This window comes from Xiphophorus couchianus, chromosome 4, assembly GCF_001444195.1.
Source record: "Xiphophorus couchianus chromosome 4, X_couchianus-1.0, whole genome shotgun sequence".
NCBI classification, from domain to species: domain Eukaryota; kingdom Metazoa; phylum Chordata; class Actinopteri; order Cyprinodontiformes; family Poeciliidae; genus Xiphophorus; species Xiphophorus couchianus.
In genome coordinates, this window is record NC_040231.1 from 31,040,495 (window position 1) to 31,328,852 (window position 288,358).

General features: G+C 39.5%; 10 protein-coding genes and 6 long non-coding RNA genes across 26 annotated transcripts; 3 read left to right on the top strand and 13 right to left on the bottom strand.

The window, feature by feature from the left end:
• Positions 1 to 27,652: 27,652 nt before the first annotated feature.
• Positions 27,653 to 28,068, bottom strand: LOC114143362 (uncharacterized). Its single transcript, XR_003595233.1, has 2 exons — positions 27,975 to 28,068; positions 27,653 to 27,898 (listed from the first exon to the last, which is right to left on the bottom strand). It is a non-coding gene; the product is annotated as an uncharacterized LOC114143362 (long non-coding RNA).
• Positions 28,069 to 42,029: 13,961 nt separating this feature from the next.
• LOC114143049 (uncharacterized) lies at positions 42,030 to 44,101 on the bottom strand. Its single transcript, XR_003595150.1, has 2 exons — positions 42,189 to 44,101; positions 42,030 to 42,098 (listed from the first exon to the last, which is right to left on the bottom strand). It is a non-coding gene; the product is annotated as an uncharacterized LOC114143049 (long non-coding RNA).
• Positions 44,102 to 44,514: 413 nt separating this feature from the next.
• LOC114143047 (adhesion G protein-coupled receptor G3-like) lies at positions 44,515 to 64,970 on the bottom strand. The gene is made up of 12 exons (XM_028014764.1): positions 64,835 to 64,970; positions 64,565 to 64,622; positions 64,186 to 64,270; positions 61,638 to 61,766; positions 60,663 to 60,794; positions 60,544 to 60,586; positions 60,368 to 60,456; positions 59,837 to 59,955; positions 45,822 to 46,102; positions 45,567 to 45,663; positions 45,155 to 45,474; positions 44,515 to 45,067 (listed from the first exon to the last, which is right to left on the bottom strand). The coding sequence occupies exons 1-12, from the start codon at positions 64,887 to 64,889 to the stop codon at positions 44,952 to 44,954; spliced, it is 1,524 nt and encodes a 507-aa protein (XP_027870565.1). The 5' UTR covers positions 64,890 to 64,970; the 3' UTR covers positions 44,515 to 44,951.
• On the top strand, positions 49,658 to 52,810 carry LOC114143048 (uncharacterized). 2 transcript variants are annotated; one of them, XR_003595149.1, is made up of 4 exons: positions 49,658 to 49,990; positions 51,211 to 51,355; positions 51,826 to 51,918; positions 52,064 to 52,810. It is a non-coding gene; the product is annotated as an uncharacterized LOC114143048 (long non-coding RNA). The 2 variants fall into 2 exon arrangements; XR_003595148.1 differs by having other exon boundaries at positions 51,211 to 51,918.
• A 3,495-nt stretch (positions 64,971 to 68,465) lies between the features above and the next one.
• adgrg3 (adhesion G protein-coupled receptor G3) lies at positions 68,466 to 82,553 on the bottom strand. Its single transcript, XM_028014762.1, has 12 exons — positions 82,412 to 82,553; positions 82,179 to 82,239; positions 81,292 to 81,376; positions 77,580 to 77,708; positions 77,193 to 77,351; positions 77,074 to 77,116; positions 76,898 to 76,986; positions 76,052 to 76,170; positions 71,766 to 72,046; positions 70,746 to 70,842; positions 70,334 to 70,653; positions 68,466 to 70,246 (listed from the first exon to the last, which is right to left on the bottom strand). Exons 1-12 carry the CDS (start codon positions 82,464 to 82,466, stop codon positions 70,131 to 70,133), a joined length of 1,554 nt encoding a protein of 517 aa, XP_027870563.1. The 5' UTR covers positions 82,467 to 82,553; the 3' UTR covers positions 68,466 to 70,130.
• Positions 82,554 to 87,796: 5,243 nt separating this feature from the next.
• LOC114142508 (adhesion G-protein coupled receptor G2-like) lies at positions 87,797 to 97,078 on the bottom strand. Its single transcript, XM_028013819.1, has 6 exons — positions 96,902 to 97,078; positions 96,608 to 96,723; positions 91,279 to 91,547; positions 90,842 to 90,947; positions 90,010 to 90,338; positions 87,797 to 88,909 (listed from the first exon to the last, which is right to left on the bottom strand). Exons 1-6 carry the CDS (start codon positions 97,007 to 97,009, stop codon positions 88,797 to 88,799), a joined length of 1,041 nt encoding a protein of 346 aa, XP_027869620.1. The 5' UTR covers positions 97,010 to 97,078; the 3' UTR covers positions 87,797 to 88,796.
• A 759-nt stretch (positions 97,079 to 97,837) lies between these two features.
• On the bottom strand, positions 97,838 to 104,564 carry LOC114142509 (uncharacterized). The gene is made up of 8 exons (XM_028013820.1): positions 104,436 to 104,564; positions 103,681 to 103,742; positions 103,293 to 103,514; positions 102,852 to 103,029; positions 101,502 to 101,661; positions 98,339 to 98,461; positions 98,108 to 98,224; positions 97,838 to 98,030 (listed from the first exon to the last, which is right to left on the bottom strand). The coding sequence occupies exons 1-8, from the start codon at positions 104,438 to 104,440 to the stop codon at positions 97,956 to 97,958; spliced, it is 942 nt and encodes a 313-aa protein (XP_027869621.1). The 5' UTR covers positions 104,441 to 104,564; the 3' UTR covers positions 97,838 to 97,955.
• A 900-nt stretch (positions 104,565 to 105,464) lies between these two features.
• Positions 105,465 to 118,401, bottom strand: LOC114142446 (adhesion G-protein coupled receptor G2-like). Its single transcript, XM_028013730.1, has 14 exons — positions 118,294 to 118,401; positions 113,657 to 113,772; positions 113,470 to 113,533; positions 113,221 to 113,362; positions 112,986 to 113,099; positions 111,292 to 111,414; positions 111,136 to 111,181; positions 110,975 to 111,066; positions 109,667 to 109,782; positions 109,179 to 109,447; positions 109,015 to 109,105; positions 108,630 to 108,759; positions 107,586 to 107,742; positions 105,465 to 106,872 (listed from the first exon to the last, which is right to left on the bottom strand). The coding sequence occupies exons 1-14, from the start codon at positions 118,299 to 118,301 to the stop codon at positions 106,772 to 106,774; spliced, it is 1,569 nt and encodes a 522-aa protein (XP_027869531.1). The 5' UTR covers positions 118,302 to 118,401; the 3' UTR covers positions 105,465 to 106,771.
• Positions 118,402 to 121,299: 2,898 nt separating this feature from the next.
• LOC114143344 (adhesion G-protein coupled receptor G2-like) lies at positions 121,300 to 128,931 on the bottom strand. The gene is made up of 12 exons (XM_028015275.1): positions 128,869 to 128,931; positions 128,631 to 128,775; positions 127,235 to 127,348; positions 125,397 to 125,522; positions 125,218 to 125,263; positions 125,017 to 125,108; positions 124,041 to 124,156; positions 123,507 to 123,775; positions 123,337 to 123,433; positions 123,014 to 123,143; positions 121,860 to 122,016; positions 121,300 to 121,644 (listed from the first exon to the last, which is right to left on the bottom strand). Exons 2-12 carry the CDS (start codon positions 128,697 to 128,699, stop codon positions 121,550 to 121,552), a joined length of 1,311 nt encoding a protein of 436 aa, XP_027871076.1. The 5' UTR covers positions 128,700 to 128,775; positions 128,869 to 128,931; the 3' UTR covers positions 121,300 to 121,549.
• Positions 128,932 to 128,970: 39 nt separating this feature from the next.
• LOC114143345 (uncharacterized) lies at positions 128,971 to 132,801 on the bottom strand. The gene is made up of 2 exons (XR_003595225.1): positions 132,660 to 132,801; positions 128,971 to 129,279 (listed from the first exon to the last, which is right to left on the bottom strand). It is a non-coding gene; the product is annotated as an uncharacterized LOC114143345 (long non-coding RNA).
• A 2,535-nt stretch (positions 132,802 to 135,336) lies between these two features.
• On the bottom strand, positions 135,337 to 142,221 carry LOC114143343 (adhesion G-protein coupled receptor G5-like). Its single transcript, XM_028015274.1, has 14 exons — positions 142,179 to 142,221; positions 140,946 to 141,097; positions 140,774 to 140,858; positions 140,527 to 140,668; positions 140,055 to 140,168; positions 139,193 to 139,318; positions 139,035 to 139,080; positions 138,775 to 138,863; positions 137,789 to 137,904; positions 137,313 to 137,581; positions 137,142 to 137,238; positions 136,514 to 136,643; positions 135,827 to 135,983; positions 135,337 to 135,655 (listed from the first exon to the last, which is right to left on the bottom strand). Exons 2-14 carry the CDS (start codon positions 141,094 to 141,096, stop codon positions 135,561 to 135,563), a joined length of 1,617 nt encoding a protein of 538 aa, XP_027871075.1. The 5' UTR covers position 141,097; positions 142,179 to 142,221; the 3' UTR covers positions 135,337 to 135,560.
• A 3,467-nt stretch (positions 142,222 to 145,688) lies between these two features.
• LOC114143342 (adhesion G-protein coupled receptor G1-like) lies at positions 145,689 to 190,399 on the bottom strand. Of its 8 annotated transcripts, XM_028015266.1 has the most exons (17): positions 190,311 to 190,399; positions 188,220 to 188,377; positions 186,801 to 186,884; positions 186,652 to 186,726; positions 186,449 to 186,493; positions 186,285 to 186,366; positions 186,034 to 186,175; positions 185,546 to 185,659; positions 182,175 to 182,336; positions 181,980 to 182,022; positions 181,717 to 181,820; positions 180,895 to 181,010; positions 180,358 to 180,626; positions 180,188 to 180,284; positions 178,824 to 178,953; positions 176,040 to 176,196; positions 175,443 to 175,915 (listed from the first exon to the last, which is right to left on the bottom strand). In XM_028015266.1, exons 2-17 carry the CDS (start codon positions 188,374 to 188,376, stop codon positions 175,812 to 175,814), a joined length of 1,881 nt encoding a protein of 626 aa, XP_027871067.1. In that variant the 5' UTR covers position 188,377; positions 190,311 to 190,399; the 3' UTR covers positions 175,443 to 175,811. The 8 variants fall into 8 exon arrangements, with proteins under 8 accessions (XP_027871068.1, XP_027871067.1, XP_027871069.1 ...); XM_028015267.1 differs by lacking the exons at positions 175,443 to 175,915; positions 176,040 to 176,196; positions 178,824 to 178,953; ... (1 more) ...; positions 180,358 to 180,626; positions 190,311 to 190,399 and adding exons at positions 145,689 to 146,340; positions 146,463 to 146,619; positions 147,897 to 148,026; positions 148,236 to 148,332; positions 148,406 to 148,674 and having other exon boundaries at positions 188,220 to 189,506; XM_028015268.1 differs by lacking the exon at positions 190,311 to 190,399 and having other exon boundaries at positions 182,175 to 182,297; positions 188,220 to 189,506.
• LOC114143346 (uncharacterized) lies at positions 157,254 to 162,387 on the bottom strand. Its single transcript, XR_003595226.1, has 3 exons — positions 162,276 to 162,387; positions 158,587 to 158,681; positions 157,254 to 157,837 (listed from the first exon to the last, which is right to left on the bottom strand). It is a non-coding gene; the product is annotated as an uncharacterized LOC114143346 (long non-coding RNA).
• A 1,474-nt stretch (positions 190,400 to 191,873) lies between the features above and the next one.
• On the top strand, positions 191,874 to 224,269 carry mmp15b (matrix metallopeptidase 15b). 2 transcript variants are annotated; one of them, XR_003595147.1, is made up of 11 exons: positions 191,874 to 192,722; positions 202,649 to 202,797; positions 203,027 to 203,149; positions 203,265 to 203,572; positions 209,032 to 209,193; positions 211,209 to 211,393; positions 213,367 to 213,505; positions 217,034 to 217,184; positions 217,443 to 217,561; positions 217,802 to 220,029; positions 220,062 to 224,269. XR_003595147.1 is itself a non-coding variant. In XM_028014755.1 (10 exons), the coding sequence occupies exons 1-10, from the start codon at positions 192,603 to 192,605 to the stop codon at positions 218,308 to 218,310; spliced, it is 1,965 nt and encodes a 654-aa protein (XP_027870556.1). In that variant the 5' UTR covers positions 191,874 to 192,602; the 3' UTR covers positions 218,311 to 224,269. The 2 variants fall into 2 exon arrangements, 1 of the variants encoding a protein (XP_027870556.1); XM_028014755.1 differs by having other exon boundaries at positions 217,802 to 224,269.
• Positions 224,270 to 268,384: 44,115 nt separating this feature from the next.
• Positions 268,385 to 272,000, top strand: LOC114143531 (uncharacterized). The gene is made up of 2 exons (XR_003595267.1): positions 268,385 to 271,875; positions 271,909 to 272,000. It is a non-coding gene; the product is annotated as an uncharacterized LOC114143531 (long non-coding RNA).
• On the bottom strand, positions 271,516 to 278,231 carry dhcr7 (7-dehydrocholesterol reductase). Of its 2 annotated transcripts, none has more exons than XM_028015622.1 (8): positions 278,100 to 278,231; positions 276,906 to 277,014; positions 275,498 to 275,720; positions 275,324 to 275,414; positions 275,024 to 275,237; positions 274,731 to 274,935; positions 273,943 to 274,074; positions 271,516 to 273,076 (listed from the first exon to the last, which is right to left on the bottom strand). In XM_028015622.1, the coding sequence occupies exons 2-8, from the start codon at positions 276,992 to 276,994 to the stop codon at positions 272,612 to 272,614; spliced, it is 1,419 nt and encodes a 472-aa protein (XP_027871423.1). In that variant the 5' UTR covers positions 276,995 to 277,014; positions 278,100 to 278,231; the 3' UTR covers positions 271,516 to 272,611. The 2 variants fall into 2 exon arrangements, with proteins under 2 accessions (XP_027871423.1, XP_027871424.1); XM_028015623.1 differs by having other exon boundaries at positions 276,906 to 277,017; positions 278,100 to 278,226.
• Between the last annotated feature and the right edge of the window lie 10,127 nt (positions 278,232 to 288,358).

The window sequence follows — 288,358 nt, forward strand, 5'->3', positions numbered from 1 at the left end:
TTACAAGATACGTACATAGTACATTCTTTTGTACAAGGTTATATGTGAAAAATGGGACTAGACTTATTGTTTATTTAAATATTGCACATAAATATAGGTCGTAAAAATCTTACACTTTAATGCGGCATCCTCATGGTAAAACATGGTGGTGGCAGTATCAGTGGGTTACCTTTTTTCACCAGGAACACTGAAGCTTGTCAGAGTTAAAGATAGACAGTAGGAAACCCTGAAAGAAAAACTGACTTCAGACCAGAGTGTTCATCTTCAAGGAGGACAACAAACCCAAGCATGTAACACCAGCCACAATGGGTTGGATTAGATCAAAGCATTTTCATTTTAAAGTATTAAAAATGGATAAACACTTTAGTGTCGTAATGTTTGTTACTGCTTAAAATGGAGGGTTTAAAAAAAAAAGCTTTCCCCAAAATGAAACCATGGAGAACAGAAGGAGTGCTTCTTCACCAAGCAAGCGTCAATGTGAAACATACCTTAATAGAATTAAATGTTAGCGTAGAAAACAACAGAGGTGACTGGAAAATCAGCTTTTTCTCCATAAAGATCAAAGACTCTGTTTCAGACAGAAACCTTGTCTGAATTCTGACGTGTATAAATGTCAGATGATATTCTCCATGTTTCGTCACCACATGCTAGAAGACTGCATGAACCCCCCGATGACACATCAGATCCAGACTGATGAAAACTCATTGTAGAAAGAAGAAGAGCATCAAAAAGCGTACTCAGAATTTATTGATTGTTACGAAGCGAGCTGGCCCCTTTATAGACCGAGCGCACTTTATAGTCGGGCCTCAAGAGTTCCTAAAAATCCAGTAATGAAATCAACTGCAGGTCATAATAAATAAATCACTTAGCACCGAATAAAACAAACAAAAAAAACCCTCTAAGTTAAAGCGCTTCTTTAAAAACATCCTCTGCACCTTTAGCTGCTATTGAACTACTGACCCAGTAGCTGCCAGTTTTGTTTAAAATCTTGGATGAAACTATGTCAGCCGCTGCTGACTGCAATAAAACAAAAGGACATACAGTATATCATAACCCAGATTGAAAAGCCATGGGACTGTTCTTTCTTTCCGTCTCTGGGTTCAGACCTTGAAGACAAGCTTTTCTCCAAATGTCTTCTTGTTGAACTGGACCATGTTTGACTCCTCTTTGGATTCTGTCTGCATTCGTTGATTGTTTCATTAGTTGTACTTTATGTTGGCTCTAATTTGTATTTCTTTCTAACATGCGCTCTAGAAATAAAGCTTTGCTTACTTACTCTGTCTAGAACGGCGGGAAGAACTGAAAAAGAAGGAGAAAAGAAGAAATTTGCATATTTAATGTTTTATATGTTTTGGATTAAAGGTGCAGTATGTAACTTTTATAAAACATATATATATATATTTTTTTTTTTACATACTTGTTAAAACCGTCACAGTGTCATTATGTTCAATATGAGACAGATAATCTCTGAAAAGATTCATCTCCTCCACCTTCTGCTTGGGCTACTATTACTATCTGAAAAAAATGCACCGCAGCCGACCAAAAACAACCAGTCAGAGCCAGGAGGAGGGTCTTAAAACTGCCACTCATTCTCATGTACGTGCTGCTAAACTTTGCTGATGGCAGAGAAACAACTAACCTTTACCTGCTGTCTATTTGCTGTCACTGGTGGCCATGCTAATTAACCTTCACATTTATGACAGGCTGTGTAACAGGGAACAAGAGGGGGAGGGATGGAGTGGATGGGCACCGCCACACGAGATTGTGATTGACAGCACTAAGACCCGCCTCACTCCTCTGACTGGTTGTTTCCAGACAGGGGGAAAGCAGAGGAGCTCGATTTTTTTCACAGATCATTTGTTGCAAATTATACCGTCACAAAATGGAGACAGTTTAACAAATAAGTTAAAAAATTTTTTCTAAAAGTTATATACTGCAGGTTTAATAAAGTCTGTTTTGAACTGATTTATTTCCTCCTGAGGTTGCACAAAGTAGAAAAGATGCTCTCTGTATTATGACAGGTATTGACGTTACTCATCATATTTACCGATGACTGCATTAAAATTCACAGCAACTTTGGAGATTTTCACTTCCAGTTGTTCTTTTTAATCCTAAGTCTTAGATTGTTTGACCAAACTCAATGTCTGAGTAGCTGCATGGAATTTATGAGCTCTAAAAAATACTCAGTGGCCATGTTCGACACACCGACTGTGCGCCGTAATATTCTGTCCTGCCCAAAGTTTTTCTTTCCATGTGCAGATGTCCATAATGAAGTGGGGAGACGTTTAGGGCAAGAGGCATTTTTAAGTGCAGCTGATGTGGTTTCTGACCCAGAATCTACTTTAACTGTTGTGGCTCTGTCGTTCATCTGTCTCTCTCTCTGCAGAAATATCTCACATAGCGGTGGCTACTGATGTTTTTATATCCAAAATCTGAATAGTGTTACAAATTGGCACACTATAGCTTATTGCAGCGTGCCACGGTGTTGATAGACGACGTGCTTATTTATGGGACACTAAACCAACTGTCTGAAGCCCTGAGCCGTCTCTTCTTTTTCCATAATGTCTTTGCCCAAGTTGAGTTTTTGAGTTACCAGCGCCTGTCAGACCTGTCTGATGTTTGTTACCCAGAAGAAATGTGACATATCCAGTTGCAGCTGGAAATATAAGTACCTGGCTTTTCCTGGCCAGGGATGGAAACAGACTTTAGGATTTAGAGCCCCCAAAACCCCCAAGTCTCCAGTCCTAGGAACAAGACAATGCAGGGTGGGAACAGGGTAGAGTCCCCACTGCGACAAACTGATAGTATCTAAAGACAACAGATTTTATTTAACATAAACAGGGTAACATAAATCAATCAGTCTATATACTTTATTTAAAGAGCACTGCATGTCAGTGGCTCAAAAAATGGAAGGATAGACAAAGAATATCTAGAGACATGCCCATCAAAATGATGAAATTAAATCAATGTTTTATCTCCTTGTGACTTAATTTGATCAGATACAGGTAAAAATACCCAGAAATTGTACTGAAGTAAGAGTAGCCCAACTTCAACATCTATTTACTCAAGTAAATGTAAAAAGTATCCCCTCGAGAAAAGTCAGTGAAATAGCCGTTCGAGAAATCATTTTGAGATGACATGAGTTCTGTGGCGTCAAGGTGAAAGGAGCCATGAGAAGAATCCAAGATTTCATGGTGTTTTACAGTAATTGAGATAGAAAGGAAAAGCAACGTCATAATAGTATCACTACAGTATATTGCAATAGCATGATCTTGATGATTTTTGTAAGGTGGCGACCCCAATACATAACTTGAAGGATTTTTGGTTTTATATCCTTTAAAATCTTTGGCTAAACCTGAAGAAATGCTATTTTTTTTCTTTGTCTTTAAACAATATTTCTAAACTCTTTTTTTCCCTTCATACATTTCAATACTTTGTGTACATTTTGTTGGTCATTGGATGTGATTGGTCAGACAAACTGCCCTCTGCTGTATCCAGTCGTTGGAATGTGTTAGTCTATCGAGGTTTGTGACCCAAATGTTACAAATTGAAATGCTAGCAAGTTCAACAACTTGTGGGCAGTTTCCCTGTTTTAAGGAAAAAGACTGACGGCTCTACAACGTCAGGAACATGATAGGTTTGCTGATGATTTCTTTCTCTTTTTTTTCTGTCTGTGATCTTTTCTGTTTGTTTAGCCTGTCACGAGCCACGTCTTGTTTCCAGCACGTGTTCCAGAAAAGTACCCGTCCGACACACGGTGCCCCCGTGCTGTCCTCTTGGCCTGCATCCTCTCTTCATTTTCAGACCCAGTAATTTCATTTCTGCTCGAATCGGTGGAGTTTTTGAGGTCAATACACAACTATTTATCTGTTCTGGATTATTTTTAACTGTGTCGGTGGTTGTGGTTATTTCCAGCTGCGTCCATGGTGGCTACGATGGCGGGCATCTGTTTGCCTGCCACTCATGTCTTGCTGTTTGTTGCCCCATGTAACCTCATCCATGTGGATAGAAATAAACAGACTTTGGGCAAACCACGCACAGGATTTGCATGTTTGCATGAGTGTCAACGTCTTGAAATAACAAAAGTGGATTGAAGGTGCTTTGAATACGTCCATATTTGCCGGTGTCACTGAGTACCTTCGCAGTTTTGACCTTCTGGAGGAAATCTCCACCCTGGTCCGGCATCAAACACATTGGAGCGGTATGGTTTGGATCACAGATGTCCCGTCTAGGATTCTGAACCAACATCTGTGGTATCAGTCATCTGAGAAGAAAACATCGCAAATAATGGCTGTGCACAAAAAGGTGGTGCGTTCATTTATTTCAACAGATTGCTCCAAAACCACAAGCAAAAAAGAAAAAGTTAAAATGTCTGTTGGATTTATTGTTATTGTACATCAAAACATATTTTCTCACACAACAGCGCGTCTGCTGTTTCTAATATTGTTCATGCAGACATGCACATCTCAGCAGGAGATGCTCCTTGCGAGACGAGTTCTCAGAACCAAGAATCTGGTTCAGTTCAGCTACTCTGAAAGAGGCAGATCGCCATGCAAACAACAAATTAGTGTTGAAATGGCAATAGGTGTTGATAAGAAAATGTCAGATAATGTTACCATATGCAGCGCATTCGTAGAGTATTCACCCCGCGTCACTTTTTCCACATTTTGTTATGCGACAGCCTTATTCCAAATAGAACTACATTGTACTGTTCATAAAACTTCTACACACAAATACCCCGTTAGGACAATGTGGGGAAAAAAAGATTTTGACTGTTGTGCAAATTTATTAAAATAAAAAAACAAAACAAACAAACAAAAAAAACAAGAAAACATTTACACTTACTTGTTGTGTTTTGTAGGTAGGTTGATGGAGGACCCAAATGCAGATTGATGGAGATGTTGAATAGATGATGAAAATAGGCCCCCAAGAAACAATGAGGCAGAAAACAAACCATGAATCCAACTAAATCCAAATGTAGAAAAACACAAGCAGGAATGGAGCCGCAGGGGAAAGAATGGAAGGAACCCTGAAAAAGAGGAGCTTAAGTACTGGGAGGTTGATTGCTGAAACAAAGAACTGGGCTGATTGGCAAACTGATCACAGGTATAAGGGGAGAGAGGAGAAAAGCAGACTGAGGAGAGGAAGAGACTAGAAAATAAATCTAACACTAAAGAATAATAGACACAAGTAATGATTAAACTAGGGTAACTCTGAATAACTGGAAGAAATCAGCATAACTAGAAACACTAAGAAGGACTGAACTAAAGTAAAACTGTAACAAGATTAATCTAATCAAAATAAGAAATGACACAGAATAGTGATGAAATTAAAATAACAAAGAAAAGGCTGAACCAAAGTAAAACAAAACATGGCTGATCTAAATAAAAGAGGAACTAAGAAACACAGAAGCAAACAAAACCCAAAACAAAACCAAACAATCCAAGATTGTGACATTATTTGGACAAAACTATATCCACCTTTTTCCCCCTTCTGATAGTAATACAGACATCTGAGGTTTAGCACCAGCTGAAACCAATCCAGAAACAGCGCTTAATTGGATTAAAGCATTTCTTTTTTCAGAACACAGACATAAACGTACTGAATTACAAACATATTTAATAACTCTGCACCAGTACAGCACATTTAAACACAGCAATAGCTTTACAAGCTTGGTCAAACATGTAAAAACAACTTTAATTTGTTCAGTCAGTGCAGTTAGGAGTATAACAGCCCATGTAACAATAAATAATAAAGAATACAATAAACGTAAATAAAACAATAAAAATAGGTTGACTGCGTTGATAAAGCATAAAAATAAACTGCAACAAACTTTTTTTCAATGGGTTCACAAACTACGGTCAGGAATTCTAAATATATTGTAAAATAGATAATAAAGATTAGAGTACGAAGTGTAGAATTAGACTGAATAGATATGCTCTTATGGATCTGGCACTTTATTTCTTTGTCACTGATCCTCGATCTAGATTTGATTTTCTATGTCGGGACCGTTACCAACATTAATATCGGATCGGTGCATCTCTAATAGTTAATTTGTTTTAATCTTCATTTTGGGTATAATCTAAAAGATTCACTATGATCACATGAGACTACTGTATGCTTTTTAGCAATAACCTGTGTTCTAAAGTGGCCAAATTAATAAATCGGTACGTTTGATTTTTGTGTTATTTCTTTGTTCCTCCCTAGAAACATCAGCCTTTCTGTGTTTGCTGTTGATACATTTCACATATTCACAGCCATAAAATCTGCTGCCAAACAATAAAAAATAAAACACACTTCACTGGATTTTGAAATACCTTTGTCATTAACATTCATCATTGCAATGAATACCACAGAATATCGCGCAAATTTTTAAACTGATAATATGTCTTGGTTTTTAAGCCTCAAGTATTCATCACTGCGTACCACCAAGCAAGACTCAATAGCAGAACAAGCAGTTTGTCATTGGCAGAGACGATCTGGCAAGCTTTTCATGGGTTCAGCCCACAGACTCAACCCGCAAATGCATTTTATTTGCAGTTTATTCCCCTTTAAAAGGGGGATAAACTTTGACTTGACTCAAATGAAATGGATTAGAAATGGACTGAACCGTAATGAACCTTTTCAGCTTTTTCCATGTATAACTCTGGTGTAAGAGCGGGTACCACTTACATAAACTGAACCAAATTAATTAGCAGAATGGTCAACTCTAGCTTAACTTTTATCCTGAGTGCCCCCCCCCACCCCCACCCACTGGACCCCCCTAGTCTCATTTTAAGAGTCCCAGAAAGGGATCAGTTTGAATTGCTCTTTTTTTTTTCATCCCACCAAGATTTATGATCTGTTTAAAAGGGTACATCTTATGCTTCCCTTTCAGTTTTGGCTCTTTTTGGTGTGGTCTAAAGCTCAAGCACAAACACACTGCTGTCTCCTAAGATTGTAGGTTATATTGGCTGTTTAATGTGGCTGACGGAAATCTTGGTTTCTCGCACTCTGACTTATGAAAGAGGGTAGTTTCAGTTTGAAGGCAGACATGCCACATGACTAATAACATAAGGGAAGGATTTTTTTACTGCGCAAATTTAATAAGGGGAGTGAGAAAATTATATGTCAGCCTATTTATCATCATGGTTCAGAGTTCTTTCTCATTTTTTCCTGTATTTTCCACAAAACGGTTGGTGTGTCGTGAAAAAGAACCTAACAATAATTGTGTTACTAATAAGCTTAATGCAGTTTTATCAAAATATTTGCTCAAACGGGAATTCTTGAACATGTGAAATACTGTGGTTTTACATGAAAATCGATCTTAAAGGGGCAGCGTATGGTATTTTCTAAGTACATAAAGCTATTTTAAAGCACAATCTAGTAACTATTAATTTTATAACAACTTCAATATGACTTTAAAGAAATTTGACTTTGTAATTTAACGCCTTGAAATTGGTTCTCTGTCTTTTTAAAAGCTCCTGCTCTTTCTGAAACTCCGCCTTCAGGAAGTCATCATGAAGGGGACGACTTGCGCATCACAGCGCAGCCCTCCCTAGATTGAAGGATTTCTCAAACAAACATGAAAGAATCAGAGCAACACTCCAGGTAGGGTTTTTGGTGAAGGAATACAATTCTACAATGATGTAAAGCTCCAAAAAGTCCATTTTTACACAATACTTCCCCTTTAATGAAATAAAAATTTTAAAAAAACATGTGAAATAACATTATATATTTAATTTCAGACATGCATTTTTTTGTCTGCATTACAATGTTATCCCCAAGCAAATAAAAAAAACTATTTTTTTACTTTGTTTTTTCAAACCAGTGTGTTTTTGTAAAACCAACCAATCGGGAGCATTTAAATGTCAAAGCATGACCAATTACTTTCAAATGCCGGGTTTAATTGCACAAAGACGGAACGGCACACAAAGCTCTTCCGAACTTAAAGGCTCCATGCCTGTAATCCTAAATAAGCTGAAGCAGGTATAGAAGGACGGATCAGCGGATGAGAATAAAGTGCATGTGGACAGTATTAGACCAGGGCAAACCACAGTTGAACTTCCTTATTAAATCTGTAAATAATAATTACTGGATGCATAAACACCACTGAAATCCCTTCACTCTTCAAAGGCAGACTTTTTTTTTTTCTTACTTATCGAGACTGACGGTCTTGTTTTGATTCTCAACGTTCTGTTTCACACATGCACAACATCTCCATAAGCTTTTTGGTGACAGCCTTGGCGTGTTGTGCCGTAGATTTATACGAGCCCTCTAGGATTTAGTTGTTTGTGTTCTGTTTGGGTTTGTTGTTTCCTCGCTGAAGAATATTGGAGCTTCTTTTTTTTTTTTTTTTCCTCCTTCTGCATTTTGGATCTTGATGAGACGTTTCCTTTCTCTTTCTACCATGCCAGACAAAATTCAAATCGGTGGGCGCCGAAGCAGCGACGTCACAAAACGCGTGTTGAAAGGGGGTCATTTGTTTCCTCCGTCTGCTTCAACACCAAGAAAAAGTTTGTTGTTGTCTACAGCGCATCAGACAGACAAGTCCCGTTTTTCACATCACCAATTTTAAAACCCCCCGTAAAAAGTTATAACTCTAATTCTGACATGTCTAATCTTCTATTCTTCTCTCTGGTATTTTATTCTTTTTGAGTGTTTTTAATTTGGGTTTTTGATGGGATCTTCGTCTTTTTGATGTGCTTTTTTACTTTTTGACTTTTACTTTCATTAATCAACAAGGAAACTGCCTTGCAAAGCTATTCATACCACTTTAACTTATGAAGAAGTTTAAAGGAGGGTTAGATTATAAAACATTATCCAAAGTTTTTAAAATCTGATATAAGACAACCACTGTTTTTTTTCACAATGGCAAAAGTACCAAGAAGACAGAGATTGTTGAAACACCATTAGACGTCCCTTTTGCAGTTTTTCGTTGATTCAAGAGGGTACTGTTCGCTTTTGTTTCATAAAAAATTACTATGTACAAAATGCTCCTGTGATTCTTTAGTTTGTTCTTCTATAGATTATGTTCTATACTTGATGTTTGAATGATTGAAAACCAAAATCAAATACCTCGTTTGTCGCAATCACAATCTTGGCCAATGAAGCTGATTTTGATTATGATTCTCTTATGAGATACATAAACACGTCCAGATGAAACCAGGAGTTTACATACACCAAAAGAAGTCTGACCAAAGTCAGACAGTTTAAAAGACAATTATCCCTGATACTGACCAAATTTATGTCAACTTCTGAATTTGAAAAAAGTCTCAGAAAAATTGCACAAAAAAAAAAAAAAAAAAAATGCTAAAAGTCAGAAAACAAATAGAAATAATTCTGGTAATTGTAACTTAAAACTAAGAGAAGGTTGGCCTGATTTAACTTCCGACACTGAGAAAAACAAATGTGTATGTGTCTCTTTGTTCGATGTATGAGAAGCGTATGTTTCTTTAAAAGCCGTATTTTAGGGTTTGACATCTAGAGGACATTTAGAGAAAATTAACTGCTTTTATAGTCAGACTGTAGGAGAAAAACAAACATTTCTTTAACCTTTGCAGATCCACTCAGGTGGGATTTCCCACTTTCACTTTGAAGTCCAGGGGGATTATTATGAAAGGGAGATGTCATCAGGTGACAGCCAGGTGCCATGAGTAAGCAGAGAGCCAGAGACCGTTTCCTCTCCAATCAGCACCTGAAATTTCTGCCCTGCACACACAATCCTGTGGAGGTGACCCTGCTGCATTTTGTTACCTTTGAAGAAAAATATTCAGGCATACTCTGTTTTTCATCATGATTTTTTTTAATGAAAGTCCTTCCCCTTAAGTTACCCTTTAGATTTAGTACTATGTATAAGTTACTGTATAAAATTAAAAGCCAATTGACGCTGACTTTCCATTGACGGCATAATTGGGCAAATTGGTAATACAAATATAAATCTGCTTAAAGGAAACAATTTTTAAATTTTTTTAAAAAACTTGTTTTTGGAATAGAAGTTTTAGAAGTGTTTTTTTTTTTTGGTTGTATCAAAGTTGGTTTAGCTCTCAAATCTGCAATGAATTTTTTTTTTGCATCACACAAGTCATGTGATCAACAACCGGACGTTACTATTGGCTAGGAGGACGATGGTGCTGCATATAGACCTGAACAATAAATCAATAAAAATATATATTGAGATAGACATGTGATAAATATCAAAAGACAATACATCTGATAGAATATGTGATATTCATTATACAGAATATTCACTGTACTCTGACTCAGAACCGCACTGCATTCTGGGGGGTGTAGGCAGAGGAAAGGATTTAGCAGTTCATCTTTGCTAGGGTTGCTAAGCAAGGTTGGTGACATCAACTAACTCACTCTTTGGTTACCTAGCAACAATCTGTTGAGTAACTTGCACAGCAGCAGTTTCAAGTTTCACCTCCGGGCCTCATAACTGCTTAAAATAAATATAAAAAAACAGCGGCGTGGATAAAACAGGAAAAGTCACACCACTAGTTTGGCTGTATTTCAGATATTTAAAATATTTACAACAAATAACTAATATTGATAGACAACTATTGAGAGACTGATAGTAAACGTTTATATTGTGATACATTTTTCAGTCGTGTCATCCATACATTGCAACATGTTTTTTAAATGACTTATTGCATATTCACAATTGTGTACGGCAATTGTGAAATTGTGCTTTAGCAGAGTATCACAAAACTTTGTGAACATTTGAAAGGGAAACGGCTAAAGCGAGCCTGATAGTAAATGATCTGCTGCTCGGTTGTAAATTTTACAGCGAATTTCTTGGGAGAACTTTTGACTGGTCCGCTCTAAAGCATGAATATGTTTTGCTCCAGCTGTAGCTATATATTGTTGTTGGAAAATGCTAGAAGATTTATCTCTGCCCCCATTTTAAAACTGAAGCCTCTATCTTTCTTCCACGCATTGTCACCCTGCTTTTATCTCCGTCCATTTTTGAAATGGACACAGCGTTCACAACTTGACGCTATCACTCTGAGCAACAGAAAGCCCTTTTTTTTAACCACACACGGCGCTCTACGTTTTGGCCAAAGAGTTCAAATGTTGTCTAAGCAGAACATCTGACCTTCTGTGCCTCCTGTTAGCCTCGCGCTAACTGCGAACAGGAGTTCTTACACTTTTCCACTCCACCGCGGTTCTTTTCTTGCCAGTCGTCTATAAACAGCAGGCGAGCACTTCCTTTAGTGTATTTTTGAACTGCGAGAATCCAACCTTTTAACTAGTCCCTAGCTAAAACTCACCCCAGGATTGTTACATTCCTCTCGGTTACACGGTGTGCACCTCTCAGATTTTACACCTACCTTTACTCAGCTCCTCTCTCCCAATGAGACGTGCGACTCGAGCTCGCTCGGCAGCGCGCGCGCGCGCGCGGAGCTTCCAAGCCATTTGAAGCCGCGCGGCCAGGACGGAGAGAGACGACGGCACTGCTTGATGGACTGGTCTAGTAAGGCCCGTGGGAGTTTGGGTTTCCGTGGCAATGCTCCCACACATGCACGCACAATCGCGTTGCATGCTCCCTTGTCATTGGGAATTCTTTGTCTGGCCCGACGTGTGCGTGTCGTCTAGGTTTTTAAAGCCTGTAAATTGAGATGCAGGCATTTCATTTCGGCCACTGAACTGAAAATACCTCGGAGGTCTTTGTCAAGACTGCGACAAATGGTGTTGGTGCAAAAATAATAAAAAAGAACTGGCATTCTGGAGTGGCAGCTGGGGGAGAACGACAAACAAATCAAGGAGATAGCATTCTGCGTCTGTTGGGGTTCAATCCATATTTTCCGCTTTCCTGAACGAAACGTTTATGTTTTTGAATAAAAGACAGCTGAGAGACATACAAGAAGACATAATAAAAAAAAGTTTGTTTTTTTTCCCCAACTGTCTTAAAATAAAATGATACAATAAAACATCCCTGAAGGACCGTGTTGCTATTGCAGGCTTAACAGCTTGAATAACTTGTGCATCTCGTCTTCCCTCTATTATACAGCTACGTTTTTCTCTTTGACGTGGAACTGAGTGTTGGTTTTATATGATGCCTTAAGCAGGTGTCTGACATGCAGGAGTTCAGTTGTGTCTTTTGGTTGTCTGGCCTACCTAAGCCTGACAATCAGCTTAAAGGGGCAATATTAAGTAAAATTGAGTTTATTGAACTGTACATTGGGTTATAATGTCGTCCCCTCAACTAAAACATATCTAGAGTGTTGATTTGATTCAAGCATGTTTGAGAAATCCTTCAATCTCCAGTGGCAACCATTCGGCTGCGCTAAACGGTTGGATGAAGCTACCCAGCTACTTCTCAATGTAACACTGGTAGAAACGTTAAAGGGTTAATAGAGGAGCCATGTTGTGATGATTTTTTGAATCAAGAGTTTCTTAAAGAGACAGAGGCCCAATTACAAGGCCTTTAAATTACAAAGTTTATTTTAAGTCAAATTTAATATACACAGCAATTTTATAGCAACTTAAGTTAACATAGTTACTTGATTGAGCTATGATACTGTTCCTTTAAGTGGTTTGATGACAATTGAAATGGTTCAGTATGTCAATCCAGGTTTCTGAATGTTACCCTTTTTAGAGTTTAATAGGGAGACCAATGTGGGCAAAAAAAATATTTCTTAACATGGGTCTTTATTCATAATAATAGGCTGATTTTTTTTAAAAATTCTTATTTCATTGCTAGATAATACTACCACAATGCCTTTTTTACAGCAAAGTGTTATCCTCAGCTACTGCTTTGTCTTAGTCACAACCATTATTCACCACGAAACAGGGGAAGGCCTACGCACATGCAGCTCTGTCTTCTGTTTGCACATTTACTTGTTGGTGTGTTTGATTATCATTGCATTGGATTTCTCAGGCTTTAAGCTCTAAAGTTCACATTTACCCGAAGACTTGCTCTCTCGCTTAACTTCTCCTCTAGCTCAGTGTAATCTCGTTAAGTAAGAGCGCAGTCCAGGAGAAGAATGTGCAAGCGTAATTTTAACGGCGCATAATTTCAGCTATTTGGCAGTTTTGGTTTCTTTAAAAACTTCAGCATCAGTCTCTGAGACCCACCCAATCGGGACTGAAACCCATCTGCGTTTGCAGAACATTTTAATCCTCTGCAGTTACACCACTGTTGACTTTAAAACAATATGCGCTGCATAAAACTGCGTCTTGGGGGTCTGATTTATTACTTGATATTTATGGAAAGAGTTAACGTTGATCCCATGTTGTTGTTTTTTTTTTTTTACATTTTGGGGTGAGAGAAAAAAAAACATGAAACGTGTTTGCTGTCGCCAATGTGTTTCCAATAGATCGCAAAATTACTGCAGCTCATGTTTACTGTTGCCTGCACCAGATTGTGCAATGACACACATAAATAGGAACTCTGGCACACATGGAAGCCGCGTCAATTGATGACTCAACAGCACATTCGGTCTGCATTTGGGTCAATGAGACGGATGACGCGCTGAACTACAGGTATAAACTGCGCCAGGCGGCTCTCAGGTCTCCCTTCATCTGCTCTCTTAAAGGAAGTCCTCCATAAACCCTCACCGGACTAAAACATTTACAATGTTGTCAATGGGGATAATCCTTTGATATCTTAATGCTGCCAAAGACAAAGGCAAGCCTGAACTCGGGGGAAGACGGTAGCGCTGCAGGAAAAGCAGTCGCTGTAAAAAACCTTCGAGGGTTTAGCCCTGGGAAGGTAGCAGGACCCCCAGCTTTTTTTTTATCCACCAGACGGTGAAGGGTTATGATAGTATCTGGATGCTAACGTATCATGTAAACGGAGCGGCATTACCTCATTTTATTTCCCCCAAAGAGCCGCAGGTACAGGGAACAGAAAGGCAATTGTTTTCACCCGAAAGGCCTAAGATACCTACTTAATAGCCTTGGACAGACAAAAAGAAGCAGGCGTCAGGTGGCGGGCGATAAAAGGAGCTAATGTTTGGCAAAACCTTCCAGTCAGCACTATTTCATTCACATCTAGGTCTTTTGAGAAGCACTGGAGCAGTTGCTTCCTCTCTCTCTCTCTTTTTTTTCTACATCGTTTGATGGGAGAGGTGAAGGGGAGGGTTGACAAAGCTTCAGGTTAATGTGAGACACAAGATCTGGCTGAGCTATGCCTGCGGAAAGTCAACACCGATCAAACAGCTGCCGACAACAAACAAAGGGGAATTAAAAAAGCCGTCTGGCCTTGGAGCTGTTATTAGTCTTTCAGTGAGCAAAGTTTTCACTCTTACCGGCCGTCACTCGCCTTGACGAGCGGGGAGGCTGACAGCGGGGAGAGGGATTACAGCATTCTGCCGGGACCTTGCTGTTCAGCTCGCTTTGAAGGAGGGAGATATGCAAAATGACTGCTTGTCGACAGCGACTTAGTTTTCCACCTGCTGAGCGCCACGTCAGACCAACGGTGTTTAAACAAGAATCCAAATTTCCGCTGACAGAGTGGACCCGGAGGCTCGTTTCAAATGCTTGTTTTCAGTTGTGTTTAAACAAACTAAGGCCCAGGCCTGAGGTAGACAGAAAAAGATACGTTTTCTTTTTTTAAAATTATTATTATTATTTAAATTTGAAAAGAATGTATAGCGTAGCAGGTGTATAGTCTTTATCTACCAGGTTTGCACTTCTAGAAACTGAATTATTGGTGCATTCTTTGTAACACAGTCAGTCAGACTGGAGGAAGACCATCTTTAAAGATTCATTTTTAAGTTGGTCACTGATTTTCAAATGGATTTTGATCTGGACTTTGACTAGGCCGACACAATATCTCTGTCACACTACTGTGTATCTCACTTGATTTCTATCTCTTTTCAGTGCTACATGTGGAATTTCTCCCATTGAGCTTGATTTCTCAGAACGATTTTCATCTTGGCCAATCCGCAAACAGGAGCTCTGAATGATGACCTTGAGTTTCTGACTCGTTTTAGAATCGCAAACTCCTTATATGAGGTTGTAGTTTTATCAATGACAGCAGAGGACGAGAACAAAGTCCGTGTTGGCCACACATCCAAATATTGAGCGATTAAAGTCAAACCAAGAGGAATGTTTAAGACGTTCAAATGTAGGCAAAGATTGTTGTTTCTACTCAGAACTTGTCTCTTCGCAGTGGGGGATGGTATCATGGCCAACCATTATCAATTGGATAAAATCAAATCCAATCAATTAAAGCTTTGACATAGTCCACCCCTCCAGGAAGTAATCGTTTCTCAACAGTTGAGCGTAGAGTTCTTCTGTACAAATCAAAGCATAGAACGAGGGGCTGTGAAAGTGGTGCTTAGTGAAGAAAAAGTAACCTGAGACCAAGATCAAACCAATGCGAGACAAGTTTCCACGCCATTGGTTTAATCATCATAATGTAGTTGCTGCTAAGGTTTCATAGTCAAAAGATTGCTTGCATCCGAATGTAGCCAGGAGTTTCATGCTGAAAATCACATTTTGCGGCTGTGATCTTGACTTGTGATAGAGAAAATATAGTCAAGACTTAAACAAAACCAAGACTTTAACGATTTGAAGTTGACAAATGACATAACGCTACAGTAGTTAGACGGTTATGATGGTTTAGGAGAATAAGCCTCCTGCATCGTCTTTTTAAGCATTTAAACACTAGAGCAAGCCAGTCTCTTTCTTCCAGGATTGCTCTGTTTTTAATTTTACTCCACTAATTGTGACTTGTCCTGCCGATGGTTTCTCCCACCTGAGCTGTAGATCTTAAGTTACAATGTTCTTCTTAGCTGTGCTATGAGAGAACTTTGGGGACTAATATTCCACTTTACAATGTTCAGGTTTCACTCTGCAAAATATTTTTTATTAACAAAATTAGAGGTTAACACAAAAACCTTACAACTTCCTGACCCTAAAATTATTTTTTGGGGGTTTGGACTAGGACTTTTTTGTGTGTGTGCAGCGTTTCAAATCAGAAATATGTGGTAAGTGTCAGAACAATTTTTGGGGGGGATTGGATTTTATGAGAAAATGTGTTCTTGCGTTCATTTTCCTTTTCATCTTCTTTCTTTACATCTCCCTTTTTTGGACTTAAAAAGTCAGACTGTAGATCTAACATGGTGATCAACTGCATTTTATTTCCCTCAATAATTTTACGTGAAAGGTAGTACACTGCTACGGTCCAAGCTGGACTCTGATCTGGAGCAGTGGAGGAGTGAGGAGTGAACGAGCCACGAGAGGGAAAAACTCTGCCTCAGTGAGTCACTTCAGAGCTGATGGGATAATGAGTTCTGGCGGAGAGCGGTGGCCTCACAGTTCTGGATTTTCACGACTCTACAAACACAACGTGACAATTTAACAGTCCTCATCTCTCCATCTGGGGAGCACCACCTGCCAACTCCTCGTCCTCCTCCATCCTAAGCACATCTCTCTGACCACATGGTCCACTGTCTGCTGGCTCAGAGTCACTACAGGTCCGTTAGCCTGATTCTGGGTTAGTCCTGCTGTCCTCCTTTGGCCCCTTGTTTGTGTGGGGGGGTCATATAAAGCCCACTTTGGTACTAAATGGGATGTGACAGACCTCAGGTCTGTTGCTCAGCTTTTATTGGACAGTGAGTCCTCTGCACAATGACAGTATAACTGCCTAAAACGAGCCTATTTTAACTGAAGTGGTTGTTTAATATACCACTAATTAATACGTCTAGACACTGTATTTCAAGAGGGTTTTTTAAAGACGCAGTATTACATGGAATTTACTTTTTTGACCTTTACATCATGTTATAATGTTCTGCCTTCATCAAAACCAAAACCCTTAATCCCTTAATCTCCCCTGGCAACCAGTCAGCTGTACTCCATTAGGCTGTGTACAGCCGTTCGTAGGAACGCTGAACTGAGAAGTGATGAGCTTTTATGTGTTGAGCTCAGCAGATTTGCAGTTCCACCAGGTATTTGCTAATTGCTAATTCCCCTCACTAGTCTGAGGGGAATGTGCGGTGTAGGGGAACGCTCTGAGGCAAAACCGGAACTGGAGACTGCAGCTCCGAGAAGGAGCTTTGTAGAAACGTTTGCACTGGTTCTACCTGACACTTTCCATTGTAAATTTTTAACTTCGCCTCTCTTAAGAATGAAAAGAGAGCTGATTACACATAACACACTTTTCAGATATTTGATTTCAGATAATACAGGATTGTCTTTGCACTTCATAGATATGTGTGTGTCTTGTGCTGGTTTATCGCTCAAACCCGACTGTTGTGCTTCAGCTGAGCAACTGAGTAGACGAGACCTGATGCACCACTTGTAAACAACCCACTGACTTGGCTGTAAGTCCTGACCAGTTTATGCCCTCAAAAACAAAACACCTTCCTAAAATAATGGCCAAAGTCATTTTTTGCCGAGAGATGAAAATCACTTCTGGCAAAAAACTATTTAAGCCATTATTCTAGGACAGTGACGATATGTTATCTGAGTCGTTATATATCAGGTGGTCTTCTCTACAAATTATTCATGGACCATGGACACAGCAAACGGTCCATGCCTTAAGTATTGTAGATTTTACTTAAGAAACCATGCCTTCAAAGTCCTATTTTAAATAAAGTCATGGAGTAACAGATCTTTTCATCTAAGGGCTCCCTGCAAAAAATCTGTGGCCACATCACGTCAGAGGTGGTTTTAGTTACACCAGCGTTACAGTATCAACCAGAGGAGGAACTCTAAGGGCCGCCGAGCGCCGCCCGCGCCAGCAGCCATGACCTCCCTCCTCCTACAGAGATCAACAGACAGACACCGAGACGAATGTTGGTCCCAAAATTACAGCTCAGCCTAGGAAAGATCTCTTGCAAAAATACACCAAGTGGCCAGTAGAAAAAAAATAAAAATCCAGCAGGTTCACCGACCAGGGTGTGACAGGGAGAAGGCAAGCCGGTCTGCTGTATTTAGAAGCTCTAGATGGTCTCAAGCCTCGACTATTGCACATGAATCTCAATTAGTGGCCTCTCGGACAAACCAAGGGTCCAAGGGCCGCTCTTTGATATAGTTATAAATATGTATCTCTTGTTTGTAAAGCCGGCCACAAAATAAAAGGGAAACGGTAGGGTAGGGAAGCAAAGTACATAGAACTTTGAACCACAGGGAGGTCATTTACTTTATGTTAAGTAATGTCTCATTGCCAATGCAAGACTTTGAGCCCTGCAGCTTGCAGTACTGTATTTTGCACACAAAAAAAAGGGGGGGTTGAAAGTGGAATAATAAAAAAAAACTTATGGCTTTTCTTGTATGCTGTTGGACATTCGACCACCAAGTCTAGGCGACAGGACATGAGAAACCTCAGATACGCTATCCTCCAGAGGGGGCTACACTAATGACTCGCAGTGGTGTGTGGATGTGTGTGTTTGTTGGTGGGTAAAGCGATTAACTTTTTCAATCAGGAGAAAAACACACAAGGAAGTACAACGACTAAGAAGAGGACAAAAGAGTCGGGGGGGAGTCTCAGTGATGAAGTGACCTGAAGAGAGGTGAGATCATTTCAGAGAGGATTACTCCCCCCACACATCCACACACCCCAGATCCATTGTCCTAGGAGTCTATAATATAGGGCAGGGTGTTGCTACACCATGCAGTCTTTTCAGTATGTGGTCTCGGGCTTGTTAGGTTTAACTTTTTGCAGGGTCGATGAACACTGACAGTTCTAAAAGGATCGTAACAGGCTACGTACTCATGAGCAGACAGAGTCTTACCCTGCTGGGTGTGCTCTGCAGTCGCTCTGCTCCTGTTTTACAGATGTTGGCAGGATTTCTGAAGGATAGCCCAAACTAACAGCGGTCAAAGGCAGATCCGTGAAGCAAAAAGAACAAACAATAATTCTGTAGAAAAAAAAAACAACTGATAATTTAGAGGTGGCTTGCATCAACTTTGAATTCGCAAAACTTAGGATAATTTAGAAGGGAAACAAAAATACCCAAACAAAACCAAAACAAAAACCCACTCCGGGTAGTAGCTTTTTGCCTCTAAAGAATTACCTTCATCATTTTTTTAGGGGACCAAAATATTTGACTAGTCAGCGGAAATACCTATTTTCTAAACATGCTGATGTATTAGCCCAACCATTAAACTGACCAATCATCCCAAGTGTGTCATACATAAAAACATTGGTGGATGTAATGTTTGCTGTCTCATAATTCATTTGTAGTCTAACATGACCTGAAGAAGGTTGACTTCGTCGTCACCTCACACACAACTCTCCACACGCACTTTGTTTTTCATCATTCTTGTTTTCTTGTTGCATCTGCCTTATGCGGAGGCTTTACGTGCTTGTGTGGAAGTAAAAAAATATATATATATATAACATTATAGCTATTTTAGCTCTCGCTCACGTACTGGTTTTGCACCAAAGTTGAGCTTTTGTTGTTTGAGTGGTGGGGGCCCTCCTGTGGCAGCTCTGGCTGGACTTTCATAAGCTTAACTGTCCTGTGCTGCGACTCCAAATGTTTCTTCACATTTGAGCTCGTGTTTTTGAAGGTGAATTGGACTTTCTGACCAGCACAGAGTACAGCGAACCTTTATGTTGTCGTCCTTCGCTGACAGAAACTCAAAATAGCTCCTGTATTTCCAGCTACTAAGTGCATATCTGTCTCCTCCCTCCATCGTTTACGTTTCTGTCACGGCGTACCATCACGGCTGCTCATAAGGTGACTGAATTGTGGCATAGACCGGACCTCACTCCCAGAGACTCATAGAGGAAATAAAATTAAATTAGTAGAGAAAATGAGTGACCCAAAAGTAACGCACAGTGATTTGGGATAAGTAACTTTAATCTGATTAGATTACTCGTTACTCATATCACTGGTTGTGAGATTAGTTTCTATTGTGTATCCAGAGCCACTGAAGTTTGTTTTTATGACCACTGGGTGGCACCAGAGAGCTAAAACATTAGACTGGTTCAAGAAGAAGCAGCTGATGTTATTACCCTGTTTGATGGCTAAATAGAGAGGTTTCCCTGGCGATAATATGCTGTATCCTTCCTCATATGACGAGGAGGATGAAAACATTTTTGCGAACGGCCTGTGAACGCACGTGGTTTTGAAATTGACCTTTCGCTGGAGGAAGTTCATGTTCCGACGGGGTCCATCTTTGCTTTAGCAACATGCTAGAAGATAAATTTTTTTTACATTAAATTAGCATTCTGTGCATTTTTGTCCAATGAGGTTTGAGGTAAGTCTTTGTGAATGGAAAAAAAAAAAAAAGATCGACCACAATAGTTACACATGCTTAGTTGATCTTGCACATTTCTTATCACATTATCTTTTTACATGATGCTTGTAGCACACTTTCCAAGAAAAAAAAATGAAGTAATTAAGTGAAATGAACGGCATCAAAAAGCTGGCTGATGATGAAGCTTCTGTGGGTGCATGTCTGCTGATGAAAGTTGGCACAACTGCAAATAAAACCCCAGCCGTAAAACACTGACTTGTGCCGGATGCACGTGAGAATTACAAACCGTTGGCCAGAATCAAAGGCTGGATTGGCAGGATAAGAAAGCAGCGTTTGTTGAAAACAATCCACAGCAAACAATGAATACTCATATTCTCTACGGGGCTTTGCATGCCCTGAATCCAAATGGGAGAATGGCTGTATCATTGAGAAAGAGAGAAATGCAACTTATTACAAAGGAAAAACAATTTCTGTCATTTCTAAATAAACTCGAACAAGCTTTAAAGTCGGCAACGTCACCGACTGTTAGTCGCACACTTCATCTTCAACGGCTTGTTCTCAAAGGCTAACATTTTATTCTCGGCAACTCTTTGATAACCGACTAATGAGGTCATCCTTGTGCTTTTTCCCAGCCTGTTGAAACACAATCTGCTGGTGAGAGCATAAGGGAACGCTGCCAGGGGAATCACTAAGCAGAGCTTTATAGCACTATAAAAAAAAAAAAAAAAGAGAAGAACCTAATGAGTCTGTGTTTATTGTCCAGAAAACGGGTCCTTGTTTATCAATGGATTCGATCAATGGAGGTGGTTTCTAAATGGTAATGCTAAGATTTAAAATAAGCAGACAGAGTGTGAAAAAATGCATTAATTCAAAGATAAGATTGAAAGGTAAGATGGTGGACTACGCTTCTCATAATACTTAATGTTCAAAGAACAGGTGACAGGAAAGTCAGGAGAGAGGAAAATGAGGACTTTTCAAACGTTGCACACTTTTTAAGTCTTGCTAAACTCCAGTAAAATGAGCAGGGAGAATTGGGAGTATTTTTGTAAAAAGAAGCTAATTTTAACTTACCATCTGGTTGTGCCACAAAGGTCTTGTTCAAAACGTGAGGCTTAGACTAGAGGGTCAAACGATCTCATGTTTTTCCAGCAGGAAGCAGAAAATGTTCCCTTCCCCAACTTGGAAACCTAATTCATCCCAAGTGATGCTGCCAATCAGTTGGGGCTGGATTGATTTTTGTTTCAGTACCAAAATTTATAAAAAGGCAGAACATTTTCAAATTATTTTCAACTTTCTAATGCTGCAGAAGAATAAAAAGCATCATCAGCTCCAGGGGCGATGTTTACACCGCTCATGTGTTGGTATCGGTGTTTGGACCGAACTCTAATTTGTCCCAATTTGTGGTTACGACTGCTCGGAGTGGACCAGAGCTCGTTAGCCTCTGCTTGTCGACCAGTTTTTGAGCAGATGACCACAGGTTTTAATTGCCGTTCACAGGTTTTGGGGACTTTCCTGGTCACAGGGTCAGCGTTTATATTTCAGCTCACACACAGTCCAACCAGACAAGGATGTGGTGTTAAGTGCTGCAACAGAAGAAGCTTGATGTTCCTAAAGACTCGGGTTTCGTTTCTTTGTGGATGGCAAAGGATTAAATACTGAAGACAGAATAACATTCAGCCATGATTGCGGCAGCTTAAGGAAAAACAGGAAATTACCCAACAGGAAGTTTGTTGCTGACACCGCAGTGATTCTTCAACATAAAAGCCTTTCTGCAGCTACAAATAACTTAAAATGCCATCAAACACAATGTCCATAAAATATTCAAGGAAATGCTGCAAAAGCAGCACAGTAGAGCTAATAATCGGCGCTACGTGCTGCACTGTTGACGAGACGCGGGACTTATGGAAGCTCTCACCTTGTCCTCTCCAGACAAATCACCCTCCAGATTTCTCCAACAATTAAGAGATGAGGAGTCGAGAGAGAAAATAACTCTGCAGCCGTTTTCAGTTTTGATGCACAGCAGCGTGTTACCCCTTTTTCTACCAAGGCGGCGCATTGTTTGAACAGATGCACTGGTTGCCATGCATCTTTCTGGGAGATGCTAAATATCTTTATTGGTCACAACTCTTCACTACAAACTACGGCCATTGTAGATAGAAAAAAAAAAATTCCGCCAAACATTTCTGGTGGGTCAAATTGTTTTTTGACATTTGAAACTCAGACATTTCCAGGTTTTCTCTAAAAAAAAAAAATTCTGAGTTTCAAAAGTAAAAGATTTTCAACTTTTGAAACAGAAAATTGTCACAATTTGAAAATATTTTACTTCTCCACACTCAGGAGCACTCAGAGATTCTGGGGGGAAATTTACTCCTTTCCATCTACAACAGCCCTAAAATGCTGAACTAAATCTTTTATTTTGGTGCAAAATTCTTTGCAGCAAGTTTGTTACATGTAAATTGTGTTGCATAGCCATGGTGCTTTACATTTAGCGTCCTCTTAATTATCGCTAAGATGAGAATAACGTCAAACAGACTCTTCAACAGATGCATTTGTGTAGATGATAGGGGCATCTTGAAGTGAACTTAATTGATTATGTGGTGCCCGTGTAAAAATAAACCAAAAAATGTTTCCATTATTTAAAAAAAACAACACTGTTTAAACCAGCTAAATAAGGGCTTTACAGTGAATATAAACGGCCATGGTGACTCTGTACAAAATCTAAGAAACGTCAGTACAAAAAACATAATAATCTGCAAAATTTGCAGAGGACGGTATTTGGATTTGTTCATCCCTTTAAGTTACATTGTCTCCTTGTGTGGAAAAAAAAGGTCTTAAAATTCTCTTACATGTTAACTCTGATATTCTGAATATAAAACAAAGTTCTCAGATAAATCCTGACCCTTGTCCAAAGTGCTACCAACCTGCTGCCTTAGTCCCTAAAGTCCCAAAACATGAATCCAACTCAGATTTAAAGGAAAGTCTGAAGATATCCATTGAGTCGTTGCTCAACTGTAATGTTGAGGATTTACGGTTTTAATACAAGTGGGAGGTTTCACATCTGCAGAGAGTGATCGTACAGTGATTTAATGTCTGCATCAAACAGAACCGGGTCTCATTCATACGGGCTGCCATCCAGCAGAGAGGTTTTTCTCCTGTTGCTTTATAAGGTCGGCTAATGAACAGAATAAAATCTACAGGGAAACGCTGCATGGTTGCCTAAAAACTAACAGTAATCCAGTATTGTGCTGTCATCTCTGGAGCTCAGAGGATTTCCTTTTGATTTAAAAAAAAAAACAGAAAACATCCAACCCCTCTTCTTATGTGCAGGACCAATCCTACTGAGGATATACCTGCTGCTCTAATGTGACATAATCCCTTTAAAATGTGCTGTAGTTAGTTTTTTCTGTCTGATGGTGATATTAAGCAAATTCCAGGAATTGTAAACAAAAATAAATGATTCAAAATTACAATAATTAAAAGGTTTGAAGATGTTACGCAGCCAGAACAACTATATAAGTTTTTTTTGTTTTTTTTATCTGCATCAGATCATGTTTTTATCAGATGTATTCTGATAAAGACGTGTAAAAAACAAACGTGTTTGTAATAAAATCAGCAGTGGCTCAATATACTGATTATTACTTTGTAGAACTCACTGTCTCCAGTGGGACAGTGCAGTGAACCCCAAGCTGTTAGCCGTTCAGTTTTCATGGATTTCTCCATGTAATCGGACTGCAAATTCTAAAAGTACATGTTAACTACCTAAAATCTGAAAAGACAAAGCAGCTTGGAAGGTAAAATACTTTGGCGCGATGCTGTCTGACATGCTGTTGGCTGGTGCTTGCAGGGATCTTTGTACAATCTTTGGGAGAGTAGTAATATCTTTTCACACTTTTTTCCATTCTCACAAAATAACTTTTAGCAACAAACAGAATCGTTTTGTTTTTCAGTGCCAGTGGGCTTGATACGTTTCAGCTCCAGTTAATGTTCCAGAGTTTAGCTAAACTCTACTGCTTTCTATCTGTGGTGGTTTTCAGCAGGGGATTATGCTACTGGAATTAGAGAATCATTTATTTCAGTCCTCTTCATCCTTACTACAAGTGCCAACAAGTTTCTCAGAGTACTTTTTCAGCTTCAACACAATTACAAATATATTCATTTGATCTGGACTCAGTTTCTTAAGATCATCTCCTGAATTGTGACCTTAGTTATTGTCCAGACGATCAACACCTTCAAAATCAATATTCTAAGAATGTTTGTGTTTCACGTTCCAAAATCAGCCATGAGTTCCAGCTGCTTTGTCTCACATCAGGGTTTCAGACCAACTGCAAGACGTTTTCTATTAGCTTATTATGTCATGATTGCTCAGTTAGGGTTTTCTCCGTCTTTCATTTAGGTCCTTTGTTTTCGCTCTTTAAATCCCCCCTTGCAATGCCTTTTGGTTTGTCCTAATATAACTTATTAACCCTTACCGTCTCCACGTGACCAATGACGCCACCTGAGTAAACACGTCGACACACTTCCAGTAAAACACAGACAAGAGGACAAAGAAACACACTAAAGAGTCAGAAGAGAGAAGAGTTTGGATTCTGCAGGTCGGACTGGCAGGTTTTGCACCTAGTGTCTATAAAACTGCTTGTAAACGTGTTTTGGACCAGAAACGTTTCAGCTCGCACAAACTGCATTTGGTCCAAAACCAGAGTTCACAGTGTCGACGTTATTAGTGCGTTATGACTGTTATTTAGTCCAGTGTGTTGTTGCATGAATTCTGATTATGCTCTTTGGGTATTTGTTTCATTAAAGTCTCTTAATTCCAGCAGTAGCACAAAATCATCAATACGTGCAACACTGTTTATACCTTAAGGTCAGAACTGCATAATATATTGACCGGTTATCATCATTGCAATGTCAATATGTGAAATATTGACGTTGCTAGCAATGCGTGCTATCTGGAATATTTCACATTCCATGCATTCAAACTCTACTTGCCTTGTGTTTGGTGATCATATCAAATACTTTTGAATTTGAATAAGTCCAGCGGACTGCTTTAATTATTTAATTATTTATTGATTTTTAAATGAAGTTCTGAAAGGTTGTCATCATTGAGGTCCTTTACTAACCCATCTTGCATCAGGCTGCAGTTTGTGCAAAAACATCAAAGTTGATTTTTTTTTTTTATGCGACGGCGTCTGAGGGCCGTTATAGACAGAGAAAAAAGGACGATTAGCTTTCCGCCAAAAAACTCAGAAATTTTGAGATTAGACTCAGAAAATGTTTTCTGATTTAAATTTCTTCTTTTAGAAATTTCTTCTTTTTTTTTCCTGAAATTTTTTTCTAGATTACTCTCAAAATTTCTGAGTTTTTTGGAGGAAATTTACTCTTTTATTATTTTTCTTTTTGACATAAGAAAATATGCTTTTGTAATTCTATGTGCTTTTCTTGGTTTGTTTTTAAAGTATCCTGACGAAGTCGTTATCTCCAGATCTATGGACTCAGATCCGGCCCAAAGCATAAGTGAACTAAGCCAGTGCTGGGGGGAACCCAGAGCATCAGGCGGGCTGTAAATCCCAGAGTTATTCTTATTTGAACACAAATTCAATGTTTGTTTTGCATTGATAAATTGAAACATTTAACATTTGCAGGAATTGCAAAGTTTACTTTGTAAAAATGTAAAAAAAACAACAAAAAAAACCAAAAGTCTTACAAGTGTTGATGTTACTGTGGTTACAATCTGATGCCACGAGTTCAATCTTTTCTTTATGTTATGGAGCTTAGTTTTGTCCATAAACACATCTCACCAAATCATTGACACTGATTGAGTTAAGCTCCGCCCCCATCCCACTTTCCACCACATTTGTAGGAAAGATTTTACATTAGTGCTCCGAACAGAAGATCAAGTTCTGCTAAAGGCAACGTATGACCTTGGACTGATCCAGCTTCCAGCAATGTACTGCAACTTTATGTGGCAACGCAGACGGAGTGTTGGAGTTCAATAATGACTAATAAAGGAATATGTCCCACAGACATGAACTGTTTTAGAGGTGATTTGAATCAGCCGTATTTAATATCAACCTTTCAGAGACATTGGTGGCTTCGTCAATGCTACCAAACGGACCATCGTGTACATGAGCTCATACTTTGACTATCCCGGCCCACGCTGCAGCGGAGGGGGCGGGGATCACCAAAGCCACGACAACACTCCTCTAGTCATCGGCCACAATAGCAGCTCAACTCGGTTCGTCAGATCCCGCCGACAACCTTCTACCGCCGCCAGGGCCGCAGGAAGCCAGTCATGATCAGAGCTCAAGTGTGTGTTTGATGGGGCTCCAGCAGGGAGGGGCTCTCTTGTCTCTCGATTTTCCGCCCTGATTGGAGTGAATGAGCGGCTACTCTGTTCCTCCACCTCCCTGCCTCTCCACGTTTGTATCCGAGAGCACGTCGTGGAGGCAAAATGACACACTCACAGCTCGAGACGTGACATCATCCCAGCCTTGATGTCTGAGCATGAAAAGGATGCACAACAATGCAGACAATTAGCCCTCTTTTGTACACCAGGAGCTCAGCGCTGCGTCGGAACAAAAGACTGCAAGAACATTTAGAAACGATTGGAGGTTTTTGCTTACTTGTTGCCACTGGACCTTCTGCGTAGCAAACGTTAAATTTCCTGTTGCATTAATCACAGAAAAAACACCTCTCTCTGAACTTGTTTTGTTTGACTTTAACAAATCATGACGTCAATAAGTCTACAGTCTCTTGGATAGTAGCTGTGGAGTTAAATGTCGATGTAGGTTAAATCAACTTCCTCTTATGATTATCAGCATCAACAGAATTTAGTTGAGCAGGACTTTTTAGCAATAAGAGTCACAAACAGAAATTACTCAGAACTTCCAAGATAAATTATGAATATTTACTGCATCAGCAGCTTAAAACCAAACAGCAACAGCGACTGTTTTTGGTACCGGAACAGATTAACCAACCTAAAGAGGCAGAAAAATGGTGGATATGGATGGAGAGTTATTTCAATGACAAATAAGCCCAACGTCTGAGTAAATCAGGTGGTGAATGCATAAAAGCTAAGTTGAATCAATACAGTTGTGCTAAAAGCAGGTAAAATCAACTAAGTCAGGAGATTTTCACAACATAGACAGGAATGGTGCAAAGGTTGCAGGATTTAGTAAATCTGTTCAGGCCAGTTAAAGTGACCTAATGTAACTTTCCACTGGCCTGCAGTTATCTATAATTGATACAACTATATTTAGTTTTGTTTAAAAGAGGTTTGGCAACCGCAGTTTTAAGGCTCTGTGGAAAATAACACCATCATTCACGTCAGCATGGCCAGCAAGACGCTGTTTTAATTTCTCTCTCGTTGAACGTACTGTACATCGCAGGGCTGAAGAGACAGTCAGAACCGGCAGGGTGTTCCTAATAAAGTGGCCAGTGAATGCACTTGGTTTCCTCCTCCTGAGGCAGATATTGTCAGGCTCAGGCACTGATGGACACAGGGACTGAACAGAAAATACAACCAGGTATTTATTGGGAGGTCGACAAACTCTTAGTCAGACAGGCCAGGGTCAGAACCAGGGAATCAAATCAGGATCAGGCGGCCCCTGATCTTCGGGCCGGGCAAACAGGGGATCCGAGCCCGCGGGTCCAGAGTCCAGGTCGAAAACGGGTATCCGGTCAGACAGGCCGGGGGGGGGGTCGAAGCCAGGAGGTCCTTCTCCAACAGAGAGGATCAGGGACAGGAGAGGGATCGCTGAGGGAGAGACAGACAGACAGGTTAGATTCTGGGCAGTCAGCTCAAGTCTCAGTAGCAGGTCTGAAGGTGTTACCGCTGAGGGTTTCACAACAATCTGACGCCGTGCAGGGAGAGTTCCGTCCTTATATGGCAGCAGCTGGAGATCAGGAGGATGATGATCAGGTGCGAGTGGTGCACAACAGCAGCTGTGACAGATATCTCCGGTCTGGAGGAAAATGTTCCTGATTTTCTGCTTAATCCACGACCATGAATTTAAGCAAGAGCAATGTTATGAGATGTGTATTTTTTTGTCTTGCAATGTTTTGTTTGTTTATTTATTTATGTTCTTTGCTTCTGCAAACTCCTGATGAAGAAATGTTTAATAAACTTTGGGAATGGTTGTTGGTAATTCACTGCTTTTTTTTTTCCAGCTTTTTTGTTTGTTTTTGGCTGACATGAGAAAACAAAAATGAAATAAAAAAGTCGTTTTCTGTTAAAATGCTAGAATTAGTGCGAATAGATCCAATAATAAAGCACATTTGTGAAAAACAACAAAACAAATGCCTTTGGACCATAAAGAGTCGGGTTTAATCAGTCAAATGTTTACAGCCTACACATAGTAAACCAAACCTTTAATCTTGTAATATTAAGTGCAAAATGCACCTTTAATTGCAGCATGAGGCAAATATTATGTTTTTGAATTTTTTCCCACAAAGCCGATGAAACAACAGAACATCCAACAGAACTGGGAGTTCCCTCCCCAGCCCCCGCTCCCCTCTCAGATCAAATCTTTCCTTTCAACTAAAGATGCTGCCTGCAGCTAGCTTATTAAATTACTGTATACATCACGGCATGCTGGGTCTTGACGCTGAACATGCTGCGGTGTGGATGGGTGTTTAAGCTGCATGAACTTTCTAAATCAGATTTGTTTTCACGGTTACCAGGGATCGACTTTAAATGTGTCCGACTTCCACTTAATATCTCTTCAAAATCCCTGTGAAAATGGTGACTCCATCACCGCTCCAGGTAATGACTGTTTACACTTTGATTTACAGGCACGTTTATTTTTTCTTTTCTTCCCCCCCTACTTTTTAGCGATCGGCCTCTTCAGTGGGAGTGTTAACGCCCAGACTCCCATCCTTCGCCTCGGGGCGCCTTCTTTCTATAATTTCCTTCAGCAGCGAGCGAACGCGATAATGAGCCTGTGTGAAGCCGTTGGCCTGAGAAGGATGGCAGCAGATCTGCCATGTTAGCCCCCTGCCAAAGGTGGAGGCGGGGGCCACGGTGAGAGGTTAGGTGGATAGACGGAGCGCGTGGGCTCACAGCCGCCCGCGCACCAAACTTTTCTGGCTTGCAATTTTGATCTTGTAACACATACGGACACGCACACAAACACGGGCTTTTGCACGCTTTTCAGTATTTAGTCTGCGACGCCGCAAAAGGTCAACATGTGTATGTGAACAAACATTTAGATTTGAAGCAACAATTATTAATGATGGTGCCACATTTTGATTTATGGAGGTGTTTTGGTTGGTTCCCCCCTCCCGCCATCCCACAAATAGCTTTCATCTGGCTGGATGTGGCATAGACAGCCGACGGATCCAATAAGACGTTGCATTAGCGACGTTGCCGAGAGACGTTAACTGTACGGGCGGTTTTGTTTGCTGCGTGAATGAAAAATGCACGTCCCAGCTCATTAATCAGCGCTAAATTATTCATGTGTCGAAACAGCAATCAAGCAGTTCAGTCCCGGTTTACAGCACTTTGTTGGCTGATTAAGATACAACGGATTGAGAACGGATTTTTTTTTGATTTTGTTTTTTTTTTGTTTTTTTTTTAACATTTTTACAAGCAGATGCTTTTGTTTAACTGCTTCACCACAAGAAGTGCAGAGGAGCTGAGAGGTTCATCCGTCGGTCACAAAGTCATGAAAGTCGACATGAACAGCCCCGGAGTTCACGTCCTTATTCTTTTATTCTAAGGATTCGCTCCTTGTAAATCTGTGTCCCATAAACACGTCTGACATGTTCTGTTCCACATCAGTAGGTCAACTCTGTCTTTTGTTTGTGGAAATAAACATCCAATTGAGTTGCTCTCAAATGTTAATTGGATAACAAGATACACGCTGACATTTTAACTTGCCAACAGAACAGGATGTGAAATAAATGGAGCGGGGTTTTGTCCAAAAAAAGAGAAAAGAGTAAGCGCCGAACGTTGGCACTGCATGTTTAGTAAAAGGGTACCGCTTTGCTCAGAAGTCAGAAAGAGCTCCAAGTTGGCAAAAAAAAAAAAAGAGCAGAAAAGTTCCCTGAAATCAGATATGTTAGAACTGAAGGTTTCTCACCAACCACCTCAAAATCCCATACGGCTAGATGTTTTGTTTTTTGTTGTTGTTTTTTTTTTTTTTAAAAACCCTCTGATAGCTGCAGTAAGACACAGTTTTATAACAGTTTAAACAATTTTGTTTAAACACTTTGTGTCCCAACAATTCACCTTCACTGCTTGTAGGATGGAACAGGACAGAGAAATGGATTGAACTGATTTTAAGAAAATCCTGCTGTTTCTCCCACTGCCAACTGGAACGTGAAATTGTAAAGGTTAATACTTTGGTATGGCGCTAAGTAAAGGCCACAAAGTTTATTGAAAAAAAAAAGGGTCTTAAACTGGAAAACAAGTTTAAAATTGAAAAGAAAATTTCAAAACCACTTTCTACTTTCAAGGTAGTTTTTTTTTTTCAGTTTTAAACATATATTTTCAACTTCAACATTTTTCTTCAGGATAAATGTTATGGCCCCATAAAATTGGTCAACTTCACTTCTTACTTCACAATGTATAAAGCAATAAAACATATTATTATGAAGACACACTGACCTGAAACTTTAGAAAAGTGTATTCAATGACACTTTTTAATATTTTCAAACTGGCTCTCCACCCAGGGCGCCATGCGGTGGGCAGGAAGCCTCTAGATGAACACAGCAAACAAAACAACCCTGAAAAGAAAACAGAATCAGTTGCTTTTTCTCCATCACCAGACAACAAGACATGGGTACGATATGCACATTAAAGAATGTCAAAAATATAAAAATATTATAAACTTTCTTGTAAATTGAGATTTCGTAACGCTCAGGGCATCATTTATGCAACGATAAACACTGATTTCACATTTGAATGGCGTTCTTTGTGAAGGACAAAATAAATGTTCATCAGGACAAAATAAATGTTCATCAGGACAAAATAAATATTCATCAGGATAAAATAAATGTTCATCAGGATATTCATCTGATGAAAATAAATGTTCATCAGGACAAAATAAATATTCATCAGGACAACAGCTTTCAGTTGCTTTAGGTCACTATGAAAACTCAAGAGGTCAAATTGGCAATATGCTAATTTTTCTCCTCCAGTTTCAGTCAGTAGCTGTTGCAGGAAGTGTATACAGAATGTAAACATGACCCTTTATTCAGTTATTCATTGCTTTCCCTACAGCCTGAAGGCGACCTTGGTTGGCAAACAGAGCTCTGTGGAGCAGAAGGAGTGCACTGCAAAGACTCCGTGTATAATGAAGCTGTTATGAGAACACGCATCCAGAAGCAAGGCTTTCAACAGACTAAAGAAACAATTAGCAGTGTGCAATGCCAAGTGTGCATGGGGCAGGGGACTTAAAGCACTTCAAATTTTCAAGTGTGCAACATATGCAAATGAGACTCCTTTTCCCACCACCAGAGTTTTAAAATAAAATATATCTAAAATCCAAAAATATGGCAATGATTTTTGCTCAGTGAGCTTTGAGAAATGCGTCAGAAACATTTTATATCAAATCAAATGCCATTCAGCTCGGTCTTACTGGAATTGTTGTGCAATTATGTGGAAAAAGCAGGCTGAGAATGTTGGAAATATGTAGAACAGGTGGAAAGAAGAGAAAGAGGCACATTTACCTTCCAAAGGTTGTTTATAAGGTCTGACACAGAATGGAAGACAGTCAATAGAGATCAATACAACAGAAATACTGAGACGGATCTTATCTGCCCTTTATACTGTTTCCCAAATGACTAAACTTGTCACTTAGAAAAAAATTGTGTCATCCATGTTTTCATAACGTATACACACGTTTAGTTATCATATCCGAAATATGGGTATCACCTGCACCATTCTACTGTAGTTCGGCATTACAGAAAGAAAAAACTGCAAGGAAAAACTAGCGCTTTGCTTCGGCTGTATTTGTAGTTGTCTGTCACCATCTGGTGGCGTTTTTTTGGTACTGCTGCTACTAATCTTTCCTTTTGGATTTGAGGGAAGCCTCATCGATATAGAAAAAATAAAGATAAATTTGTTGTTTCTTTAACAATCAAGTCTAGTGTTATAGAATCTGCACATATTCAAAAGTATTTGATTTTCCATATTATCATTATTTATTAAAGAAAAACCAGAAGGACAAAAACCAAAGTGTTTTTTCCTGATTTAAAATGATTTATGAAGGAGAAAATATCAGCTTGGTACTGGTGATAACAGGCACTTGATTAATAGGAGGAGTTTCAGGAATAGTTTTTCATCAGGGAATTCCTTAGAGTGAAATTCCCAGAGAATTCACCTGAAGTCTGGCTGTGCAACACTTGGAGAGATTTCAAATAGGCCCACGGTAGAACCAGAACCCTGGTAGGGAGAAACTTGTCATCTACGACAATACATTTTTTTAAAAATGAGTCAAAAGGTCTGACTAGAAGAGATCCTTTCTTTGTAAAAACAAGATGTTGACTTAAGTTTGCAAATATGCAGCTCCAAAATAGATGACTCCTGAAGGATGTAAAGTGTCAAGTTTGCCATATGTAGCAAAAAGCCACATATGATAACTGTTTCCCAACTATTACACAGAAGCAGGGACGTGGATATTTGTGGTTGTTTTGCTCTGAGCGCCTTACAGTTGTTGATTGATTAACAAATTTACCTTCAAAGATCCTCTACAATGAAATAAGTCGTTCCCATTCACATACACACCGATGATGGCAAGTTACTACATGGTAACCACAGTTTCCCAGGGAAAGTCTGATAGAAGCAGGACTGGCATATTCCAGCATTGGCTCTACTGACCAACACCAACAGGGAAGGAGACAATAACAGTGGATCGAACTGGCAACTCACCGATTGTAAGGCAAACTTCTACTGCTGGCACCATCATCCAATGAACTAACAAATTCCTCTGTACCCTAAAACAGAACATAAAGCAATGGACCAGGCAGGATGGAAATATATTCTAACTCTCTTGGATTCATCAATGAGCCAGCCTACATCAAACAGGAAGTTGAATGGAACTCCTTCTCCTCTTCCAGATCCTTCTAGTGTTTAAAATGTACTTTACTGCTGCAGCCTCAAAGAGAGGGAGAGCAGGTTTCTATCCAGGCTGCTCCTTGGCTTGGATTCAGCCTCTCAGTCTCTCCATCTCCCTTTTCTTTTCTGTCAGCTTCCCACTGTGAGGAGCTTCTCTCTGACAGGGTCACGGGGACGTGGTGCTTCCCCCAGTCTCCTCGCAGGTTTCCCCATCATCCCTAGTCTGAAGTCACTTTTGCCTCAAAGATAAATGCACCACATGTGGTCCCACATGAATGTCCTTTGCTTCCCTTTGTGCTCTCTGTTCTCATTTCCTGCTCCTAATCATTCAAGAGTTTTCATCAGGGTGAATCAGCTGTTTGTTATATGACTTTTCAGCCACTTTCTCTCACAGTTTCTTCTCCTTGTCCTTGTTCGTTCTCACATACTCCACTCTTCTTTTGTCAGTGCACGGAAAGCATTAAGCTCTTTTTGGCTCACTCCTCATTATTGAGTTTTCCAAGGAAGAGCAACACTTATATGGGAATAGTGCAGACTGGACGATGGTGATAGTTTATTTGCATTAGTCTAAACCAGCAACTGATTCAAAATAAAGTCACGTATTTCTGTCGGTTATATCTTGCACACCTCAGTGAACTTCATTAGGCTAGCACATAGATGTTATTTTATTATCTGTATTAAAAGATTGATTCTACAGACTGCAGAACTGCATTCATGGTGGGTTCCAGATCCAGTCCTGTCTGCAAGAAACCAAGCAATCCTAAAGACAACAAAATATACCTGGTGAATGCATCATTTTGATTTGTCATGTGGTGTATCATGTAACTAAGCAGTCCATTGATAAATATAAAACCCCAGTGTTAAACACAATTTATTTGCAACCAGGGGCGCCGTATAGGGGGGGAAAGGTTATGACAATTCTAAGGGCCCCTGACCAACAGGGGGCCCTCCACAATTTATTTATTTATTTTTTGTTCATAGAAATAAAAAAATAAAAAACTGGGGCCCTGTTAATTACAAAATTAATCCTATTGTGTTTTCTAAAATAGTTTTTAGCAGTAAAAATCAAATGTTGCCCCTCCCAGACCAAAAAGCACACATCCACATTTGCCCTTAACCCCCCTGGATCTGCATGAAATGGTTCGCTCCTGGTTGGAGCTTGACGGTGACGATGTTCAGCAGCAGTCAGTGGAAGACAAGAACGGCTGTGGCTGTTACTCTGCTGCTAATGAAAATAATAAAGTTCGGTTTTCAAAAAAATAGAGAGAGGGAGAAAAAGACAAGAGTTTCAATTTGTAACCCAGTTTTTCTCCGAGAGGTGGGTAGACTGTGAGATTATCAACCATTCAGCATAGTTAGCTTAGCTACAAATTACTATTTGCCTCTATTTCACTAGCATTTAATGAATTAAGGAAAAAAATTACCAATATATTCATACATATTGGTAATATATTGATATCCCTGTAAGCAGCCTCCCTGTAAGGCCGCTTACAGGGAGGAGGTAGACCGTCTGGCTGAGTGGTGCGACAAAAACAACCTGCAGCTGAACACCGAGAAGACCATTGTGGACTTCAGGAGGAACGCTGACCTACATCCACCCATCCACATTAAGGGGACAGTGGTGGAGCGTGTGGACACCTTTAAGTTCCTGGGAGTCCACATCTCAGAGGACCTGACTTGGACGACCAGCTGCTCCAAACTCATTAAGAAGGCGCATCAGCGCCTCTTCTTCATGAGGACCCTGAGGAAGAACCACCTGTCCTCAGAGATCCTCACGAACTTCTACCGCTGCACCATTGAGAGCATCCTCACCAACTGTATTACAGCTTGGTACGGGAACTGCTCTGTCTCCGACCGGCTGCCCAGTATATCGCCGGGGCACCGCTCCCTGCCATTAAGGACACCTACAGGAAGCGGTGTTTGAAAAGGGCCGGGAAAATCACAAAGGACTCCACTCACCCAGCACACACACTCTTTTCCCTCCTGCCCTCTGGGAGGCGTTACAGAAGCCTACGGACCAGAACCACCAGGCACCGGAACAGCTTCTTTCCCACGGCTGTCTGTCACGCTTTTGAACGCCTCCTGTCATAAAACATAAACTATAAGGACTGTACTCCCCTATCCTCTCATACAACAATAACACATGGACTATCCTCACACACACACACATCATGGACTGTTTTCTTCACACACACATACAACCTGTAAATTTTATCTGCCATTATTTATCTATAATCCATTCCCTAACATTCTTGTATAATCTATGCATATAGCTCCCATATTTATATTTATGCACAATATCTATATCTCTTTGCTATAACCCCTTATAGTCCATACATACATAGTCTTGTACATCTGTGAATAAATATTTATATCTTGTAGAGCACTTCTGGATAGATGCAAACTACATCTCGTTGCTTGTACTTGTGACAGTGCAATGACAATAAAGTTGAATTCTATTCTATTCTACTCTATTTAATGTGCCCCTATACCTTTTACTACTTAACAACAGATGAGTCGGTCAGCAGAAGCTCTAACCCACGTCCCCCTGACCCGTCCTCTCCTGAGCAAAATTAAAGCTGCAGTATCTAACTTTTATAAAAATATATATTTTTTCCACATATTTCTTAAAACTGTCATTATGTTGTGACGGTATAGGATGAGAGATAATCTGTGAAAAATCTATTTCCTCTGCTTTCTCAAAGTGCTAGAAACAACCAGTCAGTGGCAGGAGACGTTTAGTGCTGTCAATCACAATATCATGTGGTGCTGCTCATCCTTCCTCCCCCTCGCTCTGTGCTGTGCTGCAGCTAGCATAGCCTGTTGTGAATGCTTAGTCTAGTTAGCATAGCTACCAGTGACGGCAGATAAACATTTTTCCTGTAATGATAAGTTGTTTTTCCACCATTAGCACATTTAGCAGTGAGTGAATGAGGTTGATTGACAGCGTTAAGACCCTCCTCCTGGTTCTGATTGGTTGTTTTGGCTGAACGTTGCATTACTGAAGCTAGCAATAGTAGTTCAGGGAGGAGGTGGAGGAGATTGATTGTTTTCACAGATTATCTGTCTTGTAACAAACCGTCACAACACAAATATGGAGAAAACATATTTTTTATTAAAGTTATCTACTGCAGCGTGAATAAAATGCAACTACATAGCATTTTTGAGAAGTCTGGATTGCTTTATGTGTATTTTGCACGTTGCTTTTCACTGTTGCTTGTGGGGAGAGACATTTCAGTAATCTAAAACTAGTAGAAAAAAATTTAAGCAACCTACTTGCATACTGTATGCGGACTGTTGCATGTTGCTGTATGCACAAACACACACCCACAAAGGACAATGTAAGCTACAAAAACACTCTTAAAACCAGAATGTTTCAACTAAAAATAATGTTCATCACTACAAATATCAACTCTAATTTAGGGATTTTCAAAGTATGAAAGGGTGAGCCCCCCTCCAAGGAGCACAATGCCTGCTGCCCCCCCCCCCCCCCCCCCCCCCTCAATAATCAACCCACAAACAAATGTCACTACAAAACACCTTCTAATTGCTTTTATTTTAGAACCATCTCATCTTTTAAAATGACACTTTACCTGAATGAAATTTAACACATGAACATTTTAAAACATTTCCTCCCATTTTAATTATTTTATCAGGGCCTTTGTATGGCAAATACGCCCTTTTTTCATTTTTCTAATGATAAGAACAACCCCAAACTCATTTTTCAACCGTTTTCTCAAACAAACGTTACATCTGAGATTCTGAGTTTAATGTTTGAGATACCAACAGTGTTTTCACATCTTAACAAAAACATTTTGATCAGATCTTTGGGACACATCTGTAAATGTTGCACATTTCCTTGAAAGTAAAAAATAAATCAAAAACCTAAACAGTTGCAAAATCGTGGAGCTCTTTTTGTGGCTCATCTAAACAATTTATCTCGAGCTAAAAGAGCGTGCTGTATGAAAGAGCGGAGGCATACAAAGGAAAAAACAATTACGCAGGCTATGCGCACCCTTTCTTTTTCTATCACGGTCCTGAATCACGTGTAACTCATTTTATTTATGATTTTAACTACATTGGCAACATGGCAACACATTGGCAACATTACTGTTCAGCTCACCTTAGTTTTAGTGGGAACAATGTGCTTGTGCTTTTGATGCGCGAATCCGGTTAAGCTTCTTTTCCGGTTTATTTTTTCCCTCGCACCGCGCCTCCCCTAAAGTGCTCTGGCGCCCCCTAGGAGAGGCGCGCCTCACACTTTGAAAACCGCCGCCCTAGTGTTTATATACAACAAATTCACAATTTCAATCGATCAAAATTAGAACCATCCTTATTTACAAAAGAAACACACCTTGTGCCTCTAAGGTATGTTTGAGCACATAACTGAGGGTTTTCGCATAATATGAGGACATAACTTTAGTCAAAGATAAATCACAGAGGGGTATTGTAGTGGCACAGCGGTAAAGCACAACCCACATATGGAGGCCTTCGTTTTCAACGCCTCCATAATAATGACACTTTTAATGCAAAATTGCTCTAAACGTTGCAGTGAAAGTCCATTAAAAGTGCCTACCTTGCATTAAAGTGACATTATTTTCAAAGTAATGCAAAGTTGGCACTTTTAATGCAGCTTTGCATTAAACGTGTCATTATTTACTGAATGACGCTTCATGACAACAGTCGTAAACATTCATAAAGACTCATAAAGACATGTTCTTTATGAACATGAAGGACATCTCATGCTATGTCATGAGATGTCATAACTTGAGATGACATAACATGAGATGTTATGATATGACATAACATCTCATGACGACATAACATCATGAGATGTCATCTCATGATGTTATAAAGTGTTACTGATAGCTCTATCTATCTACCTGCTTACCTATTGATACACCTATCTATTTATAGCTAGCTAGCCTATGTAGTATTATGTTTGTAGAGACCAGGATAGAACTTATAAAACAAAGGTTTACTTAATTTTAATAATAGAGAAGGTTGCAGAAAATATTTATCTCTCCATCCATCCATCCTGTTTGTTGAGACCTGCAAAGAATTTATGTTTAAAGTAGAATTATTTAACTAATAGACAAAATTACAGACAATATCTATCTGTCTGTCTGTATGTCTGTCATTTGTGTTTGTAGAGAAACTGGAGCACCCGGAGAAAACTTGTATTTGATTAAGTAGGATTACTTAATTTTACTAATAAAGAAAATTACAGACAAAATCTATCTATCTATCTATCTATCTATCTATCTATCTATCTATCTATCTATCTATCTATCTATCTATCTATCTATCTATCTATCTATCTATCTATCTATCTATCTATCTATCTATCTATCTATCTATCTATCTATCTATCTATCTATCTATCTATCTATCTATCTATCTATCTATCTATCTATCTATCTATCTATTTTTGTAGGGAAACTGGAGCACCCAGAGAAAACCTTTCGTTCAAATGACTTAAACTTACTAATACCCTGTATGCTACCTTCAAAGCTAAGGCCTCATATGTCTGACGTAGCTAACAGACAATCTTACAAAGATGTTATGTAAACGATAAGTGAAAGCTGCTGTTTTCACAGACAGGCAGAAGAGAAAAGGAAAGACTGGTTTGAAGAGCCATCCATCCAGCCGTCCATCCATCCATTCATCCATCCATCCATCCATCCAGGTCGTGGGGGCAGCAGCCTAAGTATGGAGGCCCAGACTTCCCTCTCCTCAGCCACTTGGTTCAGATCCTCCAGGGGAATCCCATCACATTCCTTGGCCAACTGAGAAACAAATTCTTCATTTGGGCCTGGGAATGGATGGGAGTTTTACATTTTTGTGTTGGCAATTCTCAGGGAGGTGCGCTGAGTCGGAGTTCAGAGAGGGAAGTTTGACAGGTTTGGTACTGATAACTTTCTGTCGACTCAGTAAAGGTCTGTTAGCACTGCTAGGTTTTGCATCATGTTTATCAGCAGTTTCCACACAGGACTTGGAGCTACTTCTCCCTGGTTCTGCTGCTGGCAGAGTCGTCCAAACCTCATGATAAATCGGCTGTTTTATATCAAGCTGGATTCTTTTATTTTCACCTCCACACACTCTATCCAATTCGATTAAGGAAAGCATGTCTTTCCTTTCAAAGTCACAAAGTTTCTTTTTCTCCAGCTGTTTGCGCTGTATCTGAGAATCCCATGAATCAGTCATAGACTTGGTAGCTGCAGCTTTTTTCTCTTTCTCCAGTTTTTCACGCTTTATCTCTGCAGCTTCCCGATGTTTAATGTCTTTCATTAGCTTATCTTCCATTAAAGTCCTTTTGGTATCTTCTTCTTTCTTTTTTAATGACAGTTGGTCGTACACTATTTTTTTACGGATTTCACGAATTCTGTCCTTAACAGGAACGTTGCAGTCAATCTCATGATCTTGAACAACCGATTTATATGGAACAGCTCTTCTTTGTTCACTAATGTTGTCCTGTGTCTTCAGGATCTGCTGAGCCTCCTTCTTTTCTCTCCTGGCTCCAACTTCCTCAGCTCTATATCCAGGAAGCACCGCTTGCCTTTCAGTCCCGTACATTTCCATTTCCATACATTTCCTGTATGTCTCTTTCTTCCGTCTCCTCATCTCAATTTCCTCAATTTGATGCCGTCTGTCTGACTCCATTATGGCAGCCATTTGTTGCCTTTCAATTTCAGCCTTTTCCTTCTTCTTCTGTTGTTTTTCTTGAATCTGAGCATCCCATGTGTCAGCCAGAGACTTTTTCAAATCAGCTTTCTTTTTCCTCTCCTGTTCCTCTCGTATCTGTTGGCCTAGCTGCTGCTTAGCCCTCTCTTTGCATCGCTTTTCCTCTAAGACAATGTAGCTGGCAGCTTCTTTTTTCTTGATATTATCCAGATTATCATAAACATTCTTCTTACAATCCTCCATTCGATGTAACCTTTCTGATTTGCTCAAGGAATAATATCCTTGCTTTCTAACCTGGTCCATTCCCATCATCCTCTGCTGTTTATATTCAACTTGATTATCCCATGCTGCAGTCAAAGACTTTTGCATTTCAATTTTCTTTTCCTTCTCCTGTTTGTCAAGTAATTTTTGGGCAAACTCCCTCTTGGCCATTTCTTTATGAATCTTTTCCTCCTCTAAGGCGTCTTTGGCAGCTTCTCTTCTCTTTATGTCCTCCAGATTTACATAGGCCATCGTCTTACGCCTGTGTTCAAATTGATCCTTTCCAGGAACTTTTTTCTCCCTCTCTGGATGCACATATTCCGAATCATTGCCTTCACTAACCATCTCCCTTTCGTAAGCAGTTCGTTTTCTTGTGCTCGGTCTTTTCTTCTGTGATTTTCGAATGATAGCTTGATATCTCTCCTCCTCCTCTTGTGCATATCGAAGTTCTGAATCCTGAGCAATTACTTCCACATCTTGAGTAAATTTAGGTGCATTTGACAGGAAGGTATCTAAAGGTTCATCCTGTTCTTGTAGTCGGTTCAAATCTTTACTTGGTCCGGTCTTCTTTGTCCTAAACACAAGAATAATCCTCTTCAGTAATCGACTGGAATCCATATTTCGTTTCTGTCTCACGATGAAAAGATTACAACTCACTATAAATTCGCTGGCTTCTGCAGGTCTGACTTTAGAACACAAGTAAACTATTCAAGAGGTTTCAGAGCTGATGTCATAGGATCTATGACACAGTAGTGATCCTAGTGACATCATCAGTCAGAAGTGTAACATTAGTTGCTATTGCTATGGCAACCAGGAAAAGCTCTGAAGTGATTCACACCTTCTAGTAAAGGAGATGTTTCAAACCATTAAAACATTTCCAAATAAATTCATTCATATTAAGACAAATGAAACTTTTCCCAACAATTTAGACCAGCTTCAGCCAATGTGGCTGTAATTTAAATAGGCTTAACAATGTGCAAAACACAATCACCTGGTTTCCCATTAAATCTGCTCAACACTGTTTTCCTCATCAAAACGTGTTTGAGGAACTCAGGTTAAACTGTGGCCATTTGTCATTTAGACATCTATAGCGCTTTTTTCCTTTATCTCATTTTATTTTGTATAACATATGACTTCCAGTTTTTGATTTGATGTTATTTTATTTTTATTTTGCTCTATATATGTTGTAGAATGGCAGCTTAACGACAGAAAGGAACAGAAGATTAGCGGCCCTATTGATAGAAGCACAAGGTATGTTTCTTTTGTAAATAAGGATGGTTCTAATTTTTTAATCGATTGAAATTGTAAATTTGTTGTATATAAACACTAGGGCATAGTTTTGAATTAGAGTTGATATTTTTAGAGGTGAACATTATTTTTAGTTGAAACATTCTGGTTGTAAGAGTGTGTTTTTGTAGCTTACACTGTGCTTTTTGTGTGTGTGTATTTACTTCAGGGTTTACTTCCAATAAACCTCACTGTTCATCAGTAAAGCCACAATCCTTCATTTGGGGCTGGGGGTGTTATACACTTTTTTATCTTTAAGCCTGTGTTGGTGTTCATGCTAGTATATATGTGTGGCCCAGTGTAGACAAATGAGCCAAACACATTCAACTGAAAAACGTAAGTGGGTTTTATTCCCGACTGTCCTCAGATGGAACAGTAAGTATTAATTTTGGTTTGATTTGTATTGAAGCACATTATAAATATTTTGAGTGCTATCACGTTATAGCGTGATACTTACATGTAAGATAAGTACGTCTTACGTCTAAGACGTACTTATCGTACTTATCACGTCTTAGACGTAATAAGTACGTCTATTACATCTTATTACTGTAATGGTTCACTAGAGGGACCCAGAAAATCAGCCACGACACAGGAGTGAGCAGAAAACTCTGATATTTATTAAAAGGCAGCTTAAACCGGGCACGCAGGATCGTCCGCTGCAGCACTGCGAAGGGGGGCGGAGAGGAGAGATCGGTGACTGGACAAATAGCAACAAAAGGATCTGTTACTGCGTGTGTGTGAAGGGAACACTAACCTGGCTTGGCGATCAGTAACTGAAGTGATCGGCTGAGGAACCAGGAGGAGCGCAGATGCTGCGCTGACGCAGAGCTCGGCAGGAAGAGCCTGGGGAGAGAAGCGCTGATGCAGGGCAGCGTACAAACTAGTTAGGCAGCAGAAGAACCAAATCCAGATCCGAATCCTTAGTCAGACGGGCCGAGGTCATGCACGATCGGGGCTAAGGGTAGAATCCGTGGGAGTGGGCGAGAGCGGTGTAACTGAAACAGGCGTGGGTCGAGATCCAGAAGGGCGATAGTAATAGTCCGACAAGGGCAAGGCAAAAGGGGCAGGTCCGAGGAACAAAGCGTGGTCGTGGCTATGAGGGCGAGGTAAAAGTGCTGGAAAACTACTTGCTGAAAGCGTTCGATAATCTGGCAGTGTGGTTGCGACTGAGAGGCTTAAGAAGGGAGACAATCAGGAAGCAAAGCAGGTGCGAGGAATAACGGAAACGAGGGACGTGACTAGGATTGGCTCAAACAGAAAACAGTACAATGTGAACATCACAATTAGATGTACTTAATAAGTATGTCTAATAGTTTTCTGGGACAGGAAGGCAGTGGAGGGCATTTAATATTTTCCAGGGAGCATTACCTCCTCCCTTAAAACGTTTCTGAAGCTCTTGTGTAATGGAGTCAACAAAAACATAATATACCTGTGCACGGTGGGACTCCTTCAAGGTACAGAAGACATGGTCATCAGAAGCACCTGTACCAACCGCGGAAAACTATGCTGGCACTCTCCTCTTCCTTCTGTGTCCACTGACTTCTTCAGGGCGTTTGAGCCCCACAGATGCCGCCTCTTTTCTGTGGCTTTCCTATACATTTCCTCAAATTCTTCTTCTGATCTGCAACACTCCAGTGTCTGCAGAACCCCTTCAACAGTTTTGTAGGCTGCAGCCAGGTCCATATCTTTCTGCTGTAACACATCTGGTGCAACTGCAGTTACTTGGAAGATGGGGCAAATAATTTCCAGACATAAGAAGAATTTAAAATTGATGTTCTTCAAAAGGATTGCTGAGTCACCTGCTGATTAATCAGGGGGGTTTTGCTGAGTCACATTCTCTAAGAGTTTCATAACAGCTGGAAGAACTTTCCTGAGAGACTTCAGGGCTCTTTCTCGGCAGGCCCATCGAGTGTCAGACAACTTTTGCAGTTCAACTGGGCGCTGATGTGGTTGCATTCCTTTCTGAACGTCAACAAATGCAGCATGTCTTTTTGATGAGTTTCCAATGAATGTGTAAAGTTTTTCAACCAAGTTGAAAAATGTGACAAAACATATATTTGACTTGGCACTTTCAACTAACACCAAATTAAGACAGTGTGCCTGACAGTGGACATACAGAGCCTTGGGATTGTGCCTGGGAATTCTTGCCTGAAGTCTCTTGTAGTGTCCTCTCATGTTTGCTGCTCCATCGTATCCCTGGCCGCTGATGTTATCCATTTTTAGGTCGTTTTTCTTAAGTACGTCCAGAGCCAGATTTTCAATGGCTTCTCTGCTTGTGGACTGAATGTTGCACACCTGGATAAATCGCTCCTTAATCTGCAATGTTGTGCACATACCTGACCACAAAGGACACTTGTTCTGTGTGATAGGTATTTTGTGCTTCGTCGCGGAAAGTGCCCCACATGAGCACCTATTGTCCACTGGAGAGCAGGAAGCCAAAACTATGTTTTGGTCCAGTTCCCCACCTAGGATTCTGATTCTGAGGACAATAAGTTGTACTTTCAGGGAATTCAGCACCAGTGACACTTCACATTCGCATTCCTACAAAAATGTGGATCTCATCCAGGACGGGACACACTCACACAAATTCAAAACATACTCTGCTGGCTCAAGGTTCGTCCTTATGGGGACCTCATCCACAAAAGGAAGGGGACTATACCCGCTCTTCCCTTGGATAGTTACTTTCTTTCTTTAGGTGAGAAAAAAAGAGTAAAAACACCACTATCTTTCTTTACTTAAAGGCGAAAAAAGAGAAAAAACACCCACTATCCAAAGTTTCTTTCTGTCTAAAGAAAGAAACTTTAGATAGTTTCAACTCACGTTTCTGTCGGTTCGTCTTATCCGGTCGAATCTCTTCAATCCGCTGCTGACAAACAAAGTCAGACCTAGGGGCTGGCCCAGCGAAGAAGTTACTTCCCGGGACTTTGTTTCCAAGTCCTGTTGACTCTGGCCGTGCACGGTTCATCGCGTCGTTCTAGGTCTGTCAGCGAACGGGTATGCTGAGATCCGGGTCACGGCACCAAAATGATAGGTATTTTTTGTTTACCTAAATACAAAGAAAGAACCACAGACGACGTTTATGAGCTTTCAGCCAAGCTTCTGCAGAAGGAGAAGACACAGCAAACTGCTCCTCTGAACAGTTCACCATATGTTCTGAAACTCTGCAGTAGAGCTTGCCTTTTATTAACACAAAACAAAAGCAAGGGGGCTGGTGTTGATAAGATTAGGAGACCCCAGGAACTAACACAAACAAAAGCAGTTTTACGACTAAGGATTTTCTATGTAGGGGGGAATAGGGTATTATTATATTATGTCATTTTGTGTTCTGTTTGATAGTAGTGAGACCAGTGGTCTTTTGTGACTTTCCGGTGTTTCTTTTTAAACAAATCTTATAGAAAAGTCTAACATTAGCAAAAATAGTCATTGTATGCAATATTATAATGCATATAAAAGGAATCCACTAGTCAGTCAACACCTAATATAGGCACTTTTTGTTCATACAGCAAAAATCAGTGATTCAGTTATTGAAGCTGGTTGTCATCATTTTCTGGGTGGAAGGATCTCGGACTGAAGAGTTGTTTTCTGATCGAGACTTGCATGATAAAGCCACTGACCACAGGAAGATAAATAGACCTGAACAGACAAAAGAACCAGTAAATCATTCAGGTGAATCAACCTGTCAGTGGATACCAACATTTAGCGTCGCATATACTGACTGACCTTGCAGAGAGTTAAAGATGGTGAACAAGTAGATTCCAGGTAAGTTAACATAGGTGAGGATGGCTAGTCCCCATGGTAACCCCAGTACACAGCTGAGGCCGAGAACTGTGACGCCGTCCTTCCATAACCTGGACTCTTTCTCCTTGCTCATCTTCTTCCAGTCGCTGGACTCGCGGTCTCCTCTGCCACGTCGTAACTCCCGCATTTTAAACACCACCAGCAACAGCATGCAGGTATTATACAGAACCACCAGGCAAAGAAAAGCCACAGTGATGTACGTGACCAACTTTGTCTGTGGGATGTCACTATTCATCCAGCATCTGTTCAAGAAGTAACAAAACAGAGACTTTTGTCGTTTGGTTGTTTCATTGACTGACTCGGTTGCACATGTGAACTCATGGAAATGTCTTACATTTCTGATGTTTGGTTGTTGGAATCCCTCCATTTCAGAGTGTTTCTGCCATAGACACGTAAAGGCCCACAAATTGCCACAACAAGGGTAGGAAAACCTGAGGAGAAAGCAAGAGGAAGGACAAACCGCAGCTATATCATTAGAATCAAGGTCAAAAACAAAACTTAATCTAGCCACTATTTGTTTATGCAGCAAAAATCAATTAATTGTTTGGAGCAATTAGCTTCTTGCTCCCAACCAGAGTCCCAAACTCACCCCATCCCACCAGGCAGAGTTTGAGCAGGTATCTTCTGACGTAGATGTTAAAGACTCGGATGAGGAGAAGGTAAAGGTGGAATCCTTCCACAGCCACCCAGGTGAAGGTGGCCAGCAGAGACCAGTGCAGGAAGAGGCCCAGACCTCCACAAACCCAGCTGTACTTGTTCTCATCTGGCAGAAAAGACCAGAAACTGCCACTCAGGAAGCCGAGGTGGAGGCACAACAACGCTGTTGTTAGCTGCATGTGGATGCTGAGGGCCTTTTCCGAACGTCGTCGACTAAAGGAGACAAGAGAGAAATGAATTGTTTGCTTTTTAATTTTAAAGGATATTTTTGGCTCTAGTGGCCTTTATTTGCTAATGACTAAACAGAAAAGTGGGTTGTGATAAAGGGGTAAGACTTGCAGCCTGTGATGGCTGTGACTGAGGCCTCCATACATGGAGGCTTTATCTGTGCACCCAGAGATGTGTTGTTAGTTTTATAATGCAGATGCAAATTTTTGCTGACTCTGACATTTCCTACATGACTACAGTTCACCTTGAAGTCTTGCTGTGCAATGCAACAAATCAAATGATTGGAGTTGGTCAATCGCACAATTCAGGCAGTAAACCTTTAAAGTTTTATTTAGAACATCCTTTGAAGAGTTTTCTGAACCAAACACCACAGTAACCTGCAGCAATTGGCTGGGTCAGAACTGATTACTTATTTTCCATGTATTCCACTGTTTTGGACCCAAAGATGTTGTGAATCTTCTTGTGAGTCTCCATGACTCCCTCAATTTCTCTGAACTCCTGCCATATTTCTGTTGCCACTCAAACTAAACAAAAATGAGACCAGAGTCATTTGAGGAGTTTTTGTTTTGTTCCAGCTGTAGGTGGCTGCTTCTGTGGTGATTTAAAGAAATAGTTCTAGAGTTCTTTAGTAATTTTCTTTTCAAAGATTATTAGTTTATCCACAGTAGTTTATTATTTTTTTAGTGTATTTTTCTCATGGTGCCTTTAGTTAGTGTAAATCCTCATGGTTTTACACTAACTAAAGGCTTAGTTGAATAAGCTTAAGCTAACTGTTGAATTAGCTTAAGCCAGGGGTGTCCAAACTTTTTGCAAAGAGGGCCAGATTTGATCAAGTGAAGATGCCCGGGGGCCAATAGTTTGTTCGGACATTTTTTAACTACAAAGGTTTCACACACTGTTATAAAACAATTTTCATTGTCACAATTATCTTTATTTTTCAAATGACAAAATAACCAAATATAAGCCACTCAGGCAAATGAGAATAACTCTAAAAACCCAAATTCTGCCTTTCTTTCATATCTGGAGAGTCAGATAACATTGAACAAACTGTATGAAATACCTTAAATTTACATGAGTTTAAAAATATCTTTGCCTCAAAAACATTTTAAACAGGAGTTATAAGTAATGCAAAGTTGTCTGTTATTATTAAATCTTAAAACAAGTGAATTTTGCTCATCATTTACTATATCTACAGGTTCATAACCAAATCTTACTCAAGAGTTTAATAAAATTAAGTGCCATAAATGTTCTTTTGGCTCTTCACTGCTGATAATGACAGACGTTACCGTTCAAAACACTCAGTTTCATGTCCTCAACTCTCAGTGCCACACTGTTACTGCCAGGCAAACATTTTTCTCAAATTCTTGCTTCTTCTCAGGGCAAAATGTTCTCCACCATTTTCATAACACAGTCTTTGATAAATGTACCTTCAGTAAAAGGTTTGCCATGTTTAGCTATTAACATTAACTTCGTAGCTGCTTTGGTGGTATTTTCTTTTGACTCACAGGCCCGCGTGAAGAATCGCTGCTTCACTTTTTCAGCACGGTCACTTCCTGTTAGCTTGTTGTATGTGTTAGCATGTTTAGTCTGGTAGTGTCTCTTTACATTGAAATCCTTAAACAAGGCAACCGTCTCACAAATTAGACAAGCACAATTGCCTTGATTTTCAGTGAAGAAGTGTTATAATTCCCATCTCTCTTGAAAGCGGCGGCCTTCACTGTAAACTTTCCTCGTTTTCTTTGCAGTGGCCATGGCAGAAATGAGTGGAGAGCGGTTCGCTGCACGGAGGCAGAGACTGATAGTATTAAAGTGGTGCTGCCACCATTTGGTGAAAGGAGGAATTACAGTTTCAAGTTTTATGATTTATTTATTCTGTTTCACGGTGCAGGCGGGCCATAAATAATACATTATAAGACCGAAGCTGCGGGCCGTATGAAATCTGACCGCGGGCCGTGATTGGCCCCCGGGCCGGACTTTGGACATGCCTGGCTTAAGCTATCAGCTAATTCAACAAATGCCAGGGCTAAAGCAATCTCAAAACATCAGGTTTGTGTGAATGTTACTTTGACTTGTTAAACTGATGTGATGTTGACATTTGGTTCTCAGTTCCAAATAAGATGATTATTATTTACCAAAGAAATTGTGAAAGGAAACTGTTCAATCTGACTCATCTTCCTGTGAGAAATAGGTTTTGAGAACAGAGTGTAAATTATTTCGGTGGTGTGAGAATGACCCACTGACAGGTAAGGTCTAGAATTATTAGTCAGTTTAAATTTAAGTATATTTTCTTGAATTTTACAATGCCTAAGGATTGATCAAGGTGAGTGTGGTGCAGGTCGTCTTAAGTATGTGGAATTTAGAGCAAAACGTACGTTAACAGTGTCACCTGTGACTTTGCAGGGCTGCCACTGCCACGCCCCATCGAAAACTCTTTGAGCTTTAAAGCACGTGAGACCAACTAGTCATCTGTCTTTGTACACAACATTTTCTTGATCAGGGCAAGGGGGTCAGAGATGGAGCTATTTAAGAAAAAAAGTATCTTCCTGTTCTGAGGGGTGGAGCTTAGATGACGTCATACTGTGATGACACAGGATTGTCAGGCATCCAGCCTGAATCAGTCATGCTACGTTTGGTGCCAACTGACCTTTTCATGTGAAAGTTATAGCGTTTTGTTTGCTTTGGCGAGAATACCAAGTTTGCCGCTTGGCCACGCCCACTGAACATATATGAAAACTCAGATTTTTTGATAACTTTCAAAGTCCCACCCCTTAATTTCACCCTGACCTAAAAATAAGTCGATAGCTTAAAATCCCCTGGAGTTTGTTAAAGTCTGAGGTGAGTAGAAGTGAAAAATGGCCAAAATTTGCCCTCTTATCAAAAATGGCTGCCTCCCTGTACATTTTAGGGGGTACCTCCAAGAGACTTTTTTCTTAATTTTGGGAGATCTACATACATACCAAATTTCAGATCTCTACTATCTACTGTTTGTCCCATCTCACTTTAGGGGGCGCTGTAGAGCAGTTTAGCCACGCCCACTTGCGATTCCACTAGATCACAGGTGTCAAACTCCAGTCCTCAAGGGCCACTGTCCTGCAGTTTTTAGATGTGCCACAGCTACAAAACACTGGAATGAAATGTCTTAATTAACTCCTCTTTGTGTAGATCAGTTCTCCAGAGCCTTAATGATCTAATTATTCTATTCAGGTGTGGTGCAGCAGAGGCACATCTAAAAGTTGCAGGACACTGGCCCTTGAGGACTGGACACTAGAAACTAAAAATTTTACTTTGGGGCCAATTTTGGGTGAAGTTTGGTGAGTTTTTGCATATGTTAAAGCCTCCAAAAGGCTGCATACTTTGTGGGAAAAATAATAAGAAATCCTGCGATTACAATAGGCTTTCGCAACTGTTCACTGCGTGGGCCTAAACATCTGGGTTTCAGTCTATCAGAACCAGAACCTGGACGTTCTCCATTGCTGAGTATCACTGCAAACATCAGTGGAGAGTTGACCAAACCTGCTCAGCACTCACAGCCCACCCTCCATACACTGGAAAAAGTGAAGCACAGAGTTGTTCATTCAAGCTAATAACTACCATTGAATACATTGTAAAATAATTGACTTGGTTGTGAAAGTCTATTTTTTTGCATTCTGAGGTGTCAATTTTGATTCAGACTGAATTAATAACACTTCTGAAGGAAAGAAAGCAAATATTTTGGTTCCTCTCAAAACATACTGAAAGGAAATGATGTCATATTTTCAATCTGAGTCACGTGAGAAGAAGTTGGGGAGAAGTGCTTGGAGAGCTTCGTCCGTTTCTGCATGGGGAAGAAAGAATGATTAACGTCCCAGCACGTCATCAAAGAATAAACCTGCGGTAAGTACTAAACTAAACTGATGTAAACGTGTCTTAACAAGCCTACAATTGTATTAATGCAAAAGACTGAGTTAATGTCACCTGGTTAGCAAGCTGAAGGTCCCGCCTAAATGTGGGTATCCCAGTAAACGCTTTCTTTTTTCACCGGGTTAAATGTGGTGTAATTTCTGAACTTACACATATTTCACGAGAAATATAACTATGTGTACTTTGTTCGGTTGTAGCTGGAATTAATCAAGGTAGGCATAATTCGTTACCAATCAAGTTTCCACCACGGTTAGCTCGGCTACACCGTGAATTTGACTAGCTCAACACATGTTAAGCCATGTTAGCAATTAGTTAGTCTAGTGTGTTTATACCACTATGATTGTAAAGTCCCAGTTTGTTAATGGTAGCGAGGCCCGTTAAAAATGAATGGTGTTTTGTGCATGCATTATACTTGTATGGTATGGTAGGTGATGTTTCCCAGTGTTCGCCATGCTGGCTTGTCCAACTGTTAAAATGGTTGCACAGGATATGCTCTCGGTAAGCGAATCTCCTTGTTAAGCCTTCAACTTTTTGTTCGGCTCTACAACTGGTTTTCAGGCATTTTGTTCACGACACTGCCCCATTTACTGTAGGTTAAGAACTTCATTTTCCGAATGCATTGTGTTTTCAGAGATATGTCATGGCATGCTGGCAGGTATCTTATGAAGTGTGACTTCGCACGTTGTTAAAATATCGTTGAGCCAGTAAAACTGTTGGGTTGCAACGTTCAGAAAAACCAAATGAATATGGAGACGAGATTAAGTGGACCAAACGATTTAATTAATTAATTAATTAATTTTATTTCAGTCGAAGTGGTCTGCAAGATCAGTGTGGCAGGCAGGGTGCTTCAAAAAGTGAACATGCCAGCTTCAGCCAAGCTTACTCTATTAAAGCAAATCCCTAATGAAGGGGAGAGGGGGCCAAGTACAGTGTTGCATTTGCCTGCAGTCATTTTTACATTAGGGTGGCTCTGATTGTAAGAGCGCAGTAGTAGCTATAATGATGTTGAATGAATGGATTTCTGTGTATATCTTAGTTCATACAAAACATGCAGCTCAATGTTCTTTACTACCGCTAGACTCAACATTGTATTTAGGTATATAGATTACCAGACTGTCATTAAAACTAAACAAACTAAGATTTCTGTTCATTGCATTTTCTAAATATTTACTGGTCTGCTTTCCTCTTTTCAGGTTGGATGTGGAAATGCAAAGAATGCAGCGAGCATTTTTCAAGAAGATCTGAGATACTGAGACACTTGAGAATTGACCATCGGTGGATTAAATAGGCGGGACCACTAAAGCAAAAACTGCCACAATCCTTGAGTTTCTTGACCAGGTATGATGTGCAGTATATAATTAGCCACTAACGACAGCCCTCAATCCTTCTACATGAAGAGGATGTGCAGATGATGTACATGGCATTGTTATTGTGTGCCAAGTCGTTTTGCACCATATTCACTATCAACCATTTAAAAAAGAAAAACATGTGCCACCTATGAGTACATTAATGTGTAGTAGCGCATAGAAAATAATTTGTGCACCTGTCACTGCACCAAAGATACTTTGAGACTATAGGAACCCAAACAGGAGCCATCCAGTCTGTCTTCATATTTAAAGAGGGACTACCAGTGGCCTCTGGCAGATGTACTAGAATGGCTTTACATTTTCACTGCTTTCAATTAGTCTGCCATGGATTCAATATTGACCAGGCGCACACTGTAAAAGCACTGTTTATGTTAGAGCTGGGAATGAAGTTGCTAGACTAGTCTACACATCGCATAATAACCATTTTGATTGTCCCTAAAGGGTGCTGATGCAGATTTCAGAAGGGAGTGTATCCTCAAAGCTCTCATCATCTACCTGGGAGAACATGTTGAGGACCTTATAAAGGAATACATGGTATGTCCAGATATTTTCTGTCACAATGATGATTTAACTTTATTCATCACGGGAGACCACCTATGCCATTATACAGTATATAGTGATTAATGAGGTGTGCCAGACTCCAGTTGTTCAGTTGCATATTTTGTATATTTTGCCTCAGGTCTCCCAGAAAGATCAAGCCGAGCAGGAGCTGGAGAGGACCATCATGGCAGTCTTCGTCTTCAGAGAGAATTCAAGCCTTCTACAGCAGCCCCAAGACGTTGGGATTGTCATTGATGGTGAGGAAGTCCTCAATGAGTTGCCTTCTCTTGCAGCCGGAGTGGCAATGCTCTTTGGACTTTGCTATGCTCTTAACATGGAGTATCCACAGGGTTTCAGGTTCACCTTTGAGGCCCTTCAGAAGATCCTGATGGAGCTTGGTTCCAACAAGATGACTTCCAAGATTCACAAACTCAGTGGTGAACTCATAACTGCACAGTAGTGTATATTTGTGTGTGCTTAATGTGTGCATGTAGTTGCCACTGGCTTCTATTTAAGAGGTAGACCACCTCAGCAGCACTTTGTTATACAGGGTCACTTTCATGGAGTGCTTTTGTTGGAATTTTAGTTCTTTGATGATGTTTAGAGATGCAACATTCCTTCAAGTTCAGATGTGTTTGAACAGTACAACAACAGTGGATACTTTCCGTCCATTTAATTTAGCTTGGTAAGCCATATTGTCTTTATTTCATTGCTCTGATATAGAGCAACAATGACATGTTTATATTTGTTTGTCTGAACATGCAACTTTATTTTGTCCTTTTGTACTTGTGAGGAATAAATGACTTTGAAAAAAAACTGTTGCTGGAGTGTGTTAAGTGTGATGTGAGTGATGCAAATTGTTTTTGAAACCAAGTTTATGAAATATTAAAAAAAAGACTTTCATGGTGCCAATGAATTAACTGGTGTAATGCCTGAATATTAGTTTGGCGCAATGTATATATATTTGATTGGTTCAATTTCAATATTTTAGTTTGGTTCCAAAACTGAAATGTAAATAATTTAACTTGGATAAAGGTGAAGAATTAATATTGGATCAAGTAAAGTAATATGGTTTAAGTCAAAATTAAATAGTCATGTTGTACCAAACCACTTTATTTAGATTCTGTGAAGTCAAATATTTTAGATGCAACAAATGGACATCAATTTTTTTAATTTAAGCCAGGCCACACTTTTTACAGTGTAGTGAGGAACAGACAGTATAATGGAGAAGCTCACTACCTGGGGTAAAACCGAACCGCATATTGAGATGGCTGCTTTCAATGTTTCAATATTTCCACAGAATGTTTTTGTGATGCCACATTTTGGGGAAGTTCAGTCAGAGTATTTGCAAACTCTGACTGACACAAGATTCTGGCTTTTTGTGTTATTTTTATTGATTTTTTTTTTAGTACTGGCTTCTTTCTTGATGTGTGGCATTGCAGCTTCTTTCACCACAGGATATACGTCACAGGATATGATAGCATTGGGTACCAGCCAGTTTCTACACCTTGCTTGTTTTGGTTTGGTGGTTGGTTTGCACACTCGCACCATAACCCTTTTATAGCCAGGGCACAGGATTCATAACAGAACACTATGATGACAGAGGGACTTCATGACATTTATACTTGTGCATAAATGGTTGTGGTATGTGACACTTCTACCCATGAAAAACCACTTGTTCACAATTCTCAGAATCAGCCTTATTATTACCCAGTTTGTGCAACACAAAGAGTTTGACTTTGGTTCCACATTACTCTCAATTTAGACATTTTAAATATTACACATAAGAAGGAAAACTAAGTTTCTTTTGTAAATATGAAGCAGGGATTGCCTTATTTGAATACTCTCAGTCTTTGTTCTCTGTAATGCTGACAGAAAAAAATATGAAGTCCATCTGTCATTTTGCCAGATCAGAATTTACACACCTGACCATTTGGTGCAGCAGATGCGTAAATATTTTCAACTTTACGTACAGAACACATTGTGTAGGTGACTAAATAAATCAATAATAATAAAAAAGCATCTAATCTGAGTATCTTCTCTGACCTGGACACTTAACTAAATGCATCTCGCTATCCTGGAGCTGACCTTTGAAGATTTGTAGACATGACTTTGTCTGGTGCAGGAGGTTCTGCTGAAGTGAGGGATTTCAGAATAACTAAAACTCCTTGTTCAGAATATTTTTGTCTTCTGATCGCTTCTGTTGGAGAAATTATTCTCTGATTTCAAAACTTTATCTAAAGTGGTGCTAGTAATTCTAGTCTTCAGTGCGGCAGCAGAGCAGGACTTCAGCTTCAGATCAACATCAAAACATTTATACGCTTGATTACGCATAAGCAGGTACAAAATTTAGGTTGGTGTGTGTTCAGGTCACAGCAGGGGAATCATTCATAATTTAATCCTTTAATTTCATTGTTCATATGCAGTTACTGGGGCCACAGCTGGTTGTCACTGTGGAAAAGAATCTACATGTCTTCATCTGCTTGATTTGGATTCTCTGTTCAGTTTGTTGAATAAAGAATCCCATTGAAAGTGAAATGCAACTGAATATTTCATTATTATTAGTTTAAAAGTTAATGAGTAAAGACAGATTATGACAAGATTTAGTTTTTTTTATCCCGTCAAGTCAAAAAAAATGGACAGCCTTAAAATACAAACTGTCTATCCCATTAAAGCAAGATTATTTGATTTTACTAAGAGAGCAAATTACAATGTCTGTCTGTGACTTGTGTTTTTAGAGAAACTGGAGCACCCAGAGAAAACTTATATTTGAAGTAGGATTACTTAATTTTACTAATAAAGACAATTATCTATCTATCTATCTATCTATCTATCTATCTATCTATCTATCTATCTATCTATCTATCTATCTATCTATCTATCTATCTATCTATCTATCTATCTATTGGTCTGTCTATCGTTTTTGTAGGAAAACTGGAGCACCCAGAGAAAACCTTTTGTTAAAATGACTAACAATAACTTAAACTTACTAATACCCTGTATGCTACCTTCAAAGATAAGGCCTCATATGTCTGACGTAGCTAACAATCTTACAAAGATGTAATGTAAACGAAAAGTGATAGCCGCTGTTTTCACAGACAGGCAGAAGACAAAAGGAAAGACTGGTTTGAAGAGCCATCCATCCATCCATCCATTGTCTTCTGCTTGTCGGGTCGTGGGGGCGGAAGCCTAAGTATGGAGGCCCAGACTTCCCTCTCCTCAGCTCCAGGGGAATCCCCTCGCATTCCTTGGCCAGCTGAGAAACAATTATTCATTTTGTATGGGAATGGATGGGAGTTTTACAATGTCATTCTCAGTCTCTTGGCAATCCTCAGGGAGGTGTATAGAGCTAGAGTCCAGTGAGGGAAGTCTGACAGGCGTGGTACTGCTAACCTTCTGACGACTCTGTGAAGATCTGCAAGCATTGCTGGTTTTTCCCGCACAGGACTTGGAGCTGCTTCTCCCTGGTCTTGCTGCTGGCAGAGTCCCCTGAACAGGCTGTTTGCATTTCTGATGGCTGATTTTTCTACTTTCACCTCCACACACTCTGTCCAGCTCAATTAAGGACAGCATGTCTCTCCTCTCAGCCTCACGAAGTTCCTTTTTCTCCTGCTGTTTGCGTCGTATCTGGGAACCCCACGAATCAATCAGACAAATGTTAGCTGCAGCTTTTTTCTCCTTCTCCAGTTTTTCAACCTTCTGCTCTGCAGCTTCCCGATGTTTAAAGTCTTCCATTAACTTTTCCTCCATAGAAGTCCTTTTCATATCTTCTTTTTTCTTTATAAGTGAAAGTTGGTCGTACACAATTTTTTTACGTATTTCAAGACTTGTGTTGTTATCAGCAATGTCACAGTGACTGTCACGATCTAGAACGACCGATTGATGATGAACAGCTCTTTCTGGCTCAGTAACGTTGTTCTGTGTCTTCAGGTTCTGCTGAGCCGCCTTCTTCTCTCTACTTTCCTCACCTCGATATCCAGGAAGAATCCCTTGCCTTTCAGCCCTGTCCATTTCCCTCTTCTTTTTCTCTTTGCGTTTATGTCTGGCAGCCAATTCATCAGCCAGAGGGTTTTGCTTTGGAGTTTTCTGTTGCTGCTGTATTTTATGTGACAATGTGGCAGTCTCATCCTCGTAAAACATGTCACAATGCTTTTCCTGTAAAAGAACATCACATTTCTTCAGTACGTCCTCTAAACTGTAATCACTAGATTTCTTTTTTTCTTTGGTACGCAGAGTCTCATTCTGTCTCAAAAATTTCCGGCATTGCTCTTTCTTCCGTCTCCTCGTCTCAATTTCCTCAGTTTGATGGAGTCTATCTGACTCAATCATGGCAGCCCTGTATTGCCTTTCAAGTTTAGCTTGTTTCTCCTCCTTCTGTTGTTTATATAGAATTTGAGCATCCCAGGTATCAGTCAGAGACTGTTTTATTTCATCTTTCTGCTTCCTTTCTCTTTCCTCTTGCAACTTCTGGAGTAACTGCTGATTGGCCCTCTCTGCACAACGCTTGTTCTCCAGAAGAATGTATTTGGCAGCTTCTTTCCTCTTTATTTCGTCTAGATTGTCGTAAACAATCTTCTTACAATCTTGTTGAGAAAGAACCTTTTCAGGAAGTCTCATCTCACGCTGGTTTTGAAACACAGATATAGAAGGAAAGTCTTCATTTGTCTCCCGCATAGCCATTTCTTTAGAAAACATGTTCTCCTCTAAAGTGTCTTTTGCAACTTCTTTTTTCTTCAGGTCCTGTATGATGGGTTTCTGTTCTTTTTTACATGACAAAGGCTTCTTAAACTGTTTGTCATGTTTGTCTTTCCCAATAACCTCATTGCAATTAGCTGTGGACACAGCTCTTTGTCTCATTTTTCGTTCATGTTCTGCATTTTTTGTATATATCTTCCAGTATGAAACAACGGTGTTTGAAGATTCTTCCTGCTCTCGAAGTCGCAAAGCTTGGTACAGTTCTTCATTTGGTTGTATCTTCTTTGTCCTTACCATAGGAATACTAATCTTGGGTAAACGAGGGGAGTCCATCTTCCGTTTCTGTCTCACGGTGCAAAGAGAACAATTCACTATAAATCCGCTGGGTTCTGCAAGTCTGGCTCTAGAACACAAGTGACAAACTATTTAAGAGGTTTCAGAGCTGATGTCATAGACCTATGACACAAAGCATCTGATCCTAATGACATCATCAGTTAGGTAGAAGTGTAACATTAGTTGCTATTGCTATGGCAACCAGGAAAAGCTCTGAAGTGATTCACACCTTCTAGTAAAGGAGATGTTTCAAACCATTAAAACATTTCCAAATAAATTCATTCATATTAAGACAAATGAAACTTTTCCCAACAATTTAGACCAGCTTCAGCCAATGTGGCTGTAATTTAAATAGGCTTAACAATGTGCAAAACACAATCACCTGGTTTCCCATTAAATCTGCTCAACACTGTTTTCCTCATCAAAAGACATTTTTGATGAGGAAAAGTGTTGGATGAACTCAGGTTAAACTGTCTCTCATTTAGACATCTTTAGCGCTTTGTTCCTTTATCTCATTTTATTTTGTATAACATATGACTTCCAGTTTTTGATTTGATGTTATTTTATTTTTATTTTGCTCTATATATGTTGTAGAATGGCAGCTTAACGACAGAAAGGAACAGAAGACAAGTTACAACAACGTGTTAAAATGTGTCTTGTTATTAACGGCCCCCTTGATAGAAGCACAAGGTATGTTTCTTTTGTAAATAAGGATGGTTCTAATTTTTTAATCGATTGAAATTGTGAATTTGTTGTATATAAACACTAGGGCATAGTTTTGAATTAGAGTTGATATTTTTAGAGGTGAACATTATTTTTAGTTGAAACGTTCTGGTTGTAAGAGTGTGTTTTTGTAGCTTACACTGTCCTCTTTGTGTGTGTGTGTGTTTGTGTTTGTGCATACAGCTATTACAGTGAAACTCAGGGTTTACTTCCAATAAACAATCCTTCATTTGGGGCTGGGGGTGTTGCACACTTTTTTTTTATCTTTAATCCTATTAGGCGTGTGTTGGTGTTCATGCTAGTATATATGTGTGGCCCAGTGTAGACAAATGAGCCAAACACATTCAACTGAAAAACGGAAGTGGGTTTTATTCCTGACTGTCCTCAGATGGAACAGTATTAATTTTGGTTTGATTTGTATGGCAGCGCATTGCTATCACACAAAAAAAAAAATATTTTGAATGCTATCACGCAATAGCGTGATACTTGTCTTAGACGTGATACGTATCTTGTTTAAACGTGATAATTGTGTGTCCAGGAAGTGGCGGAAATTCAATGTTGAACTTTAGAGTATGGAGCATTATTATCATCGCAGATACAGGAGCTTTACTGTTCATTTTAGGCTGCTTTCAAACATCAGTGTTAGCATAGCTGGCACGTGTCATTCTTTGGTATTCCTAGGCCTGTCACAATAACAAATTTTGCTCAACGATTAATTGTCTCAGAAATTATTGCGGTGAACGATAATATTGTTTGAAGACCTTTTTACACTGATGTAATGGAAATGACGTAATAATGCATGCGATTTCCTGCCAAAGATAGATACACTTTAATTTCAAAAGAACACTAAACACTGGAACTGATCAACAAAATAAACAAAACAACCAGAAACAAAGTGGATTCTCAGTCTCCATTAACAAAAAATTTACTTGAAAAAAAAACTAAACAACATAAAGCCAAAGTGGAAATAAATACTGCTATTCAACCAAAAGAGTGCAGATTATGAAGTCTGTATATTATGTTGCCCTTCAGTAATAATTAGATTTAAATAGAGAAAATGGGCACATTGACTACCTGATGCAATAATTCACACTACAAGGTTTTTTTGCCCCTATGTTTCCCCTTAAGACAATGTTAGAACGCCGGCCGTTCTAACATTGTCGCTTACGATTTCGTAACCGATCATCCTGTAGTGTGTGGTGTGTTACGGTAGATCAGGATACTCAATACGTCGATCACTGGAAGGTTTTGAGTTGATCTCGACAGTTGGTGACAAACTGAACACCGCCAGGACGATGAGACCAGAACTTCCTCTTCTGATGCGCTTATCAAAATATTCACTAAGGTCCTAAACGTTTGTAGCTTCATTAAAGAATTATATCAACAAATAATAATCAACAAAACCTGTTAAAATTTATATTCTCAGTAATTATTGTTTCAACAACGTGTTGCGCAATTCAGTGCGTTTCAGTTCCATTAGCAAAAAAAAAAAAAAAAGCGACTCAAAGACCGACTGACTAGCAGAGCAGGAGTTTACATTAGCTAATCAACCAATAATCGAGAAATAAATATCAAGCCTGGAAACTTGACATCGTAACGGACTGAATGTTATGTTTTTAACGTCGTAGCTCCGCTTGCGGGGCGCAGGCGGTTGCCACGGCAACGGGCGTGCTTAACGACAAAAGAGAGAGAGTGTGTAAAACGGTAGGAGAATCTCACTGAGGAAGAAATATACTGCATTAGGTTTTCTATCACTTTATTATTTCTGCTATAACTGATGTATATTTGCATATAAAATAAGTCAATAAAGTTTAATTTACAATTTTTATGTCTTCCTGTCATGAGAGTTAGATCTCAGCCGGCTGGTGAGAGAAAAAGTAGATCTTGGTCTAGAAAAGTTTGAGCACCCTGCGGTAGATCGTCGTTGCCGCTCCGATCTAAATCAGGGGTTTTTCCCGACTGGGAGCTTTAACTCAGCCTGTTGAATGTGACAGGTAGCCAATCAGAAAGAGTGGATTCTACTCGGTGCTTTCTGAGGGGAAATTACGTCGGGGAATCCCAAACAGCTGACACGGCGCAACCCGAAGTCCAGCGGACATCGGAGATGATATGTGGAAACAACATTAATAAAAAAAAGGTTCAAGTTAAAGTGAAAACTTACTGCAGACCAACATAGATGAACAGGCTGATGAAAGCAAAGAAGGCAGAGAGCGCCGATCCAACGTAGGTGATGTAGCTGAGAGCCTTAACATGATCCTCATCCACCTTCAAATCTGGATTCTATACAGGGGAAAAATAAGGTTTAACTGAAATGCATTTTATATCAATCATCAGGAGACATTTTGTTTGCTGTTTATGTCTTTCACCTCTGAGATGCTAAGCTATTCACAGCCAAATCTGATCAGTGTGTGTAACTAGTGTAGGAACTGCAGCAAATGTTTCTCATAGATTTGGGGCAGAATGTAAATGCAAAGGGATTTTTCCAAATATGTGTTTGTTAACAATTTGAAAACCATCTGTGATATTCCTGCCACGCAACAATTATGCACTATTTTATGTTTTGGCCTGTTTCGGAAAATCTTCCAACAATAATTAAGTTTTAGGTGAAAGTGACAATATGCCAATACTTTTAGATGTCACTATATGGAAATGTAAAACTGTTGATTCTTGGTGACAGAAAAACATGATTTACCACAAGCACAGCGAAAAAGCTCAGATGGTTGCAGCTGCAGATAAATTCATCTTCGGTTTTAGTGGTAGAACAGCCTTCACTACTCCACTCTAATGAAAGCAGAAAAACAAAACATGTAAATCCTGACTTGATGCTTTCATTTAAGAATAGTTAAAGTGTTTTCATCCATATTGCACCTGTTTCATCCTCCTTCCAAAACACACATGTTCCACTGTTCTCCTGAAACATAGGAAGGGAATCAAATGAAGGAAAATTCTTGTTTTTTAAGTGTTTATCATTGTATTTATTCAATTACCGTTTTATTGTGGTAGAAGATTAACTGGACCGGCTCAGCAAGATTGCTGATTCGCTGGTTTCCAACCTTCACACACAGGACATGTCCTCCTAAAACAGTTCCCTCTATAGTCGGCTGCGTACCGGAGTTGTTCTGAGGAGTTTGATGCGAGGAGGAGACAGAATTATCCTCTCTTTTAAAACTAGTATTCCTCTAGAAGGATAGACTCTACAGCACAGGTGTCAAACTCAAGGCCTGTGGGCCAAATCCAGCCCGCCATAACTTTTTATGTGGCCCTCTAGATTCTAGACTAAACATTAAGTGTCTATCAGTTTCTATCTGTTTGCTCCTGCTCCAATCAGTCCCTCCAGTTTCTTATTATGGAAATACACAAAAAATTAACAAATTGCGCCAGCAATTGGAAGTTTATTGCAGTTTTTTCTCAAAAATTGTCCAAAACTTTCTTAATTTTACGAAACACCCGGCTCAGCCTTAATTGATGTCAGAATATAGTCCACAATCTAGGCAGTGAGTAATAAACAGTCGCATTTACTATCATAAATAAGCGTAAACATCGCAAATATTTCCAAATTAGTACCACAAAGACTTTGATTTTTTTTTTGCAGAAAATCACAAAAAGAATCTCAAAATCCTGGAGGGAATGAAAGACATTCAATAATATTTTCTATTAAGAATTCATTGATATTTTAACAGTTTGTGGATGGGTTTTATCAATACCTTCTACCACAAGCGGCCCTTCAAGAGCAGTCATGATCTTGATTTGGCCCAAAACGAAAATGAGTTCGACACCCCTGCTCTAAAGCCTCCATTTTGTACTATAAAACAAAAAATAAAAATAAAAATCACAATGGAAATGAATGCAAATGAGCCTGAAGGAAAGAACCACCTGGTGTGTTCACAATGGCAACCAACTTCAGCTAGAAGTCCAGCTAAATGTGTAAAGGATGTTACGCTTGCCTGATCAGAGAATCACACCTGAAATACTGTGATGTTGATCACCGAGGCAACCACCTGGACGGTTTCCATCGACTGTATTCTTTTCCGTTCCCGAAGAGCTGATAATGGGATTCGGACCTCGTGATTGGACATGGGGCGTATTTCCACCTTAATACCAGGACATTAATTAGGATTTTATTCAGAGAAAATCAGTTTTGTTTCAGAACATGCCCTGTAAATACGGTCTACTGGTTTACTACGTCCTAAAAACATTTATGAACATTTCATCAAACTTTGAACACAGTTTATAAACATAAACACCAGAACTCCAGCAAGCTATAGTGAAAAGATTGTAGAAGAAAACCCAAAATGTTCGACTCAAGTCATGCAGTGCAAAGGACGTCAGCTTCTGAATTTGAATAAATAAACCTCAGACATATTTTCCCTCTCAGTGTTGAGGCAATTACTAAATAGAAATAATCTTGGCGATCTAAAACCAGAGAAGTTTGGTCTGATTTAATTTCACACAATGAGAGTAAAAAACTGCTGTATGTGTCTTTATATTTGATATCTGGTTTCAGCTGAATATATTTTTTTCATTCTAATGATTATGGCTTACACCTCATTGAAATCGCCCATTCAGTTTCTCAGAAAATCAGAATTTTAGAGAAATGTCATTATGTTTACAGGACAGCTTCAGTAGACGGTTTCTGACACTCGCTGAAAGGAGAAAAGGTCACAGCTGAAGAAGATTCAGACTGATGTTAATTGGAGGTTGTTGGGAAATAAAAAAGGTGCTCAACATCATAACCTTCCGAGGATGGAAGAAAACACCATTCCTGAGTTTTACAGGCTCACAACACATAGACTGATGTTGGAGTCAGTAGTTGAAGGTGATGTGTTATGTTTCCTTGAAGAGGTCAGGTTAGGATGGGTCTATACAAAACATGTTCACCGCTTTTCACCGAGTCCAGACTCATCTGGCAGGAAGCTTTAGAGCATTCCTTGCTTCTCTGTGCTGACAAGGTTTAAAGAGATGCTGATTTCATTTTTCAGCAGGATTGATCACCTCTTCACACTACCAAATGTACCAAAGAACCATTATGGTGACCAGAATACTGGCCTTACCAGAGCCCCATGGAGTCTATGGGGTTCTGTCAAGAGGACGATGAGACTCTGGACCCCAACAGTGAAGACGAGTTGAAAGCAACATGGGCTTCTTTAACACCTCAGCAGAACCAGAAGTTGATCACTTCCATGCCACACCATGGCATGGACCTAGATGCATATGTTGTACAATATATTACAGTTTTGTTATATATATATATATATATATATATATATATATATATATATATATATATATATATATATATATATATAAAAATTCCCTTCTCACCCACCGCGGGTGGTTCTTATCCTCTGAGCTCAGGTCCTCTACCAGAGGCCTGGGAGCTTGAGGGTTCTGCGCAGTATCTTGGCTGTGCCAAGGACTGCACATTTCTGGACTGAGATGTCTGATGTTGTTCCTGGGATCTGTTGTAGCCATTGATCCAGTTTGGGGGTGACTGCCCCGAGGGCCCCGATGACCACAGGCACCACTGTGGTCTTCACCTTCCAGGCCCTCTCCAGTTCCTCCCTGAGGCCCTGGTATTTCTCTAGTTTCTCGTGCTCCTTTTTCCTGATGTTGCAGTCGCTTGGTATTGCTACATCTACCACAACGGCTTTCCTCTGTTGTTTATCCACTACGACAATGTCTGGTTGGTTCGCCATTACCATTTTGTCTGTCTGGATCTGGTAGTCCCACAGGATCTTAGCTCAACAGAGGCCACGCCCATACAGGAAGCAATAGGCGAGAGCCCAGATTCTCTGGACGATGCAAAGCATAGAACAAGGGGTTGTTTTTTTTTTTTTACCAGGCTACACACACACACAATAGGGAAAGGCATAAAAAGTTACTTACAACTGAAGGGGTTCTTTAAGAAAGCTGCTTCAATAACCCAGCAAAGTTCTGACACAGGACCTGAGGGATGCAGCGTCCTTGAGCTGGACATGGTTTGCCAGAAATCGCAAAACTCAATAAACTTTCACTGTGTTTTTTTCAAGGTCAGACAATTTTGAGGAAAATCCGCGGCCCAAAGACGGACGTGGACACCCATATATATATATATATATATATATATATATATATATATATATATACAGTACAGAGCTAAAGTTTGGACACACTTTCTAATTGAATTCAATGAGAAGGTGTGTCCAAACTTTTGGCCTGTACTGTATATATACTATATATACATATATATATATATATATATATATATATATATATATATATAGAGAGAGAGAGAGAGAGAGAGAGAGAGAGAGAGAGAGAGAGAGAGAGAGAGAGTTTGGACACCACCTCTGTGTTAAGAGCTATTTTTCATTTTTGATTATCTGAAAAATTAATTTTGGGCTTATCTGTAAGCCATAATTTTCAAGCATTCACAGAAACAAATGCTTGAAATGTCTCACTTCATGAAAAACAACAATTTCTCATGTGTTTTTGCGTTACAGAAAAAGTTTTAACCTCTGATCACCTCACCTGGACTGATGCTCTCACATTGACCTTAACAGTGTCATGTAATTGACGGCTTGGTCTGCAGGTTGAATCGTCATTTCTATAGCACCTATCAGGAAATGTTTCACATCAATCATTTAAATAGAGGTGCAGCACAAGAACAAGTTCAGCACAAATTTCACAGTAAGCAAACACAAGAGCAAAAACATAATGGAGGAACTGTGTACTCCTCTTTGGCCAACATAGCTGTTTCCAAAAGCTGATTTGAATGCAAACCAAGTTTAAAGGAAAAAAATAACTTGCAACAATTAGAATTTATTAATGGAAAAAGGAAGATGCCATTAAAGAGTAAGAACAGAAGTTTAACTTCAACCATAAGCATGACATCGGAACGATTACTTACTCAATCCCCGTTACATTAACCTGTCTTATACACTCAATGATAACTTGAGAGTTACAGCCTGTAAAATGGACACAGAATATGAAAAAGTCAGAACTGTTCATAGCAAACAAAAATGACAACGGAAATAACCAGAGGTACGAGAAAAACCTGACTAACCATTTGAATATCACACATTCAGACAGAAGATAACAACAATGAGCAGCACTAAGCCTGGATGAATATATTAACAACTAAAGTGATGTTCAAACTACAAAATCCCAGAATACTCACCAGCTCTGGTTGTAGGGAAGCAAAGTGTTAGGAGATAAAGAATAATCCACTTCATGTTGGACTTTCTCAAACAGATACTGATCACAGACTGAGGCGCCGTGTTGCTGTGGTGGTTGAGGGTTGCTTTACTTCTGGTTTGATCGCATGGTGAGAGAGAGGTGGCAGAGAGGAGGAAGTGATTAAGTGGATAAGTAATATAGTTAAAAGTAACACATTTCTAAATTAAAGACCACCACTGACAGAAGCACCACCACCAGCAGCAGGGAAGGGGGTGAAGTGTCTTGTCCAAGGACACAACGACAGAGACGGACAGAATTGTTCAGTGTTTTAAGATCAATGTGCCCCTTTTTAACTTTAAGACCCTTCCCCTCCAAAGATCTCTGCATGGCCCTGTGATTGTCAGAGTTTTAGGAGACCAGGTCCTGTTTGTGAAAGCTGGAAACCAGCCAGTCAGAAGTCTGAATGAGCCGATCCAGTTAATCTTTTACCACAATAATAATGATTCCTTTCCTATGTTTCAGGAGAACAGTGGAACATGTATGTTTTGGAAGGAGGATGAAACAGGTGTGATATGGATGCAGACAACTTTACTACTCTTAAATGAAAGCATCAAGTCAGGTTTTGTTTTTCTGCTTTCATTAGAGTGGAGCAGTGAAGGCTGTTCTACCACTAAAACTGAAGATGAATTTATCTGCAGCTGCCATCGCCTCGGCCTTTTCCTGTGCTTGTGGTAAGTTATGTTTCTCTGTCACCAGTAAAAAACAGTTTTCTAAAAATATCCACACTCAATTTTAGCAGTAACCAAGGGTTTTGTATAACAGAGCAACACACTGTGCTGCGTTATCCTGAACGGATATAATACATGGTTTTTAATGAACCTCTCAAAAGGGCTCCATGTATTTTCATTCCAACCTCTTGTATCAATTTGCTGCAGTTACAGATTAGACTTATTTTATTGTCGTTGCACAAAGACACATCGCTTTGGCCACTGGAGAGGACGGGTGGAATCAGAGAGGATCTGGTTTACTCTGGCTAAGCAGCGTCTGTGTGCAATGTTCTGGGTAGGGGGGAGTGGAGTCCCAATGATCCTCTCCACTTTCCTTCCCACTTTTTGCAGACAAAATACTATATATATATATATATATATATATATATATATATATATATATATATATATATATATATATATATATATGTGTGTGTGTGTGTGTGTGTATACACCCTTCACCTCCCCTTCAGGAAGTATCAAGTTATGTTCGTTTCTGCTTGTTTGTACATCAACCATTACACCAGAACACTGATCTTCAAATCCAGACCAGGAGGTCCGGTTTCCTGTAGCTTTTAGATGCGTCTCTGCTTCAACACACCTGAGTCAAATAATGAGGTCATTAGCAGGACCCTGCAGAGCCTGACTGGATGAAGACTGCTGTTGTAGAACATGCAGCTTTGTTATTTCTCTGTAAGGTTCTCAGGGGGAAAATGAATCATAAATAATCCGTTCTACATCTTCCACTCTTGGAAAAAAAAGCTTCTTCCGAAACACCCGAAGAAGCAGATGCATTTGAACCGATAAGTGATCTTTATATAATGTGGCTGTGATCAGCAAAGTAATTAGTTTGATAAGCAGCTATAAATAAGAATCCGAATGTGTATCATGGCTTGTTTTTTCAACTTAAAAAAAAAAACCTCTAACCACAGAGACCCATTGCAACATCTGCTGTGTAGAGGCAGAGTTTTTATTACACTGAATGAGAAGTTTGTCACCAACATCCTGTGTTGTAGTACTTGAGAGCGGTCCTGGTATTCAGAACACTTTTTGATGGTCTCGTCTGCTTTGGGCTCTGGGGCAACGAGCCCCCTAAGTGGAACTGATATATTTCTGTTGTTTTCTTTGTTTTTAGTAATGATTTCTATGTGATTATATTAACAAAACACCCCATTTAATTATAAAGTAGTTACATTTTATTTTGCAATAATATATTTTTGATCATATAGAAATCATTCTTTATATGGGCAAAAAGAAAAAAACAACAATTTGCTCTTGGGGTCCGCCTGGTGGCCGGGGTAGGTCACGAGCTGCCCTGTAATGTGCAGCGCGCGCGCCCGAAACACCGGTGGAGGAGAAGTAAACAAAACAACAAAAGAGGACTTATCCTTCAGGGACAGAGAGAAGAGGAAGAGGAAGAATAGAAGAGACAAGATCAAGGTATGTTTGCATGCGTCTTGGTAATGTAATGTTTATCAAAAAGATTTATGGAGCTGTTAATGGAAAGTTAGCTTAATAGCGACCTTAACCAGTCCAGTTATGTTAAGGTACATTTATGTTAGCGTCTTTGTATTTGTGTTACTAACTTTAAATGAGTTGATTTTCGATGTGTCCCCATATATTTCGGAGGCTTTTGGCTTCAAAACAGTGTGTTTGACAAGAAACATCTCAATGTTTGACAATGCCTAGCAAAATGTACCATGTAAAGCTAAGAAGACTCGGGCCCTGCAGGCTGCTTAAGCTATTGCTGATGAGGCAGATGATTTGCAGGTGTGTGTAGCGGCTCCTCAGGTCCACCTCGGGTGAACACTAACCTCGTTACTCCCTCTGGTGGTTGACTGTGAGAACTGCACAAGACCCACACAGAACTCAAACCCCAGCTTCCCAGCAAAAACACTGAGCTCCTTTAAATCAAGGCTAAAAGCCCCATCTGTTTAGAGTTGCCTTTGATTAATAACCTTTCAATATATATGAATATATTTCAAATATATATTTCATTTATATTTGATTTTGATGCCATTTAACAAAATTTTATGTTTACTGTTTCGTAACTCGTTACTGTTCTTTGTTTTTGCGGTGTAAAGCATTTTGAACTACCTTGTTGCTGAAATGTGCTGTACAAATACACTTCATTTGATCTGACTTTGCCTTTTCCCTCCTGGAGAAATTCCAGATGTCCATATGGGCAACGGAGAAGATAACAGCTCCATCTTTGTTGCTTCAATTTTTTTTTAAAAGTGCATCATTTTATTTTAAATAACTAGTCCATAAATTGGTTTCTACTATGCATTTGGCCCACGTGCAGAGTCACTGATGATTAATGTGGAACGGAGCCCAAACTGATGGAGACGAAGAACAATAGTCTGGTAGGGAAGGGTGGGGTAGGGAGTGATTGGGTTCCAGAGTTTGAGTTCTTGTGTTGATCCAGAGTTGTGTAAAGCTGGGAGCCAGAGATCTGTGGAGCTGTCTGGTGGAGGCTGCTGTATGGTAATACTGTTGGAGGGCGGGCAGGTTACTCAGCACAGACTTGTTGGAAGAGGAACAAGACGTTCATAACATTTGAACCAGAGAACATCCGAGTTCTATATACTAATTGTCTTTAGAACACGAGGAGAAACCAAGACAGCACAGGAAGAAAAATTCAGTAGTGATGAGAAGTGCTGAGGCTTCAGAGCGTGGGTCGAGTAATCCAGGAGGATTTTTATGAAGCGTGTATCGAGGCATGTAATGATGGAGCAGCATGTGACGTTTGAAGTCACAGAAGTGGGCCGTACCACGTGACTGATCCAGGAACTGATTCATCGTCAGTTTGCTTGCGGATCGAAATAAAAGGGAAAACACTGATGTTTCACTCGTCACATTTCCTTGTTTTAAGATTTTATTGATTGTGCAATTTTTCTGATGGAAAAAAGATGCGTCACAAAATATTACTGGAATTATTGGAATTTTCCCTTGTCTGGCAACATTTTGTTTCACACAGCAAATAGTTTCCCACAGCAATATTAAACCATCACCAGGATCCACTGTGTTGGTTAAAAAATCCTGTGTTCTAATTTCACATTTTTTAAAAGTATAAGTATCGTGTCCAAATGAACTTTAATGATATAAATCCTCACCTGTGCTGATGCATTATTGAGCTCTACAGAAAGGCACTAACCAGGTCGGCCAAGTTCAGCCAAGTCATTTTTGGATGCCAAGGTGAGACAGAAAACAGTCACTGGAATATTTGGAAAGTCACTAAATGTTTTAGCCGAGGGGTGCAAAAAGTTGGTACTTGAGGGCCGGCATCCTGCACGTTTTAATTCTCTCCCTGCTGGTAGTAACAACCTTTTCAGGAAGTCAGCGTTCTTCTTAGGCCTTCTAATGAGCCATCATTTGATCCAGGTGCGTTAAATCAGGGAGAGACTAAAACATGCAGGATGCCGGCCCTGCAGGACCCACTTTGGGCACCCCTGTTTTAGCCCAACTTCTATAAGCCAGCCATGTGTTTCTTGCTTCATCCTTGCTCTGTCAGCATGAGTATTTTCTGTAGCAGACAGAATCATCTCATAACAGAGAAATCACATAAATCCAAGCAAAGTTGAATTTTTTATTTTTAAGTAAATAATGTAAATTTGTCCCTAGTGACATAGTTTGGTAAGAGTAACAAGTCAATCACAACTATCTCCCCCATTTGTTTCCAGTTTTCTTTCATCTGAACAGATTAAGACTATAATCAGAATTTATGTATCAGAAAAATAAACATCATTTACTTATTATTGTAAGGCTTCAAGTTGTTTTCACTTTGCCTATTTTACATATATTGTCCACTTGATGTCGCAGCAGATCAAATGAAGCACCGTGATGCACCCGATCATGAGTCCAACAATTGGATGGAATGCCTCAGGGCTTCAGGAAGCTTCATCTCACCATCACTAGAATCCAGAGCGCTGCATAGAACGCCTTTATAGGAGATCATAGATTAAGTCACAAAAAAATCCAAAAAGCTCAGGGAACATAAAAAGACCAAACACTGAGAGGCCCAGATGTAAAGCTAAGACTCAGGCATCAGAGGACTGGCAATTTGGCTCCTTTTCAGCTCTGGCTGATTCAGCAGAGAATTTGCAGGTGCATGTAATTAGCTCAGCAGGTTCTCCGTGAAGCAGCGACCTCCTGGCTCCCTCTGGTGGATGGCTGTAGGAACTGAACAAACACCCACCCAGAAGCCAAACCCCAGCTGTCCAACAGTTTGGTTGGGTAAAACCATCTATTAGTTAAACTGAAAAACTTTGGATGGACAAAGATGTCCATCCAATCAGGTGAATATCAGGTTTTCCTGATATATTTAATAAACATAAAAACTGAACAATAAATACATGCAAAGAACATCATATTTCTGGAGCACTGTCTTTTTAAAGAAATCTTATAGAAAAGTCTAACATTAGCAAAAAGAGTCATTGTATGCAATATTATAATGCATATAAAAGGAATCCACTAGTCAGTCAACACCTAATATAGGCACTGTTTGTTCATACAGCAAAAATCAGTGATTCAGTTATTGAAGCTGGTTGTCATCATTTTCTGGGTGGAAGGATCTCGGACTGAAGAGTTGTTTTCTGATCGAGACTTGCATGATAAAGCCACTGACCACAGGAAGATAAATAGACCTGAACAGACAAAAGAACCAGTAAATCATTCAGGTGAATCAACCTGTCAGTGGATACCAACATTTAGCGTCGCATATACTGACTGACCTTGCAGAGAGTTAAAGATGGTGAACAAGTAGATTCCAGGTAAGTTAACATAGGTGAGGATGGCTAGTCCCCATGGTAACCCCAGTACACAGCTGAGGCCGAGAACTGTGACGCCGTCCTTCCATAACCTGGACTCTTTCTCCTTGCTCATCTTCTTCCAGTCGCTGGACTCGCGGTCTCCTCTGCCACGTCGTAACTCCCGCATTTTAAACACCACCAGCAACAGCATGCAGGTATTATACAGAACCACCAGGCAAAGAAAAGCCACAGTGATGTACGTGACCAACTTTGTCTGTGGGATGTCACTATTCATCCAGCATCTGTTCAAGAAGTAACAAAACAGAGACTTTTGTCGTTTGGTTGTTTCATTGACTGACTCGGTTGCACATGTGAACTCATGGAAATGTCTTACATTTCTGATGTTTGGTTGTTGGAATCCCTCCATTTCAGAGTGTTTCTGCCATAGACACGTAAAGGCCCACAAATTGCCACAACAAGGGTAGGAAAACCTGAGGAGAAAGCAAGAGGAAGGACAAACCGCAGCTATATCATTAGAATCAAGGTCAAAAACAAAACCAAACATAGTGTTACATGCTCACACTTTGCTTCCGCCTCCTGATTGTTTATTTTTGTTTTTATTGTTGGCACCTTTGACGGTTCACTGGTGGGGGCGGGCACAGCCAGCCAAGGTGTTTTAGCTGGGCTGGTGGCGCACCTGAGGGGGATGAGTGATGGTGGCCTGTAAGAAGCTGCCGCAGCAGCGGAGTTTTAGGCTAAGAAAAATTTATTAAAAATACGGTGCGGGAAGGCTCTGGATGGAAAAGGAGTACCTTCACCTCAGGACGGATCCACCCAGAGGGGAGCGTCGGAAGTTTTGACCAGGATGAAGTTTGTTTTTGTTTGTTTGGATTTGTTTTGGGAAAACCGGCTGGACGCTAAAGAATTTTAGCACCGGGGAGTTACACGCCTGCCAAGATCAACCACCGACGAAATCACCAAAGGTGCGTTTTTTAGGAAAAGAGAAAAAACTATATATTTAAAGATAAAGAAAAAAAACTATTAAACGGAGCGGCTGATGAATGAGGGAATGAATAAACTGCAAATCGCCCTTCTCAATGGATGCCAGCTAGTAAAGGAATATGATCTACTGATTGGACATCTAAGGTAAGCCCCCGCCACAGTGTGTGTTCCGTCAGGTGCCCAGTTTTGTTTCTCTTTACTTTGTTCCTTTTTGTGTAAATCATTATCGCACTTATTGTTGCAGCTCCTTCTCTCCCGTAATCGGTATAAAAAAATAAGAACGAGCCAGGGTGAGGGTAGCGGGACGTAACAATAGTCACTGTTTAGAGATTTATACAAACAGTGACTACACAAATTTGTTAATTGTTTGGAGCAATTAGCTTCTTGCTCCCAACCAGAGTCCCAAACTCACCCCATCCCACCAGGCAGAGTTTGAGCAGGTATCTTCTGACGTAGATGTTAAAGACTCGGATGAGGAGAAGGTAAAGGTGGAATCCTTCCACAGCCACCCAGGTGAAGGTGGCCAGCAGAGACCAGTGCAGGAAGAGGCCCAGACCTCCACAAACCCAGCTGTACTTGTTCTCATCTGGCAGAAAAGACCAGAAACTGCCACTCAGGAAGCCGAGGTGGAGGCACAACAACGCCGTTGTTAGCTGCATGTGGATGCTGAGGGCCTTTTCCGAACGTCGTCGACTAAAGGAGACAAGAGAGAAATGAATTGTTTGCTTTTTAATTTTAAAGGATATTTTTGGCTCTAGTGGCCTTTATTTGCTAATGACTAAACAGAAAAGTGGGTTGTGATAAAGGGGTAAGACTTGCAGCCTGTGATGGCTGTGACTGAGGCCTCCATACATGGAGGCTTTATCTGTGCACCCAGAGATGTGTTGTTAGTTTTATAATGCAGATGCAAATTTTTGCTGACTCTGACATTTCCTACACGACTACAGTTCACCTTGAAGTCTTGCTGTGCAATGCAACAAATCAAATGATTGGAGTTGGTCAATCGCACAATTCAGGCAGTAAACCTTTAAAGTTTTATTTAGAACATCCTTTGAAGAGTTTTCTGAACCAAACACCACAGTAACCTGCAGCAATTGGCTGGGTCAGAACTGATTACTTATTTTCCATGTATTCCACTGTTTTGGACCCAAAGATGTTGTGAATCTTCTTGTGAGTCTCCATGACTCCCTCAATTTCTCTGAACTCCTGCCATATTTCTGTTGCCACTCAAACTAAACAAAAATGAGACCAGAGTCATTTGAGGAGTTTTTGTTTTGTTCCAGCTGTAGGTGGCTGCTTCTGTGGTGATTTAAAGAAATAGTTCTAGAGTTCTTTAGTAATTTTCTTTTCAAAGATTATTAGTTTATCTACAGTAGATTTTTCTCTTGGTGCCTTTAGTTAGTCCAAGTCTTTATGGACCTGGAGGCTGAGGCTAACAGGTAATTCAACAAATGCCAGGGCTAAAGCAATCTCAAAACATCAGGTTTGTGTGAATGTTACTTTGACTTGTTAAACTGGTGTGATGTTGACATTTGGTTCTCAGTTCCAAATAAGATGATTATTATTTACCAAGGAAATTGTGAAAGGAAACTGTTCAATCTGACTCATCTTCCTGTGAGAAATAGGTTTTGAGAACAGAGTGTAAATTATTTCGGTGGTGTGAGAATGACCCACTGACAGGTAAGGTCCAAAAATATTAGACAGTTTAAATTTAAGTATATTTTCTTGATTTTTACACTGCCTAACTCTTCTATCAGTCAAATCCTGTAACGGTGTCACGTTAGGTCTACTGTGTCTGTCTTCAAGTGTGGGATCCCTCTTATGATTCAAAGACTCCATAAAGATATGAGAAAAACTCAGTCAGAACCTCATCATTGTGTGTGACAAACTTCTCATATAATACATTAATAACTGCCTCTACACAACAGATGTTGCAATGGGTGTTACAATCTGTGCTTAGTGTTTGTTTTTCTAAGCTGAAAGAACATATCGTAAGACACATGTGGTTTCTCATCCATTGCTGCTAGTCAAACGATTTCCCTAGCTTACATTGATCTGAACAACATAAAATTGTATAACGATCACATACCTGATCAAATGCGTGTGCTTTTTCAGATAGTTCAGCAGAAGCTTTTTTTCTGATATTGGAAGGTGTAGAACTGATTATTTATCATTTATTTCCCAAAAAAATCTTTAGAGATAAAGAAGAAGCAGGTTTTCTTAGATTTGTCTTTAGTTACTATCATAGTATTTTTCAGCCACTGATGGGTAATACTAAAAGTTCATTTGATCAGAGCATCGTCCTCCATGTGTTTCCTAAGTCCCCGAAATGGTTTGTAGCAAATCCCAAACATACCATTTCTTCAAACCATGGCTTTTCCCCCAAGCTCTCCATACCATTTGTGAAATACCTGGTTAAATGCCCCCACATACTCAGGTGCATTTCACTCTGCAGAGGTCAATGCTTACTTCAGGCGAATTCAATACAGACATCCACCAGGCATGGAATTGCAAAGGAAAACCACAAACGCAACCACATTCGCATGCTCTGTGTCACACAGGAAACTCCTCAGTGGGAAACAGTGTTCACACTAATAAGTGTGCAATAGCTGCCCTATTACAGAATAATGTTCCGTTGGCACCACAAGAGACTGAATGACCAACAGCAGCAGAAAAGCAGATGAAGTGTCTTCCCCAAGGACACAACAAGTGCGAATATGTCCTTCAGAATCTTCGTAACTATTTTGGTGGTGTGTTCAGGGACACTGTCCATTTAAAAAACCCATATGTGCCTAGACTTTGAGTTTCTGAGACCTTGCTTCAATATTTCCACAGAATGTTTTTGTGATGCCACACTTCGGAAAGTTCAGTCAGAGTATTTGCAAACTGTAATCTGCCTGTCTGAGTATTTTTTTTATATATTTTTTGAGTAATGGCTTATATTTTGCAATGTGGCCTTGCAGCTTTTTTCAGCACAGGATATGTGTCTCTCTGGGTGCCAACGCTATGATCTTCAACCAGTCTCTACACCAGTGGTCCCCAAACTACGGCCCGCGGGCCAGATGCGGCCCGCCTCCACATTTGGTCCGGCCCCCTGAACGATACCAGAGTATTTTCATATATGTGCATTTTTGTTTGATAAGTTGGACTTTTGCAATAAAATAAATGTTCCTTAGTAATGAACTTTATTTATTATTAACTACTAGTTAGTAACTATTTTATACATGCATATAATTGACCCTAACCCTTTTTTTTATGTGGAGAACCCAGTGTTATTTGGTTATTATTTATTTCATAAATAGAGTTATTTCCTGACTTTTGTTCTCTGAAGAATCCAGAAAAGGTTATTTGATTGTGCTTTCTGAAAAACAATACATTTTTATGTTTAGCACTCTTACAATCGTCACACTTTTTCTGTTACAAACTGACCCCGGCCCCCCATCAGAGAAGGGACAAGTTATGTGGCCCTCACAGGAGAAAGTTTGGGGACCCCTGCTCTACACCTTGCTTGTTTTGTGGTTGAGTTGAACACTCACACCACAACCCTACCCTGTTCCATCCTATCCTATCCTATCTGGGTCACAGGATTCATAACAGAACACTATGATGACAGAGGGACTTCATGACATTTATACTTGTGCATAAATGGTTGTGGTATGTGACACTTCTACCCATGAAAAACCACTTGTTCACAATTCTCAGAATCAGCCTTATTGTTAACCAGTTTGTGCAACACAAAGAATTTGACCTCGGTTCCACATTACTCTCAATTTAGACACTTTAAATATTAAATATAAGAAGGGTAATACGGTGTTTCTTTGTAAATATATATGAAGCAGGGGTTGTGTTAATGGAATATTTTCCATCCTTGTTCTTTTCAATGCTGACAGAAAAAACCTGAAGGTCATCTGTCATTTTATTACATACCTGACCACTTGGTGCAGATGCATCAACATTTTCAACTTTACGTACAGAACACATTGTGTAGGTGACTAAATAAATCAATAATAAAAAAAATTTCTGAGTATCTTCTCTGACCTGGACACTTAACTAAATGCATCTCGCTATCCTGGAGCTGACCTTTGAAGATTTGTAGACATGACTTTGTCTGGTGCAGGAGGTTCTGCTGAAGTGAGGGATTTCAGAATAACTAAAACTCCTTGTTCAGAATATTTTTGTCTTCTGATCGCTTCTGTTGGAGAAATTATTCTCTGATTTCAAAACTTTATCTAAAGTGGTGCTAGTAATTCTAGTCTTCAGTGCGGCAGCAGAGCAGGACTTCAGCTTCAGATCAACATCAAAACATTTATACGCTTGATTACGCATAAGCAGGTACAAAATTTAGGTTGGTGTGTGTTCAGGTCACAGCAGGGGAATCATTCATAATTTAATCCTTTAATTTCATTGTTCATATGCAGTTACTGGGGCCACAGCTGGTTGTCACTGTGGAAAAGAATCTACATGTCTTCATCTGCTTGATTTGGATTCTCTGTTCAGTTTGTTGAATAAAGAATCCCATTGAAAGTGAAATGCAACTGAATATTTCATTATTATTAGTTTAAAAGTTAATGAGTAAAGACAGATTATGACAAGATTTAGTTTTTTTTATCCCGTCAAGTCAAAAAAAATGGACAGCCTTAAAATACAAACTGTCTATCCCATTAATAAAAAAAGGTTCAAGTTAAAGTGAAAACTTACTGCAGACCAACATAGATGAACAGGCTGATGAAAGCAAAGAAGGCAGAGAGCGCCGATCCAACGTAGGTGATGTAGCTGAGAGCCTTAACATGATCCTCATCCACCTTCAAATCTGGATTCTATACAGGGGAAAAATAAGGTTTAACTGAAATGCATTTTATATCAATCATCAGGAGACATTTTGTTTGCTGTTTATGTCTTTCACCTCTGAGATGCTAAGCTATTCACAGCCAAATCTGATCAGTGTGTGTAACTAGTGTAGGAACTGCAGCAAATGTTTCTCATAGATTTGGGGCAGAATGTAAATGCAAAGGGATTTTTCCAAATATGTGTTTGTTAACAATTTGAAAACCATCTGTGATATTCCTGCCACGCAACAATTATGCACTATTTTATGTTTTGGCCTGGTGTGAAAGAATTCCCCCAAAATATTTAAGTTTTAGGTTAACATGACAAAATGCTACATGGACTAGATTATGGACTAGAGGCTGCACAGTGGCGCAGTTGGTAGAGCTGTTGCCTTGCAGCAAAAAGGTCCTGGGTTGAATTCCCGACCTGGGGTCTTTCTGCACGGAGTTTGCATGTTCTCCCTGTGCATGTGTGGGTTCCCACAGTCCAAAAACATGACTGTTAGGTTAATTGGTCTCTCTAAATTCTCCCTAGGAGTGAGTGTGTGTTGCCCTGCGACAGACTGGCGACCTGTGGCGACCTAGTGGGGTGACCTCGCCTCTCGCTCGGAACGATAGCTGGAGATGGGCACCAGCACCCCTTCCAGCCCCACTAGAGACAACAGTGTTAGAAAATGAATGGATGGACTAGATTATGGGGCAGAAAAACACGATTTACCACAAGCACAGCAAAAAAGCTCAGATGGTTGCAGCTGCAGATAAATTCATCTTCGGTTTTAGTGGTAGAACAGCCTTCACTACTCCACTCTAATGAAAGCAGAAAAACAAAACATGTAAATCCTGACTTGATGCTTTCATTTAAGAATAGTTAAAGTGTTTTCATCCATATTGCACCTGTTTCATCCTCCTTCCAAAACACACATGTTCCACTGTTCTCCTGAAACATAGGAAGGGAATCAAATGAAGGAAAATTCTTGTTTTTTAAGTGTTTATCATTGTATTTATTTAGTTACCTTCTCATTGTGTTTGAAGATTAACTGGATGGGCTCAATAAGATTGCTGACTGGCTGGCTTCCAGCTTTCACAAACAGGACCTGCCCTCTTAAAACAGTTCCCTCTACTCTGACAGTCGGCTGGGGAATTATGCTTCTTCCTCTGCTCCGAGGAGTTCGCTGCAATGAGGAGACAGAATTGGCCTCTCTTTTAAAACTAGTGTTCTTCTAGAAACACATCCTCTACTGTCTCCATTGTGTACTATAAAAAAAATCATAATGGAAATTAATGCAAATGAGCCCAAAGGGAAGAACCACCTGGTACATTCACAATGACACGCTAGCTTAAGCTGGAAGTCCAGCTAAATGAATAAAGGGCGTTACGCTTGTTTGTTCAGAGAATCACACCTGAAATAATGTGCTGTTGATCACCGAGGCAACCACCTGGACGGTTTCCTCCGACAGCGTTCTTCTGATTCTCTGAAGAGCTGACGATGGGATTCGGACTTCGTGATTGGATGTGGGGCCTAACTCAGCCTTCAAACCAGAAGGATTTTACTCAGTTAAAACCAGTTATGTTTCACAACATGTCCTCTGAATATAATCTAATGATTTACTATGTCCTAGTTCAATTAAACTGTGAACACACTTTATAAACATAAACACAGGACACACATTAATCCTGTAAATGTCAAAAGATTAATTTAGTTTTTTAATTCAATTCAACGAGAGAAACTATATTTTAAAGAGTCAACACGGTTATACAGTTGAAACCAAATGATTTACACCGAATAAAAAGATACACATTTTTGTCTATGATCTCTGTCCAATGCTAACACTCTTGTTTTAGGTCAGTCAGAATTACCAAAATTATATAGCCAGAGGCGGTCCTAGCCTGTTTGGTGCCCTGAGCGAACCACCTGTTCTGTGACCCCCCCGCCTCCCTTGCTGGCGGTTGGGGTTGTTGGTGTGATGGTGATCTGTGTCTGTGTCCAATTTGCATCTCTTTATTTTAAGGTTATTTTATATACACATTTCCCTGAGCTCCATTTTCTATACTTCAGCCTCTAATAACTGAAAAATGAATTCTTTAAAATGTTCATGCATTCCAGTGTCTTCAAATAAATATATTCATAACATCCAAATCTGTCGTATCTTTTACTACATTCTCTCCAACAGAGCTTTAATATCAAACATTGACTATATAAGAGATTAGACTACTCTGCAGACAGTGTAAATTACAGTAGACTCAGACTATACTCAATATTAACAATTTACTAAATTGTATTGTTTAAGGACTTCAGCACTTAAATCTTGGTTTTATTTTCACTCAGAGAAAAAACAAATTGATCTGCAAACCTTAACTTGAACAATTAACGTTAAACAAGTGAGCGTGCTTTGCAAAAATACTTCTCCTTATCACTTTGGGCCTTAACGCTCATGCCGCTTCCCGCAAAATGCCGCCCTGGGCGGTTGCCCAATGTCGCCCATATCAGAAACCACCACTGCAAACAGCTTAAAGGCAATGTTAACAAATACTGAGGAAATGAATGAATAGTTTTTATTTTAAAGAAGTTAAAAAATAATTCCCTGACATAATTCTCATAGGGGTTTTTAGGACATGGAAATAATTTTGCTTTCTAACTGACCTAAAACAAAAGAATCAAGGAGTGACTTGAGTTAACTTCAGACAGAGAGACGAAAATGTCTACATGGCTTTTTTTAGTGTATGTAAATGTCTGGTCTCTACTGCAGTGAAAATGTCATTTTATAGAAATCGTGTACACAGAGTAACATATTTCAAGCTTTTATGTATTTAAAATAAAAAATGTGTTTCTATGCTCTCATTACTTGGTTGCATGAATTACTGCATCAATGTGCCTTTGGCATAGAGGCGATCAGCCTGTGGCTTTCTGCAGGTTGGTATGATGCTTTCAGGTCATCTGCCTTGTTGGGTTTAGTGTCTCCTATTCCCCTTCTGCCAATAGATTTTCTATAGGGTCAAAGGTCAGGGGAGTTTGCTGACCAATGAAGAACAGAAACACCATGGCTACTGAACCAACTTTAGGTACATTTGGCAGTGTGGGCAGGAGCCAAGTCCTGCTGGAAGATAAAATCAGCATCTCCATCCGGATTGTCAGCAGAAGGAAGCATGAAAAGCTCAAACACTTCCTGGTACATGACTGCATTGACTGTGGACTCAAAACCAGAAATGACATGGTAACATGGATTCTCTGCCTCTTCAGGTTTCCTCCAGTCTCTGAGACCAAATGAAATGCAGAATTTACTGTCATCTGACAACAGAACTCTGACCCGTTGCTCAACTGTCCAGCTCCTTTTCTCCTCAGCCCAGGTTGAAGAGGAAAGGAGCTGAACGTGTCAAGCCCATTCATTGAGGCTTGACGCAATGAATGGGACATTTTCAGTCCATGTTTAGTATTTGTCTGTGTGATGGCTCTTCTGAATTTCACTTGACAATTCTCTCAAGGCTGCGGCCCTCCCTGTTGTTGGTGTAGTTTTTTTTATACCATGCTTTTTTGTTCCACTCAATTTTCTGTTAGTATTCTTTGCTAAAAAACTCTGAATAATCAACTTCTTCAGCAATAACCTTTTGTGACTTCCCTTCCTTGTGAAGGCTGTCTGTCTGGATTTTAGGGTTGTGAGCCTAAGGTATTCCTTTTTTGGTAAATTAGTGGTTTGTAAAGCAGAATTTTGTTTTGTTTTTTTCTTTTTTGCAATGTTTATTTACCAAGATAAAGTTAATCTTAATCTGAATAATTATCAAAATCACAAGTAAAAAAGACATTGAATACATCACTGCATGTGATTATTTTATATAATATGTGAGTTGAATTTTCGAGGTAACTGGCATGAAATATTGCACTTTTACACAACATTTTAATTTTATTTAGATATACTAGTATGTGTCTTTTTATTTGGTGTATGTAAAATTCTGGTTTCAGCTGTATGTTTTTTTTTTTTCATGCATATTCTGTTCATGTTGATGATTATGACTTACATCTCATGGAAACCCATCGTTCAGTTTCTCAGAACATCAGACATTTGCAGAAATGTTGTGGCCTTCATAATCATGAGGAAGACCTCGGACTGGACACTTTGAGTAGACGGTCACTGACACCAACCACAAAGACAAAAGGCCACAGCTGAACAAGCTCTGTCTCCTTCCATGTTAATGGAAAAGAAAAAAAGGTTCAGAAGGAAAGAAGGAAACAGGAGTTTGGCAAAGACTCACAAAACATCGAGTGATGCTGGAGTCAGGAGTTTAGAAGTCACCTCACACATTGATTTATCCAAGACATTTGCTACAACATTCAGTTTGTTAAGCACCTGGGCTAGAGACAACATTTATACCTCTGATGAGAAGAACAAAGAACTGGACTGTTGCTCGGTGCTCCAAACTCCTCTTTTCATGTGAAAGTAAAGTTTTCTATGAGGAAATCTGGGATGACTGTCACAAATAGGGGTGTGGCGTCTTCGTCGTCTGATGGTGGTGGTCCACTGACTCTGATCAAGTTCAAAGTCGTCTGCCAGGAAATTTTAGAGCATTCCTTGCTTCTCTGTGCTGACAAGGTGAATGGAGATACTGCTTTCATTTTTCAGCAGGACTACCAACTGTACCAAAGAACCATTATGGTGACCAGAATACTGGCCTTACCAGAGCCCAATGGAGAGTATAAGGGGTTCTGTCAAGAGGACGATGAGACTCTGGACCCAATAATGAAGATGAGTTGAAAACAACATGGGCTTCCTTAACACCTCAGCAGAACCAGAGGTTGATCACTTCCATGTAATGCTTGGAACTCAACCTATAGTAGGTGTATGTACTGTATGGTACAATCACATACTCTGAGGTTGGCCACCAGTAAAACCAATAATCAAACCAACCAATAAAAGCCAATAAAAATAACTTTTTTATTGGTTTGAGTTATCTGAAACACTGGGGGGGTTTTGTTAGTTGTAAGCCCTAATCATCAAAATGAACTGAAATAAATGCTTACAATGTGTCACTTTCTTAAAAAAAACAAAACAAACAAAAAACACCAATCAGTTCTCGTGTTGATGCTTCCCAGATAAAAAGTTTCACCTCAGATCACCTCACCTGGACTGATGGGTTCAGGTCGACATTTACAAACCCAGAGGCTCGATGCAGTGGTCTGCACTCCGTAATATTATCGTCATAGCACCTACCAGGAGACGTTTCAAAAAAGGCACATATTTACAACAATATTGAAGGAATACGGGGGATGTTTTGCAAATGTGACTTTTTTGAGCTCTACATCATGTTATAATGTTATTTCCTTAATCAAAAATATATACCTTAATTATTTTATGCATGTTCAAACCATTTGGGGTTGCCTGAGCACCTGCTCATACAACACACAGCCTCTTTACCTAAAACTCAGCCCCTCCCCCAAACAGCTCCATCAGAGTAGCCGTAGCAACAATTAGCAAACACCCGGTGGAACTGCACATCTACTGAGCTCAGTATAAGAGCTACTTCTCAGTGAAACAATGGTAAAAAATAGTGGAGCTATGTGATGACTTCCTGAAGGTGGAGTGTTGGAAAGAGCTGGATTTTCTTAAAGAGACAGAAGCCCAAATTCAAGGCGCTAAATTACAAATAAAAATTTCTTTTAAGTCATATTTGATGTATTAAGCATTTTATAACAACTGAAGGTAGCATGGTTACTTGACTGTGCTATAACATTATTCTATGTGGCTGGAAAATACATAATACTACTTTTTAAAGAGACAGAGCCCAATTTCAAGGCATCAAATTGCCAAGTAATTTTGTTTTTAAGTTATGTTTGATGTGTACAACATTTTATAACTAAAGGTAACATAGTTACTTGATTAGGCTATGAAATGGAAAATACATAACATCCCCCATTTAATTTACTAAAGACAAAAGGAGGAAACTGTTAGGAAGCAAGAACAGGAGCTTAAAATCAACCCCATAAGCAAGGCATCAGCAGCATCATTTACCTGGTCCACCTTTCAGGTTCTTCGTCTTGGCACTTTTTAATAACATCCAGAGGATTACAGCCTGTAAAATGGACACAGAACATGAAGAAGTCAGAACTGTTCGTGGCAAACAAAAATGACAACTGAATAAGCCAGAAGTACGAGAAAAACCTGACTAGCAATTTGAATACAGCCTGGATGGATACATTAACAACTGAATTGATGTTCAAACTACAAAACCCCAGAATACTCACCTGCTGTGGTTGTAGGGAAGCAAAGTGTTAGGAGATAAAGAGTAATCCACTTCATGTTGGACTTTCTCAAACAGATATTGATCACAGACCGAGGCGCCGTGTTGCTGTGGTGGTTGATGGTTGCTTGTTGCAGCAAACAGAGAGTTTCACATCTGGTTTGATCACATGCTGAGAGAGAGAGAGGTGGCGGAGAGGAGGAAGTGATTCGTAATAGTCATGTTCTTTGAGTAAACTAATAATATAGTTAGAAGAAGGAGAACTATTTGTTCTTTTTTTATTAACATAAAGACAAAAACAAAGCAGTGGTTTGCCAAGGAGCTCTGAGATTGATCAAATGAATTTTCAGAGAAATGATACAATTTTAATTCTGATGAAATCCCCAAGCTTAGTTTATTTATAGGAAAAGAAAAAGGAAAAAAAAGCCAAAGGTTATGCAAATGTTGCCAGAAGCAAGAACCAAGTCATGCTGGTGAGGAAATGCTGAGAGAAGAAGCAAAACTCAGACGCGGGACGGATAACGGAGTTTAAATTTAGTGGTTTTGCTTGTGCAAACAGGGAGCGAAAACACTTACAGTTCAAAAATATATTGAGTTATACACTTTAATAGCCAATATTAAAGTGTAACTGAGGTTACCAAAGGTTACACTCAGCTGCTGAACTATCAGGTTTTTGTAACAAAACAACAAGTGATATAAAAATGATTCTATCTTTAGTTTGGAATTTGTCTGGAAGAGAGAAAATATGAAAAAATGTAAAAATGATTCATTTTTAACATATGCTGTTTTGGATCGCTTTTTTTTTTAACCCTTCACAAATGAAGGTTGGAGCCCAGCCAGTGAACTCTGTCTAAAAAAACACCATGACTATTTAAAGATGTTCCTGTGAAGCTCTGTGGGTTTTAAGACTCTAGTTGTTTAAAGATGAATAAATATTTACCACAAACTTTACAAGTTAGATATCAGTTTATTTGCTACATAAAATTTCAAAAGGGATTTCATTATCGTTGTTGAAGTTGGCTGTAACTTGGAATTCTTCAGTAAGGCATCCTGTGGTTTCTAAGAAAACATCGTCACCCGTAACATATTCTGTAATCGCAGCGCGGAAAATGAGCGACATCAGCAGCTTCCTGTGGAGTCTGAAAAAAATTCATGTGACCTCTGCCCAGACAAACACTTCCCCCAAACTGACCAGGGCTGCTAGACGGTAAGATGTCATCCCGTCCGATCATATAGAGAAGTGAGTCATGATGTCCTCCGTTTGACGGGTTGACAATCTGCAGAGACGGGGACTACGGAGTGAAAGTAGTGCTTAGTATAAAGTAAAGGTAGATAAAACAACATCAAAATTAGAGGTGCACCGATTGCGGTTTTCTGGCCGATCGCTCATTACATACTTTTAAAACTCCTGACATGCCGATTCTGATTCGGCCGACACCATTTTAGTTTTGTCTGAAATGTCGCTAAATATAGGAAGAAAGTCGCTGTGTTGGCAACAGGGGGGTGAATATTGGTAACTGCAAAGGCGCAGGCATGACCTGGTGGGCCGCTCTGTCAGTCAAACCTCTCACTGCAGAGCAGAAGAGGACAGTGGTTGAGTTTTAGATCTTTGCTCAGCAAGATAAGATCAGAAATCAGCGGCACCCCTAGAGGAAATGAATCACACGTCAGCAGCAGCAGCAGCACGCCTCCCCCTCACTCTGCCTGCTTGGACGTCTAACAATTTTACATGGAAATGAGGAATTACTTCATGCTTGCTGCAACTCAAAGAAAACTGGTAAACAACTGAATTGTTAAAGACTCACTTTGTCTTTACTGTTTCTGCTCAACAATTTACTGTTTGATCATATTTCTCAGGAGAGAGTACAGGTGGTCAGTCGCTGTGAGTTGGATAAGAATCAGTAGATAACTTTGCAGAGCATTGCACCACAAGCCTACACAAAGTCTCAGACGGCAGTCACAAACAGCAAGACAGTGTTTCCAATGTAAGAGTCAAGATTATGAAAACCTTAACTCAGACGTTTGCTTCCACAAAGAAACTATTGGATTTAAAAGAGAAGCTGGACATTCAAGAACAATTTTCCTGCCATTCGGGGGGGTGGGGCTCTTCATCTGTGAGGCAAAATGAATCACATTTTTTACAAGTTGCATTTTAAAACGCAACTTTGCAAGATTCTCCACCCTGACTATGAGGGTTGGTCTCTATGGAGACTGTTTATGACGGACGGCTTGAGGGCACAAGACAAACCCATGATCATTTACCGTCACACTCACACCGAACCATGCAGCGTTTCACAATCATCAGTCAGCTGTACATGGATAGGTTTTGGTTTGAAGGAGGAAGTGGAAGTTTCTGGAGAAAACCCAGACACACGCAGAACGACATGCAAATGTCTGTTGGTCTGTGACACACAAGACAAAACTTTCCTTTATTTTAAACACAACATGGAAACTAAATGCAAAACAAGACAGGAGCTTCATTAATAATAATCACATTACAGGATCACACGCACACACACACACACACACACACACACACACACACACACGCACTGTGGGCTGCTTCTGATGGGAAAGTACGCGGCTGTGCAGTCAGAAAGACACGGTCGATGGAGTTGAGCAAAGAAATTAGTTGAACTAATGGAGGCAACACTTTCAATAATGAGGTCATGGGTTCATTTCCTCCTGCTAGAAACTCATTCTAAAGTGCTGCTAAGTGTCTTTATTTTAGATTAGATTATTTTCATTTATAAAATGGGAAAAATGTCTTTTTATACGTAAAATAATCTATCAATGGAACTAGAAGTTTTTCATCACTATTAAGGAATTGTTGACTTAAAGCAAGCTCATATGTCTTACTGAAAAGTTACTTGGAAGTTAATTTGTCTAATTTCAAGTATTCTAAGAAATTTACACAGGAAAGAAGATATGAATTACTTGGTAAGATTTTATGTTGCCGTTTTCTTTGTCAGTGTACTGAATGCCATTCTTGTTGGACAGCATATATATAATCCACACTGGCAGCCAACACCAGCTGGGTTCTGGTGCTGCTGTCACCAGAACAGCTAACATTTGATTCGAAGGTGGGGCTTGTTTCTGGAACGGTGGGGTCAGAGACTTTAATCCATTCATTGCATTTCATTAATCTCAGAGATTTTAATGTATTAAAGCAATTTTTTTTAGAGTTGCTGAAGTTAAGTATACTAGAGCATGTCTTACTTTTCAAACACACAGTTTGAAAAGCAACTTAAAATATCTTGATTACAAATGTGCCGTGTTCTCCACCAGTAACTCTGGTTACTGGTGGAGAACCAGTAACCAGGTTCTCCACCAGTAACTCAAAAACACTGAATGTTGTTTCAAGGTTTTGACTGGAAAGAAGATGGATGTGAAACTGAAATCGACCAAGATCAAGTTACCTGCAATTGCAGCCATGCAACACCCTTTGCCGTCCTTCTGGTAACAAGAAATAAAACTATAAGAAATTAGAATAAAAGAGTATATTGAGAGAAATGATGGTGATTTGCACTATTAACTTGTTTTCAAGAGTTTCTGAAAGTGAACCAGTAAGATTCAGAATCCCTGCTGGTATTTTCACCGTTTTTATTTATTTATTTATTTTTTTACTATTTTGTAGATAAGAACACCAATAGATGGAGCCCATTGGAAAATACTGTCTTACATCAGTTACATAGGCTGTGGGATTTCTCTTTTCTTCGGCGCTTCGTCTCTCGTTGTATATGTGTTTAACAGGTAAGCATCCACCTTTCAGGAAACAGCAGAATCTTACAAAATACTGAACATGTTTTTAACATGTTATGTATAGTTCAATAAAACTAATTAAGTTTTCCTTACTACAACACATGTTTTGATAAATTAAAAGTCTAAAGCAACCCATTGCTGCTAATTAGACCGAATAGTCTGGCTGCAGAAATATCCATTATCATCCAAAAGTGATGATGACATCCAACTACAGGGTAAAACAGCCAGTAATTAAAAAAGAAACCCATGTAAAACAAAAAATAACAAAAATACAAATTTAAAAGCACCAGACTACAGAGTTGGATTTCCAATCATCTACTTCTAAATGTACATGAAGAAACATTTAAAGTTTAATGTTCCATGTTAGGCCAAAGTCATGGTGGCAGGATGGAGCAGCTCAGAACCAGGGCAGCTCGCAGTTATCACATCAAATATGAACTTTTCTGTACAACTATGAAGAGTTAAATGTTCCGAAGAACTAATGAAAACCTGGATAAAAATGAGATATTCAACATGACAAAGCAAAACAAAACAATACTAAAAAAAACAAGAGATCCAACAATCCGTCCTACAGCCTGCAAGTGAAGGGCGTTCAGAGCAGCAAGACGCCCAGGTGAATTCACACCAGGACAGGTCACCCTGAGGACAGACCGAAGGATGTTTTAAGAAGTCCCCAAATGTCACCACGGCAACTACTGTGGGCTGCTTCTGATGGGAAAGTACGCGGCTGTGCAGTCAGAAAGACACAGTCGATGGAGTTGAGCAAAGAGATTAGTTGAACTAATGGAGGCAACACTTTCAATAATGAGGTCATGGGTTCATTTCCTCCTGCTAGAAACTCATTCTAAAGTGCTGCTAAGTGTCTTTATTTTCTGGAGAAAAAGAAAGTAGCTCTAATTGGACCTTGATATGTGAACATTTTGAAATACAGAACCAAATGTTTATTGGTTTTCTCGTCAGTCTCATCAGATTCTCGCCCTTTTTTTAGTTTTTCCATCTCCTCTGCCTTTGTTTTCCAGCTCAGAGTTACATTTAGCAGAAATCCACTTCAGTCTACTGACTGAAGAGCAGGATTTGTTTGTTTGGTTTTTTTTCACTTGCATTGTAACTTCATTTTGACCAAGCAGTAAACTAGGACAGCCTGTGGAAATCATGAACCCAGAAGTGAAATCCTGGTTTTTGTCCACTGCTTGTGCACCAGTTTCATTTGAAACCGTCTGTCCACATCTTGTTTAATTCATCCTTGCAACATCTAAACACTCTGTGAAAGTCACTCTGCTTTCAACATCTGGTATAAAACAGAAAGTGATCTGGCTTTCACAGAAACTCATTAAAATGTATAGAAAACAGTTTAGCAGAAAACTGTTGCAACCTAAAGAGACGTTTAAATCACTGACACTCATCTTTTTTGCTTTACTTTTTATTTATGTGGTTTTTAGTCTGATGTATTGTGTTTTATTCTGATTATATTTATTGGGACATTGTAGTCAATGGCAAAGACTTAGTTAAATAGTATAGAAACATGCCCACACCCCCCCACATACACACACATAACTAATCAACAGGATCCCAATTAAAAACAAAAAAAATAAAATAACATTTTTCAATCTAATATGATGTGTGGATTCTAAATGTGCAGTGTCTTGTCTAAGTATTATTACGCTTAAAAACGTTTACATAATCGTGTCATAGAAAATACACAAACTTCCACACATTTTATTGAGATTTTATGGAACAGACCAACACAAAGTATTGTAAAGAGGAACAAAGATACTACAAGTTTTATGAAAATGTTTTACAACTCAAAATCTGAAAATGTGGCATGCATTTTCAGATGCACATTCACAGATACACTCCGCCCAGTCGGACTAAATTACAGCTCTTTGCAAGGAACGTTGGGTAAAAATGTGCAAAGCTGGTATATACTGTATGTGAAAAGAGTTGCAGCAGAAATTGCAATGAAAATCAGTTTCACAAGGTTTCCTGATTCTTGAAAGCTGAGTACACACACCGCACTGAAGAGTTGTGTGTTTGTGTGTATTTGAAAATAAGAAAGATGAATGCGCTGGTGTTTGTGGCAAAATGTAATGTAATATAAATACTTATACACTTCTCAGCATTACACGTTAAAAATGTGTGAAAATAATTGTGCCTTTTATCGCTGAACTCACTGAAAACCAGGAAGAACTTCATTGACAGAGAGATTTTAATTTTCTTTTTCCACTTTTCTTACCTTCCTGCTGTCTGTGTTTGGTGCCGTTCACTTCCAGCCACGTCTGTGACGCTCTGAGTTGTTTTAAACTTTTGAATTATTTCTCCTTCTGTAGACATGGGCAACTTCTGGCGCCCGAGTTCTTGCTTTAGACGATTCCTGTGTTTCCCACTTATGAACAGTGACTGAAAGAATTGGGCCTCTGTATACCTCAGGGAAACATTAAGTATTAAATGGCTAACATTTATTTTGTAGGATCTTATAGAAGTGCTTCTAACTGTGAGGATGTGTAAAAAATATGCAATTGCGATAAAAAAGGAATTAATTTTAAGGCTTTTTGCAGTTTTTTTCCCCATACATGCGGATGCATTTCTGTAAGAGGATCTACTGGGATCCATGCAGAGGCAGAAGAGATCTAGTCCATTTTTGTGTCTGAATGCACCGCAGTGATCAAAGACACTTTCTGCTCCATTTCTTTCCTCCGCTGCTTCTTGGCCGACAGACAGATCCACACAAAAATAAAGAAACCTTCACAAAGAGGAAAGCAAAAATTGGTAAGTCTGAATTTGAACTGTTCTCAAACAAGAAGAGATGATCTCAGCCAATTCTCTTCCCTACGCAAGATTATGATTTCCCCCAACAACAGAATAAACTATGATCCTATTCCAGCTTTCGCTTTTGAACAGTCAGAAAACAGAATGTGACAATTTCCTAAACAATTTACTAAACTGCTTCCAACTGCGGATTCGTTTTGTTTCATTAAACAATCTGATTGGATGCTGGAAAAGATGATTGTTGTGTTCAAGTTGTGCTAAAAGGAGCTAACCTATGAGCTAAGGTAGTCTAGCCTGAGATAGCATCTCAATGCTAAACATGTAGCGGCAGCACCGACGCCCCCAATGCTAACGTTAGCGTTCACAGTTCATATCTCTAAAGAAGTTAAAATCTCAATGGGTAGAATAGAACTTTGCACCAGTCTGATGGTTAAATAACCCAAATAGATTAAAAACAATAAATATCTTTGTAGTTGAGCTCATGAATCTATTTGTTCAGTAATTTAGCAGAAAACGTGAAACTGCTGCTTATTTGTTCAATATATAGTTTTTGAATAAAATGTAATTAATTGCAAAGAAATGAATCCCTTAACTTGATTAAAAAAAGGAATGGAGTCCCACCATTAACATTAACTTCAGAGAACCGGCATGCTAATGCTGATGAGTTAGACCGTCAGGTTGAATCTGTAAAATATAGTTAACAGACTCTGAATGGTAAAGCTAAAAGTAGATTCATTTAAATATCTCTTTATTTGTCAACTGACTGTGACACAGCCGCAGGGACATTTAGTTTTCAGCAGATTTTCTTTCAGAGCAGAAGGAGACCTATTGAGTGAAACGAGCACAGAGGCGTCACTGATGTTTATATTTTATGAACTTTTTGTTAGACACTAAGCAGTTGATGTTTTACACCATTTCCTTTATTGTTTGATTAGCTTTTGTTTGTATTTCTCCTCTACCATCCCCCATGCTTACTGTTGGTGACCTAGGCGACCGCTGAAAAGGCCTAAACCAAGAACCAGCCCTGCTAACCAGCACGATAACACTTTGATAGACGCAACGGATAGTTGTTACCTTGTAGGGAATTGAGGATGCAGAAAAGATAGAGCACTGCGTAGTTGACATAACCAGAACCCAGGAAGGCCAGACCCCAGGTGGTCCCCATCAGGCAGGTGAGGCCCAGCAGAGTCAGGCCGCTCTGGCAGGACGCGCTGAACCTCGGTGGGACTCCCTTTGACTTTCTGCTGGCGCTAGCTTGAAGCTTTGAGTTAGTCTTTAACTTTTTCTTCATCTTGCAGATGCTTGAGGCCACTGCCATCAGAATGCCAGAGTTAAAGATGAATATCAGGGTGAAATACACAAGGTTCAGCGAGTAGAAGTAGGTGTCATCTGTGATCCAGCAGCTGTGAGACGGACGGATAATAACAGGCAGTTAATAGCAGCGGGTCTCTGAATGTAACAGGAAGAAGACGGAGTGTTTTGCACTCACATTGTATCACTTCACCAAATGTTGATTTTTTGGGATTTTTTGGCCATTTGGGATTTTTTAAAAGCACATTCACTTCCCAGAAACTACTTTGTTGTTGTAAGAAAGATCAAGGAAGCCACTGGGATAATGTTGACATTATCATCAGACAGGCTGATGACAATCAATCTGTTAAAAATTTACATCTTATGGAGTTTTTTTACACGCCAGATATGTTAATGGGAAAAATGTCAGCCGTTATATTATATTTAGTGCTGCTTTATACATTAAATTAGGATCCCTATTCACCTACAGCCAATTAAAGTGTTGTCAAAATGTTGCATAGTCACAAATAATCACAACTAAACATAAATGCTCCGAGTTTGAGAGCGAAAAATAAAGAAAAAGCGTAAAATGAAAGTAAAGTTATATTGTACTTACATGCTGTTGGTTTGATTGGTGTCTGACATGGTCAACTCTGTAACTCCGTAAAACTGTTTAACGTTCTTCACAGACAAAGATAGTGACACAATTATCGCAGGAATCCCTAGAAAACAGAAAATTAGGCATTCAGTGGCGTTAACACAAACTCAGGGCTCACATGAACTCAGTATTAAACTTTGAATAATATCACTTTTTGAGATGTTCTAAAATTAATCCCAAACTTCTTTTTTTTTCAGCTCTATTGTTTTGGTGCTCATACTCAAGCTAAAGTACAGGGAGAAAAAAAAATGGTGTTGTCTGTGATTTTTTTCAGTGTCAAAAAAAGGAAGATATTCTTCCAAGTAAACCAAATTTTGATTTGCCTTCCTGAAAACCTGAAGCTTTTTTTTCTCGCCCTGCATCAAACCGTAACTCAGCGATGTCATAACACTCACCCCATCCGACGAGAGACAGTTTGAGCAGGTAGCATTTGTAGTAGGTGTTGTACACCTTTATCAGCAGCAGGTAGAGGTGCAGGGCCTCGATGGCCATCCAGGTGAGACAGCAGAGCAGCGAGTAATGCATGAGCGCAGCTATAAACTCACAGACCCAGTCCGGCTCCACCGTGGGCCCCCACTCAGTCAGCAGGAAGGTGGAGTTAAGGAGAAACAAGGCGCCGCTCAGAGACACGTGGATGGACATGGAAGTGTCCATTTTGTGGCTCCTGAAGGATGAAAGACCAGATCCATGAGGATGCGACGAGCAGTTATAAACGAGAGATTTTTTTCAGCTCTTTAATAAAACACAGAATTTACTGAACTTTCTTGGAGTACAGCTGGGATTTGTCAAACTTCTACAAACCCAAATCACATCTGCAACGTGATCCAGAGTTAACAAGCTTTTCCGAGCCGCGGCCCCAAAAACTATTAGCTTCTGATCCACTTTGCAAATCCATAAACAATGTTAATATAATGAACAGACTTTTATTTCTCACTTTTATTCACTGTTCATTAATTATTACGTTTGTTCAGCAGTCGTGCTGCCTCATACCTTCTGATTTTAGTTGCCAATGAGTTTTGTAGATAATATATTATGAATTCATCAATCTGATCATTATATCATACCTGATAATAATATTTTCTACCAGGAAAAGGATATCTTCTTTTGATTATAAGAAAATATTATAAATATTATTATCAATCATATGTCAAATTTAATTTCATCTGCACAGTTTTTATGGGCTGACGGATGGCTCCTTTTGTCCTTTTTCTTGTCAGAAACTTTTCCATTTCACGGTCGCCAAACAATCACGGTTGATAGATTTGACGACAAGCCAATTAGACAGATGAGAAGGAAGATCATTTTTTGAATTTCCTGTTTGTGGGACAAAAAGGCCATTTCTATCTTCTCTCTCTGTCCTTGTGATGGCTGCAGTTACAGCCACACAAATGTGGTAATATTCACTCTCACCACACGCAATAAGTTCATCTCACTTATATTTGGATTTCTTTAAGTTTAGGATTTAATTTACAGAATAACTGGTTTTTTTTAGAAAGCAACACATCACATTGTATTCTAGAATAAGTGCGCACATTTAATTTTATATTGTTGTGTTTTGCTAGAACCCGACGGACCCACCGGTGGGTCCAGCTGAAACATGACCTCGGCTCGCTCTGTAAACAAAGGCTCCACGTGCCTTTAATTTTTTTTTTTTTATTATTATCCGCTAAAAGAGGCTTTAATCTTTCAAAAACTATTCCGCATAAAGGTTTTGCCCAAAATGTTAAGATTTTAGAGCTATTTAAAAACAGCCGATGAGATTTAAAGGTCTTCGGGCGATGATGCAACTGCGCGGAAAACAGCCGATCAGCTGATCATCACGGCCTTTTTGTGGCTTCACGAGACAGTGGAAAGACTCTCAGAGCATGGCACAAGATGTCGGCTATGCAAAATCATGACGTATTTTCCGGAACCCGATCTAAACGCGTGCGCTCTCCGTGCGTTCTCTGTGCGCTCTCGGCGCATGCGCTCAGTGAATGGTTCTTTTCGGGATAGGTTTCGATTAGCGTAGTTCGAAGCATTCAAATAAGGTGTGTACAGTGAGAATTCTCATTTCACTTGTGCGTTCTGCGAAAGAACAACGGTTTTTCGATTTGCTACGAGCGGAGCTAACTCTAGCAAAAATTAGCTCAACTGCAATGGCGCAGAGGAAGATGTCAGATGTGGAGGCGCTGGAAGAAATATTTCGGAGCGATGTTGAGCTGGAAGACTCTTCTTATAGCTGGTGGGATTCGGACGAGGAGGAAGAGGAGAGAGGCAGAGAGGAGAGACCCCCTGAGAGCCGGACACAGCTGACAGACTTGATCTCGGTGATGTGTAAGTTTCCCCCCGCAATTTCACACAAAATATTTGATGTTTTGGTTCTATTTATTTATTTATCTCTGTGATTATATGCTTGTAATAACGGCAGGAAGTAAAACCATGTGGTTATTTGTTTATTTATGTTTTACTAAAATATGTTTTCAATCAATCAATCAATCAATCTTTATTTCAGACACAAAAGAGGTCCATAGTAAAACAAAAAGAAAAAGAAAACAAAAAGAAACATGACAGTCACTGAGCCACAAATAAATGATGACGCCAATGTTTCCACAATCTTGAGAAAAATCTCGCTGTACTAAAAACAGGGTTTTATTTTACTAGTAAGGATTTCATGTTTACTTTGGTTCATTACTTTGTAATAAACCTCTAATTCTTCAAATACTTTATTTTTGTTTATAGTCAAGTGGAAGCCGAACCATCAAGCTCAGATGGAGCTGAACCTCCCCCCACCTCTCATGATTCTTCATCTTCTTTGAGGTAAGATGTCCATTATGCCAAAAAAATTGTTACAAAATAAGAAATGTGTTGTCACAGTGCAACATTGGTGTCTCTGCTTTATTTTATAAGACTATGTGATGCAGCTTCATTTTCAGTATGTCATTTTTTGTCAAATTTAGTGGTGGTGGTGGATTTTCAAAATTGTTTATTTGTTCTTGGAAATTACTTCAAAAAGTATTTTTGACTGTTTTACCTTGTTTCAATAAAAGTTTTCTATTTGGAGTCAAAGAAAGAGCCTTCAGTTCATCATTATTATACATATTATACTGTGCACAATGGTACATTTTGCATATAAATGGGGTAAATGTCATGACCAATGGTTATATTATATGTAGAAAGTGTCATTAGATGGTAATAAGCTATTTAATTTTAACAAACCCCCAGTATTGATGTAAAAAACACATTTGGCACAGTTTGGTGACATTTTTGGATAAATGTGCCAAAATGGCCTCTCCGCCTAAGAAATTTCTCACTAATAGCATTCTAAAATCAATATGATTCATCTGATTGAGTCCAAATTTGGTATACTTTTACACAACATTTAGATTTAAAAGTCTGTACTACTTTTTTGTGCTATAAATAATATTTTGGTAGTGTTTTGCTATGTTTATTTCAAAGAAAATTTTGGCGAGGTTCAAAAAATGCAAAATATTTTGTATTTTGTCCCTAATATTTCAGGCAGGGTCAAAGCTACAATGGTGCTGACACCAGAAAACCATTCTATGACATCTTACCTTTACAGAGGTATCAAAAGTTTCTTCTTAAATCTAATAGCTGTGAGGCTATAAGTGATCTACTTTGGTGTGTTTTTGTCAGGCAGAAATTTATTTATACCCCCTGAGGGTGTAACAGGTTCTTAGTTTTGTTTCTGAGTTTAAGTGCTGGCTGCCCAATCCTTAGGAGAGCAGAGAGGTGGAGAAGGGGTGGAGCAAGCCAGCTGAGACTGCAAATTGGTTCACACCATTACTCAGCATCCAGAGGGGGGGAATAGGATTTGCTATGTTAGTTTCAGTTAGGTTTCTGTGTATTTTCCCCTTTGTGTTTTGTATGTGGCCTGATCAGCCAGTATTTAAGTCCCCTTTTGTCTCTGTTTGAGGTCTGTTCTTTGAGTTAGTCTGAGTTGATGTCTGTTACTTTGACCTCTTTTATGGGCCCAAATTTTGTCATTTTTTCTATTATTTACCCAAGTTTTGTTTTGGGTTAAATAAAAAACAACTATTTTGACTTTAAACCGGTGCCTGGCTGTTCTTTAACTGCTCGGTCCATCACAGTCCTCAATAAGTTCCTGTAACTTGTAACAGATTACAGTTTCTTTGAAAAAACTCTGATCTGATTAACAAGGCCAGATGTTGAGGAAATATTCATAGTAAAAACCCCTTCAGTGGTTTAACTAAGTCTTTGCCATTGACTACAATGTCCCAATAAATATAATCAGAATAAAACACAATACATCAGACTAAAAACCACATAAATAAAAAGTAAAGCAAAAAAGATGAGTGTCAGTGATTTAAACGTCTCTTTAGGTTGCAACAGTTTTCTGCTAAACTGTTTTCTATACATTTTAATGAGTTTCTGTGAAAGCCAGATCACTTTCTGTTTTATACCAGATGTTGAAAGCAGAGTGACTTTCACAGAGTGTTTAGATGTTGCAAGGATGAATTAAACAAGATGTGGACAGACGGTTTCAAATGAAACTGGTGCACAAGCAGTGGACAAAAACCAGGATTTCACTTCTGGGTTCATGATTTCCACAGGCTGTCCTAGTTTACTGCTTGGTCAAAATGAAGTTACAATGCATGTGAAAAAAAACCAAACAAACAAATCCTGCTCTTCAGTCAGTAGACTGAAGTGGATTTCTGCTAAATGTAACTCTGAGCTGGAAAACAAAGGCAGAGGAGATGGAAAAACTAAAAAAAGGGCGAGAATCTGATGAGACTGACGAGAAAACCAATAAACATTTGGTTCTGTATTTCAAAATGTTCACATATCAAGGTCCAATTAGAGCTACTTTCTTTTTCTCCAGAAAATAAAGACACTTAGCAGCACTTTAGAATGAGTTTCTAGCAGGAGGAAATGAACCCATGACCTCATTATTGAAAGTGTTGCCTCCATTAGTTCAACTAATCTCTTTGCTCAACTCCATCGACTGTGTCTTTCTGACTGCACAGCCGCGTACTTTCCCATCAGAAGCAGCCCACAGTAGTTGCCGTGGTGACATTTGGGGACTTCTTAAAACATCCTTCGGTCTGTCCTCAGAGTGACCTGTCCTGGTGTGAATTCACCTGGGCGTCTTGCTGCTCTGAACGCCCTTCACTTGCAGGCTGTAGGACGGATTGTTGGATCTCTTGTTTTTTTTAGTATTGTTTTGTTTTGCTTTGTCATGTTGAATATCTCATTTTTATCCAGGTTTTCATTAGTTCTTCGGAACATTTAACTCTTCATAGTTGTACAGAAAAGTTCATATTTGATGTGATAACTGCGAGCTGCCCTGGTTCTGAGCTGCTCCATCCTGCCACCATGACTTTGGCCTAACATGGAACATTAAACTTTAAATGTTTCTTCATGTACATTTAGAAGTAGATGATTGGAAATCCAACTCTGTAGTCTGGTGCTTTTAAATTTGTATTTTTGTTATTTTTTGTTTTACATGGGTTTCTTTTTTAATTACTGGCTGTTTTACCCTGTAGTTGGATGTCATCATCACTTTTGGATGATAATGGATATTTCTGCAGCCAGACTATTCGGTCTAATTAGCAGCAATGGGTTGCTTTAGACTTTTAATTTATCAAAACATGTGTTGTAGTAAGGAAAACTTAATTAGTTTTATTGAACTATACATAACATGTTAAAAACATGTTCAGTATTTTGTAAGATTCTGCTGTTTCCTGAAAGGTGGATGCTTACCTGTTAAACACATATACAACGAGAGACGAAGCGCCGAAGAAAAGAGAAATCCCACAGCCTATGTAACTGATGTAAGACAGTATTTTCCAATGGGCTCCATCTATTGGTGTTCTTATCTACAAAATAGTAAAAAAATAAATAAATAAATAAAAACGGTGAAAATACCAGCAGGGATTCTGAATCTTACTGGTTCACTTTCAGAAACTCTTGAAAACAAGTTAATAGTGCAAATCACCATCATTTCTCTCAATATACTCTTTTATTCTAATTTCTTATAGTTTTATTTCTTGTTACCAGAAGGACGGCAAAGGGTGTTGCATGGCTGCAATTGCAGGTAACTTGATCTTGGTCGATTTCAGTTTCACATCCATCTTCTTTCCAGTCAAAACCTTGAAACAACATTCAGTGTTTTTGAGTTACTGGTGGAGAACCTGGTTACTGGTTCTCCACCAGTAACCAGAGTTACTGGTGGAGAACACGGCACATTTGTAATCAAGATATTTTAAGTTGCTTTTCAAACTGTGTGTTTGAAAAGTAAGACATGCTCTAGTATACTTAACTTCAGCAACTCTAAAAAAAATTGCTTTAATACATTAAAATCTCTGAGATTAATGAAATGCAATGAATGGATTAAAGTCTCTGACCCCACCGTTCCAGAAACAAGCCCCACCTTCGAATCAAATGTTAGCTGTTCTGGTGACAGCAGCACCAGAACCCAGCTGGTGTTGGCTGCCAGTGTGGATTATATATATGCTGTCCAACAAGAATGGCATTCAGTACACTGACAAAGAAAACGGCAACATAAAATCTTACCAAGTAATTCATATCTTCTTTCCTGTGTAAATTTCTTAGAATACTTGAAATTAGACAAATTAACTTCCAAGTAACTTTTCAGTAAGACATATGAGCTTGCTTTAAGTCAACAATTCCTTAATAGTGATGAAAAACGTCTAGTTCCATTGATAGATTATTTTACGTATATAAAGACATTTTTCCCATTTTATAAGTGAAAGTAATCTGCCAATGAAATTAGTAGTTTTTCACCACTATTAAGGAATTATTGACATAAATGTCTTGCTGAAAAGTTACTTGGAAGTTAGTTCTGTCTTAGTTAATGTGTGCTAAGATATTTTGACTAGAAACTAAACCAGAATTACTTGGTAAGATTCAACATTTTTGCAGTCGAATAAAGAAGCTCAGGGTCTAAACAGATTGTTTTCTCTCTGTTTTAGAGAGTTTTTTTTAGATACTCCTGTTTTCCACCGACTGTAAGTGGTTATTACTAAAGATGATTCTTTTGTTAATTAACCAGTAGCTGTTGTTAGAATGTATCTGGAACACCAGCTTGTCAAAAGTTGGTCATACCTTTTACAGGCTTCCTGTGGTCTTCATCAAAGTAGCGACACTGTAACTGGGAGACATTCTGTGAAAACACAAACAACTCAGAGTCACCTTCTCTCACATTTTCTTGACTCGGTGAATGTGAGCCAAGCGTCTTACCCCTTCTGGTTTCACAACCCTGAAAATCATTCTGATTGGCGGCTTGAGATTCTGAAGGCGAGACTCGCCTAACGTCTCTATCCTGAGAACCATGGAGCGGAAATCCTCCGTGCTAAACTGAGTCGGGAGACAAAACAGGAGAACACGTGACACTCTGCACACACCGTTTATTTATCGCGGGAAACTGTTCGAAGAAGGTGTTCAATAAAAATCAGACGGTTCGGGTCGCACCTGGAACTGGCTGGGGTCCGTGTAGCTGACCAGGCCGATAACTCGCTGCTCTTGTGGGATGTGTTTCAGTGCGTTCACTGGGATCCAAACCTCAGGGACAGACAAGTCGTTGTTGGGCCATAACTGGTAATGATAAAACCACAAAATAATGTCACTTTAAAGTATATACCCAAACATTTTTAACATATAAACTAAAAGCAGCTGATTTAAAAAAAAAACAACCTTTCTCATTAAAATGTATTTTTATGGTAGACAAGCAGGCAGAAACGAAAGGGAAGTAGCAAAAGTACAACTTCCTGTTCCATTACACCATAATATTTCATAATATTCACCTCATAGTATAAAAATAAATAAACATAACCTTAATTTAACCTCTGTATAAAAGAAAACATTGGATTGTCAATGTTTCTCAACCTCTTCCTCTTCTGACCTCAGAGATCCAACACCTGCAGATAAACTTTCATTTCTTCCATTCCTCTTCCTCACCTTCATCTCTCCTTGTTGCTGGCAGGACGCGCCACATAGAGGCAACATACACAGAGGATCATCTAAACTTGATCTCACCTCAAGATATAAATGTTGCGCGATTCATTTCAGCCCAATAAGCTGCAGGTGACTTTTATTTATCATGTACTTTTTCTATGTTGTGGAAATAAAGGGTAGAGGAAACATCTGATGGTACAGTGGAACCTCTGAATACAAATTCAATTCAATCCAAAAGACAAGTTGGAGGTTTAAAATATGTATTTGGAAGAAATACATTAAATAAATGGAAATCAGACTCATCAGAACCCAAAATGATTGTAATACCAGAGATAAATGCAGGTTGGGACGGAAAGAATATTGAATAATAAAGATCCTGAACACAGATTCTCTGAGGCTTAAACCTGGTCGACATCACAGACAAATGAGTTCTACCTGTTTTGCTGGAAGTAGAACCGGCTTAAACGTTTGACTCAGGGAAGGAAACAGCATATTCCTCTCCATCTTAAGGTATTTTGCAGTGGACTCATATTCCTACATAACCCACAAATACCAGGCGCTCCTGGCACCCCAGGAATGCCTCGTTGCTGTGCAGAAGTGTTGAACGTACTTGTACTTCTGTCTCTATGAAAGCAATAAATAGAAATTGTTTGTCTGACTCTACTTGAAAACATCAAGCTTGTAGCAACACCAGATGGATACAACTATCTAAACCACTGCAGCCACATCCTGCTCATTCTCATTAAGTGGTATTTTCTTTTCATCCATATGCCATCCGGTTTGTAGGTTTTGCTGTATTTGCTCAAGCTCTCTGAGCTATTGTTTTTCTAAGTAAAAATAATTTTCTTTCCCTTTCTCCTTGATTTTATCTTGGTAATCTGCTTGGGAAAAGATGTGACTATTTTCTGTCTCCTACTCCCAGCTGTCTAACCACCCAACACGACAAAATGTTTCTTCACAGAAAACCTAAAAAGCCCTGAATGTGTGTTTACTCTGAAGATACTGGCTGATAGGCTGACTACCTGGATTTTTTTCTCAAGACTTTTAGGATGTTAAAAGGTGAAAGTATCATAGGTGATAGGCTAATTTAAGAAAAACTACTTTTGATCAAAATTGTGAATGTTGGATTGAAGTGTAGGCTCAGAGCTTCTCCCACTTCTCAAGTCACTGCATCTCAGAAGTCTTTAAGCACAGAGACCATCAAAAAGAAACAAAAATGTATGTCTTAGCTGTGTCATGTGGAAAGAGTTTGGACCTCACAGAAGCTCTAATGTATTGTGGGAATGTGAACTGAGCGGAAAGAAGGCAAACAGAACCAGGGGAGTCATCCATGTTTCCAGTGTTCCAGGCCCATGAAGGGATCTTTATATTTCCCTGCTTCACTCAGGATTTAACTTACTAAACTATAAGCGGTCTTCTGAAGGATAATAGAATTGAGGATATAAACTTAGGACTATGGTGCCATTGTACTACAACATAGCAACCATGATGTCAGATATAAGCAACAGAGCAATGGAAAACATGCAAATCATAGACACTCCAAGCCATAAAGTAAGTTTGCTGTGTTTACTTTATCTGTTGTGCTGTAAAACTCCAGCAGGCGACCGGAGAAGCTTCTGTATACCACAACTACGGCTGTTTTCATAACTTGCAGTCTGGTAGATGTGGTTAGATCGGGGTATCAAAGGTGCAACAGGTTACATTTTCAGATGATGTGGTTCACTTTCACACTGCACAATGTCAAACCATGAAGCCCTTTGATGAACCTGTTCAAACCCTCGCTGCACCAGTGGTTCTTGGTGGAGGTGCTGCACCAAGAACCACTGAAAGAAACAATATGAAACCTTGTGAAGAAGACGCTGAGCGCAACTTCCTTCTTCACAAAATGTAAACAAAAATGGAGTGGCCTCAGATTTTAGTAGTTGTAGGATTTATCTTTTGTCTTTGGCAAAAGACCACAAGCCATTCCTCCCTCTACTGCTAGACTCACACATTTATTTTGCCATGCGCCATAGTTCACTTCCTGCTTTTGGAGGGGCCTCCAATCCTATTGGCATTCACATTCAGGATTTGGATCGCACCAGAAATCCCTTCAACCGAACTAACACCTAAGGTTTTAGACTTTGATTCTTGGTCTGCATCAGAGTTTGATTACGCATTCACATCTCCCCAAGCAAACCAAGCGAACCTTCTAAGCAAATGAACAAGAGTTCAATTAAAGTGGACTAAACAGGGCTGGTGTAAATGCACCCTAATGCTGAACCCTAAGCCTTAGGGTTCAGCATTATGTCTGAACCCTAAGGCTTAGGGTTCATTATATGTCATCAAACATATAATGTTTGATGACATTATATGACACTTGTAACTTAACATGGTTGAATGGACCAGGAATATTTGTCTAATCTATTCATATCGTTTGAGAGGCCTCAGGGAAAATCGATCAGGATCACTAATACAAAACTCTCAAGCATTTCATTCAGCCAGGGTGACTTTCATAATGACTTTCATTAAATAGAATCATGAGTAAATTTGCTACAAAAAAAACAAAAACAGAAAACAGGCTTGTTGATACTTCGAGAGGTACTGTATGCTTACAGTATTTCTCAAAGTGGTCGGAGGTATGGAGAAGTACGATAATGTACTTCCTCTGCAGATTACACCATGAATACACCTTTCATACCTGAGGAGCTTTCATTGGGATCATGTCTTCTGAAACGTTGAGGACTGTGTCACTGATTTTGGAAACATTCACAGACAAGTACTTCAGGTTGTAGGTCTTGGAGCTGCCACCCTCAAACTCAGTCATATTCATAATTTCATGAATTATTTGCTTCTCCAGTCTATAGAAGGGACAAAACAAAACGTGTCTGCTTTATAGAAACAAGCAATGATTGAATACAGTGCCTTGCATGCACCCCTAAGTCAGGTATAGGTTTTTTGGGGGATTTACCTGACAGAATAACATGGCTTAGTGCATAGAGACAGATGTCCGATCTTCTTTGTATTGGAGCTCAAAGTCAAAAATCTTTATGAACATTTTTATGAACATTTTTAAAGTGTTAGGACAGATTTTACTTTAGAATGTGGTCTGGCTTTGGCTGGGCTATTTCACCACTAGAATAAAGCTTGATTTAAATCCTCATGAAATGATGCTGCCACTACCATGTTTCACAGTAGGGAATGGTGTGTTCAGGGTAATGTGTAGTGTCAGTTTTTTAACACATAAAAAAAAAGTTCAGCTTTTGTCTCGTCTGACCAGATCACCTTGCTCCACATGTTCGATGTCTCTTACATTGCATATGGCCAATTGGAGTACTTTTGGATTTCTTTCACTAATCACAATATTGAACTGACATGACGAGGCATGAAGCAAGGCAGAGACGGTGAGCAGATGTGAAGTTTTAATTAAAATGACAAGCTAAAATGTAGAAAAATGACATGGAGCTCAGGGAGCCAGAGTAGGACAAAAAACAGAAACCAGGAACAAACCGCCAGTAGAGAGAAACAGGGACGTAACGGGATCAAACGTGAGGAACTAGAGAGGAGTGAGAGGAGAAGAGGGGTATAAGTAATGGGAGAGTGAATGCTGGAACAGAGGACCTGGGCTGATTCACTAACGGGTTGCAGGTGGGAGATGAGAGAGCAGAAGGCACTCTTTCTGTTTATGTTTTTGATCGTGTACATTTATTTATATGTAATCTCCACACCCCTACCTATCAGCAAAATACGAATCAGTTTGGCCTAAACTGTCATTTAAAACGAAACCACAAATCATTTTCTCTTTGCCAATTACGTGTGACTTTGTGTCGTTCAGTTTCATAAAATCACAATAAAATACTTCACGTTAGTGGCTCTCGTGTGATAAAATGTCATAAAGGGGAAAAATGCATTTGCAAGGCACTGTTCAGTACACACAGTCAATTTAAGAGCCTACAAGAAAGTCAGTGTCTTAATGGCAATGTTATAGTGGCTACTCTGCTTACCAAAAAACAAAAAGAAAAGAAAAAGAAAACAAAAGACTGGCACTTACATTACATACACCTTCTTAATATCATAACTGGTTCTGAAGAGACTCGGACATGAATCTCTTATGTACAGGAGTTCCCCCAGTTCCTTCTGGGCGTCGTCAATTTCTTTCAATCTGTGAATTAGTGGCAGGATGGAGTCTTCCCTGCAGTGAGCGTGGTAGCAGACAGTGTTCAAGATGTCTGACAGGAAAGACAGATCAAACAGAAAACACCATGAAAAATTATATGCATTTTACACAGTGTGGGTTGGTGAAATCGCATAGCAGGGTAAAAGTAAAAGTTTCAATATAAATCAATTATTTACCAAGACTGGTGCAAATTAGCATGCAGGTGTAAACAGAGTCTTTTACACAGGCGCTGTGCACACATTATGAACCACCTCTTAACTCCGGGTTAAACTGGAAAAACATAACACCTTTCCCAAGAAAGATTCTCCTGCTTACTTCCATGGATGGTATACACAGTGATGTTATAACTTCCATTTGTCACTGAACAGTTTAAGCAGCCAAATGATCCATGGAACCACGTCTCATTGGTTGGTACGCATTGAAAGAAACATTCTTCTTCATCGTTCTCACATTCAGCACCTTCGCCAGTCCTCTTCTCAGTCATGTGGCCATAAGGCACCGTGACGTTCAGATTATACTCAGAGATGTTGACACACACTGAGGACAGAAGGCAAAAAAAAAACTCATTTATTGTATAAAGAACAATAAAAATTACTCTATTTTTACCCTGTTACTGATGTTGCACTTCTAGAGAAACTGAGTTCTCAGATCCTTTTTTTCTAAACAAGTAATGAAAACAAAAAAAAAAATCTGGCACTCATACCTTGATCAGCCCTCGACTGGTGGAGCAGCAGTGAAACCAGAACTGGAATTATGGTTTTTGCTCTGTGTGTATGGAATAAAAATACACACAAGAAAGGTAAAGGAACATTTTCCTTTACTTAACACATTTATGTAAAATTCTTACTGTATGGATCTCTCTCTCTCTACATACAAGGCCTGGCCAAAAAAACCAGTGTGTGTTCTTGTCTTCATATGAACCTCCAGTCTGTCGTGGCACAAGGTTCTGGTTCTGCTGGAGGTTTCTTCCTGTTAAAGGTTTTTTTTTTTCCTCTCCACTGTTGCTACATGCATGTGTGATATGAGGGGTTTTCGTTTCATACACTGTCATACATTTGAAACTTGTTTTTTTTATTGCATCTTTTTTCGGACTAGAAGTAAAGCCAACATCTCAAAGTGGCCTAGCCAAAGTTCTGATCTGAAAAGATTAGGGTCACGTCAAGGAGGTAATCGCCAAAAATAAATAGTAAATACAAGTGAAAACGTACAAAAACTGGCTAACAATTAAAAGGTTTGATTGCTGCAGCTCCGAGAAAAGAAAATCTTATTGAATAAATGTCTGAAACATTTTTGAGTTGGTTGTAAGATAAAGTAGATCAAAAATTGCAGAGCAAAATGCTAGAAACTGGCAACATGACTTAATGTTTTATTTCACACAATGTAGAATCAAATATCTTTTTACTTTTACAATGTTATATGTATTTATAGAAATCCAACAGAATAAAAACAAAGACTTACCGCATCCTTCAGATGCCAGAACTGCTTTTTCCTCTAAAGTTAACAGAATGAAGGGAAGAGGAGGCCGACGCAAGACCAAACGTTCCGACAAGGCGCTCGAAGATGCTGCTGTGCTTCTCTGTTTCATGCAAATAACCTTTATGGCGCCACCTCAGCTCCGTGAATGAGTAACGTTCGCAGTGCAGCTCTGTGCTAATATCAACAGGAACATGATCCAACATGATGACATGATGTGAAAATGACCAGGTTTGAATCTGAAGGGTTTTTTCGGTCCCACTGACTGCAGGTGCAGCAGTTAGCAGAACAAGGCCACCGCTGAAAACACGATGAGTTAATGTAGACGTGGGGAAGATTCAGATTCTTAAACAACAATGAAAACACCCCAGGTTTTACATTGGATTCAAAAAAAAAAATGTATAGTGTGATTGACTAATAGTAATAATCTTTAGCTTTAAATATTTAGCGAGCAACCTAAATGTTTAGTTCGCAAGTAAGCTAAATATTTGACTTGCTTGTGGAATACTTACTTAGCAGGCTAACTAATCGGCTCAGAGCAAAATATTTAATTTGGAAAATAATTATTTAGTTTGGAAATTAAATGTTTAGTTTGGAAATGAAATGTTTAATTTGGAACTAAATAGTTTATAAACTAAATATTTAGCTCAGACTTATGTTTAGTTGGGTACTAAATATTTAGTTTGCAAACTGAATATTTAGCTCAAAACTATTACATTTTTGAATGTATGAATCACTATGGTGAAAAATCTGACTGAAAAATGGACCTCCACGGCTTTTCTCTGTGTGATATATTAGAAAAAACTAAATATTGTTTGGGGTGACAGCAAAAATATTCTGACTGGTTCAGAGTGCTGCTCTGATTCTGTCTGTGGAGGGATTGAGAAATCTTCACATGAAAGCTTTTAGCTCACAATGTGAGTTAGTTCAGTAATTAACCCTCATCCTCTCTCACAGGTATTAAACTGTATATCAGATTTGTTCCACTTCACACACCAAAATCCAAAGACCTGCTGCAGAACTAGTAATACTTTATTTAAAAGTGTAAACAATATTTTTACACACCTGTGGTCTGTGTTATGTCTTTATGCTGAAAGCAGTTTTCTACCACTAAAGTCTAAAATGTAACAGCCTATTAAGAGATAATGTATAAATCTTGTAAAGACTGCAGCTACATCAGATATATACAAAAACCTAAAATACTAATAATTCTATGCCACCATAAAAAAAAGAATAACTAATGGGATATTTGTCTACAGTATGCAGGTATGAAATGAGCTATAGACAGGCTTTTATATAAAACTTTAAACTCGTTGCCTTTTCCAAAAATAAATATTTCTTTACTACACAATCATCTTTTTTGATGCAGTTTTACAACAAATATTTAACATATTACATTACATTATAACACCTGATTTGCAATACTGTAGATGTTTGTTCCTCATATTGATCATAAAACTTCCAGCTGTTATTCTGTTACAATGAAGAGTGTTTATGTGGGATTTGCATGAGATAAACACTACAACCTGTACTGGGTGGAATGGCATATGAAGTTTTCCTTTGGTAATAATAGGTTTCTCTTTTCAAAGGGAGAAATCCATGGCAGGACTTACCACAAGCCTAAAAAGAAAATGTAATATAAGTTAGGAGAAGGATTGCTTTCTATTGTGCAATATGTTACATTAAAGGGGCAGTATTTTGTGTTTTCTAGCCATTTAACCATTTCATAGCAAAATTAAATAAGTATGTTACCTTCAGTTGTTATGAAAATGTTGTACATGTCTAATATGACTTCAAAGAAATTTGACTTTGTAAGTTGACACCTTGAAATTGGGCTCCTGTCTCTTTAACAAAGTCCTGCTCTTTCCAACATTCTATCTTCAAGAAGTCATTACAACATGGCTCCTCTATTAACCGTTAAACAGCGTTTTTACCAGGGTTATTATAATGATCTCAGCAGACGTGCAGCTCCACCAGGTGTTGGCTAATTGCTGCTGGCTAGTCTGAAGGAGCTGATGGAGGAGTCGCAGAGGAGGGATGCTCTTTGAGGCGGAAGCTTGGAAACTGCAGCTCTGAGGAAAGGTCCCTCCAAGTGTTTTGCACTCCATGAATGGTTGCCATGGAGATTAAATGATTTCTCAAACATGCATGAAAGAAACACTCTATGTACGTTTTTGATGAAGAAATAACATTATAACATGATCTAAAGCTAAAAAAACAAACAAAAACACGTCAATTTTACATGACAGTGTCGCTTTAAGAACAAGATCTGAAGTAGCAATAGGGTGAAAATTCCCCAAACATAAATTCCTCCTCTGGGTTCAGGTTTTGGGGCAGTGACTCTGTATGTCAGTGCTTGGCATGGTAGCTGAGTCTTTGGTGTTTTTCAGAGTCAACACAAAGTAAAAGAAGATGAAGAAACCTAGAAAAACACAAAGGAGAGAAAAAATAAGCTCAGATTGTCCACAGTGAGCAGGAGGTCAGGCTCATGCAAAGGTCACTAAGAAACCAGCCAATTGTGTCAGAATTAACACTGGGAGTACCAGGGTTTCGACCTCTCCCCTGAAGTCCCGAAAGAGGGCCAAAAGACCTGAGTCCAAACTGACGATTCTGATGGCTCAAATTAGCCTCCCTTCTTCAATTGTAAACGTGGCCATTGACCGTCAGGCCAGAAAGGAGGAGTGGAAAATCATGCAAAACTGGTTATAGGATGCTAGCTAAAATCCTTCAGGTCAGTCGGCCCATATCTGGACTCCAAAGGTAGAAATACAAAATGGCCTTGCTCTGGTACTCCCAAAAATGAACTACGGAGCAGTAGAAGTACAGTAAAGCTCATGAATGTTTCCATAAATGGTAGAAGGTCACAGAACGTGTTTGTTCACTTTGGAACACTTATCACCCCAAGAACCAGCATGGGTGTTAACTTCCTGCTTCTGGAAGGGCAATTTCAAGACAGAAAAGGTAGAAATAAGCAACCAAGTATTTGGATGTGGTTTTACATTATGCCCACTGTGACGTCTGACCCCCCAAAAAGATGACCTGTTACCTTAACTTATGTGTACACCCCTATTTTATACTGAGATGCATTTGCTGGAGTGTCCCAGCAGTAAGGCGATCAGGTTTCACCATGCTGACCTTGAAGACAGTTCACAATGCAGAAGATGTAGAGGACAGGAGTGTTCACTTGGCCCAGTGAGAAGAAGATCAGACCCCAGGTCAGGCCAAGCAGAACCATGAGAACCAGCAACGTGCAAATTTTATTCTTGGTTGCATTTCGTTCACTCTGACTGCGCTGATTCACCAAACGTGAACAGGGAGAGAGAGAGAGAAAAAACACAGCAGTTTAAAGACAATGCAAAAAATAGAAGAGACCTTAACATAACAACCTGTAACTTTGTGCTAGATTGGTACTGAGGGAATCACCTTGGGTCTCTGAGTCGGATAATCTGGTTTAAATCAGGAACCAATAACAGGCCACCGTTCCAAATCCACCTAGATGATTGGTCACATTTATATTTCACAGCTCCTCTGGATATTTGTTATTAAGATTTCCCTTTCTGATTACAAAACAGCAGCTACAGACAGAAGATTTAAGACTAAAACTGTTCAAGAAGTTAATTTACCAGACAGCCTGCTCCACCACAATGCCGCACGTCTTTTGGTAGCAGTTTTCTGTTTATCACAAATACAACCCTGAATACGAACCAAATTTACCCAACTTTCTGGATTTCCCTTCAAAACACATTTACATGTCAACAAGCTGTGATTGTTCAGACTTGGCAGTGAGGATGGAAAATGCTTTGGATCCATGATGTGTGGTCAAACCTGTTTCACATTTCACCACCTTGATCATCTCCATCTATAAATTCAGTTTTTGCCAAGGCCAACGCGCATAAAAATGTATTTGCTTTCTCAGATATGTGGCTGTGTATGGACTAGGCCGTAGGCTTATTGAATGTTGCCTCTGTCAGCAGGACAGGGCAACTCAACAACTTCAAAATAAGAGTTTTGGCAGAACCTTGAGCTTACCATACCTTTATACTCAGGGAACATAATTATTTACATCATACTTCATTGGACAAAATCACATGTTGATGACAGTTGGATGACAACTTTCACTGGCAACACCTGTAAAGCAATCTGTTGGTTGTATATGCAATGTAGCTACGTGACAATTACCTGTTTGCGAATGTACAGTCCCATGAACCATTTGATTACCACTCCAAGCATGATCACATTAAAGATGAACACCAAGACAAACACTCCCACCGTGGTCACCATCTTCACATTGTCATCGGTTATATAGCAGCTACACACAAAGGGAGCAAAGAAAGTTTTTTTTTAAGTTATTTCATATACAAAATAAAAATGCAGACTGTAATCACATCTATTGAGGAGACTGAAAGTGTAACAAAAAGACGACCCAAGTTCATCAGTTTAAGGAAAATATCAAGTAGAGTTTGGGTAGCCTCATGTTTACCCCGTGGTTTTACTCACTGATCGTGTTGAAACGTGCAAACACAACAAAAAGTAGCTGCAAAACAGTTAGCATGTGTTTTCTTACACTTCAGTCCTATTGGACGAGTCCACAGAGGTACGACCATATATGTCTTTGTTTATGATCACCACCACTGACACAATGACCGCTGGAAGACCTGAAACACAACAACTGGTATGTTAACTTAAGGCTGCAGACATTAACTTCCAGACTCAGCCGATGCCACTCACCCCATCCCACCACGCTGAGTTTCAGCAGGTATCGCCTCACATAGACGTTGAAGACTTTGACCAGGAGGAGGTAGAGGTGGAAGCCCTCCAAGGCCATCCAGGTGAAAGAGGCCAGCAGGGAGTAGTGAAGAAGAAGAGCCACATAACGGCAAAGCTCAGTGGAGGACGACGCTGCCACCGCCTGGCTGGAGAGGAAGTGAACGTTGAGGAGGATCAGAGCGACTGCCAGGCTGATGTGGATCTTCTTGGAATCGTCTGCTCTGAGTTTCCTGTCAGACACAGAAGACAAGAACAGCTGAACAGATTTCATCGCCATACCGAGTAGTACAAAAATCAGGACACAAATAATTGCTAAATTGAGGGTCTTTGCCGTCTACAGAGAACAAATGAATTGACTGACAACACTAATAATGCCACACCTCACCAAGCAGGTATTCATGAAACAATAACTGACAAAAAGACTGAAGGCTGTTTAAAGAACACATTACCTTTTTGTGATGAAGAGAACAACAGTGACGACCAGAGCAAACAGAGAGATACCACAGCCGATGTAGGTGATGTAGAACAAGATCTCAGCGTCTTTTTGTGAGAGGTCTGCAGACACCTGTGGGAAAAAACAAACTCTGTCATTTTGCTGTTGATCATTTTATGTATGGTAGGTGCACTTTAGCATTTTTAGCTGACATAAACTTTACAAATTGGTCACAACGATTATTGACATTAAAATACAGGATCTTATTTCATTATTTTTTATAGTCTGAGTTTCTAACATCCCAGTGACAATTTGCTTTGCTACCTTTGTCTGTTATAAGGAGGTATTCATTTAAATTACATAGTATTTATGGAAACATTACAATGGAGAAACCAAAAAACAATAAAAAAAAAAACATAAATACTCTATTAAAGTCGAAAGTATAAGCTTTACATTGATAAAATCTAAACTCCTCTGGTTTTAGTTCTGAATCATTTCAACCCATCTTTTATTTTTTTTGTTTCATCATACAAGCACTATATAAGAAATAATGATCAACCGCCATTCTGCAATCATCCAGATAAAATCATCTGGGTTTGCATAATTAAATTGAAATGTATTTTTAACAAACAGCAGCATGAATCAGACGTCTGTGCAAGGAATCATGGGTACCGTTGTCTTTATGTTGATCATTTACTGAGACCATCTCTTCCTCTTCCTGCTTTCAAGTCCCGTTAACAATCACTCGGTTGATGCGAAATAGCTCTCCCTACTGGTATATTGGAGTATGTGCAATTCTTTATTTATATAAAATATCTTAACTCCACTCAATAGTTCATATCTTTCAGACAGAATGGCTTGTTGAAGATGAATAAGTAAATATCTGTACTCTCAATGATATACAATCAATCAATCCATTTTATTTGTGTTGCCCATTTCAGCAACAAGGCAGCTCAAAGTGCTTTACATCATGAAAACACAAGAATAAGAAAACATCATACAGTCACCAGGTTCAGAAACCAGCAACATGTAAAATATCTAAGAATATATGTCTGAAATGAGTGAAAAATTCAACTCTGATTGTGGAGCTGTACAACTTATAGCGCCAAGTCTTGTTAAGGATTTCATGGCAAAGGGTCATAAGGTCATTGTTACTATGTCAGTGAGAGGAGTCCAGCTCCAGCCTCCTCTCTGTTGAACCTCTGTGAAACGACGCCTTTGTTAAGGCAAAGCGGTGAGGTGATGGTGCGATGTTTCAACTGGACCGTTTGTGGTCTGCACAACCTGTGTTCATGAAATTAAAAACACAAAAAGCATTTCCTACCAGGAGCACGCCAAAGTATGTGAGATGGTCACAGGAACAGGTGACGTACGTCTGGTTATATTCCACCACTTCACAGCCCCGTGTGCTAACATCTGAGAGAGAGAAACCTGTCACTCTGACGACATCAGAGCTGAACCCGACGATGACTGCTGGCTACTCACCACCAGATGTCGTGTTTAAGAACACACACTGGGGTTTCAGGCTTTCCTGAAACAACATTATTTCTGCTTTAGATGGTATCATTATCTTCCTTCCTGCAACATCTTGCCACATGACCTGCAGCTTTATGATAAGGGCAGGGAAATAAAATCAGTTACGTTTATGTTTGATGCAATACTCATAGTGATGTTGATGCTTGGCTTGAGTCCGGTGACAGTCCTGCCGACGCTGACTCCGACGAGCCTGTTGTCGGACAGGTTCGGCAAGCCTGGCAGGGAAATCTGTAAAGTAAAATAAACTTTGGTTTTAAATTGTTATCGTCAAAAATAATGATGTACGTTAAATGGTCATTTACAGTGTGTCATTTTGCATCATTTGCAGGTGAAATTTGCAATTGTTGGGTTTTGGTCAGATTTCTGGTTACCAGAGATAGATTCTGTCTGTAGCAACAGATTATTATGATGTGAAAATTTAGTGGAGGATATAATTCGAAGGAAACTGACACGTCTCCCTTCCCCTAAGCAAATGCACACCGACTTCCTGAGCGTCAAACCAGAGCCCTGCACCACTGTGTGCAGTCCTACTTTATATTTATCTAAGCTAAAAAAAGAAAGAAAGAAAATTCAGCCTGAGCTCAGTTTTTTTTTCTTGAGAGGGTGCATGAACAGAAATATTCCTCAGTTTCACCAAATCTTTAACCACTATTAAAAATGCAGTAAAGATACATTCGTCATCTTGAGAAGCAACAATTTGAAGTTGAAAAAAATCTCACATTAAGAAACAATTGTTGTTTTTTGTTCTCCATATTTGTTTGCTTTATACAAAATCACTCAGTGCCCGACATACATGCATCAGCTGGTCACCAGCTTTGCTGCAGGTTCTTGTCCGGTTTAATAAAACAAGTTTTCTTGAATAACATTTTTAGAAAGATGGATCATGTAGAGCAGGGGTGTCACATTCATTTTCACAGTTTTCATTTTGGGGGCGTATCAAAAACATGAATGTTCCTAAAGAGCCAGTTGTGCCAAAATATATTGATAAAACTAATGAAACTGTTAAAACATCAATAAATAGCTGTTCTTCCAGGACTGTGTGATTGCTTTGGTGGTTTTTCGCAAGCAGAATCTAAGATTCTTTTGGTGCCAATTTAGAAATGAAAGACATTTTTACAATATTTGCGCTAATGTATGATGTTAAATGCTGCAAACCTAAGTCCTGCTTTAGTTGAAGTGAACTCTGGTGATGCATTATGTGAAAGCCAAGCAAACCGAAGAGTGCTAAATAAGCAGTAAGTGGACTACAGCGCATGGCATTCTGGGTAAATTCAGCCAAAGCAAACATGCTAGGCTAGCAGGAGAAATGGCTCGTGGTGTTTTACCAAAAACAAAAGAGAAATCCTACAACCGCTAAAATCTCATGCTGTTCTGTTTTCGTTTACAATTTTGGAAGAAGGAAGTTGCGCTCAGCGTCTTTAGAGGTTTCTGTGTTGTTTCCTTCAGTGGTTTTTGGTGCAGCGCCCCCACAGGTGAAGGGGGGAACAATTTTTTAAAGGGTTTGGTTAGTTCAATGTTTTTTCAACCGTGGTCCTCGAGGCACACTGCCCTGCATGTTTTAGGCAATCCCCTGCTTCAGCACACATGATTTCAACTGATGGCTGATTTACAGGGTTTTGCTGAATTGCAATCATCTGAATGGAGCGTGCTGAAGCAGGGGAACATTTGCAACATCTGCATGTTGCAAATGTTGCAATTTTAGCAACATCCAATTTTAGCAAAATCAATTTTTTTGGCAAAAACACCATAAATGTAAAAATGCATTTATGCATGCTTTGTCAGTGACATAAAAGTCTCACATTGTCTGGCATCTGGATCATGCAGAACACAATGTTACTGTTCAGTCCAGCAGGCAGCTCTGCCGGCAGCTGAACTCTCACCGCTCTGTTGGACACGTCTACGTCTGATGTCGCCTGCAACCAGAAGCAGAAACAACAACAAGAGAAACACTGAAGGCTCAGTACGCCAGCAGTCCGCGTCCATGCCGCTGTCCGTGAATCTGTCCGTTAAGAACAGACACACAGACATGTTCACCTGAGTGCTGTTGGCGTATATCTCAATACTCCTGGAGTCGTTAGGCGGCTTCTGTAAGAGGGCCACTAAACACGGAACAGAAATATTTGTGGTCTGGTTCACCTCCGTTTCCTCCAGAATACTTTCGAGTGTTTGAGTTGCTCTGGTTGAAAAGGAAGAGAGGATATAAAGATAGACAGCTCAGAAATACACTATCTGATCCACACACACCCACTGACTCTGTTCATGATAAAGAATGAAAATACTTACTTGAAAATGTTACACTTTGTTATCCCTTGGCTGTACCTTCTCATGCAGCATTCAGTTTTCGCAACTGTAAAGTTGATAATTGTAAGATGCATGAAATAAAGTGTGGACATAAATAGCCACAGATAACAAGTGGCCCAGTCAAAGTAATCATTTGGAACAATTCGATGTTGCAAATGAAGCAATTTACCTGATCGATGTGGAAAGTTGACGCAGTAACCCCAACAATCAGTGTGTTTACAGTTTACTTGAGTCTCACTATCCATGGTATAAAATCCCACCAGCAGGACGAGCCAGAAAGTCCTTCTGTCAAAAACACAGATGTTCTGGTTTAAATCTGGTTTAAAAAAATAAATAAAGAAAAAAGATTCAAGTTGAAGATGGCGCCAGTGTATTCGGCACGCTGTCCGACTCACTCTCTCTACTTTATTTTTGCTCTTTTTGCTCTATTTGTACATTTAGGCTCTAGTGCCTTAATTGTTTACGGCCGTCAAGCACTTCTGGACATTAAAACTCTGGTAGGTCTACATGTTGTATATGGTCTGGGTCTGAGAAACCGAGGCTTCCAGTTCCTCACTGACATCCCTACTGAGCAGCTGAGTCCACAGCTGATTTCAGAAAGGCGTTTCCGTGGAAGACGTGGTAAACGTGGAGGACTGGCGGTGAGGATTAAAGCCTACGTATTTGACATTTCTTCGCCGGCTCTCCTCGACTTGGATGGTGTCTTCGTTTCGTAGCAGGCTTTCTCTAAGTTTTTCACAGAAAACATTGTAGCTCTTAGAGGCTCGAATACCCTGGTAGATTTAGATTCCCAAGAAATGCCACAATGCACAGCTATTCTGGAGCATTTTCAGCCAGTTTCTTTAGATGAACTGATCTCAGTTATTAAGCATCTGTGGCCATCAGATTGTCCTGTGGCTTGTCTTCCTACTTGTCTGATAAAAGACATTTATCTTAATGGTAATAAATGCCTCATTGCAGTCAGGTTGTGTCCCATCAATTCTTAAACATGCTGTGGTTAGAGTGGCCATAAATTTAACGTTTCCTTTCATTGCTTTGCGGATGACGTCCAGTTTTATATGCCCCTTAAACTATAAAATGAATCTCTTCAGCTATTGATAGTTTAGCTGAAGTCAAATCTCAGATGGAACAAAACTTTCTTCTCCTCAATCAAAGTAAAACTCAAGTTCTATTATTTGGTCAGAGTCTTCACACTACAAATCCAGATGTGATTCTTGGTTCTTTAGCTCGGTTTTGTCAGACCTCTGCTAGGAACCTTGGTTTTACTTTTGATAGCTGTTTAAAGCTAGATAAACAAGTTAGCTCTGTGGTTAAATCAAGTTTTTATCACCTGCGGATTTTAGCAAAAGTTAAATCTTGTTTTTGTTTTAAGGACTTTGAAGGACTTATCTTTGCCTTCATTACATCTCGTTTGGATTATTGCATTTCATTAGATAGAGGCCTGGATAAATCACAGATGCAGCGACTTCAAATGATCCAGAACGCAGCAGCACGACTTCTTACAGGAACCAGGAAGCGTGACCATATAAGGCCCATACTGGCCTCTTTACACTGGTTGCCCGTCTTTTATCGAATAGATTTTAAGATTCTTTTATTAACTTAGAAAGTTTTAAATGGATTAGCTCCCCCTTATCTTCGGGACCTTTTAAAATTTCAGTCTGTGTCCAGAACCCTACGATCAAATAATCAGCTTTTACTGACAGTTCCTCTGACCTGACTTAGGAGGAAAGGAGATCAGGCTTTTTCTGTTGTTGCTCCTCTTCTATGGAACAATCATCCTTTCCAAATTAGATCTGCCCACAGCCTGGATCATTTTAAATCGCTTCTCAAAACTCATTTTTATTCTTTGGCATTTATTTGAAGTGGCGTTTTGATACTCAGTTTTTATTGTCAGTTTTACATTTGTTTTTAAAGTGCTACATGAATAAATCTGACATTGACAAATCAAAAGCTGTGTGTGCTGGACACTGAGCAGGTTCTGTCCGAAATACAGAGAAACAGAAAATCTTGAACAAAAATTCCATATGTGTTGAGTTTCACTCCCAAAATTCCTCCTTAAATTTCTCCTTAGAGATTGAACTAAAAACTGAATCCAAAAGACCAAAAAAGAAACGTAAACCAACAAAGAAGACATGCAGACTTTATCTGTCCTGTTGGTAATTAGCAGTCAGGATTCCTACATGTTTCCAATTTTAGGATTCTGTGCTTTCAGAAGTTCAAATTCTTAGATTTGTCTGTTTCTTTTTTGTTTTTTAAATAACATTCTGGGTATTTTAGTACAAACCTCAAGTTGGGTTTTATGAGTATGCGCCACTATTCATCAACGCTAAAGTCAACTTCTGGATTGTCAGGGTAGTAAAGGACTATTCCACTGAACAAAGCTCATGTTTTATCACTGTAAAATCATATTTAATTTCTGGTTTGTGAATTAAATTTTTGTGCCACAGAATTTCTGTTATATGCCAAAGTAATAGTCAAAACTTTAAAATCACAGAAAAACAAGAATGCAATTTAGTTTCCGGCCCTGAGAAAAACAAACAGTGTGTGATCAGCTGTTGATTGCTGGGAATTGACCGTACTGGAAAGGCGTTGTTCACAAGAAATCTCTTTCTTTCCTGCTGTGAGATCTGTTCATCTGCTGCTGTTACCAAAAACAAGACACCTCAACCAATCAGGAGATACACCTGCTGTTATATTGACGCCAAGAGTTCATTCAAATGACCAAACATGTTACAGATTTACAGAGAGATGAAATGTAACACCACGCTGCTGTGGTGGTTTGTTGTACTTATTGAAAAAACCTTTTCAGTGTTATGATGTCACTGTTTGCATTAAAATACGTAGCAGAATCAATGACTAAGGTGGTAAAAATAGAGATTTTGGAAATGATTTCTGATTAAATATCAGCAAGTCGAGGTTTAATTTAACAAACAAAACACACACGCACACACACACACACCCCTCTCAGCCAAGTGTAAACCTGATTGATTTTTCCAGTGTTGTATAGTAACGAAGTAAAAATACTTCACTACTTTACTTAAGTATATTTTGGAGTACTTCATACTTTCCTCGAGTATGAAACTTTTTGATGACTTTCACTTTTACTTCACTATATTTCCGAACTTAATTGCGTACTTTTACTCCGATACATTTTCAATGTGTGATTTAGTTACTCGTTACAAAAAAGCGAGAGAGAGAAACGCAAGTGTTTTGACCCCACCTACTGATTGACTGCAACAGCCTGCTTGCCTGGGCTTGTTCATCACCTCCAATAGGATACACCTGTTTTGCTTCTCCCATTAAACACAAAGCAAGTCTCGCAATCAGCAGCAGCCACATGGAGGAGGAGACGGAGACCACAACGACTGCAACTACGTCGGACACGGCTCCAGGGGAACCACCAGCTGGTGATGAGAGCCCATGGCCTTATTTAAACACAATATACTCTTTCGTGGGTGTTAAAGATTCGTCGTACCGCATGCAGTTTATGTATTCCTGCCCAAAGATGTGGAAATTCTATCTTACAAAAACTCCCCGTCCAACTTGAAGAAACACATCGAGGTAACTTCTTATGAAATGGTTATAATCCTCCTGTTTCAGTAACTATAGCTTGGTCACTAGACACTACTGTATTGTGAAACGTTGACCATAAATGAACTTTGTTTGGCATTGTTTCAGTTCCACACGTGGTGTATTTAGCTTAGGCCTAATGTTGACTGTATCAGGCTACCTAGACTCCTCTGTTCAAGGGGGGACAGAAGCCATAGCGATAGCAATTTAGACTAAATTTAACGAATATAGGAAAGGCATGCAAGTTCAAAACCAGGTTTACAGATGCCAATAAGCTGCATTTCCCTCCCAATTCTTTTTTTCTTTTGCATAATGACCAGTTGTGTGCACCACCTACTGACTGTAGGATTGACTGATTCACTGATTTGTGAAGTAGAGTAATCGTAACAGCTCTTTTTCTTCATGTTGGCCGCATTTTCTGTACTATTTATTTTTCTCATTTTCAGCACTGACCTTACTTGAAGGGAAAACTTAAGGCTTACAAAAACTTTGTATTTTCTGTCCTGGAGGGTTTACTAAGAAGCTGGTTCAGTTGTAAAGCAGGTTAAGTTAACCTTGTGCTATAGGTAAAGCACCTAATTTTCTTAACTAAATGATGCCTGCAGGTATATCTATTAGCAGGTTTAATTTTGCCTGCACTTGGTTGTGTACATTATTTTAAGTGTATTTGACAAGTTTACCAAAATATAAAAAATGTCATTCAAACTGCATTTGCCTTGTTTTACTTTTTACTTGTACTTTTCATTACATTACTTGAGTACATCCATTTTTACAGTAGTTTCCATACTTAAGTACAAGAAGTTTCAGATACTTTAAGACTTTAACTCAAGTAACATTTCAGTCAGTGACTTGGACTTTTACCAAAGTCATATTTTGGAGAGGTACTTATACTTTTACTTGACTCTGAGATTTCAGTACTTTATACAACACTGGATTTCTCTGTTTTCAATAAGCTCCATCAATTTATTAAACACCACCAGCTAGATCTCCTAAACTTACAATTCAAAATGCTTTTGAGTTTCTCTGCTAAAAGTAAGAGAATCATCTCAAAATAGTTTCATGGCCTTCCAACAGAAATAACTGCGAGTTTTCACACTTCAAATTAAAGCCTCTGCATCACCACAGACATTTCCTGTGCAGATTAATGAACAACAAGCACAGATCAGGTCAGATTTCTGCATCAATACACCCAAAAGCCTCCTTATAGCTGAACATTAAGAAACATCATAGCCTTACCTCTGCATGTCGCTGAGATATTGTTACGGTTTTATGTGAAATGATACCAGAGAGCAACCAATGTGACGGCAGGAAGCAGAGCAGAGCAGAAGGTAGGCGGAATTAACACTTCTGTAGGAAGTTATTTGAGGGAAAAACCCAGAAACATTTGAATGGGTGACAAAGAGGAAACCAAAATATGACATTATGTCCCAGATATATTAAGTACAGATCCAAGAACAGTTCTTTCTGTGGAAATCCTCTGCTTCTCTTTGCTTTTTAATTCCATGTGCAAATGGTTTTATTCTCGTCTGTACAACACTGTGGAGACACATTTCTATGGAGAGCCATTTCAGCCAAAATTAAACAAATAAATAAGTAATTAGCTTCTTTATTCCTATTTATTTATTCCATCCATCCATTTTCTAACATCCTTGTCCCTAGTGGGGTGATGGTCCCTACCTCCAGCGAACGTTTCAGGCGAGAGGCGGTGTAGCGGCTAAAATCCTATATTTTAGGCTACTGGTTGTTGTGCTTGAAGGCGCTGTTCTTACGTGCGTTCAGTAGAGATTTACCATGCCGATCTTTAGTTTGACTTGTAAAAAGGTCATTTATTGTACAGAACAATGTCCATTGTTTGCTACATCCATGTAGTTACACGTAAATGCGACATCAAAACCTAAACCAAACACAGTGGAAAACTGTTGCCTCTTCCCACTAACAACACCTGAACCGAATCACGGTTGACCTTAAATACCCATCCCCCATCTGACACACAGAACTCAAAATGAAATTCGCCCCCTGGTGGCGATAAACACAGAAAAGGATAAATGGCTCCTACAGGCGGGGTCACCCTGGACAGGTCGCCAGTCTGTCGCACTATTTATTTATTCCCAAGGAAAACATAAAAGTACAAACGAATAAGGAAAGTAAGGAAAAGAAAAGAGGACAGACAGCAATAAATGGGGGAATAAATAAATAAATAAGTAAGTGAATATATACATGAATAAATGTAAATAGGAATAACAAAGCCAATTTCTGGTTTATTTTCCGTTTTTATTTTGCTATTTAACTTTCTCTGAAATGGCTCTCCATATTTTACCAAGTCTCTGAAGCCAAAACACTTTTAGAGTCAAGTGACAAGAGGCAGATTCATTCAATGATGTATTTAGAATAGTTGAGAAATACAAATGCATGCACATTACATCAATATACAGCATGAAGAAAATTGTAAACAATTCACCATGGATTTCAATCACAAAAAATGCTGAAGATTTTTCGTGCAAATATTCTAAAAATGTCAAACTGTCAGTTAAACTAATGGCACAGTTAGTAGGCAAAGGAAGTAAGCAAAATAATAACCTGCACTACATCCATATGTTTAAAAGCCTAGAAAGAGTAAAAAGCATAAAAAAATTGAATTGTAGTAAAAAATCAACTGAGGATGGATAAACACTCACTAAAGCATCATTTTCTTTGAAGAGTTTAAGGACAGTATTTGAAAACTGCAGGAAAAATGAATTATATTATCTAGTCTGCTCGTTTTTATGTAACATTCTGTGAAGACTTGAATTATTCTTCATGTGTAAATCTTCAAAACTTGAAGCAGTGGTGGAAAAAAAAATCTCACTCCTCCATGATTCCTTATTTTTTAGATGGTCAAACAAATGTAAATATTAGACAAAGATAAGACAAGTAAACACAAAATGAAAGTGCGTATTATGAAGGGGAAATATTCACAGCAGGCTGACCGGAGCTGCTGCCTGAAACCAGCTGAGTCATCTTTACCAGAAACATTGAATATCTGCAGTCATCAGATTGTGGACGATCCAGACAATATCATCACTGGTCTAATTATTCTAAGTATGATTTTTAAACTTGGAAAATCTGACATTTTATGCAGACATTTGTTGAGTTTATAAAATTCTTGATTGTTACTCCACCTTTAAGAAGGTTTTGTCTCCTTTGAGATCAGATAACATGATCAGTCACAAGGGCGACCTCTAGAGGTGAGTGCAGGGTAAAACAATGTGAGAGTGCTTTTAATAAAACTGCCTTTTCTTGTGACACGAGGCGGCAGAAACCAGTCAATAAGCAATAAATCAATTAATTGCATGATCAATTAAAACAGGCTCAATAATTTCCATTCTGATGATTAGTATTTTTTGAAGAGTGATTTTGTTTACAGACACACAGACAGTTTTATTTATGTTGTCGTTTGTGTGGTTTTAATTTCCATTTTGCTTTTTGATTGTGGTTGCTGTGTTTTAATATTATATATTTAAAATATCTTCCAGTTCTTGTGTTAAATGTTCTTGACAAAATTAAAAGTTACTGGTCTTTGAGAGTGCTAACTTGCATTATTATGCCATTATCAACATATCAGTTGAAAATGGTCTCAAAACAACAATATAATCATTTATCGCGATAATTATTGGGACAAGTAATCGTTGAGCAGGATTTGTTATGGTGACAGGCCTGGTCATTGGAATAGTTTGCCAAACATGTTCTAGATATAAAACACACATGGCAAAAAAAATATGGCTATTAAATAAACAGATCAGTACTCATTATTGATGAAGGCAAATCAATTGTTTCATGAATTGTCTGTTAGTTTGTGGTTTGGTTTGCTTGGTTGTAGCTGAGGTCTGAATAATTACATATCAGACAATAATTACATGTTCAGACAGTTTAGTAAAACATAAACTGGCTTTTCATAATCTGTCAAATCAGACTGATCACATGAGCCTGACCAGAGACTGCAGGTGGAAATTAGCATTCTTTGCTTTAACCTGGTATCATGCATCTCTCCTTTCAAAGAGTTAATGAAATGTCCTACATTATCTCTGCGTCAACAACAACAAACAAACAAAAAAAAAAAACAGCATAAAGACAAGTTCAGATGGGTTTTGTCAACTTGGAGAAGGTATTCTACCGTGTCCCATGGGGTTTCCTGAGAGCGTTACTTCATGACTATTGAGTACCGGGCCCCTTGATATGTTCTTTAGGTCCCTATGTCAGAGTTTGGTCTGTAATTTGGACTTGGTGTTGTGAGGATCTGTTTCAGTGGCCCTAACAACCACTCCATCTTGGAATGAGCAGAAGAAAATGGATGGATGGAAGAAACTCTTTGATTGAAATGCTGCATTTTGTATTTATGTGTTAAGTTTGTCTGATGCGTAGATCTGTTTGACGTTCTGACACATTTCCTTAAGGCAAACAAAAGACCAATGAATCAGGCAGGTGAATGTCTCTCTGAGTAAGATCCCACCGGAGGTCAGGAGCTTTCAGCCTGAGTTGCAGGGCTTGGAGTGGCAGATTGGTTTCCTGAATTCTTCAAATGCAACATAAAGTAAATGAAGATGAAGAAACCTGCAAAACAAAAATGAGTAAAAAAAAAGTTACTGCATTAAATACTTTTTACTCTGAAAATGCCTCAACTACAAATCCATGTTATTCACTCGGCTATATAAGTTATGCACTCTGAGTGTCATACAGTCATTGAAGACTATTTTATTGGAAGTTCACTATGTGCTGCTTTGTGTTGGCCATAACAGAGTAAAGCCATTGTAATAACAAGTTCCAACCTTGCAGAGAGTTCAGGATGCAGAAGGCGTAGAGGCCGGGAGCAGGAAGCTGACCCAAAGAGAAGAAGATCAGCCCCCAGGACAGGCCCAGCAGAACCATGAGAACCAGCAGGGTCACGATTTCTTTCAGGGCCACACGGCGCTCTCTCTGTCCATGCTGGTTGACCGAACGTTGAGCAAACAAATGTAGCTGTTTATTATACTAGGTCAAAAGATGAGTAACAATCAATCAATCAATCAATCAATAAATCCACCCATCCATCTGTCCGTCTATTTACTTATTCCTGGCTAAAATGGTTCGATGTAGAGCTCACCAGACCATCCCAAGTTGCTGAGTTTATAGTCGGCATATTGAACTGGGCACAAGACGGCCCATGAAAAAAAAAAAAAAACATCCCTGCTGTACTGAACCTCATTGAAAGTCTCATGGTTTTTCTACCAAATATTGATTTCTGAACTCTTCCTGAGTTCAAACATTAGTATTGTTGTTTCTAAATGAATATGTTTTCTTTGCATTATTCGAGGTCTGCATCAAAAAGCACTGCATCTTTTTTTGTTATTTTGACCATTTCTCATTTTCTGCAAATAAATACTAAAATTTTTGCTTGGAATTTCGTAGGCATGTTGTCAGTAATTCATAGAACAAAAGAACAAAACAAAAAGTTCATTTTACTCAAACATATGCCTATAAAAAGTAAAATCAGAGAAAGTGATAATTTTGCAGTGGTCTCTTCATTTTTTCCAGAGCTGTATATAGTGTATATAAAGTTAGCTACCAGTGTACAGTATAGAGTATATACTGTATATTTTATGGCAAAAGCTTCTGATAATTGTTAGTTGTTTGCCTAGCTTGGTGCACAAGCTAACATGAACTAATGTGGTTAATAAATTGAGAAGGGTGCTTCTCATATTGATCATGTTTCACATGTTATTGTGTCATGTAGTTTGGCGCTCCGGTCTTGGTTCTGACTTGGTCTTAGATTAGCTGGTATTGACTACAGTAAAGCCACTGTCCTCTGCTGCAACTGCATCAGAACACAGCAGGCTGGCACATCACACTGCAGACAAACTGTTGAGTAATGATAAGAGCCTCCCTTGTGTTGGTATTTAAAATATATATATGTTTTATAAATTCTACTCTATGTAACAATTACCTGTTTGGTAAAGTGGGTGTTCACAAACCATTTGATTGTCACTCCAAACATGATCACATTAAAGAGGAACATAATGCTGAACAGTCCCAGTGTGGTCCCCAGCTTCACTCTGTCATCGGTTATATAGCATCTGCACAGAAAAGAGTCACAGTCACAGAAGAAATTAAATTCTGTAAATATGAACATCAAGTGGATGGAAAAAATGCAGTAATATGTTAATGGATAAAATGCATATCTTAAGTTAAAGGTACATGCAAATAATTTTTCAAACAAATTTCCTGCTGGACTAGATTTTACTGCAAAGGTTCAGACGTTTACTTTACATTTCAGTTTCATTGGGTCTGGATGACATCACAGGGGTACGGCCATAAAAGTTCTTGTCGACGATCGCCACCACTGACACAATGACCGCTGGAAGACCTGAAACACAACAACTGATATGTTAACTTAAGGCTGCAGACATTAACTTCCAGACTCAGCTGATGCCACTCACCCCATCCCACCACGCTGAGTTTCAGCAGGTATCGCCTCACATAGACGTTGAAGACTTTGACCAGGAGGAGGTAGAGGTGGAAGCCCTCCAAGGCCATCCAGGTGAAAGAGGCCAGCAGGGAGTAGTGAAGAAGAAGAGCCACATAACGGCAAAGCTCAGTGGAGGACGACGCTGCCACCGCCTGGCTGGGGAGGAAGTGAACGTTGAGGAAGATCAGAGCGACTGCCAGGCTGATGTGGATCTTCTTGGAATCGTCTGCTCTGAGTTTCCTGTCAGACACAGAGCATATTCTCAGAAAGTGAGAAATTCTGAATCAGTTTCCTTGTCATAGTGTGTGGTCACATAAAGTGGAGAATGAAAAGAAGAAGAAGCGATGACTAAAATAGAATTTGAATTGTGATTGAAGTAAATGGAAAGTAAAATAACAAATAACTGGTTGTATGAAATGACATCTGCAACAACTCAAAAAGGGGAAATGAAGTGTCTGACGTGAATGCTGGTAGGAATGTAACTAATCATTTAGGAACACTGTACCTTTTAGAGATGAAGAACAAAACAGTGACGACCAGACCAAACAGAGAGATACCACAGCCGATGTAGGTGATGTAGAACAAGATCTCAGCGTCTTTAGGTGAGAGGTCTGCAGACACCTGTGGAAAAAGAAAACTATTACATTCATTTACAGCATTTTTGTTTTTTCAGGCATAAGTCTGCTTCCTGACAACATAAAGTTAACCCACTGCTTTATTATCTTCCTTTTTTTTTTACAGCTTTAAAGACTGTAAGAAATGCATTTGAAGAGATTGAAGTGGTTCTTGCTCTTGGTAACAATACCACAATGTTTCAATCAAAATAAATTGCTTAAACAAACCACAGAACTAAAATTTTAATATTTGTGTCTTTGATATGCGTAGATATTTTTTGTTGTGTTCAGAGCTAATTGTCTTCATGCAGTGGTAACTTATATCATGAGATGAAAACATGAAATGTTCCAGTCTGGTGTTAAGAACCCTTACAGTACCGAGTCAGCACTCTTAAGTGTCTTAAATGATATATTCTTAGCAACAGACTGTGGTCACTGTGTTGTTTTGGTTCTGTTGAACCTATCAGCTGCCTTCGATACAGTGGACCATCAGATTTTCCTTTCTGGCCAGGAAATTTGGGCTAGAATACACGGGAGAGCTTTGGAGTGGTTCAGGTCAGTCCATGTTGGATCTGCTGAGTCTTCTCCAGACCTCTCATGTGTGGAGTACCTCAACGATCTATTCTTGGACCTCTTCTCTTTTCACTCTACCTGGCTCCTCTGGGTCCCATTCTTGGCATTGCTTTCCATTTTTACACTGATGGTACCCAGATTTATGTCCCACTGAACCAGTAAATTGTATACCCTGCCCTTTGTTGAAGTGTAGTGCAGAAATAAAATCTTGGTTGTCTTCAGAAAACTAGGATAAATTCTAATTTTATTTTCATCATGCTGAAGAAATCCTTAGAACAGAAACCCCATTCTTACCAGAAGCACACCAAAGTACGTGAGATGACTGGAGAAACAGGTGACGTGAGTCCCGTTATAGTCCATACTGTCACATCGTCTTGGAGTGGTATCTGGTAGATCAGAGACAAAGAAAGAGCTGTTAGGTCTGTGATTACGGCTCATCAAGACCTCAGTCAGTTACTAAGTAAATAATTAATAATCTTTTATGCTGCTACTCACCATTTCCTGTGGTGTTTAGGTACACACATGTGAAGTTCAAGAGTTCCTATAATACAACATGTCTGTTTTAGATGGTCCCTTGTTGTCACAACATTCAAGATCTTTTCTGTTTAAGCGTTATATGGTAACTATATCAGCTTCCAATAGCTACAATTCAGTCAAAGAGAAAGCACAGTTACACTTTTGTTTGTAGTGATTCTGATTGTGATCTTGACTGGTTCCGTAAGTCCAGAAACGTCCATTCCACGGACACTCAGGCCAATGAGTCTGTGCTCATACAGGTTCTCTAAGCCTTTCCAAACATCCTGTAACACAAATTACACTTAATTAACGGATGTCCAGGGCCGATACTGATACTTAATCTCTTTTTTTTTTTTTTTTTACCCCTCCAGGGGGTCTTTTGTGGGCTCTAGTGTCCCTTATATGACAGTGGGCTGACAGGAAACAGGGAAGGAGAGGGGGGAAGACATGCGGTAAATGTGGTCGGGTCCGGGAGTCGAACCCGCGACGGCCGCGTCGAGGACTGAAGGCCTCCAAATACGGGTCGCGCTAACCACTACGCCACCACGGCACGCCCCCTTAATCTCTATTTTTAAGCTGCTACCAATACACTAACAGCACAAGCGGTAGTTCTTTTTACATTGCTCGGTATCAACTATTACTACTACATGAGTTAGTTATGACAGTTTTTTATAGTTTACTCCATTTTATTTTGTTTGTGGACACACAAACATTTTCAAAGACGCAGAGAGAGACAATATCAAGCCTTTCGCACATAAAGCGTCCTCTTCCTCTTTTGCCAAGCGTTTGAAACATATTGAGCTAACTGAAGCACATAGTTCTGAAATAAATACTGTGGTTTATCACCCATACAAACAAAATTACTTTATCAAACAGTTTGTTTCTGAGAGTCATATACAAAGAACAAGCAAACAAAAAGTGCATTTCATTTTCAATTTCATTTAAATCCCACAGAAAACATTTTGGATTCTGTTCTGGAACTGAACCAAATCATCTGTTTTCCAATGCTAGAGCCAAAGTACCAAAACTAATCTGGTTTTGGTATTTTGTAAGTTCCATATAACATAAAGCTCTGGGCCATAAACTTCCTTTATTAAAATATAAGTTTACAAGTGGTTTATGTAAAATGTCGCTAGCCCATTCATACTTATGAGCTTTAAAATAAAATAATTTAATTTGTTCAATATTACATCTCAACTTATTTCTATAGAGATACAGAAAATCAGCCTCCTCAAATATATCTATAAGACAAGTCCCAACAGGTAATGTGTTTTGTTAATCTGTGATCCGACATACTGATGAGCCTGTTCCACCATTTCATCATCACTAACTGTGAAAACTTCACACTGACTTCAGAAGTTTTTTTTCTCCACTCTTTCTGCAGCGCCAATGTCCTCTGGTGACACTTTAATGGAAGGGATGTGCATCCGACTGTCATGACACTGTTATAGACATGACATAATGTTATAGACATAATATCATAATATCTGTTTAATATCTGTCATGAACATGAAGGAGTCTTTGTGAATGTTTACAACTGTCGTCATGAAGTGTCATTCGGTCAATTATGATCCTTTCAACTCAAAGTTCTATGAAAAGTGCATTAAAAGTGTCATTTTGACAGGTGTTATGTCATATGTCACAGTATTTTATGCACACCCCTTCAACAAAGTGTTACTGACCCTCCTGGCTCTGATTGGTTGTTTCTGACATTTCTGCACATGGCTGAAGGACCGCTGGGAGGAGCCAGAGGAGATTACATTTTTTACACAGATTAATAAAACATTTGTTGATCAAATTTCAAAATATATTCTTTTAAGTATTCAAAGTGTAAAAATCGTTGTAAAACTGAAATGTTTAGGTCTATAACTATACCAACTACAGAGAGCATGTTCATAAGATCTTCCATGCAAAACCTTTCATTACCCACAACAGCTGTTGCTGTTGTGTTTAGTTGGTCTTGGGGAACTGCTATGAGAGGTGGAATGTCTCTGACCTCAACTGGAAGCTGAACCGACCAGAATGCGACTGTATGATCCGATCCAAGTTTCAGCTCTTTAGGCAGGTAAGCTCGCAATTTCCGGCCGGGCAGATCCTCATCTACAGAACCCTGAACCGATGCAGAACATGGAAATAGTTACAATGACATCATAATGAACTTTAATGACTAAAATTATTATTTGCAATTATGTAATTTTAAAAAAAAAATCCACAACACAATATCCTCATTTTACACAGTGGCTGATTAATTCAACCCTGTCAGGTTGCATCTTCACTCTCTGCTGTCTGTCGCAATAAACAAGCTTCTAATACTGATCTACTGCGACGTGTCCACTCCTCTGGACAAAGGTGCTAAAATAGGTGTTAAATGCACAATTGTGTTCAAGTTCTAACATAATTCCTACTGACTAAAATTAGATGAAGAATTCGGAGGAATTCTTTCTTTTGTAATTTTGCATTTATTGTTTTTCTAAAGTAAGAGCAGAAGTGACAGTGAAACTCACACACACACACACACACACACACACACACACAAAAAACTTTTCTGCTGCTCAAACATCCAGATTTGACAGATCTGGATGTTTGAGCCAGATGTTTGATATCCAGACTCAAACATTACAATTTAAAGTTTGTAGCTTTAAATTGCCTCATCATATCATTTCCAAACATTTTTGGTCCAAAATCTACACACACATAAAAAAAGTTCTTCATGAGCCATTTTTCCTGTCCATGTGGGCAGCTTGGCATTTGAATGGTTTCATTTAAACTGGTTTCACTGTGGAAGGAACATGATACTGGTGTTCCAACAGCTTTTTGTTCATGACAGTTTGGAGCTTCAGTTGTGTTTGAGTTATTCTTGAATATTTCTACCAGTTTTCTGTAAATAGTTAGTCTTAGTCATGTTCCAGACCTTTCCAGGGTTAGAAATAATAACAATTGTCAAATCAACAACATTTATTAAATCAGCATAATCTATTTAATAATTGTTAAATCAGCATAATATACAACTATGTTGCTGAGGTCTTCCCTAAGTTCTCTGGACTCCCACTGTCTGGGCTAATAAGGATCTCAAATCCAAATTCAAGAGGTCTTGGTCTTGTAGAACCTGGAGCTTCTCCATTAAAAATGCCTGAACGTGTGTATTCATTCACTGAAACCCTCTAATGTGCTAAAACTTTAGGTCCTTTTGGAAAAACTCGTGTGTAGAAGCTTTTGTGTTTTAAAACAAACCATCTATTGACCTGATTGACACATTTGGGCAAAAACTGTCGCAGATACAGAACAAGCAGAACTGGTAAACATGTTACAAATTTCACTCTAGGGCTTGTGTGTTTGAAAGATATTGTGTGTTTAAAGCATGTTTTATGATTTGAAATATAAATTTGCCTTACCTCAGTGTCACTGAGGTAAATGTTTAAGTCGTTGTCATCAGATCTGGATGGTCTATATAGGACGGCCATAGAATGGCCTGCAGTGATGCACGATGTTTGGTTTACTTCTATTTCCAGAAAAATTTTCTCCAAGGTCTTAATTGCGCTTTGAGGGGAAAAAAAGAATATTTATCTTACAGCATTACTGATAGAGTAGACAAGAACATTTGAATGATCTGATATGGAACACAGAGCTTACTGGAATTTGTTGCATCCATTTCCATTTTCATTTTCTTTTCCATTTCCATTTTCTTTTCCATTTCCATTTTCATTTTCTTTTCCATTTCCATTTTCTTTTCCATTTCCATTTTCATTTTTTTTTCCATTTTCATTTTTTTTTCCATTTTCATTTTTTTTTCCATTCCCCAGACATTTACTTACATATTCCAAGCAGCATTTATTCCTGCTAAATTCTGCAGAGTAAATGATCACATATTACTTTTTTGGATAAAACATATTCAAATTTATTTAAGCAACATAATGCAACTTTCCTGAAGCAGTCGTGTTACATGCATTTTCGTCACAGTAATCTTTAGCACATTTTTCAGCACTTGCAGTATAATGGAACGTGAAACAAAATATTCCCCACCAAGAGAGCCAGAACTTCATCCTGTAAAGTGAAGATAAAAAGTGAAAAGCTGGATTTCAGAAATGTCCACATCCCACAACCTCCCACTTCTATTACATATTAGACAAAAGCTTTCCAAACATTGTAGAAGTCAGTTACTGTAGATGTCTTTATTTGACATTAAAAACAAGCCAATAATTGAGAGACATGTAGAAGCCAGCAGCAGAGAAAATATAATATATCGGACACATCCAAACCATCATCAGACAAGGAGGTAACGGCTTTTATATTGGATGATAGGACAGTGTAGAAACAACAATCAATAGGACCTCCTCTATTAACTAGCATTGCAACTATATTAGTAATTGATTATTCTGATGATTAATTGACTAAAAAAATGGACCATGGTGCATATTTGTCATATAGCCCATTAAACCTACAGTATATCAATATTTGAAACATATTAAAATGCAAAAAAAAACAAAAAAAACCCTTCAATTCCTTCTTTTGCAGAAGAAAATAAATATTTATTGCCTAAAATGCAATAACAAAGCTTTCAAACAAACTGACTAAATCCATCAGGCAAAACCGAGGAAGAAATGTTCAGTGAGATACTTAATTTATATTTGAAAGTAAAATCACATTGAACAAAGACAGATTTCACCAATTATTTAGGCTTATGTGTCAAACTCAAGGCCCGGGTGTCAAATCTGACCCGCCGTAGCTTTTTGTGTGCTTCTTTAGACTCCAAACTCCAAGTTCTTTCAGGTTTTCAGAAGTCTGTGAAATTCATACAAAATCCACAAATATCCATTTTTTATTTTTTATTTTACTGGCAAAAATTCTCAAAATGGGTCAAAAACATTGAGGTTAAGTGACTGCAACCTCACTTGATGTCAAGTTATAGTCTGTAATTAATACAAGTAATAAAAAGTCCCATTTAGCATCATACAATAGGGCAAATATCATAAAAGTTCTCTATTCCTAACTCCTTCTTAATTTCTAAATTGGCACCACAAAATCTGCAATATTGATTGAAAAAAAAAAAAAAACCCACTAAAACAATCACAAAATCATGGACAAACAACTACAGTATTTATTGATATTTTAACAATGTATTGGTTTTATCAATATATTCTGGCACAACCGGCCCTTTAAGAACATTCAGGTTTGTGATACGGCCCAAAATGAAAATGAGTCTGAAACCCTTAATTTAGAGAAACACTTACCTTGTTAAAGGTTGTCTTAAATTGTCCTTATGAATTTATCGTGTGTACATGGAGCCCTTTGAGCAACAAATGTCCTTAAACCAGTGTTTCTCAATTATTTTCCGTCATGTCCCCCCTACTGGTCAAAAATGTTTTCAAAACATCCGCGCTTGTATCCTTCGCTCCGTTTACAACGCGGCTGTGTAGCTACTTCCACTGGCTTGACCAGGCAGCCTGTTGATTAGTTTGAACAATCCTGCCACCTAGTGACCGGAGTGAATAAAGACAGTTATAAAGTCCTGCTTCTCTCGCCACGCCCTGACATTTTGCCCCACTTTTTGAGAAGTACTGCCTTAAACAGTAAATATCTGATGATGGTACCAACATAAAAACACCAGGGGAAGTATCTAGTTCCAGAGGAAGCTTCAGGTTAAAGTGAAAACAAAGAGGAGTTCCTGGTAACACATAGGAATGCAAATATGTAGGCATGTGATGAACAGGACGGCACCTCAAATTAGCTTTTGGAATCTAAAAAAACTGCCACAGTTGCAGAACAAGCTGAAATCGCCAGCAAAGTCCATAGAGTCCACTTTACTCTGTTCTGTTTACCATACAGGTTGAATGTAATCAGGTATAAAGATTCGAAAGTCAGCTGAAACATTGAAACATTGATCAGAAATTCAAGGGGAGTCCTGAAAAACGGTATGTCAAGAACTTTTTAAAACATCAAAATGGAGACAAATACATCATTGCCATACATAAACCAAATTTAGTCTGTTTTACTGTCCGTGGTAATTCCAGACAACAGCCTTTGTCAGAGGATGAGAGTCTATTGAAGCAAAGTAGGGACCAGCTCGTTGACACATGCTGGGTATGTAGAAAGCAAGACAATGTTTGGAGGTGGCGGCTGTTTTGCACTGGACTCTGTTGATGAGGAGCAGGTTGGAGCTGGTTGGAGCTGGTTGAAGAGTTACCACGGCAAGAAACACATTCACATTGCAAAACTAGCTGGAGGAGGTTTTGCTGACAGACCAACTTCATTTGAGCAGCTTGTGCAGTTTTGGTCTGAAAGAAGTGTGACTTTGGCTGAGCTTGTGTTGGTGTGGCGGTGTGGTCTCAAAATTTTGGTCCAGTTTCCAAACTGGATAATCTGGTCTTGAAAACAAGCTGGAATTCCTAGACTCATGTCTGGTGTATGTGTACCTTCTAATTAATAAGCAGTTTTAAGGAATGGTAAAGTGGCATAACTAGCTTAATAACTTTTCTTTGACAGCACAACAAATTGCTTGATTGATGGCAGACACCAGATTAATTATTACAAAAATAAGAGGAAAGTCCAGCGCAGAAAACTCAGTGTGCAAGAGAGATGGAGATTTACACAATTTGTGTAAATTTTGGAGCAATTTCTAAACAACTCCACATTCCAAGATCATCATTTCAAACTTTTAATGTCAAAACTTTAAGCTGATGTGCAACCATTTTTCTTGATTGCGACTGGTCGACTAGGCATGTAAAAGGTCTTTGCAGGGCAAAGAATAATCGACTAGTTGTTGGAGATACAGTATGTGGTAAAGGTACCAAACTCAGGAATTGATCCCAGGACCACTGAGGACTAAAGCCTCCGTATGGCACCTGCTCTACCCACTATGATCTAATCAGTTCAAACTTCAACAAAGCCCACGCCTGCAGCAAGTAATCATTTCTCCAGACTCTCTGAATGAAGCAAGGTGTAGAATAGTTGGCTGGTTTTTAACCAGGATACTTTGGACGAGTCTATTCTTAGTTGTTCTTTATTCCATTTAGATTTCAGTTCTTCCCTTCACCTCTGTGCCATCTCTCTCTTTCTCCCCCTGTTCTCTGGACTCTCCTCACAGCTGCACCCTGTTTCCTAACTAGTACCAACCCATGGTGTAGTGTTCAAGCTCCCAGTAGTTAACCACCTCTCCTTCACTCATTACTTCATGGATTTTGTCATTATTCATGGTTCCTGGGGTTTTTTTCTCAAATGATTGTTAGCTAGCTCTTATCTTTTTTGTTACTAAACTTTTTTATCACCAACTTCCTGCCTCGACTGGTCTGCATTTCTGGTCCAACAATCTCTGAAGCATAATGTTGAGTGTATTTATTGTACCAGTAAAAGCGGATTAACTATTTGTTTAGTTCTGTTACTGGCGTATACCAAGAAATTTGGAGAAAAATCTAATAGTAGCCTACCTCTGGATGTTGTGGAGTCCTTGGCGTGTTTCGTGAAAAGAATCCAGAGCAAATCTGATGTAACGACACCAACGGCAGGTGAAACGCGGTAGTTCTGAAGGAAGTTAAATGACATGGATTTTATTCTTCCTTTAGGAGAAAGAGGAAGCAGACAAACAGATGCTTGTGTTCTCTGCTCATCCGCCATGAAATCTACTGACACGCATTCATAACAAATTAGAAACAAATTTTTTTTTTTTTTATTGAAGGCAAATTACCTTCCTGGGAAGCTGTCTTTCAAATTTTTGGGCCAGAACAAATAAACCTATGTGAGGCATGACTGCAGCTCTGATTTAAATATTAGATGGAGCCATGAGGCTGCAGACTTTATGGAACGAAGCATCACATGAAACTCTGATGCTGCTAAGATCTGAGATTCTTCTGTGGAACTAAGGAGCGCTGGCAACGGCTAATTCAGGAAGGTCTTCTGGTCCGTTTGTTTGGTCTGAACCAATAGCGGACTGTGTTGTTTTTTGCGTGGTGCGGTTTGCATTCAAGTTTTGCTTCTTTGCAAGCGGACTACAATTCATAAACAAAGCCATAGTGGTGACAACCATTGCTCCCATTGGACAGAGACGACAGAGGCCAGGACAAATGACAGATTTGAAAATGTAAAAACAAACTCCGAACGTTCTGGTTGCTGCAGTTCTTTTGTGCACATTTGTGCTGTTGTTACAAACTGCAATACTGTTTTGAATGTCAAGAGCAGCTAATATTAAACTGAAAAGCAGCTTAATTATTATTAAAGCAGTTTAATAATGAACTGCTTTTCAGGTTAGATAAAAAGTATCCCCCATAAAATGAGCAGAACGTGTTTTTTTTTTTTTTCAGTCTCTTGGAAGAAGAACTGGACAATATGGACCATCTGTCTTCCAGAGACAACTTGTTCACCCTAGTCTTAAATACTAAGGTCTTAAATAAATAAAGTAGAAGAAATTAATCTCAACATTTTACACACACTGACCAATTCCTTCAGACAGTCAAAGTCTATTGTTATCAGAGAACCACAAGAAGTGGCACGTTTACTTTTTTGCAGTGTATAAACATACAAAACAATCGTTTTTCTTTCTTTGGAAGGACAAGCAACCATGAGGGCCAAGGCAGAGAACAGAAAATCACAATGTTTAACGTAGTTTATGATTTACAGCACGTTGCTGTTCAGAGTCACTGTGTGGTCTGTGGCAGACATGTTCCTGATTCACATCCTGTTGCTGTTCAGAGTCTCTGAATGACAGGTCCGTTTCTCCCAGAGTCTCTTTTCTCCTTTGGAAATGAAGAGTTTATGTCTCCATGTTGTAGACGAAGTTTATTGTATTTATACAAAAATAGATATTTCACCCAATTTTAATCTTTGCTGGAAAAGTGTGTTTGTGTTCGGCTTACCCTGTGAACTTCACTGGATTCGTTTTGTATGTAAAACTTTTTATTTTCTCAATTCTAAACAGCTTCAGCAAAAACTCTATTTCAGTAACCTAATCCTCCCTACCGCTTTGCTTTCTCTGCTTCCTCTTCTTTGTTATGTTAATCTTGATATTTAGCATGTTTTATGTTCCTCTTCACACTAAAGCTTTTAAAAAAGAGGCTTGAAATGAGTCAGTGGTGGAGCAGGAGCAGGATATGCAGCTTTCCTAGCTGTGATTCCTGCTCTTCTTCCCACCCAGCTGCTAAAGACTAACGGCCACGAGGGCAACAAAATCTTTACAAAAAGGACTGGAGGTGTAGGCCAGGGCTAGTTTAGTAACTCCTGATGTATTTAACTGCTAACATATTTCCATGTAGTTCCGGTTGATCAAGTGCAGAGGTGGCAGAGTGCCCAAATACTTTATTCAAGTAAGAGTAGCAACTACTTCAACATATTTTAACCCTAGTAGAAGGTAAAGGTAGCCGTTCAAATTACTCGAGTGAAAACGTATTAATTGATAAAGAAAAATTAACCATTCAGTATATAAAAATTACATCATCAGACAGACCAAAATATAAAGTTATGTGGAAATTTGGGTATTATAAAGACCAAAATGGAAATAATTCATATCAATAATATAATCACAAAATAACAAAATCAGGCAAAATATATATTTTTCCAAATCAATTTAAAAAAGGAAAACAAAAAAACTAACAGAAACCGCAGGGTTGTGTCTGGTGAATTTGAGGTTAAAACATGTTTGTTCTTCAATCAGTGAAGTTACTCACTCTGGGTAGGGAATCCAGACATTTCACTCTAGAAAGAGTAAAGATACTTCAAAATAAAATGACTTGAGTAAAAGTAAAAAGTGCAGCGTAGTAAAAATACCCCTAAAAGTAAACTTTTGTCCAAAAATGTACTCATGTAAATGGAGCTGCTACCTGATTCTGTTGTTAATGTTTTCTGCTTTCACCCCGAAAGTGTGTCAGCACACAGACCCAGCAGCTGACACACATAATTCCCGGCATGTGTGTGTGGGGGGGGATGTGTGTGTAGGTGTGTGTGTGTGTGGTTCATTCAGAGCATTTAAAAACATGGCCGCCCTTTCTGGTGGTCCTGATTCTACCTCATCTCTCCTCATGTAGTCACTGGAGAGCTGGCTGGACCCTCAACAGCCAAACTCATTGACAGAAAACCTTGTGTTTTAAAATTTCTGATCTATTTTCTGGAAAGTAATAAAGCCTGATTACGATTTATTTATATGAAGACTTAAAAAAATGAAGGTACTTCTGTGCAAAACACTGTGATGTATTATTAAATGAAGGTTTTGAGGATTTTTTTGGATCTTTTTGAAAATATCATCGTCTGCAAAGCTTATTTCAATGGCACATTATTTTCTTTAAAAACACAATCTGAGATATTACTGTCATACAAATAATGCAAACATTTCCTGGGTGTCTTCAGGATTTAGTGCTGAACGTTTCCGAGCTCGGCTTGAAGGATGACGCTGTGATCTTCTTCATCGACAAGACAAAATAAATGAGGATGAAGAAACCTGCAGAGACAAAAACCAAACGTAGAAAATTAACAAACAGAACAAATCTCTGCTTTGACAATGACTTTTTTCTACTAATTGTGTGAAAAAGGTTACAAATGAAGATGATAGAAGCTTCATTTTGCTAGATTTTTTTTTTCTTCTCATCACGTTGCAGTAAGTTCTCCAGACCTTGCAGGGAGTTGATAATGCAGAATACGTAGAGGCCAGCAGTGGTCAGCTGGCCGAATGAGAAGAAGATCAGGCCCCAGGTGAGTCCCAGCAGGACCATCAGAACCAGCAGGGTGAAAAGTTCTCGCTTAGCTTTGCTTGTCTTACTCGGCGCAGTCTGCTTCGACAAACATGAAACGAAACACAGGCTGGAGGTCACCGCTTATCCATTATCCGAAAACAGCCAGAGTGAACTCACAAGCCCGCTGAATTCAAATCCAATACAGACCTAACATTTGGAAGCAGCTTTAAGTTGTTGTTGTTTTTTCTAACTGTAGAAATTCTATGGTCAGATTTTGCTTTCAATCCCAAATTTGATTTTTCAGCAGTTAGCAGTAAATATACGTTACTGTGCAATAAATATCAGCAAATGAAAAGACGGCAGGAGTTTTAGGGTTGAAGGATTCACAAATTAAGTGCAAAGTAAAAGGAAAATGAATCACATGTTGCGTATGCTACGTTATGCTAAAGTTTCCTTCAAGCCAGCGAAGTTTACTTCAAAGAAAACGAGAACGACTGCTACCTGGTAACTGCAGCAAAAACGTGTCCGATATGATCTGTTCTGGACAAATCTGACACTGCCTTAAAATATTTTGCCAATATTTTCTGCTAATATTTTTAGAAAATCTGAAAAAAGTGTGATTATACCTGTTTGTTAAGCTTGTCACACATTAGCCATTTCACGATCCCTCCAAACATGACGGCATTAACGACGAACACCATGCCGAACAGTCCCAGTGTGGTTCCCATCTTCACCTTGTCATCGGTGATGTAGCATCTAAAGCACAGGCAGCAGTTCATCGTGTTACGGAAAGAAAATAAAATCTGCAACAGAAACGGGACTGAAAACATCTGTAATAGGCTTTGAATATGCTTTAGCCAAGTCAACTGTACGTCTTTATGAAATATTGCAAAACACATAAGGTGAGAGTTACACAGAAGAGGATTAAGGCCACTGAGGAAAATAAAATTCTACATTTTTTTCTCAAATCCCGACTTTTTTTTACTAAAAATTTGATGTCAGCCTCATAGTTTTGACTGCAATCTCTTAAGATCAAAAGTCAGACTTCTGAGAAAAAAAGTCAGGATTTTAACCTTTTTTCCCTCAAATTTCAGGCATCAAGTCATAATTCTAAGATTAATGTCAGAAATGTGAAAAAGAAGTGTGATTATTATTTTTGTAATTTTATTTTTTTTGCAGTGGCCCTAATCCTCTTTCATTGTGTGCAGAACAGGAAGTGGTCTAGATGTGCTCGTGTGTCTGTGTTGTCCTTACACTGCGGTCTCATTAGGCCTAGACTGGTCCAGTGAGGCTCGGCCGTACATGTTGTGGTCAACGATCACCACCACTGTCACAATGACCGCTGGAAGACCTGAAACACACCAGATGACACCTTCACCTAAACCTGAAGACATTTAACGTCCAGACTTAGCCGATGCCACTCACCCCATCCCACCACGCTGAGTTTCAGCAGGTATCGCCTCACATAGATGTTGAAGACTTTGACCAGGAGGAGGTAGAGGTGGAAGCCCTCCAAGGCCATCCAGGTGAAAGAGGCCAGCAGGGAGTAGTGAAGAAGAAGAGCCACATAACGGCAAAGCTCAGTGGAGGACGACGCTGCCACCGCCTGGCTGGGGAGGAAGTGAACGTTGAGGAGGATCAGAGCGACTGCCAGGCTGATGTGAATCTTCTTGGAATCGTCTGCTCTCAGTTTCCTGTCAGACACAGAAGACGGGGTCAGATGTGGGCGACAACGTTTAGCTCAGATTTTGCGCTCACACCGTGTCACAGAAAATCCAGGTGTCATGAAAAGGAGCGGGGGCCGGCGGAGTGGACGAGAGACCAGGGAAAAAATAATAAAACTAGAAGGAAAGGTAAATAAGACAGAGAGTCAATGTGGGCAAATATAGGAACTCCACCACCTGTGTGTGATGAAGAGCAAAACGGCGATGACCAGAGCGGTCAGAGAGATGCCACAGCCGATGTAGGAAATGTAGGACAGGATGGCCTCGTCTTTAGGGGAGAACTCTGCAGACACCTGTGGAGAATTAGAGCATTGATTTACAATCTGGTGTTATTGTGGCAATATCACGACAACATTTTAAAAAATGAAATTGTCTTTACAAACTGTGTACATAAAGCACTATAAAACTAGAATTGTGATTACTTTTTGTTGTAAGCATGTCTTTTATGTTGTATCCTACTGTGAAGATAAACAAACGCTTTAGGAAGCCATGATTTTCCTGCCTGCTGTTTTCTTTGAAACAGCAGGATGGTGCCACCTGCTGGCATGTGCAACTTTTTTTCTGGTTGTCTATTTTGAGAGTTATTCACTTTCTCAGTTCAATAGAATGTGATGCAGAAGTTATAGTGATGCATAAATGTCTTTTTTTTTTTTTTTTACAATATTTTCAGTCTCAACATGGTGTTCTATAAGTTTAGGCTTAGTTTGGTTCCAGCCGTTTGGCAACCCGAAGCAGAAATATGAGTCGATTTGAAGCTGTGCCTCTTAATGAGTACATGGCAGAGGCAGACCAGACTAATCAATCACTGATCTTTGCTGCTTTTGGTTCAGGAAACTGTCCCAAATACACCGAGAGAGAGACACAGAGAGAAATTTGTGTGTAAAAATGTACAAGTTTTCAATTACAAGAGTAAGAATGTATTTTTGTCATCAGTGGATAGATACTGTAGCATAAAAACGCCCAATAGCATTAGAAATATTTTAGTCTCTCTCCTTCCTCCAATCTGCTTTCCCATAAATTCAGACTTGTGCACCCAAGGCTATTAAAACAATCTGACTGAAGTTGTGTGTTGATCCTGAAAGCAGACTTGTTATCCACAGTAACAACATTCTCCTGCTGTTATAGAAAGACAAGATGAAGTTTCAACTTAAAGCTGGTCCTACCATCAGCACACCAAAGTATGTGAGATGATCACAGGAACAGTTGATTTGATTCTGATCCCACTTTGTCTCACAGCCTGAAGTACTGAACTCTGAGAGAGAGAGAGAAAAAGAGGGAGAGAGAGAAAAAAAGAGGGAGAGAGAGAGAGAGGGAGAGAGAAAAAGAGGGAGAGAGAGAAAGAGAGAGAGAAAGAAGTTTGTATTGTTCTTTAGATTTCCGTCATGTCTCTGCGTATCAAAGAAGTGTTACTTTGGATTCTCACTTTTCTCTGTGGTGTTCAGGAACACACATTTGGGCTTCAGGGTTTTCTAGAGAGAAAACAACATTCCTTGGTTTAACATCTAATCGGTGAATTCTATCCATTGTACATAAAACAGACGCCACAGTCTTACAGAAAACTAAGACTAGAACCATGGTTACATGTATGCTTGTTTCTGTGTTTATGGTGATGCTGACTCGGTCCTGGAGTCCTGAAACGCTCCTGCCACCGACACTCAGGCCGACAAGCCGACGGTCATGCAGTTCATCTGAGCGCTCCAGAGCCGTCTGACAAGCAAAACACACTCTGCTGAATTCAACGTTTTTCAAGCAAGCGGATTAGAAAACATTTTTTCTGGTAATGACGTTCGTTTACAGTAGCGTCTCAATTTAGCAGTCAATGACACAAACAGTAGCACAATATATATGGAAACATAATAATATTGTGTATGACTAAATCTACTTTTTAATTGTGCTGTGTAACATCAAGATGTAATGTTGTTAGGTTCTGGTTTACCCTTCCTGCTGCAAATTTCCTGTTTAACAAAAAACACTTGATTTCAGCTGATTTACATTTGCCATATTCATTCATTTATGGAACAAATGTGAAAAGTTAAAGAATCACTCTGAGTTACAGAATCTTAACATTCTTTCTGTCTGAGCATCGTTTACAATAACTGATCTGTGGCCAACATAAATTGAAACAGCATGTCTCTGGTTTTAGTTTTTTACTAAGTTATGCACATTGTTCAGTCTCATAAGTTTGAGTAACAATCCCAATGTATAACCAGAAAGATTATTTTAACTACGGCATTCTGACACCTAGGTTGAGTCTTAAAAAAAAACTAAATAAAAAATAATAATAATAATTGTAAACTTTTCGAAAACACGCATTGTCATTTGAAACTGCGTAGCAAAACCGTCATCTTCTACAACCATCACAAAACTGAACGAGAGCGTAAACCAGGATACGGCTGATCGAGGTGAACAGAGTGATGGAAACAGGATGGACGGCATCACTGACCTCATTAGGTAACTGGATCATGCAGAACACGATAGTATTATTCTGTCCAGCATTGAGCTCACTTGGAAGTTGAACGCTCACTTTGCTGTTTGGAACATCTGAATCTATCGTTACCTACAAAGGAGGCAGAAAGAGAAGGAACAGAACAGAGGAAGATAAATAAAGTTTGAATTGCAGTCTGTAAAAAAAAACAAAACTAGATCTGCAAGCAGTTATCAAGTCCCAGGAGCGCACAATATTTACTGCTGGTGAAGCATGAGGTCTGCATACAGAGGTCTGCATACAGAGGTCTGCATACAGAGGTCTGCATACAGTATGCAATTCACTATTCGAAGCAAAACTAAAATCAGACTAAAACATCTGCTAAGGGCCAAATTTTAGTCTCTATTTTTATTTATTGTGGAAAAAATTACATATAAAAAATAAAAAATGTAATTTGACCACCATTCAAAAACATGTAACAGGCTGTCACCTGTTTGTCACTGGCTGCAATCTGAAGACCTTTAAAGTCACCAGTGGGTCTGTACAGTAAAGCCACCATGTTGTCCTGGTACAAGGCTGTAGAATTAGTCGTCTCGGTTTCCTCCAGAACTTTCTGTAGGACTCCGAGGGCTCTTGTGGAAAAGCAAAGACGAATAAATTGACCAACCTGATCAACGCCTTGTTATTAATACACAAATCGAGATGATCTGTATGATAAAAAAGACTAGAATATTCACTTGACAGTGTCGTCATGGGGAATGTTATGCAGTAGTAACGGGAAGGTTTCCATGCAGCAGCTTGCATGATCAGCGTCTTTCTGCTCTGCAGATTTAACTCATGCATATTATTTATGAGAAAATGGAAAACGGAACATAATATTCCTTCTAGTACCTGCCGATGTTCACGTACCTGGATCAGAAGGCATTTTGCAATTTAATTTGTCTAACGCTTTACAACAACCTGGAGATGCGGGATTTTTTTGCGCAGGTCTTTCATTTGTTTCCACATTGTGATGAAACGTGAAAGACAAGGTCAGCCAGCAGAGAGTCCAACGTCTCATTCTGTGAAACACAGAGAAAACATCCAGGCCACAACAGCTGCTTGTGGTTACAGAGTCACTGTGTTAATGGAGAACAAACATTTAAAGTCCTTTAATGAAACCGAACCTAAAATTTGTACTTATTTTGTTTTGATTGTCTTAAGTCTGCATAAGTCCTTACACCAAACTAAACATTACCGTGTCTTTATTTTTTTTTTTAATTAGTTACAAATATTGATGTAATTATGCAGTAGCAACCAGAAGTTTACATACGCCGTCTAAGAAGACAAAAACAGTCTTTTTCTCACAGCCGGGAGCTAAATCACACCAAACTTGTCAGAAATACCAAAATGATTTCAATTTGCTAAATGGCTCAATAAGGAGAAATAGGATATGTCTGAAATAAGGTTGGGTGATGTGCTACATGGGTTCATACATATTCCTCAGTCCAACAAATGGTGATATATCCAAGCAACAATGTAAACAGGCACAGACAGCTGGAAGCAAAAAAATAATAATATCAGAAAATAAGACTTAAAGCCATCATGCTGTGTAATTATTCTATATGATGAGCTTTACTCAGTGAACTGAGTCAATGAAATAAGGAAACTTTGGAATATTCCAACTCATTGGTTTGACTTCAATTTAGTCTTTATTAAGGCTGCCAACAATAAAACACAGCAAGGTAAACTTGAGTTCACTTTCAATCCGGCCGATTAAAACAACATAGTTTATATTGTTTTAATTAGAATTTACTTAAAGTTTACGCTGCTGTTGGAAGCTCCACCTGTTTCTGGGATGAGGAAGGTCAGCAGCGTTTCAGGATCCAAACTGGCCAACATGATCATTTTCTAAATATAAATTGTTAAAAAATATCTTAAATCTCATGGTTAAACCTTAACCAGCATCGCCAAACACAAAATGAAAATTGAATAAAACAATTTTTTTTTATTTTAATGAAATCTTCTTTTTCAGTGAATTAGTTTGAGCTCCTAAACGGTTTTTATTTCTGTGCATCTTGTTAAGTAAAGCACAGGTTCTGCCTCGGTCTGACTTCAATGCAACCAGCTTAAATAAGAAATGTGAAGAACATCATAGCCTACCTGCAGTAAACCGTCTGCTTGATTACGAGGTGTGGCTGATTCATGGGACATGAAGGTACAACTGGTGAAAACCTCTGATGTGACACCAGGCGAAAAACTAACCTTCACAGGAAACCAGTTAAAAATAATATGTAAATGAGATTCTGAGAAAACAATTCAGAACAGATCTGTGTCTGTTCTGAATTATTGCAGTAAAGTAAAATGTGCGTGTAAAGATAATCGTTTGCACCAAAGACTATCTGATACTACAATGTTGACAGCTTTGCACATTTATTTAACCTCATTATTTTGAGCAGCTTTTTGTTGGTCTGGTTCACACTGACTGATCCGGTGTCTGAAAGGTTTGCCAGCACATGTGCAGCTCTGAAGACAGAATCATCTCATTTACAACCTCTGAGAAATCTAAAGCTCAGAAAGAAAAACTTCAATGCAAAATGTAAACGTACGATGTCCAACCAACACATGGTTTTTATGGATTTAAAATGCACACCGCTGTAATACTTTTTAAAAGCACAGACATGTATTAATTTCCAGAGTGTTTCTTTGGAGCAAATGGGACAAAAACCCATTGAAGAGGGATGAGTGATTGCTTAAATGAGATATGCAGTGAGAACAAAGCTGTGTCTGTGCTTCTACCAATAAGGTGATTTGTTTTATTCGAATAGCATGAAAACCGAACTAACCTGTTTGTTTGTTTGTTGTTGTTTTTTTTTTACTAGTCTACGCATCATGCGGGTCCAGCAGAGTACTGAGAATGCTGTAGATAGTAAATGGATTCAAAGCAGTGTCTCTGAACTCAGCTGGATGAACGGTCGGCGTCGGTTCCGATCCAACCAGTGACAGAAAAAGAATTAATAACCGCAACAGACGACACCTGCACACACAGAAGACTGTCAGGCCGTTGGGCTGTTTTAGGGTTGTTTTTTTTTTATATCTAGGTTTGTAGTTTTGTTCATTTATTATCTGTGGTTTGCCTTCGTTCTCTGTTATCAGCCTGGTTTCTGTTTTACTTTAGGTCAGCCTGGTTCTCGTGTTTATTCTCTGTTGCTTCCCTGTCACTGTTGCTTCTTCTTACTCCTTTGTGTTATTTCTCTCCCTCAGTCTGCCTTCTCCTTTACCCCCACAGCTGCACTTTGTTTTCTAATTAACACCAGTCCATAATTCCAGTGTTAAACTCCCAGTATTTAGCCACCCTTCATCATTCACTCCTCGTTTCTCCCATTACCGCATGTATTCTAGCCCCTGTTTGTTTCTGCTCTTGCTCTGTGTGTTCTATTTCTTTTTTGTCCTTGTTTAATAATTTAGTTATTAACATATCTGTATCTACTCACTGCCTTGGACAAATGAGCATGCACCTTATTAAATGTGAAGTGTAGCAGATCATAAAGCAAGGTGACGGAAAAACAGCGGGGAATCGAAATGTGTATGTGAAAAACCAAACTTTACAGGAGAACGTTTGTCCCTCATGACCCACAGTAAACTCACTGTGGAGACAGAGGAACATGGGAACGCAGATGATGAGGGGGTGGAGGGGAAGCCACACTGCATCCTGATTCCTCTCAGACATCTAATTTGACTCCATAATCAAACTTTGGTCATGGATCCACTTTCTCATAAGCATTCAAAACAGCAGTTTTTTATACTTCTGCTGAGCCGTAGCAGAAGTATAGAACTTCTATTCTATTAGAACAACTATTCAAATAAAAATAATCCCTATGAGCCAACTTAAACCTTAAATCACAGTCCACACAACATTTCAAGGTTTTATCACCATCACATCCCTTCGCCCAGGTGGTCGCCAGGGTGATGTGTACCACTTATTATCTAAAAACTAATCAGCTGTGGAGAAATCAGGCTGTAAATACATAAATACAATGGTGATACTGCTGACGATGCATCGGCCCTAATGGAAGTCTGGTGGTTTTTTTTTTTTTGGTTTTTTTTTAGCCTTATATTTTAGAAATATCTGGCTTCCCCACAATGTAAGGATTGTCGAATTTATTCTTACCCATAACTTCTTTGTCGTACTGACAAAATAAAAGTTGCAAATTTAATTTTAAAAAATTGTATATAATATTCAATCAGCCGCAGAAAGTTCTTTTCTGACTCAAAAGACGACCATTGCTATGTAACATTGTGGTATGTCTCCACTGCACCACTAAAACACACAAACATAGAAAATGACAGAAGTGAAACTTCTACATTAACAGATTGTTCGGGCTGCACAGACCTGCTGGAATAAAGTGGTTTGCTGCCCCCTAATGGTAAAAAGAAAGAAGTACCTGCTACAGGGATAGCTAATGGTTGGCCAACGTATTAAAGAAACATGCATAAAAAGGCTGGCATAAAGGTCTTAATATAAAATGTATTTGGAGATAAATAGCTTTAAGTGACTCAGTGTTGGTTGGACATTCAACCAGTGTGTTAATTTATTTTTCTATTTTTGTGTTAAGTAACTTTAGTCTTTGCTATAATGCACAAATGTTCAAACATTTAGTTCAAACACTAAATCTTTTGACATAAAATTCACACCTGATGTAAAAAAAAAAAAGAGGAAAAATAGCATGTTTGATATCAGGGGGAAACATGTGGAACTAAATATAAAAAAACCCTAATAATATGGAGCTGCTGAAACCAAAACAATTTCAAAATCAAGCAATAGAGTGATAATTCATATTTATTCAAAACTATTAATTAAAGAACAAGAATCACATACTGTGTTCAAACACAAAAACTCGAAACTTAAAATTGGAAAATGTGAAGGAGTAAACAAGCAGGAGAGTCACAGGAATTATTATAAATATGTTTTGTTTGGGTTTTTTTTTATCTAAAACCAGAAAATTCTATTTACAAAAACATGAATGGTGAGGTAAAAGGGCATTTTGACTGCAAAATAAAACATAACTGACAAGGCTACATATATATATATATATATATATATAATAGCTGATCAGACCATGACATCACACTAATGTTAGCTAAGCATGACACAATTACTAAATAAAAAAAGGAACACGGTACAGACACATTTATTGGTAAACTAAACACATTAAAAAGGAAAACAATATTAAACTTTAAATACAAACACTGAGCTAAATACCAAATGCTAGAGTAACTGTATAAAATACAAGATCCGTCTGTACAGAAGTGGTGCAGAGCAATTATCACCTCCAGGTATTTAGATCCTGGTCATTTGACTAAACAAACTACTGATGACAGACACAAAAATGAGTCATAATCATAAACTGAAGATGAAAAATAAGCCAGTTAAAAATATATATAATACAGTCCAACTCAATAAATTAGAAAATTATTGAAAATCCCATTTATTTTATGAACTTTCTCACCAAGTTGAACTCATCATATAGATTATTTGCAAACATGGATGTTTGAAAGACTTTATTTCTGTTAATTATGATGATTTCCTACTTGCAGCTGTTGTAAATATGACATTTAAAATTAGAACATTACATTAGATAAAAAACAACTTTTTAAATACAGAAATGTGAGCGTAATGAAAAGTATGTTTAATAGCTGCTTTATGGTTGTTGTTTTCTTTTTGGGATCCGTATTCCAATTTATTGAAAATGACTGTGAGCACGCTGAAAATTAGAACAAGTGTAAAAACAATTTGTTCCAAATTAAAGAGCATTATTGTATTTGCAATAATGAATGCTATAAATGTAAAAAAAACAACAACAATGGACTAGGGGGAGGGTCACCAGGTGTGGTCAGGGGTTTGGCCATCAGAGAATATGAATAAAAAGGCCAGAAAGAATTCAGTGTAATCTGAGTCACAGCACAAAGGTAAATGTGTCGCTAATATATTTGACAATCTAAGAACACGTTCACAGTAAGCTTACTGAACTAGAAAATCATTCAGTGCAATATGAATCTCTTCCTTATGCTGTATTTTCTGTCTCAATCTACAAAATAACTTTAAAAGGGGATAGAAGGTATAAAAGCAGGCTGCACTAAGGATGAAGAAATAAGTAACTTTAAATTAACTTTGTAAAATACACATTATTCAACTGATCATATCACAATAATAAATAAATCATCCAGACAGTTGGTTGACTTCAGGTTTGAGTGGTATGTGTTTCAGAGCTTGTGTCTTTGGTCTTCTTTAGAGACAGCACAAAATAAATGAAGATGAAGAAACCTGCAAAACAGAAAGTGAAGAAAATGCCAGTGAGTAATACTGGAGCACTGACAATCTATTGGTTTTTGCACCAGGTGCCACAACACACCAAATTCAGTCACGTTGTGACGAGCTCTCCTGACCTTGCACAGGGTTCAGGATGCAGAAGGCGTAGAGCGCAGGAGTGGTCAGGTCACCAAACGAGAAGAAGATCACTCCCCAGGTGAGGCCCAGCAGGACCAGAAGCAACAGCAGGGTGACAATTTCTCGCTTGGTGTTTTTGAGGCCGCTCCATTTGCACTGATTCAGCAAACATGAAGGGAAACACATGGACAAAAATGATAGCTGATCCAAAAAAAAAAAATCATCAAGACATTACGACATGCTCTGTCACTCTATATTTGCACAAAACTGCTGCTTAGAAACTGGGTGTATTTTTGGATGATTGGGAAAAAGTTCCACATTTAGACAGCCATTGTTGTTGTTATCTGGCAGTGCAGTCAAACATTCTGCACATGTGGAGTATTTCACGCCTCTGTGATGGATGCTACAGAAACAAATGTAAACGGGGCTTTGGTTTAATTCATTTTATTCCATGGAAATCTCAGAAAAATGTTTTCTCACAGTGGTTTAATTAAACTTACGCGTGCCCAATTGAAATGCAATTTAATGCAACTAAAATAAAAGACCAGCATTGATGCAGTCGGGAGACTGCATCAATCTCCCGACTGCATCTGTTACTCTGTTTGTCAATGCTGACAAAACAGAGTAAATCAAGGCTCAAGCGAACTTGCGGGAAGATGAAAACAAAATTATCTGGCTGAGCATTTAAAGACAGTTAAAGACAAGTCCAAAGAGAGTCTTTTTCTACCAACTGTGTAGCCCCCTAAAGACTGTCTTTTTCTAAACCACTTTGATGGTGGCTAAAACTATGGCACAAAGAATGTCTGGCCAACTTCAGCTCATAAAAGTCTATGTCTTGTCCCCAACGCATCTGGGCCTTTACAAAACTTGTTGACAAACCGAGGAGGAAATTCACCCAGTAAAGTGTCTGTGTTAGAGCAGGAACACAACCAAACCGTGCAGGACTTTGGCTCTTAAGGAGTAGACTTGGCCACCCCAGCTAAACATAAGACACATAATAACTAAGAAAGGACTGAACCAAAGTTAAACAGAAACACGGCTGATCTAATTGAAGAAAAGGAAACAGTCGAAAATCAACTCAAACAACCAGGGATCCTTTACAAAAACGTCATTTCACACTTACATTCCTGTTGACTGTATTTATCAAACAGTGCATTGAGCTCAGATTATTATTCAAATTAGTTCAAACAGTTTTATATATAAGGAACCCCAGCAGATTGCATAGAGTCAGTGACTTGCAGCATTGATGCCTCCTGGACGGAGAGACAGCAGACAATCGCTTGTGTTGTGTCACTGATTTTTCATCAGTCCCTCATGCCGAGAACGCAGTGAGCGAAGGTGGAGAGGTAGAAACTGTGTTCTTGTTAACGAATCAATAACAAGGCTAGAACAGAAGGTGACAAACCTTATGATTACCTTATAATGACAATTACCTCTTTGCTATCGTGGGAGTCCACAAACCATTTCACTGTGATTCCAAACATTATCAGATTGAACAGGAACATCAAACTGAACAGTCCAACTGTGGTTCCCATCTTCACTTTGTCTTCAGTTATGTAGCAGCTATATGTAGACAAAAAGGAAAGGCAATCATTTTTGTCATATAGCAGAAAAAAAAAACCCAGGAAGAAATAAACTCTTATATGCAGTGGTTATGCTTTAACATTCACATTTACCCAGAATCCAAAGTATATTTAAAATAACTCATAATTTAAACTTCAATAATTATCAATGTTGTGCACAATAAACTTTTGTGAGTGTTTTGTCTTTACAATGCTGTTCCGCTTGGGTTGGACAGGTCCAGATGGGTACGACCATATATGTCTTTGTTGACGATCGCCACCACTGACACAATGACCGCTGGAAGACCTGAAACACAACAACTGATATGTTAACTTAAGGCTGCAGACATTAACTTCCAGACTCAGCCGACGCCACTCACCCCATCCCACCACGCTGAGTTTCAGCAGGTATCGCCTCACATAGACGTTGAAGACTTTGACCAGGAGGAGGTAGAGGTGGAAGCCCTCCAAGGCCATCCAGGTGAAAGAGGCCAGCAGGGAGTAGTGAAGAAGAAGAGCCACATAGAGACAAAGCTCAGTGGAGGACGACGCTGCCACCACCTGGCTGGGGAGGAAGTGAACGTTGAGGAGGATCAGAGCGACTGCCAGGCTGATGTGGATCTTCTTGGAATCGTCTGCTCTGAGTTTCCTGTCAGACACAGAAGACAAGAACAGCTGTAGGCGACAAGTTTTAGCAGATTGTATTCTCATGTTGTTTCAAAAATCATATAGTGTAACATGAAAGGAAGTGTGGATGAGGTGCTTGAAATATGGTTAAAACTAAAAGTCAAGGCAGCAACTATACATGCTGGGAATGGTGGCAAATAGGCAAACAAAGAAAAAAATAGAAATATTAGAGGAAGGTGCTGGTTTAGGGGAAATGAAATAGTCATTTGAGTAATGGAAAAACTCAAAATCTATGAAATAATCCAAATCTATGAAATAACACTTTACCTGTTGACCGTGAACATTAAAACCGTGATCACTAGAGCAAACAGAGAGATGCCACAGCCGATGTAGGTGATGTAGGACAAGATCTCAGCGTCTCTAGAGGAGATGCTTCCGTATGAGACACTTCCATTAGACGTAAGTGTATGAGACACCTGTGGTGAAGATGATATCATGTTTCTGTTCTATGTAGCAACCTTTTTATTGTGATATGTACATAGCCATTTATTAGCTCTTAAATTACAATATTTTACTAATCATAAAATAGAACAGAATAGAAATAGTTAATCCACTTTTTGCCTATTTTGTGCAATTAGCTGGTATGAGAGAATTCCATTAGTTCAAGCTTTTCTGCTGGTAATCATACATTATGTCTCTTGTTCCGATTGCTTCTCGTCAGAGAAGTTTTCCGACATCTGACATGGACCTTGTCAAGCCAGGCGACATTCTGGCATTACTAATATCTTAAACTATTTTTTTTTCTCAAGGTAGTTTAAAGTTACCATGAGTGTGGTTTGAATCCCAGATCACCTCTGAACACTGTTCCTTTGCTGTAATAGATATCAACTGGGAAGATTTGTAGAGTTTATGTTTGTCATGATGTACTCTGCTTATGATTTTAGCGTGCAGAGGACAGCCCTCACAGATATGTAATAACAGAAAGGTTTGCCCTACCAAAAGCACGCCAAAGTATGTGAGATGGTCACAGGAACAGGTGACATGACTCTGACTACGATCCCACAGGGTAACGCAGCCATCCACGCTAAAATCTGGTAAATCAGAGAGGGAACAGTTTTGTTAAAGACTATAGCTGCATTTCTATTGACCTTGTGCTAATTGGAATTATGAAATATGTTATTTTAATTGCCTTCCTTATTTAATTCAAACAAATTCAATTCAATTGTGGTTTTTTGACATGATCAGAATGCCGACCAAGATTTCCGATTTGCACACATTTGTAACGGCCATGCAGCTCATGTCACATGTTCACCAGCACATAACAACTCTATAAGAAAGTCTGTCTGTATCCTATCCAACAAATAAGGATCTTTTATGTTGCTGCGCGAGATTTATATAACTTTTGATGCTTACTTTGTGTTGTAGTATTTAAGAACACACACACTGGCCTCAGGGTTTCCTAAAATGCAAAAATAAATTGTTTAGTAGAGGTCAATATCAGATGATATTTTCATGTATCTTTACTAAACCAGATCACCTACATTCTGAAACAACATGTTGGGATCTGGGCTGTTTTTAGTCTGTTTCTAGTCCCAGCAGTCATCCTCCTAGAATGCTGTCACAGCTTATCTACCGTCATCAAGAGGAGCTTTAGAGGAGCCTGAATCCATCCCTTCAGTGCCTGGGTGTTAACCTACTGTGGTAACATCAAGCCCCTCAGTTCTGCTCTGAGGTTTCCTTGTGTGATTCCTTACCTCTTTTTGTGCCCTTTAAAAGTTTCCCCATCAACAAACTGGATCGACTCCTCCATGACTCTCCAGCTCTCTGCGATCATCTCCAAGGTCTTGGTGAAGACCTGGATTTCTACCGCGGCTGGTTTCTCAAAGACAACTCTTTCCTTCATCAATCCCTGTGAAACATGATCGCCTTTGCAAATATTCATTGCGCTGAGGTTCCATTCTCATAATCTCTGACCTCAATCTCACTTGTTTCCTGGAACCATCAATGCTCAGACCGCTCCACCATGGACTGCCTCTCCATGGTGGACGATCACCAACCCTGCAGTAAGCTCCGACCCCATCATCATGTCCCTGTTCTTCTCTTTAGACTCATCTTCCCTTCCACTGTTCCCAAATCCCCCCTCATCCAGAAACACTCCAGACAAAGATTTAATTTATTTGTAAAGAACTTAAAACTCCTCAGTGTTGGGATGTGGGCCAGGCAGCTTTCAAAAACAAACACAAGTTTTAAGCTTGAGTTTAACAATAAAACTGTTACATTTATGCTTGTTGTAAAATTTATGGTGATGTTGACTCGTTCCTGAAGTCCTGAAATGTTCTTGCCACGCACGCTCAGGCCAAGCAGCCGACGATCATACAGTTCATCTGAGCGCTCCAAAGCAGCCTACAAAAGAAAATGCAGTCAGTATATCTAAAAGGTGTAAAACATTTGTCATTAGCCAACATTGGACTAACAAATGTATATATTAGTTGCACATCTCAAATCCAAGGGTTATTTTATTAAGTTTTACTTTGCTCATTGTGGGGGTCTTTCTGCATGCAGTTTGCATGTTCTCCCTGTGCATGTGTGAGTTCTCTCTGGGTACTCCGACTTCCTCCCACAGTCCAAATACATGATTGTTAGGTTGATTGGTCTCTCTAAATTCTCCGTATGTGTGCGTGGTGGTTTGTCCCGTCTGTCTCTATGTTGTCCTGCGATACTTTTTAATAATGATTTACAGTTTGTAGGGAACACTGCTGGAAATGCAGCTCAACTACCCTCCCATTCTCTGTAAGAGACGTCCACCAAACAGAGACTAAAAGTTTATATTCACGGACAACTAGCATGAAAAAAATTTACTCAGGGATCTCAGTACATTGTTTCCGGATACCTAAATAATAATAATAATAAATACCTAAAATATGAATGACAGTGGTCCCTGAGAACTGGAATTGTGAAACACTGGTTTAAAGTGACCAAACCAAAACAAGCTGATCAAAATCACCTGACATTACCAGCTCAGTCATTTCAAACCTTTTGTTGCTTAATTTCGTTCTATGTCATTATCTATGAAATATGTACACCATCTACAGAGAACATTTCTAGAAGATTTATGTTGGCTTAAACTGTTTCGGATCTCTTGGAAATCACAAACGCAGCACAAGTATGAGCGTTTTATCAGGGTAACGCTGTTCGAAGAAGAGCTGAGCAATGATTTGTAATTGTTTAACAGTCAAAAACCAAAGAATTTACATCCTAAATTTCAACGCATCCTCTGACCTCTTTGGGAAGCTGAATCATGGAGAACACAACTGTATTTTCCTCGCCAGGATTCAACTCTTGAGGCAGATGAACCAACACCGATCTGCTTGGCATGATCACACCTGATGTCACCTGGTGTAGATCACAGCCAGACATAGGAATAGGAAGATTGAAGAAGATCCATAAAAAACATAGTTCAACATTCTCTGCTCATGTATCGTTGATCAGAATAAGTATAAAATTAAGTGTTACCTCATTGTCATTGGCAGAAATTTTAAGACCTTTGAAAGGAATGGCGGGCTTATGTAGGAAAGCCATAATATTTTCCTCATGGATATGTGTCTCGTTAGTCACCTCTGTTTCCTCCAAAACTTTCTCCATGATTTGAAATGTTCTCGTGGAAAAACAAGAGCACACACGGAGTAAAACACCCAGTCGTCAAAGAAAGGGACAGAATATCTGTGCAAGCTGAAATATATATATAAAAATATTTACATCACATCTTGATCATGTTTAAGTTGCTTCTTCACATTCTGGGTGTAATTTCTCATGAAACATGAGGCAGTATTTTTAGAAACCCTGTCTACAGAGTAAAATGACACATGTTATTACATAAAGAGCTGCAGAAAGTCGTCAATGCAACTTTCAGTTGCACAACTTTCAAGATACAAATGAGAGACTTATCATTAAACTCATTAAAGCTTTTTGGTAGCATCATTGTTTCTTGTACCGCTACACCGGAGAAAGAAACATAGGCAGACACTGAGCTTCACATATATTGGCTTGCAAAAGTATTCATATCCCTTCAACTTTTCCATATTTTGTCACATTACAACTACAAACATAAATATATTTTATTGTCACTTAAAAGACCAAACGCAAAGAAAATTATGCACGATTCAAAAAACTTTTTTACAAATGAAAAACTGAAAAGTGCAGTGTGCAAAAGTATTCAGCCCCCCTGAGTCAATACTTTGTTAATCTGCCTTTTGCTGCAGTTCCAGCTGCTAGTCTCTAGGGTTCGTCTCTACCATCTTCGAACATCCAGTGACTGAAATGTTTGGCCATTCTTTGCAAAACAGCTCAAGCTCAGTCAGATTACATGGAGAGAGTTTGTGAACAGCAGTTTTCAGAACACAGATTCTCGATTGGTTTTAGGTCTGGACTTTGAGTCATTCTAAGACATGAATGTGTTTTGTTTTAAACCATTCTGTTGTAGGCCTGGCTTTCTGTTTAATTCAATTCAGAAATACTTTATTGATCCCAAAGGGAAATTAAATAATTAGGGTGGCTGTCCTACTGGAAGCTGAACTTCTCAGTCTCCAGTCTTCTCTAGACTCCAACAGATGTTTTTTTTTCCCCACATCATCCCGTTTTTATCTCCATCCATCTTCCCATAAACTTTGACCATCTTTTCTGTCCCATTTTTCTTGCCACTCCTCCATAAAGACCACATTTGAGCAGTGCATGACTAGTAGTGGAGCTGTGGATCTCTGCATCTGGTCCAGAGTCACCATGAACCTGTTCGCTGTATCTCTGATCAGAGCTCTCCTTGGTCAGCCTGGAAGTGTAGGTGGACGGCCTGGTCTTGGTATGTTTCTAGTTGGGTCATGCTCTTTCCATTTCCTGATGGAAACAGTGAGATGTTCAACACCTGACAGATCTTTTAATAGCCTAAGCCCTTGGACTTCATGATGCTGTTTGCTCCTAAAATATTCTCTGAACCTCTGAGGCGTCACAGCAGCTGGATTTGTACTGAGATTAGATTACACATTGTTGCACTCAGAGAAAAAGGGGCTGAATACTTTTGCGCAATATGTTTTTCAGTTTATTTGAAAAAAAAAACAACATTTTAAATAATATTTTGCATCATTTATAAATTTCTTTCTACTTCACAAGTGGTATACTACTTTGTGGTATAGCACAAAGTAGTATTTAGCATAAAATTCCAATGAAATATATTTATATTTGTGGTTGTCATGTGACAATATGGATAAGTTGAAGGGATATGAACTGTACATGTTTTTCAACAGGGTTTACCTTACATACAGTAGGTCACTGTACACTGAAATTAGTTACTCACTTGAAGCTTGACAAGGAGGTGGGGAACAAAACGCTTTCAGTTCTGCATTTATGTGGTCTAACAAGGTTGTTCCGTTGCACTCGTAGTCTTCAGAAGGATTGACAACAAATTAAAAACAACACATTAAAATAACAAATGCATATAAAAATAGCTCTCTAGAATACCGTTAGTAGAACTTAAATTTCTATTTAGGTTTCACACAACATGACTGGTAAAAAGATGCCAATTTAAAATATTTCAATATTACATAAAAGTAGAACACTGAAGTTGCACCTTTGAGATTTGACGCTGTTACGGTCACTGACCTCTAGGGGGCTCTCTTCATGAGAGGTGCAATGTGTTGGAGCTCGTCAGCCACCATAAAGAGCTACAACCAGACATGTCAGGTCCCTTCTTTTTTCTCTGGGCCTTGATCCGATGTGATCTTGTCTGTGAGCGGATTGCTTGTGGAGACTTTGGATGGTTTTGCTGTGAGCATTTTTGTGACGCATCAAGTGTACAACTAAATGTGGTGGGATGGTGTTCCGCCCTCCCGACGATGTGCACCAGGTGTAGCAAGAAGCGCGCAGTTGATTGGTGGGCGGGGCGGATGGCTTTATAGCTGAGCAGGCCGCTGCCAGGTGCGTGTGTATCAATGTATCAATTTGGGTTTAGAAAAGGTAGAAGTACAAAAGATCCTGCATTATATCTGGAATATGAAATTAGACGGGCTCAGATTAATAAGGAGAGTTTAATAGCAATTTTTTTAGATGTAGAAAAAGCTTATGATATGTTATGGAAAGAAAGATTGTTAATTAAAATAAAACAAATAGGGATAAGGGGTAAAATATATAGATGGATTAAAAAAATTTAACTGAAAGAAATATAAAAGTAAAAGTAGGTGGCGAATTAAGTGCAAAACATCAAGTCGAAAATGGAATAAGTATAATAAGTCCTATGCTATTTATTATAATGATTAATGATATTTTTAATAATATAGATAAATCTTTTGGTGTTTCATTATTTGCAGATGATGGTCTTATTTGGAAGAGGGGAAAAAACATAGAATTTGTAAATAGGAAACTACAAGAGGCGTTACACAATGTAGAAGCTTGGGCTTTAGAGTGGGATTTAGAATCTCAATATCCAAATCTAAAGTTATTTTTACTAATAGAAAATTAAATGTTACTGCAAATCTCAAATTATATGAGAATGTTATAGAAAGGATAGATCAAATAAAGTATTTAGGAATCTGGTTTGATAAAAAACTTGCATGGAAAATTCATGCTAGTAAAATAATTGAAAAAAGTAAAAAAAAAAAAATCTTAAATATAATGAGATGTTTCAGAGGAAAAGAATGGGGAGCTGATAGAAAAGCTTTAAAAACAATTTACACCGGATTAATCAGATAAATTTTTGATTGTGGATGTATTTTATATAATTCAGCTTCAAGTAGTTTACTAAACAAAATAGATAGAATACAATATCAGGCATTAAGACTTTGTTGCGGAGCGATGAAAACTACCCCAGTTTCAGCTCTACAAGTGATGAGATGCCACTGGAGCTCAGAGGAAAACAACTAGCCATAATTTACTGGGCAAATATTAAAGGACATAAAGAAAGTTATCCTCCATATGTCATGCTACAACCTTGTCAAGAAAAAGAAAAAAGCAAATAAATAGTTTTGGATGGATTATAAAAAATGAAATAAGAGATGTAGGAATAAATCATAGTTTAATTAGTCCTGTGATTGTTATTCCTGTTATTCCACCATGGATAATTGGACAAGCTGAAGTTGATTTAAGTTTATTGAAAAGAGGAAGACAACTAGAAAAGAAAGCGGTGGAAAGTTATATAGGAAAGGAATATGCAGAGTATATACAAATATATACAGATGCTTCCAAAATATCTAATGACAATATAGGAATAGCGTTTATAATTCTGGATTTAGATATTATGAGAAAGTTGACATTTGACAGTGTATACAGATGAATTAATGGCTATTTTAATGGCTTTAGAATGGATTGAGGAAACAAGAGAGAGGGAGGTTATAATTTGTTCAGATTCAAGTATTGCATTAATAAGTATTTTAGAACTAAATTCAGAATCAAGGCAAGATATAATATTGGATATTAAACATTCAATTTTTAGGATTAAAAATGATGGGTCTCGGGTTAAATTAGTTTGGATTCCTGCCCACAGTGGAGTAACCGGTTAATGAGCTGGCAGATAATTTTGCTAAGAATGCAGTAAAAAAAGTGTATTGTTGATTTAAATATTAAAATAAGCAAGAATGAGGTTGAAAATTATTAGTAAAATGTATATTAAGGAAACATGGCAGGAACAGTGGGATAGAGGAAGCAATGCAAGATTTTATTATAGCATCCAAAAAAAGTTGGAGAATTTAGGAAATGTAGCAGGAATAAAAAAGAAGAGGATGCTATGTCTAGATTAAGGTTTGGACATGCAGGTTTAAACAGTACTCTTAAAGTAATAAACATAGTACAGGTTTTTGTAGTTATTGTGGAAAATTAGAAACAATACAACATATTTTTTTAGAATGTAGTAAGTATGTTCAGGAAAGGGAGGTGTTAATTAGAGATGGCGGTTTTGCCAACCGCCATAAAAAAAACAAGAAGAAGAAGAAGAAGAAGAGGTGTGTGTGTCTGTTTCCCTACTACATGTCGGCTGCCCAAGTGGCTGGTGTGCTTGATCCGCTCATCTGAATTGTGCCATTTGTACCATCTGTGGCTGGGATTGTGGTTGGGTTTTGGTGCTGTACCTGCCGTGCGTTTCTGCAGCGTTGCTCAGCTGCAGCTGGAGGTTGTTGCGGCTTCCATCTAGCCCTCGCCTGCTGATCCGCTCCCTTCCTGGGTCACCTGTGCTTCCACTCCTGGGTAAGCTACCTGTTTAGATTTTAATTTACTTTACCTGAATCCACGGGTTTTCTAATGAGTGTTTTTGGTTTAAGATTGTTTTGGAGTTGCAGCGCTTGGACGCTCTGCTGTCTTGTCGGTGTTTGTTTGGGCCGCTCTGAAGGAAACCTGTTGCTGCTTGGACAGGCTGAGCGAGCGGGGCCCGACTCCTCTGGCCCCATCGAGAGGCATTGAAATTGGACAACGACAATTTGTTCCACCGTTTGAAGTGTTTGTGTTTTTTCTTTTGCAGTTTGTTTGCTTATCATTGCAATTACTAATGAGTTTGCTTTCTTTTGTTTTGATTTCTAATTTGTTTTCCTTTGCATTGCATGTTTTGTTTGTTCATTTTATTTTTTTTTGGAATAATTTAAAGTGTCCTTATTTCATATGATCCCTTTCTTTTCCAGGGACCCAGTAGTAGGCCTGAAGCCATGTTTTTTTTTTAAAAAAGAGAAATGTTTTAATGAAATTGTTTAAATAAAATATTGTGGACTATTCCGTGTTCTGGTGCATCTTGTTTAAAAAGACCACCCCCTGCTGGTCACATAAAGTTTTGTTTCTATTCACAGTGGAAGCTGGTAGGGGTTCTCTGCCATTTTGTTTAACTATTTATTGGTTAGTCAGGGAGTTCAGGTATTGTACTTCCTTTTCAGTTCTCTTCTAGAAAGTGTTTTTATTTTATAATTAAAAGGGGGATGTTTTGTTTGCTTGTTTGTTTTGGCCTTGGAGACCCTGAAGCTTAAAAGCTTCCCTGTGCTTTTTGTCTACTGTGACTGAGTTTTTACTTGAATTGTAAATTAAACTATATTTTGCTACTGACACCAACTGTTTAGGATACTTTTTTGTGTGTTACACCCAGTGCCAGAATTTACCCTTGGTGCCCTTGGGGTGGGTTGTAGCAGAAGCATTATGTCCTCCTCTAGAATACTTCTCTGTCTGGATCACTGAAAGAAAATTCACAAAAAACAGAAAAAACTACATGCAGCCCCTGTCTAAAGCAACCTCTAATTTATGAACTATCTGAAACAAAGTCACTTAAACTGGCTCTGCTAAGATCACTATCAACAAAAGGACTGCTGGTTAATGAATTCATCACTCAGGTTATTTTCCTGACAGAAATATGGCTGGATGACAATAAACCACCTGTACTAATTGAATCAGAGCCTCCTAATTACAATTTAAGTGAGGATAGAAAACATAAAAGAGGAGGAGGAGTTTCTACACAATATGTCAGGATTCACTAAACTGTAAGGTCTTTTCAGGCCAATTTGACTCTTGAATATCTAGGAATTGAGGTGAACCCCCATGAGCAAGCTCTGATACTAACTCTACACAAAACCCCAAAATATGTGGAACATTCCTTCACTGACTTTAATGAGCAATGACCATGACTGCTTAATAATTGTGGAAGATTTCAACATCCAGGTTGTCAAGCTTGAAGAGAGAAGGGTGAGAAAGCTTTGTGATATTCTTAAAAGCTTTGGTCTCACTCAACATGTTAAACAAGCAAGTTGTTTTCTGTATGCAATAATAATCAAAGCTGCAACAAAAAAAAGGCTTGAACTGCATCACTGCATTTAAGTGAATCTCTACTACATGAGTTTCCCTTTCTGAAATGTGTGACAATAAAATACTGAAATTTTGATATGTGAATGCATACACTATATAGTGCCTGTCAAACATTGGAACATACCTGTTGGTGGTATATGGTTATTATGTTTCATTTTTTCTCCTCTCAGTGAAAGCATGGGTTGGAAGATTATCCACCACAGGCCCCAGCACAATATCCTGTAAAATAGATAAGATTTATTTGTCATTGTCATCAACAGATTACAACGAGATTGAGATTTGCTCGACTCGAGTTAAGATGCAGGTTATGTGTATATACATAATATACAAAGATAAAGAAATAAATGGTACAAAATGAGAAATAAATAGACATCAGAAGATGGTTGCAGCGCCTGGAGGTGTCGCAACAGAATTGACATTTATAACAAAGTGATGTCAAGAGCAGAAGTTCTTATGCCTTTGAATTTAGTGCCATGATTGCCATCGGGTAAAAACTGTTTTTTAGGCGATTTGTCCTGGTTTTTATTGCTCTGTATCTCTTGCCTGATGGCAGCAGCTGGAAGAGACCATGGCCAGGGTGTGAAGAGTCATTTAAAATGTCCAAAACTTTCTTGTGGAGCCTGGAAGTGTAAATCTGTTCCATAGTGGGGAGAGGGCAGCCTATGGTTCTCTCTGCTGCCCTAACAACCCTCTGTAGCGCCTTCTTGTCCGCAGATGTGCTGCTGCCGTACCAGACACACAGACCGTACGTGAGCACACTCTCTATGGAGCAGTGATAGAAGGGCTGCAGCAGGTCTGAGGGGAGACGGTTCTTCTTGAGTATTCTCAGAAAGTACAGTCTCTGCTGTGCCTTCTTCAACAGCTCCTTGGTGTTGGTGCTCCAGGTTAGCTTGTCCTTCAACTCCATGCCCAGAAACCTGAACACTGAGACCCTCTCCACACAGGTCCCACTGATGGTGAGAGGCTGGATGTCCGTTTTGTTCTTCCTGAAGTCGATCACCAGCTCCTTTGCTTTGGAGGTGTTGAGGAGCAGGTTATTGACTTTGCACCACTCTGACAGCCGTTTCACCTCCTCCACCTCCCCCTTCCCGCCTGAGATGAGACCAACAACAGTCGTGTCATCTGCAAACTTTATGATCTTGTTGCTGAAGTGGTTGGAGACACAGTCATGAGTGTAGAGGGTGTAGAGAAGTGGGCTGAGCACGCAACCCTGTGGCGATCCGGTGTTCAGGCTCAGAGCAGTGGAGGTGTGGGGGCCCAGTCTGACCCTCTGGGAGCGACCTGTTAGGAAATTCAGGATCCAACTGCAGGTGGCTGATGGGAGCCCAAGGTTTGCTAGCTTGGACACCAGACATTGGGTAAGTATGGTATTAAATGCTGAGCTGAAGTCCACAAAGAGCATTCTGACGTAGCTCCCCTGCTTCTCTAAGTGGGTCAGGGCAGCATGAAGTGCAGTGGATACAACGTCCTCTGTGGACCTCTTTGCTTTGTAGGCAAATTGGAGAGGGTCCAGCTCAGTAGGCAGGCCAGCGAGGATGTGACTCCGCACCAGTCTCTCGAAGCACTTCATGATGATCGGTGTGAGTGCCACTGGACGGTAGTCGTTCAGTCGAAAAATGGAGACAGTTTGTAAAGAAAAAAACCTTCTGCATGTTTTTGGATTTAGTCATTAGGAGAAACATGTTAAACCACCTTATCTGGAAACAGAATAACAAGCTACATCACCAAACCAAACATAAAACTGTAGAATGTATGCAGAGCTTTACATATATTTCATACTATATTTATAATATATTAATGAAATTGAGCCTGAGTCTAAAGTTTAATAACATTTGGATCAACTATTATTCTTGCTTAGATATTATTTAACATAGACACTATAGTGTTTTCTTTTCATTAGTTGTATTTCTTGGAGTTTACTGCTATTACTCTTTGACTAATAATATACACAAATATGGCACCAATTAATATTATCACTGTATAGGTCATTTCCTTTAACACTGTGTGAATGAATCCTTAGCAACACTATTTAAATATGCCAAAATAAAGATGAACTATCTAGATTTTTTTTACAAACAAAAAACAAAGAACAAGCAGGAAAACTAACAGGAAGAGAAACGCATGGATATTCATACAGTGGAGATGGTGAAAGTTTGGACACAAATACTGTGATTTAGGGTGTATTCAGACCAGATAGTCTAGTAGACTCGGTTCGACTGGAGACTAAAATTGCAACATTTGTTACATTTTCAGAACTGTAGTTTGATTTCACACTGCAGTGCGACAAACGACTAAAACTAACCTGTTCCCCCCGTCGCCTGTGGGGGCGCTGCACCAAGACCTACTGAAGGAATCGACACAAAACCTCTGAAGAAGATCAGCGCAACTTTCTTTTTCACAAAAAGTCAACAAAAACGGATCAGTGTCAGATTTTAGCGATTGTAGGATTTCTTCATTGATGCACATCGCCTGTTAGCCGCTAACGCTAGCGCCGCTCCTGCAGGCGCCGTTACTACGCGGTGGGTCTGTCCACTAAACCAGGCTGTTCCAATGCGGGATGAGCAGGAATCACAAAAATGATCGCAGCGCCTTTATTTCTTACCCAATCTCTATAAACATGGCTTAAATTAAAGCTGAGAAAATTGCTGTTTATAACAAAAGACACAACTTCTGGCCTTTCCAGGATGGACACTGTGCTTTCTAAGTTCACTACTCCATTTTCCTGCAGGTGGCGACAAGATCCTCTCCTGAAACTCCAGGAGCATTGGATTGGAAAATTAAGTTGACCTCATTACATTGATTGATATAAGGAATACACCTTGATCCTGGTTTGTTTAGAATTCTGCAGAAGGAACTTTGTAGTTGCAGGTTCCCCAAGACTGCCGTCAACAACCGAAGCTGGCTGCCTTTGGCATTCCCTTCCTCTTCTACTCTATGTCTCAAGAAGCCAGCTGGAACATGGTTCTATGTCTATATGCTGCCATACCCAGGACCCTGAGACAGTTGGCCCACATGTAAGATTCTGCAACACCTCTTTAACCTTTGCTCAGTCCAGGTTTCCAGTGTGGTGAAACACATCCTGTCTTGTTTTAGCTTATTAAGCTGTTTTCCACTGGTTTCCTATTTTGCCACATATTCTGGTGTATTTAAGAACTTATGTTGCATGTGTATGAAAATGAGAAAAAGAAATGTGTTATCTTTAATGCATGCATTTTGAATAGTGTTTATTGTGAGATCAATGGATTGAAGTTCTCTTGTGTTCTGCTGCATCAGGTCATGATGCATTTCTTTGACATCACCATTGCTTTTTTTTCTATTTGTTTTTTTAAGGATCAATCTATTATTTACAGTGCTCTAAACTGGACATATAATCAGCTAAATTAACCAGTTACTGATGCTGCAATTTTCACTTCCAAGCAGCCAGCATGCTGAAGTGAGTGAAGCACATGCATTGCGTAGTGTGAGATTATCCATCTGCTTGTGTTATGAATCTATTGTCATAATTTCAAAAAAAGGATATCTTAGTCAGGCCCTACAGCCCGTCGTACAGGACATGTGCGAAGAGTGTCGCTTGTTTTTGTCACTTTATTTTGCAAACCTTCATCTGATCGAACAGACAAAACGGCTGATTGTTGTCTTCCAAGATGCTGGAAGATGCATCTTCCAGCCAAGATGCCCTGCACTTGGCTGAAAATTCATAACCAATAATTTTGTCCCCGCTTAGTCAAAGTAAGCAATAGTATTACTCAATTCTGATACTGACATCAAACAGATGAAGTCTTGTTGTTGTGCATATAAAGTACCATAACCTACCTTCTCATGTCGCCGAGTTCTTGTAGCGAGTTTGTCTGGGAAGAGAACGGCTGATGTGACGGAAACCTCCAGGTGCCTGTTGTGCTTTGAAAGCTGAAGCTGGCAGAACGGTTGTGTGACAGCAGGAGGACAAAAAATAATGAGATAAGTCTGAGTTCAAAAGCTTTATTTACATAGTGTATGAGGAAAAAGAGGAAGTGCTCAGATAGCCATTTGCCTTTTGAGTTCCCTGGAGTCATGATACTTAGATGACCATCTTCAAATGAATGAAACTGTTGAGACAAGCTCAAACTTTGTTCACAATGTCAGAAAAGCAACGCACGAACAGGCATGCTTAGTCTGCTTTGAAAGAGTGATAGTGTTAGTGTGACATTTTGGGCAGCTGAACCAGACAATCATCACTTGCAAGTTGTCATATTAAATTACTGAATTAACAGGATTGTCTGTATTGATATGAAAAATCCTCAAACTGTAATTGATTTTTCCATCAGCTGAGCTTAAAATGATGAAAAACTACTTGACCTGTTTTATAAATTAAACTGGTCTGAGAGGAGCAGATTTCTTCAGCCAGTTTTTTGAATGATGTGTTTATGCACCCAGCTGTATATTACAGCCAAGTGAGAGCCTTGCAGTGTCAGTGTGTTTCATGCTTTATCCATCAGCTGATTGACTAGCAGAACATACAGGTGGACTTTCTGCCCAAGGGTCAATACATCTTCAGCACTAAAGGTCAGAGCAGAAGGTTTATCAGGAAGAAAAGTGAACAAAAGACAATTTGAGCTTCACATCATGTTATAATGTTATTCCCTCATCAAAAGCAGACGTGCAGTGTTGCTTTGATTCTTTCATGCATGTTTTAGAAATGTGTTACTCTCCCATGACAACCATTCAGCTGTGCAAAACATCTGGGTGGATCTAACCCCCCGCTCAGCTCCTTCAGACTAGCCAGCAGCAATTGGCAAACACTTGGTGGAATTGTGCATCTGCTGAGCTCATCATAGCAGCTGCTTCCCAGTGAAATGCTGGCAAAAACATTAAGTGGTTAAAAGAGGAGCCATGTTGTGATGACTTCATGAAGGCGGAGTTTCAGAAAGAGCAGAAGTTTCTTAAAGAGACAGAGGCCCAATTTTAAGGTCCTAAATTACAAAGTCAAATTTTTATTGAAGTCATATTTGATATAAACAGCATTTTAAAGCAACTGAATTTAACATAGTTACTAGATTGTTCTACAAAATGATTCTGTGTGACAGGAAAATACATAATGCTGTCTCTTTAAGGGTGACAGGTTTTACATTTTTAAGCTTCAAAAACTCAGCAGATGTGCTGCCACTTCTTATTAGTAGAGATCTTTCTATTAAAACGCAGTTTTATGCTAATTCCAACGTCCCTCCTGACACCGCACTGAAACATTGTCCACGAAAATCGAACAAATGACCAAATGAGCCAACAGTGATATCATATTAAACCTTACATCATATGCTTTCTAGACATACCCGGTTTTGTCAAAGGTTTTTTATTTTATTTTTGTAAATCATAAAAGTACCAAAACCTCCGAACAGATTGTCAAATAGCGAATGAATTATACAAAATAAACCTGACAACTTAGGTATGAAAATAAGGATTAATTTGTGAGCTTTAATATTATATTGGTACCAAACCTGTAGAATCAGTGTGCGTGACGCCCCACGCATATCAACACACGAACGGACCTCGCCCGAGTCGCCCCTTCTAGCTTCTGTAAGCTAAATGTGGCTACGTAGTGAAGCTAGCTAAAAATGAATAACCGGAGTTTTAAGCCTCCCGCGGTTCTAAAAGCGGTGGAGTGACGCCCTCCTGAGCTTTTTACCGTGTGCACGGTTCTAGCGAGGACGCCGGTTTAACAGATTGTTTGTGATTTTCCAAACTGAAAAGCGGACGGATCATCCCGCTGTCTGAACATGACATCTACCGAGCTTCTCCTGAACCCGCGCTAAGACTGCAGGAGAGTTAAACAGTTAAATCTAGTCGAAACTTTTACAAAAGAGGAGAAATGAAGCAAACAAGGTCGCTTCACCTCCTCACCTGAACATGGGGTTGTCCATCCTCCTCCTCCTGTGGATCACACTGGTATGTTTTGCTTCCCTGTCATTATTTAGTATAATAATTTTTAAAAAGCGGATTAGATTCGTTGTTTTTATGGGCCATGGGAATTATGCATAACGACCTGTATATGTGTGGTTTAGGCACATGATGCGCGTTAGCAGATTTGCTCGGTTTTCGATATGAACGGCATGGACAACCGCCCAGGGCATCATCATGTGGGCGGCGGCAGGATGAAGTGACTGTATCTATACTGAAATAATATATTCTGGATACCTTTTATGAAAAACTGTACTTTCTTTGGCACTTTTTCAGATGGTGGGTGGGTAGTAGGGAATTTTCCATGAAAAAAGAAATCTAAAAAACGATCTCTATTTTCAGTCAGCAAAATAAAAAAACTACTAAAGATAGCCATAAGTGAATGTGTTTATCTGATGAAGCAGCCTAATTGACGGAAGTTTCAATGAAATGCATTAAAAAATAAACATTTTGGTGCAAGTCAAAAATTCCCTAAAATTAGATATTTTAAAAAAACAAACAATAAATCCCTATTTCTTACCACCAATATCAAGGAAACTATTAAAGATGGCCTAAATGGATGCCTTTATGTTATTCAGCAGCCTAATTTATCTTTAGTAGAGACGTTTTGTTTAAATCTGATGATAGATACAAATTTGAAGAGCGGTCAAAAAATACTCAACTTTGTCAATTTTTGAATTTTTTTTCCGTCGGTCAAATTAGCTTTGGTAGCATTTTTGTGGCCTAATAAATCTTTATCAAACAGTCCCAAAACTCTACAAAAAATTGAGTTTGTTAAGATCACATAGTTGACTGGAATAAATAGCTTTTGGGGCTTGGTTTTGTTGTGATTTAAACTCGACGGACCAAAAGCATGTGAGCACACGAACAGGAAATCAGCCACACAGAATAATCAGAGTTTACTTATTTAATTCTTTTTTAGCGCTAGAAAAGAGAGACGCTTACCCTCACAGGCTAATTTGTTGTGAAGTGAATATAACCGAAATTATACAGCATCTGATCAAAAACGGAAAAATCATTGGTTATATCTAAAAACACGCCCAGTGGTTGTCTGATGTCGTACGTCAGCTAAGTCATGCCCAGTGATCACCTGATGTGTTACGTCAGCTAAAGTTTCTATTTCTACAAAGGCCTTTGTATAAAAGTGAAGAATTCCACGTGTGTAACAAACTGTGTGTACGTGTCCTTGATAAGCATCTCAACAGTTTCAACATATATTTTTTAATATGGAATCCCAAAAATGCCATGTCTGCTGTTAGGGTCAATATTGAAATTTGTTTTATTTTTCAAAATAACCAGATCCAGACGGTCAGTTAGGATCGCCGCCACAGCTAGAGGACTAGACTGACGTTTCCTTCTGTGCAGTCCTGTTCTGTTTAGGATCCTGCTCAGAGTGCGCATGCTATTAATGGTTTAATCCACAGTGCAAAGCAGCATCTGTATCTCTCCATGTATTAGACCAAACATGAAGGGAAACTTGACCAAGGGAAACTAGAACAGTTAGCCACTGTACTAGTCTAGCATAAAACCGCCACTTCCTGGACATACAATTATCACGTTTAATTGTACGTGATACAATTAAACGTATCACGTACGTCTAATACGACGTAATAATACGTCTTATTAGACGTACTTGTTAAGTACGTCTAATAAGATGTAATAGACGTACTTATTACGTCTAAGACGTGATAAGTACGATAAGTACGTCTTAGACGTAAGACGTACTTATCTTACATGTAAGTATCACGCTATAACGTGATAGCACTCAAAATATTTATAATGTGCTTCAATACAAATCAAACCAAAATTAATACTGTTCCATCTGAGGACAGTCGGGAATAAAACCCACTTACGTTTTTCAGTTGAATGTGTTTGGCTCATTTGTCTACACTGGGCCACACATATATACTAGCATGAACACCAACACAGGCTTAAAGATAAAAAAGTGTATAACACCCCCAGCCCCAAATGAAGGATTGTGGCTTTACTGATGAACAGTGAGGTTTATTGGAAGTAAACCCTGAAGTAAATACACACACACAAAAAGCACAGTGTAAGCTACAAAAACACACTCTTACAACCAGAATGTTTCAACTAAAAATAATGTTCACCTCTAAAAATATCAACTCTAATTCAAAACTATGCCCTAGTGTTTATATACAACAAATTTACAATTTCAATCGATTAAAAAATTAGAACCATCCTTATTTACAAAAGAAACATACCTTGTGCTTCTATCAAGGGGGCCGTTAATAACAAGACACATTTTAACACGTTGTTGTAACTTGTCTTCTGTTCCTTTCTGTCGTTAAGCTGCCATTCTACAACATATATAGAGCAAAATAAAAATAAAATAACATCAAATCAAAAACTGGAAGTCATATGTTATACAAAATAAAATGAGATAAAGGAAAAAAGCGCTATAGATGTCTAAATGACAAATGGCCACAGTTTAACCTGAGTTCCTCAAACACGTTTTGATGAGGAAAACAGTGTTGAGCAGATTTAATGGGAAACCAGGTGATTGTGTTTTGCACATTGTTAAGCCTATTTAAATTACAGCCACATTGGCTGAAGCTGGTCTAAATTGTTGGGAAAAGTTTCATTTGTCTTAATATGAATGAATTTATTTGGAAATGTTTTAATGGTTTGAAACATCTCCTTTACTAGAAGGTGTGAATCACTTCAGAGCTTTTCCTGGTTGCCATAGCAATAGCAACTAATGTTACACTTCTGACTGATGATGTCACTAGGATCACTATTGTGTCATAGATCCTATGACATCGGCTCTGAAACCTCTTGAATAGTTTACTTGTGTTCTAAAGTCAGACCTGCAGAAGCCAGCGAATTTATAGTGAGTTGTAATCTTTTCATCGTGAGACAGAAACGAAAGATGGATTCCAGTCGATTACTGAAGAGGATTATTCCTGTGTTTAGGACAAAGAAGACCGGACCAAGTAAAGATTTGAACCGACTACAAGAACAGGATGAACCTTTAGATACCTTCCTGTCAAATGTACCTAAATTTACTCAAGATGTGGAAGTAATTGCTCAGGATTCAGAACTTCGATATGCACAAGAGGAGGAGCAGAGATATCAAGCTATCATTCGAAAATCACAGAAGAAAAGACCGAGCACAAGAAAACGAACTGCTTACGAAAGGGAGATGGTTAGTGAAGGCAATGATTCGGAATATGTGCATCCAGAGAGGGAGAAAAAAGTTCCTGGAAAGGATCAATTTGAACACAGGCGTAAGACGATGGCCTATGTAAATCTGGAGGACATAAAGAGAAGAGAAGCTGCCAAAGATGCCTTAGAGGAGGAAAAGTATCATAAAGAAATGGCCAAGAGGGAGTTTGCCCAAAAATTACTTGACAAACAGGAGAAGGAAAAGAAAATTGAAATGCAAAAGTCTTTGACTGCAGCATGGGATAATCAAGTTGAATATAAACAGCAGAGGATGATGGGAATGGACCAGGTTAGAAAGCAAGGATATTATTCCTTGACCAAATCAGAAAGGTTACATCGAATGGAGGATTGTAAGAAGAATGTTTATGATAATCTGGATAATATCAAGAAAAAAGAAGCTGCCAGCTACATTGTTTTAGAGGAAAAGCGATGCAAAGAGAGGGCTAAGCAGCAGCTAGGCCAACAGATACGAGAGGAACAGGAGAGGAAAAAGAAAGCTGATTTGAAAAAGTCTCTGGCTGACACATGGGATGCTCAGATTCAAGAAAAACAACAGAAGAAGAAGGAAAAGGCTGAAGTTGAAAGGCAACAAATGGCTGCCATAATGGAGTCAGACAGACGGCAACAAATTGAGGAAATTGAGATGAGGAGACGGAAGAAAGAGACATACAGGAAATGTATGGAAATGGAAATGTACGGGACTGAAAGGCAAGCGGTGCTTCCTGGATATAGAGCTGAGGAAGTTGGAGCCAGGAGAGAAAAGAAGGAGGCTCAGCAGATCCTGAAGACACAGGACAACATTAGTGAACAAAGAAGAGCTGTTCCATATAAATCGGTTGTTCAAGATCATGAGATTGACTGCAACGTTCCTGTTAAGGACAGAATTCGTGAAATCCGTAAAAAAATAGTGTACGACCAACTGTCATTAAAAAAGAAAGAAGAAGATACCAAAAGGACTTTAATGGAAGATAAGTTAATGAAAGACATTAAACATCGGGAAGCTGCAGAGATAAAGCGTGAAAAACTGGAGAAAGAGAAAAAAGCTGCAGCTACCAAGTCTATGACTGATTCATGGGATTCTCAGATACAGCGCAAACAGCTGGAGAAAAAGAAACTTTGTGACTTTGAAAGGAAAGACATGCTTTCCTTAATCGAATTGGATAGAGTGTGTGGAGGTGAAAATAAAAGAATCCAGCTTGATATAAAACAGCCGATTTATCATGAAGTTTGGACGACTCTGCCAGCAGCAGAACCAGGGAGAAGTAGCTCCAAGTCCTGTGTGGAAACTGCTGATAAACATGATGCAAAACCTAGCAGTGCTAACAGACCTTTACTGAGTCGACAGAAAGTTATCAGTACCAAACCTGTCAAACTTCCCTCTCTGAACTCCGACTCAGCGCACCTCCCTGAGAATTGCCAACACAAAAATGTAAAACTCCCATCCATTTCCAGGCCCAAATGAAGAATTTGTTTCTCAGTTGGCCAAGGAATGTGATGGGATTCCCCTGGAGGATCTGAACCAAGTGGCTGAGGAGAGGGAAGTCTGGGCCTCCATACTTAGGCTGCTGCCCCCACGACCTGGATGGATGGATGGATGGATGGATGGATGAATGGATGGATGGACGGCTGGATGGATGGCTCTTCAAACCAGTCTTTCCTTTTCTCTTCTGCCTGTCTGTGAAAACAGCAGCTTTCACTTATCGTTTACATAACATCTTTGTAAGATTGTCTGTTAGCTACGTCAGACATATGAGGCCTTAGCTTTGAAGGTAGCATACAGGGTATTAGTAAGTTTAAGTCATTTGAACGAAAGGTTTTCTCTGGGTGCTCCAGTTTCCCTACAAAAATAGATAGATAGATAGATAGATAGATAGATATTGTCTGTAATTTTCTTTATTAGTAAAATTAAGTAATCCTACTTAATCAAATACAAGTTTTCTCTGGGTGCTCCAGTTTCTCTACAAACACAAATGACAGACATACAGACAGACAGATAGATATTGTCTGTAATTTTGTCTATTAGTTAAATAATTCTACTTTAAACATAAATTCTTTGCAGGTCTCAACAAACAGGATGGATGGATGGAGAGATTTAGAGCAACTTTGCATTAAAAGTGTCATTTTTATGATATTTTTAATATCATAATAATGACATTAAAAGACAGAACAGAACTGTATTGAATTGAATATATATATATACATATATATATATATATGTGTGTGTGTGTGTGTGTGTATGTGTGTAATGATGACATTAAAAGTGTCATTATTATGACACATTAAAATTAAAAGGCCTCACACAACTTATAAGATATATATATATATATATATATATATATATATATATATATTTAAGGTCATTACATGACAAAAGGTCATTAAGTTGAGAATTTTCCACAGGAGACAAGTGTTCCTCAGTCAGATCAAATGACACTTGGAGCTGTTGATTGCATTGACTTGAGTTGGTGGTAATGCGAGTTTGATCCATGTCTACGCGACATATAAGGTTTGGCTGAAATGGAGTACAGTCCAGAACAACATCCTCTTTAAAGACAGGGAAAAACTGGCCTAGTTCCATCCCAGGTTGTAACCTAACAGGTCCATTGGGTGGCTTCAGAAGACAAACAATAGTAAAACCATTTTTAGCTGTGGATAGAGTACCTGCCACAGAAATGCCATCCAAGTCCAACTGGTAAGGCTCAAGACAGCCATCATAGATATCAGGAATGTCCACAGTTACCATCGGGGAGCTTCATAACATTTCACAGTTGACTTCACAATGTGGTGGAACCATCATACATTCTGTTAAACAGTTCAAGGGAGCCAACTGGGTTTTTCTGATTAGAGGAATATCTGCTCCATATAAATTGCAGATTCCCCAACCAAAATCCAGAACTGCATTATGGAGTTGTAGAAAGTCCATGCCAAGGAGAGTGCCTTCACTGACATTCCTCATCACATGTACATCATGGTGTAAGGTATGTGAGCCCATCTTAAGAGTCACTTCAATGGTGCCTAACGTGTCTAAACTGTGGCCCGTCACTGCTTTTGATAAGACAAAGTTTTTTTTCAAGGGTCTTTTAGCTAGTGCAGGAATAGTTATTCTGTTTTTTTTTATTTATAAATTAAATGTGGGAGCCTGAATCCAACATAATGTGTGTGTCAGACCCCTCTAAGATCCCATTAATATATGAGGTAAGAGGTGTTTCACTTACTGCTGCCATCATAGTGCTAGGTTCTGGAGATAAGACAGAGGTAGTGATTTTTGGCAGATCCACTGTCTTTGCCACCAATCTTTGCTCTTTGGCCCAGTATGTCAAGCCGGTTATCATAAATTTAGGGGTCAAGATGGATGCTGGTCTTAAGCTGGAAACACACATTAGAGCCGTGGTAAAATCCAGCTTTTTCCACTTAAGGCAGCTAGCCAAAGTAAAACCTATTCTTCCCAGACAGCACCTCGAAACAGTGATCCATGCATTTGTGACCACACTGCTGGATTACTGTAATGCACTTTATACACGAGTCAATGATTTATACATTTCCCAGCTTCAGAGGGTACAAAATGCTGCTTCACATCTTTTAACAGGTACACGGACATTTGACCATATTTCCCCTATATTAGCTTCCTTACACTGGTTACCCATCAGACCCATGGGTAACCATCATCTCAGACTGTAACAGTGAATCCTATGGTTCAGCTCACCTGATCAACCACTATTTGAACCCCCTCTCAAACAAACACCCTAGCTATATTAAAGACACAAATGATTTCCTACAAAAGATAAACACACACCATCACAGGACAGAGCCTCCTATTCACAATGGATGTAGAAAGTCTATACACAAACACAGACACATCCAAAGGGTTGGAAGCAATCCGAGAATGCCTCCAGGAAAACCCAGATTCCACTCGACCGGATGAAATTATTTTTGAACTTCTAAAAATTAATCTGGAGAGAAATGATTTCTTATTTGATGACAAATGGTTCCTACAAATAAAAGGAACAGCCATGGGGAAAAGGTTTTCACCAGCCTATGCCAATATTCATATGGCAAAATGGGAAAAAGAAGCCTTTCAAAAATGCACCAAACTACCAGAGGCCTATTATAGATATCTTGATATCTGGGGAGTTTGGAATCACGACCAGGAGGATTTAGATCATTTCATACATACATTAAACAACCATCACCCATCTATTAAAATTAAACCTACAATTGACTTGAAACAAGTGGTTTTCCTGGCCACAATTACCTACAAAGGTGATGAGTTCCCTAAAACAGGAAAACTGGACACCAAAATACACTTTAAACCAACGGATTCACACCAACTTCTCCATAAAGAAAACTTTCACCCCAAACACACATTCAAAGGCATCCTCAGGTCACAACTCATTAGATACAAAAGAATCTGTTCTAATGTTGCAGACAGGGAGGAAGCTACACGTATACTCTTCCAAGCCTTGAGGAAGCGGAAATACCTGAGATCCCTTCTATATAAAGTTAAGAAAGAAATCTTCCATGAAAACAACACAAACAAGAACATAGACACAAGCATACATATAATCCCACCCACAGGCCCATACTCTCATTTCACTATTAAAAACCACAAAGGAATCAGAGACAATTTTAAACAACTTCAAAATTCAGCCGAAATCATAAACCTACCCAAATACACCACAAACCATATATCCGAAGCACGACTAACAGCAAACGCTGGCCCATCTCCCCAAGGATTACCAAAAAACACGAAAACCTGGTTTACGTAATTTGGTGTAAAAAATGCAAAAAACTGTTTATTGGAGAAACAGGCAACTCACTAAACACACGCCTCCAAGCACACAGAACGAACATTAAAAACAACAGAAAAACAGAAACTAGTCTAGTTCAACACTTCCAAACGGACTGAATGTTTTGTTTTTAACATAATCTTTGCTCATCTTGCGGGCCATGGTAACGAACGAGGTAATTAGTCCAACGTTTAGAAACTACAGCGGCTGTAATGCGCCACAGCAAAGGTAAACAAAGGTAAAATAACCCAAACAGGTGATCAACTCAAAACCACTCCCACCTTTTTACTCACTCTCTCTCTCTCTCTTTTTAACAGCACACCTGTTACCGTGGCAACCGCCTGCGCCCGCAAGACGAGCAAAGATTACGTTAAAAACATAACATTCAGTCCTTTACAATATCAAGTTTCCAGGCTTGATATTTATTTCTCAATTATTAATCAGCGCGTCCCTGAACACAGCGATGGTTGACTGACTAGCTGTACTTGGTGCTAACGTGGCTAACAAGAGTAACAGTTTAGTCCGAAGCCTTTTCTGCTAAAATAAAATCTTTAGTGTATGTCAGATACAGACACATTGCATATTGATCTGTTTAGCTAACGTAAGACTGTGTAGCAGACAGGCTTCAAGGTGTAGAAGTTGTATCAGTTCTGCCATTATGCTGTACTTAGCTAACGGGAAGCTAAGTGTGTTTGTGAGACGGCCACGCACGTGGCCACGTAGAATGGGCATCAGCCAATGAACAGCAGCCCCTGTGGTAAGGTCCATTGTTCTACACCTCAAAATAATTGCTGCTTCTTAATGAACTTAAATCACCGTAGCCTACTGACATAACAAAAACAAGAAAAAAAATTATGCAAATGCAATTATGCAAATGCCTAAATATTAAATAAATAAAAAGGGTGGAGGGTGGCATTGGGGAGCTAAAAGGTAATAGTATTTTACCTTTTTTTAAAAATTAAACTTAGTTACATGATGGGTCAGTTACATCATTCTATACAGTATGAAGGCAGATTTTATGTATTCCACTTGTGAGTAAATTCTGCTGAACTGTGCCTCACTGCTAATGAACATTTTTTTATCTTCAAAAACGTTCTTACAGTATTAAGCCACTGCGATGTAGTCGGAGGTGTAGGAGTTTTCCAGAGGAGTAAAATACAGCGCCTGGCGAATAGAAAACAGAAAGCCAAGATCTCACCCTGCTGGGGGGACATGTTAAGTGTGGTCACTGTTAGTGGATCACTTTGGATCTGGATTCTAAAATCCCCTGTGAGTATGGAAAAAAAATTACTCCAAAATTGATGTAAGCTGGCGAAGGCCTGTTGTAAAATATTTAGACTTAGAACCAGATTTAATAGAAGTCATAGGAAATACATGAATAATTAGTTCAGACAGATTACAAAAGTGATTTGGGAATATCAGTTAGTTATATTTAGAATTTCTTGGTATGCAGTTTTTGAACTAACAGAGTTTTATTCGAAACAAGAAATTGAACTGTGAGAACTGTGTTTGCTGTTAAACTGTAGTCGTCTCAGCAGTTTCTTTCTGTTATTTTTCTGGGGGGGGATTTTATTCCTCTGTTGTTTGTTTCTCTGATTGGTCCTCTGCAGTGTCTGTTCGGCTACTACTTTCTATTTTTCTCGTTCTTCTTATTAAATCAGGGCTGTCAAACTCAATTGCACAGGGGGCCAAAATTCAAAACACACTTTAGGTCGCGGGCCAAACAGAATAAACATTTATCGAAGACACTAAAACTAAATGTTTCTTTTAACATAAATATGAATAAAAACAGACAGGAATGTCCTGTAATAAATACACTTAAACTTTAAATAACTTAAAATATCTTGCTCTCCATAAAAATCTATCCTGTCAAAATTACACAAGTTAGAAATATGAACAGGCTGCAAAAGATGCCTGGAAAAAAAAACAACCTGGAAATATAAATAAAATTTGTGCTTTTCAGCAATAACAAATCAAAACATTCAGTTTTCTTTGCTCTTATGCCACTTTGTCAGAGCTGGATGTTTGGCGTGAGGTTCTGTGTTGTGGAGATTCTCAGGATGTTCGACTGCCCTTACAAAAAAATTCAATGAAATTCACATGTGATCACATGTTCCCATTTTCCACATGTGATAAAGTATTTTGTTCATGTGATCCATGGTTTAGTCAGCATGTGATCACATATTTCTCACATGTGCCTTAGTTTATGTGCCTCTGGCATAACTTAAATAAATGTTAAGTTATGCCAGAGGCACAAACTTCAACTTTAAGACAAAGCGACACTTATATTTATGTGTTAATAGAAATATTTGACAATGTAAAAAAAAATAACTACAAAAATAACCAACTGGTGTGAAATAAAAGTTTAAAGTGCTTTATAAAATAAAATAATACAAAATAAAGGGTTTAAGTCTGAGCTATTATATATGAAGCCTAGGCGTAAATTCAATCTGGAAGACTCTACAGGCCTGATTTGTAATCGTACACCCAAAAATAAGCTCATGCTTTAGTTGGGCATTTACACTTTATTAGCTGGCTCGTGTCATGATGAGTCAAATAACTTTCCCTGACAACAAGAGCCGATTCATTTTGACCTCTGGGATGAGATTGTACTACTTATAAACTGTTTATGATTTCTCACCCAAAGATGGAAGGTGGTGGCGATGAATGACTCATGCAGAGCGTATGATTTGGACTCTCACTGGAAGAAAGAAGAGTTTGTGTGTGGCATTCCAACTTAAAATGCCACACACCTAAAGTGCCGGGAGAGAGTGAAGAAAAGTTGTTTTGTGGGAAGAGGTTATGATGATGTACACCTGGATGTGTTGAGCTCCCAGAATTATAGACAGAACAAATTTCTAATAGGTTCTTTACCGACTAATGATCTTTAACCAGCTCTCCACTGTCAAGTCTCATTTAACCCGGTTAACGTCTGCTTCAGTTCTAGTCAGGTTGTGAGCTGATTATTTTGCCATACAATATAGATACAAATCTATCTATATTGTGGCACTTTATATTTTATTTTTTGGAACCTCTGAACCTCTGGAAAAGATAATGAGGAGATACACTAATATCCACGCATGACGTTTATTGATAAGAAAAACCAAATCAAAGAAATAGAGTGCACATCATAATGTTATGTGAAGTGAAACTGAGAGAACGTTGACCAGAGCTGCACCGTTTCTCGCTAAAATGACGGGATATCAAAGACTCAAAGGATGGAAAAACCACAAGTATTTAAACCAAAAGCTTGGAGAATTCTTTCAAAGTAAGCTTAAAAAAACTACACTATTACAGAATTTTACTTTGAATAAAATGACATAGAACTATTCATAGCACCCGTTTTTTGAAAAATATATATAGATATTTACAACAAAAAACAACAACAAAACTAAGAGACGTAAAATGGCAGGAATGTGTAAATCCTCCAAGCACTTTAAATTCAGATTTTAGAGCTTTTTGTTTCAGAACTTGACTTCCCAGTTCCCAGTTCAACTTCTTTGGACCTTTTCCACGACAACACAAAGTAAATGGAGATGGAGAAACCTGTGAAATACAAGAAAATTACATTTATACTGTATAGAAGAAAATAACCAAGGAATTTATAAATGACACTGAGAGACTAATAATACAGTATACATTTTTAAATAGTGCTTTAATCTCTTCAAACCTTGCAAAGAGTTCAGTATGCAGAAGCTGTAGAGGCCGGGAGTTTCGAGGTGACCAAACGAGAAGAAGATCAGGCACCAGGCCAGTCCCAGCAGGACCGTGAGTGTCAGCAGGGTGCAAATTTCCTGCTTGGCTTGATGATGCCGCCTCTGTCCGTGCTAATTCCCAAGACATGAACAAACACACACACACACACACACTGCAGGTTATATTTAATAAATATGCTGACATACAACTATGGTGAGAGTTAAACTCAATCATAAAGTCAGACGAAATTTACAAAAACAACCAGGTCAGACTGAAATTAAATGAACAATTTTCTGATCTTCAAGTCCCATCAGTAAAAAAAATTAAGAAAAGAAAATATATAAAGGTCGACCTGGACTGTAAGTGGAATAACTTTAGGAATTGTCCAATGGGATGGATACTTTGTCCATGTTGATGAGACAATCAGGTGACACGCCATGTTCTAGCCTAATCATTGCCTTCCTACGCTATTCCACTTGATTCGCATCTCTCTTCAGTGCTAAATCTGGGATTTCTCCCATTGAACTCAATTTCCTGGTAGAATTTCAATCTGGCCAATTAGCAAACAGTAGAAGTCAATGATGACATAGATTTTCTAGGTTGTTTTAGAATTGTTGTTTGCCTGTAGTTTCAATGGCAGTGGAGGAAATGAACGAAGCCAATCAGTCCGTGTTGGTCACACTTTCCAAATATTGAGTGATTTAAGTCAGAACAAGGCAGAGAAATCATTCAGCTCTGCACTTCATTCTTCTCAGTGGGGGATGGTTGTTAACAGTGTACGTATTTTCCAGTAAACTTCATAGCGTAGCTTTCTTCATGGCTGAGCTGGTGCATTGCATACGTCACGTCCAACCGTTAGTAAAATCAGATTCAATCAATTCAAACTTAAACAGAGTCCACGCCTCCAGAAATCAATCATTTTTCAACGGCTGTTGAAAGCTCAGCTTGGTCTACACTTTGTACGAATCAAAGTGTAGAACAAGGGGCTGGTGTTTACCAAGCTAGTTGTGTTCAGTTACCTGCTTTTCTAAGGAACCCACAGAAACTGTCGACCTTGTCTTGGAATCCTGCTGGCTGTTTCTGACATTCTGATGTCTGCGCTCTGATAGAGAGTAGCTTGAGTTGTATGAAGCGATGACATCAAGAAGGCTCAGCCTGTAAAGTCATTCATATTCATCTCCATGACAACTATCAAGCCATGGAGATGTAACTGGCCCATTGTCGAACCTCTCCAGGTGAGCAGCAGAACCCATCTGTGAACTCGTTTTTCCAACTTTAGCCCGAAGTTAGCTTCTTTGACGCTGTAGACGGTATGCTAACTCCTTGATTCATGTCAGTCAGTAAGATTTAATGCATCATACAAAAAAATGTGTCCTGAAGCTAAAATTCTACTGGACAGCAAAGATGAGCCATCCTGAACCCAATATGTAACCAGAACTCAATGGAACTTGAATAGCTTGATAGGATTTATGGTTAGGTTGCAACTTTTAAGATGTGGAGGACTGGCTCAGTGAATTATCAGTGAATTTGGTTTAACAATGACATCAAATCTCAATAAACCAACTTCTGTTAGATCAGGCAATATGACATTATTTATAACACATTTACAAATGAAACAAAGGAATACAAACAACAATCCCACTGCAAAAATGTTATAGTAATGCTATGCTAAGTAATAAAATGATAAAAACTAGATAAATAGGATAAAATGGTCAGAAAATGTCGAACTAGGGAAACCTCATCATAATCATATGTATTTTAAAAAATGAATGTGATTAAACATATAAAGCTAATGCCTAAATTCTGGGATACAAAGTCAAAGAAAGAGCTAAAGGTCAAGCAAAAGCCAGCTAAACAAGGAATGTTAAATTTAGTCGGTGGATGCTGACCTTGTGCTGAGGTCTTCAACTATCTAGAGTCAACAAAAGTTTATGTGGCCTTAAGAATAGAGCACATGGAGCTCTGTGGACTGGGGTTTTATGGGACAGCAGCTGCATACAAACTTTATGTGACCAAGTGGAATATGCAAAGCATTTATTTAATTGTTGCAAAACAGCAGCGTAGTGGAGACATGCTCTACGGAATGAATCCTACATCCCTGCCACACCCAACTGTTTGTACACCCACTGTGTAAAGTTCAGTATAGCAGGGATTGGTGCCAGGCTGTTTTTCCATCCATCCATCCATCCACCCACACACACACACACACGCCTTCACGCACACACACATACATCCATAGACACACACACACACACACACATACATACATCCATACATACGGGTGCTGTTGCCCATCTCCAGCGAATGTTTGGGGCGAGAGGCGGGGTACACTCTGGACAGGTCACCAGTCTGTCACAGGCTTCAGCAAACAAATTTAATATTTTCATAATCCCAATTTTGTGTGACCGTTTTGGTTGGTGACCTCTTCCTATTCCAACAACCTCCTTTACACTCTCTTAGAACATGTGAAAAGCCTCCGTAAGAGTTAAAGCTGTTATAAGAAAGGTCGGCCAACATCTTATTTAAACCGTATGGATTAAGGATTGAAAGTCATCCAGGTGTATTTACCTCTAAAGGCAGACAAACAAATATTTGAGACATTAGTGTGGATAAATGAAGAGGAGTCGAAAAAGTAAGTATTGATGAAACACAGGAATATTGTTCTTTCTAAATGTTTATGTTTTACAAAATATTTGTACAATTCAGTGATGATTAATTTAGAAGTGTAATGAGTACAAACAAATTCTGAAACTATTACCTGTTTGTTTACGTCACCACCCATGTACCATTTGATTGTCAATCCAAACATGATCACATTAAAGAGGAACACTACGCTGAACAGGCCCAGTGTGGTCACCATCTTTGCTGTGTCATCTTTTATGTAGCATCTGTACAGAAAGGAAGTAATTCATCATCATATAATGGAAAAACTTTGTAAAGGAATCTATAATGCTCAACAAGGTGATAAATAAAAATGCAAGAAATTCAATATAGTTACCATTTTGTGCATGTCTTATTATTTAAGATCATATGGAAGGATTTAAATGCATATACTGTACATCCAAAAGCAATTTCAACAATAGACAATTCCTGCTGTACCTACTTCTGACACATTTTTTACCCAACTAGATGTAAGATGGCTATATGTTTCATTAACAGTTCCTGCTAATTCCCCTTTGAGATGTATGATCAAATTGGCAGCCGAAGAACTCATAATTCGCCAATGAATTTGGGTGAATACGTTGAGACTGCGTTTCGTATTGGACTAAATTTTGTTTTCTAAATTCCAAAATCTGTCCCTGTTTTCCACATTGCATAAATCATCCCCTTACTAATTCACCAGTCCCTTTCCCCACAAAGTTTAAAGGTATGTGTGTTCAGCTCCAGTCCTCCAGGACTGGTATCCTTCCTGCTTTAGATGTTTCTCTAAACACAGCTGACTCAAATGGTCCAACTGCATCCTCAGCATGTCGGGTTCTGCAAATAAACTGTCATTTGATTCAGTTGTGTTGAACCAGAGAAAGAACCAAAGCCCCTTCTCCACATATTAGTCTCCAGTTGCAGATACTGCACCTGCCCCATTTTTTGGAACCACCTCAGGGGAGGTACAAGACAGACGTTGCAGATATTGTGCGCAAGTGATTTGATGGCAGCAGATTGGCCCATGGAATCTGTGACAAGACCATGGTATTTGTTGAGATGGCAAGATGCAAACCAACAGTTCCATGGTCAGACCTTGAGGTCCAAACCTCTTTAAGAATTGTGGTGGAAGAGTGCATACAGAATCAACTGGATAAGACAACCCACAACAAAAAACATACAGAGATTTAGGAGAAGCTGTTCTCAAAAGGGTACATGCGCAAAAGGACATCTTTGGAGCGTAGACCGTAGCTCCTATGTTCTCATGGACTGCCCATGTTCCTGCCATATTCACGCCCAAATAGTGAGAGACAAACTGCCAATGGAGACACAACCAACTTGCCAAGAACCAAATCAGACATTTATCAAGTAGAGTGAGACTTGATAGTGGAGAAGGGACTTAAAACATGGAGGTTATCGGCACTTGTGGATTGACTCTGCACACCACTGGATTAAGGGATTAAAAATGGATATTTTCCTCACATTGTAGTTTCATTAGTGTTAGAGACGTTCAGGGGTCCACGACCATAGATGTCGTTGCGTATGATCACCGTTATTGTCACGATGACCGCAAGAAGACCTAAAACACAAAACTGCTTCCTTAAATTAAGGCTTCCCACACTTGACCTACAGACTTAGCCGATGCCACTCACCCCATCCCACCACGCTGAGTTTCAGCAGGTATCGCCTCATATAGATGTTGAAGACTTTGACCAAGACAAGGTAGAGGTGGAAGCCCTCCAAGGCCATCCAGGTGAAAGAGGCCAGCAGGGAGTAGTGAAGAAGAAGAGCCACATAAAGACAAAGCTCAGTGGAGGACGACGCTGCCACCACCTGGCTGGGAAGGAAGTGAACGTTGAGGAAGATCAGAGCGACTGCCAGGCTGATGTGGATCTTCTTGGAATCGTCTGCTCTGAGTTTCCTGTCAGACACAGAAGATAAGGTCAGATGTAGATGACAACTTGTCAGGATTTGCATATGTCATGAAAGGAAGTCAAATAAAGTGGAGGGAAAAGAGAAACATATGACAAAATTAAAGAATGGCAATGTAAAACCTAAGTGTTTTGAGAAGGCATCTAAAGACATAAGTGAGGAGAAAAAATGTTGGAGAAATACATTGATGAAGGACAAAATGTATATGGAAATTATAGTTCTGTATGAATGTGTTTTATCATGGATGAACACAGTACCTGGTTGTGATGAAGAGAACAACAGTGACGACCAGAGCAAACAGAGAGATACCACAGCCGATGTAGGTGATGTAGAACAAGATCTCAGCGTCTTTTTGTGAGAGGTCTGCAGACACCTGTGGGAAAAAGAAAATACTCACATTCTGTTGTTGATCTATACCTATTGTCTTTAGGTTTTCAAAATTGTTGGCCAAGTTTTTCCTTCAGATTAGACCATGGGTTCCCAAATTCAGCCCTCAATACCTAGTGTCCTAAACCTTTAAGTATGGCCCCTAGAAATTTGAATTTGACATTCTTAATTTAGGGAATAAAGGCCACTGGTGAGATAGAACCTGACTAAATCAGCTAAGCTAGTTTGTAGCTCCTAATCCTCTTTGCTAGAAATAGCTACGATGGCTGAACAGTTTTGTTCTCAGTAGTTGCCTTGTGTTGTTCTACTTGATTTCATTTATGATTTGATTTCTTTCCATTTTTTCCAGTCTGAATATTTCCTCTACTGTTAATTTTGTCAGTTTGTCTAGTGCAAAAATATTAAGTTTTTAATAATAGCTTCCCATTGTGTATGTGGTGGATAATGTTCCCAGGAGTTATTAAAATTGTCGACTGGTAATATAACTGACTTTTTTATGACTGTATGACTGAGTGTGAGCATCTCTGATCATTTCTTCATATTTTTATGCTTGTAGACTTTATTTTAAGTTTACCCTCATTGTCATTTACAGCGACAGTAGGGGTTCTACATATCTGAACATATTTTTGCTTTAGCAAACACAATGAGGGGACATTTTCAAGTCCATAACAACATAAAAAGCCAAATCCTACCATGAGTACAGCAAAGTATGTGAGATGGTCACAGGAACAAGTGATGTACTGCTGATTATCGTCCCAGAATCTCTCACATCCATTACTGCTGAAGTCTGTTAAATCTGACAGACCGAGATACCTGTTATTTTATTAAGTCTGTAGCATGTAGACAACATCAGCATATCATAATACAACATTAAATGATATAGGTAATGTTTGCAACAAAAAAGGAATTCTCATTTATGTTACTGCTCATGAGGTTTTTTATGTTTAATACTCACTGCTTGTAGTATTTAGGAACACACATTTGAGTGTTTGGGATTTCTGTGACACAAAAGTACTTATTTACAGTAAAAGTGGCAGCAATTTATTTTTATGAAACAAACTATCAAATCTGTCCAATCTCTGAAGTAATTACCAACGTCAACATCTACTGAAGTTTGTTGATTTATGGAAATAAGGGAAAAAAGTATTACCATCAGCCTAGTTGTGAGATATATGCTGATGCTGACTCGATCTCGAAGGCCGGAAATTTTCTTGCCAGCCACACTCAGGCCAACCAGCAGATTCTCATACAGTGAATGAGTTGTTGTGAAAATCTGTCGAAAAGAGCCATCAGATGTAAGCAGTTCATCAATCTACAGGGCAAGTCAAGTCAAAGAGAGCTGTATTGTTATTTTAAAATGTGTTTGTTGTGTTTAATTAATTCATTCTAGCACAGATAACAGGAATATGTCAACAAAGCTGAAGTTGGTTATCCATTGCAGCTTCCGATTTGAGACATGGCTAAAGGGTGATTAAACCCAATTTTTCACTAACTTCAGCATTTTAATCTACTCTAGTTAAAGAACTACAACGCCCAGACTTTTCAAACCTGGACTGGATTATTCTGCTCTAAGAACAGAATATTTAGAAGCATGTTTGTGATTTGTGAAACTTTTATCTGATTTGTGAAAGTTCAATAAAGGGTGATTTTACCACTTTTTTTTACATTTGGGATGAAAGGGTTAAAATTGCATAATTGCATAATTCCATAAATCAGATCAAGGTTTCACAAATCACAAACATGATTTTACATCTTATGCAATTAGTTGCGAATAATCTAGTATGGCTTTGAAGAGTCTAGGTGTTGTTTTTAACTAGAGTAGATTAAAGATGCTGAAGGTAGTGACAAATTAGGTGGAATCGCCCTTTAGCCATTTCCTGAGTCAGAAGCTCCAATCGGAAACCAACTTCAGCTTCGTATTATGCCACAAGTTAACCTAACAAAATAATTTTGGTTTGTGTGACCACAATACATTTATGTTCAGAAAATTAGTACACCTACGACTCTCTTGTCCATAAGGGGGCAGTAATTTAACATCTGTTGCAATAAAAGGAAGAACCTGTTTAGACCGGATTAGTCTGGATACTCATCAGAAGACTCCAGTCTCAACCCGTCACTGCCCAAATTTGAACTTCCCTTTACTGTCAATTGATGTTGGCTGTTGAAATTTCTCTGTTTTATCAGGGTAAGAACGATTTTTGTCTACAATTTTTCTTTTATTGTTATATATTGATAAAGTACAGTATTTTCCGCACTATAAGGCGCACCTTCAATGAATGGCCTATTTTAAAACTTTTTTCACATATAAGGCACATAGAATAGACGCTACAGTAGAGGCTGGGGTTACGTTATGCATCTATTAGATGGAACTGTGATAAAGGGAATGTCAATAAAACAGTCAGATAGGTCAGTCAAACTTTATTAATAGATTACAAACCAGCGTTCTGAAAACTCCGTTCATTCCCAAAATGAATAAACATCTGTTTTATTATTTTCCCCGAGGTAAAGTAAGTGACGTGGTATTTTCATGACACAGTTTATCTTTTAACAACAGCAAGGTGTAACATATAGTGGAGGGGAACTTTTCCTCAATTCAATAAACACGTAAAAAACAGTCTGATAATGTTACGGCAAATCAAACGTTAGTGCAATCACAATATATATCCACTTCTGCACCATTGATTAGTTCATGTTAAATTCTCTGCTGCTCTGTTCCCGTGTTCTACTGTGTGACTGATCGCCTTGAGCTTAAACTCTGTGTCATAAGCGTGTCTCTTAATAAGAGCCATTTTGGGGTCTTTACACAAAACCCAGCATGAACCGCGCGCTTCTTCTTCTATGGGGGAAAATGAAGTCGCCGGCTGCTTACCGTAGTTGCGAGGCCTGTTGTGGCTCAATATTGGTCCATATACAAGGCGCACCGGATTATAAGGCGCACTCTTGGCTTTTGAGAAAATTGAAGGTTTTTAGGTGCGCCTTATAGTGCGGAAAATACGGCACTTGAAAATATACTAGGGAACAGGGGTGCGCGAGAAATAGCAAGAGTTTAGCATTATAGTCTCAAACTAATCGAAAGGCTGCCTGTTCAACCCGGTAGAAGATGTAGTCCATTCTTGAGCTCACGTCTGTATAGAACTGAGAAGAAATGAAGAAGTTTGTGACAGTCAGTGGAGGCTTGCTAGCTGACGGGTTGTTGTGTTTAATGGGGTGAGAGGTTTGGGCGTCTGTTGGCTGCACTCGGAACACGATCTGTGCCGTGTTAAAAAAAAATCTTTATTTTTTTATTCACAAAATCATGACACTTTAATGCAAACATTGATTTATTGAAATGGCTCCCAATACAAGTTACGGGCTGTTTAAATTCTAACTTGTTAAGTTGCTTTATTTTTAAGCCTTTTTTTAGTTTTGCCATGTCCTGGGTGACGGAGAACCAACAGGTAGATAGAAATGAATATCTGGGGAGTATTATAACTTAAACGTAACATTTAAATCACCAGGGTTTATATAGAAAAGAATTCAGATTTTATTTTGGGGTTTTAAAGGCTCTATGTTGAAGACAGTGAGAAATAAAGACACAGCTTTCCTGTTTTTCTATCTGTTCTCCACTTGCTCAGCCCGTCCCTCCCGTTTCAAACTCTTCTAATTAACTAAAAGTTAAAAGAGTTAAATATGAATTAGAGGTTTGCTACCTTTGACAAAAAAAAAGCTTAAGTCTATGAAAGCAGTGTAGCAGTTTTGCTAATGAGGCAGCTTATCATAATTCAGCCAAAGTAATAAAATAACGAACTTCAGTCTGATCTTTATTGTTAATGTGTTTCTTCTGATTAAGCAGTGAATGTAGATAAAAAGTATTACATGTCTTTTGCTTTAAGTATTTACTTACTGGAGGGTTTTATGTTTGTGCTGCAGAGCCACAGCTAACAGCTAGCTCCTCACTTCAGCAGCTCTGACAGCCTGTGCCGGGACACTTTGGACTGAACCATTGTTCTAACAATGGTAGGACCGGGGGTGGGGCACCTAAAAATGAATTCTTATTGTTTTCTGAGATAAATGGCAGATTTATTCATTTTTTGTTTCTTTTGCCTTTTCCGATTGATATTATTTAAATGCAAATGTTTCTTCAATGATTTTTTTTTGGGGGGGGGGGGACAATTCTAGACTTTTCCAAGATTGGGGGGGTCCGGACCCCCCCAATCCCTCTGGGATTTACGCCTATGGTTCTGCTGAATTGTGGCAGTGAGAGACTGCCACCGCATATTCAAATGCAGCTAGTACACATTGGTTAGTAGCACCCTAACTAACCACATTGGTTAGTTAGGGTGCTGGTTGACACCACCACAATCTGTATGTCAAAGCAGCCTGACTGTGGTTTAACAGTAGGGTCTGCTTTCCTGCAAAACCTTTGGTTCTGAAAGCTCCAGTAAAGGAGCTTTCTTAACATCATGTTAAGAAAATCTGCTTAACATGATGTCATACATATGTATGTCAATATTGAACAGAATGGAAAATGTAGTCACTTACATTATTTGGCAATGTAATCATGGAGAAAACTACTTTATCATTCTTCTGAAGGTTGAACTCTGTCGGTATGCGAATCTTCACTTTAATGTTCAACACAGAGGCATTTACCTTGGCCTATATTGATGAAAAATAAAAGCAGAAACATTTCACTGAATTACATATGATAGCATAATGCAGTCACATTTGTCGACAAGGACAGTTGTTTTGAAAAAAAATCTTGTTGGAATATTGTTTAGTTTTTGTTTTAGTTTCTTTACTTTTTTATTATGTTACAAGAACCTAAGTTGTCCCAGATTTTCCAGGGAGAACTGCAAAAGATCGAAACAACGCCTGGACCAAACATTGAAGGGATCTCCTGTTGTAATCTATGTTTTAAATGTTAATAAGAAGCTCACTATTGCTTATTTTTTTAATTCTTCTCTACCATACAAACATACATTTACTTTTTTTTGTTTTTTTACTGCACTGAATTTTATTTTATTTTTTACCTCTGTGTTATTTGCTTGAATTTCAAGACCTTTGAAGTCATCTGTGTTTTTATATAGGAGGACGTTGACAACATCACTTGATAGGTATGTAGTTTCATTCACGTCCGTTTTTTCTAGGGTTTGTTCTAGATTCTCAATGTCTCTTGTGGGAAAATGCAAGAAAATAAATGAGTTCAGATTATTTTGCAAATAATCCACACAATAATATAAAATATAAAAATATATTTTCTGATAAGAATTCAAATATTTACCTAACAATGTTGTTATAATCATAGTCTTTGTTCTTTAAGTCTAAGGATAAGTCTTCTATAGCCTTTTTGGCATCCGCAGTTCCTGCAAGATAAATTATGAAGTCTTATTTTATTTGTTGATTTATTTTGTTATTAGCAGTTACGTTATGTCTCTTCAGACATACCTGATGAGGTTTTTGTCGTCTTCAGAGGTGTCGCAGTTGTTGTTGCTAGAGATGTTGTAGGCAGAATAGGGGGGAAAAGTTATGACAATTCCGAGGGCCCCTGACCAACAGGGGGCCCTCCACAATTTTCTTTTTTTGTTCATAGAAATAAAAAAAATGGGACTCTGTCTTATAAATCTTAAGATTTATTTTATTAGACATACCTGACATAGTTTGACTTGCTAATTCCGTTGTTGTCAGTGGTGACAAACTTGTTCTCAAAGATACCGTAGGTATCTCTGTAGAGATAAAATAACTCAGTGTCTAATAATAAAGTATTAGACTCGGTTACATCATGTTTCTTCAGACATACCTAACGTGGTTTGAAGTGTTACTTCTGTCGTCGTCAGAGGTGTCACTGTTGTTGACGAAGATGTAGTAAGTTTTGTAGTTTTGTCTACTGTATAAGAGACAAACTAATTGAGTGTCTAATAAAAATGCCCTAAGACTTTACTATATATATATATAGACACAATGCATTCTGACAAATAATGGGAAGAAGGATATCCTATAATGCTCCCTTGTGCATTTAGGATGTAGCACTGTGTCACTTAAAGAAAATTCGTCAAGAGAATTTTGCAGATGGCAGTGTGGGGAGTTGATGAGGAAGTCTACAGTGTAGACTTTTGCAATCTGATTTTGTCAATTTGTTCTTGGCTAAATGATACTTGGAATTGTGTAAAATATCTAACCCTCAGATATGCTTATGTTTGTTGTATTAATTATTTTAGTAAATGGATACATACCCTTTACTAATAAAAATGTTTGCTGTAAAAAAACCTTTGGCCTTTACCCAAGAAATCTGCTCCAATTATGCATCAGTTACAGACTAACACCTAATCTATCTAAACATTCCTGAAAAATAATGATTGATAAACAATGGTTTGAGCATTGAGATAATAATAGCCTGCTTACAATGTTTCAGTCAAATTTCAGAGCTCAACCATTTAGCAAAGATTTGATTTAGACTTAGACTTAGACTTAGACTGACTTTATTGTCATTTTGCATGCACAGGGTGTATACAGAACGAAATTTCGTTGCATACGCAGATTTCAGCAGTCTGCTTTTAGGTATCGGCATGTGAGAATAAAGAATTAAAAAATATATATCACTGTTGCATATGAATGAAAATTTAGTACCTAGATATTTCCCTGGGTTCAGACCAAGTATAGCGTTGTGGTTGAAAGTGATTTATTGTGCAAAACTACCATAATATTAAACCCTATGTTGATTCAGAGTAAAATACTTTCCTAATACCAAAAATGTTTGGAAACATAAGAACTTTGATGCAAACAAGTAAAGATAAATGGCCTATTCTTCTATAGCACTTTATCAAGTCCAGAGGACCCCAAAGCGTTTCACACTACTTTCTCTCATTCACCCACTCACACACATATTCACACTGATGGTGGCAAGTTACTCGACAGTAGCCACGGCTGCCGTCGGGTAGTCTGACAGAGGGGTGGCTGCCATGCACTGGCGCCACCTGGTCCTCCAACCACCACCAGCAGCCAAGCGGTTGAAGGGTCTTGCCCAGGGACACAACGACAGAAGTGGATGGAATCAAACTAGATATCCAGCTATTCCAGGACAAAGTCCTACCACCAAGTGTTGTGTTGTATGATTTAGTCGGTGTATGTAAATTTGTCCAACTTTAAAAACATTTGAATGAATGTGCATACCAAAAAAAAAAATAAAGATAGATAGACAGATAAACAGATTGCAACTTACTTTTTGTTTGATTATGACGTAGACCATCATTACATGCTACAATCTGACTTTGGTTTATAGTGATGTTGGTTGCTAATGATGAAGGTATACGTCCCGTGACATGGAATGCAATAAACAACGTCGGCCACCAAAGGATAAAAATGCCAAAACACTTCATCCTGTAAAATGGACAATTATTTAGGTACAAATCTCCGTTTACTTTTAAAATAGGCAATAATATAGCTTAAAAGAAATGAGAATTAAGACTGTATAGCTCTTTAATTTTCCAGTCTGCCATACAATTGTTGGTCACAGCAATTCAATGCCAATTCATAACTTTGTAACCCTCCTTACAGTCTCAGCACGACCCTGAAAAAGAGCAAGGCAGACATTACAGTTCAACAACAGGGAAGCAATGGGGACGTCGTGTCAGACTGCGGTAAAGCTGGCCGCCTCTTCGAAAATGACAGTAAAACCAGCCCACACTCGATTTTCACGTGCGCCACGGCATAAGACGTTACAGCACCCTAATTTACAAGCTCCTTTCAGTGTGAAAGCTCACATCCAGTTCATGTTTGATCTACTGCAAGGAGATTTCCAAAGGCTCCAAATTTAGACTTTGTATTTATGCAGTTGCAAAAAGAAATAATGGGGACATTGAGCAATGCTGAAAAACTCTCTGTTTCCAGCGACTTCTCTCACTTCTCGGTGGCAGAGGGACACCTCTGGAACACAACCAGCAAATGTCAACCACATCTGATGTTTAATTCCAAAATAAAAACCTATTAAAAGAGCACGTTTTTACTTTTTCCCCCTAAGTTGAAGTGCTTATTGCTTAAAAATTCTGTTTCCAGTGACTACTCTCACTTCTGCGTGGCAGAGGGACACCTCTAGAACACAACCAGCAAAGTCAACCAGATCTGATGTATAATTTCAAAATAAAAGCCTATTAAAATAAGACGTCTTTATTTTTTGGTTGTGTCCTAGAGGTGTTCCTCTGTCACCCAGAAGTGGGAAAAGTCGCTGGAAACAGAGAGTTTCAGCAATAAGCACGGCAACTTAGGGGAAAAAAGTAAAAACCTCCTCCTTTAATAGACTTTTATTTTGAAAGTGTACATCAGATCGCATTGACATTTGCTGGTTGTGTTTTAAAGGTGTCCCCCTGTCACCGAGAAGTGAGAGAAGCCAAGAGTTTGTCAACAATGTGTATGTCAACTTTGGTCAAACTAAACTTCTAAGCATGTCATTTTAAAAAGCTTTTATTTTGAAATTAAACATCAGATCTGGTTGGAATGAGAGCATTCTAGAGGTGTTGTCCTATATATATATATATATATATATATATATATATATATATATATATATATATATACAGTATATGGCGAAGGGCAGATATATACACTGCTCAAAAAAATAAAGGGAACAAAACAGGTGTTTAACACTTAAAGTGTTCCCTTTATTTTTTTGAGCAGTATATATATAAACTGGCCCTTGTGCTGCAATAGGAGGGCCAGCAGTGTCTTATAGACTTCTTAGAAAGTAGGTTTTATTGTTCAAACTGACCACAGCAGCCTTCGTTGGCTGACTTGACTAAGAGAGCCTGAAGGTCTCTTGTAACACAAAGATTGTTTGTTTTTTTTACATTAAAAGGCAGGCATCTCAAAGAGTAATGAAAGAATATAAAAGAAAAATCAATTGTGAATAAAGATTATGCACAATAATAACACTGCCGAGAAGCAGTCTGTTTTCAGGATTTCCGAATCGTAACCTCAGAGAAAATAGTTAATGTGTGAACTGTCTTTTGATTTGCTTATCAAACTGAAATAATACTAAACATGTTCTTAAAGAGTATCATCTTAGAAGATAAAATGTTTAGGAATAAAACCAGAAGTGCTGTTTGACATCCTTTAAAAAATATTTATCATAATTACACCAGACATGTAATCAGTTAAGGTAACTGCAGTTGGTAAAGCCCTGATTCAGTCACAAAACATTGTATATCTATATATAATTTCTGTGCACTTGCTGAAAAAAAACTACTTGGAGTCTGATCTTAGTATACTAGTACATATCATTTATTTATACAGGGTAAACATAAAGAGAAACATATACCTCTGAACAGATAGGAGAGTAAGTTGTGTCTGAAATAGTTGGGATTCAACAACTGTGGAGGAAGTGGATCTAAAAACATGTAAATCACATTTCGTGTGTAAAAGTCAAAGCATTTAGAGAAGGAAATGTCCGTCTCTAAATGTCAGTGACTAGTCTGTCCTGTTTTTATAGGTAACAACTCAGATAGTGTATTCGCCATGAACGTTTGCTACTAATTTGAATAAAGAGACAGGGAAGAGTAAAGTTTTCACAAGCCGTAGGAATGAGTCGGTAAAATGGATTTCGTGGCACTGAGGTGAGAAAAGTACTTCACTATTCCCAACAGTAGAGGGCAGTAGTACATAAGACACATCAGTTTGTCACCGTCCAGCAGAAACCTTGCGTCTCCATCTTTAGTCATTGTGTTTCATTTTTAACTCTATTGATCACCCTTCACAACTGACTGAGGTTTTAATGACACAGCTTTAGTGAGCACTATCACGCAGTACTTGTTACTTTGACCAAACAGGATGAATTTGCATTTAGATGCAAATATTTCTTTTCATTTCCTGAAAAGTTTCCATTTGTCAGACAGCAGCGGGTAAAAAGCTGTTCTACTGGAACAATTAAAAGTCTCGTCAATCCAAAGATCAATGTGTGCAGCACTGCTGTCACATAGGACTGGCTGGAAGCAATATTTGTTCAGCAATTATATTTCTACAGCCCTGCAATTATGCTGTGAATGAAAACAACTTTTGTTTCTCCAAATTTTCCACAGAGTTTTTTTTTTTTCTGATTGCAAAAATGAAACAGTTTTGAGGATACCGTGGGTACAGAAAGTATTCAGATCCCCCTTTAAATTGTTTTACTCTGTTTCATTGCGGCTCTTTGCTAAAATCAAAAAAGTTAATATTATTTGTCATGAAAGTACTCTCAGCATCCCATCTTGACAGATAAAAACAGAAATGTAGTAATTTTTGCTAATTTGTTTAAAAAAAAAAAAGAAAAACTGAAATATCACATGGTCATAGCAGAGCCTTTGTGGCTGTAACAAGGAAAAATGTTAGAAAATGTTCAAGAAGTTCAGGCTGGTTAATGAATTACGGGCGCGGTCACCTTTTCAAACACTGTTTAACTTTAGCCTATCTCTCCAGCAGCCTTTATTTGCATTGTGTGACAGTTTGAGCTCTGTGGTAGAACCACAGTGAGGGGAGGTTTGTGTCGAACTCCAGGTAATAGATTCACCTTCAAAATAATACTAAAATATTACCAAACCAGGGAAAATATGCTATCTATGTAAACAAAAACAAAAAAAAAGTTGCATATGTTAATTTCTTCATCAATTAATTTAAATGTCTTTCAAAAATTAAATCCAAGTCAACGATTTGATGTGTTCTACGTGTTGTTCATTAGTGTAATAATTGAATTGAACGCATCATTGGGTATTTCATGTAACATTATTAGCTTTTAGGAACATCAACGACGCCATTTAGGGCAGCCTCGTTGTATTCAGCTCAGTCTGGTCCGACTTATTTTGAAAATCAAGAATACGTCATCAATGTATTTGACTTCACGCTCGCGCGGTGCCGCATGCACTCTCCCACCGGCTCCAGCAGGGTGACAGCGCAGACCCTGACTGAAGACAGAGCCGAGGGCGACTGACCAGGAGGATTCCAGCCGGGAAAAGGGAAAACTGGACATAAAAGCCAGGGGGAACCGTAAATAAGCTCGAACGCATTTTGTTTTGCGAACCGCAACTAATTTTATTTTTGCTCAGATATCGCTAAAGCTGTAGGAATTTGTGGCGAACTATGTTTGTTTGCTTGTTTCAACTTTATCCAGGCAACTTCAGTGTCTCTGCCCCCGAGGATTATCACGAGACCATGTTACTATATCAGTTGATTTTCAGCGTGGTTGCAAGACGCTATTCACTTAAGTAATTAGGCAAAAATAATAATAATAATAAAAAAACACAAGAGGCGCACATTTCTCTCTTGTTATTTACAAGACAAGCGCGCGGTCCAAGCGGTGACTTTGTTGTGGAATACCTGGGGCGCGCGCTCACGTGCTCAACTCCTATTACAGATAACAGCACAATAGCAACATTCTGCTGAAGGTGTAGCTGTCCGGAGTCAACATCTCAGAGGAACACTGAAACGTAACCATGGAGCGTCTCCTCGGGATACAAGAGCTCTCCTGAAGACTGTGCGCGAGCGTGTAGGAGAAAGTTTAAATAAGATTTACCCGCATAAACTAAGGCACCTTTGTGGCTGAACCCCCTGAGAAGAAGCATCGCTGTAAAACGCCCGGACCATGGCCGTCTCCTCACGGGACAGCTGCTTCTGGTTGCTCTGGAGACGGACCCTGCTCGCGCTGTGGCTGTGCACGGTGGGAGCGCGTGGAGCGGAAGATGAAAGAGGCTTCAATGCCGAGGTAAAACTGAGCTATTACTGATTACTGACCTCTAGAAGCGCTCTGTAAATGTGAGAGCATTCGAGTAACAGAAGGAATCGGCTATTTAAACCGTTTAGCCAAAGAATCACGTGTTCTGATACAAAACAGTGTTTTAAGGCATCGGACACGATCAGAAGCCTATTGTCTCTAATAATAGAGATATAGCCAGATTCTGTTTAGCAGTATAGCTAATAACGGTTTGAGCACGCGGTCATAAACAACATCTTGTGAAAGTATTCACGCCCCTTTATCTTATTCACATTTTATTACAAACACAAACTTCCTTGTGTTTTGTTTGTGTTTTATATGTGGCAACACAGGTGAAGTCAAAGGAAAAGGACACATGGTTTCAATTTGTTTTGACAAATATAAATCTGAAAGGTGTGTGGTGTGTTTGAATTCACACTAGTTTGTAGACGCACCTATTACAGCAATTCCATCTGCAGGTACTTCGGGTGTCTCTGCCAGGTTCACACATTTTGGGGCATAAATGTTTATTGTTTTTTGAGGGGGGTTAGCAAAGGAGAGTCTTTGCAAAAAGAAATAAATTATATCTGTGAGTTTTCAAGTCTTGCCAAATTTTCAAGCAGATTTAGGTCTGGACCATTCTAAATCAGACATATGACTTGATCTAAATCATTACATTATGAACCTCCATATAAGTCCAAAAAGCAGCATCCATCTGTCTTTCCATCAACTCAGAACAGTTTCCGTTTCCTGGTTGGGGATGATTCTGCCACCACCAGGTGGATGTTTTTTTTTTCAGAGTGATGTTTCCAAACATAACGATTGTCATATTGAACAATAAAAAGGTTAAATTCTGGTCTTAACACAAGTCCTTCTTCCAAGTGTTTGGTGTGTCAATGTGGTTTGTGGCAAACTTTAAATTAGACTGCCTACAGCCTTGTCTCACAGTTTTTACCTTAATTGACAAATTTTTGGAATCCTTAGCCAGAAGATTGTCCCACCTGAGCTGTGGATCTCTGCATTTCCTACATAAGTTGCTGTATCCCAGGGAATTTCATCTCCCCACTTCTTTTAGTGATCAGACATGTTCGGGCTCGGTTTTCTGCTTTAGAATCTCTTTCTGTCTTTCTCCAGGAAAGCAGCACGTTTTTCAACAACAGAAGTTATCTTTCACTTTGCACCCATTGATAAAAAGTTCATTTAGGAGTGTTTAGTCGATACAAAAGCATCAAGTCTGGGCTTGAAGCAGCACCTCATGCACTGTGGTTGTAGTCAGTTTCACAGTTTTCCATCTTGCTTGTTTGTTCTGAGAGTTAAACCACCGAGATGATGGCTGACAGAGCAGCTAATAGGAAGGCGATCGGTGCTGGAGCTGTTCTGTTGTTTGACAGAGGGATAAAGACAGACTGGCAGACTTTCCGGTCATTATAGGTGAGCATGCCTGACACACTCAGTGACCGGGGGATCAGGTTGTCAGTCTTGTTACAGCCTTATCTGTTTAGCTATCAACAAACCAGCGTGTGCAAATGTGCTCAGCTAAGACACAAGACAAAAGCTTTTAGCAGTGTGTGGACAAATGAGACATTTCTAAACGTTTGTGGCTAAATGCAAAGGTTTGTGAGGCAGCTGCTGTGACCCCTCATGACCTTTTAACATTTGGAATGCTTTGAAATATAAACAGTACTGAGGTCTGTCAACATCTTGAGTCGGCTTTTTCTACGCAGTTTTGATCATTTATTTGTGTGTGTAACAGTTGAGGTAGTTCTTTAATATAAGGTTTTAAAATTGAATTTAATCAGAAATTTCCCTAAGCGTACCTCTTCACAGCCACATAGCACTTGGACCATGTCTACACTATTGAGCTCATATTTTTAGCTCAGTTGAGTTCTCCTGAGAGACACACACTTTTTACCACAACCTGGACTGATCATGTGGTGGTTTATACTGTCTAAAATGATCCAAATAGAATAAAAAAGCACATCTCCACACATTCTCTAAAAAACAAATAAGTCATTTCTCTTCCTCCTGATCTGTTCTTTTCTTTCCTCATCGAAAGGTTTACAATAAAAGAACAAGTGTAGTCCTTGCCTGTTTGTGCAGCTAACCTATCACCATTTTTATAGTAAAATCAACTAAATAAAAGTGACATTAGGCTACCAGTTGTCTGTTTTTGACAAGCTTTACAGGAGTTAATGCTTGCATAAGCTGTTTCAAGGTCAGTCATTGAAGCGCATGATATCAAAGGGTCAACACTGAAGGTCCGTTGTAATGTCTAATGATGCTAAAGTTAGTATCTGCTTCAGAACTTTGCCATATATTAACTGATAAGTTGTGTAACATTTTTTTTGTTTTGGCTCAGGAGAACTAAAAGAGGTAAACTCTCAGGCCCAAATTCAAGCAAGAATTCTGTTTACCAGTCCTTAAAACAACCGAGTTTAGGTCGATTCCAGCTAATGTTGTCACACTAAAGCATCAATGGATTCAGTGAGAGAACAACATTAGCCGCCTCTGAATTTAAATAAGTTGCAAACTCCATTCTTTCAAAGCAGACTACATTGAAAATAAACAAAACAAGTGTTAGATAGTTTTACATCTTCAGTGAAAATCCTACATGCAGTTTACTCGTGATCCACAGACTATGCCTTGGCCTGAAATCCCAACTCCTACTCTGTCTGGACAAAAAGGATGAAGTGGGAGGTTAAAAGCACCGAGTGAACAGAGAGGGATTATTGGAAAATCGGTGAGATCTCAATGTAAGAAGGATAGACAGCACTGGAAGAGTATAATAAATAACTCTTAGAAAGAAGGATGGAGTGTCAAAAATGGTGGGGATGGTGGCGGATCATCTCAGCTGCGGAGCATGTGACGGTTGAACGTGACAGCTGTTGTTAAGTTGGATGCACGCGCCGTGCTCAGGCAGGCTGGGCCTGCCACTCTGAGGCATCTGAGAAAGCACAATGGAGCCCGTTGTCTGTTGCAGCAGAGCTGGGGCAAAACGGCGATGAGCGAGCACACACAGACGGAAACATGGACGTGATAAGAGCAGCTTGAATAAAGTGGATGTGAACATGCAGGTTTCAGCAGCAGGAGCAGAGTGAGGACGAGGTAACTGGTGACTTATTGCTGCGTTAGACGACTTCTTCATTCTGTAACCTCTTTGTTTCTGGTATCTGCAACATGTCCACTCCTTACATTCCAGCAAAAGCCCTACTACTCCCAAGTGACTGTCGATCCCCACGTCCCCAAATAGTCACATCACTGGAGCAACGGGATGGGGCAGAGGAATGCTAATTTTAGTAGAGCATTTTTTTAAATGAGACATACTTTATCAGCAGTATTGATACACACTGTCTCCGTATCGTATGACAGTATATTAACAAACAATAGACTTTGTCTTTATCCACAACTCAAACATCTATAGCATCGTGACTCAAGCAGCAAACTAGTTGGAGAAATTGTTGCTTTCTTTGTTTTCCTGTCCACAACATGAAAATATGTGCAGCCATTTTTTTTGAGGTTTAAGAGTAAAACTTTTAGATATACAGTACAGACCAAACGTTTGGACACACTTTCTCATTGAATTCAATGAGCTCTCCTAAGAACAGCGGTAAATGGAATAATAGACAAACACGGTAGTTTGCACAGTGGTGTAGTTGGTAGCACTGTTGCCTTGCAGCAAGAAGGTCCTGGGTTCGATTCCCGGCGCGGGGTCTTTGTGCTTGGAATTTGTGTGGGTTCTTTCTGGATACTCCGGCTTCTTCCCACAGTCCAAAAATATGACGGTCTCTAAATTCTCCCTAGGTGTGTGTGCATGGATGTTTGTTCTATCTGTGCCCTGTGACAGACTGGCGACCTGTCCAGCCTCTCGCCCGAAACTTTCATTGGACATAGGCACCAGCACCCCTCCTGACCCCACTGGGGACAAGGGTGTACAGAAAGCAACATGGATGGATGTAGTGATGACATGCTCCATCCATTCACTGAGCGGGTTGATGTTTTGGTAGCTATATGTTTAATAGGCGGCTGTACTAATTCCACCCACAACAGAAGGTTAAACAAACTTAGCAGGAGGGAAATAACTTTATTAAGCAAAAAATCAAGTCTGTAACTGGATTTTATGAGCTCTTTAACCTTTAGGGCACGACTTGCTTATGTTGGTTCTATTCCAGCTGTTCAATTTCAAACTTTCAATAATTTAAACTAAAGGAGAAAAAATATTAAAGCAGTTACCAAAATGGCAAATAGTTTGGATAAAAAGGAAGACAAATTTTCTTATTTATGAAAAATATGTTACAATAAGCAGAAGAAAAGGTTTTTTCAAAACTGTTTATGTTCCTCACTTCCAGAGAACAGTAAATGTAGCAGAGTTAGATTTACATTTGTGTGATCAGTTGGAAAGTTCTGAATCACCAAGCGAGCTAAAATGGTACACCGATTGATGATAACAAACTATTTTGATTGATTAATACGTTTATTACCACAGACATGTTCTCTTGAGCATTAAAACCAGACTTGTTCTTACCCTTGGTGTGTATTTCAGGGAAAATCAGAAAATGGAACTAATGAAATTGTCCTCTTGTTCCCGGCCTCCCTGTGTTTCTCCCTCACCACTCCAATCCATCCTCTCAGTAAGACTTGCATGTCTGAGACATGGCAGCAGACCAAGTCTCAGAATAAAAGCTCTGTTAGGATCTTGGCTGACATTGTGGTGGACACACACACACACACATATTTATGCACACAGTCTCCACACTGGCAGGTTTTACAACTCCTTGTATATTGCTGGGCCTGTTTTTGGCAGGTAGACTCAAGGACTCTTTGAAAGACCATTTAATAGACAAAACCGGGTGGGCACACACACACACACACACACAGCTGCAAGGCCGTTCTCTTTTCTCAGATAGTTTTGTATTCAGCCCAGCTGATGATGGAGGGTAAGCTTCCAGACCGAGGTGCTTTAACGTTTCTGATGAGGGAGGCAGGTTCAGGGGTTCCAGACATATTTCTTACTCTGCAACTCTGCCCTTGTGTCTGACAACAGATACGCACAGTGATGAGACCAATCAGCATCAGATGATACACACACCACACATGCTGTAAATACCAACAGATATGTGGAAAGTTAGCTTTTTCATTAGGTGTTAGCCCCACAGCCAGACAAACATGTATGCGATCTAAGATGTAATTTGCGTCTTAGCATTCTGTCTGCTTCAAATGGACCAGAGTTTGTTTTCCCCGTTGGTGTGGAGCTTTTGTGCAGGTGCAATATGTAACTTATGAAAAATATTTTTTAGATATTTGTTGAAACAGCCTGACAATATGGTATTAGACAATCTGTGAAAAAATTCAACCTCCTCTGCCTTCTCCTAGTGCGAACTAGAAACACCAATCAGAGCCCAGAGGCAGGTCTTAGTGCTGTCAATCACAATCTCATGTGGCGCTGCTCTTTCGCCCCCTTGCTATCTGCTGCCGCTACAATTTCTCTGTTAACAGATCCTTTTGTAAATGCTCAGTCTAGTTAGCATGGCTACAGATGACGGCGGATAAACAGTTTTCCTGTAACAGTAATTTGTTTCTCCCTCATTAGCATATTTAGCAACGAGGACATAAGTTTGATTAAGTCAGAAATGTTGAAACTCAGAAATGGTTCTAGAAAATTTCTGAAATGAATCTCAGTTTCTGAGTTTTTTTTCCAGCAAATCTTCTACTTTTGAAACATAGAAATGTCCTTGTTTTTTTCTAGAAATGTCTGAGATTAATCTAAAAATTTCGGAGTTCTTTGGCAGAAATTTATTTCTCTTTTTTTTTCTATCTACAGTGGCCCTTGTGTGGCATTGCAGGTTTCTGCTGACTGGACATGGTTTAAACTTCTTTATCTTAAGTCCTCGGTGGGTCAGGGTCACTTCCTGTTCAACCTTCAGTACACTTTTTCATGCTCCAACACACACACACACGCCCACACATGCACAGACTCAGACCAGATAGCTGCAGGAGAACAGTTCACATAAGATGAAGAGAAGGTCTAACGGTTACAAAATATTCTCTGGTGTTTATGGCTCTATTAAAGAGAATAAAATCACTTATGCATGAACTGCAATAATTAACGATCATCCAGTAAATAAAACTTGTGAGAAAATGAATTGGAGATGAAGCAGCAGCTCCACCAAAGCATGGCTGCCTTTCTATACAAATGTGTATGAATGGCTGACCTTTGGAAGTTCCTCAAGTTAAATACTTTGATGCCTGAGGCCCAACACTGTTAACCTTCATCCTAACCAAGAATTATAACACGCAGTATCCTGAAGGTACTGGCCTTTTAAAACCCAGTTTTAAAAAGTTTGGGCTTTCATCAGGATCTTCTGCAGCAGTAATGGATGAAGTCATCCATTCAGTCGTTTCTTTTGAACTGTTTATCCCTTAACTACCGCAGAGGCTCTCTGAGACTTTTGCTTAAAAGCCTAACAGAATAAAGGAGGTCAGAGGTCAGGGTCAGGGAGCACTCCCATGCTCTGAGCAATAGGTAAAGAAAGCTGTGAGGAAATGTCTTTGCAGCTGGTAAATTTACCTAAATGTAAAAATGAAAGGTCATAAAATGTTTTTCGTTATGGTTTTTATTGTGAAAGCTTATTTCTATTTTCAGCTTTTAGAATAAACTACATCATCTCGCTTTACAAGGGAAAAAAAAATTTTTATATGAAAAATTAAGGTAAGTTGCCCACTTAAAAATATAAAGCTCCTACTTTGAGGTTAAAAAACCCCATTTGAGTTGCTTTTAAATAATCGTTTCCTTTCGATTTTAGATATGCTATGCAGAAAAAAACATGTAGATCAGGGGTCTCAAACTCAATTTATCCGGGGGCCGCTGGAGGTAGAGTCTGGGTGAGGCTGGGCCGCATTCACACACACGGTCTCCTCAGCCGAACCTTTCTGATTGCCTATTACCATATTTGGCCGTAGTCAGGCGCTGTAACAGCCGTAATTGTGCAGTGTCTCTTTAAGATACTCTAGTATTGCTAATGATGTCAGAAGTATGCGCCACGGCTTCTCGGTAGAGAGCGTGGGAGAAACGTGCTAGACGGACATGTTAGCTCCCTAACTTTTTAGTAATGTTACGGGTTGTTTGGACGCTGCTCAATTTTCATGTCTGATAATATAGCAGCCGTTCAACCGGCTTTGAAAGGTCGGTGAAGAGCGTATTTATTAAAGGACAACACTGTGGAATTCCCAGTACCAGTGTGGTTGTGAGTTTTAGACCGTCCTGACGAATCTGCCGCCTCCTCTCCTCCCTTAAACACAACCCAAGAGTTACAGCGCCTAACCTTAATTACGTTACACTGATCAGCAACTTCCGGGTCTAGACTGGATGCTGAAGCACGTGAAGCAGGAGCGGCCGCGGAAATTGCGCATGTACCGCATGCAAATAATGACAAATAGAAAATTCAAATAGGCCCGGCCGATGTCCCGCCCCCGAGAGCAATATACTCCACCGTGATTGGTAAGTTCGTTCAGCTAAGCACACAACACTGAAAAGTGCCAATTATATCAAACTCGCGGGCCGCACTAACATTAAACTTTCATATTAAGGCGGGGGCCACAAACTATCGTCCCGAGGGCCGCAGTTGGCCCGCGGGCCGCGGGTTTGAGACCCCTGATGTAGAGGAACCGCTCATTCTTATTGCTTTTATAGTTGAAAAATTAGTAATGGGAATTTTTTATTGAGTTCACTGCAGGGTCTGTAAATAATGAATCAAAATTAAACACATTTTAATCAAAAACCATGTAAAATAACATTTAATTTAAGAAATCCTTTTTGATGATTATTGGATAAATAGACATATGATCTCAACACCAAAGATATTTAGTGTTTTTAATCTGCTATGTCAGTGATTGAACCATCAGACGCAAACTGTTATTTGACCCAAGTTTTTATTGTCTACCACAGGTCATCCAGATTCCGCTGCTTTACTCACATACCAAAGCGTGTTGCTTCAGTAGGAGAAAAGTTGTTAGTTTCCACACCATGATCTTTTTAGGTGAATGGAAATATATTTTTTTGTTGCAAGGGTGGAAAAGTGTAGTAGTCCTCATTTATCCAATTGATTGGCCATGTGCAACAACAGGTGAAGGCAGGAATGTGCTGCAGGTGTAGAAAACTCCAAGCACTCCTTTTCTTTAAGCCATCTTGTTAAATTGACTAAAAGCTTAAAGAATAGTATGACTCAACATTTTAGCCCTTTTGAGCTACATTGGTAACACTTGCATAGTAAGATTAGAGACCTTTCTTGTTGAGCACATGATGCATTTATATAACATGACCTTCATGTTGCTTTTATTGTCCCAAACTGCTGGGAAAAGACTAAAGTTTGGTGTTGGACAGTGTTCATCTGTCAGACTCTACAATGATTGGTCAGTTAGGCCTGATGTTGCACCAGCTCCAGCTGCAGCATAGAGGTTATCGTAATGGAAGAACACATGCAGGCGAAGCGCTGCGTTGCTGTGAGGGGTTGTGAAGCTCAGGTCGGATGTTACTGGCTTGACAGATATTTTTAATTTGATCCCCCGGGAAGTAGTTGGTAATACCACTTCCTCTCCGCTGCACACCTTCCCCTTTGACCTTTCCATAACACTGAGCATATTGAATTTCAATAGACTGTAGGAACTGAAGAGGGGAAATGGGGAGAATTAAATCAAAGGGGGTTTTCCTTGGAGGCTTTATTGAGCGAGTTTTTGTTTTTTTTTTTCGTTTTTTTTTTTGTCTGGAATGGTTTCACCCTCACCAGCCTGTTTGTGAAGCAGCACAGATATGTGATCAGAGCACTTAGTCTGAAAGAGCAGAGTTTGTTCCGTGGCCTGAAAGGAGTGGGTAAGTAAATACAGACCTTCATCATGTCTTCTGTGAAAGATGGGTGTGATTCTGAGACCTGCACAGCTTTCTGTTTTATCCTTTTTCCCACCACCACTGGGTGTGTGTAAGAGTATGTTACTGTCCCAGCCGTCCAGTATGTTTGGGCTTTCTGCAGTAGAGTAAGTGCATGCCCCTGCCGTATTGGGTTTCTGTAGAACAGGTGGGGCAGACTTTGCGTCATCTGTGATTGGGTCAAGTATCACGGCTTCTCCCTCATATCTGTCAGTCCCACCAAACCCCCACCGGCCCTCCTCCCACAGTGCTGTGGGCCTCACTCTGTTACAGTCAGAATGTCCAATGCAACCCAATGTCAATCTGTTTTCTACAACCAAGAATCAGAAAGTGTGGTTTGCATTTGCATAGAACAATACTAATAGTAGTCAATGCGCTTTAGAATCCTTTGTTGCAATAACAGAATTTTGCACCATGTTTGCTAAAGAAACGATCCATGAACAACAACTTTGACGTTTAGTCAGGTTCTTAATTTTATTACGATCTGGACTTTGACTGCGCAATTCCAACACACATTTATGTTTTTATCTAAAATTTTACATAGTTGCTCTGGTTGTGTGTTTTGGCTTTTTTGTGCAAGAGGCTAAAAAAAACCCTAGCCATATATTTCAGATTCCTATTTGTGACAACATTTTGAATGCTATGTGTTGATGAAGTTCACAAACTTTACATCTTCCAAATGCATATTTTAAAAAGTGTGACTCTTTAGAGTAACATTTGGAATGGCCCCTCCCTTCTGGATGATAATTTTTCTACCTCAGCAGGAATATTTCCTTTCCAGTTCACAGAGAGGCATTTCTTTGTGTTGGTCTAAATTCCAATAAAACACAATGGGTTTTGTGATTACATAAGTGTTTGGATGTTTTTACATTTTACAAAGTCTTTCATATGGAGCAGAGAATCCTGACAACGACGTATTGTGATCTGCTCTCTTGGGCTTCACAGGTTCAGCGGAAAATGCCTGGATGAACTCTAAGGATCAGGCAGTAATTACAAATGTATTTCTCTTCTTTACATCTAGTCATGGCTGAGGATGTATGGGTACCTACCCCAGGCCAACCGACAGATGTCCACCATGCGATCAGCTCAGATCCTGTCCAACGCCGTCAGTGACATGCAACGCTTCTACGGTCTGGAGGTCACCGGTCAGATGGACGCTCAGACCATCAGGTCAGCACTGACAGTTCTATACACACAGACCTTCTCATTCACAAAAACAGACGAACCAACGGTTGACTCGGCCGTATGGTGAAAGCATAAAAGTACAACTACAATGTCAAGGACTTGAAGAAAACATAGCAGGGCTTGTAACGTCATGCTCCCCCTTCATCTTCTCACTTGGGTCCTCCATATTTGAAAAGCTCTCCTTCCTGTTTCTGATTTCTTTGAAACTGCTCAGTGCCATGAAGAGACCCCGCTGCGGTGTGCCTGACAAGTTCGGAGGGCAGATCAAAACCAACGTGCGTCGGAAGCGTTACGCGCTCACTGGACATAAATGGAGCAAGAGCCATCTCACTTACAGGTAAGAGAAACAAACTGACTACTTTAGAGCAGCGAATTCCACAGTCACTTCAGAGTTTTCTTTTATTTCTGTAATCTGACTAAATCACTCTTTCTACCTCTTCGTGCCCCTTCAGCATTCAGAACTACACTCCTAAAATTGGAGAGTACAACTCATACGAGGCCATCCGGAGGGCCTTTAGGATCTGGGAGGGAGTCACCCCTCTGACCTTCGATGAAATCCCCTACCAGGAAATTAAATATGGACGCAGAAAGGAGCCGGACATCATGATTTTCTTCGCTTCGGGTTTTCACGGAGACAGCTCACCTTTTGACGGGGAGGGTGGCTTCCTGGCTCACGCCTACTTCCCTGGACCAGGGATGGGAGGGGACACGCACTTTGATGCTGACGAACCTTGGACCATTGGGAACCACAACGTGCAAGGTAATAAATCACGGACTTTAAGGATTTTAGTCATAATGTTTCGTAAACATGATGACCACTTTTAGGTTTGTGCTTTACCAGAGGCCTGAAACTGAAAACAAATTCCAAGTTCAAACCTCCAGCATGGATGGGAGGACTCTCTTTTTTTCTGACATTTGTGGTTCATGCTGGTTCACAAGCTTACGTCTTGTTTATTACAACAAAACATAACGTCAATATCTGACAAATTTATGCTTCGCCTAGTATGGTTGATTCAATCCAAACCAGTAGATGGAAACACACCTAACTCACATTTTCCTTTTTTGCTGTTTTTGTTATCTTTCAAAAGTTTACTTCAAACTCACATGACTGGATGGTAACACAACTTGTGACTAATCTGCACCACTGTTCCTGGAGTTCCTTATTGTGTAAAACTCGTGGCCACCAAACCATTAAATCAGTGGGTTGCGGCCTAAAATGCACAAAAGTTTCAGATTCTTTTGCACTTTAAAGGACTTAAATCAAAGTCTAACCCTTACCTCGTCTCCTTTAAGCTGTCATATTGTCATCGACACAACCCCTAAAACTAATTACATTTCCTGATGCAGATACCAAATCTAGCCCCATGCAGAGCTTGGAGCTTAGAGATTTTTATTTGGGTTTGTGTGCGCCTGTGTGTGTGTGTGGGGGGGGGGATGTTTCAGAGTTGATCACAGGGACAGTGGAACGGCACAGTAAGTGGGAGAGTGTTCCACTCGGGGAGATCTGCAGACCGCTCCCCTTGTTTGGCCATGCTACTTAAACAGCTTTAAAGCAAAGTACAACCAAATTACTGTCTGCCTTGACACACACACGCACACACACACGCCTACACACACATTTAATTATGTAATGTTTGCTGCCTTCCAGGAGGGTTATGGATGAAAAGTAGCTCCTTTTCAGAAAGCGTGAGCCTTCTGAGCTGAAGTTGATCCAGAACCTGATTGTGACAGTTTTAATGCGAGTACATGCAGACCCATTTAATAAGCTACAATGTTATTGAAGTACATTTACTTTATGAACTTTATCACAGAGTGAAACACATTATTTAGATTAATTAGACACAAATAGATATTTGAAAACCTTTACTTCGGATGATTTTCCACTTGTTACTGATAAAACGTGATATTTAAAAGCAGACTATAACATCAGACCAATAAAAACAGAAATGTAGGGTTCATAAAAAATATATCTAATACCTGTTGTAATTTTCAAAAGGTACTTTTAACCTGACAAATGAGACTCATCGTTTCGTACATTCTTTTTTATTGAATATGACTGTAGCTTATTTTTCCTTTTTGGGGTCCTGCAGTAATTTAGATAATATTGAGCGTTATACCAAATCAAACACTATATCCTACAGAGTTAAGAAAAATTAAACTTAAGGTTTAAACAGCAGAGGGTGAACCTGAGTTTGTTCCCTGTCGAAGACTCCTGGCCACAGAGTGAGCTCTCAACGTGTTTTGAAAAGTGAATAATGGTGTTATTAAATCAAAGATTAGAGGTGTGAACCTTGTGATGCACAGTGTGACTGATCAGCCCTGCTGGTTTGAACCAAACAACTCCTCCTTTTCATCCAAAAATCCCACGCAGACATCACACAGCTCACTGCTTTTGTACAGCAGGAGCAGTATTGGCAAAACGAGCAGCAGGTTTGGAAAGTTGGATTTGGTTGTCAAGGTGTCGCTTCGGCCTTCTCAACTCTGGGAACCCGTTTTTTTTTTGACAAATACAGTTCTCTAAGGAAAACTGAGTTAAAATAAAAGACCGTTGATAAGCACCTCACCGGGGTCAGAGATAGCTTCATTTGCTTCACTTCCTGTGGTGATTTGAGTTGTTCTGTGTGTTTATTTTAGGTTTCTGTGTCTATTGAGTCTCCCTGTTGTCCTGTCTTCCCCTAGATTGTTCCCAGCTGTGTCTCGTTCCCTGATTACCCTCTGTGTATTTAATGTCACCTGTGTTCCTGTGTATTTGTCGGGTCCCTGTCAAAAGGGTCTGGTCTTACGTCTAGTCGTGTCTAGTCGGATGGTCTTGTTTGTGTTGTCCATCGTGTTTTCCAGTTGCTACCAGTTGAGGAGCCTTAGCCTTCTGCTCTCTCTCTGTGCTTCCTGGATTATTGGACTTTATATTTCTGGAATTCATCATTAAAATCTTCATTTCTTCATTTCAACCTGGGTCCTCAGCGTCTGCCTCGCCACCCCACACCGCATATCGTGACACTTCCAGCACTTTTTAAATCTTTCTTTTTCGTTTTGAATGGCCGACTCAGTTACCTCACAAATGGAGTTTTATCTGCTCTCTATTCATAAAGTTTTAAAAAGACATCTCAAAGATAAAAACATTTAACCTCATTGGAAGGTTTGTCCTATCACTAATTCCTCTCCACCTTAGCTTTGCTGTTAAGCTGCGGTGAAACTCGTCTTTCACTCGTCTTTCATTAGCCGTTGATGGTAACTCAGACACACAGAACACACACATTGCTTTCAGAAATGGGATTAAGAAGGAACATTAGCTGTAAATTTTTACAACAAATTTTAGCTACAGATGATGTGTTCTGGCTGCACATATTTTGCATGTGTTCGCCACTTATTTGAGCTGTTTGGATTTGCTTTAGAACAAATTCATGACTTGCACTGCTTCAAAATTCCTACAGGACTTGAACATGTCACACTGTGAAAGTAAGACCTGTCAGAGTGCACAATGGAAGATGCCAGGCTGCTTGCCTCGCTGCTATGTTACTATCTTTCAGACAGATCCGCTGACACGCGGGTCCACCCATAAACGGCAGGCAGAAGATGCTAATGCACTTATTATTAGAGTCAGACAGTGAGAAGAGGGCGAGGAGGAGGCAGAGGGAAAGGAGATGGCAGCGGAAGTGAGCGAAAGAGGACAAGAATTAGCTTGGTTGGAGCAGCAGTGACACTGCAGGATTTTCCTAGAAAATATCATTGGCGGTTTTCTTTCACAATGCAATATTTTGCATGCAATGTGCAGACAGGTTCTGATGGACGCCGTTAGCTTCCAGTTACTAGAAATAAATTCTGGAGTAATTTCTGGTCGTAACATGTAAAAACAAACCAGTTTCTCGTTATGAGGAGAAACCTTTTCCAATATTATGATCTGTGTATTTTGCATTTAGCAAAGCTAATTTCACCTTTATTTCACTTTTTTAGTTTTTTTATAGATTTTTTTATTTGTCCTTAACTTTTATAAATACTTGACTTTTTATGATGAATTATATAAAGGGGCAGTATTGTGCAAAATTGACTCCTTTGAGCATCATGTTATAATATCAAATCATCAAAAACAGACCTGGAGTGTTACCTTGTTTCTTCCACCTTGTTTGAGAAATCCTTCAATCTCCATGGCAACCATTTAGCTGTGCTAGACACCTGGTGAGACCTAGCACCGCCTTCAAGATGGAACCTCGCCCAGAACTCCTCCTCAGAGCTGCAGTTTCCAAGCTTCCTCCTCACAGAACAGCCCTCCATTGTTACTTCCTCATTCAGCTCCTTCAGACTAGCCAGCAGCAATTAGCAAACACCTGGAGGAACTGCACATCTGCTGAGCTCATTATATAAGCTACTTCAGTGCAGCCTTGGTAAAAATGTTGATAAAGGGTTAATAGAGGAGCCACGTTATGATAACTTCTTGAAGGCGGAGCTTCAGAAAGAGCAGGAGTTTTTAAAGAGACAGAAGCCCAATTTCAAGGCTTTAAATTAGGAGGTAAAGAGTCTTTTAGGTCATATTTGATACATATACCTTAACAGGTGTGTGTATATATATATACACCTGTTAAGGTATATTTAACAGAAATATACCTTATTTCTGTTAAATAAATAACAGAAATGTATTTAAATAACAGTTCTGTTAAGGTATGTTAATGGTTGTACAGTAATCATGCCTCAATAAATTAATCTTGTCATTTCCTGATATTATGATCTGAAACCGTTCAGTTTGATAGAAAAAAAAAACAGAAGAGAATAAACATAAGGGAGTGAATACTTTTTCACATGTACAACAACAGATTGAAGTGGTGAACTTGCATAACTCTGATTTAGCTTCCTAACATCTAGCTGCACTGAGACATTTGAGGTTTCCTGTTCCTTTCTGTGTCCAGCTGAAGGGTCGCCACGGTTACCTCACAAAGGCCTGTTTATCTCTAGCCAGAGCTCACTCTCTCCTCGTTCATCGCCGGCTATCTCCTGCACTCTATCTTGTCCGTTGCTGTTCTCCTCCCTGAAGTGTTTGCTGTATCTCAGCATTCCATGAGGACTTGCATGTGACTTGGAAAGTACAAAAGGTGGTAGGGAAAGGGCGGGGGGGGGGGGGGGGTATCCCTGTCCTTGTGTGTGTTTGAGAGGAAATGAACAGATAGACCAGATCGTTGTGTTTTATTCTCTGGTGCATGCACAGCAGTGAAGTCACTGTCATTTTCTTTAAAACATGATGTCACTCACGCCAGTCTGACCAATCAGTGCAGCTCATTATGGGTCAGACATAACACTTTGCAAGTTCAAAGTTCATCGGGGTTCACAGCACCGGGTGAAGAACAAAGAGGCATAGAGTTAGAGGAAATACCCTCTGTTGTTTTGGCTTCCCTTCAGATATGAACCTACAAGAACATGTTGGAGATAAATGTGCTGTTTACCTTTACGGAACTCTCTCTCTTTTTCTTTCTCTCTCCTTCTCTTTCTGACGTCTTCTGATCTGAGATGTTCAACATGTACAATGCCTCACTGCAAAAATGCAAAATATTACCAAGCATTTTTGATCTAGTTCCTACTGCAAATATCTTAGTAGTCTGGAAATAAGACAAAACTAAATTAAGAGTAACTTTTCAGCATAATAGGAAGCTTGTTTTAAGTCAATAATTCCTTATTATTGATAAAAAGTACTAGTTGCATTTTTCCCATGTTATAAGTGAAATATTCTACCTATGGAACCAGTACTTTTTAATCAATATTAAGGAGTTATTGACTTAAAACAAGCTCCTATAACTTGCTGAAATGTTATCTGTAAGTCAGTTTTGTTGTCTTTCAAGAGATAATTGTACTAGAAACTAGACCAAGAATAATTACAGTAGATTCTGTGTTTTTGCAGTGTGCATGGGGTCATTACTTCCTTGACCTGTTTAATGGATAGGAATGTGTACTGATTCATATCAGCTGTCATTAGCATAGCTGTGTCTGTTTGATCACTGAAAGGAGAAAATAAGGGAACAATCGGTCTTATATGTGACACATACCGATTTCCCTCTTCCTGTCCCAAAAGCTGCACAATAAAAGTAAGTCTTGATTTAATTTCCCCTTGGGATCAATACAGTAATACAGTTTTTTTTTTTTTTTTTAAATCTCTTTGAGGTTTCTTTTAGACATCCTCAGCTCAGTGGTTAGCTCCTGGTTACAGCCTGTTTGCTGATGAGTTCTGTGTTGATCCAGGTAATGACCTGTTCCTGGTGGCGGTCCATGAGCTGGGCCACGCTCTGGGCTTGGAGCACTCCAGTAACCCCCTGGCCATCATGGCTCCCTTCTACCAGTGGATGGAGACGGATAACTTCCAGCTTCCGGACGACGACCGACAAGGCATACAGCAGATCTATGGTAATCTTTTGACCCTTCCACTCCACTATTCAGTTCATTCTCATTTAAACTCATACCAGTTCCCTTACAAAAGTATTGGGGAAAAGGATTTATGTACTTTTGGTCGGGTTATGTCAGGATATGCTTTTAGAAATGTAGAAAAACATAGATCCCTCTTAAACTTTTATATATTTTGTAGAACCACAAACTAGGAGATTTTATATAACAAATCAATCTGAAGTATGAAGGGGAAACATAATGATGCATTATTATGAAAATGCTTTTAGAAATAAAAAATCTAAAGAGTGTGGTGAGTGTTTTCACTCCGCCCCTCTGAGTCGTCTTTTGCTACAAATACAACTGCAGGTGTTTTATGGTGCTACTGTATGAAGCAAAAATGAGTCAGATTGGAAGGAGTGTCTGAGAAAATCAGTTTACAAAGTCTTGCTGTAAATTCTCAATTTGATATGTCTAGACTTTGCCTAAGCAACTCCAACACATGACATTCTTTGACCAAAACCGCTGCAACTAATTGCTCAACCTTAAGGTTCCCCCATACTTCATCCAAAGTGCAGAAATCAAGGCAACCGCCTCCCGTTCTCCACACCAGACCCGCATGGAAACAATTCCACAGAGTTCTGTGCAAAGAGTCCCGAAACGAATCCAGAGTCAGCAACGTTGATATTTGTCTTCCACTGGATCTGCAGGAGACACAAATATTTATGAGGAGTGTTTGTGTGACGCGGTGAGGAATAATGTACATTTGTAGGATTCTTCACTACATAACTAGTATAATAATAAGACTATCAAACGGCTAAAAACTACTGGATGGAAATTGGGACATTGTTGGGTCAGGGTTAGGGATGTATACTGAAGCCTCAGCTCATAAAACATCTGTGAACACAAACGTTCAGAAACCTTGTGACAACGCGTCAGTTCGAATGAACTATATGGGAGTCTCTATAGTCTCCATTGTTTTTCAACCTCCAGTCATTTGTGTGCATTCTGTCTGCAGCCATGTTCTGATGAGGTTTGACCAGTTTTCCCACAGCATCATCTTACTATTGTGTCACACTGTGAGCTATTGAAGGTGTGTGGACACTCTAGTGAGGCACTGTTTCAGCTTTTAGCATGTTTGAGTAGGAGTCATCTTAACTTCTCTTTTTACATCTTCACAAGCAACAGGAATAAATGAGTCATTTTTAAAGGAGAAGCTTTAGTCTTCAACTTTTTGTCTTTTTTTCCCCTTAAAGTATAAACATGTTTTCCAATGTTTCACAAATTGATTGTTAATAATGATTACTATGATGGATTTCCAAAAAATAAGTACATTTAGTACGTAAAAGGTTCATTTATATGCTATGTCATTTACTGTATATTGAATTATATTAGCCATTTCCTCAGGGTGGACAATATATGAATAGCAACATATTGTAATAGACATGATCAATCAATCAGTCAAGTTTATTGGTATAGCACCTTTCAGCAACAAGGCATTTCAAAGTGCATTACATTATAAAAATACAAAAATAAGAAGTCATATAAACATCTTACAGTCACTAATTGAGAAACTAGTAACAATAATTACATTTTGAGGAGTGCCATCATTTAGATCATCAATACACAACAGATATGTTCCAATTATTACCTTTCAAAAGCAATTCTAAATAGTAGTTTTTAGTCTAGATTTAAAGGAACTCAGTGTTTTGGCTGCTTTCCAGTTTTCTGGAAGTTTGTTCCAGATTTGTGGTGGATAAAACAGGAAAGGTCCCGTCACCAGTTTAACAGTATTTCAGATATTTAAAACAAAAAATGAATCAATATTTATCTATCAAATGATATAAAATGCTTATTTGTTTATCAGCCATATTGTCCAGCCATACCATTTCTTTACATATGAAGAAATGGTATGGCATATACGTAAAAGTTGTTAAGTGTTCTGCTTTGGATCAGTTTCAGCAAATTAAGGAGAACAAACAGAGAACATACTGACCATCGTGCTGACTCAGCTGACCCCTCTCTGTGACTCTCTAAAGGTCAACCCGACAGCGTTCCCACTCAGGCGCTGCCCACCGTGCCGGCTCGCCGCCCAGAACCCAGACCACCCCAGAATCCCCCCCGCCCCAGGACCACCGACAGACCCGACCACTACGGGCCCAATATCTGCGAGGGGAACTTCGACACCGTTGCCATGCTGCGCGGAGAGATGTTCGTTTTTAAGGTCAATTCTTCTACGAAGCTTTAGGTTCAGGTTCAACACCCGACCGGACGTGAGGTTTCATTCCTCGTAGAAAATCAGAGCTCAGAAATGGAGTCCTTTAAGAGAAAGTACGTGTGACGCGGCCAAGAAAAGGTCTGCTTTCAATCAGGGCTTTGTGGATTGTAAACTAACAGGCCGGCGCTCTTTTATGAGATACAGGCCCTGCTGGAAGAGTTGGGGGTGTTCAGGTGTTGGCTTTAGGAGCCTCTGGACCCATACAAAACATTTAAAAGGCGTTAGACATGAGTAAGCTATTACCTAAGCTCCTAGCTTTGTCTGACTGCTCACTTACAATCCCATCCTTCTGCTGCTGACTGTTTTTACTCCCAGCTAGATTTTCATATTTCTCACAAGACATTTTTCTTTGATGCTATGCACTCCAGTCTTGTGGCGGTTTGTCATTATGAGTCAGCTGTGCTTTAGCAACACTTACTGGTCACTGATGCAAGAAGTCTGCGGGATTCGTGTCAGGGCTGAAGTTTACAGAAATTTCAGCAACACTTAGCTGTGTTTTGGTGTGTCCAGGACTTATTTGGTGATAGTCTGAGAGCAGCAGCACAACATGAGTGATGGTGTGTTTCAGAGGAGGTGCTGCAGTAGCTGCATTAGTGTCTCAACATTATCCAAGAGCAATTCCACTGGATCCCAGGAAACTGCCAAAATGCAAATGTACCAAAACATAAAGTGAGGAAAGAGTCGTCTCTTGACAAGAGTTGCATAAGAAACGTAGATTTTTCGAGGTCTGTTCCAGAGAGGGTTCCTGCTCCTCCCAACACACAGATCAGTCTGTGAGCATCTCTTATCTGAGAGAGTAGGTGTGTTTGATGCAGAGCAGCAGACACAATGGCCTGACATCTGGCTGCCTGGACTTGTGCTGCACACGGTCAGAGAGTTAGGTCTGCGCTTCAGGGTTTCATCTCAGCCAGCTAACTCCCGTTTCCTGGATTCCATCCAGTGTTGAACGTGATCTGAGGCACATTAAAATAACTAATAAAGAGAAATCCTACCCCTTTTCATACATGGAGCAAAAAACAAAAATCTAAGGAATATTACTGAGTTTGACTTCTTTTGAATAATCATAATTACTTATAGGGAATATCAGTTTTTTAGTAATTTTGTAGCCAATCCTTAATTTGTTCTTCAGCTGTGATTTTTGTTTGTTAATTACATTTGTTGGTTATTCGTTGAAAGTCTGGAAGACATTCATGATGGATTTTTATCAATCATGGTAAACAGATGAATCCATCGTCCTGTGTCCTACATGATGGACGAAAACAGGTGTGCTTGCCAGAAAGAAGCGAGCGCCGAGCATTTTACTGTTTTACAGATCAAGAAGGTTCTCCCACTGACTCACCACTTAGAAACAATCAGACAGTCTTCTGGTGAAAGTAGGTCTACTGGAATCAGTAGCGCTTAACTGAGATCTTAATGCCCATATGCCAAAGTTTTACCAAATGATTGTATAAAATGGGATAGTAGTGATATCCATTGTTTTGTGCTGTTAACCGGACAGTGAAAATTACAAAGCACTTTATGAAGAATGCGATGTAGCAGCAGAGTGACGAGCAGAGAGGGGAGTAATGGGCTGTGATGAAACCATCAAACTGTTATTAGCCTGTCAGTTTTCTGCTGTTGCTGTTTTATTGTCCGTTCCGCTCTCGTTATCCTTTAGCGCTCAGTTTAATTGGCAGAACAACCACAGAGTTTGAACACACTGCTGTGTGTGTGACCTCAGTGCTACAAGAGCTTGGTGACCAGGGAAAATTACTGGTCTGGATTTATTTGCACCCTTTCAATACAGCGTGTTGTCAGGTTTTATTATATTATTAATTTGTAGTTTCATTGGGTTTGATGTGTTTTAAGGGTGTGAAGACGAACACATGTCATGTTCTAAGTAATGCCAGGACTCACACCCGCGATGTTGAACCCTGCAGGGTCGGTGGTTCTGGAGGGTTCGCAGGAACAGGGTCCTGGATAACTACCCTATGCCCATTGGTCACTTCTGGAGGGGTCTGCCCGGCGACATCGATGCCGCTTACGAGAGACACGACGGCCGGTTCGTCTTCTTTAAAGGTAAGCAGAAAGTTCGCAAAGACACACTGAAGCATGCTGCCCAGGGCTCTCATGCTAAAAAGCAGTGCTCTAATTCATACAGGTACTTTACTGCAGCCATTACTATTATGTATTATTTTCTTTGTGCTTGAAATAGCAGGAAATAACCAGCTATGACCTGGAGTAATGTGTTTTTATGCGATAAAAAGTGGAGATACAGCAAAGAATTGGTCAGAGATCAAGATCGGCACATTTTCACTGATTGGCTCTGGGTGGTGATCAGAAAATCCATCAAAACTAAGAACTTCCACCACTTTTCTGCCTACAATCAACAGCATGCTCGTATGCTTTGGTGCATAAATGGGAAAACTCTTGTAATCCCTTCATTTTCTGGATTCAAAAGCATCACACCAAAACAAAGACTTTCAGCACATTCTTCTTGTTAGGTCCTTACAGTTGTTTGCAGGAGGAAAGCAATTGGACAAAACTGGAATCAACCAATTAGAGCCCAAACTGGGATCATATGGGAAAAGCTTGATGAGTTGATCTCTGATCTCTAAATCAGTTTTTACAAACAAGACAACTTTGTGTAGCAACACTTCAAATAAAAGTTTTAAATGGTGGTGGGGCGCGATGTAGATGTTTAATTGAGTGAATTAATTCATCAGATTTTAGTCGAAAACCATATGTGAACAAAATAAGCAAAATCTTCAATTTGAAAACCCTTTTTGCTGCAAAATTATTGAATAAATAGACATATGAGCTCAACATATGTCTATGTTTTGAATCTGTTATGCAGATTCTCTAACCATCAGATTGGTGCAAAGTGTTATTCTACCATTCAGATTTCCAGTGTTTCAGGAATCCCTGATTATTAATGGAACTTCTTTGAAAAAGAAGTGCCATGCTAAACATGCTGCTGCTACACATTTAGCATTGAGATGCTATTTTATGCTTGAATATCTTCACTGAAAGCCTAACTGCGTTTAGCACAACTTAAACACAACGATAGTCTTTTCCATCGTCCCATCTGGTTGTTTTATTGAAGAAAAAATGAACCCCCAGTGAGCCAAGAGAAGCCGCTTTGTCTCCCTTCGCTGTTATTTCCGGATGTAGCTTGTGCTTCAGATTTACAGGCTTACCGGAAACATTGGAGTACAAAGGTTCCACTTGGAACTTTTGCACTCAAATGTTCCAAGTACATTTGCCAGATGGTTGCGTTAAAATTTTAACTCATTAAAATCTGTGTAATTAATTAATTAAAATTAACACATTTAGGTCCTGGACCTAATTTATACCCGCAACTTTTAGATGTATCCCTCCTTCAATACGCCTGAGTCAAAGTCAAAGTAGACCCCAAAGCTAAGCTAACTAACAGTAATAATGGTACACTAACACAAACTTCCACAATGTAATATTCAGATTTGTTGAAAATGTACAATCCATTTAATTTTAACAGCGGTCGTTATCAAAATGTGTCTTACTCTCCGTATTCTAAACTACTACATCTTTCACTGGCCTTCTTTGAAAAGTTTATGAACCTTCTGGTTTCCCTCTAAGAGAACTACAGTACATAATGTATTCTGCATAAATCTTTCTCAGTACTGCCTGTTATTTTAAACTGTCAGTCTCAGAGAGCAGCTAGCATTTTATAGCTCTCAATGGAAGTTGCTGAATGAAAAAGGAAGCGTTTAGCCTTTAGCTCTGCCTCCCTCTGAAGGACTGCATGCTTTGGGGGCAGCTGTTGATAATGAGGCGAATGATGTCATTGGCGAGCCTCTCCGCGTGACACTTGGCTACGAGCCATTAGTGAAGGAAGGGCCAGACAAGGAGAAAAGGCCCTGGGCAGAAAGTCAGACCTCACAGCTCAATATGAAGAAGGGCCGTATATTCCTAGAAAAAAAGAACACCCACCCGATCAGTCAGTGTTACTTTCCTTTGCAGTCACTGCAGTCAGTTTTTCTCTTATGCTTGTGTTTATGTGAAATGCGCCAAGAATGATGTAAATGTCAATTACTGCTCTACATCTTGTGGTGACTCGGTTAGCAGACGTTTTGCTGCATTTGAGAACATTTGTACATCAGGCACCAACAAAACGAATCGTCTGTAATGTCAACTGTCAGTCTGAATTTCACTGATTGTTTTTCAACTTTATGGATTACAGACTCATTCATTGTTCTCTTGCTGGCCCAACTGAATTGTGTAATTCCTCATTGTAATTGCAGCAAAGGTACCCAATTTGTTGCCCCCAGTTTATACCCACACTCTACTATTTCATTCTTTCATACTTTCCTATCAGAAATCAGTTCACTCATAGACTGACAGATTATTTCCACTGATCAAAATAGCTCCAAGCAACTTCCTGCTAGTAGATCTTACCCTACTGATAGCAAGTGACCACATTTCTGTACAGTAGACAACGACAATGACTTTGAAGCATTAGTTAAAATGTCCTCTAGCAGGTGGAAATTGACACATTGAGGGTACAAAATGTCTCACAGCAGACGGCTCTATCTTGCACTCAAAAAAGTGTTATGAAATGGCAGAGGGCCAAAACGACAAGCTGCCTGATATATTTGTGCATTAGTCAGCTTGCCAAGACAAAACCTACTAGGCTTGTAGAGGGATGTTCGAAAATAAAAAATGAGTCAAATGTAACGATACTCAAATTTCACACTAAATATTAAATAGTATTTTCAATACCATGGCAACATTTTTTATAGGCACAATGAGGCAATCCTTTAACTTCTCTAATTAGCGCAAAACCAAAAAGTAGGTGAGAATTCAGCCCTCTTAGAAAAATACACAATTAAAAAGTGTCACTTTGTTATTTGTCTAAACAGTAGGCAAGATACTTTGTGTAAGTGATAATATTGACCTTTTTAAGTTGCTTTCAAAGGTCCTTGTCATTTGTTAGCTTGTTAGCTTAATTTTGAAGACTGAAAAACGTTGCATTTGTATTTTCCGGACGCATTCGCGAGGAGCTGCTGCAGAAAGAAGTTGCTTAATTTGGGTAAATGAGAATGGGTCATTTTATATGGCTTGTAATGTAAATTAGTATCTTTGAAGAATAAATGTTTCTAGAATCGATTACATTAAGATATCAGAAAGAACATAATGCCATAACTGAGCACCTCCACCTTAAAACTTAATGTTGTGGAAACAGTAAAATCATTCTTTCAGTGAGAATAAAGCTGTAGTCTGACAGAAGACCAGCCGCTCCTCATGTATAATTACCTCCAAACCCAAACTTCTTACTCAGTGATGCCATACTCGCTGTTGATGTGTTTTCTGATTACACATCATTTGTTCATTTTTATAATGTACAAACTTGCATAAAGGCTGGGTTTCTGTGACTGTTCTTGACTTGAACTACCAGAAATGCATGGATGAGCGCCTGTATTTCTGAGCCAGTCCCAGTACAAAAAAGCTTGCACCTGCGCTTTAGTTTTCCTTACATGTCAAAGTTCCTGAGGTTATGTAGGTTATATTTGCCTGTGAAAGTAAACCAGCCCGATTTCTTCTCCTTTCTCCCCTTGTCTTCATCAGGAAACAGATTTTGGCTCTTCAGGGAGGCAAACCTGGAACCGGGCTACCCTCTCGATCTGGTTGATTATGGTCGAGATATTCCCTACGACCGGATAGACACCGCAATCTGGTGGGAACCGTCCGGCTACACTTACTTCTTTCAAGGAGACAGGTAAAGTAGCCTTCAGTCTGTCAGTGATGCATTTACATAAAATGCATCACAATCCATAATGCATAGACAATGTATCCACCTCATTGTGTTAATGTATCTTTTTTTAGTGCCAACATGTGCAGTTTGAGCTAAATGCACCTCAGCTGATTTAGAGAGGTTTTCAGTTCACTATGAGCTGTTTAAATACTAGCTGTATCAAGCCTAGTTTGGCCTAGTTGACAACCAGAAGCAAAACCTTTATTCCACTATTGTGTTCAGATACTGGCGCTTTGATGAGACGTCACAGTCTGCTGACAGAGGCTACCCAAAGTCAATCGATGTCTGGGACTCTTCAGTGCCCTCTTCTCCCAAGGGGGCCTTCCTTAGTGATGATGGGGGTGAGCTGAGACAGAACAAGAGGATTTATTCTGTGTGTGTGTGTGTGTGTGCTTGTGTATATGAGTGGAAGAGCCTGTAGCAGAATGAGACTTGCCTGAAACAAAGAATCGGGGTGTGGTCAAGTCTTGAGTGATCGTTGGTTAATATCGCCAGTGTTCCTGCTGAAAGTGAAAAAGATAAACATGTCGTACAGTCGTGCTTTTTATGGTGACACATTCTGATGTTTTTGCATGTTCCAGCATACACCTTCTTCTATAAGGGCACCAAGTACTGGAAGTTTGATAACCAGCGTATGAAGAGCGAACCAGGCTATCCCAAGTCCATCCTGAGAGACTTCATGGGCTGCAGTGTGGACCTGGATCCCGACAGAGACACCGACTCCGGACGCAAATACCCAGACCTAAACCGTCCACCATTCAACCCAGACGCGGGCCGTGATGCGGACAAGGGCAAAGGACGGGATGGGACAGACCGCGAAGGCACAGACTCTGACAAGGGCAAAGGCTCGGACAAGGACAAGGATGAAGATTACATTGAGGGTCGGGAAGAAGACACCAATGAGGTAGACGTGGTGCTGAAGGTGGACGACAGCGAGGAACGAACCATGAACATTTTGATGGTGACCATCCCTCTGGTCCTGGTGATGTGCATCCTGGGATTGATCTACGCCATCATCAACACGCTGCAGAGCAAAGGGACGCCACGGCTGCTGGTGCACTGCAAGCGCTCCCTTCAGGACTGGGTCTGACCCTTGGCTTGAGGAGGCTCTGAACGTTACATACCTCCGCTCCTCTCACCCAGACCTCTTTCTGGTGATCCATCTGTGCTCAGTGGTTCCTGCAGCTCTTAGTAAATGTGGCGGTAGATCCATCCTGATCCAGTACTGATAAAAACTACAAGCGAACGTAAATTATGTCTTACATTTAGAGACACTGATACACCACCTTAACCACCTCCCTTCGCCCATGGTGCTCTACAATGCGTTGACTGTAGTCTATTTATGACAGAACTTTGCACATTTTTTTTCTTTTCATGTTGTTTTGTTTTGGTTCCTTCTGTGTGAGACTTCATGTTGTTATTATTAGTTCATAACCAGGAAAGCTGTTCTGCTCTCTGTCTTCTCTGCAAGGCCCTCTTCCTTCCCCTGAATCTCAATGGGGCTTTCTGTTTGAGGATATCGTAACATCTGCTTATGTCATCTCACAAAGGGTTAGCAAACATGTGTAGACAAAGCACTGGGCTTGAAGCTTGGTTGATAATCAATTCTGTCGTCACTTTTAGATGGTTGTCTGCAGTGTAGTGTATCAAACACATGCTGCTGGGTTTAACTGGAAATGGTTAACACAGGTTCAGGAAGTGTTTGTATCTCACGTGAGGCTTTGCTCAAACCCTCTGAGTCAGGCAGTTACAGGACAGGTGTTTTCCATCGTGGTTTTGGATTTTTCTTACATGATTGATCACGTTACTCCCCCCCCCAAAAAAAGTTCGGACCTGCTCATCTGCTCTACAGGGTTGTTGAAAGAACCAGGTGGACACTTTGGTGAACCCATGGTTTCCCTTTTTTTTCTTTTGAACAGAATCCACCACGTTCATGCTGACAGATATTTTAGAATCCAGACATCTTTGAGATTCTTCAGCAGGAAACATGAGCTCCAAGTTAAGACTTCTCGAAACCTCTCGTTTTGGTGTTGAATCGACGAGTGGTCTAGTTCATACATAGCCACTATCTGTGCTCTGGAAACCACAATGGAGGAGCTGTGGGCTGCATTACATTTTAAAGGAAATGGCAGGAAATGGTGAACAGCGTCAAAGAAAACAGGAGCTAAATGAATTTAGCCGTTTTTTTCATCCTTAGTTTTGACGTGATGTTGATGTCGGTACCGTCCCCCTCCAAAGGCTTAGTTCAATTTCTTTTCACCATTTCTCAGATAACTGCATTACAGTTATTTGGATAAAAATAATTGGCGTAGTGAGACTGTGAGCTATACTAGATAGAATCTCAGAATATAATGAGTCACTTGTTGACCGTCACTGGGTTTGCATATTCGGCTCAATATGCTTGCACAAACATACTGTACATCCCATTTGTGCAAGCATATTGAGCAGAATATTTCCATCCTGTGGTTTGATGAATAGGAACACACAGAAATAACAAAATCACGGCAAAAATGACAATTAGGTTGTGTAATTAATTTATTATATGCAATCAACTTTGGTTAATTTCAGCTTTTCGCTTGTCATCTGTCTTCAGTAAAAAAAGATATATTTGTGCTGTTCATCTGTTAGATTTGAAAAAAAAAAAAAATCATCATAGAAACAAAGACTACCAGCCGTTGTAGTTTCTGCTACATTTCCTCATAAAGCCAACACAATTCAGGGAAAGTTTAACGCCTTTAGCTTCCAACTAGGAGGATTCTACTTTATATGGTCATAGCTGTAAAAAACAGTGAGCAAAACACATCCACTTGTTGTGTGCTAACGTCTGTTAGCTTGTTTTAGCGTCGCATGTCATTAGTTCCTCAAAGTGAATCAGAACAGCTTCACTGTGTCAGTAGTTCTCCTAACCTCCACAGGCAATATTAGGGTAGGGGCAAATTTCATTTGCGACAGATGTCTTGCATCATCTAAAGCACGAAACAAACATGCTAATCAGGCTAAAACTCTAATATTTATATGGTCTTTTTGGACAGCACTGGCATTAATCTGCTTTTCTCAATAGTGATGAATAAATTACAGATCTACAATCTCATAATCTAGAAATCAAGACTTAAAATAAGATTCAGGTTGTAGTAAACGTTGAGTATTATCAAGCAAATATTTAGCTGCTTCTCAGCTGGCTGGACCATACTTCTTCCCATATATGGGAACAAATATAAAGACTTCTCTGTCCTATAGGGTAAACAGAGTCACAGGAGAACCTGTTCTCTTTACATTCAGGACAGGCTTATCCTCAGTCTGCCTCTTCTGTGTCAACAATCAGGAATTTCCTTTGTGCTGTACACGAGGGGGAGTATTCATTATCTGAGAGAACTTGCTCCTTGCTCCTTTTTCACCTTGCAAGAAGAAAGGATGAAGTCTTTGTAAAGTAGTCATTGGATCAGCCCTGCAGTGCAAATTAAACATGTCAGTAAGTGTGGAATTGCTTATTTTGCCTCTGCACAGTTGTAGCCAAATTAGATTTTTAGATAAAGTGAAGCTTTATTCACACTTTGAAAGGAAGACTGCTAACCAAAAAAACCTTTCATATGTTACGGTTTGTTTTGTCTCTTGACACGGAAACTGACTTACTAAAAAATGACTAATTCAGGTTGTGAAATGAGCTTACAGTTTGGTGTTAGAACCTCCACTGTCACATTGTGGTTTAGCGGTAAATCTGAGTTGTGGTCCTCTGAAAGAAATTGTTCCTTATCATTTCTCTGATTTAGCATCTAAAGGTGAGTCAAGCTGTTGGGTCAAGCTTGACCGCAAAGGAAGAAAGGCTTATCTATAAGGAGGGAGCATGGGGAGTGCTGGGTGGAGCTTCGTCAGGTTGCTCAGATCTAATCGGGGAGTGTCTGACCGTCCTACAGCTGAAACAAAGGAGGGGGGAGGGGACAGAGGAAAGGACGTTGACTTTGCCTCCCTGAGGCTACAAAGTGTAGATCTCAGGAATAACGAGTTCTGGACGGAAGAGGAGAAAAAAAAGAAGGAGGGGCCATGGGAGGCAGATTTGTCTGAAATTCTGCCAGGGTCCTGGAAACTCACAGTCACTAAGACTCTCACTCGCTGCTTAAGTAAAGCCACTTCCTGTATACTGTTTGCACTTTTTCACATTTTGTCACACTCCAATCACAAACTTCAGCGTCTTTTTGGTATTTGATGTGACAGACCATCACAAAGTAAATCTGAAAAGTGCGTCATGCTCCTGATGTTGATGCACTGAGGAACAACATTTTGCTGCAGTTGCAGCTTCAGGTCTTCTGGCCACCAAGTGGGAATCTGTAAGGACTAAAATGTTTGCGTATCAACAACAACAAAAAAAAACAACCAAATTTAACCTAAGTTTTAAACCATATAGCAGTAAATTATCGTAAAATATGTAGACGCTTGTGGTTGCAGCACAACAAAACGTGCAAAGGTTGAAGAGGAAGGAATAGCTTTGAGTCTGGCCGTTGACCCTGAGCCTCACTGCAGTGTTAAGGTTGAAGGCTTGTGTTGGTGGGACACCTCAACAGTTAACAGGACACTCAGCCTGACAAGAGCCTGGAGATTGATCTAAGGCAAGTCAATCCTGGTTGCTTAGAAATGGTGTCCTGTGTCCATCTCTCCTCCCTCTCATCATTAATAAGTTGTCAGAGGGAGTGGTTGGCGGACGCAGCTAATCAGCGCTAAAAGCACTGTCCTCCTGTCCTCCCCTCCCATTGGTCCAGCTGGGACATCTGCGAGTACTCAGGCATCCCTGTGTCTGGACAGGCTCAGAAAGTGCACACTCACCGCATTAGACACTAAGTAGCAGATAGAGTTCATCAATCTGCCTTTCCTGTGACCTCCAAACAACCACTTTAAAGAGCGGAGAGCCAGCAGAAAGCTGACCGAGCCGACGCGCCTCAGAGATCGCCGCGCTCTGCCAGTTTCAGCAGCTTCTCGTTGTTCCGTCCCACTCGTTGTCTCCGGACACCGAGCGCGAGAGAAATATCGAACGAACTCTTGTCTGAGGTGATTGATGCGCATGTTGAAGAGTTCAGTTAATCAGCCCTACTCTCCATCAGCGAGCTCTATTTTCTGATAGTAAATCTCCCACCCCCTCTGCATGCCTGGCCCTGGAAGCCCGGGGGAATCATCACAACAACAATGGCCTGCTCTCTTCCTCTCTCTCTCTCCCCTCCCTCCATTTTTCTCTCCTTCTCCTTGGATGCACACTCGCACAAAAACATTATTGTCTCCCTCAATCCAACCTCAGCCAACCTTCCCTTTAGGAAACTGTTAAGGCCTTTTTTTTTTTTAGATCAGCTGTAACGGAATTTGCTTAAACAAACACTCTACCTGTCGGCTCTGTTGCTTTCCCTAAGGCCTGGACCAGTAAGCAGTCGGTTCACTCTGAGGGTCTCAGATGCCAGCGTAGGGAAGGCTCGGACATGCTGAGCTGTCATGTGTCTCAGGATGTCTCTGTGTAAACACGGCATGCTGTGAGCGTTCCTGGCTCAGCCCCGACCGCCAAGCTTTCAGCACAGAAAGCCTGACGCCTCCGATTCCATTCCACCGTTATTTAGAAGGCAGCAGTTAGAGGCGGACCAATCAGAGATCTGTATCAGATATCCAGCTTCCGCTAAGCTGAGGTCTGCCGGTTATTAATAATATATTCGCATTTATCATTTATTTTATTGGGTTTTTTGGGGGGGGTATAAGGGGCTTGTTGAGCCAACACCTCGCCATGACGTCTGCTCTGATGGCATAAAAATGGTCTGGATACTTAAGAGTTCCACGTCTAGTTGTCAAAACACACCTTTACTGTTGTTAGCATTGCATTAGTAGCAGCTTCTGTGTGTTCCTTAGCAACTCTAGACCCTGAAATGCCCAAAAGCTTGCCAACATTTCCTTTGGTACATGTGGCTCTCATTCACTAGAAGCTCAGCAGGAGGAAAGATGATGAGATATGAGGACGACATGCAGCACATGGGTCAAGAGTCCAGTCCAGAACAGCTCTGTCACTGAGCCTCAAGGTTAACAATATTTCTGAATTCAGCATGTTCCACAACTTAGAGCGGTTCAAACATCAGTCAACTCAAACGCAGCCACGTCGCTTCAGTTCGTCCAGCTTTCCTGCCAGTCTGACCTGAATGAAGTGCAGACACGTCTCAACAAGTCAAAATGTTTCCTTTTAATCGTCTTCATTTGCCTTTTATTCTTCCTCCAATTTTATTTAAAAACATTTCGCTGACACTGAAGGTAAACAACTCTGACTCGTCCTCCGTCAGTAGCAACTTCCACGCCAAAGAGTGTTTGTTGGTGTGACCAGGTAGCGCTGGTGTCCAGTGCATTGACCGGTCATCAGCTGGTTTCTCCGTGCAGCTCTGTGTTTGTCGTCACACCTCCGCTGAAGACGGGCGGACAGCGAAGGATCCGAAGAACATACTGCCTCACTTTTCACTTAAGTCAGCTTTTGTAGTCTAGATTGGTTGGGCCCCAGAGGACTGCGGTTTGCTCAGATCCTCCTGTTTTCCCAGAATGCCCCTCAGCTTGCTCACTGAGCCCATCCACTTGGAAACCACTCATTTTAAATGGCCACTCCACTAACCCTCCATGGGAATGGAACAGAAACCAAGGCTTCCAAATGACTTTCAGAGCCTTGAGAGGGCAACAGATGAGTGATCATCGTGCCTCATAAGGACACTCAAGACTGGTGGGCAGGCGACCTAATAAAACTGCCTCTATCCTCTAGTTGCAGCTACAGTAGAGACTGGCTTCACGCCGTTTGACTCTTTGTTTCTGTTATTTTCTGTAAAATAAAGAATTTCAGTTTCATCTCTGCCTGGGATGAAACGATGAGGAAAATGTGTTTTAATTTCATTGTTTATAGCATTCCAATGAATATTTTGGATGTGTTTTTACGTTTTTTGTTAGATTATTATTTTTTTTATTTTACATTTGTGTTGTGTTCAATTCTAGTTTAGTGTGTTAACAAGCCATGCTGGACATGTACACATTAAAAAGTGCTCTGAGAAAAGGAAGAATGGTTTTCTAAGCTTATATTTCTTGTCTGTGGAGCAGCTGAAGCAGCAAAAATGCTTCAGGGCTTATCAGAAGAAACTACAATTCCACACACACACACACACACACACACCCACAGAGCACACACCCTCCTCTCTTCCTGTGGTGAGGTCACTGTCCAGGAGGGCCCAGCTTCCTGTCTCACACGGGACAGGCAGCAGAATGGTCTTGAAGGCAGTGGAAGCTTTACGGTGGGGGTGAAACAGGCTGGCAGGATGCCAGGAAGCCACATGAGCTGAGAGGAAGTCAGCGAGCCGCTTAAGCAGCCTGTAAGAAACCAAAACGACACAGGAATCGCACTGAGAGGAAATTCATTGTTTGCTGCACCACTGAGGGTTTTATCCCAACACTGGAACTGCAACACAGAGCAGCAGAGTTTGATTAAATGTGCAGCAAAAGAAAAAAATGCCTCATTTGACCCGGTTGTCTAATAGTCATGTCAAATTCTTCCTTTGTCTTCATCTGAATCCCTCAGAGAATTATCAGACTAACAGAGGCGTGTGTCAGGAGGTTCCCGTGTCTCTGTCCAGGGCTAACAATCAAAATAATCAATGCCAAATTTACCCATTTTAATGATCATTCTTCCCAGAAAATAAAAACCAATCACTACAAAACAAACAAAAAACACCATGAAATAAAAACATCTGCTGTGCCTTCAAAATATATTAAAAACTTTTAAACCTTTTCACGTTTTGTCACATGGACTTCAGAAATTATCTATCTATCTATCTATCTATCTATCTATCTATCTATCTATCTATCTATCTATCTATCCATCTATCCACTACATGCATGGATGGATGGATCAACGTTTCTGGATATTATGTACTTCATGTTATTCATATGTTGATAATAAGTGGTTAATCAAGCAAAAATAAAAAGAGTATAGATGAAAGGGATGTAAAAAAAAAAACTTCTTTATGAATAACAACATAAAGTCCAACCCACTGACCAAAGGAAGTCTGACCATATAGAAAAATACGTTAAGCTTCCAATCATCAGAGATAACATGTAAAAGCTCTTGTGGAATCAGGAGTTTGGTGGAAATCTCAGCATAACTAAAATGATTGTGTTGATCAAATTTAGGAACTTATTATTTGACCTAAGAAAACCATTTCAGAATTGTACAGTTTTCACCAACCTGCATGCTTTATTAAAATTGAACGGGAACACGGAGGCTGAGAAGCAGAGACTCCTAATGAATCAGGATCCTAACGACGCCAATGACGCAGTCAGAGACCCCCAGGCTATACCTACACCTTTGGTTCCTCGCGACCAGGAGCAGCAGGAGTGTGCAAGACCCCCACTGCTAGCTGATACCAGAGTCTCCTCCACCCCAACACCAATCCTGTATGTCTCCTTAGTAGTGGTGCAGGAGGAGGACACTGCAGGGTGGTGCACCCAGCCTCCTAGGAAAGGCAAGACAAATTTTATCTGTATAGCACATTTTCAGCAACGAGGCAATTCAGAGTGTTTTACTTGATTAAAAGAAAAATAAAGCAACTAACAAGCAAAAAAACATTTTATTACACTGGCAAAGTGAGGAAAAAATGATGGCAGGTTTAAAAACAGACTATGATGTGCTAGACAGTTGTTAAGCAAAGGAAACTCTAAAGAAATGTCTATTTGGCCTTGATTTAAAAGACGGCAGTGTTTCAGCTGTTTTGCAGTTTTCTGGAAGTTTGTCCCAGATTTGTGGTGCTCGTAGAAGCTGAAAGCTGCTTCTCCTTGTTTGGTTCTGGTTCTGGGGATGCAGAGCAGAACCAGAACCAGAAGACCTGAGAGGTCTGGAAGGTTGATACAACAACAGCAGATCTTTAATGTATTGTTGTTCTAAACCATTCAGTGATTTATAAACTAACAACAGTATTTTAAAGTCTATTCTTTGAGCTACAGAGAGCCAGTCCTTCAGTACTGTCAATGTTCTTCAGTTACAAAGAAGGCTGACTTTGTAACTGCCTTCATGTGTCTCTGGAGGTTCAGGTCAGAGTTCATCACTACACCCAGATTAAAGCCTGATTTAAAGCTTGCAGCTGCAGTAACTTAAGCTGCGCATTGACTCTAGATCGTTCCTCTTTAGGTTCAAAGATAATAACTTCAGTTTTGTTTCCGTTCAGCTGGAGAACGTTTTGGCACATCCACACATTTATCTGTTCTTAACATCTGTTCAGTGATTGGATGGGTTCAGAGTCACCTGGTGACATCGTAACGTAGAGCTGTGAATCATCTGCATAACTAGATGACTTTGTGATCTTTAAACCCCTCTGACTGGATGCTGAGGGACATTAGGAAGACTTGTTAGTATCTGAGCTTTAACTTCTTGTTTGATATCTTTACATGTTGCTTCAGTATTTTCACATTTCCTCATCACACCATCTATTTTAGGATGTGTGCCATTTCCTCCTGTGGCAAAGCAGATGGGATGATGTTCTCAGGTTTACAATCATTCCTGGGTTTTTTTCTTCTTTTTTTTTCCAAATACAACAACGGTACCAGCTCTACTGGTCAGACATAATGACCAGTGGAATTGTTCTGATGTTCTTTCTCCAAAAATGAAGGCTTTTGTCCCTTTGCAAGCTGCAGCTTGGCTTTTTAATGTTTCCTTTGGGTTGATGACTTCTTCCTCTCTGAGCGGTCTTTCAGTCCAGGTCAGGACAGGATGTGCTTCACTCTGTCTCACCAGCTTCAGCCTGCGTCTTAACAAGGTCAGAAGGTCATCTGGTTAACAAGACAGTAATCACTCTATATGTAAACGTTCAATTTTGAAGACGTTAAATTAATAAATAAATCCCTGACATATTCTTTCTCTCATTATTGTGGCATCGAGCAAATAGAAATAATATTGGTAATCCTAAAAACAAAAGAGAGAATTTTCATCAGGTTTTCCTTCAGACAGATCGATAAAAGGTGTGCTTGTCTTTCTGTTTGAAGCGTTCCTGCTCCGGTTGTTACGAGGCACACCGTGCACAGCGCTGTTATTGCTTGCAGCCGCCTCTTTACTCTGGGTTGAAAAATTCACTTACATTTAGTCCCATGACTCGTGTTTCCGGCACACATAAAACAGAGGCAGTTAATTGCTAGCTGGTGCAGCTTACGGCTAGCTGTAAATGTCTGAATGAGGTCCAGCTGAGACACCTGTCTGCTGATAGACACTTGTTCTAAATAAAAACAAGTCATGGGTTCTCTCTAATGCCTGCACTTCACCATCTTTTAACTATTAAGTCAAAAGGAGATGCAGAAGACCGCTAACTGTCATGACTGCAGACATACTGAGAGCCAATCCAGACTTTATGAAGCTGGAAAACTTGGGTGCAATCGATGCTTTAGAAACTAAATGCTCGCCGAGTGTATTGTTCCTGAACTAAAATCTCTTGTTTGTATATTTTTCTTCTTTCTTTGTCTTTCTTTTCTTTATCAATAAGCTCAGCTGTCGTCATTATGGCATTATGAAGTCCTCAGCATAAATAAGAAAAACTGCTTAAACATTTGAAAATCAAAATAATAATGAATATTAACATAATATTAACACTAAAACTATGAGGGAAAACCGACATTTTAAACTTATGATTTTAAAATATAATTCTGAGTCTAAGGCAGTAACATGACTTAGATTACATCACATGTAAATATGGCCGCCACGCGCCTCTGTTCTCAGGTTGTTGCTCATACTTGTTTTGTATCAGGCAGTAAGAACGGGTCGATTTTCACCTTTCTTCAGCCGTGGCAGCCAACAGAACAAAATCATAACACACAAAAAAACCCGAATAAAAATAAAGAACAATTAATAGAACCGGGTTTTTGTGGCGCATTAACCTCGACCTCTGTAGAGAACCATGATACGTGTCTCACAGCAATGACGTAAAAATCAGATTTAAATGTGATGCAACTGTTCAGGCGGAAGCTTTGACAACAATGGATATGGAAATATCCGATGTAGAACCTCATCAAAGTGGCAGAAATGGGATTTTTTTTTTTTTTAGGGGTGAAAAAGATCTGAGTGGGACCGTTGAGACTATTGTGAAAAAGTCATTTGCTTGGTGTGTGAACATAGCCTAAGGTGCTTAGAAAAACCTCTGATTAAATGAATCCGATTTGTGCTGCTCAGACTGCCATAAAAATATGCCAAGAGTCACATTTGGCCAGTCAGTTTGTGATGTTTTTGCCAGCATCGTGATCGCAGCCTGAGACTTTCATTAGCTTGTTTTACGACATGGTCTAGAAAGAATTTCTTAAGAAACATCCTCTCTTATGTGTACAAATTGGCAAACATAAATTGCAATCAATTTATTGAGTAGTATTCCAAAGTAAAGATTAATTCTGAAAGGAAGCTAAAGGTTTGCTGACAAATCAGTTGGGGTGTATTGACTTGTGCCGCACATTAAAACCAGATACTCAACAGTTAAATACTTCTCTTCTCTTCTCTTCTCTTCTCTTCTCTTCTCTCACTGTGCCATCCTTCTGCTCGTTATGTTTCAAAATGAGGTAATACTGTAGAAACATCTGTGCCACAAATCGTTTCAGTGTGTCTTCATGCAACCTTTGGCAGAGAGATGTTTCAGACACTCCTGGTGCTTATAAAACGCTGTCAGGACAGAGGTGCAGCCTGGGGCCAAACCTCACCCAGACACAGCTGGATGGGCCCCGGGCCTTCGCTGTGCTGCTGCACGCGCCCACGCAGCGCTGCTGCAAACACTGGGACTTTTTAATAGTGGTGAGGTCACCTGACACCGTTGATCAGACTGAGTTTACTGAACCAACTGTGAGTTAAGGTGGTGGACGCACCAATTATCATTGTTTCCTGTTTACTTTTATGCGTGGCCTAAAATGAAAATGACATTGGATGCTGAAACATAAGAAAGTGGTGAAGAAATGTCACGAAGGACAAAGTGTGAGACACCATGTGCCTGACGGAAAATATAAGACAGTGTGAAAGCACCTCAGATCATAGCAGTAGCTGCGTTTCTATTAAATGTGCGAAAACCTTTTCAATATTGTACTGTTGAAAAAACACAATTGCTGTGTTTCATTTCGTTAAAGAAGAAATGAAAACGAATGAGATTATAAGTCACTAAAATGATGGCAGCGACAGATGTAAACAGTTACGTAACACATTCATAACTCAGCCATGGTGGTCATCACCTTTCAGCCAATCAGAGGAGACGCCGGCGTTGAAACGACAAACCCCTTTATCCTGAGAGCGGCTACGCAGGCTGCGTTTTGGGAAATATTAGTCTGTGATTTTACAGAAGAGCTATGGAATAGACACATTCAAAACGCAACTTTCTTTTGAACTGTGTGATGCTGTGAGAGCTCTGGTGGAGCCAGCAGCACGTCGTCCGAAAAGACAGAATCAAACCGTCATCCTCCTACCACTTCCTGTTGTTCCGCAGTCAGAGAAATTGATATAAAACGAACAGATCTCTGCCATTTTTTTTTTTACATATTCGCTCTAATGTATAATTATGAGACTATTGTAAATTCTCAAAAACAACACTGCAAAAACACGCATTAAAGTATTCAAGACAATTATTGATTAAAACTTGGGCACTGAAGTCACAAAAGTAAAGCTTTTCTTGAAGCAAACATAACGATGAAGAGAGCTAGTTGTATTTTACTAGATGTATTGTAAATATCTATTAAAATGTTTTGGATATTATGTTTTGCATATCTATAGAATGTGTGAGAATGGATTGGTTTGCTTGGAAACTGTTGTAGTTTTCACTTTTTTTTCCTTGGAGAATATTTTGACCTACTTTCTAAAACAGCTGATTTCAGAAAAACCAAGCGCCAGACTTCCCACAACCCATTGTGTTGTGAACCTTTGACCTCTGCAGACCCAGGAGAGACGGGACAGAATCGCAGCTGGGGGCATATTCACAACGTCACTCTGTTCCACACTGCTTCACAGACCTCTCATTTGATACTCATTTGTTTTATTAACTTTTAAGATGAAAATCTGTTGCATTTCCTTCAGGCATGTTGGGCGAATATGCACGTTAACATCGATGTGACTTGAATAAGCCGACGTCGTGTGCAGAAAACTTTACTGCCTTACATGATCCACAGTGAAATCTACCTGATCATCACGCCTATCACAATCTCCTGGTGGACGCCTTGTGTTTACACCGTCTTTAGTGGACGCGTTTCAAAGTCCATTCTTACAAAAAACATTCCTGTGTTACGATAAAGCTATTATCCCAATCCATGGGAGGGGGAGACTCATAAAAGTGATGGCATGTAATAAAGTTAATAAGGAAAACATCACAGGGGACAGATGAACAACACAAGCCTTTGAGTTTGAGTGAAGGTTATTGCTGTGTTTGTGTTTGAGTCAAGTCTTCACAGCAGTGCTGGGGTTGGGGCTGCGTACAAAAATTCAAGACAGTCCATGTCCTTACAGCATATGTAGACTGGTTGGTTGTAGACAGCACATCCCCACAAACCATACGGACACTGACACTCCATCAGGCCACGTCTCGCCAGGTGATTAGAGTCACATGTACAGAGTTTATAGCACATCTCTAAAACACACCCCAGCCATTATAACATTTACCTTTTTTTGTTTCCCGTTCCTATAGGAGAATGGAGACGGGTTGTAGGAAATGATCTGCAATCTTCATTAAGAAGAACAAGCAAGACAAGGAATGCGGGAAGAACAGCTTATGCAGTGAGGAACAGCCTGCGGGACTCCTTCTCATCACCATGTGGTCTGGTGCCTTGGCAACAAGCCACAATAAGAAGAGACACATTGTTTGTGTGATTTACTTTCAATAAATTTAGAATCAATTTATATATTTTTAAAATCTTTTTATTATAATAAACATTTGGATTTCTAACAATTTGTGTGTCTTTTAAAACAAAAAAACTACGTATTTGCGTGGGGCAAAATTTATTTACATTTACACTTACTTTCATAACAATGTGCAAAATAACAACATAACCTTAACAACACAATTTCAAATTTCTAAATAAATCACATTTGACAATGTAGAATCCAATAACATCAGATGTATTTTTTAGTATTTATTCTGCACAACTACAGTGGCTCCAATAAATGTAAGTTTTTTTTGATGGACACATTCTTGCTCCATCCCAAAAAGGAGCTCATGGATGCGGGATTGAGCCGGTGATCTGACTCCTGGAGGCAACGTTTTTAGCATCTCTGTCACCGTAGAGGCAAACCGTGCCTCCTCAGAATCCTCTTTCCGGGCTCTCTCCTCTCCACGCTGGTCTCTTTTTCAAATCATCATCATCGACCCTCCGTTCCTTCTTCTTTCCCTTCTTTTTTCTGGTCAGAGCAGAACAGAGAGATGGTTCTCTTGGGGCATCAGACTCCACGGAGCAGGCTGGCAGTGTTTTTTCCTGGCTGGTGGAGATGGATCTTCGTGTTCTTGCTGGAGCAAGCAGATGAAGTCGCCCCATTGGAACTGCTACTGAAGTCTTAATTATGTACACAATGTAAAATTACATATTGATGGCAGACAATAAATCCAATCAACGTATTATTTTATGATTCACTTTGATTTAATAAATGTAATTTATTTAATTAATCATTTTATTTACTTTATAAGGTATGACAACCTTTTAATAGCTATTTAAATTCTTAACCATCTTAAAATTGGCAAATACTTACTTCAACAGGCACATTAGTTTCCGTCTCCCGGCATTTTATAAAGTTGTCCAGCAAGGACAACATATAAAAATAGTTGGGACATTTATCTCCCTTTGCTCCATTCCCATTATTGCCTCTCATCTTTTTTCTTGACTTTATAAATCTATCCCTGAGGTACTTCCATTTACTGCGACAAAATGCCTTGTCCTTTCCAAGGGTCTGGGCTATTTCATTCCATGAATTTGTTACTCTTTGGAAGTCTTTATATTCTCTCAAAGACGCTTCATATACTGTAGATGACTATATATTCGGACTTTCTCGATGAGACTTTCTTCGTCGTCCATTTCGTCCAGAGGACGTCGCCGGTTTGTGTCGCATACAAAACAGTTCGACGTGAACACCGTTTTCTCGCCGGGCGGTTTACTGTGCGACACTGAAGACGCGTACGACGTCATAAAAATCTATCCTTGGGCGGACGTGTCTGGCGGACGTCTGCTTCCAGTCCTGAAGTGCGCCCAAGTATGTTGGGGCCTTAAGCCAAACAATCTTACAACTTATGTTTTGCGAGCACAAAATATAACATAACAAATAAGCATTTATACCCAATTGTCCTAAAGTGAAACGTACAGAATAGACTGCTGTAAATTTTACTTATTACGTGTGAAGAGTGTACTTCCTGCTTTGTTTTCATTGGCCACTAGTCCTTGTACCCTGGTAAACAGAAGTTGTTTGTTAGGTCTTTGATCTAAGAAAGCGATGTTGATGATGTTCGAACAGGATTAAAATGAACCCTAATAGTGGTGACTAGAAACTGACAGAGCAAAACCATATTTCTGTGATCTTGAGCTTTGAAATCCGTTGGACATAAAACCTCATGCAGACTGCATGGAATGGGCTGGTACACATCTTGGTCCATCTGCCTCCCAGCTGCTGGTTGTGTGTGTAAAAACTGTTTATTGCAAATTTATGGCAGCTGGTACTTATTAAAGCTGCAAACACACAGAGAGATGCACTTAGCATCTGGATACAATATTCTCCAAACGTTGTGCAGTCAGGTACAACACCTGCTAGGGTGGCGCCGACAACCACACCTATGTACACAATGACTGCGTGAAACTAAGGAGGAACCATGTGGAGGTTGTGGCACCTTGCAATGCAGTGCTAGAGGGACCAACCGCTGAGGACGGGAGTGGAGGTTTGTCTTCCAGCAGCTCCAGAGATGCCATCATGTTTACCAAGCAGGTGCAGAAGGAGCAGTACAGAATTAAACAAGCTAGCAGACAGACAGCAAACAGAAGAATGGAGGGGAAATGAGAAGCATGGAGGCTTTAGCTGAATTCCTTTTCTGTGAAACAAAACTAAAACTGTGTAGCTAAAAGTAGAAGACACATTACTTTGATTTGTAACAATTAGGATTACCACAATGATTGTTATTTGCCAAATGCAGAATAGTTTTTTCTTAAATTCATAACTCCATATAATTCATTAGTATTTGGTCTAACTCAACAGATCTGAGTCAACATTCAGGTTAAAAGCAACGCATTCGATGTATTGACAATTTTGATGATGGCTCTCGGCAAACTGTAATGTTTGTTTGCTGTTTTCTCAGTTGGTGACTGTTTGCTGCTTTATGACTTTTTATTTGTGTGTTTTTATGATGTAAAGCGCTTGTTGCTGAAATGTGCCATCCAAAAAAACCCTGATTGATTAATTGAGATCCCATCTTTGTGAGGGTCACTCCAAGTCCAGACTCCCTAAATAAGAGATGAATGCGGCAGCTGAAATCTTGAAGTTGTTCCACAACTCTCTTCCTGATATTGTGTGTGTGTTTTCTTCTGTAAGTCTGAAATTTGTGCCTGATCTTTAAATATCAGGTTCTCCCTTTTGCGAACTTTGCATTGGATAAACGGACAACCAGCTCAAATGAGTCACAATCTCAGAAGGTTGGACATGACACCAGACAGATGACCTTTGCTAGTCTGAGCGCTACACTATCTTCATCTAATGGCCTCCCCACAGCACGTTTTTGCTCAGATGTGAAAGTGATATTGATCTTTTCCTTGAAGTAAAAAAACCCAAATATGTGTATTGATCCAAACGTTCCCTCTACGAGTGCTGCAGCGCAATAAAGCTCTCCCGGTCAAACTACCTGTAGGTGCCGCATTCAACATTTTGACAGAAACGCCCCATTACTTGCAGACAGATGGGCACTCCACAAACTAAACACACCCGTGGGAATGAGGTTGAGCCATCAAGTGCTGTTCTAGTCATTTGACATTCAGCATTACTTTGCATCTGCTGCTACACAGGATTGCTGCGAGGCAGAATAAGGAATATCTACTGCTCTCTCAGCAGAAATAGATCAGAAGTGCCAACATCCTGTTTTTAACAAGAAGCCGTTGCTTTGAGGGAACACGGTTCTATTTGGAGAAATATTATTCTGAGCAACATTAGATTAGCAGAGGCGCCGGAATTATTTGTCCAAACTCATTTGTTTTGTGACGATAAGGCCAAATTAATTTGGGAAGTGTATCACCATGTGCAGCCGATTCTAATGAGCTGCTAATCAGTTCGTCTGACTGGATTAGGAACAGTTTCTTCTTCCTCTACTGTCAGACGCTGATGGAAGAAGAACTTTCTCTGCTCTCGCCTCTGCTTGCTCTCATTCTAACACATTTTCATCTTTTTTCATGGCAACATCACTTCTTGGTTTGTTTCATCTCACCCCCCCCCCATCACTCCCACTCATTCACTGCCTGCTCAGGCTTCGTTCCGGCTGCTTCATCAGATCCTGCCCACTGGCCCGCAGGATTCCTCTGACGGTATCCTCCAAGTTAACAGATGACCGCTGTCTATGTGAGAGAGACTAGATTTAGTCAAAAGGTTCAATTTCAACAGTAGGTTCAATATACATGAAGTATAAAGTACTTGTTCACTGACGCAAGTCGATGAATTCAGCCGAGCTACACACTGAGAACAAAGAGACTGGTGGAAAACTTGAAATCCCAGAATGCACTGCACTTACACATTTTCAGTTTCTAAGAGGCAAGCTTCTTTTTTGTAGCCGCCAAGGGCAACAATGGTGAGGGAGGAGATCTTTCTTCTTTGAAGAGATGCTGGCTATATATTTAGTCTACAGTTTGGGTAATTTGTGACTCTATTCCAGCCAAAAATGAGCTTGAACAAGCTTGAACTAGCCGTCATCTGTTGGGGGAGCAGCATCAGAGCCAGGGACCTAAAAAGCTTCAACAGCCTGATAAATACGGCTGGTTCTGTTCTGGGGACGACTGTGGAAACTCTGGAGATGATTATGCAATGAAGGATTCTTCATAGGATCTAGAAAACGATGGACAACCCTGACCATCCTCTTCACCAGACTGTCTTGGGAAGGCAGAGCATCTTCAGTCAGAGGCTTTTTCAGATTCGGTGCAGCACAGACTGCTTCAGGAGATCTTTCCTGCCAACAGCCATCACCATCTTCTGTAACTCTTTGAATTTAAATCAATGAGTTACAACAACATTTAATTTCCTTTTGGGATTAATAAAGTATTTATGAATTTGAAGTTCTTCAGAAAGAGTCTAGAACAGTGTTCTCAAACCGCAGTCCTCATGGGCCAGAGTCCTGCAACTTTTCCAGGTGTCCTTTGTCCTACATGCTTGAATTAAATGGTGAAACTGCCTCACTAGCACGCAGTCCAGCTCTACAGAGCTCTGCTAATTAACTTATATTGGACCATAAAACACGACAACAAACGTCTGACCAATCAAACATCAAACCACTCAGGCCTCTGTGTGAAGCTGTTGATCATGGGCCTGGTGTCAATAAGGGGAGGAAGACGACTCCATGTGTACAAGATGACGCGATATTTGTCACCTAAGAGCCGATTTCCACACTCCAAATAAAGTATAGGAGAGTCTCCAGAGTGCATGCTGGGTAAAAATTAAATAAGACACCACTCTAAGTACAACTCTCGAGTTCTTCTCTGTGGCAAGGAATGTGTTTGTGCTGTTTTGACTCACGAAGGAATGCGGACAGATACCGAGCTAGCAACCAATGCTGTTATGACCACTAACTTACCTCCCTGGGGTCATGCAGACACACCTACACACACACACACGTACCCACCCCGACCCGCATACACACACCAGCAGCCAGTAGTGGCGTGGATTTATGAGGCTATTTATCGTGCCAGTCAGGTGTCTGTTGCATCTTCATCTATTCTTATCATGCAGCTGCGTTGGTGCGGATTAAACTGCTTCCTGGGCGATGCACGCCACGGGAAAATCTCTGATGGTAAAAGCTCCATGTAATGGAAGTGCAACAGCAAGAAGCTCATAAACGTAGTGGTGTCCAGCTGGAGAATATCCAGGGGGAAATTGTCTCTGCTGAGTTTCCTGAGGGGACAGTCGGCTGTACAAGCAACATATTTCCCCGTCTGGTTCGCGACCTTTGCCGTGTGGCGTCTTATTTGCTGCCTGAATTCACAATACTGAGCAGAGAGGCAGCAATCAGCCAAAAATAGAGCTTCCACACTCTGCCTGGCTGGTGTAGCCGCTGTGGCAGGATGAAGTGTGTAAGGTTAGAGGTTTTCTCAGTACAACATCTTCATCTTAATAGGCCTTCCTCTGTCAGCAAGCACAACACTGAAAAACACAAAATCCTACCAAGTATTTTTGGTCTACTTTCTAAGTGCAAAAATCCTAATAGACTTGAAATAAAACAAAACTAACTCATAAGAAACTTTTCAGCAAGATACAGGTGTTTGTTTTAAGTTGATAGTTATTTAAAGGGGCAGTATTATGTGTTTTCCATTTCATAGCACAATTTTACATAATTGAATGGTTGCCATGGAGATTAAAGGACTTCCCAAACTTGCATGATGAATCAAGGAAACACTGCAGGTATGTTTTTGAGAAGGGAATAATATTATAGCACGATGTAAAGCTCAAGAAAGTTGATTTTAATTAACACTGCTCCAGATTATTTCACTAATAACATGACATGTTGCCATGTTATTAGTGAAATAAGCTGCCAGTGAACTAGCACTTTTTCTTTAATACTACTGAATTATTGACTTAACTATTAGTCTTTCTTCAATATTACTGAATGCTTGACTTCAAAACGCTCCTACATCTCGCTGAAAAGTTATTTGTAAGTTATTTTTGTCTTATTTCTAGTGTACTGAGATATTTGCACTAGAAACTAGACCAAAAATACTTGGTAAGATTTTGTGTCTTTTGCAGGGAAGCTGCACTTGAGGTTAGTGTTGTCAGCATATGTAAACAACGTCAAGTTTAAAATGAGCATGCAAGTCAAGAATGTTAAAATGAGGCTCATAATAAACTGAGATCTCAAGAGATAGAATGAACTAAAGGCCATGTTCTGCGTCTCTCCTGTCATCAGGGCAATTACAGCACAGCCAGTGACCCAGAGGACAAAAGATATTGTGTGCTTCACACAATGCTGAGTGGGTGTCTGTATGTTTTTGTTGCTTTGAGTTGAAGCGATGCTTTCCCCCCCACTGAGTACAAGTCAGATTTATCAGACATAATGTACGTACGTAGAGAGACTCGCTGGCACCTTTCTGCCTCGGCTGCGCAGCCTGGGAGTTTCTGAAAGACTCTCTTGTCAGAGCGAAGAATCCTCCCGATGAATAATTCTGTCTCATTTTTCCCAAAGTAACTCTCGCTGACAAACGCGAGCTGCAGGGAAAGAAACTCTGCGTCTTTTCCCTCCCTTTGAATGAGCTTCCAAAGAGACAATCCCGATGCCGCGCACTCTCAGGTGCTTTTTTGAGACGTAGCTGTTAAACATCATTTTCCACGGCTCAGGCACTGATAGCAGACATAACGAAGGTGTTTCAAACACAAGCTGACAAACATGATGTTCCAAAAATAGTTGGATCAGCTTTAAGGCAGCTGGAGGTGGGGGAGCTGAACATTGGGGATTGTTTTTATGTTCTCTGCTGTTTCAAGCTTTGCCATCACTTTTATCATAGTTTCTTTATTGTTCTATGTAAAAATCTAAAAAGTGACACGGTCAAAATAAAATGTAAAAGACAAAAGCTCAACTGGTCATCGCCTTCCTACGCAGTTCCACTCGGTTATCATCTCCCTTCCATCTGGCATTTCTCCCATGTTGCTCGATTTCTCAGGCTAAATTTTAATTATCCAATAAGCAAACAGAAGGAAGAGTCATGAACGATGGCGTGGATTTGGTTCGAAGTGGACAAGGAGCTGTTTTTACAAGGCTGTTACTATCACTGCACAATGTCAATTTTAAAAAAAGTGGGTGAATATTATGCATTTGTCTTTCAAAATACATTCTTTGTCGACATCAGGTTATTGATTTTCTTTCACAGCTCTCAATTCTTGTTTCTCTCTCGCTCCTTCACTATATAATGTTCCCACAAGAATATCACCAAGTCGACTGTCTTGGTCACTCTGTTTGCCCGCGTTTTACACCGGTAGGTCACACATTGCACTTTCTTGCACAGCTGCCCTTTTTTTCCCAGCTACCTGCTGTAGAGCAGGCATTTTAGAAACACCTGAGCACCACTGCTGGGTGCGTTTGGCACAGTGTCATGTTTGAATGTGAAGAGAATCCTACAGAAACAGCTCAGCCTCCGTTCCTCCTCTCCACACGCAGGGAAATGTGGGAGGTGTGTTTACCACAGCCTGCCTGGCAGTAAAGACAGATATTTGGGACCTGATCCTCACCGCACTCTCTCCAGTCAAAGCAAAACAAACACATTCATGGGAGGGGAAGCAGGAAGGAGGAGAGCGAGATGATTTGTGGGGAAATTGGCAGCTTGGTCCTGACCTAATGCTCTGAGGACGGCCAGCTTTCAAATCTGATAGACCTTAGTGTTTTATGGTTCCGGTCAGTAAACAATAGTCGATGTTTATTTTGTTAAAGTGAAAAAAAGGCCGATGAAGAGTGAAAGTGCTGAGAGACTAACTAGCCAAGGCAAAGAGTTGTGCAAATGTAACAGTGCAAGATATCAAGAGGCAATGTAGATGTCAGAAAACGTAGTCGGATCACGTAACCAAATATTTGTTTAATTTAGTGGTGGGACTCTGAGGACAAACACACCAGGGGATAAAAACAATGCATCTTACCTTACATATGAATGCTTGTCTTTCTAAGTAACTGTCCAATAAAATATGTGAAAATACAATTTAAACTATGGATCTTTACCTGTGAGAAAGTGGCGCTGCAAACTCTGGTGTTGTTAGTTTCTGCACCTCCTGTTTTTAGCTGTAGATTGTTGATCCACTTTTCTTCTCTGTTTCGGTAAGTTTTTTTTAAAATTAACTCCTTTGTGATCAACTACCTTCAAATCACAAAAATAACGTTGACCTTTCTCTCTATTAGAACGGTTGGAACAACCATACAGGACACAGACTGTAGACATTTTGATGCTGGATCAACAGAAATAAATGGGCTGCATTTTCTTCCGGCCCTCCATCTGCTTTGGGTGACGTCGGTGCTACGTCATCTGAAACCCAGCAATAGCTTATCTATTAGGCTAACTGCTTTTAGCACAACTTTAACTTTAACAGTCTCTTCCAGTGTCCAATCAGATCTTTTAATAATGAAACAAAAATGAACGCCCAGTGAAACGGGAGAAGCAGCTTTGGGCGTCAGATTTACGGGCGCACCAGAAATGCACAAATGCAACGACAGTTTCAGCCGGAACCATTACATGTTATGCTAAAAATTTTAGCTAATTAAAATCTTTGTAAGTAGTTAATCAAAATTAATGTCTTAGAGTTCTGACCATGTGTCAGTAAAAAATATGTTAACTAAGAAAATATTTGAATTTCTCAAAGGACCCACAAGTGAACCCCTGAAAACTGCACATGTCTTCCTTAGAAAACTAAAAGCCTTAGAAACTAAAAGCTAGGACTGAGGGGCAAGCATTGAAATGGGGCTCAGTTTAAAAGTTTGCCCAAATCTCACACTTCAAACGTTTAAAAGTGAACATAAATCTGTGACAACGTAAATCATTAGATGAAACCGTTTTTTATTAAGTGAGTGAACCATTCCCATCCCTCTGCACCTTTGTGCCAATCTGAGCAGAGCACCACACAAAGTTCATTCAGAATGTCCCATAGGAAGCATTAGTTAACCCACATCCTCCCATCACACCAATCAGGATATGAGTCACTGTAACCATGGAGACAGCGAGTGCAAAAGCCTGCACTCCCTGCTCAGAGACACGAGTGCTGTATCTCATGCAAGCACAGCAATTTTTGAATCAAATGTAGAAGGTTTATGTTGTTTATTTATTTATTAACTTTAACAAGGATAAATCTGCTAAACAAGCTACTTTAACTGTTATCCACAATTACCAGAAACACGTTCCACCTCGATGCACCAACATCCGCTAACTACCACAAAGTCTTCTGGGAAAATCCTGGAAGCCAGAGTAAAATGAGAGGGTGGCATTAACTGCAACCTGCAGGAACCTGATAAGCAAAATACTCTAATTATGTGAGTTTCTTAGATTTGGTTAAACCACCATGCAGAGTAAACCACAAACTTCCATGTCTTTTGTTGGGTTTTCCATGTCTTTCCATGTCTCTTGTTGGGCTTTGAGTGATGGACCAACGCATCTCAGCTTATAATTGTAAAATTCAAAAATTGACACATTTTTCACAAATGAAAAAACTGGAAAGATGGTTGTATTCAGGGTTTTGGGGCGATACATTTCAGAAGCAGCTTTTGCTACAATCACTAGTATTACACATCTAGATGCTGAAATTTAGTAAAATAAATCAAGCTCAGTGAGATTGAATATGTGAGCATCAGTTTTCCCCTCTTTCCACATGTTCTCTATCCAAACTTTAACTAGGCCACTGTAACACATAAATGTGATTTGAACTGAACTACTCTTATACAGGGAGATGAACCTCCGCTGCACATTCAAGTCTTTTCCAGCCTCCAGTAGATTTTCATCCAGGATTGAAAAGTTTTTAGTGCCAACTATTTTCCCACTGAGCTCTGAGCTTCCTGCCTCTGCTGGAATGATGCTGCCGCCACCAGGTTTTACCTTTGAGATGTTGTGTGATTCATTTTCCATACATCTTTTTTCCATCAGTAACTGAACAGTAGTTGGTGCACCTGAACGTCCTCCTCCTGGTGAAGTTCAACCCATGTTGCATCAGGCCTTCTGTGTAAACCTCCTGAGTTTCTGAGTCCTTGTTCTTACCTTCAGTCTGTTCTGTGTCCCTCTGGACAGGTTTGGCTTTGTGTCAGAAGATTGAACCATCCATCCTCAGTCTACTTCCACATTTAAAGAAATAGCTTCTCAATTGTTATTATTTTGACTTGTAGATAGTGTTTACTCTGAAGAAATAAAAATCTTAACACTGTAAACTGTTGTTATGATTTTGCTCCAAGCTACCATGCAGCTTAGGGTGTTTTCATGTCTTATAGTCCCCTAGTCTCGGTTCAATTTTGAAAGATTTGTTAATTTCTCAGCTGCCATTGTTTTCTTTCACACTGCACTGTGTCAAACAAACCTTAGAAAAACCTGTTTCCCTCCTTACCTGTGGTGGTGTTGCACCAAGAACCACTGAAGGAACCAACATAAAAACATCTGAAGAAAACATTAAGCGCACCTTCCATCTTCACAAGATGTAAACAAAAATGGAGTAGCATCAGAGTTTAGCAGTTGTAGGATTTCAGTTTTGCCTTTGTTAAAAGACTACGAGTCGTTCCTCCTATTAGCAGGGGACATTAGCATTTGATTTGATTCTATTTACCCAGAATTCCCTGTGCTATAGTCCACTTCTTGCTTTTGAAGCGGTCTCTGATCCGCTTGCATTCACATAAGCATTGAACAGCGACAAAGTTCATGTCAACCAAGAGGAGTTCTAGGGTTTTAGGCGGACCAGAGTTCACTTTCAAGGCAAACGAACTAGAGTTTGATTGAAGCGAATTAAACAGGCATGTTGAATGTTTAAGCTATCTTCAAACTAACAATCTCTATTGCATTTAGAACCTATCTGACAGCAAATAAAATCTGTTTTTATATCATTTTAAGTTCAGCCTTAATTTACAGCACTGTTATCTTAATCAATGCAGTGATGACTGTTAAGAGATGTCTCACCATCGTCCTGGAAACCAGGTCGACTAGACCTAACAGTTACTTTTGAAAACTGTTCAGTATTACAGAAATGAAAAAAAAAGAAGTTCTGAAGTTAGTCAGAGTTTTTCTGTGTTTCAAAGTTTCTGCAGCACCGGTGAGGTTAGGGTTAGATGATCTTCTCTAGATGATCATCATATCACTCCACTTGTTTCCTCCAACACACTCCTTTCCTTTGATTCCTCCAGATTGATCTGTATCCCAGCGTAGGTTCGTTTTCTGTAATTACTCCCTCCCACTTCATCAGACAATAAACGCGTCGTTTTGCATTTCATCTTTATCCCTCTGTGTCTCTCATCCCCGTTTATGGTAATTACAGGTCGGCATCAGATTGAGCCTGCCTACCCTTCTGGAGCGCCGCAGTGCTGTTGTGCGTCGTAGGATTTCCATATGAGTGGAGTGATTATGCGGAGCGGTTCAGCCTACGCTCAGGGACGGCGGGCCGTGGCGGGTAGACTGACCACGGTTCAGTCAAAGGTCAAACAGCAATGCACTCCTGCTGCCTGTTCTCCTTATTGGTCTGACTGTCACTGTGTTGTGTGTGTGTGTGTGTGTGTGTGTGTGTGTGTGTGTGTGTGTGTGTGTGTGTGTGTGTGTGTGTGTGTGTGTGTGTGTGCGTGTGTGTGTGTGTGTGTGTGTGTGTACTGGGCCAGATTTTAGAAAGGGTGTTCAGGGGCAGTCACCCAGGGCCCCATCTTGCATACATGCACTTTATATTATAATCATATGCCCAAATTGTGAGTGATGTATTAATTTAAAATTTTTATTAATATAGACAATATTTTTTGAAAATTATAAAGGTATCACTCATTTCTATGGAAATAAAGAGGATGTTGCAGTACATAGCTACATAAAAAGAATAAAACATATTTTTTACATATTTGCTTAAGCTGTTACAGTGTGATGACAGTTTGGTATGAGACAGATCATATGTGACAAAATCAAGTTCTCCCAGTTCTATCTAGAAACAACCAATCAGAGCCAGGAGGCGGGTCTTAGTGCTGTCAATTAAAATCTCATGTGGCGCATCTCAGCTCTGCTTTAACCCCCCACATAACCAGCAAACAGAGTCCAGCTCCAAGTGAAGCTACCTGTGTGTAAGTTAACTTTAGTGGTGTGTTGAGGAGCTAAAAGACAAAAGACAAGGAAGACAACGGACAAGATGAGGCTTTGAAACATGGTGGTGGCAGCATCATGCTTTGGGGATGTGTTTCTTCTGCAGCAATAAGACTGTAATTAATGTTATCCATCCAATTTAACTGAGTTTCAGCCATTTTACAAATAACTGATATGAAAATATTTCTGTCTCTAAAGTCATATAATAAATTAGAACATAATATGTCTGGTTTGTCAGAATAAATCTACTTTTTCAAAATAACAACCTTTAAGCAGATATTTATTAAACATGAAGACACACTGCTACCTATTAAACAAGGTTTGAGGAAATGCATTCATTGAAGAAATGCTAATAAAATCTGCCAGTGTTTTTGAAGATGTTTTCCAGAGAACTCCCGACACGCTGACGGACGGACGGAGAGAGTCGTAGCTGACGCTGGAAAACACGTCACACAGGATTCACAGAATTCAGAACAGGAGCGCTGGAGAAGAATGTAAATATTTAAAGTGTGAACAGTTTTAGACCCGGTTCAGTCGATTCTCTTCCTCTCTGGCAGTTTTCTAGCATTTGCAGTTCAGTCGAAGCGAGGCTGACAGGCATTTAAAAAAAAAACTTAACATTATTTAACTTTATGTCTTCTGGAATAAAATAATTGCGAGCAAAGACACATGCTGATTCTGCTCCTTGTGATATTCATAATGAAGTTTGCGCTGCTCCATTGTTTTTGGGGCTCTGGGACTCAACGTCACAAAACAGAAAAGTGGGGCAAACATCTGAAACGTGCGGCAGATGGAGCAGCGAGAGCAGCCTGCTCGGCTGACAGGTGATCTGTTTTTACTGTGCAGCTCGTATTCCAGCAGGATTTAACTTAGTTTTCAGAGCCGCCTCCAACATGCCTGCTCTCCTGCAGCATCCATTAAACGCACTCAGGATGCATCAGCTACCCCACAGGAAGTGGTGCATGATACGCGTCTCTGACTCACTCACTCCTGGACTGTTATTTACTGCTGTGTGTTTAGTATGTGGTTGATAATGAGTAAAATGTGTTAATCTTCAAGTGCAGCTCCTCCACTTACATTATAGTGAGATCTATGAAAGAACGGACAGAGCAAAGACAACAAGAACAACCCATGATGGATGGGAGGGTCAAACAGAGACGGACCGGGGAGGGAAAGAGGGTTAGAAGAGGAGATGGATGAGGGCAAAAGGGGAAGCCAGGGGTTGTTAGCTGAGCACCGCGGCTCCAAACGGTCCCTAAGTAAAATGTGCAAAGGGCTCAATTAATGTAATGATTCCTGCTAGGTAAAGGGCCCAGATAATAACCTTCCACTCAGATCCATAAGTTGATGGATTTGATTTGGGTTCAGAATGAAATACGCTGTGCTGTAGAAACGTATGAGAGCATGAGGGTCAAACCCAGGCCTGTGGGCCACATTTAGTCCGCAGTGTAATTATATTTGGCCCTGCGATAATTCCAAATATCTGCTAGAGCAGGGGTGGGCAATCCTGGTCCTCGAGGGCCGGTGTCCTGCAACTCTTAGATGTCTCCCTGGTCCAACACACTTGAATCCAACAGCTGAATCACCTCCTAAGTTCAGTCAAGTTCTCCAGAGTCCTGCTAATGACCTCATTATTTGACTCAGGTGTGTTGAAGTAGAGACGCATCTAAAAGTTGCAGGAGACCGGCCCTCCAGGCCTGGAGTTGCCCACCCCTGTGCTAGAGCATATGCGTCACAAAAACTACAACACCCAGAATGCTTGGCTGGTGATGTCAGAGATGCTTTTTTTAATTTGACATTTCTTTTCACATCCACTTATACCGACCTATTCAATAAATAGGATATTATTGAAAAGTCCATTTATTTCAGTATTTCCACCACCATTAATTCATAGATTTATTTATAGATAAATATATTTCCATGTGCATTCTTATTATTTATTTGGAATACATATTTATTTCATACTTAAATCACTTACAATATTACACTTATATATATATATATATATATATATATATATATATACTGTATATATATACTGTATATATATATATAATTTATAAATTATGTCTTGCTTATGGTTATATTTGTGGTTAGATATTAGCCACATGTATTGAGTAGCTGTCAGCATATAAGCAATTTTCCCCTAGTAATCAATAAAGTATATTCTATTCTAGAAAGCGAAACACATTATAGAGATTAGTCAGACAGAGACTAATGTTTCATACCGCTAGTTCTACCAATCATGACAATCTTCTGTCAGCTAATTAATTTAAAATGAGAATATTACATCAGACTGATAAGATGAAAACAGAAATGAAGGCTTCATTAAAAATGTTTATTACCTGTTAAAGAAAATCCAAGATCCCTGATATCTAGCAAAATAAAAGAGGCAGTAATAAATAATAAAGTTACTTCGAATGTTATGTAAAAGTTAGAGTTTATTTTTGCAAAGTTTAAATGTTTGAGAGGAATATCATCGATTTGAATTTGATAAAATAGTTTCTTTTTTTTCCCTTCCAACTATCCCATCAACTTGTCACTCAGCTGTCTGGCTGTCGACCTCGCATATGTAGAATTGTCTGTCAGCATGCCTAATAACTGAGAAAGGAATTGTGTGGAGAGGTGCAGAGGTGTGGATGTGTTCATATGTGCTTTTATCACAAAGTGCGATAAGGATAGAGGACCTAAATGTAGAACAGCAGACAGAAAGGCAGCAGATGAGGAGGAAAAATAAACTTTATTTGCTTGGAGGGAGCAGAAAAAACCCAACAGCACTGCTGAACGCCAGTAAGTAAAAGGCTTTTTTTTTTTTTTTTTGCATAGTACCATTCCCTCACAAGGTAATTATTTATGAGGAAATAAATGAAAGGAGATAAAGAAGTTATATTAAAAATCCCTGCAAAGTGCTCTAGTTCAGCAGAACTATTGTACCTTCATATCAGATTTTTCTCATATTGGAGTGTTGTGTGTAAAAGCTTTGGGAAAGTTTTCAGTGTTGAGTTGGGATTTTATCAGTTTATGTCAGTATTAGTTTATGATTTAAGTAGAGCAGGATTTTAATGAATTCATTTCAAGAAAATTAAGGCTTGAGATGTTAAACGTTTTAATGCAATTAGTGTTTTTTTTTTGTAAACATATAAAGTTTCTGGCTGGAACCTTTGTATTTACATGTTTCTTGTCCACCCGTAAATCTGACGCACAAGCGACATCCGTAAACAACAGCAATAGATGACAGAGCTACGTCTGGGATAAATGTTTGTTTAAAAAAAACAATCTGATTGGACGCTGGAAAAGACTATTGTGTTAAAAGCAGTTAGCCTATCAGCGAAACTATGCAAGCCTACAACAGCATCTCAATGCTAAACATGTAGCAGCAGCACAGACGTACCAAACGCTAACGTTAGCATCAACAATCCACATTTCTGTAGAAGAATTTTATAGCTCCATGAATGATCAGGAGTTCCTGAAACACTGGAAAGTCGAATGGGTAGAAAAACACTTTGCTCCAATCTGATGGTTGAATAACAACAAAGATATCTACAGATTAATCTATAGATTAAAAACAATAAATATCTTTGTTGTTCAGCTCATGCGTCTCTATTCATTCATTTGAATTGAGAATTTTCCTGATTTTTGATTATTGCCATTCCAATTAACTGATTACAGGCCCTGCAATTAACTCGGTTAATAATTGTATTCAAATCCCACCACTGGTGTAAAGATGACATGTTTAAGGAGCCACTGAAGCTAGTGAATTGCTTTACAGGTTCTATGAGGTTGAGAGTAGAACTTTAACTGTGTGCACCGTTTTACAGAAGCCAGTCAAGCCTCTGTAAACTAAGGCGAAAGAACCGGCGTCTTTATCTGGAATCAAGAGATCCTTGTAAACGAAACTAATTCATTAAGCTAAGAAAGTAAACAAAAGGTAAAAAAGTAAAGAAAGTAAGTTTCTAAGGGTTGTAGTCAGTCAAAATGTATAAAAAACAAACAGTATGTTCATCAGGTCACAAGGTAGCAATTCTAACAAACATGTCAAAATGACCAACTGCAGTTTTCAGGCTGTGCTGTGGGAAATCCTAATCAAACTTCTTCTTCTTTTCACACTGTAAGGCGTCATGAAAACCTTTCCCGGGTTCTTGCACCAACAGTCCAGGTAAATGATTTTCCCGGCTCAGTTACCCAAGGCCGTCACGCAGCTGCTTCGATGGAGAGGTTATAGGTCATACTAATTCATTATGGATAGGTGTTGTAGAATAAATGACGAAGCGACACACACACATATGCAGAACACACAGAAACACAAGGCCGCTGAGTGGCAGCTTGTTAATGTCGCAGGTCTCAGTGGAGAACTGAAAACGTCGGCTCATAATAATAGAGGAGCTGCAGGTAGAAGCTGCCAGCTCTGTGTTCTCCACACTGACTTAATGAAGGAATCTTCCCCTTCATTCGTCTCTCTGTTTATCTCTCTGCCTGTTGCGCTGAAAGTGATCAATCTTATTTGTTTAAATGCCAAGATGTGACACATTGGATAGACACGCGTGTCAGTGTCGGTTTCCTTCATTAATCTTAGGCTGTTAGATCAGAGGATTGAGGGAGGTGATGAAAACTTAGCTCACTCTGGTTAGAGAAAAAGTACAACACGTCTTTGCAATCTTATTAATTTGTAACTAAGTTATAATTACATTTTTTCAATTATCTACTTCTGTTATTGCAGTTGTTTTGGGATACTTTGGGGGGAGGGTTACCATGGAGTTGAGGTTAGGGGGCGGGGCACACACACATCAGTAATGTCATGTCTTATTCCACTTGCCTAAATGAAGTTGTATTCCACCTATTTTTGTGGACGTACAACAACAATAAAAATAAAGATAACCGATTGCAAAAAATAAATTTTTGTATAATAATGAACATTATCTTAATGCTACATGGAACATTTTGAATGGAATTATCAGGAAAAACTTCTAAATATAAATATGACAATTACCCACAGTATTTTACAGATAAGGACCAGAATATTATCAATATTGAGACTTATTATTTTACCAAAAGTCATTCTTGCCTGTAGTCATCACATTACAATGTAGAACTCAGTAAATTGCATCTAATTTGTCTCTGCACTCATTTATAGATTATTTATAGATTAACATATTTGCATGTGCATGCTTGTTAGTTTATTCATTTTGTATTTTTATTGGGTTTATTTATTCATTTGTATTCTGTCATATTTGAGTAACTCACTTGGAAAGGTGAAAACCTGCTGAGCAACACTATTGGTTAGTAGTCTGAGTGAAACATTTCTCTCAAACAGATATCTGAAACAGAAATGCTCTCGATGTCTTTCGTTCTTAGACACATTGATTTTGGTTTGGTGATTTTTTATTTTTTATTGGAAGCATAAAAGAGAAATGTATGAAAGCCTGAGAGCTCTAAAAAAGTGATTCTATGAACTAACAAAAACTATGGCCCTTACTTATTCTTACAGACTCATTATATAGATGATCTCTTTGTCTGTAACTTCACAGGCAGGGGGTGGAGATCATCCATACTCTCTTATGCAAACATATTTGATGTTTGCATAAGACAAGCTCCGTGTTTTTACAACTTTAATACAAATCACTGACAAGACAATGGTTCTGCTTTTCGTTCTTCTTCAGCCTGAACGTGTTCTGTCACACTGTGCATGTGGGACACAGTGACTGAAAGCAAATCCAAAAGCTAAACTATTACTAGAATAATGTGTATTAATAACTTGTCCTGTTTGATTTTTATTGTCAGTGTGAATAACATTTGTTAGTGAAAGCAGCTTTGAAAATGCTGTCTTCAGATTCTGTAGGATGAAATCTCCATCCTCCTGTCATCTTAGCCCAGCTGTGTTTACTGTTTGCTACTGTGTCTGATTCCCATGACCTGTCCTTCAGGAGACCCTGGGAGAATCCACACATGAGCAAATACAGACACACACACACACATATGCACGCGGGCATGCCTAGCAATTTGGGTAACTGACAAAAGGCCAGTATACAGTAGCTAAGGACTATCGACCGATGCTACATCAGTGATAATGGAGCCTTTGTTCTCTCTGGAACTGTCCAAATGACAGAAAAAGTCAAGCACCCAGAGGGGATGATGGGGTTTGGGCTTAATCGGGTAAACTTGCTGGCCATTGATGTGCATGTAAACGATTTGATTTCCAAGGTTCTGGTATTAAAGTGTCCAGATACTTCACTGCATGTAGCAAAGCAGCTTGGAACTGACTCACAAGCATGCACGTTTATTGTGTTTTTCTTCAACCACTGAAGAAAACTATAGTGGTTTTTTTCAGGTTTTTTTTATTTTTATCACAGTCTCATATTGTAGTAGTTTGTAAAGTGTCTGCTCAGAAGAGACAAAGGAGGCAGAGATAAGGATCACTCATCAGAAAGTGAAAGCAGTTTTTGTAAGCGCAGTTCAAAGTACTTTACATGATAAAAACACAAAAATGAAAAATAATTTAAAAAAAAAAACACAATAAGGAACCAGTGTCATACATTATGCTTTGAAGAGTTTCATCACCAAGATCATCAATATACATCAAATATGTTGGTCTTGGTCAATGTTACACTTATTATTGTTCAAAAGCAAATCTAAACAGATGAGCTTATAGATTAGATCTAAAAGAACTCAGTGTCTCGGTTGTTTTGTAGTTTTCTGGAAGTTTGTTCCAGACTTGTGGTGCATAGAAGCTGAATGCTTCAAAATGGAAGAATAAGCCTCCATTTAAGATTTAATGTAATTGTACATCCAGGGGAGTCAGTGAATGTCACTGCTTTCTGCACAGTTGTGAGCAACTAGTAAATCTGCTTCTGACAAAATATATTGCACTGTCAAACTCAGTCTGCCTGAGAACCCAGCTACAGATAAAGCACCTTCTCAGATCACATCCTGTTCAGATGTACCTGCCAGAGACTTTGCACCTGACATCTCATCCCTCACCTGTCACTGAGAGGCACCAGGTGGCCCTTAGTTGCTTTTATGGATGCAGAAGAGCTGACAGATGGCTCTCAAAGGGAGAGCCAATGCAATACCTTTTGTAGATACAAGTGTTTGGACTTAGGAAGATAAAGACTGGAAGTAAGAGTGTTGAGTCAAAATCCCAGACAATGCAACAGTGTGTCACACAAAAGTGATGCCTCCGTCACAAACAATCATAATGGAATGTACCTGACACACACAAGATAATTTTATGCTTCTCGTAACAATTAAACTTTTTAAAATTTGTAGTCAGCCTGATAAGAAACATCTGTTGGACAGTCACTTGGTTGCCATGATGTCCTGATTTGAGGTATTTATTATCCAACCATCCATTTTCTGTGGCTGCTTTGAGTGGTTCCTACCCACAGGGGCGACTGAGAGTAGGTGAACGCCCTGAATGGGTCACCAGTCCAGCACAGGACAACACAGAGGCAAACAGAATAACAACAAGGCAAGTGTACACACACACACCTATGGGTCAGTTAGAGTTTCCAATGATACTGTTGGATGTTGGACAATGACTGTTACATTGACACTGACCTTTACCCTTATATACTATTGAACTGCACCAACTAACTTTAAAAAGAAAAAAAGTGGGCGTGCCGTGGTGGCGTAGCGGTTAGCGCGACCCATGTTTAGAGGCCTTGAGTCCTCGATGTGGCCGTCGCGGGTTCGACTCCCGGACCTGATGATTTATATTGCTGGACTTGTCTATAAGATGTAGATGTTCATGTTGTAACTAGAGATATTTACACAGATGTCTTTTTTTACTTTTAATGAAATGCATAGCAGTAACATACACAAATATGTATCTTAGACAGTATCTCTGAACAGTGGCGGTAATATTGCTGCTTAAAAGAAGGAAACAGTACTCTACTAGGAAGAGTATTTGATCGCTATCTTTGTCTTCCTCTTGCGTACGAAAACCAATACAGTGTCAAAATTAAACTGCCTCACTTCCACATCCTCACTCTATTTTGTTGTTGCTTTTGTCTTGAGGCAAATTCGCCTTTGAGCTTGTGCTGTTCTTTTCATCATGCAGCAGTCCAACCTTCTGGTAAAAAGTTGCACATTTGCCGCATGGCAGTGTTCTGTTTGTTCAAAGCGTGTGAAAAAAAGTAGCATTAGCATCGGTATTCTCCTTCCCCACATACAGACATATAAGCTAATAGCACACCTATTTTGCATTCATTTTCTTCACCTGACAGCCATATAAATGGCAAAACTTAGCAATTTCTCTGGTTTCCCAGCAACCAGCACAGCCAATCCATGGCTCAGTTTGAAGTAGTGTACACATCTTGCCAACTGGAAACCCTACACCAGGGTTGCCCATACCACTTTCTATGCGCAAAAATTCTAAGTGTGGTGACAAATTTATTGGTGTGTGAAGAGCGCCGCTTTGCTGTTATAACCACATGGTAGCAATAATTTAGCTGTTGCCAGAGTGGCGATGGGATGGATTGCTTCTAGAAGTTGTACTATTAATATTGCAATAACTTACTGGGATCGCTGCCAGAGCTGTGTGGGAATGATGGGAGTTGCAGCCTGCATTACGCTACCATTATACAGTCTGTTTCAGATTTTGGATAGCCAAGCTATAAGTCCACACACATAAGTGCATTAATTTGGTACCATTATGCTCCAACAAACATATTACAGACCTCACTGTGTTCTTAATACATATCAGAAAACCTCACTAGCACCTTTTGATTTATAATATCGAGCAAAGTGGCTCTTAATTCTTCTCCTTTTTATTGGAGCGGTATTCTGAACATAATAAGAGAAAAACAATAGGAAACAGCTCGCAAAGGAAAGTCATTGTGCACCAAACTAGAGAGGAGCAAGGGATGTCGGTCACTTTGTTCAGATAAGTTGCACAAAATGGTTTTTATTAGCCAGCAACCAGTCACAGGCGTGATACAAATGAGGTAAGCAATGAGGTCACTACCTGTAACCTTTCAGTTTAATCTCTGTGGTGAAGTTATTTAGCAGTAAGGGCTCTCTCAAGCATGGACACGTGTGTGTTTGTGTAGGTGCCAAGAGTCACACACACACACACACACACACACACCCACGCCCGTGTGCATGTGTGTGTGTGTGATTGCATAAAAATCAGCAATGGAACAATTTCCTAAAGAACAATGATTGCGCAAGAAAAGTTCATTACTAAACTTAAATTAAGCCTAACATGTTATAGTGATGGGTGTGTGTGCGGGGGTGTGTGTGTGGGGGGGTGTGTGTGAGGCCTGTAACATTCACCATAACAGAGAACCAGCTACCAAAGGTGCCTTATAAACAATGTGCATGGAGAACAACCGTCACCTTGAACAATTTAGGAGCCATGCATCCTTACTCACCCATTTGTGTGTGCATGAACACACATTCAGAAACACAACAGGACACTGGAGACGCCAGTGGTGCATTAGTTAGTCTGCGACAAAGACAGTCATTATTAGAATGGCTCTTGCTGATGCAGACCTGCCTTTCATCTTGGCGAATGGGTCAATGTCGCCCACACCCACAAACACCCCCCACACCCACACACCCCTACACACAGATAATTATACATTCCAAGAACACATTGTCTCAATTTAACACGTCTCCGTTCCACTTTGTCTCCATGACTCTGTCTGACTGCAGCTCTTGTTAAGTTCCTGCATGGTCATGATTTCTGTCGTCCCTCGTTGGCTGTATGATCCCACACACAGATACTGGACAATGTACTGTACTAAGTGATGTGCATTGAGGTTCATGACTGGTCAGACACTAAATCTTCTGGAGTCACATGTTTTAAAAGATCTTAGTTATGCTGAATTGCTGTTCAACCATATATCAAGAAAAATGGAAAAAACATTTAATATAAGGTGAAATTTAAGTTTCCCTTTTCTGATCAGAACTGAAAGTTATGATCTTACTCTATTTGTATATAAAGATCATGTGCCTATCCTCCAAGGATATGTCTGTGACAATGTTGTATTAATTATCTTGTTTGTCTCTCATTTTCCTTTCATTTATAAAAATTTTTAATAAAGATGATCACCAAGGAGGAGATTCATTCTGGACTGGTTCTGTCCCAACTGCATTTTCTGTATTTTTCAAATTGTTTCCAGTCATTTCAATGCATAGAAGAAGAGCACCTTTTGCCCATTGTGCCTTTGGGGCTCAACACTGCCCCCTAACAACGTGGCACAAAGTTCAACACAAAAACACAGTGAGTGAAAAATTATGAGTTACTATAGTAGAATTCTACAACATATCAGGTTTTATAAAAACGTACTATTCCCACGTAGTGAACATCTGGGGTATATAATGCTAAAGGGGTCATGAGAACCGACACAATGTTGCAGGACACCAGAAACAAGTGGGATCAACATAAGCAGCTGCAACTTGTTCACCCTATTATGTTTTACCCAGAACATGTCTGTCGTTGATCCATAAGCCATAATCGACATGGATGTGATTCTGAAGCAAGATGAAAATGATCATTTACAGAACTTCAGCTGCTGCAAATTCAGATTTGTGAAAGAGCGCACGAGCATGAACAAATGTTATGTACATAAAGCACGATGTACATAACATCATTACCATGTGCTTTATGTTGTTTTTGTTTAAAAAATTGCTTTGTACAACCCTTTCTTATAGCAGATGCATCAAATTCGGTTAACCATTTTGCTGATGGCACAGTAGGGTGATAAAAGACCTAGTTACCCAAATGCTGTCTAAATAAACTTCTATGATGCCTTTAGTCAGCAGAGCGGCAGCTGCGTTTACATTAGCAATGTGCACAAAACTTTGCCAATGTTCTGCTAATATCAAAAACACAATTTCGCAATTGCGGTGTTTCCATTAAATGAGAAATGCAACTAAAATCACATGATCAAGATCCTCCAACTACTTCCTGTCATCTTCTTCCTGGCAACATCAGGTTGTCAAACATGTGACTTGTGTGATGCGATAAAAGTGTTTCCATTGCGGTTCTGCAAAATAACACAATTTCAATATGGCCAAAAAAAAAAACAACAACTCTGTTCCACTTTGGAAACCACACCTCATCATAAGGCCCAAACTTTTTATCAAAAAACAAGAGCTTTTTCAAAATGGTGTTTCCATTAATCAAATTTAATCAAAATGCCAAATTGTATATGGTCAATGGAAGCACAGCTACAGGGAGCATCATACTTTAGAAAGTGGACCAAAATGCAGACAGCCAGGCGAAGAGACGATGGCAAGTTTAATGATGAAAAGTTACTTATGATTAACAGAACACATTAGACCAGGAGGTAAACAACAGCAGAATCCGGCACTGACTGACTGACAGTGAGGAGCTTAAATACTGGTGAGATGATACTAAACAGACACTGCAGATGGGAAATGAGACCAGAGAGGTGGACTGAGGGACTGAGAGAGAGGATCCAATAGGGAACCTGACTGCATCTGGGAAGGGATGAGTGAGCTTTAATGAGGTAAACCACCAGCAGCTGGGGAAAGGGAGGGAACAGCAAACTGACACCAGGCAGCAAGGGAGGACAAACATGGCAACTAGGAAATGAATCTGACTGTAACCATCACAAAGAATAAATAACACTAAGAGCAGCATAGGAGTACAACATGACAAGACTCATCATATGAAAAGAATGACTGAATCAACTGAGGGCACAAACATGAATGAAGGAAAATAAGTAATTAATACAAGGAAATAACATGAGATATGACACCTGATCAATTTCCTATAGGGCAGTTTTCTCGATAAATATTAGAAAAAACTGTACGCAGGTTAATAATTACTTCTGATGGACTGGAACAGGTCAGAGCAAATGGAGAAATGTTACTGTCATATTTACTTGGATTCAGTATGTTCTCCCAACACCTCTGGGCTGCAATCTTAACCTCCAACAATCCTTGGATATCAGATCCAATTCTCCCCCAGGCTCATCCACAAATCTGAGAAATCTAACATTTTTTGTTGTTGCGGTTTTTCATCACAAAACAAAAGAACAAGCAGACCCTGACAGAGTTAAGGACACTGTTCTTTGATGATGTCAGACATCACAGGAGCAGCCGCATTTCTGAAGTTATTTATTTAGTGCGCTCCCTATAAACACTTTGAAAGCAGATATTTCATATTCTGCCAGAAATGCCCTTTCCACTTCACTGCACATCTGTCTGCCCCAAGGAAATAGCACTCAAAGCCTTATGACCTTTTCACATGACCTAACTTGTGAGCCAGGAGTATCTTTTACTGTTGATAAGGTAAGCTGATGCTACAAAAATGTAGATATTATATGACACCAGTAACTACCATCTCAATCCTTTTAAAAAAACTTAATGATTACATGTTCTTTGTCTTTCATTTAACCCTCCTGTGATCTTAGTGCAACATTTTGCAGTAGTGCGGCAGATGCTACAGTCTGACACTGGGGAAAAGTTGTTTTTTTTCCGTCAGACTGTCAGTCCCCAAAACTGCACAAAAAAGCCCCCTGTGAAAGCACATGCAGGGTTAATGCTAGTAGAGTTCAATTGTCCCTGTCTCTTAAGACTGCAGGACAGTTAATTCCAAGGAAAAATCCAAATTTTCTTAATAGCATCAGTGGAATGTTTTTAGGTAAGGTGAAGTCCTAATCCAATCGTTCATGCCTCTTAGAAAAGACAAAGGTCTTAGAGACCCTTTGTAAAAATCAAAGCGTAGAACAAGAGGCTGGTTTTTAATCAGGCTGTCTGGTTCCATGAGGACAATCCAAGGTTGAATAATCTGTTGCAGATTCCTTTCTAAAACTCTATGGTAAAATGTTCAAATAGACCCATCTTGTCTTGTGGCTGTAGACATCAACAAATGCAGTTAATTAAAATATATCCTTTAGACAAACAAGCATGCAAAGGCACATTCAATGCCCTCTATCTTCTTCTGTCTCCAAGATACATTTAATGCTGCCTTTCCTGTCAGAGAGTTGTTAATGGACCTATTCCATTATAAATAGCTGCACTAACCGATATGTGAAGTTTGTTATCCACATCAACCCAACCAAACTTGTGGTAGGAGTATGTAATCTACATACTCTAGATCCATGTCAGTTTCCTGCCATGTGGATCTCCCTGTTCAAGGACTCGTCCTTCTTCTGATGTACTTCCAGATCTTAACTCCACCCCTCACTGCACCCACAACTTCCTCCTCTCTGCCTGTGCTGCCTCTACAAATGGGATAAGAGCACTAATGTGATTGAGGGAGAGGGAGAGAGAGAGAGAAAGAAAGACAGACAGAGATAGAGTAAAGGGAGGGGTTCTAATTTAATAGAAACTCCATTTGGCTAATGGAACTGTGGACTGACCGGCCAGTGCGACTCACACACACGCAAACACGCCCACACGCCTACACACACGTAGTCATTTACTTTTCAGTGTATGGTACCTTGTGAGCGTGGGAACCTATTAGCATTCACCACGATACACTCGGCCGCAGAGTTAAATGAAAACATAGAAATGGAGGACCGGTGTGGGCGGAAGGGGAGGATAAACAGGAGAGAATGATGAATGGATTGGCAAGAGGGAAAATAGAAATGATTCTTTTTGACAGATGCTCCAAGAAAAAGGAAAAGTTGGCCAAATTAGCAAGAGGAGCGCACCAGACGACTGATGATGCCACTGGGAACGTCCTTCAGCTTTAGCTCAGGTGGTTTGCTGCTTCCGCTAATCGACTGGGGTCTGCAGGTTGAGGAAGACCAGGAAGGAGAGAAAGGCTGGCACAGCGGATGTTTGTGCCTTGCTCAAAGATTGAGTCTTTTCCCAGTTTATTTCATGCACTCACACACAAACATGGCCGATTCTCCTCAGCACACAGTCATGTCGGTTGATTTATTTCCACTTAAAGTACGGAGAGCAGAAATTTGGACGAGTGACAAAAAGCACAAACAGGACGTGTCCTTGAATGCAGCCATTCTGGCTCTTCTCTGTGTCTTGCTCGCTCTGCTTTGTACTTTGTCCACCTTCATTGCAGACAGCAATATGGCTTCCTCACCAAAGTAAACTTCTACAGTTAAAGCTGCAGTGTACATATTTGTTAAAGCTATCACCATGAAGTGATAGTTTAAAATGAGACAATCTGTGTAAAGATCAATCTCCTCCACCTACTCCATGAGCTAATATGGTCGTCTAACGAAATGCACAGCTCCCAACCAAACAGGAAGACGTCGTAGTGCATCATCCTCATGTACATGCTGCGCAATGTGCTAATGGCAGATAAACAACTCACTATTACAGGAAAACCTTTAATTACTGTGACTGTGTGGGAACGTCTTACACCACCTTCCTGCTTTTTTTTTTTTTATAAGACATTACATTTTGTATTTCTGTTCTCTGAAAAACAAAGCAGAAACTCAGAAAAAGCATGCATTTGTTAAAAAAAAGTTTATTAAAAGATAAGTTGTGGGGTTTTTTTGAGTTACATGATTTCAAATTTTTCAAAATATTTATTATTTTAAGATAAATGTTAAAAATAAACTAAAATGAATGTTTGGATTTCAAATAATTCTTCAGATCTACGTCACATGCTGTAAAACATTCCTCCTAATCTTACTGCAACCTGTTGCAATGAAACGTTCATCTTCACAGTGTGAAGTAAATGAACCTGCTGTTTAACTGCTAAGATCTACCACAGGCTGGAGGTCACTTTCAGACACCAGGAGGCAGGAAGTGGGGTGGTAACCGAGCAACCACTGAGGTACAAACACAACTGAGGGCAACTTGGGGTAACTGGAGTCCCTAGGGCCCTGAGGCTGTGGGGCCACACCGCTAACTACTGTCCCAACCGTGAAAAAAGGATTCTTTCCTTGACTTAATGGGATTAAAACTGGGACATAAAATTGTATTTTAGTTCTTTTACAATTCCAAAGCTAATGAAACATGCTAAATCCCGATCAAATCTTTTTACAACTGACTTTGTTTTTACTTTCACGCGGTCTGTTCCTGAGAGGAACAATTCTGAATGAAACGAATCGCTGCCCAGGCAGAAAGAGAGGAAAGGCACCATGTGTAGAGTTAAAGGCACAAGATTAAGTGGACTGAGAATCATTTCCAGGGGTTCTGCTTTTTACTCCGACATCTTCAGTTCAGATAATTGTATTAAGTTGACAAGAGGGCGAGCAAAGAAGAACGAGCGTCTCGGCGTCCGGCTGCTGCGCTGTCTCTGCATCAGCTCTTTCTCCATCAGTCACCGTGGCTACACGCCCCAAAGGAATGATGAGGAAGCTGTTGCGCTCGCAGGAAGTTCAGGCGCAGCTTTGATTACCACACTGATTGCTGTTAACGTCGTTTGTACCGACGATGCTGCATGCTGGATTTAAAGGCTCTTAATTGATTTTTACATGCATGATTTTTTTGGAAAGCGGCCGGATCCATAGCTGTCATAATGCATTAAGCACGGTATCTCCACTTATCAGCTGAGATTTATGATGGGATTCACCCGCACACATGGAAAACAATACCCCAAACTCCCACACACACGTAACCCCCCCCCCCACACACACACACACCACCACCACCACACACACACACAGACACAGCAGCTCCCTCTGGCAACTGATTCCAGGAACGCTAATATGTCTCTGTGACTCTTTTATCTAGTTTTAAAGCTATTAATCCAAACAGAACTCTTTTTCTGTCTTTGTAGATCTTCTTACTCGATTCCAGGTCTTTATGTCTGACATGAGAAATATCTTCTGCATCAAGCAAGTCCAGACCATTTGCAAGGGTTCTAACAGAATTTTGAAGGGAGCAGGATGATGATGAAAAAAAAAATCGATTTAATAAAAGTAAACTCTCTCTACTGCTGCTGGTGCTGGTTTTCACATGTTCACCCAACTTTTATGAAACACAGTATAAAGGTTTGTACCCTTTGACTTGTTGGCACAGTGGCGCAGTTGATAGCACTGTTGCCTTGCAGCAGGAAGGTCCTGGGTTCAATTCCCAGCCTGGGGACTTTCTGCTTGGAGTTTGCATGGATGAGTTCTCTGGTTTCCTCCCACAGTCCAAAAACATGACTGTCAGGTTAATTGGTCTCTCTAAATTCTCCCTAGGTGTGAGTGTGTGTGTGTGTGTATGGTTGTTTGTTCTGTCTGTCTCTGTATTTCTGCGACAGACTGGCGACCTGTCCAGGGTGACCCCGCCTCTCACCCAGAACGTTAGCTGGAGATAGGCACCAGCACCTCCTGACCCCACTAGGGACAAGGGTGTTCAAAAATGGATAGATGGACATTACTGGTCATTAATGGCAGACATTAATCTTTTTTTTCCCCCCAAGCCCTCATCAATGGCTTCTATGCACAAAGCTCCTCCACCCCTTATCATCAAGCGCCACCCATGATCTAACTTCCAGTAACAGCAGGTTTCGCTGACACACTAACCTGTAAGTGCGTCTGCTCCACTACCACAGCATGAATGGGACAATGAGGAGGGGTGAGGATGGAGCAGGGTGTGGAAATGTGACTATATGTGCCAAGGGACTGTTCCTCCACAGGAAGACGCTCACACACACACACAAACACACACACATGGTACTTAAATGGCAAATAGGGTTTGGAAGGGAAAGGGAATTTTGCCAGCTTAGTGGTAGAGGAAGCTGATGAATGAGTGTGTGTAGGCGTGGGCGTGGATGTGTGTGTGTTAGCTGGAGCAGAAGTTAAAGTCATGCTCCCTTTGTATGATATTAACCTTCACTGGTAACATTTCTTGCGACACTGATCTGGAAGGAGATATTAACTATGAGGGCTCATTCAGCTATTGATGGCAGCAGCTGGTTTGCCATTAGCTGCATAAATCCAGCAACACGCCCTCCAGCTAAAAACAGCTCACTTCCAAAGCCACGCCGGTAGATCACTGGGGCAGCTGCCGGCTGGAAGGCCAGGCCACAGAAATGGTCTGTCATGTTCTATAGTACGGACTTCCTGTTGATTCGATGTGACCTTTTAGGATTGATTGAGAAAATACCAAATAATGGCAAAAAATAATAATCCTACCGATTAATTAAGAATGTTAAGAACCCCTACAAAACACTGTAATGAAATATTCCAGTGAGTTATACGCCAAATTCAGAAGCAATAAGAGAATAACAGGGGTTAGATATCAGCCTTCTATCACCTGAACTAATGTCTAGAGAAACTCAACCAGGTGTTTTTCTTTAGTCGCATTGATTACTGCAACAGTTAGGGCTGAAACGATTCCTGGAATGATTCGAGTACCTCGATTATTAAAATTCCTCGAGAAAAACTGATCTGCTTTGAAGATTTGTTAAATTATATTTCATTATTTAGCGCACCGTGTTCCGCCCGAGTCATTGTTTGTGGTGGGCACCGCTGTTAGTTCCGCCTATGAGTTGTTGCTAAGTGCTAGCAGCATGATGTTGAATTTTCCAGCGAGACAGAAAGAGAGAGTACTAAAATATTCTTTTGCTGCGGCCGCTGCTGGCGTTCTCACTAAAGTCTAAACTAAAAATCCTCTTGTTTAGAGTTGCTTTTGAACCACAATGATTGGAACTTTGATCAATATATTTGATGTGTATTGATGATCTTGATGATGGCTCTCATCAAAATGTAATATTTGTAACTGGTGTCTCAGTTGTTGACTGTGACTCATTCTGTGTTTTTATGACTTCTTGTTTCTATGATATAAAGCTCTTTAGCATGTGCTACACATAAATGTGATTGACTGATAGCATCAAGAAAGCAGTTGATAACAGAGAACCATGAGAAATTAAAACTGGAACAACGAAGACATGAGTCCGTCTGGTCAGATGAAACCAAAATGGACGACTTTGGTCTAAATGAAGATGCTGGATGGTGTTCATGGTGATGGTATAGAAAATTCAAATTAAAAAATACTTTATTGATCCTATATTAGCTCATATTAATTCTAGTTTGTTTCCAACAGCTGCTGTAGATGGTGCTAGCTGTGAAAGGATCTACTGTAGCAGTCTGTATTACAGTGAATATGACAAAACCTCTGACTGATGACATTCAGGATGGTCGGGGTTGTCCATAATTTTCTTGATTTTAGGTAACATCCTCCTTTGCACCATCAAATAAATAACGGTAGAAACTTGTCATTAGCTGACTATATCAAACATAATAACTCCAGCTGTTTTAATTAAAGTCTGTTCTTGTCTTGATGGAACAGACTTTTGATCTGTCAGGGTGAAAACACTCTCTCCAGAGCAGCATCTGCTGGTGTGTTATGGTGAACCCACTGGACATTATGCAGAAATGTAAATAATTTAATGAAAACAATAAATGAATAAATAAACAGCCCGACGTTTCCAATCCAAAGACAAAAAAAGCAGTTTGCACAAAAGTCTGGACTCTTTGAGCTTCCTGTTGATGTTACAGCGAATAGATAATTAGAGAGTTCAATACCCAACATGCAGTCTCATTAAGTCGTCAACTTAAAAACGGAAGGTCTATGAAATGAAACGGTGAAACCTTTCAGCTGTCTTTTAATTTACAATTGAGAATAACAAAAAAAAACGTTTAAAGAATTTGATGTCGTCCAGCTTCTGTTTGGCTGAATGAGGAAGAAAAAGGACCAGGAAAAAAAACAAAGTCTATTAAAGACGACTTTACAGTCAACTCATTAATGTCTTTTTAAGACCCGTCAATCCGACACATGGACACAGGAATACTGTACAGGCAGCTGTGCACAGGCTGGGACAGATAACGGGTTTTCACCCACAATGGAGCTAAAGATGGAACGGAATTAGTAGGCCTTTTTCTGGGTTTAAAAAAATAAACATAAACACACACACACACACACACACACACAATGCACAAGTTTAAAGAGCCATTAGGGCCATTGTGTTGAGCAATCTGGATTCAGAATAAACCAACATAGCTTTGAGATCCTAGTTTAGCTTTAAAAAAATCAGGTCAGTAAAAGGCAATAATTTGATGTGTGACATAAACAAAAGCACACACACTTATAAACGAAGGCTTTTGCTCCGCAGCGCTGCTGGTTCGGGAGGAAAAAGGAAGTGGAGAAAGGAAGCGCAGAGTGGGTGATAACAATAAATTCAACATCCTTCTGATCCACGCTCTGCAGCTAGGTCAGACTTTGATGCAGTCCCGTTTATCCAGAGTCTCTGGGAAACACTGAGCCGCTTGTGTTACGACACGCAGAATCCCACCGTTTGGTGTAAACGAGGAACATCAGGACTGTGATCAGACACTTTTCACCACGGAGTCGTCAAGCCCTAATGTCTGTCTCTTTACGACCCACATTACTTCTTCAGATTGACGTTGTTGTCAACGTAGCTGTAAAAAAAGGCTGAAACGGGGAAAAAAAAGAAATAAGTTCAAGTAAATTTTAAGTGATTATTAGAGATGCTGTTCAATGGCCGATTGCTGATCTTTAAAAAAGCCTGATCTACCGATTCCAATTTTGGCCAATAACAATAGTGACCAAACTATTTTTATCAACATTTCAGACCAAAACAATTGGTAACAGTCAGTCGAACCTCTCTCACAGCAGCGCAGAAAAGAACAGTGGCTGATAGTTAGACCTTTGCTGAGGTAGATAGGATCAGTGAAAAAGATCGGCTACACATCTAAGTATCGACTGATCAAGATCTCCCAAAATATAGGAAATTGGGGCAAATTTATTGCCCTGATAAATTGGCACCAATTTATCACTGGCCTAGCTTTAATAGCACAAAATGCACTAAAGTGCTGAGATAATCACTATAAGGCTTATTCTTAATCGCGTCGCTCATATGGTGGTCAGAAGGTTTAGTACAGTTATGACAGTGATAAAGGTCAAATTAAAGGTACGGATTAGGCCAGGCATGTCCAAAGTCCGGCCCGGGGGCCAATCACGGCCCGCGGTCAGATTTCATACGGCCCGCAGCTTCGGTCTTATAATGTATTATTTATGGCCCGCCTGCACCGTGAAACAGAATAAATAAATCATAAAACTTGAAACTGTAATTCCTCCTATCACCAAATGGTGGCAGCACCACTTTAATACTATCGGTCTCTGCCTCCGTGCAGCACCGCTCTCCACTCATTTCTGCCATGGCCACTGCAAAGAAAACAAGTTTACAGTGAAGGCCGCCGCTTTCAAGAGAGATGGGAATTATAACACTTCTTCACTGAAAATCAAGGCAATTGTGCTTGTCTAATTTGTGAGACGGTTGCCTTGTTTAAGGATTTCAATGTAAAGAGACACTACCAGACTAAACATGCTAACACATACAACAAGCTAACAGGAAGTGACCGTGCTGAAAAAGTGAAGCAGCGATTCTTCACGCGGGCCTGTGAGTCAAAAGAAAATACCACCAAAGCAGCTACGAAGTTAATGTTAATAGCTAAACATGGCAAACCTTTTACTGAAGATACATTTATCAAAGACTGTGTTATGAAAATGGTGGAGAACATTTTGCCCTGAGAAGAAGCAAGAATTTGAGAAAAATGTTTGCCTGGCAGTAACAGTGTGGCACTGAGAGTTGAGGACATGAAACTGAGTGTTTTGAACGGTAACGTCTGTCATTATCAGCAGTGAAGAGCCAAAAGAACATTTATGGCACTTAATTTTATTAAACTCTTGAGTAAGATTTGGTTATGAACCTGTAGATATAGTAAATGATGAGCAAAATTCACTTGTTTTAAGATTTAATAATAACAGACAACTTTGCATTACTTATAACTCCTGTTTAAAATGTTCTTGAGGCAAAGATATTTTTAAACTCATGTAAATTTAAGGTATTTCATACAGTTTGTTCAATGTTATCTGACTCTCCAGATATGAAAGAAAAGCAGAATTTGGGTTTTTAGAGTTATTCTCATCTGCCTGAGTGGCTTATATTTGGTTATTTTGTCATTTGAAAAATAAAGATAATTGTGACAATGAAAATTGTTTTATAACAGTGTGTATTTGCATTAAACCTTTGTAGTTAAAAAATGTCCGAACAAACTATTGGCCCCCGGGCATCTTCACTTTATCAAATCTGGCCCTCTTTGCAAAAAGTTTGGACACCCCTGGATTAGGGGATGTAGTTAGATTCTCCCAGATGGGAGGTTAGGAAGGCAGTGGAAACACGTGAGCATTAAAGGGATGAAGTAACATACATTACAGGAATGATTAAGTGAGGAAAGGGGTTTTTTGTTTGAGGGCCTACTCTGGGTTTTACAGTCTCCACAGGCCTGATTATAGGACTGTATATGTACAATCCTTGGCTGGACTGTTCATAAAATGCAACATGTGTTAGCCCTTTATTTTTGGCCCAACTTCTGGCAGGGCTCTTCTGGCTCAGGATCAACACTGGAGCTGACACGCAAAGGTCAAAGCTAATAATGTGGCAAGGAAGAGCCCAGGCTCAATGTTAGATGCCTGGCAGAGGAGAGGTTGGTGGTTCACATGTGAAAATGGGCTAAAACACAATGTTACTGCCAACGAAAGGCAGGAAAACTGAATGCTGACAGCATGCATGTGGAACTAAAACTGCTGACTTGAGTAACCTTCTAGTTCTACTTTAGACACTTGAAGAGACAACGCATTGGATTGCTGTCATCTTGTACAATCGATACATGGCAGCGTTTTAATGTTGTGTGGTTGCGGGCAAGTGTGATTATGGGTAATGGAAGAGTCATTGCCCTTGTGATTTATGAAAGAGAAAACTATTAGGGAATGTTTGAGGTGCTGCTGCAGTGTCAGTTATCATTAGATCAGTTCAGAGCAGTCAGCTAATTGGTGAGAGGAAAGTGCAAGGCTCATTCTGGATCACAGACTATATGCCTAGCTGTGAATTCTGAGCATTACAGACTAGTTGATCAAGTTTTTTTATGCATGTGGCAATGGCAGGGGCTGCACAGTGGGACCCGGCTTAGCTCCATTGCCTTAAAGTGGATCCTGGTTTCTACCTCTGGCCTGTTGTCTTCCTACATGTTCATGGATGATTCTCCCCAGTAACTACACTCTGATCCCACAAAGCAAAAGCACGCAATTTAGGCTAACTTAGGCAGTTCTAAATTACCCTCAGGTCTGGATGTGTTGGTTCCTGGTTATTTGTCCAGTGTGTCTCTGAGTTGCTCTATCTGAGAGCGGTGAGCCTTCCAGGATGTGCTGTTTGCAAAGTTACACAGTCAAAAATTAACAGCGAGAATTTGGGTTATTTAGCCTGTTATGACAGAAGAATAAAATGGGGGTTCAGTTTTCAAAGTCATATTTTCATCATGTTATTCATTTATGGCAGTCCTGATGTTCCTCGTTTACACAAATGTCCCAGTTTCAAACTGAAAAACAATTAGCAAGCTCACTAGCTAAATATTTATCTAAAAACTAAATATCTAGCTAGCAAGCTAAATATCTGGGTCCAAACTAAAACTTTAACTCTGGGCTAAATATATTTAGCTTGCTAACTAAATATTTAGTCTCAAACAGTCAGAGCGACCTGTGTTACATTCACTGTTTTGCAGTTATTGTCTTTTTTTTTCTAAATTGTGCCATCTAGTGGTCATTCTTGGTTAGTTCTCAAAAAAGCAGTAGAAATAGCAACGAGGAAGCAAACTATGCATTTTTATGTTTGATGCAAGCTGTGTTTGTTGCTAAGCTAACTAAAGACCACCTCTTTGTACGAAAATAGTGTATGCAGTGATTTTGACATTGTCATCCCAGCAATGATACTACTATGTATCATTGCTTATATGATATTTCTTTGTTTATCCTGGTACAGTTTCACAGAAAAATTGATGTCAGTAAATTCTACAAGATGCCATCCCAGAGTTTGTGGAGTTTCTGCATTCATTCTGGTTAGCTGTTTGGATAGCTGGTAACATTTAGCTGGTCAGGTCTTGGTATGGCACCAATAATGGTAGTGAGTTGATTTTGACCAGCTGAGTTGGGAAATATCGTTCTAGGACAGCTTAGAACGATATGTTTTCATTTAAAATCATCCAAATGTTGCTTTTAAAGCCGAATCAATTTTCACATCCTGTAAATTAAAGAACCCCTTCAAAAGCAAAACCAGCCAAACCTCAATGTAAGAACTGTAAAATCCATGTTAAAAGCATTTGAGGTTAAAACAGGAAGGAGGTACAACAATAAAAACACACAGACCAATAAAACCTGAAAAACGGAGGACGTTGCCAGATCCGAGTGATTCCTTAAAGCAACTGCTGTTGACATAAAAACATTGAGGAAATGGTCTGAAAAATAATAAAATAGTTTTTCATATCCCTTGGGCATTTTATCACAATTCAGTTTTTTTGTTCTGTTTTTTAACTTTAATTGGGGAGTAAGAGTTCTGTATCAATCCATCTCTAATCCTTTTTTCTACATCATACAGACAACATGAGGACGATGGTACAGCTCAGTCAGTGTTGGAAGTGGAACTTCAGTGTTCTTCCCTTTCTAAGCTTTCTGCATTCATAACGTTGACTCCTCAGCCCTGTCCTTCAGATGACACTTCACCTTCGTTGCTAAATAATTAACGATACCGCCCAGCATAAATGATATTTTTAATACAGACATTACCTTGGACTCCCATCATCTGCCTCGTTCTTATAGCAATACAAATCACGATAACGACCGTGTTGCTTTGTGCCAAACAAATTCCCCCCCTTGGATTCTGGGTCTATTAAAAATCTGGTCAGAGACGCCCTGCTGGTTTTGCCCGCGTTGCACCTGAACTTCAGTGCCAGTTTACCGTCCTTTACCCTGGACAGCTGGCTGTCACTCTGACAGCTCTGCCACAAACACTCCCTGCATAACTCTCTGTCTCCACAGCAACCAAACATTTCCCCCCAAAAATCCCCTCCTTATGGAAAGTAAACACCTGCTTCACATTTAACTGCTATGATGCTTAGAAACCAGGTGGCAGATATTCTGTGCTGTTCCGTTGTTATTGCAGTTGTTTTTGTTCTGTTGTGCCCTGAATTCAGATTGTGAACATTTCGGGTCCCGGTGTTGTTTTTTTTAATTTACTTTCTTCTTCTACAGTTTTGTCAGACTGAGTTTGGCTCAGACTGTACACTGTTTGTTTGTCTGTCTGTGAACACAGGAGCAGCAGCAGGAGGCCACTGGCTTTTTTTTTTCCACACCAAGCATGTTAATTAAAGGCAATTTGTTGGCTGAGCTCATGCTGGTTTTATAGCTGCCCCCACACTGTAAAACCAGTGGGATTGTTATAAACAGTACAATCTCAAAAGAATATTTTTTATTCACCTTACTTGCTGTGGGTTTGAGCTGAAATCAGAGAAATCGATTTAATCCCGCTAATGCTTTGTCTCCTAATCCTTTTTAATTCGTCTTTCTCTTTGACTAACAAGTAGACGGAGGATTTTATCACCTTATTTTCATAAACTGCTTTTCTCAATTTAGTTCCTGCTTCATAATGTATGACACAACACAAAGAGAACACGCTGCTTTCTCTCTGTTCTCTCAGAAAACTGAGGAAAAATGGAGGCAGTTGGATTGAAAATCTTTTCGGCGGCCATGTTGTTGTGTGTGAACCGTCTAAAATAGTCCAGTTAAAAAGTATTTGCCCTTTTTAAGGTTCCATCTCTTTCTGCTTTTACTTGTGGATTTGTTACACATCTCATAATTTCACTGATTAAAAAATAAACCCTCTAAAACTGATCTGGCCCAATGTAAAAAAAAAAAAAAACTATTGAAATCATGGGTTAAATATTTAGAGGTAGGACCTGATTAAAAAATGTTTTAATGGAGTTAATTGCGAGGTCTGTAATTGATTACTCAAAATTAATCACAATTTAATCCACAAAATGCTCAATTCAAAACCCTTTTTGCTGCTAATTTATTGAATAAAGTAAAGTAACACATGAAAACAAAGTATGTATGTAAGCCTGAAGTATTGCGATAATCTTTTTAACGGGTTAAAATCAATGTAATTCATTAATAGAAATGAAAACATTAAAGTTGGCATGGAGACTACTATTTATGGTACACAGTGTATTTAAATGAATTGGAAAATTGTATGCATGTTTCGCATAATCAATGCGACGTGCATTGTCATATTTAATTCTGAAAAATTTCATGAAAAAGCATGACACCTAAATCTGGATTTCTGAAGTCATAATAGATTGTTTCCTTGGCTGACACTCTTTGAAACTAATAAAATGAATAAAATATTCAGAGTTTCAAAGCTATGATGCCAACGTATAATTAGCTTAGAAAGACTGTTGACTCAGAGTAAGAATTTGGAGCTCCACAGGGAGGTTTTATTTTTCATATGTGTGTGTTGAGGAACAAGAAGCGAGAAAATATGACTGGTGAAGTGTAACCATCCAATCCAAAGTAAAAGAAATCAAAGCTATGATGGTTAAAATGACTCCTCTGCTACCGACCGCAATCAGCTAGTCAATCCAACCTCAGCAGCCACAGTATGATTATATCCCCACTGTGGACTGAAACACTCTGCTGGGTTTATATGAATTATCAGTGACTGCAGTTTGCTCATCCACTTTCCTCTCTCTGTGGTGCTTCTTTCCTTGTACCTTATAACTATTACCCAGCAGTAACGTACACACCCCAGCTGCCAATAAAAACTAATTCAGTCTTTTGGGAAATCAAGCCAACTTTCGTCGAGGAGTGGCACCAGCTCCAAGTGTCCCACTGAGCGTACTTTATTTCTCCTTCTGCTTTTCCCTCTCTGCCGTCGCCTCTCAGTATCTGTGTCATTCATTCCCACTCCTCGCTGTGCTACAGTTTCTTCCCCCTCTGTGACCCCCAACTGCCCTTCACTAAAGAAAAATGTCGAGCTGCAAAATTGGGGGGCGCTCCGACAATATGGTTACTGTGTACACTGGACGTTTATATGGAAGGGTGAATGATCCCCCCCGTTGGAAAATTCAATAGTCTAGCTTTTAGTGTCATCGCATAAAGATCTCTAGATTTCCATTCCATTCACAGTGAGCTGTTTGTCAATTTGACAATGAGTGAACCCAGACACGGGCAACTCTTCCTCGTCTTCGGTCGCAATCGGCGAAGAAGTTGGCCTGAGACAACAATCAAAGGCAATTTGGTTCCACATAATGTAATATAATGAAATGGCATTAGCTTGAACGCAGGTAAGAGGAATCAATACACCTTCTGTTTCCATAACTAATTTACATCCATAACGTGTCAGGATACTGAGAAGAAAGCTGCTGACGGTTTGAGCTCCAGGATACTGGCCTGTATTGTGCTGACACAGCAGAATAAGCTGCCAGGTATGACGGATCATTAGGAGTTGTCTTTAAAGAAACAATATTTTGGGAGGTGAGTTTGTAGTTTGAAGAGATTTAACTGAGCATTGTGGTGTGACAGTCATTTACAGGTTTTATGTAATAGTTGCAATGTGCACACGCTGGCGAAAGAAAAAAAGTTTAGCATCAAGTTAAGGATTTGTAAGAACATGTACCTGGCATATCATGAACAGGCAAATAAGGGTAAGCATTCTGACATCATCAGGCAAGAATACAACAGGGAATTACTGGGAGATTTAACAGTAAATCAAAACAGTGAGTGAAGGTCACCAGACACAACCCAGGTTGACGGTAACTTGACAGAGTTTGACAGCAGTTCCATTTTGCGTATGAATAAGGCTTGTGTACTTTTATTGTGAAATTTTTCAACCTGATGGGGTTTGAGAGATGCTGCAGCAAGCTGATGTCAGGACTGATGAGCACGTGAGGGCGCCCATACAGTGGGGTAGCATCTGGACAAATGCCGAGCATTTGCAGGACCTAACCTCATGCATACCCAAACTGCAATCCCATCAGATTGCATCAACCTAATGAGTCCAGTAAGGATTGTCTGTCATGATCTTCTCTGCCCCTTCTCCACCCAACTCCACTGATTTTCTTTGCCGCTGTGTATATCAGGGGACCTCAAATCCAGGCCTCGAGAGATGGGGTCCTGCAACCTGTAGATGTCTCTGCCTCTAAATACCTGAGTCGAATAATTAGGTCATTAGCAGGACTCTGGAGAACATGACAACACTGAGGAGGTATTTAAGCCATTTGATTCAGGTGAGTTGAACCAGGGATACATGTAGAAGCAGCAGGACACCGGCCCTGGCCTGGATTTGAGGACTCCTGCTCTGAACTTACTCAGTGGCAAACTTGTCACGAAGATACTTTTGAGATACTCTTGATTCTGGCTCTGAAACTTGCTTCTCACACCTTGACTTTGATTACAGCGTCACAGTTTCTTGATGTTTTGCCTGCTCTGCTGCTGACCATGACTGTCTCCCCAACCTTTGATTATGGGATCGCAGACTGACAACCATGCCTTTCCCATGGTGAGCTCTGCTCATTGCATTAGTGCGTGTCAACTTACTCACCCTGGTATCGGTATTTCGCACTTCCGAACTCTGTGACACTTCTTCTCCGTGAGTGAAACAATCCCCGGAGAAAGGACACTTGCTACTCCTTCACTGTTACGTCACAGAGGACTCAAGTCCGTCGTGGTCTGAATCCCCAAAAAGATGGTGGAAACCACCTCAGTTGGGTAACTATTCATTCGCTGACTGCACAGTACTTCCTGTTTATGTTGCCCATGACTCATCACTCGTCATAACTTGACACTAATTTAATTTACCTTTGAGATCGATAAAGTATTTTTGAATTTGAACCAACTGATGATGCAGTTGCTGTCCATAAAACTCATTAAACCTTACCTGGGTTTTGGTTCTCATTCTGGGTCCAAACTGTACTATTTCCATTACATTGTCTCTGGTTACCTTTAGTCTCTGTTTTGACCTATTGTCATGCCCTTCACCTTGTATTTGCAAAACATAATTTCACTCAATATCACTGCTTACAAGATGGCCACCAGAGGGGGATGTTCTAAACTCTTACGATCCTTGCAAGCAAAACTATTTACAAAACTATAACTGGCTTGGATTTGAATGAACTAACAAAAAACACATGTTTTAAATGGTGTACATCAGAAACCATTTTTTCCACTACTGGCCTCTATTATGTATAGGAACCAAAATCGAAAAGTTCAGCCTTTAAAAATGTTTTTTGTTAGTCCCTCACTCATTTTATGGTATAACAGTGTAATAATTGTAGGATGAGTCAATTAAAGAGCAGCAATAGCAAGCTCTAAATTATTTTTATGCATGTATAGCTGTTGCACATTTATGAAAAAAGGCCATTCCGTTTTGAAGAAAAGCTATCTGCTGCCCTCTAGTGCTAATACTAAAAATGACAAAGACTGACTTTATGTCATAATGATGTCAGTGTCTAGCAAAAAACAAAAGCCTGAACATGTTTATTAGATTTCCTTAATGATAGTGTGTCAAAAGAAAGTAAGATCATCACTAAACTTAAAAGTTCTGTTTTTAGTTTATTGCTGGACGGTTGCAATGTCAGTTTGAGAAATTGTAAAATACAGGAAACATACTTTGAAAGAAAAACCATTTCCTTGGAGCTGGAATGTGGATGAATTTTGATTGAGTTATCATGAACTCAATAACTGTTATGACTTACGTAATGTGGAGGATTCTCTTCAATGAGACTCAACAATAACTTTTCCAGACTGCAGGAGGACAATTAAGTTAGATCAAACAGTGGCATTGAGTGCAGTAAAGGTAGAAGACATTTGGTTGAGAAAACTGTCAACCTCAAAACTTTGATGGGACCATTTGATAACCTGCAAGTCCTCTTGTCCTCAGGACATTTAAGAGGTTTTAAGCAGTAAGAGCCCACTACAGCTGGAGTCCATTATAATTATTACAAACAAGCATCCATATATTTTTGATGAAGTGAAAAACAAAATTTCAGCACCACACAAATTTGAATCCGGTATGTTTTAAAAGAAATGGTTGATAAATTGAGAGATATATTTTCATCCCAGATATTCTATAGCTCAGTGGTTCCCAAATCTTTTCTGCTGGCTCCCCTTTGGATATAATAACATTTTACACCCCCACCTTGTCAAGCTGGCAAGTTTACTTTGTAAAAGTTCAAAGAACAATCTTCATAGTTAAAATTGTTTTGTTACCACAGCTACAATCTGATGCTCTGAGTTGAATCTTTGAGACTGAGCTCTGTTTGCTCACAAATACAAATGAGTAAACTGCAATCATAATGACTCCTTTCCTCCCCAGCGGCCATGGCCCTCACTTTGCAGCACATGGCGTTCAGTGTTTTAAACAAGTAACTTTGTTTCTGGTGATTGCTCAGGCTGTTTCTGAAAAAAATACACCTTTTTATCAAATGTCCTGAAAGTTGGCACACTGTCACTTCATAGAAACCAAAAACTATCAAACTGTATTCATTTGGCAGAGGGCTACAGGGATGAGTTTGAAGTGCAGAGTCAGAAATTCAGAGGAGAATGTTCAGTGGGAGGAGCCAAGCTTATCTTGTTTAACCAAGCATTCATCATTTCACCAGCTTTTCCAGCTCCTCCTCTGCCTCTCTTTAAAACAGTCCAGGAATCAGCCTGTGAGGCACTGTGTCGGTGTAACGTCTCCAGTCTTTCCCGTACTTGCTGCTGCAGCGGTGTTCGTCTCGCACACAGCGGTGGACCAGCAGGATGGTCATGTAAACAATGTAGAAGTATGGAAGAATGTGGCAAAAGCCACAGGCGGCACAGTAAGCCAAGGAACCCATCAGGTCGCCAGTGTAGTTGAAGTGACGTGCCACTCCCCAGAACCCTGAGGTCAGAAGCTTGCTGCGGTGGCTGCGGCCGTCGGCGGACAGGTACGAACACTCGATGTAGGTGGGCTTACGCCCCCAGATGGAGCAGGTGCCCTCTGTGCGGCGGAACAGATCTTTCTGATGGTTGGTGGAGCGGAAAATGTAATACCCAACGAGACCGAGCAACAGTACGGCGACGGCGTGAGTGTCTGATAGCTGGACCGGATGGTACACCAGGTACAGGCCCTAAGAGCCAGAAACACATCAACAACACATCAACTGTCTAAGCCTTTCAGCCACGAGTAAGATCAGTCAGCTTTCATGTACAGTGCATTTTAAACTATGAATATTTTCACATTAAATCACAGCTCAGAGTTCAGTGCAGTCAGGACTACAGTATTACATGATAGTTCGGTCCAGAAACCCAATCAGGTTTTCTTGCAGGACTGCTCTGTAGTTTTCTATAACCGCCTCCCACCAAGTATCTTATGGGGTTCCATGTTATAATCTACTCTATTAAGAGGGGGAGTTGTAACAATTATAGGAAAGATGGGAAAAAAAGAGCCAACTCAATGGAATTTTACCAATGAGTGGTATTACTAACCTTTAAAAAGCTGGACCGCCTTATTCTGATTATAGCCATTACCATTTTGGTTATCTGAAAAGTCCCTAAATATTAGAGATGCACCAATCCGATATTAATATCTGTGTATGTCCCAGAACTGAAAAAAATTCTAGATCAGGTACAATGCAAAAATACTAAAGGACAGTGCAAAATAGAGCAAACTAAGAGTTTCCTTAAAAGGGCAGTTTTCTCAAAAGAGAACTACAATTGTATCTAATTGTCATTGCCTAATATGTCATTTTTATACTATTAACAATGATCTTCAAACAATAATAATGTTATAATAAACAAACGGTAATTGTCGCAATAATTTCTGGGACAATGAATCACCCAGCAAAATGTGTCATCAACTCTTGATGACACATTTTGAGATGATTTCTGACACTTTTCTAGTTGACTTATTGCAGGTGAAAAACCTTTTCACAACATATTAACCATTTAGCGTGGCATGGAGACTTTGTGGTGTGTGTGTGTGCGTGTGTGTTACCTGCAGGGTGTAGAGGTACGGCAGCCACACACAGTCCCCCCAGCCTAGATACCACCCAAAGTGGTCATGGCAGATATCAATGGTCTTCAGGTACCACGCCTCATTCCAGAAGAAATCCAGCACATAAATCCCCTATGAAGCAACAAACAGGTTTTGCCACTGACATTATTAATATGATATTTACTTCTTATTTTAGTTTAGTACTGAATGAATTATACTGGGAAGGATAAAAACCCATGTAGCCATAGCTTTGAAGGTTATGTCTTATAGGTTATGTCATATAGAAAAATCTGAAAAATACAACAAGCTGAAAGTGAAACTAATCCTGAGTCTTGTTCTATAATGACTATAAATGATCAAATAAATAAAAAATATTCTACATTGTTCATGTGACATGATTAGGGATGCTATAATCAGGTTTTTTGCTGCAGATTCCGATTCTGATCACCCATAAGGCCTGATCACCGATCACTGCCGATAATCTGGATTTCTGTTAATTTGGTTGACAGCCATCAGATAAATTAACATTATATTTAGATATAAATGATACTATGTGGCCTGGCAATAAATTCACCTAATTTAGACATAAAAGGGATGAGTAGCTCCACACTGAGGGTGACTGACAGCACTAAGGCCCTGGCTCTGACTGGTTTCTAGTTAGAACAGATAAGTTTGATTTTCTTTTTTGCACAACAAGGTAACAGTTTTGACAAATATGCAAAAAAAAAACTTTTTTTTTTTATAAAGTTACATACTGCAGCTTTAAGAAGCTGGTCTTCCCGTCTTACCTGCAGCACGTTGACCAGCATCATGGAGTTGGTGACGTGACCGTACAGCTCCTGCTGCTTGGCCATGTAAGACAGATTAATCAGGGTCCAGGCAACGATGCCAGGCCTGCCATTGAAGAACAGCTTGAAGTCGAACCACTTGCCGATGCGAGGGTTGAACTCTATCCCCATCATGTAGTTATAAAATATGTTCCCTGTAAACTTGCTGTGCAGTGACAAAGAAAGCAAGTGGGTAAACGTTGTGTTATCTTTATAATACCTGAGATAATGTGGAGTTCAGCAGCTGATCTCACCAGTCCTCAGCATTGGTGGGGAACAGGTAGGCCTTTACAAAGGCAAAGGTAGACACAGAATAGCCCAGTATATTGGTACACCATAACAGGGGGATCCAGTTGTCAAATATAATGGTAGGAGAAAACCAGTGGAAATAATTGGCGTTTGCAAACCACAGAGCATGGGTGATGATCCAACACTGCAGGCCGTTGATCTCATACTTGTTAATAAAACCTTGGGAGAAGAAGAAAACAAATATACGTTAAGAAGAAATAAGACATTTCTTTCACAACTGTTTCAGGGAAGGAGGAAGGATATACCAGCAGGGGTACGAGCTCCATCCTGCACTCCACCCACGTAGCCCGGAATAAACTTATGGGTGACGTCAGGAATACACATGTAGAGGAACACCTGAAGAGCAAGACGCTTTATTTCAGTTTGAAGAAAATGCAAAACTCCTGTGTGACGCAGCACCTGATCCCTCCTCTACTTACCTGAAAGCTCACCCAGATGGTATATATCTTAGCAGCAGACCATGTGAAGGAGGGGGCCCGGGCCCAGATGGACAGCAAGGTTGCCTTTCCCTGGCACAGCTCTAACAGAGGCTGGCTGATGGAGCACTCGTACTGATCGCAGGCCATCACAAAGTAAAAGACGATAAAGGGAGCGAAGCAAAGGAGGCCGACGACACTGATCAGGGAAAACCAGTCCACCTCCCTGGGAACGGACCAGAAACACAGGAGGTGGGTCAGAAGATTTTCTACATGCAGAGGTATGTAATGTTTCAACTATAACTACTGTGAAACCCCTCCCCCAAAAAACCAAAAAAAAAACTAATTAGATGCACAGCAAACTAATGGTGTTGTAGAGGGCCGCACTGGGTTAACTCGGGGAATTTCAAACTGTACTTTGATACTCTCCAGGCCGCTTCTTTGTTGTTGCAATCATCAATTTATTCCACTTTGATTGTCATATTTCAGACTTTACAAGGACTGACACATACTGACCAGGCCAAATCATCCAACGGTGCCAACAATACACGGCATTGCAGTACGGTCAACAGAAATTATGACCACCCCGGCACACCCGCTTCCTCATACACACAGAGCCAGCGAGCCAGTATGGCTCCCATTCATACCTAAGTGACAGTCAGCCCACCTCGACACAAGTGTCAAAGCCGTGTGCTTCTGTCACCTCAATAATTATTCATTTCATTCATATGGCTCTTACACTAATCATAAAAACTATCATTACATAATGCCTGGCTTTTTAACCATAAACCCAGACAAAGATTTAAAGAGAAGCTACAAAATTAAACGAGGGGGATTAGCAGTGCTTGAGCACTGAGCTGTTAGCATGTCATAACAGCCATGACTGCCATGTGTGTTTTCACCGCATGTGAACGCAGCTGCTTCAGCACATGTGAGCATCGGTGACACAGAGTAGAAGTGTGTTTTTTCAACCTGCTTTTGTTAACTTTGGTGATTTCGAAAGGTTGTGATAAGAGCAAGAGGTGTGGCTTGGCGCCCCCAAATGCCGTAATCTTCTTGGGGGGCGGGTTTAATGCTATAACGCTGATATATGCATATATTACGTTCTTTCCTTTAAACATTAAGGCCCTATTTTGTTTCTTATTTATCATATAAAATCTATTTAAGTTTGTCTTTATAATATAACATAAAGTCATGTTATATCAGTTAATCCAGGATAGGGATTATAGCTCAGGAGTAATTTGTACTTTTGCAAGACACTGGTCCATATCAACATAACTGGATTTTATCAGGTGTTTCTGTTGTCAAACTATTTCACAAGGTAAAACCTCCTTGAATCACAAAATAGGACAAGTCAATGGATTTTTTCCTCTTTTTGAACAAATAAGCCTGTGCAGCTTGAGCTACTCACCATGCTCTTCCCCACTGTGCTGACTTCTCCACAGCTTCAGACCCTTTCCCATTGGCATGGTGCTGAGGGCGCCTCCTTGTGGACTCCATGGTCTCTGCAGCCTTCACCTCTGCTGAGAGAATCACATTATCAGGTTTAGGATCCATCTTGTAGCAGTGTCCTGTACTTTGTACGCAGTCAGTGACAACCAGGTGTCCAAGCAACACATGTCAGCACTTACAAAACATGGGCCTCATTTAGAGCAGTTCCCCTGTGTTATCACTATACCTATATCATAATACCTGTACATATAAAGTACTAAAAGTACTTTATATGTTATTAACTACTTTTGTAATTTATTGAATCATGAGGTTTAATGTTGCACTCTTGTTATATAAGCCAGGGACTGGAAATGGAAATGACCATCTATGGCAAAATCTGAATTCTTATGGATTGTCCCTTTTAAATAAACAAGGTAACAAAAAAAAAAGAAAAATAACTGCTTTTCAACTTCATTTTTCATTGTATTACCTTTAAAAATATCCACAGTACATGTTAAGTGAGTTTTAAGGTCAGTTTGGTATATGGTAAACATCTCTGTTCACATAATAAGGGTCATAAAGTGGAACTAAAGTGCATCTCTTCAGAGATAATTTCATTCACATCAACACTTATAGACAACCACATTAGTACTACTACTAAACTACTGAACAAAGCATTTTTAACTCAATACCACAAACTCAATTCCGTCTTACTGCAACAGCAGGCGGAGCCCTAATGTGTCCTTCTGAGTTAATACATTATGAAACGTACCTTGAAAGCAGTGAATATATAGGTCAGAGTAAAGACGAAGAGCAACAAACCAATAAACTGTTTTACTGTAATTAAATTTGTGTAATAAAATAATAAATAAATAAAAGGGGGAAATGACTCGTCCTTGTAGCTTCTTGTTTTTGCACTGAGAGCGCGAGGGAAGGGAGGCGGGTTTCGTAATGCTCAACAAACACCATTTATTTTATACGCCAGGCAGGAGCAGCCATCAGGTTAATGGGTCATTCTTTATTTGCTTGTGACGCGCATTTTTTTGTTTACTAAAGTCGAATTTAAGACAGCTGACCGTCATAGCTCTAGACATTGTGTCATCATTATAAATGCATACTGGTGTAAAATACAGTGGAAAATATGTTCTACAGGTGCTGTGTTGTACTGACTCACCTCTGTGCTGTAAGTTTGGGTATAAAATGGAGCCAGCTGTCCTCCTCCTTCCTACAGAGGCAGACTGGACTAAAGCCTCCCTGCTAACCGCTAGACGGAACTCGACGTAGCGCCACAGGCTCCGCCCATAAGGCCACTACGTTTGGATGATAAACCAATGAGATTGTGTCAGACTGATAACCGGGTTGGATTCTTGTCTTCTGATTGGGTAAGAGCGACTGGAGCCATGAGCGCCCGAGAATTTTAGAAGTATTTCACCATGGTCAGCGTCAGAGTGTATGAATGAAAAGTAGAAAATGTGGGAGGGAAGCATTTCCTTACATTACCTTACCTTGCAAAAATTAGAACCATCCTTATTTACAAAAGAAAAAAAACAAAACATACCTTGTGCCTTTATCAATAGGGCCGCTAATAACGAGACACATTTTAACTTGTCTTCTGTTCCTTTCTGTCGTTAAGCTGCCATTCTACAACATATATAGAGCAAAATAAAAATAAAATAACATCAAATCAAAAACTGGAAGTCATATGTTTTACAAAGTATAATTTTCAAATAAAGTTCAGGTTAAGGACTCATTTTCAATAACCTATTATAAACATCTACCTTGATAATAAACTGGTTTTAGGTTTATTAATCCTATGCATTTACTAAAATGTTCTTCAAATGACTGGAAATGCATAGTTTTGAGTAGATTTTATTTTAATTTCTGGGAGAGCAGACCCCACTAGGCCTGTATGACTCCACAGCTGCTTGTGTCTCATTAATGTTAGCAGATGTTGGCAGGTATGATGTGGTCTTGAGATTCTGTTTCAAACTGAGTTTATACATCTGTGGAAACAATTTAAAATGTCTCTGATTTTACTCTTTATAAGTATATGTTTGAGTAAAATGAACATTGTTCTTTTGTTCTGTGAATTACTGACAACATGTCTCTTAATTTTGTTTGTGAATGTATGTAAATAAGCAGTTAGATTTAGAAAACCCCACCAACAAATATCTTCTCATGGGATTTAGCCCTGCTGGGGGTTAAGCACCCCTAAAAGTCAGATCCTAGAATCGCCCCTGATAGAAACACCAGCGGATTAGACTGAAACATTATTTCTCAGCAAACAGGAAATTCTTGTTTTTAATACTTTCTTGTAAAACGTCAACATGTCGTTGTTGAGCCTTTACAGCTTGCCAGTAAAGTTCATTGAAAGTCGTGAAGTAGCTTTAGGAACTCACCTAAATGAAGTAAAACAATTCTTCTAAAGCAAACATCTAAATGTCAGGTGGTCAGAGGAGCCAAGTTATCCTAAAGTTTTCCTTTATCTAAATCATGTGACGCTCTAAAATACAATACAAACTTCAGCAGATTGTATTTGCATAAAATGACCACTAGAGGGCAGAGCTAAACTATCACAAACATTTGAAGTAACCGAGGTCTCAGCTTTGGGAGGCTTAAAGTTCTCACATGCTGCATGGACTTCATGCATGGCGACAACGACCCACAAGTCATTAAATTTGAGTCTTTCCATTTAAAACATTCTTTGTTACAGCTTAATTCTCTGAGAGTCTTTCCCGTATGTTTTATTTAGCCAAGTTTACATTTCCACTGCAAAATCATATCCTTGTTTTGACACCATGGGCAACGAATGGAAACTTTTGGAGACAGGAGAGGATTCCTAATAATCTTTATATTGTTTACATTTTTTGAATATAAACAGTTTAATAGGCATACGTTTGTGGCACAGCTGTAATACTGGCAAATTCCTGTCTTATTGCTTGTGGCTTTTATGTGTAGGGTCTGACATTCCCCGGCTCTATGAGCATGTAATCAACACCAAACTCAGAACTTCTGAAAGCGATTAAGACCCCGTCTCTTTGGACATAGCTGTTGTGAGCTCTCTTTGTAGCCGCAAAGCGTGAACTCAGAGGACGGTGTGTTTAACAATGAAAGCTCCTAGTTCTCCCACAGATCATCAGGCTCCCAGCGGTGCTTCCACCATCCTCCCATAGCCTCTTCCTCTGACATCCATCTCTATCCTTGTCACTCTTTTCTTCAACTTTCAAATGTTCTTCTATATGACAAATAGGTTTTTTCCCCCAAACTTCCCCTTGTGACTCTGTTTTTAGTTTTATTTTCTACCCTTTCTCTCTCTCTCTCTAGTCTTGGCAGTTTCTGCCTTTCCTCTCTGCTCTTTGATCAGAGGCTGTGCTGATGTGCTGCACCCAGACGGTGTGATGTATCTGGGCCACTCAGCAGACAACGTGTCTGAATGAAGGAAGACATTCTGTGCAGTCATTACCTTTTGTTACCTTTGACGAACTGAATGTAAATTGGCTGAGTCTGCTCTCTGGGGTTCATCTATCGAACGCTTCCAGTTGTCTTTTGACAGCATGGGATTGTGTAGGAGTATTAAATTACCATTGCTTTGCCAGTACTCTGTACTGTATATCTTAGAGTGATGAGACACACACTGAAGGGACGGGACTATTAACAGCTGAGGTGCAGTGCCTGTTATTGATCCAGTTTATGTTATGTTGTTTTGCTGGCATGGAGCGGGGAAATGCCAGATGCTTAACATCAGGCTGTTTTGGAATCATTGTTCCAAGTTGTACCAAGTTTCTATCTTCTACCCAATCTGCCAGCTTCAGATGAAAATTGGTTACAATCATCAGGAGCCATCCAAAAACCAGGAAGTCCCATCTTACTAATCAATTGAAACATGGGGGGATACCAGGAACACTGTCTATGGTCAGGTTTAACATCAATATGGACTTTAAAAGGTGCTGACTTAGGAAAAAAGTGATGAAATGCGTGGGGAGGTGTCAAGGTGAGACTTTCAAACATCAAAATACTGCACTAACTTTGTAGCATAGTGGTGGGTTTGTTTTTATCATGCTGAGGTTATCTGTCACTGCACTGTCATTGGTATTCTCCAGAAAACGGATGGTACATTACGTTGTAGATGGAACAACTTCCTTCTTTTTGAACTTCCAGTAAAATTATCAGCAAGATGGCCGAAACATATTGGGTGTTTAAAACATTGACAGCGAACTTGTGAAAAAATGAGATGGACAAAGCAGACTATGGCAAATGTTACACATTAAAACCTCAGCCCCCTTTTACACCACAGAACTGGCGGCATTTTGCAGAATACACAACCCTATACTGGTTTAACTGATATGATGAGAAGTGACCTTTAGACAGGGCTCCAGGTATTGTGTGTTCTCCTTCAAGCTTTATTTAAGCAAGATAAAATTCCTTGAGATCAAAGATTTCTTTGACCACAGTGTCCTGACAATCACACAGTTAAATCAGCTTGTTCCAAAAAAAACTATTTGGATGAACTTAAAAGACCATTGGTCTTCCATGGATCTGTCACATACAAAGTTGTTGTGAGGTACAGTGTGGGATGGAGGAGGTTGGGTATTGAAATAATAATAGTTCTGCTTGATCTTCAACACTGGGTCTTAATGCTTGGTATTGATGACAAGATTGATGGCCTGGCATCAGCCTTATCTGGCAACCAGTCAGACGACCTGGCAGTTAACATACCACCAATTAGAGCAATTATTCCCTTGGGTTTTTTTCTCATTTGGGGAAGAACACCTTAGTACTGTTATGACTTTCTACTGTTATGGACTTTCTTTGCCATTCGTGGTCCTGTTCCAGTGTTTGCACATATGGGTCCCATGCATTTTTAATGTTTTAGTTAAAAGTTGGGATATAGAAAATTAGCCCTGTGAAACTGGCTGCACCTCACCTCTCACTATTTTGAACCCTTTTTTAAAAATTATTTTATGTTCTATTTTTGGCTCTATTTTTGTTGTTGTTGGTGGTACTTGAGTGAATTTTATGATGTTTCGATTGTTTGTACCGTTATTATTTTGTACACTGTACTCTGGTGTACCTCTTGGCCATGCCTGCCTCGAAAATTCTCAAAGAACACCCTGGTAAAATAATGGTTAAACAAAACTTTTAAAAAATAGATGGATGGATGGATTTAGTAAGTTACATGTGACTCTCTAATTTGAATACTGTGTAGACAGAAAACCAGCTAAAGGCTGCATGATAAGTGTGTGTATATATGCATTTTCCCACTATGTATTTGATTCCAAAATGTAAAGATTGAAGTGCTGCACCAAATCTAGCTCATGGATTATTCATCAAACTGAATAAGGGAATGGTAACACCATAACCAAGTGCAGGGAGGAAATGTCTCTGCTTCACATGTGAGCAGAGAGTCTGATCTATAGACAGAGAAGCGCTGATGTTGGCATGGCACATGGTGAGGAACTGAGGGGAGTGTCTGACATGTCGTACCCTAATCAGCTCCCCTGGGATGCAACACGTCTGACTTTCTGCATAGCAGCCTCTGTGTCTGCCATGATTCTGAATGAATCAGTTCACCTTTGCTGCTGGATTGCATTTACTAGGCGGTGTGGCGTTTTCTTTGGGTTTTTTGTTAAACACGAGGGCTCATGGTGTGACGCTGTAATCCTCGTCACTGTCCTTCTGTCATATTCTGTCCATGACAACAACCCAAAATTATTAATTAGGATTAAAAAAAAAGGAACTTGTTTTTGTTTTTTTTTTCGCCTCTACTTTTCTCAAATATGAGTATGATGAGTTTCTTCACTATGGGTTATTCAGAGGAATGTCAACCCAACATGGATGACAGTTGTGATTAAAGTGACTCACATAAGAACATGTTGTCAGTTTTCATTATAGTGGCCAAATAGTTATTTTCCTTGACTGATGAGAGAAAATATGAAAGATTCTATCTAAAATGGAAATAATGCAATGGTTATTAGTGGAATTTGTAGTAAGTCACTGAATTTTTTTGTAATTAGTCTTTCAAAAATGTAGTTTTTTTATTGTCTTTCCAACGGGTCAGTCGTCCTGACCTTTAGCTTTTCAAACAAACCCTCCTCTCTTAATGCGCTGAAGGGGAGATGGAAACACGTCGGCCAAATATGTTCTGACACAGCGAACATTTACTTCACATGGCTGACCTGAAGTGTTTTGTTTGGATGCAACCAGCAGCTGACCTGGAAGCAGTGCTGACTGTAAACACCCAGTAGAAGATGCTTTGGGCCATCCATATTTCTCATGGAATACATTTTGATAAATCTATGCTTGCTTCGCCCTGATGTGTTGACGGGTTTCTCTTGAGGAAAGTCTGACTAACACAGTAACTGCTCTGTTTTTGGAGCAAGAGCAGAAAACACTGGCAATAAGAAAAAATGAAGGACACATTAAATTCAACTGGAAGGTGAAGTGAGGCTGTCTAGTTGTAACAGCTTTAAATCGTCACTGTAAACCTGAGTGAAGCTAACTGAGGTTAGCCTCATCCTTACTGGGTTAAAACTGTTAAAACATGATCATGTTCAAATGTTTACATACGTCTGTGCGAGTGTGCTGTGGGCGTGTCATGTGGGTGTGTATGTCGGTGGGGGTGTGTGTGTGTGTGTCTGGAAGCATGTTGAAAACGCGTCGCAGTGCATCTGCCTGTGTGCATTTCTCCGTGTTGAGACGTATGCATGTTTAGACGGTGAGGCGCTTCAGTAACTGGGGCAGAACTGATTGTTGTTGATGGCTGTAGGCTAGCACAGACCTACATTCTGCTGCCGCACAGGGGAGGAGGGGAACACCAGGAAGAAAATTTGGGGTATCTGCTGAACCCCCTTATATCTCCTCTTATGACAGCCTCCCGCTGTGCCTCACTTCAGCTCCGTGTGTTTCTGCTTCATTCTCTCATCTCCTCTCCTCCCACGTCCCTTTCTTTTGTCTGATGAGACGGTTAGCAGGATTTTAGGGTCTTACTCAGCACAGACAGAAGAACTACTCACTCTGGAAGTGACAGGGACAGAAGACAGAAGGAGAGGGTGGAGAAGTCAGATCGAGTTTGACCAAGACAGAAGATTAGCAATTAGCTCGTCAGTCAAGCAGAGCTCCATCAAAGTTATAACATCAGGGTTAGGGTAGAACTTAAGTTTTGTTACCAAGTCATGTTCAAGACTTTATAATTCAAGCTTCACCAGGGACAGACACTGTACTAATCAGGATTCTGTTGTGGTGCAGGGGTTGAGCACCACCTGCATAAGGAGACCTCAGTCCTCAACGTGGCTGCCGCAGGTTCAATTCCAGCCTGATGACCTTTGCTGCATGTCTTCCCTCTCTGTCTTTACCCAGTTTCCTGTCTAACTACTCTCAAATAAAGGCTGCCTGAGCCAAAAAAAGATCTTTTATTAGCTTACTTCTTTATTAAACTTCTTTAGTAAACTAAATGGTTTGAGTTAGACTGACTTAAATTTATCAAGTTAAACTGGTAAATTTAATTGAATTCCTTGATACCAATTGAAGCAGTTCAATTAAGTTGGTTCAACTCTTTTCTTTTTCAGTGCATAGCCAGAAGCCACAGACCTCCAAATTTCATTTGCCCTTTTCAATTGCTCAAGAGCAAGACTTCTGACCTCAACCTGACATAACTAAAACCTTCAGGAGGGATAAGAGCAGAGACTGTGAGCCAGGCCTTCCTGTCCAAAATCAGTGTCTGACTTCACAAATATTCTTCTGGAAGAATCATAAAACATTCCCCATAATCACGTTCTGAAACCTTGTGGAAAACGCTCTCAGAAGGAGAGCGTTTAGCTGTTTCGACTGGAAAGGATGGGCCGATATCATGTTAGACATTATGGAATAAGAATGAGAAGTCAATCAAGTTCAAAAGTGTGTGAAATACCTTTGACAGCAAAGTGCAGGTTTGGTGCAGAATAATTTTGTGTAAACCAGGAGATTTACATGTTGCCTATGTGTTCCTTCATTTGAACTGAGTTTCTTAATACCTACTACAGACTTAGCAAAGACCTTCATATAGAGTCAAATTTGTTTTGCCATTCATGGTCCTGTTCCAGTGTTTGCACATATGGGTCCCAAATACACGCTGTTGGCTAAGCAGTGACAAAAGAATGTTCTGTTGATGGAGGGCTGATGTGACTGTGTGTGGACAGGATGATCGGCTGTTTTGACCTCAAAACGGAGCAGCCGAAAGAAGAAGACCATGAAACACTGCCAGTCGGGAAAAAAAGCAGTGCCAAGATTACAGGACACGCTACAAACGCAATAAATCGTTCAGCTTATTCAAAAGGTCATGTTACGAAACAACTTATTTATTTCCAAGATAGGCACAAGAAACAGTCCTCCTTCCCAAACCGAGCCTATTGTTTATGCCAGCCTAACCTATAATTTTCAAAAATAATGTAACCTCAAGAGTTTGTGACAACAGCGGCAAGAATGGGATCCTAAGAGTTAAGGCTTTACGACATAGCCTTACTCTTTCTCTTTCTAGATAGAAGATTTTGACAAATTTCATAAGAAAATGTGTCAGTTTAAAGAATTCTGCTGAATTTCAGTCAGAACAAGATTAAAACACACTAAAATTCATGGATGTGCTCGTTTCTTCCAATGAGGATGTGGCTCACTTTTAGAAAATAAAGACGCAATCATTCCTGTTGTAATAGGAATTGATATTGATAAAAAGACACACAATCTGCCAACCACTTTATTAAGCACACCTGTTTAATTTCCTGCCAACATAACCAGCCAGTGAGTCAGTCATTTGAAGCCTTTAGGCATCTAGAGGTGGTGAAAACAGTGTGTTGACCTTCAAACTGGGCATCAATAAAGAGAAGAAAATGGATTTCATTTACTTTGAAAGTGATATGCAAACGCCATCAATGGGAGTAAGTTTCCCAATTATGGAGTTTGCATGTTCTCTCAGTGCACAGGTTTTCTCCAGGTACTCAGCCCAAAATCATGATTGCTAGGTTTAAATGGTTATTCTAAATCACCCTGAGGAGTTTGTGTGTGCGTGGCTGTTTGTCCTGTGACAGACTGACGATCTGTCCAGGTTTTACTCCCTTAAACCTGTCAGATCTATGAAGTCAGCAGCTTACCCTGCCTGTAACGCCAAGATGTTTTCAGCCTTGTTTTACAAAATTATGTTTACGTCACTGAGGGTTTCATGGCTTTCTTTAAACCAGCCTCTTGTTAATGAAAATCAGCTTCCCTAAAAATGATGAGCAGCTGGTGAGAGCATGTAAACCTGCAGACTGCTGTGTTCAGAGTCCACGTCTCATTTCTGCTTTCAGTACTCTGTGTCAGTTTTACACAAGTTCTGCTGTCTCCTTTCAAAGAGGACTGCTGAGTCGTCTGCTTTCAAGCACAACTGAACTCTGACCTCACCCAGGGAACCACCAGCATGGTGGTGGATTCCACTTTGCATGCTTGTGAATACCACTCTGCGCTGAAACATTCAATCCCAGCTCAAGGAATTATTGCTTGACAGCTCTGAAAGTCTACTTAAGTTTTGTGGTACAAGAAAACACAAAGTAAGATAGAAAGTTGAAATAATTTTCAGAGAAAATGATAAATAAGACAAACCTTCAGGTCCAATGAGTTTAAGCAACTAAATATCTCAGAAAGGAGATTGGTTGGTCCTGTTATGAGGGTGTAGGCAGTTATAAGTATTTGTTGATGCAGACAAGTTGGCTTTTCATCCCAGAGTGGCTGAGTGGGTCTGAGTTTTTAACACACTGCAAAAACACAAGTATTTTTTATCTATATTCTAGTGCATCTTTAGTCACTTGAAATGAGACAAAACTAACTTACAAGTGATGTTTCACTAAGACACAGGAGCTTTTTGAAATCAATAATTCCCTAACATTGATGAAAAAGTATTAGTTCCACCGGCAGATTATTTCACTTTGAGCTAGTACTTTTTCATCAACATTAAGGAAATGTTTATTTAAAACAAGCTTCTTTTCTTGTTGAAAAGTTAGTTTTGTTTTATTTCAAGCGTACAAGAAGTAAAAATGAACCAGAAAAAGGTTTTTGGTGTGTGTGAGCGCAAACAGAGCGCAGAGCCAGACTCTTCTCCAGATAAAAATCAGCTCCACTGTTAGGAACGCAGAAAAAAACAAACCCTGATCAGATTGATTTGAACCTGTCTGGAATCAGTCACCTCAACATACACAGCTGTTAATACACACACACACACGCATACACACACACACACACACACACACATGTTTGCACAGCTATCTTTGTGGGGACTTTCCATTGACTTCCATTCATTTCTACAGCCTAAACCTTACCCCTACCCTTATCCTAACCCTACCCATTACTTACCTAACCCTAAACAAAACTCAATTCACACCTTAGTCCTAAATCTGACCCTTGACCCAAAAACAGTGTTTCCCCTTGTGGGGACCAGGCTTCGGTCTCCACAAGGAGCAGTGGGTCCCCACAACGTAGTACTGTATATGTCAGAAAAATAGTCCCCACAACGTACAGTATTAGAAACAAACTTACACACACACACACACACACCTACACACAATTCTCATGACTCTTTGAAGTGTGTTTACTTTCCACAGTGCTAAGAGTCATTTTCACGGAAGGACTCACGGGAGATGAAGGGAACCAAAGAGCTTCAGCTTGACTCCTTGAGTTCCTGCAAAGTCCAAGTAAGAGCGGTCTGTTCTGCTGCGCAAACAAATACATGCAGGCTTTAAGGAGACTGATGATGGAACGGTTAGAAAAAACAGTTAAGGAAATACTTTATCTCACCATGCACGCACAGATGTAGATATGTTCTGGCCTTTTATTTATCTCACAGGATGGAGAACATTTAGCATTAGCTTAAAGTGCAGACCGTGTATCATTCCAGGAATAACTTAGCTTGCCATGTTGATACCAACACAAGGACGCTTGAGATTTTTATTAATTCTGGACAAGCCAACTGGAGTCTGAGTCTTCCAAGACAAATATCAGAGATCTGCTGTTCCAGTTGGACTCACAAGGCTGGAATTTTTTTGCAGAAGACTTCATGGTTTCAGTGATTTTTTTTTTCTTTTTTTTTTTTTAAGAAACTGAAACCGTTTTCAGAAAAGGGTTACATCCAGACGCCGCATTCTGAAATTATCATGAGCTTATCATGTGACGACAAAATCTCTTTTCCTGAAGCCAAACTAGGAAGCAAGAAAATTCCATCCAACGCTCGCTGCCTCTGATCCAAACCTCAGAGGGACAGCCGGAACCGTTCAGGAGGTTCAGGCTTCATGTCACCGCAGTTTGACCAACGTTCCAGGAACTTTACACAGGCACAGTATTTGATTCCAGGTTTACTGCAGTTTATGTTAGGAAAAAAAAAATCCAAATTGTAGTTCCTAAAACTTTTCCATGGTTTGGTTTCTAATAGACATCCAC

Coding starts and splice junctions, on each gene's coding strand:
- LOC114143047 (XM_028014764.1), bottom strand. CDS start 64,889: ATGAAGTGGATTATTCTTTATCTCCTAACACTTTGCTTCCCTACAACC. Junction 46,103..59,836: donor TTCATCTATGTTGGTCTGCA/GTAAGTTTTCAC, acceptor TGTCTCCTTTAG/TCGACGACGTTCGGAAAAGG. Junction 45,475..45,566: donor AACAACCAAACATCAGAAAT/GTAAGACATTTC, acceptor CTTCTTGAACAG/ATGCTGGATGAATAGTGACA.
- adgrg3 (XM_028014762.1), bottom strand. CDS start 82,466: ATGAAGTGGATTACTCTTTATCTCCTAACACTTTGCTTCCCTACAACC. Junction 81,377..82,178: donor GAACCTGAAAGGTGGACCAG/GTAAATGATGCT, acceptor GTCTCCTGGTAG/GTGCTATGACGATAATATTA. Junction 70,654..70,745: donor AACAACCAAACATCAGAAAT/GTAAGACATTTC, acceptor CTTCTTGAACAG/ATGCTGGATGAATAGTGACA.
- LOC114142508 (XM_028013819.1), bottom strand. CDS start 97,009: ATGTTGTTTCAAGGTTTTGACTGGAAAGAAGATGGATGTGAAACTGAA. Junction 90,339..90,841: donor ACCAATCAAACCAACAGCAT/GTAAGTACAATA, acceptor TCCGTCTCACAG/CTGCTGGATCACAGATGACA. Junction 88,910..90,009: donor CATCCTCAATTCCCTACAAG/GTAACAACTATC, acceptor CTCTTTGTGAAG/GTTTCTTTATTTTTGTGTGG.
- LOC114142509 (XM_028013820.1), bottom strand. Junction 103,515..103,680: donor CCAGTCGAGGGCTGATCAAG/GTATGAGTGCCA, acceptor TTCTGTCCTCAG/TGTGTGTCAACATCTCTGAG. Junction 98,225..98,338: donor CGGACCCCAGCCAGTTCCAG/GTGCGACCCGAA, acceptor CTCCCGACTCAG/TTTAGCACGGAGGATTTCCG.
- LOC114142446 (XM_028013730.1), bottom strand. Junction 113,100..113,220: donor TATACGCCAACAGCACTCAG/GTGAACATGTCT, acceptor TTCTGGTTGCAG/GCGACATCAGACGTAGACGT. Junction 106,873..107,585: donor CATTGTGAACTGTCTTCAAG/GTCAGCATGGTG, acceptor GTGTTTTTCTAG/GTTTCTTCATCTTCTTTTAC.
- LOC114143344 (XM_028015275.1), bottom strand. CDS start 128,699: ATGGCCGTCCTATATAGACCATCCAGATCTGATGACAACGACTTAAAC. Junction 123,144..123,336: donor AGACCCAATGAAACTGAAAT/GTAAAGTAAACG, acceptor TTTTCTGTGCAG/ATGCTATATAACCGATGACA. Junction 121,645..121,859: donor CATCCTGAACTCTCTGCAAG/GTTGGAACTTGT, acceptor TTTGTTTTGCAG/GTTTCTTCATCTTCATTTAC.
- LOC114143343 (XM_028015274.1), bottom strand. CDS start 141,096: ATGAGACGTTGGACTCTCTGCTGGCTGACCTTGTCTTTCACGTTTCAT. Junction 139,319..140,054: donor TGATCCAGTTACCTAATGAG/GTCAGTGATGCC, acceptor TTTGCTTGTCAG/ACGGCTCTGGAGCGCTCAGA. Junction 137,582..137,788: donor TTGCTCTTCATCACACACAG/GTGGTGGAGTTC, acceptor TGTGTCTGACAG/GAAACTGAGAGCAGACGATT.
- LOC114143342 (XM_028015266.1), bottom strand. CDS start 188,376: ATGAAGTGTTTTGGCATTTTTATCCTTTGGTGGCCGACGTTGTTTATT. Junction 186,494..186,651: donor AGCAAGTCAAACTATGTCAG/GTATGTCTAATA, acceptor CAACATCTCTAG/CAACAACAACTGCGACACCT. Junction 185,660..186,033: donor TTCAAGCAAATAACACAGAG/GTAAAAAATAAA, acceptor TCATCAATATAG/GCCAAGGTAAATGCCTCTGT.
- mmp15b (XM_028014755.1), top strand. CDS start 192,603: ATGGCCGTCTCCTCACGGGACAGCTGCTTCTGGTTGCTCTGGAGACGG. Junction 202,798..203,026: donor ATGGACGCTCAGACCATCAG/GTCAGCACTGAC, acceptor GAAACTGCTCAG/TGCCATGAAGAGACCCCGCT. Junction 203,573..209,031: donor TGGGAACCACAACGTGCAAG/GTAATAAATCAC, acceptor GTGTTGATCCAG/GTAATGACCTGTTCCTGGTG.
- dhcr7 (XM_028015622.1), bottom strand. CDS start 276,994: ATGGAGTCCACAAGGAGGCGCCCTCAGCACCATGCCAATGGGAAAGGG. Junction 275,415..275,497: donor CCATCTGGGTGAGCTTTCAG/GTAAGTAGAGGA, acceptor CTTGCTCTTCAG/GTGTTCCTCTACATGTGTAT. Junction 274,936..275,023: donor CCCACCAATGCTGAGGACTG/GTGAGATCAGCT, acceptor GTCACTGCACAG/CAAGTTTACAGGGAACATAT.